The 248,570-nt window shown below is 43.3% G+C and overlaps 6 protein-coding genes and 1 pseudogene across 14 annotated transcripts; 4 read left to right on the top strand and 3 right to left on the bottom strand.

The window, feature by feature from the left end:
• Positions 1-6,683: 6,683 nt before the first annotated feature.
• On the top strand, positions 6,684-6,790 carry LOC133363491 (5S ribosomal RNA; annotated as a pseudogene).
• A 48,742-nt stretch (positions 6,791-55,532) lies between these two features.
• SLC37A3 (solute carrier family 37 member 3) lies at positions 55,533-91,915 on the bottom strand. 3 transcript variants are annotated; one of them, XM_061638803.1, is made up of 15 exons: positions 91,846-91,915; positions 86,065-86,247; positions 85,329-85,443; positions 82,392-82,484; positions 80,827-80,910; positions 77,290-77,435; positions 74,874-74,970; positions 73,378-73,462; positions 69,853-70,052; positions 69,235-69,376; positions 68,507-68,608; positions 65,648-65,695; positions 64,202-64,353; positions 61,721-61,786; positions 55,533-60,111 (listed from the first exon to the last, which is right to left on the bottom strand). In XM_061638803.1, exons 2-15 carry the CDS (start codon positions 86,157-86,159, stop codon positions 60,019-60,021), a joined length of 1,518 nt encoding a protein of 505 aa, XP_061494787.1. In that variant the 5' UTR covers positions 86,160-86,247; positions 91,846-91,915; the 3' UTR covers positions 55,533-60,018. The 3 variants fall into 3 exon arrangements, with proteins under 3 accessions (XP_061494787.1, XP_061494784.1, XP_061494785.1); XM_061638800.1 differs by lacking the exon at positions 91,846-91,915 and adding an exon at positions 91,360-91,759; XM_061638801.1 differs by lacking the exons at positions 55,533-60,111; positions 61,721-61,786; positions 91,846-91,915 and adding exons at positions 66,750-66,886; positions 91,360-91,762 and having other exon boundaries at positions 64,241-64,353.
• Positions 91,916-94,351: 2,436 nt separating this feature from the next.
• RAB19 (RAB19, member RAS oncogene family) lies at positions 94,352-104,786 on the top strand. Of its 5 annotated transcripts, none has more exons than XM_061638798.1 (4): positions 94,352-94,586; positions 99,366-99,589; positions 102,079-102,262; positions 103,399-104,786. In XM_061638798.1, the coding sequence occupies exons 2-4, from the start codon at positions 99,395-99,397 to the stop codon at positions 103,662-103,664; spliced, it is 645 nt and encodes a 214-aa protein (XP_061494782.1). In that variant the 5' UTR covers positions 94,352-94,586; positions 99,366-99,394; the 3' UTR covers positions 103,665-104,786. The 5 variants fall into 5 exon arrangements, with proteins under 5 accessions (XP_061494782.1, XP_061494780.1, XP_061494781.1 ...); XM_061638796.1 differs by having other exon boundaries at positions 94,352-94,645; XM_061638797.1 differs by lacking the exon at positions 94,352-94,586 and adding an exon at positions 94,652-94,693.
• Positions 104,787-111,298: 6,512 nt separating this feature from the next.
• Positions 111,299-137,400, bottom strand: MKRN1 (makorin ring finger protein 1). The gene is made up of 8 exons (XM_061638793.1): positions 137,013-137,400; positions 125,495-125,623; positions 122,485-122,711; positions 118,646-118,872; positions 115,532-115,746; positions 114,721-114,831; positions 114,091-114,229; positions 111,299-111,790 (listed from the first exon to the last, which is right to left on the bottom strand). The coding sequence occupies exons 1-8, from the start codon at positions 137,237-137,239 to the stop codon at positions 111,578-111,580; spliced, it is 1,488 nt and encodes a 495-aa protein (XP_061494777.1). The 5' UTR covers positions 137,240-137,400; the 3' UTR covers positions 111,299-111,577.
• LOC133390349 (uncharacterized) lies at positions 137,400-179,044 on the top strand. 3 transcript variants are annotated; one of them, XM_061638791.1, is made up of 20 exons: positions 137,400-138,091; positions 140,785-141,130; positions 143,075-143,222; positions 145,352-145,466; positions 146,847-147,021; positions 149,070-149,181; positions 149,303-149,409; positions 150,961-151,087; positions 152,205-152,325; positions 154,371-154,456; positions 155,468-155,598; positions 158,452-158,511; positions 160,620-160,686; positions 162,344-162,438; positions 166,124-166,252; positions 171,238-171,352; positions 173,688-173,825; positions 174,652-174,818; positions 175,940-176,031; positions 176,879-179,044. In XM_061638791.1, the coding sequence occupies exons 3-20, from the start codon at positions 143,138-143,140 to the stop codon at positions 177,111-177,113; spliced, it is 2,157 nt and encodes a 718-aa protein (XP_061494775.1). In that variant the 5' UTR covers positions 137,400-138,091; positions 140,785-141,130; positions 143,075-143,137; the 3' UTR covers positions 177,114-179,044. The 3 variants fall into 3 exon arrangements, with proteins under 3 accessions (XP_061494775.1, XP_061494774.1, XP_061494776.1); XM_061638790.1 differs by lacking the exons at positions 137,400-138,091; positions 140,785-141,130 and adding an exon at positions 142,601-142,745; XM_061638792.1 differs by lacking the exons at positions 137,400-138,091; positions 140,785-141,130; positions 149,303-149,409 and adding an exon at positions 142,601-142,745 and having other exon boundaries at positions 152,209-152,325.
• A 30-nt stretch (positions 179,045-179,074) lies between these two features.
• LOC133390351 (uncharacterized) lies at positions 179,075-184,893 on the top strand. Its single transcript, XM_061638794.1, has 3 exons — positions 179,075-179,697; positions 181,530-181,656; positions 184,716-184,893. Exons 1-3 carry the CDS (start codon positions 179,212-179,214, stop codon positions 184,745-184,747), a joined length of 645 nt encoding a protein of 214 aa, XP_061494778.1. The 5' UTR covers positions 179,075-179,211; the 3' UTR covers positions 184,748-184,893.
• Positions 184,894-187,337: 2,444 nt separating this feature from the next.
• DENND2A (DENN domain containing 2A) lies at positions 187,338-237,017 on the bottom strand. The gene is made up of 20 exons (XM_061638788.1): positions 236,657-237,017; positions 235,561-235,659; positions 231,833-233,038; positions 229,333-229,460; positions 227,863-227,984; positions 223,994-224,191; positions 222,164-222,257; positions 220,469-220,519; positions 219,247-219,434; positions 217,934-218,043; positions 216,861-216,930; positions 214,861-214,938; positions 213,795-213,935; positions 213,278-213,426; positions 198,219-198,396; positions 195,785-195,826; positions 192,780-192,897; positions 190,963-191,202; positions 190,684-190,770; positions 187,338-188,112 (listed from the first exon to the last, which is right to left on the bottom strand). Exons 1-20 carry the CDS (start codon positions 236,860-236,862, stop codon positions 188,081-188,083), a joined length of 3,537 nt encoding a protein of 1,178 aa, XP_061494772.1. The 5' UTR covers positions 236,863-237,017; the 3' UTR covers positions 187,338-188,080.
• Positions 237,018-248,570: the final 11,553 nt, after the last annotated feature.

Raw genomic sequence — 248,570 nt, 5'->3', positions numbered from 1 at the left:
TGTGCATACCATGGACTGCAAAAAAGACAAATAATTGGGTGTTAGAACAAATTAAACCAGAACTATCACTAGACGCTAAAATTATGAAACTGAAGTTATTGTACTTTGGACACATCATGAGAAGACATGATTCACTAGAAAAGAAAAACAAGGGAGTAGAAAAAGAGGAAGGCCAAACAAGAGATGGATTGATTCCATAAAGGAAGCCACAGACCTGAACTTACAAGATCTGAACAGGGTGGTTCACGACAGATGCCTTTGGAGGTCGTTGATTCATAGTGTTGCCGTAAGTCGTGATTGACTTGAAGGCACATAACAACAACAACGCACATAAAGTGCAGGTTAACAAAAAAGTTAGTGCAAAGGGTATTGTGAAATAATTTGTGTCTCTTAGGATTCTCTTAGTTCTGTTGCTGTTTAAAGGACATCTTGCTGCTTTAGTAACTGGACCTATACTCTGCAGAAATGTAAACCCTGGAAATCATTATGTGCTATGGGGCAATGATATTACAGTATAAAATACCAACCCTTCAGAATAAAGGACACCTAATAATCTCAGGGGCAGTGGAGCTATAGGAATAGGAGAAACTGCTAGGATTGCAGTCCTAAGTACACTTCCGGAGGGAGCATCTCGCACAGATTTTGATTTACTTTTGAGTCAATATTCTTAGGATCAAACTTCATTAACTGACTAACAAGTAGACATTGCAGGGCATGAGATTTCCATAGCCATTGAATGAATGTAATTAAACATGAGTAATACAAAATAAATAAAAGCTTATTTGCTTTGCTGAAGTTAATGCTAAGAACTTCAGGAAACTGACAGTGTGCCAAAAACGCAGTTCAGTCTGGAAGCCTGCCTGTGATGGGGTAGTATAAAATCAACTGCCATTGTTTGTGGGTCAAGAAACACTGTCAACACAGGACTTTCCTAGAGCCATCCAGAAAGCTGCAATGTAAAGGGTTAGGGTGTTAGGCTACAGAGACAGCACCCCTTAGGGAAAAGGTCATATGACACACCTAGACTACGATCTGCAGTGTCTTGAATGTGAATCTTCATCCACTAGTTCTAGTAGGTTGGATCATCTGCCCTCCATGCTACTACTATCTGCTCCAAGCAGACCTTCATACCTTTAAGAAGTACATAGCGTCTTTTCCTGGGGCCTGTAGCATTCACAAACAATGAAAGATTATCCCTGAATTTCCTAGAGACCCAGTTCATCCTTTGTTTTTAAAGGTACATATCTTTGTTTTCCCCACTCAGAATACATAAGCAGAGAAAGGAAAATTTTGAGTCCTCATGGATGTCAGCATGTTCAGTCCATGACTCTGGAGAAAAGAGCTGATGAGGCCACAGCTGTGGATGACGGGGGACCCCATTTCCTATGTTCATTTGAACCAGCTTCATATTCCGTGAAATGGTGGCTCTTGCACTCCCAGTATTGTTTGGGCTCAGAAACAAGATGGTGCCTGACAGAGTGAGTTCTGACATTTTAGATAGTGACTGACAGCATGAGACTGCCTCTGAGACCTGTCCTCTCTTTGCAGTGTGACAAGTCCCAGCTGCAAGGAGCTCTCCATCTCATAAGCCAAACCTCACTATTCAGTGAGGCCATCTGCAATCTGCTCTATTTTATGGTAATTAAAAATAGCATTGGGCACCTGGTAGGCTGCCAGTGCAGCTGCTGCAGATACGCTAAGTTTGAATGCCTTGATGCTATACGTATATCCTCACCCTTCAGTTCATCTGGAATATGTGATAGAGCAAATGTCTTTAGCTGCCATTTACCAATTGTTCCCTTGTGAGCAATCTCAAACTCTGGAATAAGGAAGCTATGGATTTGCCCTAAATAAGGGTACATCTAAAATGATTCAATGCACAGTCCTTAATGTGTTTTTTAATACCACTATACTCAAAGTTGGCTTTGTTTCTTTATGAAGATCTGTAGGTCTCCTTTCCCACTCGTATTTCAGGCACACCCCTTATTTTGAGATAACATGCTAGAATTTGTTCTCATCCAGGAGGAAGCTGCTTTGGGACTTATGTTTACAGTTTCCCACTTTTCTGCATTTTACCTTTTGTGATGCAGTTTGTGGAAAGAGCCTGATCCTCTGCACATTTACTCTGGCTTCAGTAGGACTTACTCCATGCAGTGTGTACATGAGATTGCAGCCTGCCTGTGTATGGACTTTCAGACTGCATACACACTCAGCCATTTGTATTACAAAAGTGTAGTTTTTCCTCATACTGGAATTGCTCATGCTCATCCCCAACATGCTGCTTTTAATCTAGATTGATTCTAGATCCTGTTCTCCACAAGAGTGGGTGTGGTTACTTAATAAGGATTTAAAACCCTCCCCTTGATTAGGTTATCCGCACCTTTTCCTCCCTGCACATGCCCCAGGTGAATGAAGAGGGAAGTGGCGATAATTATATTGGTATACACTCACACACGTGATTGGGCAGATATGGATACTCCCCCTATTGCTGGGATTGCCTACGTCTGTTTTCAAATGAACGCACTGTGGGGTAATGCAGTATCAATCTGCAAAGAGCTTTTATATTTAGAATGAATTCAGTTTACCAAGAAGCACTTTTCACGGGCAAATAAATGTGCAATGGATCTAAATTGCATGTGGGCTATGTAGAAAAAAAAAGTTTCCATGGATTCTGGAATACAATGTTATGTGTAGGCAACCCTAGTCCTAGATTTTAGGACAATGTGGTTTTCCTCACTCACTTGCTGTATTGTCTTCCTCAAGTTGCTTCTGACTCTTAGCAGCCCGCGCCTGATCCTTGTGTTGTCAGACAACTTGCCTCATCTCTAGGCAAACAGGTGTTTCATGTTTTGATGCAAACACAAAACAGTTGCATGTTTTGAAACAGAAACCTATTAAACTTGTGAACAATGATGTTAGCAGGATTAGCGCACACTGTGATGCCCTTCCCTGGCTCTCCCTGTCAGGTTCCTACCTGCTCGTGGTTACTGCCTGTCTCTAGGCACCACCAGGGACTCCACCAGTCCGGACTGTCCTTTCTTATGGTTTCTCTCCCCGCTCTAGCACAGATCTCAACAGATCCCCCTACTAGGCAGCACCACCAGTCACGTCCTATAATCAGTAGTCCCAGAGACTCTGCCTGAGTCTCTCTATCTGGTTACCTCTGTGACTGAGTGCTAAAGCTGTCCCAATCCCTTTGATTTACTCAGACTGCTTATAATTCTGGTTTGCTCTGAATACTTGTGGTGTTATTCTTCCCTTCCCCGCTGCCACCATTTGTCACTCTTCAGCCTTGGTATTTACCTCACCCTCCCTTCTGGTCTGTGAAACCCCAGCCAAGGATCAGGCCTTTGGTAAACCAAATAAGTATTTTATTATATAACAGAGATAACAAGATTTCTTTAAAAGGCACTTAAGCATATGGTTACATCTATTCCTGAGGTACTGGTCTTAGTATTAATCCGAACTCCACCCTCTCCTCTCAAAACCCACCAAAACAACCCTCTCAAGTCCACCAACATCCACACACGTCCACACCACATCCACCCAGATTTACCTGACATTCTTCCTTTTATACTGTCAGCCATTTTAAACATTCAGCCAATCATCCAGCATTCTACTGCCCATTCACTCCCCCTCCTCTTTCACTCCACTTACCATGTATCTTCTAAACAAACAGCACTTACCCTATTTACACTAATACAGGAACATCACACACACACCACAGGAAAATGCTGCCTATGTTATACCACCCAACTCTGAAAAAACTCTCCAATGTTAAATGTATTTTTACTTGCATGAGTCTTTGGGAAGTCAAAAACAAATAAAGAAAAACTGTTGCTAATAAAGTAGGTCCACACCTACTTACCTTCAACAATGCTGCCCCTTCAGACATAAAGTGGGACCTTTCTTTGTATTTTAGAAAGTTGTTTGTTATGCATTTGGACACCTCTTAAGAGATTTTGCATGATGGTTCCTGCGATCCAAGGAACAGGTTTTCATCTGTGTTTGGATACAGCTGAATGCCATTTTGAATCAAGATGGTGAATTTAACCTTTCAAACACTGGTTTTTAACTACTGATTTCAAAACTGCACTGATTCTTTGTTTCTCAGAATTCCTGAGCAACACCAGGTCTAAGGTTGTTATGTATCCAATATTCCAATCCTAAATGCATTGATTACTCATAAGAAAATTCCTCCTGACAGAGGACATATTTTTGGAAATTTACAGGAAAAAGTCTGTAGTGTTACAGGAAAAATTCAAAATGCTCCCCCTAATAATTAGAAGATGGCATCTGCTGTCCCAAACTTCCTCCTCCAGGACTGCTGTCAGAGACACTGTGGGACATTGGCTCCTTCTTGCACTGAAGTGTTGAAATGCAGTCTATCACATTGAATGTATTCCTGTGATCTGTTGCTGCAACCAGTCTTTCAGTATTGCCATGCTGGTTGCTTTGTACAAGACCTGTTAATATAGGTCTGTCACCTTCTCTGTACTAGGGCCTGAGAGTAGATATTATGGGAACAAGTCATGCTGCAGTACCTATCACTTTCTCAAATACAAATCCATTGTTCAGATACAATATCCTTTAAAAAAAAAAAGCCGCCTCCTTTACTTACCACTGCATAGTCCATTATTTATTTAACAATATTTGTATATTTATTTTATATTTATTTCAAAATATTTATATGTATTCATCAGAGCATATATTCATTTTTATATATTCGTCCTGAGTAATACCACATTGGTTCACAACAATCCTGATATCACTTTCCAACTGTAATGTTTCTCAAACCAGATTTACAGTCTGGTGAGGTTGCCCCCTTTTTAGTTACGATGCTGTATGCACCTAGGGTGCCATTCTTAGCTACACTGCAACCCTGGAACTCTCTTTCCATAGAGACCAAACATCTCTAGGAAGCATTGTAAGAATTTCCTGTCTTGGGTTGGCATTTGGTGTGAGGGATTCATGCTGGTGGCTTTGAGGTTTTAACACTTTATAGTTTGTCCATGTTTAATTCATGTTAACATGGCTCTTTTGCATGTCTTAAACATAGCAGTTTGCATCCAAAGATATGTACTCAGCTGGCATTTTTGGCTTTACTTCCACAAATGGCAGACACACACACACACCCCACACACACACTATATCTCAAGCTGCTTGACAGCACAGCCTGTGCATGTTTACTTGGAGGTAGGGACGGGCAAATCTGTCAATATCAGTTTCTCATTTTTCCGATCTTAAACTCAGTTCTCCTATTTCCACATCAGTTTGCAATTTAAAAAAAAGTCTTCATGAAAATTCAGTAGCATTGTAGTTTTCCTAGTATATACATCTTTGAATGCAATTTTGCCTAATATACACATTTTTGCAAAACAATGTTCCCTTATATAATGTATTTTGTATGCTATTTTCAGTCATATATGCATTTTAATCCACAAAATATGTGCATTTTTGTACACATTACTTGGCTGGAGAACTGCATTGCAAAATTTGGAGAAGTGCAATTTTTGAAGGGTGGCATCTGAATTAGGTAGGTTTGCCTATAAATGCTAATTGAATCAAATTTCTACCCCATCTCTACTCAGAAGTAAGCACTCTTGAGTTCAGTGAGGCTCACTCCCTAGTAAGTTTGTTTAGGACTGCAGCCTAAACTTGCTTAGGTCCAGACTACACCTTGAAAAGGAAACACCTCCGAACCACATGGCTCTAGTACACATGTAGTTGAAAAACATGATGTCATCACAATAGCACGTCCCACTCCCCCTGCCCTCAAGCAGAAGCCAATGAAGCAGAGCAGTTGTAGTGGGAGACATACTAATGATATAATCACATCACATATTTTCAATAGGATGTGCCCCATATTGCAAAGGAAGGGGGGGCTTGAAGTTGCCCATTAACAGTGAGCACCTGGACAACAGATTGAGCAAATACTCAAAATTCTCTTGGTTACAGCCTTGAGCTGTATTTCTATTTGAAATACAATATTTATTTTATTTATAAATTTGCATCTATACATATAAACTAGCATATGCAAATCTATGCCCCCTTTCATCCACTTTTTGTTGTTGTTGATGTACGCCCTCTTTTTGGCAGTGCAAGTGTATACCCTAATTTTCAGCTATATGATACCAAGGGGAGATATAGGTCAATTATGTCAACACATCTCCCTGTGATTGGTAATTTGGGCCACACTTGCAAAAACGAGTGCAGAGGTTTAACACACATGTCCAAAGCAACATTGGGCACATGGAATTACTTTCATTTGCATAAATGCATTGTTATCAACCTAAGGCCTCTAGGAATATATGTGTACTAGCTTTTTTATACCACCCATCAAAACCAGTCCTCTGAGCGGTTTACAAAACATTAAAAATCAGTAAAATACAGAATACAACCAAAAATAAACTCAAACTATGACATTATATCTATAACACCAGTGTGGGTTTTGACCTATAAAGTCTTATGCGACTCAGGACCCCATTACTTTAAGGACCACCTCTCCCTACATGAACCCACCTGTTCATCATCTGGGGCTCTTCTTTTTGTGCTCCCTCCGAAAGGTGCAGAGGGTAGAAACATGACAATGGGGCTTTTCAGTGGTGTCTCCCCGATTGTGGAATACTCTTTTCAGGAAGATGCACCTGGCGCCATCGTCATCAACTTTCGGGGCCAGGCAAGCCTACGGCCATACTACTCTGAACACGCCTGATCTCAGAAGCTAAGCAGGGTCAGGCCTGCTTAGTACTTGGATGGGACTGCCTGGGAATACCAAGTGCCGTAGGTTTAGAGGAAGGCAATGGTAAACCACCTCTGAATACCTCTTACCATGAAAACCCTATGAATATATCCAAAAAAGATTCATAGGGTCGCCATAAATTGTAATGGACTTGAAGGCATATAACAACAAAAACAAAGGGCCAGGCAAATAACTTCCTGTTCACCCAGGCATTTGATTCTTAATTGGCTCATATGGTATGATACCTAAACCTGTATTGGTGTCATTTTTTAGTAGGGTAGGGTAGGATTTGTCCATGTTTGGTTATTGCAGGGTGAGCACTTTTAATCAATTGATGTCCTTTTTCCTTTTCATGTATTTTAAATTTTGTATCTTGTAGGCCAGGTGTTCCCAAATGTTTTCCCCGTGGACCACTTGAAAATTGCCGAGGGTCTTGGCGGACCACTTCATTAAATACACAGTTGGGAGGGGGGCAGGGGAAGGAGATGTTGCATCTCCTCCCCCCTCCCACAAAAAGCATGGGGGGCACAATTTGTGGGGTGTTGTTTTGCAAGAGCCTTCCCCACAGGGATGCTTTTGACAAGCAGCATCCATGGGATGGAAGCCTCCCCACCCCACTCGGTTGGGGAGGAAGGAAACGAGCATCCCTGCAACCAACCTGCAGGGGCTTCCCCGCCCCCCCATCTGGTTTAAATCCCAGATTAAAGATGCAATCAGGAAGGGGATGGTAGAGAGGCTGCCATTCCTCTTTCCTCCCCTGCAATCATTTGTTTAATCAGGGTTTAATACCCTAATTAAACATGCAATCAGAGGGGGAAAGGGGAGGCTGAGCAGAAGGAGCTTTCAAAGGATCATCAACCTTCCTGCTCAAGCCCTGCCCCCTGACAGTCCTGGATCGCTCTGAGTGGAGGCTGAGCCCTTCAAAGACACACCAGCATGGTTGTCTGTGGGCCATGCTTTGGGAACCTCTGATGTACACTTTTACAACTTTAAGTTGCTTTGAGGCATTTTTCTAGTAAGCGACAACTAAACTCACTAAATAAGTGTAATACCACCACCATCACATTAGAATTCAGATTGGAACTGACTCTGAACATCTTTAGAAAGACATTTGGGAAATTATTAGTAAATATGTGGGTGTTCCATTCGCACATTTCACTTTGTTTTCATGCTAGAAGCTTCTCTCTGCTAAGAAAGCAAAGTTATGGATGAAGGGATTATCTAGACCTCAGCAAGCCAGCTTCCAGAATTGGCCATGCAGTCTTTACATCATAGAGAAAAATACTGAGTCATGCCTGTGTCCACCCACAAGGTTCTTACAAAAGTAAAAGCTGAAGTGAGTCAAGATCCACCCACACAATGTTGGAAGAAAATATGAGCCTCGCAGTCGTGTCCCCTTGCTGCACAGACTGTTAGCAAATACTAGCTGCACAAAAAGAATTTATCTCCCAAGCTGGGCCTACGCACAGACGTTCTTGAAAAAAGTAGGGTGATTTCATCTCATTCATTGCTATATTTTGATTATGCATGAGAAAAGGAGATGGGGGGGGCAGGAAAGAGAAGAACCACTTTTACTAAAAAACAAAATAAAATGCCATCTTTGTATGAGAAATGAAAGGCCCAGTTTGAAACTTTAGAGAGGAAGCTAGAGCCAAAGTTCCAAAATATCTTAATCTCTGAGAAGTAACATTGGGCCAGCACTCAACAAGAATACAGTTCTTTTGAAAGTATGTTTAAACTGTAATAGTCCCTATGTCATTGTGAATGTTGCCCAATTTTTAACCATTGTTATTGGCACTAGGGCTACAATGCTTGCTGATTAGCAGTTTATAGAGCAACTGCTGACATCCTCCTCTTTAGTTTCAGCATTGCCCCCTTTAGAACTCAGGGGGATGGGGCAAAACTACTTATTATTATTATTTATTATTTATTTAATTTGTATCCCACTCTTCCTCCCAGCAGGAGCCCAGGGCGGCAAACAAGGCACCAAAAACACTTTAAAACATCATAAAAAGAAATCTTAAAACACATTAAGACAAAAGAGCGTTAAAAACATTTTAAAAACTTTTTTAAAGGGTTAAAAACATTATTAAAAACATATTAAGCAATTTTGACACAGACCGACAGGGATAGCTCTCAACCTAAAAGGCTTGTTGAAAAAGAAAAGTCTTCAAAAGGCGCCGAAAAGATAGCAGAGATGTTGCTTGCCTAATATTCAAGGGGAGGGAATTCCGCAGGGTAGGTGCTGCCACACTAAAGGTCCGTTTCCTATGTTGTACAGAATGAACCTCCTGATAAGATGGTATCTGCAGGATGCCCTCATCTGCAGAGCGCAGTGATCGACTGGGTATGTAAGGGATAAGATGGACTTTCAGGTATACTGGTCCTGAGCTGTATAGGTCTTTGTACACCAAAACTAGAACCTTGAACTTGGCCCAGTAGCAAATGGGCAGCCAGTGCAATTGTTTCAATAGCGGGGTGACATGTTGGCGATACCCTGCCCCAGTGAGCAGTCACACTGCCACATTTTGCACCAGCTGCAGCTTCCGGACCAACCTGAAGGGCAGCCCCACATAGAGCGCATTACAGTAATCCAGCCCGGAGGTTACCAGTGTGTGGACAACAGTGGTCAGGCTATCCTGGTCCAGAAACGGCCGCAGCTCTCTCACCAGCCAAAGCTGATAAAAGGCACTCCTAGCCACTGAGGTCCCCTGGGCCTCTAATGACAAAGATGGATCCAGGAGCACCCCCAGACTACGGACCTGCTCTTTCAGAGGGAGTACGACCCCATGCAAAGCAGGCAACTGACCAATTATCCAAACTCGGGAACCACCAACCCACAGCACCTCCGTCTTGCTAGGATTCAGACTCAGTTTATTGGCCCTCATCCAGCCCACCACCGAGTCCAGGCAGTGGTCCAGGGCTTGCACGGCCTCTCCTGATTTAGATGTTACGAAGAAATAGAGCTGGGTATCATCAGCATACTGCTGACACCTCGCCCCAAAGCTCCTGATGACTGCTCCCAAGGGCTTCATCTAGATGTTAAACAGCAAGGGGGACAAGATGGTACCCTGCGGCACCTCACAGCACAGCTGCCAGGGGGCCAAAAGACAGTCACCCAATGCTATTCTCTGAGAACGACCCTGGAGATAGGATCGGAACCACTGTAAAAGAAGTGCCTCCAATACCCATCTCACCAAGTCGGCCCAGAAGGATAGCATGGTCAATGGTATCAAAAGCTGCTGAGAGATCAAGTAAGAATAACAGGGTCGCACTCCCCCTGCCCTTCTCCCAATAAAAGTCATCCATGAGGGCGACCAAGGCCGATTCAGTCCCATAACCAGGCCTAAATCCAGACTGGGATGGGTCAAGATAATCTGATTCATCCAAGAGTACTTGCAGTTGCTGCGCCACAACCCTCTCAATCACCTTCCCTAAAAAGGGAGTATTTGCAACCGGTTGGTAGTTGTCACAAACCAATGGGTCCAGGGTAGGCTTTTTCAGGAGTGGTCGAATCACCGCCTCTTTCAAGGCAGCTGGAACCACTCCCTCCCGCAATGATGCATTGACCGCACCCTGGATCCACTCAGCCAGACCCCCTCGGCAAGCTTTAATAAGCCAAGAAGGGCAAGGGACGAGAAGACACATTGCTGGCCGCATCATCGCAAGCACCTTGTCCACATCATCAGGCCGCATCAACTGAAACCGTTCTCAAGAAATTGCAGCAGATGTTGCACTGGACACCTCATTGGGAACTACAGTATATGTAGATGGGGCATCGAGACTGCTACGGAGGCGAGCAACTTTACCCTCAAAGTACCTTGCAAACAATTCACAGTGGGCCTCCGAAGGGTCTAAAACTTCATTTCCTGGAGCTGATGTCAACAGACCCCTGAAAATACGGAAAAGCTCCACTGGATGGCTACTTGAGGATGCGATGAAGGCAGAGAAGTGGGCCTTCTTCACCACCCTCACCACCACACAGTAGCCGTGGTTATGATGTTTTACTCGTGCCCGATCAGCCTCACAGTACATCTTTCGCCACTTGTGCTCTAGCAGTCGTCCAGCCTGTTTCATTGCCCTTAGCTCCCTGGTGTACCAAGGTGCAAGCCAGGCTCCACAGTGCCAGAGAGGGTGCTTGGGGGCAACCATGTCAAGAGCCCGACGTGCCTCACTGTTCCACAGCGTGACAAGGGCTTCAACAGGGTCACCTGCTCTATCTACTGGGAACTGCCCCAGGGCATTCAGAAATCCAGTGGATTCCATTAGTCTCCGGGGGTGGACCATCTTAATCTGTCCACCCCCCTGCAGGGAAGGATCGGAGCCATAAGTCTAAACTTCACCAGAAAGTGATCTGACCATGACAACTTGAGACAGCCCCATGGTCGTCATGGAAGCCATGAAGTCCCGAGCCGGAACACTAGAGGCAGCCTCTGCATGGACACTGAAATCACACAGCACTATCGTTCTGGGCTGCTCCAATGCCACAGCCGAGACGACCTCCACCAGCTCGGTTAGAGAAGCTGCCGGGCAGGGTGGACGGTACACCAGCAGCAACCCTAGTTTGCTGTCTCCTCGGCCCAACACCAGGTGCAGGCCCTCACAGCCAGATCCAAGACAGAGTGGTTTCCTGGTGACAGAGATGGAAGTTCTGTAGACCACAGCAACTCCTCCTCCTCCCCCCCGTCCCTGCAGCCTGTGCTGGCACTGCAGCGAGTATACAGGTGGGCAAAGTTGGGTTAGATCAACTCCTCCAAGCTCACCCACCCACGTCTCGGTAATACACACCAAATCGGCACCTTCATCCACAATCAAGTCATGGATAAGAGTGGTCTTATTATGTACCAATCTAGCATTAAACAACAACACACACAGGCCAGTGGGCACAGCAGATGAGCAACGAGGAACCAATCCATGAGAGGAGTGGCAACTAGAATTAGTTGGCTCTACATCTCATTGTTTTTTAGTTCTGCCTGTCATTGACTCTTGCTCCTCTTGCTATGGGTCTCCCTGCCTTCTGTACCAGCCACCACTGAGCTGCTAGTAGTAGTATTTTACCCACCCTTCACTCAAAGCTCCCAAGGCGGGTTACAACAGTTTTAAAACACATAATTATAAATATCACTGTTATCCAGCAATGCTTTTCCCCCATGACCAAGATCCTTCTATAATGTTTACTGATAAGTAAATCTCATTTGGCAAGCATCCCTTTAAATGTTATTTAAAAGCTTCCTTCTTGAGCCCCTTTTTTTGTTCATGTTCAACACAGTTGGGAGATTAGTGATGAATTGCCCCTTAATTGTCCCATATTTCTGTTCTTTGCAATAGGAGGGGGATTTAATTACTGGTTATCCTAATTTTCCTGATTTTTCTTTAGTAGCAAAATAGTCCCAGGCTATGGTCTAAAGGCACATAAGACCAGCTCCCTGCTGAAGCTAAGCAAGTTCAGGTCTGGTCAGTGCCTGGATGGGAGACGGATTGGGAATCATATGTAAGCCTCGTTGGGTTTCTATCAGAAAAAGAAAGGCGGGGTATAAATGTAATAAATAAATAAATAAATAAAATAGAACTATACAGAAAAGAGAGGGGGGAATAATACAAGGAAACCAGTAACTAATTGCACCAGGAGACCAGAAATCAACTAAGTAAAGAGGCAATTGGTAGCAGCCTGTATGGTGGGTTGGAAATAGGGAGATGTCCTCCGCACACACAAAAACCCACTGGTGTCATTGCAGCTTACCTGGATAGGGTGGGGCAGGACAGCTGCAAATCAGGGGTTCACAGGTGCACCAGTGGAGCCAATCTGGTGTTTCCACTAGTCCACCCACTGGCCTACCCCAGCCTCATGCAGATAAGTTGCAGCAATTACAGTGTCAGTGGGGTGGCTCCATGTCTCCATCCCACCCCCCAGTTGGCTGTTGGAGGCAAGGGCACTGAACAGGAAGTAATAAACAAGTAGCTTTTATTTAAAGGCACAGTAGGCCTTAAAAGTCTCAATAGCACTTTGCCCGTCCACACCAAACAAGATGGTGCCACAGTTGCATTTTATAGCAAAAAAACAAAACAAAGCAGGCCTGAAATACACAACAACTATTTGGCAACAGCACTGAATGCTCCATATAAAGCGAATCAACAAAGGATGATAGTTCTTGAAAAAGGATCTCACATGGCAGCAACCTATGAATGCTACCAGAGACATAATGTAAATACCCTTTCACTTCAAACATTGCCAGAAAAGTGGCATGAAGCTCTCATGCATGCCTCCAGTTGCTCAGTGTCATGATTCCTCATGCAGAATATGAAGCACTGAAATGAGAGGGAGAAATGAGGCAGCAAAAACCCTCCTCTATTGGCTCAGTGGAGACCAACTTCCATTCTGGAAGTACCTTTTGCAGTTCCATTAATAATTCACCATGTAATATTATGACAGAATCAGCACCTGAATTTACTTATTCTTCCCCTTTTTTCCTTTTTGTACATCATAAGAACATAAGAACATAAGAAGAGCCTGCTGGATCAGGCCAGTGGCCCATCTAGTCCAGCATCCTGTTCTCACAGTGGCCAACCAGGTGCCTGGGGGAAGCCCGCAAGCAGGACCCGAGTGCAAGAACACTCTCCCCTCCTGAGGCTTCCGGCAACTGGTTTTCAGAAGCATGTTGCCTCTGACTAGGGTGGCACAGCACAGCCATCACGGCTAGTAGCCATTGATAGCCCTGTCCTCCATGAATTTGTCTAATCTTCTTTTAAAGCCATCCAAGCTGGTGGCCATTACTGCATCTTGTGGGAGCAAATTCCATAGTTTAACTATGCACTGAGTAAAGAAGTACTTCCTTTTGTCTGTCCTGAATCTTCCAACATTCAGCTTCTTTGAATGTCCACGAGTTCTAGTATTATGAGAGAGGGAGAAGAACTTTTCTCTATCCACTTTCTCAATGCCATGCATAATTTTATACGCTTCTATCATGTCTCCTCTGACCCGCCTTTTCTCTAAACTAAAAAGCCCCAAATGCTGCAACCTTTCCACATAAGGGAGTCGCTCCATCCCCTTGATCATTCTGGTTGCCCTCTTCTGAACCTTTTCCAACTCTATAATATCCTTTTTGAGATGAGGCGACCAGAACTGTACACAGTATTCCAAATGCGGCATCATCTACATTGTAAGCCAATACTCAAATTAAGGGGGAGGGGAGAAGAGATAGGGAGGCCCTTAATGAGCCCCACCCCGACTCTCCCCAGTTCTTCCTCAATCATGTCCCCGATAGTCTTCTCTAAACAGTAGCTAACAAGGCTGCCACAAAAGATAAGGGGGCCAGGCACCCTCTGCCTAGGGTTGCCAGGTTCCTAGCCTGAGACAGATCCTGTATCTTTAGGAGAAGAGAAAGTCAGCCAAGCGCAGGTGTTCTTGCAACACTATGATGGGAAAAAGGTGGAATTCTCCCTCCCCCTTGCACTACTTTTAAAGATACAGAAGACTTCTTGGTTGCCAGGCCTGGCCTCCAAGAGGTCTTCTGTATCTTTAAAAGTTGTGCAGGAGGAAGGGAGAATTCCACCTTGTGAGTTTTCCCATTACAGGGTTGCAGGAACACCTGCACTTGGCTGACTTTCTCTTCTCCTAAAGATACAGGATCAGTCTCAGGCCATGAACTTGGCAACCCTACCTCTGCCCCATTCCTCTAACTTGAGTACTGAACATGGGTGGATCTGGATTAGAGTTGCCAAGTTCATGGCCTGAGACTGATCCTGTATCTTTAGGAGAAGAGAAAGTCAGCCAAGTGCAGGTGTTCCTGCAATCCTGTAATGGGAAAAATCACAAGGTGGAATTCTCCCTTCCTCCTGCACAACTTTTAAAGATGCAGAAGACCTCTTGGAGGCTGGGCCTGGCAACCAAGAGGTCTTCTGTATCTTTAAAAGTTGTGCAGGGGGAAGGGAGAATTCCACCTTGTGGTTTTTCCCATTACAGAGTTGCAAGAACACCTGCACTTGGCTGACTTTCTCTTCTCATAAAGATACAGGATCAGTGTCAGGCCCTGAACCTGGCAACTCTGATAGTCACCTTGAGTAAATGAAGCAATGCAGATTTGCCCCCTTCAGCCAGATGTGTAGCCACAGAGAGAAGTTGGAAACCAATCCAGGCAAGGGGATCAACAAGTGCCCTTGGACAGAGGTGGTGGTGAAGAAACATCCTGCAGAGCCTTCTAAAGCAGTCACTAATGGTATTATCGCAAAACGTAGAGGGGCTACCCCCATCCCTGTAATTCAAGCACTGGTTGTATCATGCTACTATTTTGAATGGTAAACTGCTTAAAGTGATTTGGCAGGAAAGTAGTATATAAATGCAAGACAGAGATAGGTAAGACAGAAATTGCATTAACTTAAAAAAAAAATAAAACAACTTACAGTAAGTACACCGGGCTTCCTCAACTGTTGCAGGACATATGATTACAAAGTAAATGTATGCAATGAAAATCAGACAACTAACAACCTGTACTTGGCAATGCATAATAGGGGGCAGAAAATGATCCTTACTGTGAGCATGGGAGTATACAAGAATTTCATCTATAAAATGCTAGCTGGCACGCAATGTGTAGCTGTGAAATTAAATAAATAAATAAATTGGTATCTCTTCCATTAAATCCTTTTCATTCGTAGCCCCATTAATCGGAGTGTTTGTGAACATGCCAGGATTTGACAGGTCAATCCATAAAGAACCAGGGAAATAGCTGTTCTTTCCTTGGCTGCAACATTCCATTAATTAACATTATCTTATCAAGTGCAAAGTAGGTTTCTTCTTATAGTAGCTTGGTAGCCAAAGAATAAGCCATTTTTGCCTTATAATGGCAGGTGCATACTGAAAGATTAATGAGCAAGCACTACTGTGCATAACTGACTTCTCCTTACTTCTCTTAGAGGTCCGGAAGTGATGCTTAAGTAATTGGTGCTTGCAATATGGCTATATTATGCAATTGTCAAGAGCCATCCTTGGTATAAAACTAATTTAATTCAGCTTCTTACACAAAGGTGCTTTTAGTAAGAGCTAAATGTGATTCATCTTCTGGAACATCTACATTTCTGCCCACCAAACTGCTTCTATACATAGAGGATAGGCCCCTTCTAACTCTACTATTCTATGATTGGATCCAGACTTACAGTGCTATCCTAACCATATCTGCTCAGAAGTCAGTTCTATTTAATTCAGTGGGGCTTACTCCCAGGTAAGTGGGGTTCAAACTGAAGCTTTAGTAATGCTTAGAGAAGACCCACTAAAATCTATAAGACTTAACTAACTGAAGTCCCACTGATTTCAATGGGTCTATTCTAACCCAGAGTGATTTTTATAAAAAGTTAAATGGCTCTATGTCATACATCCCAAATGGACATCTCCTTCAATCAATCAATCAATCAATGGGTGACTGTTTAATACCATTGCTATAATGATGAAGTACAAATGGGTACTGCAATAAAATGTTGCAGTATATAATGATACCTGTTCAGAATTGCAGCCATTCCATCCTATTCCACTGCCAGCAACTGTTTTCTGCTTTTGTTTTAATATTTGTTGTCAACAGCCAATCAGCATTCTGTGGCTACTGAACACACTCAATCCTCATTGAGCTGTTTTGGGGAGTATCCCCCGTCCAGGTTTTGCTTTGTTTTGTGGTTCTTCTGCAAACTATGGAGTTTCCCCCAAGTCTCTTGTGCATGATACCTCCTCTTATATATGGGTGGTGCCATTTTGGCTACCTGAGCATCAACACTCAAAGCTTGAACACTGGAAATAGAAAGAATGATCATGAAGAAGTAACTGCAACCTAATTCTCATTTTAACATTTTAGTTATTTATTGCTATTTGATCCAGCAAGTTTTTGTGGAGGGCTTTAAATCTTACTGAGAATTTCTGCCTGCTTTTTTACTAAAATATCTTTGGCCCTATCACCACCATTGGTGGTGATGAGAGTTGTAGTCCAAAGTAATTGAAGACCACCAGGCTGGTGAAGGCTGGCCTAGGTGATCCGGAACCTCTTTATGAGATATCCAGTAAATTCCAGTGTTGCTTTTCAACACTTCTTCTTAAGCTCCTTTTCCAGCAGGAGGTGCTGTTCTGGAGACCCATTTTTCTCTGCAATTCTAATTTCAAAAAGTAGCCTTAACTGTAGCTGCAAAATGACTACGGGCCTGTCTAATGTGCAAATTTGTACCAGTGTTATACCACATTAACCCTCATGACCCCTCCTCCGTTCCCCAACAGGGCTGGCCCAAGACATTTTGTTTCCTGAACCTCCTCTTCTCATCCACCCCCATCCACGCTAAATTACACAGTTCCCAAGCCTGACCACCTGATCATAATTTTGTCACCAGAGGCAGAAAATCCCATATGTATTTCTCCCTGGGAGTAAAAATACAACAATAACTTAACTAACAATTTGCTGCCCTTTCACAACACCCAAAATCAGCTGCCTGAGGTGGCTGCCTCACTCTGCCTAATAGTAGAGCCAGCCCAGCCCCCCAAGCCTGGAAATGTTAGTTCGTGAGGTATTGAGAATTCTCAGTTAGAGATTCTTAGGTCATCGATCTTTAGTTTGTAGGGTATCTTGGCAAGAGAGAATGCCTATTAGACCTGTCTGCATCTCTCATAATTTTTCTGTGGCTCTGCTGGAAAAAGGACTCTGACACAGTGGTAGCCAAGGCTGCAACCTGTGCACGCTTAGGCAATATAAATCCCATTTAATTCAATAGGATTTAAGCAGCCTATACATGTGCAAGCTGACAGGCCAACAGGTGTACTACATCATCAGCTTTTCTTTATCCTACACAATTATTTGCTTCATCAGGGGCAAAGAGCAAATTTGTTTCTAAACATCAGCAATTCTCTGTGGGCCTAAAAAAGATTTTTTGGGGGGGGGATGACAGAGGAGATAACATTGTAGCAAATAGACAACTATTCCTGTTTGTTGTGTGGATTTCCTAAGAAGAATTTTAGTCAACATTTCTAGTCATTATTTTTATTTGCCCCAAAATGTTTTTTTTTAAATGCAGCACTTTTCAATCCTAGGATTTTTATTTATTCATCATAATGGTTTAATACCACCTTTTGACCCTAACAAGCCCCCCCTCTCCAGCGGTTTACAAAAACAGAAAAGACAAAGATAAATTGTCCTGGCTCCTCCCCAAGAACGACAACAGCTACACTTTCTGGTAAGTAAAGTAGTAAATGTTTATTATTGCAGACTAATGATACAAACTCAGAGTCATGGAAAGAGCAGAATCTAGTCCAGGGGCTCTTACAGGGCAAAAAGGTAGCACCCCTGCAAAAAAAAATCAGTGTTACAACATTGTGTCAAATTAAAAACTATTAGAAACCAGGTGCAATAAAAAATATTTTGCTGCATGCCTTAACATCATCAAGAATGGGGCCAATCTAAGCTCTCTGGGGAGGGAATTCAATAATGGGGGCACTGCCACAGAAAAGGCCCCACCCTACAGTTCCACGAGCTGAGACTCTTTTGGTGATGGGACATACAACCAAGGGTGTAGTCATCCAGGGTCATGGAGGGTTGTAGGCCCCTTACTTTTTTGGCAGCAGGGTCCCAGCCAGGTCCCTATGTATGAGCCAATCAGCATGAAAAGGGAGCGTTTTAGCCCCTGAGAAGAGTCCTTGTCTTTTCATGCTGATTGAAGCCAATCAGAGCGAAAGTAGGTAAGTCAGCCACTGAGAAGAGTCTTCTCAGTAGCTAATACACAGCCTCCCCTTTCATGCTGATTGGCACCTAGGAATGGCTGTTGCAGTAGAATGTGGACTTGCAAGACAACAGGGAGAGAGCAAGGGAGACAAGGGAAAGTGGAAAGGAGGGGCATGGCTGTGATGGGGGTGTGGTGTGACTTATCATGAAGGGACCCTGCACTTCTGAATATGCCCCTACACTACTGCATATAGCAAGGCCTTGGAACATGACAGAGGTTGCCAATGGGCTGGTTGTGGGTGCAAGGGTGCACTTGAGGTTTTCCCCTGGCACCCACAAAGCCTCTGAAACTCCCCCTTTGCCCCTTGGCCATGAGGTAGGTAGGGTGGTTACCTTTTCTTCCCTTGAAAAGTACATAGAGCTGAAGGAAGAAGTTGAAAGAATGACACTCTTTCCCACTTCTACTTTCAACTCTATGTACTTTTCAAGGCACAGGCAAATTCTACTGAAGTGTCAAGACAGGGTGGTGCCCATGGCACTCACTAAAAAAAACCAAATCTGGCCCCGGGCTTAAAAAGTGGTGGTGACCCCTGGGATATGATATCAACATATTGGCAGACTCATAGGGGAAAAGACAGTGTTTCAGATACCTTGGTCCTAAGCTTTTTAGGGCTTCTTGTTCTCTTTGGTACGTCTCCAAATTTCCTCCAAAGGGTCCTAAGACGTGCGCAGTTTCAATTCACAACCTGGAATTTCAGTTCTCCTTTTAGCTTTCATAATTAGCATGGGGAAACGAAGCTGAAGCCTGAGGGCAGCAGAGAGAGCCAAAAAATTAAAAGAAAAATGAATTGCTTATCTTTAAACTATATATATATAAAGAGGAGGAATGCAAAGAGCGTGACTGGTGATTTTTGGAGCGGGGACAGCAGTTGCTTCTGCACGTGAAGCTCTCATCTTTCCTCCAAAGATCCCACCTTAGCAGCTTTCTAGAGCATTGTGAAACAGGGACTTCATTGCCCCAAATGAAAGACATGCGGCACGTGCTCTACACAGTGATTGGCAGGTCCCTTCTCTTATTGCTGTGGAAACCTGGGCACCTCTGTCAGGCAAGAAGTTCAGGCAGACACTGGGCAAAGGTGCAAATTGCTTTGATAGACGAAGAGAAGCAAGAGCATCCCAGATCTCGAAGCAGACAATAGCCATTGTCATCTGTGTTGTGTCCTCCCAACCCACCCCAAATACAAGGAGGTGGAGGATATGTATCAAGTAGATGACCGGCTGGGGCCCTTTCTAAACATACAGCTGCTGAAAATCTCACAGTATTTTTCTGGGTTTCCAGCTAATTTCTGCCTGACAAAGATCTCTATGCATAACTTGACAGCTTGTACATTCTATCACCAATGCAGGCTCGTTCAAGGGAAGTTTTCATTGTGTAGGCTTTGCATCTCTGCTTCAGTCCTGCGAAACGGCAGCGGGAACAAAGGATGGAGAGGATGGGCCCGCTGACTAGCAAACTGCCAGACGGGGGAGGAGGAGGAGGAGGGGAAGACTCAAGGAGCAGCTCATGCCTTTGCTGCCAGGGGGCTTGCAGAAGCCTCCCAGATTTCATCTTCTTACATTGCTTTAATTCTTTTTTGCTGCCATGGCAAAGCTGCTGCAAGAAAGGTTTTGGAACGAAATGGGAGATAGGGCTTATTTAAGACAAGGCCCCACCACAAGCATTGTTGAAACTGAAACACATGCGCACGATGAATGCAGCTCCATTCAAGATTTTGTTTACATGTTAGAGGATCAAGCACCCAACCAAAGGGTCAAAATGCCATTTGTTTGTTTTCACATGACAGCCAGTGTGGTGTAGTGGTTAAGGTGTTGGACTACGACCTGGGAGAATCCCTCCTCAGAGAGGGAGGCAATGGTAAACCCCCTCTAAATACCGCTTACCTTGAAAACTCTATTTTGTAGGGTCACCATAAGTCAGAATCGACTTGAAGGCAGTCCATTTCCATTGGGTTCACATCACTTTCCATTGTAGTGCTTTTAACATTAACCCTAAGGTTTATATTCATTTTATTTATTTATTTATTTATTTGAATCCCGCCCTTCCTCCCAGCAGGAGCCCAGGGCGGCAAACAAGGCATTAAAAACACTTTAAAACATCATAAAAACAAATCTTAAAATACATTAAGACAAAACAGCATTAAAAACATTTTTAAAACTTTTTAAAGGGTTAAAAACATTATTAAAAAACATATTAAGCAATTCAGACACAGACACAGACTGGGATAGCTCTCAGCTTAAAAGGCTTGTTGAAAAGGAAGTCTTCAAAAGGCGCCGAAAAGATAGCAGAGATTGCGCCTGCCTAATATTCAAAGGGAGGGAATTCACAGGGTAGGTGTCGCCACACTAAAGGTCTGTTTCCTATATTGTTCAGAACGAACGATTTATGGCATTTGTGACAGCATTTCAACTTTCCAGCCGTAAACAAAAGTATGTAAGTGAAGGAGAATAATGCTGACTCTCAAACTACAGGGATCATCTAAATTTTTTTAATGCTGTATAATAATACAATAATAAGGCTCTTGGAACACTCTAGAGCCCTATACCACTACCAGACATAATCACCAGTAGTAATAATAATGCTGTTTAGCGTCAGTAAAGGGCTCTAGAGTGTTCAAAGCACTCCTCACGCATTAATGCAGTAATCCTTACAACTGCCCTATAAGGAAGGTCTGTACTGGTGAATCTTGAGAGAAACGGAGCCAAAACAGAGCCACTGAGAAACAAGGGGTACATACCATCAAAGTCAAGGGACCCCCCAAGATTTGCAAAAGTACAAAAAACCCTTTGTTTATTTATTTTTACAAACTCAAAGGGGGAATCCCTCTCCCCACCAAACAGCCCACTGAGGACTGAGCATGATCAGTAGAGACAGAATGTTGGCTGTATGTTGGAAAAGGAAAAAAGAATGTGGATATTTATTTATTTATTTATTATTTGATTTATATCCTGCCCTTCCTCCCAGCAGGAGCCTAGGGTGGCAAACAAAAGCACTAAAAACACTTTAAAGCATCATAAAAAGAGACATTAAAATACATTAAAACAAAACAACTTCAAAAACATTTTTAAAAAGCTTTGAAGACTTTTTTTAAAAAAGGTTAAAAAACATTGTTTAAACAAAAGGTTTAAAAGCATATTAAAAAGCAATTCCGACACAGAAGCAGACTTGTAAATATCTACAAATTGCCTTGCTTGGAGGGAATGTCTTGATGAAACCTTGAACAAAAGAACTTCCATTAGGAGGGAGAATACTCTGCAACATTTTGTTGCAGATCCCACTAGTTGACCCTGTGTTGCAAACAAGGGGCTGCGGCTCAGAGATAAGAACTTATCCAAGAAGACCAGCTACTGAGTTAATGACAGTGGCAAGTTTTAAACCAGGGACTTCTTGTGGAGTATTTGCAGGTTTATAAATGATCCATAGAGACTGGATTAGAAGGAACACACTTCTCTTAGCAGTGTACTCCTGCAAACTATACACAAAACTGAGGGCTCATCCAGATGACTGCAAAATGTGTGACACGCCCGCTATGTGTGTTCATTATTTTTCGGTCCTCCAAATGACGTCTCGCGCTGTTACGCATTTTCGCGGGTTAAATCTGCTCTTTGCAATACCGGCAAAAATGCGATTTGCTGTTTAAAATCAGGAATCATCCACTGTGCCTTCAGGAGTTAGGATGCAATACTGCAGACTTTACAGCTGATGGGCAGTTTTTGGGCGTTTCCCCTGGCCCCTTCTCCTCATTCCAGCCAATCATGTATCTGCACTTTTGCGCATGTGCGAGAATAAGCCCGGGAAAATTGAACCAATCATCGCAATGGTGGGGTGTTGGGGGGGTCTGCAACTACTGCGCAGATGCATTTTATTTTTTGCCAGCCTGCAAACTGGGCGGCTGCTCTGGATGAGATCTGCAATGCACAGGAAGCGAGAAAGGGGGGATGGTCGGTTTCAGCCTGCCTCTGGAAAGCTTTGTCAATTTAATTGTACTTGCTGGGGGTTTTGCTTCAAATCAGAAAAGCATACATTCCTTTAAGTGTAATATCGCAAATGCAAACAAGAAAAGAGCTTCTGGTTGGTTTCAAGCCTGCTCTGGAAAGCTTTGTCAATTTCATTCTCAGGGAAGGAAAGGGAGAAGGAGGGGGGGTGACACATTTCTTGCTTTTTTGGAGAAATAAGTGCAATTGCCAGCAGTGTGTATCTCCTTAAATATCAATAAAGGCAGAAAAGCATACATTTGTTTAAGTGTAATATCGCAAATGCAAACAAAAAAAGGGCTTCTGGTTGGTTTCAAGCCTGCTGGGAAAGCTTTGTCAATTTCATTCTCCTGTGGGAAGGAAAGGGAGAAGGAGGGGGGGTGACATGTTTCTTGCTTTTTTGGAGAAATAAGTGCAATTGGCAGCGTGTGTATCTTCTTAAATATCAATAAAGGCAGAAAAGCATACATTCATTTAAGCATAATATCGCAAATACGAACAAGGCAGGCGTGAAACCGACCAGCAGCCTTTCCTTCCCAGGCGAGAACTCCTTTACAGCCATATTGTGCTTCGTTGCAAAGGGGGAGAGGAGCATACGTAATTTTTTTGCTGACCAATTGGTTGATAGGGGGAGGTTTTAGAGGCGGAGCTTGGAAAAAGCGAAAAGAATGTAAGCGTGTGTGGGTGCAAAAAAGCATTTTTTTTAATTGGGAAAGAGCGAACTAAAAGGCAAAGTGAGGACTATCAGATGACAAACCGAATATGGAAACCGTGGATTATCCCGCTCCGTTTGGATAAGTCCTGAAACTAGTCAGATACTCCTTTGCTACTGTTCCTTGCTGGTGTCACCCAGCCAGAACCGATCCCAACTTACTCTCAAATACAACCACTTCTAGGTCTCTTTAGTTCCTATTTGGAAGTCCCAAATCTAGCTCAGCTGAGGCCAGTGTAAGTCCCCAAAAAGAGGTGTGGTGGGGATTGGGACTTGCACTGGATCCTAACTCTGTTCGGCTCAGTCATATGACCTGGCAACCTGGCAGAACTTAGACCGGCAAAAACGGTGGGGTGAGTCAAACTCTATTTTAAAGGCTTGTTTTCTCTCTGCCGGGCTTGGGCCAGGTCAGTTGGCAGTAGCCTTATTCTTGAACAGGCTTTGGATTCTGGCGTACCTGACACTGGCTTAATTTAAAATGGTGTAAATTATGCTGGCTTCCCACAGCCCAGGGTGTAGTTGTCTAGGGTTTTGGGGGGTCTTAGACCCCTTACTTTTTTGGGAGCAGGGTCCCAGTAGGGTCCCTATGACTCCAGCATCCTGTGAGCCAATCAGCATGAAAGGGGAGTGTCTTAGCCACTGAGCAGAATATTCTAACATGCTTCCTTGACCTTTCCTGCCGGTTGGAGCCAATCAGAGTGAAAGGAGATGAGTCAGCCACTGAGAAGAGTCTTCTCAATAGTTAACACTCTCCCCTTTCATGCTTATTGGCTCTGTTAGCTCCTAGGGATGTTTATTGTGGGAGAAGGCATTAACAAGGGTCTCATTCTCAACCCCACAGCAAAAATGGGGGAGGGGTGTGGCTATGACTAACATGAAGGGACCCTGCATTTCTGAATTGGCCACTACACTACTGCCCACAGCTTTAGTGTATAAACCTGCATATGTAACCCAAAATCACGCAGCTAGTTACCTGATGAAATCATCCCCCAACCCAAGAATTCTGGGAACAGTAGTTTATCTGTCACAGATCTGCAATTCCCAGCACCCTTAACAAAATACAGTTCCTATGATTCTTTGGAGGGGAAATGTGCTTCAACAGTATGGTGTCTACGCAGATCTGGTGACTGAGTGGTGCCTGCACATTTTACCTCATATCCCGGGTCTACAAATGCTAGAAAATTTACTGTGGCTGGTTTTTGTTGTTGAAAGTTTAGAATCTGGGGGTGATAGTTCATCGGGGGTGGGGTGGGGAAGCATGGGTATGCCCATGAGGACAGGGCCCAGAGCAGGAAGGGGAGTCTGTACAAGCCAGATACAAACACACTTTATGTGGATTTCTAGGGCCACCCATGAAGCATGTCTGTCTAGTCTGAATTCCTCTTCCTTGAGACCCATGTGATTTACTCTGTTGAGTTAAAATTGGGCTTGGAAGCTGTAGGAACTTGGGCCTAAATTAATGGGGGAGAACTGATGAATAGAAGAGCTTGCCAGTGTCCAAAAGAAATGATCCTGTTCAGGAAGTGGAGTGAACATGAAGGAGTACCTGGCCTGTGTACTCCGGCACGGAGGAAGTTAGGTGTGTTTGATGGGGTGCCGGTTGTGGTCATTTGGTAACAGAGATTAATGTCCTGTATGAACTGGCTGGCTTTACTATATTACAGGTCCTCAAAGGAAGCAATAGAAAGATAGAATTACACTGTGAGGCTTAGAAGTGGAAACTGTTGGAAACTTCTCATTAACCACAGTAAAAAAGGAAAAGAAAAGGCTACCAGTATTTTTCAACAAAGCTTTTAAGTATGCATGAAACACCCATGGCTTTTTTTTAATTAGATAACATCTAGATTTGCATTTTTATGATGCAGATGTTCTTTTTTTTAAGGTACCAGAATGTTATTTTGTGAGAATTTATCTCTATTAATTATTGAAATCATGAAACAATCCAACGGTTTGTAACCTACAAATGTCTTTGTGCAGCAACCAGCTAGAACTGTAACTCTGTTTCCAGGTAAACAGGGGAGGCTAGAATGGATCCCTTCAAGGGAAACAGGCTCCACACAACTTAAATGCTTGCTTAAATATCAATATCCAACCATCCCATTGAAGCCAATAGCTACATGGCTGAATCTGGGCAGAGGGGATTATTTTACCAGTATATAGTTATATTGTACACAAAATGTGGTAAGTTCTTATTTTGTTGGTTATGCCACTTCAAGCTATACAGAACTGTTCATCAAGTGGCCATGTTCTAAATAACTCTCAGGCTTACATTCCTGGCCAGCAAACAGTTTTCATGGAGAACCATTTTGTAAAGGGAGTGAATGGCAAGTGGGCTAGCGCTCAGCTGCTACCTGCCCCCTTGAAAGATGGGATTGGGAAACTGTGATCTTTCATATGTTGTTAGACAATTACTCCAGTTCCTGCCATCCCTGACCATTGGGCATGCTGGTGAAGGCTGATGAGAATAGGAGTCCAACAACATTTGGAGGGCCACAGGTGCCCCATCCTTATCATAAACTACCTAGCAAGTTGTGTTGCCACAGATGCCATTTTCTTCAGACTTTTTTTTCACCTCTAGGATAACAACAGGAGGGCCAGGGGGCACCTTTAAATGTGCTCCCATTCCCAGCAACCCACTCCTGCCAGGAAGAACCTTTTTTTTCTGAACCAGGCACCAGGTGATGCATCTGACCCGAAGCTACCGCTGCATTTAATTTTCCTGGATCAGTTCTGGACAACTAGGGAACTCTGGGTTGGTTCCATAGACAGGCAGAGCAATCCAGACTATAGGAATTTACACCAGGGTAAATTATGCCAGTGTATTTTCCCCCATTCCAGACCCTGTTCAGGAGCAGGGCTGCCCCTGGCTGAGCCAGCCAGACCCTGGCACAGGGAAAACAAGTCTTTAAAATAAGAGTCACCCTTTTTGCCAGTGTAACCACAACTGATCTGCTAGGTCATGTGACTGAGCTGAATGGTGTTTGTAACAGGGGGAAGTTTTCTTCTGCTCTGATCCTGCCACACCCCCGGAATGCCTCTTTTTGGGGACTACCTTGGCTTTGGCTCAGCCTGCTTCTGCTGAGCTGGCTGAGTCCAGGCCCAGACGGGATAGAGGGCTTCAGCAGGCATATCTCCTGCTGAGCTGGGATGAGTGACTTCAGCCAGCATAGCCGGAGATCCGCCTGTTCCAAACTCCATTCATCCCTGCAGATCTTGGGTTTTGAATGCTCCCAAAATTTATTTATTTATTATTTGATTTATATCCCGCCCTTCCAACTAGCAGGAGCCCAGGGTGGCAAACAGAAGCGCTAAAAACACATCAAAACATCATAAAAACATTAAAAAGTTAATGGAACTCAGTTGAAATCTGTGTGAAATGTTAGTCATTAATTGAGTGCCACTGATTGGAATGGGAACTTACTTAGTCAGGAATCAACCCAACATGTTCTGCAATTACCATTGTTTCTGAGCTAAGTGGAGTGACATGAAGGGGTTGAGGATGACTTCCAGGCCCAGAGCTTAAAGGGGTTGTCATATGGTCAAAAATCCCCCAGACATCCAGAGAGGGATCAGAATACAGATAGTGTGCTGGGCCCAGGAGATCCTTTCAGCAGCTAGTGGCTTGTAAGAAAAATGCTAACACAACAGGCTTGTTCACATGAAACCTAATCACAAATGGAAGTATCCCAAGCCAGGGTTGCAAAGGCTATCAGTGTGCATCACACTGGTCAAACACTCATCAATAAAGAAGAAATATTTTCTGGGAAAAATCTGATCCCTACGGACACCTTTGATTTACCAGCTCCTCTATCTCTGCTGTAAATTGATCTCTACCGACTTCCCATCTCCTCTCAAATGGAACCAGCTTCCGCCCGGGTGCTACGAGAGTCATTTACATTGACAAGTGTATCCAGCACAGGCATCAGTGAATCTCTTTTCTCTCCTTCAACAAAACAGCTTTTGTGCCTTTAAAGTCTGGAGCAGTCTATGATTTCAACAGGAGACATTCTGTCTAAAAGTCAGCTCTGCTTGGGTTTGTGAATGAGAGGAGTGGATTTGTCAAGACAGGACACACAGCGTTTCCTTTGTGCCTAAAAGTTGCCACAGCATCAGACAGTGTGTCCGCATCCCATGCCCTATTTTCTCCCACCATGAATTACGTCACTTGAAAAATTAATGTCCTCATGCCACTCAGTGGATTCAAAGTGTCTAAGCTGGTAGCACAGATCTTTTTATACCTCTCATGGGCAAAGAAAATGCCCCAGTTTTTTGTTAATAGTTCATAGTGGATTTCATTACAAGGCTGTAGCCACAGGGAGACAGAAATATTCCAAGCTCTTTCCATCAATTTTTGGCTCTTAAAAACGTCTACAGTCCTTTTATATTTAGAGAGATAAAACAAAATGTACATGTCATAATGTCTCCTGCAGGTAATCAATGTGGTGCCCTCTGGATGTTGCTGGACTCCCATCTGCCATCAGCCCCAACTAGCATGGCCAATGGTCAGGGATGATGGGAACTGGAGTTCAGCAATTTCCAGAGGACACCACTCTGGCTACCTCAATTCTATCCAATTGCTCATTGTCAAGTCAACCGGCAGTACTACCATCTTCCCAGATTCTGGCCAATAAATGCAAAGCATTGGGATGACTGACAAGTGCAGGGCATACATTTTTAAATGTTATAAAATGATTATGATGGCTTGGTTGATTGATTATATTACATTTATACCCTGCCTTTCCTCCAAGGAGCTTAGGGTAACATGCATGGTTCTCCCACTCCCCATTTTATGCTCACAACAACCTTGTAAGGTAGGCTGATAGTGACTGGCCCAAGGGTGCACAGTGAGTTCCATGGCTCAGTGAGGTTCTGAACCCTAGTCTCCCAGATCCTAGTCCGACAATCTAACTGCCACCCCACAGTGGCATATTTATTTATTAAGAAATATATATATAATAATATCAGTGTGCATGGCATTTTTCAAATTGAAATAGGGCAGGTCTCTGTCCCAAGTGGCTTCCTTTTAACATTTGACACTGGGGAGACAACAGACAAATAGGAGGGAAATGGAGGCAGGGGTAAACATGGAGGAAGAATATTCAATTAAATTTTATTTCATTTATTTTTATTTCAATAGATTTAAACAAATGTGGCTACTAAAGGTTGTGGCTATTTAACACTGATCTTCTCGATATCCTCTCTCTTTGGTAGGGATGGGATCCATTGGTCAGTGCCAGTCTGAAAGCATTCCATTGACCTAGCAAGCCAGTATCGATTCAAGTTTGTTCTTTGTCTGCTAGCCACTGCTTTTACCGATCCGTTTTTTCCCTTGCAATAAATATTAATTTTAATATCACTATTTTGAAAGGAAATCTCAATAAAATTATTGTTCTTAATACTATTTTAGAAGCAGAGTTTTTTTAGGCAAAAAATCCATTTTCAAAATTAGCCGAACAACAGAGAATAGGTGAATTAATGGAAAATGCAGTAACAAATCTGAATTAGACAGGATTCTAGCAAATCCAAACTCTTTGGACACCCACACATACATATGTGTTCAAAAATATGTAAGAGGGTGGGGAGTGAGAATGTGTCTAGTAGCCATCCTCTCCACAACACTCACACACCTATTGGCTGTGTTCCCTAGAGGCCACAACATCACAGGCATGACTAGTGGCTGCAGTCCTACTCTCCCATCTTGTATTCACTGAATACATGGAGAGTTATCTAAAGAGGGCTACTAGTGTTGTGTAACCATAAACACACATTCCCTGCCTACATTTCCCACCCTGGGCTAGTTCATTAGTTCCTTATACACACACTAGCGTTAGGAATATCAAAGAAGACATTTTGCTTCTTTTTTTCTAGAGAGCCATCTCTCACACTTTATTTATTTCGGGGTGCCCCTGACAATTTATATACCACTTAATTACAGTTGACTATAAGTGATGTAGAGGAGGAGACCCAATACAATGAAGCTAAAAATGAGTTAAAACATCAGAATTCAATTAAAAAGCCTGCTGGAATTTTTTTAAAGTCTACAGTGGAAGTCAGAAGTTCACCGGGGGGGGGGTCTTGTCTGACCTCAACTGGAAAGGAGTTTCCTAAAATTGAGCCCAAACAATACTGAATGCACATCTCCTGGTAGACACAAGCTGTGCATCCAAGCCATGGAAGACCATTAACAGTGAGTCTCCCAAAGACCTCTGTGATTGGGCAGGGATCATTATGCAGCAATTCACCTGGGTTTCCTGCTTAGATTGTGTACACTCAATAGGACTGACCCAGCAGTGCCAGCCCTCTGACAGGCATACATGTATGATACGCTTGTTGTCAAATGCCTGTTTGTCACATCCACACTTTTAAATTTGTAGGTGGATCACAATAAATAAATAAATCCAACATCCCTAATCCAACTATGTGCATGGCATCTTCAAAAAGCTGCAACTGCTTACACTTTGCCCATAGCAAATTTCATACAATAGCATTTCTAGTAGTGGCTGCAGATAACTGCTTCAAAAATGTTTGCACAGCCATAAAGGAGAGCAAAAGAATGCTGCTTGCATTATTCCTACTTTTTCGTTATTCCCAATGCTAAGGCACTATTGCTTGATTTTTATCCATTATTTGTAGGAAACTAGAATTCAGTTCAAGCAAGACCTTGCAATATTCCCAGCTTTGCTGACTTTAAACCCACTAAGGGCTATCATTTAGTCATGTTTTAAATGATGCACCAATTATCAGGCCTGCAATTAGGCTGGTACCAACAGCTTCAAAGCCCAAAGGAAAATTAATCCATAGAGGTTTTTTCAACAGCAACAGAAAAACTCTTTAATTATTATGAACCTATGGTGAAGCTGCCTAATACCAAGTCAGACTGTTGATCCATCTAGTATTGTCCACACTGAGTGGCAGTAGCTCTCCAGGGATTTCAAAAAGGAATCTTTGCCAAGCTTACCTGGGGATGCCATAGATTGAACCATTATGGACCATCCTTATTGTGCTACCACATAAAATCATTTTGGATGGGTGATACTTCCTGTAGCTATAGTAGCATAGGGCCCATCCATACCTAACCATAATATCCACATTTTCCATATTCGGTTGGTGGCCTCAAGGTCCATACATGGCCTGTTTGTGGTTGAATTATTGTGAAAAACTGACTATCAAGCATTCATATGTGTGGGCTTTTTTTTCTAAATTGCTTTAGCATTGGCCATCCCACCCCCCAAGTCCACCCCTTTTCAGTGATTGGTCCATAACAGTTGTTTACTGCTCATGCGCTTTTTCAGAAGAGCGCAGAAGCTTATATCTTTTCTTAATTCCCACGCATGTGCAGGTTTATGGATGTGCTATTGGGTGGGAAGAAGACAGGGGGCTTAGTGTATGACAGAGGAACGCCCACGGACTACCTATTACAGGAAAGTCCGCTGCATTGCATCCGAGCCCATGGACGTTTAATGCAATTGATTATCAATACAGGAAAGCATATCGGGTTTTTGCTGGTATTTCTAATGCAGATTTGTGAATGTGAAAACTCATATTAGCTTGCAAAGTCATATGCACGGTGGTGAATTAATGAGGACACAAAGCAATAACATTGCAGATTATACAGTCGTAAGGACAGGCCCATAGTTTCTAAAAAAAAAAAAGGAAAGAAAAATAAATTGGATGCTAAATCAAAACATTTTTCTGCATCACCACCACTTAGTCAAGCTGCATAGTACACAAGGCCATATTATTGTTATGTGCAGTGCACCCCAGTTCTCCAACTGGTGAGAAGTTTCAGAGTCAACACTTGCCTGGGTTCAGTTTCCTTTCTGGGGAGGTCATATGAGCCTTGTAGCATTTTGTAATAATTATGTTTGTTTACAAATAAACAGGTTGAGCGTAGGTTTGACAGCTTTGACATTCTGACAGATGTCTCAAAATCTACATCAGAATTTTTTTTTGGGGGGGGGGGAGCCAGTAATATCCTAAGCTGTTTCCAGAGCCAACTTAGCTTTCTTTGTCTCTTCGCACCTGCCTTTCTTCAAACTGCAGTGTTTTTTTTCAAACGCTTAGCTTGATGGCATAATCTCCAGCCACAGGACGGTGGGGAAGGTGGGGGAAGAAACACATGCCTCTTCTCCAAACTGTCTCTCCCCTTCCAGAAAAGTCTCTGGCTATTTCCTTAGCCATGATGAAGACCAGTTATTGAGAGCCTTCAGCTACTCTCCCTAACAAAGGAAAGGTACTGGGAAACTTTGCCTATTAACACATCCAAGGCTCTGACCAGGTACGGTTCAGGCAACCTACATTGATAGAAAAGCCATTCACAGAAAACTTGGAGTCAAGAATTACTGAGTTGCAAGGTATGCCAACAGAACCCATAACATTATTTATGGCAGAAATCTCACAAGCACCTCTCCCCCTCCCTGGCAGTAAAAAAATACAATAATTATGAATGACATAACTAATTACATACCTAACAATTTGCTGTCTGTCTGACACCAGCAATATGCTTCTAAGAAGAAGGTTGGTCTTGTTACATTAGCATCACAAGGACTGCAAGCGAACATCACAGACAGCTATGCCAGCACAAATGTTTCTAAAGTAGGCGATGGCATCTTCTTTATATGTATTTGTATTTGTGAACATGCAACCTTAACACATTCAGATCTGACAGTGTTTCCAGGACTGGAAATTCCAGTGAGGAAGGAACTGAAGTGGGAATAAATATCTGGCCTGCAGAAGTTTTTCATCCAGCCCTTCGGGTGTGAGGAACCCCAGTTTGGGTTGATTTGTTGAAGGGTCTACAGGCACAATGCACTAATGCACTAATAGCAGGGACCATGCAACAGGCAAAGTCAGTGGGATGCAGCAGTTATAATTTAATAATGAGTTCCCAATGTGTTTCACATCTCTTTGTCAAAGGAAATTGCTCAGCAGTTAAATAGATAGTCAGCTGCATCTCCTTCTAAGCATTCCATTGATGGGGGAGCTGTGATTCCAAGCATGAAACTGTACTCATCTGTCAATGATGAAGGTATCTTGAAACCCATCGGGAACTATTTATGAAAATACAATTGTACCCCATTAGCTTTGCCTTTTCCGGCCTACAGCGGATTTAAATAGATATGGATTTGCACAACACTTAAAAGAGAGCAGAGGCTATCCACCAGGCCTGGGAGGCTGAAGGAATAACCTTTGACTCTAGCAGACCTGACTTCACAAAAGTAAAATGGCTGTACTTGTGTCATTAGGGAGAGCAAAATTAATAAACAGAATATGCTTATGCCTATGCTTGCACTGAGAGTTTGGCAATTTGCTCACTTGGGATTAGCATGCAAGTCAGCACAATGCTTTGTCCAGCACATAGCCTACACTTCTGTCCATGACCAGCACCTACTATGGGAGCAGAGCAGAGCTGGAGCAAGTGAGCTGAGCACCACCAAGATGTTTAACAGGGAAGCTGTCAACCCAGCAAAGGTGCAGAGGAGACTGAGAGACCAGGGTAGGGCCTGAAGGCACATGTGGTCACCACCTCCTGAAGCTAAGCAAGTTTGGGTGTGGTTAGTCGTTAGTGCCAGGAAGGATGACCACCTGAAACCACATGTACTGTGCCTCGGGTTCCATGATGGAAGAAAGGCAGGATAATATAATATAATATAATGTTGTTGTTGTTATATGCCTTCAAGTCGATTACGACTTATGGCGACCCTATGAATCAGCTACCTCCAGTAGCATCTGTTATAAACCACCTTGTTCAGATCTTGTAAGTTCAGGTCTGTGGCTTCCTTTATGGAATCAATCCATCTCTTGTTTGGCCTTCCTCTTTTTCTACTCCCTTCTCTTTCCCAGCATTATTGTCTTTTCTAGTGAATGGCAATTGAGGATTCTGGGAGACAAGCAGGCATTCCTATGCCAACTCCTATACCAACAATCCCCATGTACCCAGTCATTCACTAATCAGACTCTCCTTACACCCACCATGTTATTCCATGTTGCAATGTATGCTCCCTCCTAACAGGAATGCCCCTGTTTAGGGTCCAGCAAACCCTTCTTTCCAAGCAGTCTCCTGCCCCATTTCCATTTTTCTTTTCCAATGGAAAGTCAACATTCTTTCATTACTGAGCATGCTCAGTCTTCACTGGGCAGTGTTCCCCCACTCAACCCCATGTGGTTGCCCCCTTAGGTTTAATTATTTTTTGTACTTGTGCAAACCACAAGGTTCTCACAAGCATGTTGACATATACCTCTTGTTTCTCATTGACCCTCTTTTGGCTCCAATCCTGTCAGGTTCTGGAGCCTTCGTTGGTAAGGCAGAGAAAGGAGGGAGACCAGAGAAATATAAAGACCACCTACAACCTCCCCCTTCCCCACTCCAAAAACTCTATAAGGAACCCAGCAATTCTATCATCTCGGTCAGTCTTGTCAGAACATGCTTTTGATAAGGACGGATACGGACTAGGGGATTACAAGAGCAATCACTGCAACAGAGATTTGATTCAAAATACACACCATACATATAAATGATTTCCTGGATTGTAGTCCAGATGTTGCTGGACTACAACTCCCATTATCCCTGACCATTGGCCATGCTGGCTGGGGCTGATGGAGGTTGTAGTCCAAAACATCTGGAGGACTCCAGATTAGGGAAAGCTGCTCTATGCCCAGGGCAGGCCCAAGACATTTTGCTGCCAAGAGAGAATAGCAAATATTGCTCAATCCTTTCAAGTCAAGATAAATAATACCAAAAGCTGACCAAGTCATTTTGCACCCGAGGCAGACAAGCCCCATAAGCACCTCTCTCTGGGAGTAAAAAAAAGAAAGGAAAAAAGGTGTTTTAAATAAACAAACAAAATAAATAAATATTTCCCTGCCTTTTCATGACACCCCGTGTCTGGTGCCTCAAGCAGCAGCCCCACTCTGCTAAAGGAGGGTTGATGCTGTCTAGGCCCTAGTCCAGCGTTCCCCAACTAGTGGGCCACCAGATGTTGTTGGACCACAATTCCCATATTTCCTGACCATTGGCAATGCAGGCTGAGGCTGATGAGAGTTGTGGTCCAACAACACCTGGTGGCCCACTAGTTGGGAAAGGCTGCCCTAGAATCTGTGCTATCAGAATTCTCAATATTAAGTAAAGGCTCAAGACTGAAAATGCAGGATGCACAGTTGAAGTGGAGAGATTAACATCTTTTTTGGTGATGGTGGTGGTGTGTGCGTGTGTGTGCAGGGGTGGCGTTTGCTTTTGATTGTTTTTCAGCTGAAACTGCTGAGAGCTGAACCATGTCCCCTGCGGTGTTTTAGTGTACAATTAAGGTTGGGTGACAGTTCTGAATGGCAAAGCCACAGGTCATGTTACAGAGTAAACGCCTTCAAGCTACCAGCCCGGAATGTGTCAAACAAGCAAGAACGTTCATTTGATCATTAAACACTCCAAGCCTTGAAGAGAGAGTCAGCAAAAGGTTGCTGTCCCCACCCCCCACCAGTGACCTGGAAATGCAAGCACCCCAAGCCTTGCTGCTTCACTGGTTACATTTCTTCTACACACAGATAAAAATATATGAACATATGAAGTGCCTCATACTGAGTGACCATGGGTCCATCTTAGCTCAGTATTGTCTTCATTGACTGGTAGTGGCTTGCCAGGCTTCAAGACAGAACACTTTCCCAGTGGTTCACCAACAAAACTCCTGCCTGGAGATGCCAGGGATTGAACAGGCAACCTTCTGCAAGTGAAGCAGGTGCTCAGTCACTGACCCACAGCCCCTTCCTTGTTTACCGCAAAATGCCACCAGCCTGGGACAGGTGGGTGTCACTTTGCAGTGGAATATAGATATTTAATTATGGCATATTTATTCCATAAAGGAAGCCACGGACCCGAACTTACAAGATATGAACAGGGTGATTCATGACAGATGCTCTTGGAGGTCACTGATTCATAGGGTCGCCATAAGTTGTAATTGAGTTGAAGGCACATAACAATAACAATAGATCTCCTGAGGGAGGAAGTTCCAGAAAGTGGTGCCACAACTAAGAAAGCCTTCTCATAGATTCTCAGCACCCAGAAGAAGCTGTCCATCTATGTTCTTAATACTGTACTGTGACTGTCCATGACTCCAGGGTCTCAGATAGAGAAAGGTCTTCCCCATCACTTGCAATCTGATCTTTTTAACTGGGACTCCCAAAGAGTGAGCCCAGAACCTTCCATATGCAAAGCACATGTACAGCCACTGAACAATGGTCCCTCCCCTTTAGTCCAGCTCCCAACTGACCTGTCCAGAAGCCCTCAGAGATAAGTCTTCTCCATCTAGACCAGAATGTATTGCAAACAGGGAGCAGGTGCCATCCACACCCAGTTCCCAGGAGCTACAAAATATGGGCTGTTCAAGAACAGTCTAGTTAGTACAAAGGGTGAATTATCTAGATTATAATTTCTAGAACAAATACTAGTCTGTAGGTAGCATTGGCTTACTGGATGCATGCTGAAGGCTTGCAGGGTTGTGAGAGGGCTGTCCCAAATTATCTGCTCAATTCTCCACCCAACACAGGGATCCCAGATATGTTTTTAAGGTGGGTGTGGTGGGGCTCAAGGTTGTCCAGTATGAAATGACTGTGATTAAGTGACCTGTGTGCCTGCCTAGGCTGCTGCCTAGTTGTTAACTGTTAACCTTCATTTGGTTCTTTATTTTTAAACTAGCCTTGGACCAGACAGCCCTTCAAAGAGAGCAGGTATGCTTTGGCTCTCCAGTTGCTGAACTACAGCTCCCACCATCCTTGGCCATTGGCTATACTGGCTGGGGCTGATGGGAGTTGCTCTGGAAGGCCAAAGCTAATAAAGCTGTGTAGACGGTCCAATATAAACCCACCACTAATGCACCATGATTGTGTCAGTGACATATTGCAGAATGCACCTGTAACAAAACACCCATCTGGAAGGGTCTTTCACCTCTGCTGGGCCTAAAATGCTTACTCCAGCACTCCATATTAGGGTTATCTCCATCTGTTTCTGTATCTCTAGGAGCTGTTTAATGGTCCAGGCCACATGGGGTGGGTAACCTGTGTGATTTGTAACCACTATTCATTTTACTCCTTCATAGTTATACATTGGCGCTTCAGTCCTTAAGCACCATTTTTCCTCACTGACAGCAATTTTGTGTAAATAAATATTTTAAAGCATAGTTAATGGTATGGTTCTTGCTAATTCCTCTAAGAAAACTTGGCAGTTTTGGCTTTATTGGTTATTGCTAAATTTCCCAAAAGTAAACAATGTCATATTGCTGTATTCTAAGATAATGATATCCATTGCAACAACATCTGTGGCATTCAATCATCTCCAGTAAATGTCCCCAAAATTAGTAATTACTTTAAAACTTGTGTAAGATATGGGTTCACGTGTGTATAGACCGGGATGGGGAACCTTTGACCCTCACAGAAGTTGCTTAACTACAGCTCCCGTCAGCCTCAGCATGCATGGCCAATGACCAGGAATGATGGGAGCTGTAGTTCAGCAATATATGGAGGGTCAAAGGTTCCCCACCCCTGCTCTGTACACACAATTATTGACACACAATTAAGTCTCGTAAATCCATGGTTTAAGTTCTTCTGCAGAAGCTTGTCTCCAACTACCTCCTTTAACAGAGATATGTTATGTTATGTAGTCACAAAGGAGAGGCCTTTTCAGTAGTGGCATCCTGACTTTGGAGTGCCTTCCCCAAGAAGACACGCCTGATGCCAATGTTACAATCTTTTCAGCATCAGGTTTAAGACTTTCATGTTTGCCCAGGCATTTTAGATTGGAATTTTAGTCGGAACTGCTTTTTGTTCCTTAGTTTTCTGTGTGTGTTTAACAGGTGTTAAGCTTACTTTTTATTGTTGCTGTTGTTTGCGTTTCTAAAAAAAAAAGCATTTTTGTTATGTACATTGTTTTCTTACTTTTGTACATTGCCCTGGAGTCTTCTGCTGAAGGGCTGCTAAGAAACAGTTGAAATAAATAAATAATCCAGTGATGCCAGAAGATCCTAGGCCTGCAACATACTCCACCTTAGCGTATCATTGATTAGATTGGTATGATAAAACATGGGACTATGCTTTAATGGCCAAATTAACCTACTTTATTAGACCCAGATAATGAAATAAAAGACAGGACTTCAGGTAAAACGGACTAATTTTATTAAGTACAGGAGATATGAGCTGCTACCTAATGCATGTAATGGATTCCCAGTATTCAGACAGTAGGATGTCTATATTAGTCCAGGTAGTTTGCTGTAATATTACATAGAAAATGTGCACTACAAAAGTTTTTAGTGTAACTTCAGCCTGAGTAATTGTAAGACACCTTCTGTTACATCTTCTACTCTCCTGCCAAGTTTATGTATCTTGCAATATAAATAGTATATAAAAAAAGGAAATCCCCTTATTTCCAAATGTTAAGGTTCAGCATGACCCTTTTTAAAAAAAGTAGCCTCAGGGCACCCCTGTCTGATCTTCACACAGCTCAGTACCTGGTTCATTCTAGAGATCGAGATGAAGATGCAATATATACATGTACACACACACAAATCAAACTTCTTTATCATTTCAGACTAGTTGGGGGTCAGCGGCCAAGCCTCTAATCTGGCTGCAGACAAATGACCTTCCTGTCTTTGTAGCTGCCCCATAGCCAAACAAATCCAAGACCGGCAGACAACATTTATCACCCACTTTAAAACCAGCCCTGTTTGGCGTCAAAGGCTCCCCCCTCCCCAGTCCCACCCCCTTCAACAGGCAAGTTTATGGGGAAGCAACAGGAATCACACTGGAAGCTAGAAAGGTACTTTTCATAACATTAAAGGTCTTATTAAGGAGGACTGCTCCAAAGCTACTTTCACTTTAATGGGGGAGATTAGAACCCATTCCCTCTTCCTTTCAAAGTGCCTAAATAAATGTTTAATCCCCATTTATGTTCTCCCCAATAGTCTACCTAAAGCTACACAGTGGCTGTCTACAGTTGCAGACATTTGTGCTTAAATTAGATGCTTGCTGTATTTGTCCTCAAAACTGGCCATCTCCTCCCCCCTTTCCTGTACCCCCAATTACAGATTCCAAATAATACAATTTGCAAAGAGGCCAAATGCTTTAATGGTCTGAGCCCAAAGCCAGTAGCAACTGAATTTGCTCTGTAGATTGGCATTAAGCAAGTCACTTAGATTTGGGTCCACCCCCATTTCTCTGATTCTTCCCTCAGCAAACAGTCTCTCATTTAAGGCAGCCATATGCATCCTTTACCAAAGATAGTCCTCTACTTGAAGTCCAGGTTAAAAAAGGACCATAAGAAGGGAGAGCTTCAGAGGCCTTGAAGTTGCCCATCACTAACCATTAGCGCAGGCGTGGAGAAGCTTTGGCCTTCCAGATGTTGCTGAACTACAACTCCCACCATCTCTGGCCAATGGCAATGCTTGTTGGGGCTCATGGGAGTTGTAGTTCAGCAACATCTGGAAGGGCAACGCTTAGTGTTAGTGCATGCACAGCAGACTGAGCAGCACACAGTGGTCCCAGTCTTTCCCACCAATGTGAGATGTGTCGTGTCTATTTTTTTAATAAGTATTCCCAGATTTGCAGTTATACATGTAAATTAGCATATGGTAAATTATATGCAAATCTGCATCCTCTTTCATCTTCTTCTTTGCTGACACATTTCCCCTTTCCCAATACTGCATAAGTGACCACTGTTTCCATCTGCTTTGTCACAGGGGTAAGAAAAGACATTGAGTGTAAAGCAGGACAATGTGCAGTGTTACCCCTGCTTTATCCTCATAACAACCCTGCGAGGTAGTTTAGGCTGAAAGAGAGTGGCTGGTACTAAGTCATCCAAAGTGTTTTATTATCCTTCCCAAGTACACTGCAAGCAAATTGCATTATGGATTGGGTTTGCTCCCAAAAAAACTGATTTACAATCATAGTATAATATGTTGTTACTCTTTTGGAATCTGCCCTACTAAACAAAGAGTTTGTGGGATTTCCCCCCCCCAAGGTAGCATTTGCCCATTTAATGATCACACACCCAGTCATTTAAATGTGTTCCTCCACTCATTTCTGCTTATCTTGCTAACCCACACCCACATTTGCATACAGGGTTTATTTCCTGGTTTGCTCTGGCAGGAAATCAAAAGCATTGCTAAATACAATTATTTGGCTGTATGTCTTCCGTGCATAAATATATTAATCAAATGCCACTGCTTGGCTTGTTTATGTTGGCACTATACCAAGAGAAGCTTGTCAGAACAAGATTTCAGTCAGCAGAAAGCAGCAAGTCATAGAAGCGGGCAGGGCTAGCTAGGACTGCTCCCTGAATCTTTGTCTTATTTTTAGCTCAGCCTCAATTCCAGGCACTGGATTTGCAAAAATGTGCATTTTTGAAACCGGGCTGTTAGATTGCAAGTCTCTAAAGGCGCTTCTAGATTACCTGTTTATTGAGTATTCACCCTGATTTGTTTGCAGGGAGGCTATATGACATTACGTCAAGCAAGTGTCATCCCACACTTTCTAGTGCAATTTCCCCATCACTTTCCTTATCTCAAAAAGTCCGATATTAGGAAAGAAGCAAGTTTTTTGTGCAAGAGTGTCATCATTGTTAAATGCCTTCAAGTTGATTAGGAGTTATGGCGACCCTATGAATCAGCGACCTCCAAGAGCATCTGTCATGAACCACTCTGTTCAGATCTTGTAAGTTCAGGTCTGTGGCTTCCTTTATGGAATCAATCCATCTCTTGTTTGGCCTTCCTCTTTTTCTACTCCCTTCTGTTTTTACCAGCATTATTGTCTTTTCTAATGAATCATGTCTTCTCATTATGTGTCCAAAGTAGGATAACCTCAGTTTCATCATTTTAGCTTCTAGTGATAGTTCTGGCTTAATTTGTTCCAACACTCAATTATTTGTCTTTTTCACAGTCCATGGTATCCGCAAAGCTCTTCTCCAACACCACATTTCAAATGAGTGGATTTTTCTCTTGTCCGCTTTTTTCACTGTCCAACTTTCACATCCATACATCTGGACAAACTGAATTTGCCAGTATGTGATTTAATCCCACCCAGAAATGGTGACAATCTGGAAGTGCCCTTGAGGTACATTCATCATACCACCACAAGTGACAGGAAAAGGAGTACAGCCTTTTGCTTGCCTTTTGCTGTGGGCCACCATGTAGATTTGGTCTAGATAGAAAGGCAAGCAAATTAGTAGTGATGGTGAGGGGGGACACTCAGGGAGGAGGTCCCACTCCCACTGATATCATCCTGCCCCACACACACACCAGACCTGGAACCAGTAATTTCATCTCTCTCTTTCTTTTGGTATCCTGTTTGGTTTTCGGGATGCTGCTGCTGTATGTCTGGAATACCAGTTGCTGGAAATTGCAGGTGGGGAGAGTGTTGTTCCACTCAGATCCTGTTTGCAAGCTTCCTGTGGGCATCTGGTTGGCCACTGTGAGAACAGAATGATGGACTAGATGCGCCTTTGGCCTGATCCAGCAGGACTCTTCTTATGTTCTGTCCCATGCATTTGTGGTGCTTCAAAAACCTGCAAGTCCTCTTTGACCAGAAAAAGCAGTTAGTAAAAAAATAAAATGCACAACTACATTGAAGGCCGTGAAGCCTTGATAATATTTTCAGGCTTCTTAAAAACAACTATCTGCTTCTTTCTAGACTCAGAGCATCAGGAGACCAACAACTTAGCCTGTGAGTGTAGGAATGAGTTTCCATTATTATTCTTTTGCTAGGAATGGATTTTACAACTGCACAGATTCCCTATCAGATCTCACACCCACAGCCGAACAAATACAAGGTGTGCTTTACTCCTTGCTTACGCCCTGTACCAGTGGTTGTTTCTCCCTAGGAGTCAGTAGTTCTTATCTACTAAACAGTGATGTTTCATTTATGAATCTGCCTTAGTTCAGTAACTAACATGTGTAAAAACCAGGAGTGCTTTACATGTATTTGCAAGGATGTGATGAAGCATTATGTGCCTGAAGAGGATGATGAAGAGGAGGTTCTGGCCAAAAAGAAGACTGTGTTTTAATATGATTTCAGCAGTTTGTTTTAAGTATGGAAACTGGGTGCATCCTACCATTATATAATTTGTCTCTGTGCTGTCCCTGACGTTGCCTGTCATTTCAGTGCTTAATAAACACATATGCCTAATGTATCTCATTTCCCCACCATTTTTCAAAAAGCACACCGTCAGCTTTCCAATTGTACATTGTTTTCCACCTCCACATTTTGTGTCCAACTGCATATTAAAAAACACAAACCTTGATTGCTAGGGCCAGCCTCAGCACCTGTCATCCTTGGACAGCTGCCAGGGCCTCACTTACCTTGGCAGGGCCAATTGCTGAGGCCTGCTCCGGGCCCTACTTTATTGTTTTTCTTGGACCTGTTTTGCATGCTGGACAGCACCAGGTGACTGGATCTAGCCATCATTTTAATTTCCCACAATGCACCCATTACTACTCTACCGCCCCAGGGTATTGTGGGAAATTAAAATGGCAGTTCCCCAGTCACCCAGGTCTGCTACTGCTGCTGCTTCTCAGGAACCCCACCAGACAAGGGCATGTCAAACAGCACTTTGAGCAGCCCCCACACAAACCTGGAGCCTCAAAGTGCCATGTCTGAAGAATTGCCTCTTGGATTCCACACTTTATCCCACACTAAAAAAAAACCTGCTTAGTCCCAATGCAATATATTTTTGTCTTCCCCTCGCAGACTTTTCCAGTGTTTGGGCACCTGTAGCTTCACCTAAAACCCTGCAGTAGTTTGGAGCATTTTAAGGCCTTGGCACAAACCACTGGCAATGATGGTGTTTTCTCTTGGCGCCATGGCAACCTGGGTCAAGCTGACATAGCCAAACCAGCTGACTCTAGTACTTTATTCAGGAAGAAAACAGCAAGATGTGGACAGACCCTTTGGAATGGCGGTGATGAGGGGAATCAAACCCTGCCCCCGGTCAACATGGCCCTTGCAAAGTTTGCATTGACATACTGGGAACTCTAAATGATTTGTGACAAAATCACCATTAAGGCATCAGAGTGAACCATTCTTCCCTGCTGGCAACAACTGTCACTGACTGCAATGGCATTTAGAAAAAGTGCAATTAGAATAGGACTGAGAAGAAATTAGTTCTTCTAATGGGTGCATTATTTAGAAAGGCCAGCATCCAGTGAGGAAAGCAAATGAAAGTTACGTGAAGCAAGTTAAGGTAATGATATATGAGGAACCCTCAGTGCTGGGTCAGGCCAAAGGCCTATTTACTCCAGCCTCTAGTTTCCCACAGTAGCCAACCAGGTATCTCCAAGAAGACCACAAGCGGAACAGAGCTGTCTTCCACTTGGGTTACCAAGCAAATGGTATCCAGAGGCATGCTCCTTCTGATACTGAATATGGTAATACATTGTGACTAAGTAGCCACTGATAGCTTTATTTGTCTAATCGCCTTTTAAAGCTGTCTAAATCGGTGGCCATCACTATATCCTGCAGCAGCAAATTTCGTATGACAAGTATGCACTGTGCGAAGAAGCACTGCCTTTTGTGTGTCCCTGAAACAGCTTCATTGGATAACCTCAAGTTCTAGCGTCATGAGAGAGAACTTCTCTCTATCCTCTTCCACTGCCACACCATGCTTAATTTTATACACCCCTATTGTGTGTCCCCCCCTTACACACCTTGTTTCTAAAGCCCCCAATGTCATCTTTCCTCATCTTTCCTGCTCCAGTCCCTTGATCATTTTGGTTGCCTATACATTAAGACTTAGCTTTGAAGCTAGGCCTCTTTCGTTGTGTACATTTAGGAGGAGTTGCCAGTGCTGGAATGGGAACCCATGGATCTGTGTGCTCTTGACTGATGGCAACCTTCACAAAACTGGTGCCCTCCAGAAGTTTTGGACTACAACTCCCATCAGCCCCAGCCAGCACAGCCATGGATTGGGAATTGGGGGCACTGTATTGTGTCCAGGGAGGGGTGGAGAGAACCGGCGACTGGTGCAGAATGCAGCTACCAAACCTGAGTTAGAAAGAACATGCTGCAATTTGTTTGTGTGGACCTACTAGTGTTCAGTCACAACTACACTATCATCCAGAATTTCTCCATTGTTTTCTATATAGACAGACATTCCTTCTGCCATAGAAAAGTTTTGTTTTAAAAATGAGTGGCATCCAAAGCCTCCGGACCTGGAGGAAAGGCATCTTTGCAATCTTCATGCTTCAAAATGAACCAGAAAGTTTCTTCCAAAGACGGTGAGTATGTCACTCAAACCTTATTTTGCCTCTGTGGAGTTTCTTTAAGGTCAGCCATAGCTGTGATTTCCCTCATTGGCAAAGAACACTGGAAGGTAGGCTCAGGTTCATTTCTCAAATAGTAATTGGGCTGAATGCAACCTCCACATTTTGCTTCGTATCTCTCGATTTTTGGAGGGCTAGGGCAGCCTTTCCCAACTTTGGGCCCTCAGATGTTGTTGGCCTGAAACTCCCATCAGCCCTAGCCAGAATAGCTGATGGTCAGGGAGGATGAGAGTTATAGTCCAACAGCATCTGGGGACCCTAAATTGGGGAAAACTGGCCTAGGGCATAGGAAGCTGCCTTATACTGAATCAGACCACTGATCCATCTAGATCTGTATTGTCTGCACTGACTGGCAGCAGCCCTCCAGGGTTTCAGGCAGGTGATATTTCTAGCCCTATCTGGAGATACCAGGGATTGAACCAGGGATCTTCTGCATACAAGTAGATGCTCTACCATTAAGCTATGGCCGTTCCCATAAAGACCTTCCATTTTAAAAAAACGAAAACTGGGAATCCACATCAGCTAATGATCCGTAAGAGGCAGAAGAGCAAAACCCAGCAAAATCCACATCCTATGGTAACCCTACTTGGGAGGAACATCTGCCTGTCTGCGCATATTTACATGACAGACAAGTCCATTTAACAGGCATTTTCTCTCCAAGGAACTCCAAAGATACTAACCAAGGATGAATTTTAATTTTCACAGTACACCAAGCTACAATTTCCAGGATTCATTTGGGGAAAGTATAATAGTCCAACTTGGTTAAAAACAGAAAATTGATATAAGCTTGTAGTTTAATTAAATGTTTTACATAACCTCTGTGTGCCTGGGTATATTTTATATCTTTTCCCAGAGTTTTATTCCTTTCTAAAACTTTTCACATTACCTCTCAGATAACTCTTTTGCCCCTGAAGCCTACTTTCTGCTACTATGCCTTATTTTCTATTTCCAAGTCATTTTTTTATTAATAAATAAATACATTTTAAAAACCCCAGCACCAACAATGTTTTCATCTTCAGGGACTAGCAAAAGATAAATCTCACTTAGGGCTAGCTGTATCCGCAGAACCCTGCCATTTCCCAGATGCAAAGTTTCTATTTCGGATGCCTTTGACATCATATTTTGCACAGAACATTCACCTTACAGACTTAGCACCACTCCCAGAGAGTTTCTGGGATGTGACAGCGTTACCCCTGTATGAATAAGAGTGTGAGGCTGCATCACCTGCTTAAGGTTCCCTTGATTTAGATTCCTGGATTGATGAGGAAATCTTTCCTTAAAGTAGCAGACCGTGTATTTTTCAAACCAACCTTTAAGTCTCATTTTCTCAAGTACAGGCTTTACTCAGTTCCCTCAGAGTGGGGTTTCTCTCCTCGCAGGGCAGAGGGAGTTGGTGTTGTTCTGAAAAGTCCCTTCCAGGAAACATTAATTCATTAATTCATTCAATTTGTATGCCGCTTTTCAGCACAAATGTGCCCAAAGTGGCTCACAACTAGGGTTGCCAGGTTCATGGCCTGATCCTGATCCTGTATCTTCAGGAAAAGAGAAAGTCAGCCAAGTGCAGGTGTTCTTGCAACACTGTAATGAGAGGTCTTCTGTATCTTTAAAAGTTGTGCAGAGGGAAGGGAGAATTCCACCATGTGGTTCTTCTCATTATAGTGTTGCAAGAACACCTGCACTTTCTCTTCTCCTAAAGATACAGGATCACTCTCAGGCCATGAACCTGGCAACCCTGCTCACAACACAAAAGAAAAACTGCATATCAATATAACATGACAGTAACAGGCCAATGACTATTCAAACACAATATAACAATCCAAACAAAGAATTCATTTTGATAACACAAATGTTATAACATTTAAGATACACCATCAGAACTTATGAACCAGAGTTAGACATGAAAAAGATTTCAGGTACGGTGAAATATCAACAAAAATATAAGCAGTAGCCAGTTTTTCAAAAATGCCAAATGCTGGACACACCAAGCAGATTTCTTCAAGCCTAAAGTAAAATGATTACTCTCCTCCCTTGGTGTAAAGGGAGGACATTACCACAACAACTACAGCAGAGGCTGGTCCAGTAGGAAGAATGGGGCGTTGCCCTATTAATTTCAGTCTGTGAAATTAGTCAGCCCCCCCTTCCATGCCTCCTTATTTACATCTTGTCCGGGGGTTGGCCCTGGCTGCCAGCTTCCTCCTCCTTAGTATCAGTGCTGCCCTCATAGAACTCAGCAGGGAGGACCATTTGTTGTTGTTATGTGCCTTCAAGTCGATTAAGACTCATGGCGACCCTATGAATCAGCGACCTCCAATAGCATCTGCCGTGAACCACCCTGTTCAGATCTTGTAAGTTCAGGTCTGTGGCTTCTTTTATGGAATCAATCCATCTCTTGTTTGGCCTTCCTCTTTTTCTACTGTTTTTCCCAGCATTATTGTCTTTTCTAGTGAACCATGTCTTCTCATTATGTGTCCAAAGTATGATAACCTCAGTTTCATCATTTTAGCTTCTAATGATAGCTCTGGTTTAATTTGTTCTAACACTCAATTATTTGTCTTTTTCACAGTCCATGGTATGTGCAAAGCTCTCTTCCAACACCCCATTGCAAATGAGCTGATTTTTCTCGTATCCACTTTTTTCACTGACCAACTTTCACATCCATACATAGAGATCGGGAATACCATGGTCTGAATTATCCTGACTTTAGTGTTCAGTGACCATGATGGGCACAAAACTAGGAATAGTTGGCTCTGGGCCTTCACTTACTGTTTAGGTTCCCTGCTTTCCCCCCTACCAGCCTCAGTGAGCAGCAGCCTCTGCTGTGCAACACTGCCACTTTTCTACTGCCATACCTTTGTTCTCATACACGGTTCTTTGGAAAGTTAGGAAGAATCATAACACTATTTCGGGATGCTTTCAATGACCTGTTTATTGAGCATTCGTCCAGATTTGTTTGCAGGGAGATTAGACAGCATTGACAATTTAATGAGCATTCATTCTGATTTGTTTGCGGGGAGGTGATATAACGTTGCATCGATCAAAGGAAGTGCTATCTCACATTTTCCAGTGCATTTCCCCCATCACTTTCCTTTTCACAGAAAGTCTGATTGTTTGGGGAAGTGGGTTTGTTAAGCAAGGATCATTGTGGAACCTGAATTTCTGCTGTGTGCTTGAAGCCCACCCAAAAATAGTGACAGTCTGGAAGAATTCTTACTGGCCTCTCAAAAAGTGTGCAAAAACAGAAGCATGGAGAAGATTGGGGTTGGACATAACTGGCCTCACCCCCAAATTCCACATGTTCAATGCCCCATTAAATATGTGCTCCAGTGCGCATAGACTCCAAGTGTACGAGCCATACATTGGGAAACCTGAGCCTACAGACCATGCACTTAGGACCTTGGGATGCACATTAGGATATAAGCACATAGGCTGCTGTTAGTGGAGGCTGGTGACTCCAGTGTCAGTGGGGCAGTGAACCCACTCTGGGTTTTAATCTGAACTTTCAAGCAGCTGTCCAAGGTGCTGAAAGAACCTCCCTTCCCAGAATTGACTCCTATTGTAACAATCCAACCTGGTCATTAATGTAACGGGCATGAAAGAGCTGGTACCTAAATATATGTATTTTCCTCTTCTCTCTTCATTCCTTTGTCCTTTTTGATCATGCCTTTTAGTTTGTAAGCCATGAGGTCTTAGGCATATAGGTGACATACAGATGCAATTCCTTGGAGGAAAGGTGGTACTGCAACTTTCTGGAACGTATAGTTTGATGAGATGCTTAGAAACCTTTGTTAGGAATCCCTACTGGGTAACCTGAGGCCATCCAAATGTTGTTGGGCTTTAACTCCCCTCATCCCCAGCCAGCAGGGCCAGTAGTCAGGGATGATGGAAACTGGAATCCCAAAAACATCTGAAGGACCACAAGTTCTACATCCCTGACCTAGTGTCCCCAGCCAACCTCTCACAGAACTACAATTTTCAGGTTTCCCTAGGGCAGCCTTTCCCAACTAGTGGGCCACCAGATGTTGTTGGACCACAATTCCCATCTTTCCTGACCATTGGCAATGCTGGCTGAGGCTGATGGGAGATGTGGTCCAACAACATCTGGTGGCCCACTAGTTGGAAAAGGCTGCCCTAGGGTGAGGGGAAGACACTTAAACCAATCAGGTGGTAATGCTGATGGGAACACAAGACTCATTACATCTGTCAACATCTATTTGCTAAAAATCTTCCCCGAACCCGTAGCAGGAGTAAGCTGACAGTAAATAGGCCCAGGGTCTTTTATTGCTGCAGATTCAAATCTCTACTTAGCTGAGAAACTTTGGCCATTTCTCTCTATCTCTCTTGATCTCACATGGTTGTTTTTTTTATTTCATTACATTTATATCCCACCTTTCCTCCAGTATCTCAAGACCGTGTACCTTATTCCTTCCATTTTTGTCCTCACAACAACCCGGTGAGGTAGTCTGGGATGAGAGATAGTGATTAGCCCACGGTCACTTACCTGTCTCCACAGCTGCCCGTGTATACACTAAGATCTTATTTATTTATTTATTTATTTATATCCCGCCTTTCCTCCCAGTAGAAGCCCAGGGTGGCAAACAAAAACACTAAAAACACTATAAAAATCATGAAAACAGATTTTAAAATATATTAAAACAAAACATCTTTAAAAACATATTTTTTAAAAAAAGCTTTAAAAACATCTTAAAAAGCAATTCCAACACAGACATGCTATGTAAATTTGTATAGCTATTAGCAGAGATCATCAACTGTCTGAGATGCGTGTGTGCCAGTGTGTGCGTTTACCTAAGTAGCAGGCTTTTACCCTGCATTGAGATCACTGAGACTTAAGACTTAGTAAAATAAGAAAAGCTACTTTATTTATAGAAATACATAGTAGATAGGAAAGGCATACCTAGTTCTAACTAAGTTGGAGGTGCAGCGCCCAGGTGTGGGAGTTGCCCTCATGGCTCAGGAGGGAGAAAGCAGAGACAAAGGTGTCCTCTCTCTCTCTCGGACAGTTGGAGAAGAGAGGAAGGGCGGAAGGAGGAGGGGCAGATAAGCATCCCTAAGCTTATCAGTCTAACGATGGAAGGAAGTCAGTCAGAGCATCACAGGTAAAGGTTGTCAAGCCTAACCATCTGGAGGACCCTAACTCTGTCTCCCTTCTGGAACATAAACAAAAGAACAAAACAGGAGTTGCTCTTGCCCCACTTCCAACAACACAGACTGCGATAAGGTTTCTACTTAAAAGGCTTGTTGAAAGAGGAATGTTTTCAGTAGGCGCCAAAAAGATAACAGAGATGGCGCTTGCCTAATAATTAAAGGGAGGGAATTCCAAAGGGTAGGTTCCACTACACTAAAAGTCCACTTCCTATGTTGTGCAGAATGGACCTCTTGATAAGATGGTATCTGCAGGAGACCCTCACCTGCAGAGCGCAATGATTGACTGGGTTTATAAGGCGTTAAGATGAACTTTTAGGTATCCGGGCCCATGCTGTATAGAGCTTTGCACACCAAAACCAAAACCTTGAATCCTGAACAGAGGCTCTTTTCTGGGTGCTTTTGCCATCAGAGATGTGACAGGTGGTTAGTAGATAAAGGGCCTTCTTGGTGGTGGCCCCATAAGGGACATTCTCCCCATGGAGGCTTGCCTGATGTCATTTTGACACCAGGCAACCTTTTTCTTTTCCCAGTCATTTACAGTATTTAAGCAGTTTTGTTTCTGCTCACATTTTTACACTGCTATTTTAGAATTTTGCTTCTTTCAGTATGCTGATTATGTATGTTATTGTTTTTAGGAATCTGCCTCGTACCAAGTCAGACCAATGGTCCATCTAGCGCAGTATCAGCTACACTGACTGGCAGTGGCTCTCCAGGGTTTCAGGCAGGGAACCTTTCCCAGCCCTATCCAGAGATGCTGGGTTTGAACATGGGACCTGCATGCAAAGCAGATGATCTAACACTAAGCTGTTGCGCTTGTTCTCTTTTGATGGGGTGTGTGTGTAAACTGCCTTGGGAACATGCTTGAAAGAGAGTAATTCTACAGTTATTTAACTGAAATTAAGCAGGGTTGTACAAGCAAGCATTTTGTGGCTTTGTATCATCGTTATTATCAGCAATCTTGTGCTTTGGAGCCCTTTAGAAGACTATACAAATGTGACTGTTCTAGTTTTGTTCCTCACACCACAGTCCTATGCATGTATACTCAGAAAGAAGTCCCACTGAGTTCAATGGGACTTGATACGCGGATAGAGAATTGCAGCCTTACTTTTCGTTTCATGGTTGTCTCTGGTTTCTCCCCCTCCCCAACTTTTGGGTTTCAGTATGTGCAGAACAGGGATGAGGAACCTGTGGCCTTCTAGATGTTGTTGGACTACAGCTCTTAACTCCCTTAACCCTTGGCCATGCTGGCTGAGGCTGATGGAAATTGAAGTCCAACAACATCTAGGGGGCCACAAGTAGTCCATCGCTGTTATAGAACCTTCATTGTTTTTCCTTTCCTTTTTATATACTGAGTCAGCTCGATGGCAGCGACATCATCCTAGCTTGCGCCCAGAGCAGTTGTGAACACTGAGAAGTGCTGTCCGTGGGTCGTGAGTGCTGATCTGTGGAGGTGGGAGATGAACAGCAGACCAGTTTCAACATCCCTCCCAGTTTACCATCCTGTGGCTGATAGTAGATGACAGAAAGGACTAGCTCAGTGGTTCCCCCACTTTGTCCCCTTGAAAATGGACCCCTCAAAAATTGCTGAGGATCTTGGTGCACCACTTAATGACTTTTCAGTTGTAATATGCTGTGCTAGATGCTGTATGATTTTTAACTGTATTTTTATTGCTTCTTTTCTTTCTTAAATTGCATTTTGTTGTATTTCAATTTGCATTCTATAGAATTCAAACTAATACAATCAAATACAAGGAATAAAAGAAGCCATAAAATACAATTAAAAATCAATATTTAATGCAGACATGCCACGGATCATCTGAATGAAGCTTGCAGACCACTGGTGATTCACGGACCATAGTCTGGGAACCCCAGAACTAGTTACTAGACTCTGGGAAAAGGACATCTTGCCACTAAAGAGAACACGTGTCCCCTCTCCTAAGAAATTTTGCATGTACCCAGGAATCTGATCCTTTCAAGACAATGCACAAGGACATTAAAACAACCACAGGAAGCACCTAATACCACTGGCCTTTTTAACTTTCCTTGATGGTGGGTTGTATTTCCATGCCTATAGAATTGATTCTTAATAAGTCTTGGGATGCATTAGAAGCATGCTCTGGCCCACCCAGGTTGCTGCTGTGCTATTGAAGCAATCAAAGCTATCAGATACAGCCCTAGTTATTCTTTCTTCATTGCTGCTCAGCAGGGTGGGGGGGCAGTACTAACTGTTTTGCCAACAGTAAAAACTTTGTACATCCAGTGCAGCCAGCATTCTTACAACCTTTTTACCTGCCAGCTAATTCTGTTTGATTCTTTTATGTTAATGTATGCAAAAGTGGCACACAACATATACATAGACAAGCCAAGTCAAATAGGCAATGAATGGGCACCTTTATCATTTTGGATGTTACCAAATAAATAAATATTTCAAGACAAGTACTTGGCACTTGTACGCTAGTGGTCTATATGATGTCATACAACAGACATGGGCTCGGATTCTAGGGTAAGTTAACTTGAGGATGTCCCCAGAAAGGAACTTTCCCTTCTTCCCTTTCCCCCTGAATCCACCTGTGCCCCCCCCCAAAATCTGGCTGGAGGACTGCAGCAGGTATCCTTCTGAACAATCTCAAAGGGGCCATGTGGGGCTGCTGTGGGGGAGGAGGGGTTGGCAACTTTCCTTCTATGAACTTCAAGTTATCTTAGGATCTAAACCCAATTTGGGGTAATTCTCCTCCCAGCAGGCCTTTTATGTACCATCCATTCCACATGGTTCAAGTATGCTCTCCCTGCCCCAAAGCCTCCAGAGAGGCCCAATCTCTACAGTTCTCTAAAATAGGGTTTCTCATACTTTCTACCCCCAGAGCCCACTTGAGAGGGCTGAAAATTACTTCCGGATCACCAGCCACAGAATAGTGATACAGCCACAAAATGAATTCGGCAGAATACCGTGATAATTCAGTGACTGCTGTCACTCAATACAGACATAGAAATGTGATCTTATCCTACTTGATAGGCGAGTTATTATTTATGATCATCATCCCAGCTTTCCTCCAAGGATCTTAGGTGGCACACACAAATAGCTCCTCTTAATTTTATTTTCACAACAACTCTGTAGGGTAGTTTAGGCTGAGAAACAGTGCCTGGCCTTAGGGTACCCAGCAAACTCCACAACTAAGTGGAGATTCGAATGTGGGTCTCCTCATCCTTAGTCCAGCATGGTCTTGGCTACACCATACTGGCCTATAAGAAAAAGAAAGGAAACAATCTGCCCAATACTTTAGAAGGTTCACAGTGCTAAGCTATTCTAGCTTCAGTTTAAACCCCAAGAGATGTAATATATCATGGCTACTTTCTGAGAAGAGGAATTGCTGGAGGTGCAAGCTTTGTTTACTAGGTAACGGAGCGCACACGAGTATGAATTAAGCCTCTCAAAAAAACAAGAAAAACAGCATTCTCTCCAGTTCTAAACAGAGCCGTATTTTTTATTTTAAAAAAAAATTGTCCTGAGCAAGCTCTCCAGCAACACATTTCTGGGACCAAAGGAACTCTTTGGTCTGTACTTGGAAGGTACATAGAGGAACAGCTTTCACAAAGAAGCAGAAGTGGAGTGATTTGCAAGTGCCGATACACGTGGGAGCTGGGAGGAGAGTCTCAGATGTGCTTTGGCTGCCTTATCAGAAACTATTAATCACAATGGCCTCTGTTAAGCAAGTTTATGAAACAGAGCAGGAAGCCTGCCAGTTCAACAAGCCATGAGATAAGAGTCAGGGTGCAAGGCTATTGGACTCAAAGAAGGAAAAAGAAAAGTTGAGGGCTTATCGAGATGATCAGTTCAAAAAGTACTCCATGAGGAGTGTTAGCTGTTGTGGGGTAATCCTGCAAGTTCCAATTTATTATTATTATTCAAAGGCTAACAGCACAATATTTACTAGCACATGGCAATAAAAGGAGGAATTACCCTATTTGTTTTTTTAAAAGGCCAGTTCTGAAGAGCACATTGGCTAATCATTTCTAGGCTATGTGTGTCCTCCAGACATTGTTGAACTCAAACACCCATCAGTCCCTGCCAGCATGGCCAATGGTCAGGGATTATGAGTTGTAGTCGAACAGCATCAGGAGGGCACCACGTGCTACCCCTCATTTAGAATGGAGATTGGCCTTCCCAACCTGGGGACTTCCAGACATTTTCAACTGCGGTCCCCATCAGCCTCAATCAGCTGTGCTGGCCGGTGCTGATAGGAATTGTAGTCCAAAACAGCTGGAAAGCCTAGGCTGAGTAAGGCTGATGCAGATGACGTGCTCTTCAATGAGAGGGCACCAAGCCTGGAAGAGAAAGGCTGTATAGGAGCTGAAATTTGACTAGGCTATAGCAAATACTGGGATCCAACGAACTGCTCTATCTAACTCAAGCATGCCCAGTAGAATTCCATGCCTAGCAGACACACTCCATAAAGTGTTCTGCATTTCAAAAGCTCTTTCCCCTATGGCATGAAGGGCTGCTGTTCAGAAAAGCTTAAGGCCAGTCCCCTTGATTGCAATGTATTAACTCGTTGCACAGCTCTCTGGATCCTAGCCAAAATCTACAGAAATCTTGCCAGGCGGAAAGCCTCACTGAGGTAAAAAGGCCAATACAAGAACACATAGACCAGGCCTGCACACACAGTAGTGTTTTTTTAAAAAACGAGTTGCAAACATATTGATCAGCCATTTGATAGAAATGAGGTCTAAAACTTCCTCCTGTCCCAAGTGTAGCTTATTTTATAGGGGCACCACAAACAGCCCACACTTTCCCTGGGGTCTGATCAGCTTTAGCTCTTTTATAAGTCCTCCTTTACAGATCGAGCACTGGCATAAGAATGTAAGAACATAAGAAGAGCCTGCTGGATCAAGCCAACGGCCCATCTAGTCTAGCATCCTGTTCTCACAGTGGCTAACTAGTGGCATAAAAATCCCACCACAGCAAATGATTGTGTCATTTACATCTATTATTATACAGACACTCTCCAATACTAGAGTCACCAATGTGGCACTCATTGTCTTCACAATGCCTTGCCCCCTGACCTTCCCAATTTTCACCAAAATGTGTTCTGTGAAATGGGAAATGTTTGTGGCACCTATAAATGTTTCTTAGATTTCCATGTGCCTCCAGGCCCAAAAGGATTGGGGACCCCAGATCAAATCCATCTTCATTCTCTTGATAACTGCGGGCAAGAACTTCATTTCCCAAGGACCAATGTATTGAACTGCATTAATTTATTATTTATTTCTTATTTGATTTATATCCCACCCTTCCTCCAGTAGGAGCCCAGGGCGACAAACAAAAGCACTAAAAACACTTTAAAACATCATAAAAGCAGACTTTAAAATATATTTAAACAAAACTTCTTTAAAAACATTTTTTTTAAAAGCTTTAAAAAAATTTTTTTAAAAAAAGGTTTAAAAACATTTTTTTTAAAAAAGGGAGATAATTAATGAGGTAACAATTTCCCTCCCCTGCAAATGTGTCTCCTTGAGGAAATACATTTTGGACCCATGCAGCAAACAAACAAGAGGTGTGCATCTGTTGTTCTACAATAGGGGGAAGCCAATGCGGTACCCTCCAGCTGTCCCCATCATCACCAACCACTGGCCATGCTGGCTGGGACTGATGGGAACTGGAGTCCAGCCATATCTGGAGGGAATAATGTTGGCTAGCCCTGTTTTAGAAACTGGAAAGGCCACAGTCAGTTGTCTATAGATGTACACTGCACGCAACTATCATTTTCTGATTGCTGTAGGGTTGCCAACTTTTCCCCTTCCCCAGGCCTTTAAAAACTGTGTAACAGGCAGACATGCAAAGGCATACCCTTTCCCTGATGGAGATTTCAATGATGGAAGGCTGCTCCTGTTGAATTTTTACACAACACGTGGCTTTTAAAGTCTTTCTGGAAAAAGATGGTAATCCTAAGTAACTATCTTCCACCCTAAGTCCTCCAGATACAGCAAATTATACATGAAACCAAAAAAATGTTACTTGTAACTGAAATGATCATTTGCCCGATACAGAGATGTGATTTCTATGTGCAATACGGGACCAGCATAGCATCAACCCCATCAGCTGTGCATACCTTATGTCCACATATTGGATACTATGGGTTGTAATCAATTAAGTCCTACTCAGAATAAACCCACTGCAATTAATAAACCTAAGTTGGTTGTGTCCATTAGCTTCAATATCTCTACCCTGAGCAGGACCAGCATTGAATGCTACCCCATGTTTGCACACAGGCCTACGTGTGTAGATGCTGAGACACACGCAGGTCCATACGGCATGATCTGCACACCACAAGATGTCCTAATTGGTTCCATGTCTTTTAGAAAGGCCGTTGAGGTTGGCAGTGATTTCAGTTAACACTTTTGTTGATGGCTGCTGTCCTCACGCCTCTCTTGCTGGTCTGTTACTCAATTTCTTCTTTGAAGTGATGATAGTTTTAGGGTACATTTAAAAAAACTTTATACACTGTACTTCTTTTTCTTAGCTACCTTGCCCTTATTTTTTAAAGGCTGGACAAAATTGTTTTAAATACATAAATACATATGTACATGGTGGTATTTATTAATTTATTTTTACATTTATATTCCCATCTTTCCTCCAAGGAGCTCAAGGTGGCTTCCCCAATCTCCATATTATCCTCACAACAACCCTGTGAGGTAGGTTAGGCTGAGGGACTGTGACTGGCCCAAGGTTACCCAGTGAGCTTCATGGCTGAGTGGGGATTTGACCCCGGCCTCCTAGGTCCTAGTCCAACACTCTAACCACTACACCATATTGGCTCTGCAAATATTATGCCCAAACACATGACATCATGTGCAGGGGAGAGGCACCATTGTAATTCCCCATTATGAATAGAAAAAAGTCTATACAGGACAACCAATCATTTGTAGCTCTTTTATACATGCAGTGCTTTACAATCTTCATCACATAGTCACAGAACGGAACTGCATTTATGGGTGTAATCAGATTCAAGATATAATCCATTACCTGCTGTACTGTCCTTTGTATGTGGATCCCAGGAAAAAATTCCTGTCAGATATTATTCAGATGTTCTCTGATCAAACGCCACAAGAAATGGTAGTGGAACTTTTAGCTGACAAATATTTATATATCACATATTCGGTAGCCCAGTTTGCATTGGCAGCTAAGAAGTTGAGGGCTCTCCCTATTAAGAATTATGCGGTATTATAAAATTTTATCTTTAAGGCCCAAGTGTTTAGCCTTTTAACGGATGTTTCATTTCAATAAGAGCTTTGAGTAAGAAGGGTCTTTTAAGCAATACTTTGTATACATTGTTAAGGCCTTTGGCTATATACAATAAAGTTCTGATTGATTGATCTTCATCACATCTTGTCACAACAATGCCATCTGAAATGATTGCATAATGCAGTGTAAGCTAAATGGCATAAAAACAAACAGATTTTTTCAATTTGCCAAAAATAATTTATTTATGTGAAACCAATTTGGAAAGTTGACAGCATTTACCCCATCTACACAGAGTGGAGCAGAACATAATTTACAGAAATATATGAGGGTAGAGCTAAGTGTCTAACTGGTTGTCAGTTAATCAAGTGCAGAGCATGTGTTTCGAAGCACCCACCAGAACAGCTTGCAAGTGTCAGCCTTTGAAAGGACCACCTTGCAAACAGTCTAATGCAGTGTCAAGCCAAACCATTTGTGCTGAAGCTTACAGCTACATGGGCTGAATGGGACAGGTATTCTCAGCCTGGAAGAAGTGGCTTGAACACACATTGCCTTGGTATACATCCACTCTGTAGCCCTAATCAAGCACTCATACCTATCAGGCAACAAAGGGGAGAGCAGGGATGAGTGCGCTAGCTCTGCCTCTGCCCACCCCATTGTCCTCCATGCACAAGGAGGCAACATGAGTAGATCAGGCTTCCTGATACAGATGCTCAGCCTTCAACATGTGCTAAGGCTGTGGGAGTGGCAACTATGATGCACTGGTGGGGGAGCAGGGCCAAGGAGCAGATCACACCCCTATTCCTCCATCACACAATGGTGATGGTATGTAAGGGAGAGATGAAGAGGGCTTGTGTTGAAACCACTCCCGCCACAGGTTGGAAAAGCTGTCCATCCTCACCCCTAGTAAGCCAAAAACATGCCATCCCAAACTTTGATTCTGACGATGTTCTCACACAACTCAGTCACACTGATGGTGTGCAAACCAGGGAGCTGAACAAGTATTGGAATAACTTCAAAGACCCAATTCTTTGTGGAGCTCCCCAATCAAGCTACTAAATATCATTTGGGGGGGGGGTTGAATGATTATGTGCATACATCCTGCAACTTGGGAAAGGGCGCTATCTAGGCAAGGCTGAAAAAACAGGGGTTGCCAACATGATGCCCTCCAGAAGTTGTCAGACTCCAACTTCCATTAGCTGCAGCCAGCATGGCCAATGGACAGGGATAATGAGAGCTGCAGTACAGCAGATCTGGAGGACATCACATTGGCTAAAACATCAGAGCGTGTGGCTTTCATATGAGGCCATGTCAGTGTCTTCTGAAAAGTACTTCCAACGATAAAACAAAAGCAAAAAGTCTTCAGGATAAACCACAGAACACCTGATGGAACAACTGAGTTGGGAAGGGAACAAGGGAGAAAAGAGAAAAATAGCTCAACTAGTCTATGCCTTCATACCTCTGATGCAGCCTTCCCCAACCTGATGCCCTCCAGATGTTTTCAACTACAACTCCCATCAACGCCAGCCAGCACCGTGCTGGCTAGAGGGGGTGAGAGTTGTATTCCAAAACCCTCTGGAGGTATACTCTGGTTTCTCTTCAGATCATATACATTTTTCCAAAACATCCAGTGGTCAGCAAGTTGGCAAAGGTGCTTTGACGGCTAGGATGGCCAAACTAAATGCAAAGAGAAAATATTTTTTTTAAAAGGGGAGAGGGGAAAAAGTCTTTTAAAAGGAACTAAACAGCCACATACCAAAGATCAGTGGAACCAAGAAACATCGTAGGAAGAGGACACACAACATGAGAGGCCCTCAAGGTTGCCATAACATGATTCAACATTGACATTTATAAATAAAACTTTTTTTAAAAAAACCCAACAGATATCACTGTACATTAAGTATTTATAAAGGCATTATTGGAAAAGAAAAGAATCCCTTTTCCCAAAATTCACAGCTAATAAGTGTTCCTTCCCCTTTACTCTCAGCAGCAGCAACAAACTGGGCTGAAAATTCATTGAAAACGAGGCATCCAAATCAACAGGCACAGTGTCAGGGTTTTTGAAGTGGGCTGAGGATTTGACAATCAATCCCAGAGATCCAAACAAATTCATGGCGCATTTCTAGATCCACTTTAAATAAGCTTTGTTCTTTGCAATCTATGCTGCATCTGGACTGGAGAACGCACAACCCATTTCTCTGCCACCAAATTCAATAAAAGAACAGGTAAGGTAGCAAACATTAGACTGGATCAAGCCATACTAGTCCACAGATCTACCCCATATGTATGGAGGACACACTTGTGCTCCTTGTCTGTAGATGCCCCAACAGGGACATAATGTAAAACACCAATACACATGGGCACAAACAGTGCGCTGATTTCCCAAATAAAATCTGGGAACTGATTGCTTGAAACAAGTCTACACACATTGGATTTTGCATGCGGATAGCCGGTGCTGATCTGGAACAAGGCAGGCATATCACCATGCACATGAGAGCAGATTTGGAGACAGCAACTTATTAATCCCATCTCCTGAATACAGGGCAGACCTAGATCTTGGGCAAAAAACAAAAAACACCCCAAGCAGCAGCCCCATAGTTGAGTTCTTCTTTTCTCTGTTGATCTAGATCAATTTGCCTTGTGTCCCAGCAGCATTGAATTGAGCATCTCCCTACTCTGATTCCACAGCATTGGTTGCTCAGGCAGAGAGGTGCTCAGCATGACACCAGGACACAACTTAGCTGAACAAGAGGAGAAGAGAAAAGAACTCTACACATGGCGCTGCATTTTTTCTGGCAACAGGTCTGCACTCTGTAATGTCTAGCATTCTGCCCTTAGAATGTCTTTGATACAGGTCAAAAGGATCATTTGGCCATGCTCTCTTAAATGGGAAAGAAAGATGTCACTTGGATGACTCCTTAATGACCCACTCTTGGAGAATACCAAAGTTGTCACCAAAGTAAATATTAAAGTTACCCCATCTGACCAGGCATGAACAATATCAGATCATTGCTCCCTTCCCTTTTGATTTTTCTTACAAGCATTCAAAAACCTAACACCATGTCCACTTTAATTTTAAGAACTCTGGTAAAAACTCTGATTATTGTCCTCCTCCATGAAATATTTGGCTTTGTACATCTCCAGAGACTCAGCTTCATTCTCACACATCAGGCAAACTAAGAAAATAAATCAAGCATGAATGCAACTGCACTGTTGCACTGTTAAGACACAGGCAGGTTCAATTAACACAGCCAATCTAGACAGGACAAACATTAGAAATCAAATGGAAACACGACAACCATTCTTTATACATAAGCAGGCTAAGGATCTGGGCTGCTTCCAAAGTTCCCTGCTATGTATTTTGTAAATACATGACCAGGTAGAAACCAGGAGGCAAGTGGTTGGCACAACCCATTTGCAAATTAAAAAACAAAAACCCTGCACTGGACTGGGCCACGGCTGATTTTTAATTTCAAGTAATGAAAAAGCTTTTCCCCTTTGCTAAAAAGTAGCAAAAAAAACCTCTGTCAGTTGTATACATCTGGTGCTCTCAGTATCCAGATTTAATTTACAAGCAATTGATGAGAGCCCATTTATAAAGTTATCAGCATCAAGTGGTAACCCATGTCCTGGACTCTTCTACTTCAGGCTATGGGGGGGGGAGTCTGCCCATTTGAATTATCCTCACCCCCACGGATAAAATTTCCTCCATTGAGACATGTAGCACAATAGAAAGATGACAAATTTGAACTCCACTCCTGGATATGCAAGGAGATTTGTTTTGTGGGGGGATATTAAAGATAGAGATCACCCACCTGCAGCCCAAAATGTTGTAGATCAGAAAAAGAAAAGTTTTTACAACTTGATCCTGGTGACTGCAGAAACTGGCTCCAGGAATAGGAGCCAAAAGAGGAAGAAATCTCTCTGGCCAATTCCATAAGCCCTCTATAACCATACAGGAACCTCGAAGTTGCAGATGGCTGCAAGCATGTCTTCAGATGGGATTAGAGGATTCAGACACCAACTTCTCAGTAGCAAATTATTTTGTGACCATCAGTGGTGAATGTAAATAAAGTAAACGTGAACTGCTTGATGTTCCGAAAACCCCTGTTCACTTAGGGGTTTTCCTTGAAGAGTTCCATTTCATGGTGCAGAGAAGGTGGTCAGCCAGCCAATCTGCGCAAGTGCCTGTCTGCCAAGAGCATGCTTATTTCCTTCACTATTAAAGGTACGATGAAGAGCACTGTTAAACTGGTCTGTGAAAAGAAGGGAATTAAAGATTTTAGGATGGATTAAACTATGGTTCAATGCCATTATGGCATTTGCTCTAGGGAGTCATTCTACACACACTACACAGAGGCAAACCAAGGAACATAGGAAGCTTCCTCGTGCCAGGTCTGTCTACCTAGCCCAGTATGGCCTACACTGACTGGCAACAGCTCTCCTGACCTTAGGCAAAGGTCTTTTCCATCCCCTACTACCTGATCTTTTTAATTGGCAATGCCAGGGATTGAACCAGGACTTTCTGCATACAAGGCGTATACTTTGCTACTGATCTATGGCTCTTCCCCACAGAGATGTACTCAACAGGGAACTGTAGCCAGTCACGGCTCCCTGTTGAGGACACCTGGATGATGCATGCATATTTCACACCTGCGCTTCTTCGCCCTTTTTTTGGTAGAAACCCCAAGATGCTTGCACAGCACAATTCTATGTATAGTGACCCAGAAGTAAGTCCCCCTGTGTTCAATGAGGCTTGCAAGTGTATGTACGGTTTCAGTCTTCATGTGTGGCACGGCACTCAAATACAGTCTCTAGTTTATCTATTACGTTGCTTTGAGACTTTTTTTCTGTAAGAAGCATCAAACAAATGTAAATAATAACAATAACAGCAGCAACAGTAGATCTATTGCAGGCCAAGGTTTCCAGTCAAACAATTGTTTGAGGGACAATTTTTCACATTACTGCTGGACAGGATACAGTACAAATGCAAAAAAGGTGCCACCCCAATTGCACACCAGAACTGTTTAGCATGAAACAGCATGTATAGGAACATAGGAAGCTACCTTGTTCTGAGTCAGACCACTGACCATCTAGCTCAGTATTGTCTACACTGACTGGCAGTGGCTCTCCAAGATTTCAGACAGGAGTCTCTCCCAGCCCTACCACATGCTGGAGATTGAACCTAAAATCTTCTGCATGCAAAACACATGCTCTACCACTGAGCTGTGGCCCTTCCCATATAGGTGTATCATATATATGTGCACGTGTATGCGCAAAACCTGTCAAACTACCACATCTGAGAGTTGAGGGGGCCAAATTCCAGTGAGATAAGTTGTCAGTTTTTATCTCCTGACTCCTCACCTGAAAACTGAGGAGATACAATCCCTGCATGAGAGAACTGCACCACACCAAAAAGTCAATGCAAGAAGTGCCCGCTCGCCCGCAGGGTCCTGTGAATCACTTAAGGTAAAGAGACTTTGTGGTCTGGTAGAACACCTCTCTCTTTCTCCACCCCCAACTTCTTTGGATGTCTATACATCGGCATATTCCTTGCCTACATCCCCCCCCTTTTTTCAATGTATTACATCAACCTGCCTCAAGAGGAAGGTGAAATTTGCATCTCTCATGGTTTTGTGTAAAGCAATGACCTTGTGAGGTGGGCAACCCATCCTACCTGGCCCTGTTTACCACCATCCCACCCTGAAAAGCCAGCAGCAGGTTGACTGGACAACAGCCATGAGTAGGAGGATCATGGCTAAGAAACTGTGATACAAATCCTAAAAATCCAACACTCTATCCTAAGTACCTAAGTACTATTTTTTTCTTAGCTTCAAATAATTAAAACAACAACAGGGCCCTTACCATCAGAACAAAGAAATAGAAAACCCACATCCATTGCAATTTCTCCTGAATCAAAGATACCAGGTACTGAAAGGAAGAGAAAATACAAGAGTTGTTAAGGTTATTAAGGGATGGAGAACACAAAAAGGCTCTTTTCCCACCCTCCATGTCTATTATATTTATCTTGCTTTTCCTGAGTCAAACACAACCCAGCACAAATCCCACCTCCAATATGGCTACTCCTGGCTTCAAAGGCTCTCAGAGTTCATCTTATGAACTTCACTGCTATCCCCCAAAGGCTTGTCGACATTATTATTACTTTATCAAACATTTATGTAGTGCCTAAAATTTTATAGGTACCACAGAGAGATTAAAAAGCAAGGCAGTCTCCACCAGCAGGCTCACAATCAGACAGACAGGATGCAAAAAAAAAGCATCCGTGTGGAGAGGAGAACAAGCAATTCAGGTACCAATTCATAAACTTGCAAGGCACGAGCAATCATCCCGAGAGATAACCTCTCAAATTTGCTTCAACCTTTAGAGTTCCCATCTTCATCCAGGGGTTAATGAGCAGCTGTAGGAAATGGAAAGAAGATATAACTGGGGAGCTCTTTCCTTCCCTCTTCTTATAATGAAAGGCATACAACTAACAGAAGTGGGAGAAAAGTAGACACAGAGCAGTCTCCAGGTAGCAAGCACAAACACATAGAGCTGCCTGGTATTTATTCATTCCTCTCCTCCTTTTCTTTCACAAAGGGGGCTCAGAGAGGCTAAAAGCATACAGCAGAGGTGGGAACCTCAGGCTCGAGGGAGGGAAAAAGTAAATGCGGCCCTCCAGGCCTCTCTATATGGCCCTTGAGACTCTTCAGGCCACCCACTCTCTCCCCAACCATACTTCAAACCCTCCCGTGAGCGTCTTTGCCTGCCTGGAATGTGCCTTGGAGCCCTGATGATGTTTCTTGCTTGCCTGGATGGAAGACAGAAAGGGTGTGCGTATGTGTAGAAACTAGCCTACTCTACAAAAGTAAAATTTACGCCAGTTGCTTTGCCCTGGGCTGATTAAAGTTCCCCACCCCTGTTTTACGGGGATATAAACGCTTTTCCTTGGAGTCAGCGGCAGGCAGTGATTCCGTGTCAGTGGGGCAGTGGAATCCTCTCCAGGCTTCAGTCCAAACTTTCAAGGAGATGGTCCAAGATGTTGAAGCTCCTTGAAATAGCGGACTAAAACCCAGAGCAGATTCCGCTGCCCCACTGACAGGGAGCCACCAGCCACCACTGCTTGGAATGCCATTTGCAGATTACCACAGCTTTATCCTCCCTCTGTGAATCAGATCAAATGCTTACGGTGAGATTTTGCCCTGAGGTAAGCTTTTTACATCACCATCCACGGCCAACATGTTCAACAGTATGCCGTGCTGAGAGGAGGGAGTCATGCCATATACGTATCATTTAAGTCTCTCTCTTTTCCGAAATGTTTGACATTCTCCTGCAGCTTGCTTCCCACTATGAAAGACAGCCTGGTTTGTGGAATCTCAGCTGGTTGCTATGGAGATACATTGTCACACAGACAACCACAACCTCAGGTAGAGAAAGTAGCAGAGAATACAATTCATCAGACACAAAAGCCCTCGTTTCTGCGGGAATGGGTTAAAGTTCAAAAACGGGAGAACAGCAAGGTTAAAGAACTAGAAACATCGAATTCTAAAGAGGATGCTTGCCATTGTGATCATCAGACAATAGCTGGCACTGAGAATCATCACACTGCCTTGATGCGAAAGGAAAAGCATTTGCTTCTAAGGGAAAACCACTCAAGAGACAGCGGAAAGCCAAGAGGGGATTTTTTCCCCTCCTACAAATCAGTGCTACTGAGAAGTTGCTGGAATGCTCCCTGGGGCCAATTCAAAACCTACTTACAAATGAAGACGTGAACTCTGGCCTCAATGGGCTCCTTGGCACTCCATTACGGAAACCAGTTACTTGGCCAGAATGTTAGCTACAATCTCGCGCCATACTAACATTTCCCCAGAGTCAGTCCTATATTCTCTTCTGCTTGCACACAACTGCGCCTGTTGCACAGGGCTTCAAAAAACACCGGAACAGACATCTACAAGCCTCTAGTTCCTACAGAATTCTAGGAGCCTCACAGAAGGGTACACAATCGAAAACCTCTCCCTATCCACTTTCTCCACACCATCCATAATTTTATACACCTCTCTTTGTGTGTTCCTGCCTCTCTTACTCACCTTTTTTCTAATCTAAAAAGCTCCAGTCCCTTGAGCATTTTGGTTGCCTTTTTCTAGTTCTGCAATATTATTCATCAGGATCAACATGTGTCTTTAGAAAAATGTTACTGAAAGAAAGATCTTCATTGTTGTTAAATCTAAAGCTCTCTGGCAGCAAAGTTTACCTGTAGAAACTTGGAATGTTGGTTCCTTCCGATTCTTATTATCATTCCTACATAAAATTTTAACATGCTTCCAAATCCCTTTGGCTCTCTCTCACCTGACCCACAGCTGCCCCAATGCTCCCAGTGCCATCCACAATTCCTGTCACTGTCGCCAGAGCCTCACTGCTTCCTTTCACCATCTCCTGACGCCCCAGGTCTGCGGAAATGGCAGAACTGATCATATTGGAAGGGCCTCCAATGAAAAAACCTAAAGGACCACCAAAGGAGAATGCAGAAGAGAATGAGACAATGTCAAAGGATGAACACAGTTTCTGATAAGAAGCCAAAGCATTTTTCGCCTGAGCATGTTAATACTGTCACGTGCCCTACAAACAGCTGCAAAGGACCAGTTCACTCACATATGCAAATACTAAATGAACGCAGCTTGGATGGAATTGATTCAACTGAAAAGCCGTGTTTTCAAGATGACGTGAAAACTGTACGATTTTTTTATGTTTCTTTCACAAATCAAAAGAAATTGCAATTTGTGGCACCTTACAGACTAAAAAAATATTATGGTGTAAGCTTTCGTGGACTAGAGTCTACTTCACAGCATGCATAAATTCTTATCCTACATTGGCAGGTGTGTGTGTCTATACAAAAAATATTTTTCTGACAGCAGCATTCTATGGGGGCAAGAGGGAGGCACAGCAGGCGTGAAGCTAATGAGGACAGTGGCTGGGCAGGTGAGCAAGCAAGGCAGACATGAGGTGAGCAAGCGAGCAACATGGGACAATAAGGCAGCCCAAGAGAGCCACAGAAGAATAGTCAGGATAGCCCGGGGTAGCTCCTTATCAACTGTCCTGTTCTGCTGTTGCTGCCCCCCCCCCACTGACAGCTTCAGTGGTGGAAGGCAAGGAGGAGAGGCACTGCTCCAGCTACTCCCCACAATTCCTGTGTCGCTTGCCTCAGCCAGCCACCTCCCTCCTCCTCGCAGGAGAAGGTCTAAAGGAGAGGAGAATAGCAAGCTTGGCAACCTGTTTGGAGGGGAGGCCGACCTGTTTGGGAGTCCCTGCGTGTATGTGTGTGTGCTTGTGAGTATATGGGAAGCCCCAGAAATGGGGGGGGTGGCACGCAAAGTGCGCAGGGGCAAAGTGTGTACACACAGACAGACAGACACACACACACACGCATGCCAAGAAAGGCTGGCTTCTCTAGCTTACGGGTAGCCAATGCGTTGCCCTCCAGATATTGTTGGACTTCAAACTCCAATCAGCTCCAGGCAACATGGTCAATAGTTAAGGATGATGGGAGTTTTAGTCCAACATCATCTGGAGAGCACCATGTTGGCTACCCCTGCTCTAGCTGATCTGGTCTGCCTCCATGGGATGGAAAAGAGAATATACAGTAACTCCATATAGGGCCCAAAGAGCCTTTCAGTGCACTGGAAACTTAACAAATCACATGTTTGCCCCAATAATAATGAGATTCTATGCTGTTAGGGTTAGGCCTTCCTTATGTCCTGTCCAGCCACACTGAAATGGTAAGCACTTCTCCCTTACCTGTGGTTGCCATGAGAAGCGCATTGATCGGCTTGTTGTTTGGCGAACCTATAAAGATAAAAAACAAATTCATAATTCTTCTTTGGCGGAGTTTGAAAAGATCAGGAAGTAGTGAGAAGCTGATCATTAAAGCCAGCTTCACCAAGGCTATGGGTGGTATTCAATGCTAGTTCTACTCAGAGTAGACCAACTGAGGTTAAGAGACATGACAGGTTCATTAATTTCAACAGGCCTACTCTGAGGAGGACTAGCATTGAATACAACCCGCTATGCTTGCAGCAGTCCCTTCTAACCACCTGTAGATGGCTGACCATAAACTCAACTTGGCCAAAGCTGTTGGCCCACTACATTACACGCAAGGCTTCTGTGGGCCAGTGAGCTGCTGCCACTGGGATGAAAGGCTTCTGGTTTCATTTACTGGGTGTGTGTGTGACAGAATGGGGGTGGGTAGATCACAGCAGCCCTTCTGATCATTAGGAAAGGGATCGAAAATAAAACTGCCGACTTCGTAACACCATTATAAAAATCTATGGAATGGCTATACCTGGAATACTGTGTACAGTTCTGGTTGCCTCATCTCAAAAAAGAAAACTGTAGAACCAAAATGATCAAGGGGCTGGAGCAGCTCCCTTATGAGGAATGGTTGGGGCTTTTTAGTATGGAAAAAAGGAGAATAAGGAGGGACTTGACAGATGTGTATAAAATGATGCATAGGGTAGAGAAAGTGGTTAAAGAGACGTTTTTCTCCCTTTCTCATGATACCAGAACTCAGGCCCATTTAATAAAGCTGAATGTAGGAGGATTCGGGACAGAAATGAAGGGACTTTTCCACCCAGCACATAGCTGAACTACGGAATTTACTCTCGTAATAATAATAATAATAAATTTAATTTTTGTGTCGCCTATCTGGCCGAAGCCACTCTAGGCGACGTACACATTAAAATGCAATAAAATACAATACAAATACAAGGTAAAATACAATGCAATCAACAAAATAAGATGTAGCAATGGCCACCAAGTAGGATGCCTTTAAAAGAGGATTACCCAAATTCATGGAAGATGAGGCTATCAATGGCTACTAGCCACAATGGTTATGTTTTACCTCCACCAGTAGTGTAGTGGCAAATTCAGAAGTGCAGGGTCCCTTCATGATAGTTGCAGCCACGCCACGCCCTTTTTTTTTTTGCTGCTGAGTTGAGAATGAGATTCTGTTAATGCCTTCTCCCACAACAAATGTCCCTAGGAGCCAATAAGCACAAAAGAGGAGAATATTAGCTACTGAAAAGAGTCTTCTTGGTGGCCGACTCACCTCCTTTCACTCTGATTGGCTCCAATCAGCAGGAAGGGACAAGGAAGCATGTTAGAGGACTCTTCTCAATGGCTAACACTCCTCTTTCATGCTGATTGGCTAATAGGATGCTGGAGATATAGGGACCCTGCTCCCCCCAAATTAAGGGGTCTAAGATCCCCCAAGACCCTGGACAACTACACCACTGACCTCCACTGTCAGAATCACTATGCCTCTGAATACCATTTGCTAGGAATCACAAGACCTCTGTTACACTTGGGTCCTATAGCTTGCATGCTTCCCACAGGCATTTGTTTGGCCACTGTGAGAACAGATTGTTCTACGACCTGGGTCTTTGGCCAGATCCAGAAAGGTTCTTATGTTCTTAACACAACGTCAGAGGACACATTAGGACCCCTGCTGGGCCTGGTTAGGACTGCAGACTGAAGGTCATGCATGTCTTACAGTTTCTCAGAAGGAAGGATCTTCCACTATGGCCCATTGCAGCGCTGAAGTTATTATTTCCAAATAGAGGAAGCCATTCCCTAATTCCTGCCCCATCATACTGAGGGGGAGCAATACTGCAGCTGACTGCCTTCTAGCTGGCTTTAAATTTAAAATGCTTCATCTCCTACTCTTACTGGCACTTGCATGACAAATACACAAAACCCAAGAAAACTGATCTTTCTGTTGTCAGAAGTTGATGGAAGCCTGCCAGTTACACAACACTCTTTTAGGAGGCAGAATTGTGTCCATTAAAGAGCCTGGTATCACTCACAAGCGTGCACTGTGCAATCCTATGGCAGCAGACATTCATGCAACAAATGACATCTTACACAGTTTGTCTCACAATCTGTGGAGCATAACACAGGGTCAGGACTGTCACCCACAGTGGGTCCTCAACCTGAGACTTAAGTGAGCCGGATCAGGATGAAGATTCTACGTGTATGTAACATTACTCCTCTCTGGCCAAAGAATGAAATTACAGGGAGGTCAGCCAATCCAACAAGAAAACCATGATAAACCGGACTGGTGACAGTCCCTGATCCCCACAAAAGCTTCCAAGTCTGGCTTGCTCACTGATCTGAGCTGAAGAGGGAAGACTGTTCCTGATCGCTACAAAACTACCTCACTTACTCTACTTTAAAGGAGATACGTCTGACGCATGTAATGCTCAAACAGATGCAGATGTGCCTGTTGTACAAACAACACACAGTGTTTCATCTATGCAAGCCACCCTGCATGCCCCGTTTTTGCTCATTCAAAAAGAAGCAGGCAATGGAACACTCTTTGCTTGGGGGGGTCCCTCCAAAGCACCTAACTGGCCACAGTTAGAGACAGGATGCTGGATTAGATGGACCCCTGGATCCAACAGGCTCTTCTTACAGCCTTTAACTGAACTCAGGGTGACCTCAAACCCTAGCCTTATCAACGCACGATAACACCACATTTCCACTGTCTCCTTGATCACAGATAAGTGAGGCCACACCATGTCTTGAACCAGACAAGACAAGTGGATTACAGCTGACTCCACACGATTAAACCCACATGCCAAGGAGAAAAGTACTCACGGCTGTAACCCAAGAGAGACGCAATAGCCAAGATGAGGCTAACGGCTAGCACCGGAGCTCTCTTTTGCAACATGTCCGAGATGTACCCTTGGATGGTGCCACCTGCAGAAATGAAAGTAACAAAGGACCTTCTGGTCAGGAATGCAGAAGACACTCACTGTTGTGACTTAAGTATTTCCTATAACAGCAGGCCATAGTTTACTACAAGTAAATACAGCACAAACTGAGGATCAGATGTCATGGTTGAAAAGCAATGTGGCCTAGTAATTGAGTTCTGGCAGTTTTGTACAGCTTCTTGGGGCTTCGCATGGCTTCGAGTTCATGCCCCAATTCCAGAGGCAGGGGAACTTGTTGCCCTTGATATGTTGTTGGATGCGAACTCACACCGGCCCTAGCCAGCATAGCTGATGGGTCATGGAAGATGGGAGTTGTAATCCAACAACCTGCGGAAGGCCAAAGGTTCCCCATCCCCGTCAATGAAATGTCACACCTCTGCTTCCTAAGCCCACTATCACCCTAGGCCTTGAAAGATATAACCTGAATGCTGTAAAAGATTAAGAGTGAATAACAGGCAAATGCAACAGTTTGTACCACTGAACTGGTGCAAGAACTGGGGCCTGCTTAGTTTAGAATTGGAATTTCCTCCCCCCCCCAAAAAAATCCAGTTCTGATCTTACAAGGTAGAGCAAATCAAGGAAAGAAAAATGGTTGCATGCTGCTTTGCATACCGACAATCCCTCCGACATCATACCAAATCGAGAGCTTGTCGGCTTCTGCCTCCTTCCATCCAAAGTTGTTGCTGAGGTAGAAAGGCAGCCAGAAGAAGAAGGAGTAGTTCACCAGCTTCAAGCAAGCGTAGGCCAAGGAATACTGAAATACACCCAACCCGGTGGAAAGCTGTGAGAACTGGTGCAACATGAGCAGAGCAAGCACAGCTTAATGGGCAGAGCGTCATGCTTGGAGGAGGGAGGCCTGGGTTCAATTTTCTGCTCTGCCACATGGCTCACTGCGTGGCTCTGGGTCAAGTCACATCGCTCAGCTCAAGCTGCTTCATTATTGTAAGGATAAAACGGGAAGCATCAAGCAAACCACCCAACTGTGAGTCTCTTTAAGAGTCAGAGGTCCCAGAATGAGAGATGCTGGCTGCTCTCACCAGATGCGCGTTCTCCAAACTGGTGTCCTCCAGATGTTGCTGGACTTATACCTCCCATTCTCCCTGACTTGGAGCTCATGGAGGCTGGAGACCAACAACATCTGGAAGGCACCAGGCAGGGGAAAGGCTGTGTAGACACTTTACGGCATTCTCTAGTTACAACAGAACACAATGTCACATCTGGAGTCCTTACCAATATAACCCCGGGTAGACAACAAGCCTGAAAAAATCCAATGGCCCTGGGCTGGGGTGGGTTGCTACTACTACTACTCAAATCAGCAGCCTGAATAGAGTAATTCTGATCATCATCTTCATTGTCATTGCTACCAATTAACGGCTCACTGGCATCTTCTTCCGCAGCACCGCTGTCTTCTTCGCCAACTTCAGAGAGGCCTGGAAAACCAGAAAGGGCCACAAACTGAAACAACGAACAACAGCATCCCCTCTCCCATAGCAGGCTCTTTTGGGTCACTTTTTCCTCCCTTCCGATTAGCTCACTTGCTCTCCCATACCTCAAGGCCTCCTTCCTTTGGCTTAGAAACGCTTCTAGATGGTGTTTTGCAGAGTCGCCACTTTCTACCCCTGGTCTTCTAGCGCTCTCAAAAGTAGCCTGTCTGATCCTGGCGTCGGCTCTGTCTGCTTTGCGTGTCTGGCCATTAGTTGGAAGACACAACAAATTAGTGCATTCCCTATTTGGCTGTGGCTGAATGTCCCCAAAGGCAAGATCTGCATTGCTGACAGCACTAGTGGCTGGTACTCAAAACTAGGACATCCTTAAGTCCACCAGCAGCAGTTCTAGTGGAGGAACAGGAAGACTCCATACTATATGCTTGCTAAAGAATTATTTCAGCAAGAAGATCTCTGCACACCCAGTTTCAACCTTTCTGCAACGTTGCTCTTCCTCTGCAACTGTCTGGACTTCCTCTGCCTTCCACAGACGTGCACATGGGTAAGCACGCACGTGCATCTCACTCTGATCTCACCGAGTTTACCAACCTCTAACCTTGAAAAGACTTAATAGCTGCCTTTAATAAGTGCAGGGAACAAGTGGTCTTGGAGAACATAAGAATGGTCTCACTCATATTTCTCTGTCATCAGCAGTTCCATCTGGTCACATCTGTGGGTGGAGAGGCCCCCTTCATCAGCCTGACTCAAAGCAACTGCCAAGTGGCTTCTCCCCTCCCAGAACTGGCCTACTCAATGGCTGTCTCATCTGACCATTATGTCACTTCGTCGTGTATCAGCATGGCAGTGGAAACCGTTCATCTTCCTTTTCCCTCTCTATTCCTTCTTCCTTTTGGCTCATGACTTTGAAAAACGCAAGACATTTTAAACCACCTTAAGTGTACAAATAGCAAATAAATCAGTACACTGGATTAGCTTCCCAGTCCTGCACTCAGTGTCCAATAGGGACCAATCAGACATTGTAAGAAGCTCACAAGCAGATATAGCCATCCCCTGATGCCTGTGTCTCCTGCCACCAGCCAGCCACCATCCCCTCCAGCATGCATCTGGTCATCTGAGACATACTGAAGGTTGTCTCATCTTATCACAGCTTATGAAGCTGCTGCTGAACCACATGGCAACTTAGAAGTGGGTTTAAAATTGCCACATTTGGATCCCAACTGTGTCTGGAAGATTAGGTTGAGGGGCAGTGATTCACTCAAAGACAACATGTAAAGGCCAAAGTAGACACAATATCATCCACGCAATTGTGTGAATGGCCTTTTAAAAGTAAATTGAAGGCATACCGGGGGGGGGGGGCTGACACAAGGATCAGGATCCAGTGGGGGCTAGGAGAGGCTTTAATTCCCCCCTTCCCCTTACTTACAATTCTGATCCAATTTGAGCCCCCTGCACCTGTTACTTGCATGAGGGGAGAGGTTTCCACCATGGGAAGCAAAAAGCCCCCTCCCCACCCCCAGATCCTAGTCCAGATGCACACTTGCAATTTCCTCTTGAAAAGCCATTCATGTAATTGCTACTTGCTTGAATAGTGTCTTGTGTAGTTTTGCCCTAAGTTTCCTGGCTCAGCAGCAATTCGAACCTGGTTTTTCCAAAGCCACGTCCTTTGTTTTAAGTAAGATGGATGGCTAGGAAGTCAACTGGAGCGGGATATCAGGAGCATGTTACACCTTGGTGATAGAGTTGCAGTGGCTCCCAATTGGTTTCCGAGCCCATTTCAAAGTGCAGGTTATGACCCTTAAAGCCCTGTGTGGTTTAGAACCAGGATGCTTGAAGGAACACCTTCTCCAACATGAGCCTGCCAGAGCATTCAAGATCATCAACAGAGGCCGTCTGTGTTCCCAACCTACTGTGATTTTGGACCAGAGAGAGGGCCTATTCATTGGCCACACCTAGAGTTTTGCATTCCCTACCCAGAGAGATGTGTGTCACCTCTTCCCAGATGATCTTCCATCACAGTGTGAAGACATTCCTTTTTAGAAAGGCTGTCGGGTTGTTAGGGATGCTAGTGAACTTTGGGAGGCAGGATTCTATTGCTGTTTTATGGTTTTATCTTTCTGGGTTTTGCTGCTAGTGTTTCACTGCATATTGACTGTGTTTTTACCTATGTCTGTATGACATTTCTTTTGCTTTACTTGTCACCTTGACCTTGTGGGGAAAGGTGGGATGCAAATAGTTTAAACAATGCCACCATCTAACGTGCATATTACACACAGCAGACACTGGCCAAGCAGTGTGCTCAGAATTTTAGTAATTTTTTAAATGAATGTCTAAGCCCACCTTTTAGGGCACATTGCCCTCACACAATGGTTTATCAATGGCTTAACACACATAAAAACATGTGGATTCCATTGCTCGAAAGTGTCATGGAGACCTGAAGATATGAGTGTATGAAAGTATTCCGACATAATTTTTAAAACTTCTTTTATTTCTTTAATCAGTTCTATGGCAAAAAATGGTTTTTTTTATAAGTAAAGCCTTTTATTTTAAGGTCATCCACATATTTTATGTATCAATTTTAATTTGATAACTTTTGATTTGGTATGAAAGTTTTTAGTGTTTGATATTATGTTTTGTTCTGCTAAGGACTCAAGCAATAAACGTATTCTATCCATAAAAACATAAAACAAAAACTAATGTGTGTGTGTACTGCCTTCAAGTTGATTCCGACTTATGGCGACCCTATGAATAGGGTTTTCATGAGGCCGAGAGGCAGTGACTGGCCCAAGGTCACCCAGTGAGCTTCATGGCTATGTGCGGATTCGAACCCTGGTCTCCCAGGTTGTAGTCCAACACCTTAACCACTAATACATACAACAAATTACATTATCAAAACCATCACTTTTAAAAAAAGAAAAACAAGGTGGACTGTTATAAAAATATCTTACAGAGTTCTTTTAAAAACCAGCAGAGATGAGGCCATGTGCACCTCCATGGGATCAGAGTTCCAAAGGTGTGGGGATAGCACTGAAAAGGCCCCACCCATGGTACCTGTTAATCTTATAGCTCTTACTGGCAGGGCAGACAGCAGGGTCTCAGATGCTAATCTTAGCACTCTGTCCTTTACATAACCTGCCATCAAACTGTTTAGGGTTTTAAAGGCCAAAATAAGTGTCTTAAATTGGATTTGAACATATGCAATTGGTACAGAATTGGGGAGATATGATCTGAACCACTAGAACCCACAAGATATGCATTAGAGCCCTTTCAAGCAGGGAAGTCAAAAGTGGTGTGTGACATCACTTCTACTCACCTACTTCTTTGGGAGAAATCACAAGGCCAAAGAAGACAATGACTCCTCCAGCAAACTGTACCAATGCTGTCACCAAGAAGGCATACTGAAAGAGAGAAAGCAAAGATCTCTCATGTGTGGGTCTTCAGTTTCCTTATCTTAAATTAAGTGCTTTTTAAGCATTTTATGCTAGTAAAACTGACCTACAAATTCCTTAACAGCAAAACGTAAGAAACAGCATGAAAAAGGGCATAAATAAGTATAATGGGAAGATGTTGCTTCAATAACAGGACTATTTAGCATAGTTTTTCCTGCCCCCCTCCTCCCCCCAAAATTATTTTTATTTTTATGTATTTAGGCTATTTTTCAGCCTGCCTCTCAATCCTCTCATATTCCCAATTACCAGATTTTAAACAATGCAGATTATATTAGTAGTGGTGACACAAAGTTAAATGAAAAACCACCAATAAAAATAATCACGAAAAGCCTGTCTAAAAAGAAGTTCTTAACAGCCCACTTAAAATGGGTAAGCTCCACAATCTGTTGCACAGTACTAGAAACCTGATCCTGAAGATTATTCTGAAGCTTAGAGGCCACCACCAAAAAAGGCTTGTTCTGTCTGTGGGATCACTAGAAAGTTCTTTTACCCAGATTGTGGCAGATGGGAAGGTATGGAACTAACTCAAATATCCTGGACCTAGACCATGAATGGCTTTAGAAGCAAGTAGCAGCATTTAGCTCAGGAACAAATCAACAGTAATTGAAGCTAACAAAGAACAAGTGCACACTCTAGCTGCAATGTTTTGGACTAGTTGCAGTTTCCTAACAGCTTTCAAGAGCAGTCACATGTAGAGAACATTATAGTAATGCAGATTAGATGCTATCAGATGATTCACCATGGTGTTCAGGTGCTTCTTTTTCAGGAAAGTTATGTAGCTGGATAATAAGCCAAAACTGGCAGAATATCTTGGCCACAGTTCCAATTGGACCATCCAGGAGGAGACCCAAACCCAGGAATACTCCTAAGCTAAGAACACTGTCTTTGGGTTGGAGAGGATGGACCCTATCTAAAACAAGGTCTGGTGGCTCTCATCTGGAATGCCTCCCCTGCTGAGGTGTGTATCTCCCTCATTATTGACTTCCAGGAGAACTTTAAAAACATTCCTGCTTACCCAGTCATTTGATAGCTGTAAAACTATGGCAACTGTGAGATCACTGGTTGACATAACGTTTTAACCCTTTTAATAACTTTTTTTTACAATGTTTTATCACTGACGTGCCTGCCCCCCCACACACCGTGCTCCTTCCAATAAATAATAAAATAGAAGACATTCCCATCACTCCGCCAGTTAGAACTGCAAGCCATGAACAACCCAACTCAGTAATTTCATGTGGCTATTAGACAACACTAGAGACAGTATGGTGAGCTCCAAAGTAGAGGACCCACACTTCTCAATCCTGGAGAACATGACCAGCCCCAAGCCACATAGGAGGAAACAGCAGGCAGCTCCACCCACCTCGTAGCCATACTGCAGAACTGAAGAGGCAAGGAATGCTCCGAGGATGTTGCCCACTGAGGCACAGGCGCTCCAGAGACCAAAGACAAGTCCCCTCCTGAGCATTAAATAAAAATGATCAAAAGAAGAGTGAGATGATCAAGTGCTGAGAATGGAAGTCAGAGATGATTTCAATATTTGAGACACAGTGAAATTCTCCTCTCCTCACCCCCTTAACAGAAACTGTGTGCATGGTTAACCTTTACATGTCTACTTACTTCATTAGGGGTACCAACATTGATAGTACAGAGATGGGGCATGCGTGTGTATCATCCAATCATTCTTGTTTGCTATCTCAATGGGTGATATCCAACATTAGTCATCCTCAGAGTAGACTCACTGACAAGGACTTCAAGTTAGTTGCCCACTGATTTCATTGGGTCTACTCAAAGCATGACTAACGTTGGATATAATTCAATGTGCCCATAGCAGTGATTCTCAGATACTGTATCAAGGAACACTCACTGATCAGTTGAATCATTCACTCAATTTATTGTTGTTATGTGCCTTCAAGTCAATTACGACTTATGGCGACCCTATGAATCAGTGACCTCCAATAGCATCTGTTATAAACCACCCTGTTCAGATCTGAAGTTCAGGTCTGTGGCTTTCTTTATGGAATCAATCCATCTCTTGTTTGGCCTTCCTCTTTTTCTACTCCCTTCTGTTTTTCCCAGCATTATTCTCTTTTCTAGTGAATCAGGTCTTCTCATTATGTGTCCAAAGTATGATAATCTCAGTTTCATCATTTTAGCTTCTAATGATAGTTCTGGTTTAATTTGTCCTAACATCCAATTATTTGTCTTTTTCATAGTCCACGGTATCTACAAAGTTCTCCTCCAACATCACATTTCAAATGAGTTTATTTCTTTTATCCGCTTTTTTCACTGTCCAACTTTCATATCCATACATAGAGATCCGGAATACCATGGTCTGAATGATCCTGACTTTAGTGTTCAGTGATTCATCTTTGCATTTGAGGACCTTTTCTAGTTTTCTCATAGCTGCCCTCCCCAGTCCTAGCCTTCTTCTAATTTTTTGACTATTGTCTCCATTTTGGTTAATGACTGTGCCAAGGTATTGATAATCCTTGACAAGTTCAATGTCCTCATTGTCAACTTTAAAGTCACATAAATCTTCTGTTGTCATTACTTTAGTCTTCGACATTCACCTGTGTCCTGCTTTTGTGCTCTTTAACTTTCAACAACACTCATTTCAAATCATTACTGTTCTCTGCTAGTAGTATAGTATTGTCTGCATATCTTAAATTATTGATATGTCTCCCTCCAATTTTCACACCTCCTTCAAGTGGGTCCAATCCCACTTTCCGTATGATATGTTCTGCATATAGATTAAACAAATAGGGTGATAAAATACAACCCTGTCTCACACCCTTTCCGATGGGGAAACAATCGGTTTCTCCATATTCTGTCCTTACAGTAGCCTCTTGTCCAGAGTATAGGTTGCACATCAGGACAATCAGATTTATAGGCCAACTTATACCTGAAGTCCTCGCTTACAATATATATATATATCCAATATATAAATATCCACTCTATTTCAGCTGGTGGGGGCGCTCCAAGGCGGCCCTCAGCTGGTGATAGCAGGGTTCCGGTCTATTACACGGTAGTAATATACTATGAGATGGGCTGAAGTGTACCTTGAGAATGCATCCACCTTGAGGCAGACCTATGCAACACTGACCCAGCTCCTACCAAGAGATAAGCAGTGATGTCATCCCATAAGACAGAATATTAATGCCCAAGGATTCCTTGACTCTAGCTGACAGATGATGAAAGTAGATGGGAGTCCCAGAAGCATCACCCCAAGAGAATGATCTCATCCCCTGATCCCAATTGACCGGGCAACAGGGAGGGTGGGCTAGGATATTTTAAACATAGACAAATTGAAGTGTGCCTCCAATTTTAATTCACAAGTGTGCCCCAGTATCAATACAGTGGTCCAATGAATTGGAAACTGCACCCAGTGCTACACCCTGAGATCATTCTACCCGCTTACCCCATGTCTCCTCTTCACAATGAAAACAAAGGCAAAGCAAGGGCTTCTGATTAAATAGAGGATTCAGTTTATGCAGAAACTTGAGGCAAATTCAGACATTTCCTCCTGCCAGACACATCAATACATATTTTATCATCCGTGCCTTTGTGCAGTTTGAGGATCTGCTCCGGTGTATGCTGCAGGGATGGGGACTTTGTGGCCCTCCAGATTTTGCCAGGCTCAAGCTCCCATGAATCCCAGCCAGCACGGCTAACGGGCAAGGACTCTGGGAGGGCCACAGGTTCCCCATCCCAGTTATATTGCAGAGGACAGACAGGGCACAAATGAAGAAGGGGGGGATGGGGAGTAAACAGCATACCCAGCTTTGCCAAACCAATTTCCCATGACGGCGACAACACAGGGCCAGCCGGTCGATTGCAGCAAGCCATTCACAATCCACAGGCAGCAATAGAACCACTTGTTGTAGAAATGTAGCCATTCAGTGACAGTGCCAAAGACAAACACCTGGAAGGAAAGAAAGGGACATTGTTTTGAGGTGAAGGCAACCTTGCAGATAAGCGTACAAAAGTTACTCCCCCCCTCCCCCGGTAATCACTTGTGACTGATAAGAAAAGTAGTAGTAATTCTTTTGTAAAAAGAAATTCCCTGATTTAGTCACCTGGAAGTGATTCTTGCTTGCTACAGGACAGCGAGCAAAGTGGTCATTTATTTACAAACCTGTGGTTAAAGAACAAATGTTTTGGAGCTACTAATTGAAAACAGAAAGGGGGATGAGAAATTTTAAATGGACGAAGCCTAAAAGTAAGGAGGAATGTCCAAGACAAAGAGTGCCAGACAGGCGATTATATTCCTTTATCAATCTAGGCTGTGTTCAGAGGGAATTTATTTATTTATTTATTTATTTTATTTTTTAAAACTTATATACCACCCGACTAGCAATAGCTGTCTGGGCGGTGAACATAAATACAATAAAATACAATAGAATACAAAAACATCACAATCTAAAATCAAATTTCATAATCTAAAAAACTGGATAAGCTAAGATCAAATTACAAACATTACAATCATTAACAAAGAATTAAAATGCCCCAGAGAAAGGTTTTAACTTGGCGCCGAAAGGATGATAGTGTCGGCGCCAAGTGCACCTCCTTACCATTACCTAATTACTAGGGCTGGAAAAAATGCCATTACCTAATTACTAGGGCTGGAAAAAATAATTCCAGCCATTTATTTCTAGGTGCCATGGTAACTCAGTGCCTGGATTTTCCCAGTCCCCTGAATGAATTACCAACTAACTCATGAAGTATACAAAAGAGTGCAAACAGTGGAATTAAGGTCCCAATCGAACCAACTTAATTTAGAAGGGCCAAAAAATATCTCACTGCAAAAGAGCCACAGTAGGTTTGCAAAGCCTGTTTGAACAAGTGTTGAAGTCAATTTCATATTTCATCTTTACTAACTTGGTCACTTTTAACCAGCTAGTCTTACACAGTATCCAAATACATGCAGTACTGAGAATGTTTCGTGAAGCTAATTACTCCCCTTGGCTATAGGATACAAATTTGCGACTTCCGGGAAGGGTTGCTTTGCCTGTGCTGCCTCTGAGACGAGCTCTTGTCTCAGAAGAAGCTTTTTCAGCTTTAAAATCAGTCACAACGCTCTTTTTGACTGGTAAAGATTTTCTCCCGGTCAGGGAGAAATGTAGAGATTAACCATAAAGCCTGTTTTTGTGGGGAGGACTGGATTTCATTTATTTATGAGAGAAGGTTCAAACTGCAATGCCGGACGGACTTTCATCAAGCTCTTGCTGATTACAGCGACACGTTTATCTTTTCTTTAAAGAAAAACGGACTCCAACAGGCAGATAAGCATCCTTCTTTCTATTTTCTTTTTTAACTTGGTTTAAATTGGTGTAGCAAAAAAGAGATTTGTCAATGAATCAGCTGTGAAGAACTTCTAGGTGAGATTATGGCTTTTCTCTTTCACTAACGAAATTAAGGAGGAAAGAAATCGAAAAAGCTTATCTTTGTTTTTATCGCAAAAAGCTGTCCTGGAGGTGCATTCTAAAGATACCAACAGAAGAGGGATTTCTATTTCGAGGAGGGGGGAACAAAAACTTTTTTTTTGGTCTATTTCATTTTGACAAATCTGCTTGTTCACGCCACTAATTGTTTTGATGTTGGGAACTAAGTTTGTTTTTGTATTCCTGAATACATAGAGATAAGGCAGGCTGTAATGTCTACACTGATATAAGCAAGCCTGGAACATTAACCCAATTGTGGCTGAAATAATTTTTGTTTCTGTGGTTTTAAGAAAGACAACCAGGAAAGTGATTGAGACCATGGAAGAAATTATGTTTCAGAAAATAATGGCTGAGATTGAGATAACGAAACAAACCCTGAGACAGGGTAGACAGGAGATGAAAAATGAATTTAACAAAATGACGCAGGAGCTTAAAGAAACAATGGATTCTGTGAGAGAGGAGTTTGATGGGATAGGGAAGCTACAAGCCCTGGAGATTGGAACAAATGTGAAACTGGAAAAAGATTTGGAGTTTATGGATGTTAGAAATAAAGTTTACTGTTTGGAATTCAACGTTGTCTCTGAAGAAATTAATGAAGATTTTGGTGGTAAAGTTATCAATGTCTTGGATAATTTTCTGGACTGGAATGATATGATGGAGCTTGACATAGAAAAAATCTATGGAGTTGGCTACAGATGTGTGACAGTGGAGAAACTCTTAAGAAATGAGCCAGTGCATTTTGTAAAAAAGAAGAACAGAGATATGACTTTGCAGCAATATTTCAGCAACATACTCAGAATTCTTGACTGGAATGATGTGATGGGGCTTGACATAGAAAAAAGGTATGGAATTAACTACAAATATGTGACAGAGCAGAGATGCACCCAGAGCAGATATGTGACTTTACAACAATATTTCAACAACATATTCAGAATTGATGGCAAGGACATATTTGTGATGGGGGAAATTCCCATCAGACTCTTGTTATATGACTATGGCTATGACAGCAAGATCATCATGGGATACTGATAATGGATGAATGGATACTGAAACCACTGGATTTAACAGGACTATTGAAGATGGAAGATGGAATTAATATTGATAATGGAAGAATGGTTGTGGAAATTATTGGACTTGGCAGATTTGACGAGATGGATTAATTGATATGTTTGCTTGGACTATGGCTATGACAACAAGATTATTATGGGATACTGATAACGGAAGAATGGCTACTGAAATTATTGGACTTAACAGGATTATTGAAGATGGAAGATGGAATTAATATAGATAATGGAAGAATGGCTATTGAAATTATTGGGCCTAACAGATTTGAATTAGATGGATTAAGCGATATGTTTATTTGGAGAAAAATTGAAAGATATATCTCTCAAGGAAATGAAACCTCTCTTGGACTTTTTGTGGAAAGAATAAAATAATGTTTATGAGATTTGATGATTAATTAAGCTAACTACTGGAGGAAAGTGATTTTATAATATAATTTTAGAGATAGGATTGTTATATATTGTAGACCTATAACTGATCTGCGACAAATCGGAAGTCAACATTTTATTTTATTGTTTAATTGTTTTTGTTTTGTTTCTTGTCTTTGAAAATTTGAATAAAAATTAATGATAAAAAAAAAGGATACAAATTTGCAATATGCAAAACTAAAATACTCTTTGGGGTGGTCTGTACATTCTTGTTACACTGCCAAAAATCCTAGATTTTTCTTTTTAGAATATTAATTCCTAGTCATTGTCTCAGAAATAAGTCTGACTACTGTGCTAAGGAAATTCTCCAAATCAAAACCAGGTTTTGGAGGAACTATACATCTTTTCCCAGCTTGGAGAGGATTGCGATTTTCCGGCTTACCACTAGTGCAGAAGAGCACATGCCAAATGACAGGACCCAGCGCATGTTCAGGCGATCCCCAACAATACCGCTGACAAAAAGACCCTAAAATCAGAGGAGAATGTTATTCTTTGAGAATCTGATGAAGCAGCCTTTTGTCCATGAAGGCTTTCAATGCAATAATCTTTAAGGTACCTCAAGACTCTTTGCTGTTTCTATTCAAGAAGGGACATCTAGTGCCAACATGCATTTTTGTATTGCTCAGGGAGAAAAAGAGAAGTTTGATTTCAAAAGCTCCCTTTATTTATCCTGAGTAACTGTTTACTCAGCTATGAATCTCACTGGGCTAGTCCCAAATCTCTCTGCATAACCTCAGCCGTTGTGAGGCTAGAAGAGGGGAGGCGCTATGGGCATCAGACACAGGTCCTTGGAGGAATGGTGGGATAAAAATATACAAAACACAAAGTAAGATCACTTTCCTTTTAAACTTACTATTCTTGCTCTCAAATTGCTTACATTCTCTTGCTCCTCCTCATCCCTGTCACTGTAACCACTCTCTCTCTCTCCTTCCCATTCTGCTGCCCCCTTCTAATGGAGCCTAAGTTTTCTTCTCCCATCCCTGTCTTTTCCCGCTCTTTCCTGCAGAGTACCTGGCCTCCCAAGACAAGAACAGCCTTCCTGGAGCAGACCAAAGGCCTATGTAGTGCAGCATCCTGTTTCCCACAGAGGCCAATGGGAAGCCCACAGCTAGGATCCTAAGGGCAACACCTCTCTCCTGCTGGTGTTCCTTAGCAAGTGATATTCAGAAGTATGCTGTCTCTCTTCCTGGTAGCACCACACAACCAGGAAGACTGGTAGCCGTTGCTATCCCTTTCCTCCATGAATCATCATGTATAGAATAAAGACCTTTCTGTAGGACTTAGGGAAGGAACTCCAGTGCAAGAATCAGAAGTCTTATACTGAGTACTCTGTTTCAAAATGCACTAGAATGCTCAGTACCTTTATATATACACACGTTTCATCCCTGATTATCTCCTCCTCAGCTTCCCTGCCCATGCATGTCACACATACCTTCCCCAGTGTATGTCTCCTTTAAGTTGTGAGCCTTATATGGATTTTTTAAAAAAACAACAACAAAACAATCTATGCCTAGTGCTCAGCTTCCAGTTCTCAAGCACTGCATAATCTATCAGTGTTATGTGCCACTTTCCACACCTAATGATAACATGGGCCAGACCTTCAAACCATTCAGTCACCTGGATGTTGAAAAGACAGTAAACCAGCAAAGTATGTTTCTCCAGTTATTCTTCCACCATCATTGGTGCATTTTTTGGCTTGGTGAGAGAACATACGCTTTGCATGCAAGAAGTCTCAAGTTCAGTTCCTGGCATCTCCAGGGACGGCAGGGAAAGACTCCTGTCTGAAACTCTCAAGAGCTGCTGCCAGTCCATGACCGTGGCCTGACTCTGCATAAGACGGCTTCCTATGTTCCTAAGGTCCTATGAATTTACACACCAAACCAAAGGGGTGTGAACTTCTCTTTTTTTCAGGTTTCTAGAATTTTATGGGAAGAAGGTTTTACTTACCACAGCATAAGAGAACAGGAAGATAGTGTCCAATGTCCCAAGGAAAAGTATGGCATCTTCAGGTTTAGGAAATAAGTGACTACTGTTCCAGAGCTGCAGAGAGAAGCAACATCACCACAAAACTGAAGGAACTCAAATGTGTTGATGAGATAACCTAGCCTCACCAGCTTAAAAATGGACAAGGGGCAACAAACACCACTTTTGTTGTTATATGCCTTCAAGTAGATTATGACTTATGGTGACCCTATGAATCAGGGACCTCCAAGAGCATCTGTTGTAAAACACCCTGTTCAGATCTTGGAAGTTCAGGTCTGTGGCTTCCTTTATGGAATCAATCCTTTTCTGCTCCCTTCTGTTTTCCCCAACATTATTCTCTTTTCTAGTGAATCATGTCTTCGATATTCCAACATTTACCGAGAGCGTAAAGTAATGTCAGCAGTGTAATATCAATTTCTGCCACAGGAGGTCAGCCCATTTACACATCTCTTTTAAAATGTTAATATTTTCATCCCCGAAGGTTAAATTGACGAGACCCTGTTACTTTTCCAAACTACACACATATCACATCAAGAAGTGTTCAGAAAGGGCTGCTTCACAAAGATATATCCACGTAGTACTTATTCCTAAAAATGTGGAGTGGGGCAGGGGGAACCATGAATATGCTGCAGCTCTCTGCTGAGTGCTGACTCAGGTCTGTGCCATTTCATTATGTGAAGCAACCTTCACTTTGGATGCATAAAAATGTCATAATGCTACTTAGAATTCCTATGGGGCTTTAGAGTGGTCTGTGGGCTTCATATACATCCACTGAGCAATTATTATCAGCTGACCAATGTGTAATGGCGGAATACATAATTGGTTCCAAGTGACAACTTGTAAACTGCCGAACTGTTTCCAAAAGCTTGGCTTGTTAAAAATGATGGATTTGTTATCCTTCTGACGCCACCTTAAGGCACAAATTAAGACTGTTGATACGGTGTAATGGTCAGAGTGCTGGGCTATGACCTGGGAGACCAGGCTTTGAATCCCCACTCAGCCATGAAGCTCACGGTGTGATCTAAGGTCAGTCACTGTCTCTTAGCCTAACCTACTTCACAAGGTTGTTGTGAGGATAAAATGGGGAGGGGAGAAGGTGGCATATAACTCTAAGAAAGAAAGATGCAATAAATAAATTGTTCAAACACATGCATACAAGCACAGGAAGCAGCCTTTTCGAGGTAGTAAGAGGCAATGATATGAGTTAAATGTGAATCAATATGTACTTTCCCTTAATCAGACAGGCACACAACTTGAACCTTTGCATGTTTACTCAAGAACTAGTACACTGACTGAAACCGACTTACTCCAGAGTAATAATGCAAAGGATCACAGTCTTAATACAACTTGCTGACAGCCAACTTTAGTTTAATGTAGAGTCAGTATGGCTAACTGGTGGACACCATAAATCAAATCTAGGCACCCAATGCAATTTGATCTGGTCCCTGGCAGCCCAACTCACTTCTATTAAAAGCATGTTTAAAATGTCTCCCCACTATCTAACTCGCACGGATAAGACAAATGCCTCCACCTTGTAAGTAAGGGAGGGATTCTACCATTTCACGTTAATCCTTTTTATGGATTTTGCCTGAGCACATCTGCTCCGTGGTTCTGAAGCTATGATTGCTAGATGGATCCTGGCCACTTCTGAGGCAGATGTTTGTTTGGATGAAAAAATAAGCTTCTGCCACTGACTCACCTGTGGCCTGAGGAAAAGAGTGCCCCCCCCTCCAGAATACAAAAGCAGGAATCCCCTAATTTATCGTGCAATCCTAAACAGGCCTCTTTGGAGGCGAGTCCCACCAATTTCCATGGGACTTGCCTTAGAGTCTTTGCTACTGCAAAAAATCAACAGCCATTTCCCTTCCTAGTTTCTGTGAAAGGAAAACTCCAGGGCTTTCAGAGCTAGCTACAATCCTAGAAAGCACAGAGTGCTGAAAAGGAGAATGTCATGCAATTTCCTTCCCCCTGGCTTTTGGTAGCTTAGGTGTACTAAACACATTCAGCGTCAGCCCGAGTCAATATTTAACTCAGTCAAGGTTACCTCTGTACACCTGCCTATGTCAGAAATATTGTGTTTAACTTGGAGACAAGAGGCAAGACTCATGTGAGCAGGAGAGGGCAAGGTGAGGCCCCTTGAGCTATTTTTTCACATCATTGTTCCTCTACTGATGCCACACAAGCCACAATGCAATGGAATCAGCCATATGGAAGCTTCCACTAATAGATCACACTCCTGGCAAGCATACTAATATTACTTGACACCTGGACAGAGCACTGGATGGCACCCAAAGAAAGCACAGAAGATTTGTTTTGGCTCCCACACTCTTGCAGAATGTGACACACACACACACTGCCTACAGTGTAAATGTGGTACAGTCTAGAACCATGCAATTCTGCAGCATGACAGATCTCCACTGCCTCTAATGCTATGGCTTGTAATATACCATACCAGGATGCTGACTTAAGCAAATATTACATAAATCACACATACATATATTCTTAATTAATTAATAAATAAAATAGACAAAACTGAATACAAACAAACATTTATCCCTGTCCCACTGTGACAGAGGATTTTTACTTATACATTTTTTACCTGTTTGATAACTAGAAAACTGCCACAGGAAGGAATAGCTGCTATTACTGTTCCTACTAATGATAACAGTAATAAAGAAGGGTTGGGGTGGCTCAAGTGCCATTTTGCACAGAGGACTGTATCCTATTCAGTGCAGACTCATTGAAAATAATGGATAATACTAACTTGGGTCCATTAATTTCCATGGGTGTCCTCCAAGTACAATTTTGCTGGCTACAACCCATTGTCTTTGCATACAGTGCTGGCTGGCGCTTTTTGACTTGCTGGAAGAAAAAGGAGGTGTGGCCATCTAATGCCCTTACCTCATAGGGCTGAAGATTGAGGGCGGTGTCATTAGGGCAAAAGGGGGTCCACTGGCTGGAGATGCTGACCTTGACATTGCTAAACGTCTTCCGGGAGGCATGGAGCAGAGAGTAGCTGGGAATTTAAACAGGGAAAGGGGAGAGAAAGAAGGAAGATCACACACAGGTTATTTTCTCAGGTCTACAAATAAAGCCGTCTGATTTACTAAGAGGCACTGACCGTATTATTTTATTTATATTTATTCATTAAATTTGTATCCCACTCTTCCTCCCAAAGGAGGCCAGAGTGGGCAAGCACAATGCTGGTTAAAGTGGTGAAGAGGTTTTTTTTTAATGGTCTCAGGAGGGCCAATTTCTGCAGTATGTAAAAGAATATAAATTCCCAACCAGAAGATGAGTCAGGGTAGGATAGGGAAATCCATGGCCCTCCAGCAGTTGCAGGACTCCAACTCCCATCATATTAGTCACTGGTCAGGGATGATGGGAGGTGGAGTCCAACAACAACTGGAGGGCTACTGGTTTCCCCCATCCCTGGTATAGTCGCCACAGGCGACTTGTAGAGGAACTTGTAGAGGACGCCCGTTCGGGACTCCCAGATCCAACAGAACTAAATGCCAAACGAACATCGCCCTCCAGAAACAGCTTCTTACTGTCTTTCCACCTTTTGCACCCACCTTGTTCAACCACCCAAGCCCCACCAAACGGCTATTCTACACATGCAGTCACAACAACCTACCTGAAGAAAGTGAGCAGGAACACAACGGCATGATGATGAGTGCACTGTGACACAAGGCTCCTGTTTGCAGGCTGCCTCCTCAAAACTCCAGGCATAGCTCTCCTTCTGGCTTCCCCAACTCTCCTCCCTGACCCCCTTTTGCCCTTTAAGGCTGGAGCATAGATTAGGTCATTGCTCTTCTCCCTTTTTTAAAAACAAAAAAATAAAGGGAAACTAAAGTCAAGGCAAACTTGAGCAGAGACAATATCATCAAAGTATTTACGACTGCAACCCTCTGGACAATTAGCAGTGAATAAGTCTCACGGAACACAGTGGGAGTCATTTCTGGGTAAATTATCATCTTCATCATCATCAAAACAATTTGTTAGTTGCTTGCTACACAGGAGCCTCCAAGTGACTTACAAAATTTCAAGAGAATAAAGCATAATGTAAAATCGGGGGGAATGCAGTAAAAGCTATACATAAAACAGATCCAATAAAACAGCAGCAAAAACATACCATAAATAGACAGCAAAATCAACATAATGTGTTTTAGATTGTTTTAAATTGTTTTTAAAATTGTTTTTAAAATATGTGTTTTAAATTGTATATTTATTTTAATGCTTTTGGTTGCTGTAAACCGCCCAGAGAGCTTCGGGTGCAATAAATAAATAAATAATCCATCAGATGCTTGGGAGAAGAAATACACTTTTACCTAGTGCCAAAAAGATGTTAATGATGGCACTATGTGGATCTCACTGGGAAAACATTCCACAAGCGGGGAGCCACAACTGAAAAGGCCCTTTCCCTTGTTGCAACTCTCCAAACTACCCTCAGAGGGAGTAGAGGGCAGCCTCAAATGAAGAATAAAGGGTCTACTAGTTTCCTGTATATACAGAGAGGTGTCCCCCCCCCTGCAAGAATGAAGGATCACATCCCATCACTATAAGAAGTCAAATACATTTATGTAAGTTTCTGTAAGAATAGTTTAACAATCATTTCCAGGGAACTCTGGGAATTCTGGCTCTGCAAGGGGAGTAGGGACCTCCTAACAATTCTCAACATCCTTAAACAACATTTTCCAGGATTCTTGGGGCAGGGGAAGCCACGATTCTTTAAGGTGGTATGATACTGCTCTAAATGTATAGTGCAGATGGGGCCTCAGAGGAAGATTAAGCAGACATTCTCTAGGAACAATCACACGAACAAGGAATTCAGGAACAGAATTCACACCCACTTCACTCCATATTTATCAATCCTCAAACTCATCTAATTGAACCTGCATTCACATAAACAAAGGCACTCATAATTTGGCACCTTTTTAGCGATCATCAGCAGGGCATGTCTTCCTTGTGTACATAGGAAGCTGCCTTAATACCAAGGCAGACCATTGGCTCTTGTACCTAAATATTAGGTATACTGACTAGAAGTAGCTCTCCAGGTTTTCAGACAGGTGAGATTCTCAGCCGCTTATCTGGAGATGCCAGGGATTGAACTTGGGACCTTGTGCATGCAAAGTATGTGCTCTGCCACTGAGCTGCAGCCCTGCCCCAATTTATATCCCTTTTATGAATAGGAGTATGTGCGTCACATTTGTCTCACAAAGCAGAATCACATTCAGTGATGTTAGGAGAGAGCTATTTTCAAGTTCTTCTGCAGTAGGGCTTGAAATCAGCCACTCCTCTGGCGAGGAAAAATTACATGCAAGCTGCCAAATCCAGTCATGCTCCTGAAGCACAGCATGCAGATGCATCAGCCACAGTGCTCTACTGTATTTCCAAAAACCGGTGGGATCCACTAGCCCTGTTCAGGCATTCTGCTCACATGTATAACCCATACAAGGGTAAGAGCACTAAGCTCCACCCTGTTGCCATCCCCCTCACCCTCCACCTTGTAGAGTCAGAATAGCCAACATGGTGCCCTCCAGGTGTTGTTGGACTCCAGCTCCCATCAACCCCAGCCAACTTGGTCAATGGTCAGGGATGATGGGACCTGTAGTCCAACATCACCTGGGGCTACCTGTCATAGAAGGTGAAAGTTTGAAGCAGGATGCTTCCTCAACAACAGAAGCTCCCCATGTGATTTAGAACCCCAATTATGCAGGGAATCACACAGGGAACCACCATGAGCAGGAGAGGCTTCCCCAACCAGATTTTCACCCTCCACAAGTTGGAGGGCAACAGAGGAAGTATAGCTAGTGCACTCATCCCTGCTCTCCCGGTTGACATGCACATTTTACACCCAAACAGAACACCCAAACAGGGCCATGTCTGTCTCTGGCTACAGGTTACATTCACTGCTTGAGACACAGCCCATAAGCTATAACCGTGCCCCCCCCCAACTGATGGAGAACTCTGTCTCTCTAGGAGCCTTCAGAGAAAGCGGAAAATGGCTATAAAGCAAACAACCAGAGAAGCAGGGAGCCAGATGACCATTATTCGACCCATTATTTGTCTAGGTTTAACTTGGCTCTTTTAGCTTTTCCCTAGCAGCTGGGAGGGGGAGAAGCAAGGAAAATTAGAAGAAGAAAGACAAGAGGAGATAAGCCACAGACTGTGAAAGAGTTCCTCTCTCCCTGCCTGTGTCATTTCTGTCTCCTCCAGCTGGCCCTCCGTCGGTGGAAGAGCCTTCAAAATTCTCAACAGATACAGTAAGGTTGCTCACTATGTGGGAGAACATAGGGCTCATGAGACAGTTAGCAAGAACATCCCAACAGTGCCTCCATACCAGAAACAACCACTGCCTCTACACAGGGCCATAGCTAAGAGGCAGAGCATCTGCTTTGCATGCAGAAGGTCCTAGTTCCAATCTCCAGCATCTCCAGGTAGGACTTAGAGAGAACGCTGTTTGAAACCTTAAAGAGCTGCTGACAGTGCAGTCTACTGAGCTAGATGGGCCAAGGGTGCGATTCAGTATAAGGCTGCTTCCCATGTTCCTTAACTCTCTCTGTTAACAAAGCAGGTAATGCAGGGATGCGGAATCTAAGGACCTCCAGATGTTGGACTCCATCAGTCCCAGCCAGCATGGACAACGGTCAGGGATGATAGGAGGTGGGAGTCCAACAATATCCAGAACGCTGTAGTTTCCCCGTAGCTGAGGTGGAGCTTAGTGGGCAAGAGGGTGACCTGTAAGTCATGAAGAACCCAGTTCGCTTCAGCCATCAACTCATGTGATGGCCTTAGGGCAGGGGTTGCTAACCTGTGGCTCCTGAAGATATTACCACTATAACTCCCGTATGCCCCAGCCAGCATGGCCAATAGCCAAGGACAATGGCAGCTGTACTCCAGCAACATCTGGAAGGCCGTAGGCTAGCCACCTCTGCCTTGGGCAAACTACTATTCTCTTTCAACCTCAGTATGCACCCTCCAATCATTAATCAGGGGATAACACCATAATCCTATTTTACAGAGCTCTTGTTAGGGATTACTGAGATAATATATGCAATGTGATATGAGCCGTAATTCATAACTACCACAGGGGAACACAGATAGCACCCAAACAGGAAAGCTCTATCCCATCTTCACTCCCTTCCCTTCTTCTGAGTTGAAGGCCAGAAGGCAGGGAGGAAAGGCCTCAATAATAGCCAGAGACGGGGGGGGGGCAGGAGGAGGGAAGTAAAGAAGGCTAAGCAAGTGGAAGATGGGATAGATAGTCACAGCTGAAGGGCTCCTATTGGGAGAAAGGACAGGATATAAATTAAATAATTAAATATATATATAATGAGAAGGTTGCCTTCAATCAGAGATGAAGCCGTGGTAAACATCTGCCTTGCATGCAGGAGATCCCTGGTTGAATCACTGGCATCTCCAGGTTGGGCTGAGAGAGAAAGAATCTTGTCTGAAACTCTGGCGATCTACTGCCAGAGCAGGCAGTACTGAGCTAGATGGACCAATGATCTGAGCTCCTTCTCTTGATAGTCAGCACCCGGTTGGAGCACTCTCTACTCTGGTAAACACTGACAGAAAACAACAGCAGAGAACATCCAAGGCACATGAAAGGAGTTCAGTTTTGCTCCCTACTCGCTTTTGCAGCAAGGATGCTACAGGAATCAGCTGGTTTTGACACCACTACATTTGGAATCAACCAGCTTCAAGCAGTCCAGGCACAGAAGGCCTTTACATCTCTAGTCGTCATGAGGCACTTACTGGGGCAGGGTAGGAGAAGCAAGACACAGCCTGTACTTTCTCAAGCACAAAAACTTTGCTGGAGGCAAAATTCTGCCAGGAATGGACAGCTGGAGAATAAGCCCTTCCTTACTTATGCGGAAAGCTACTGTATACACTCAGAAGGTCCAACATTATCAAACACAGATCCACACGTCTTGTGCAACTCTGTCCCTGCATGTTGCTGCACAGCCCAAGGATGAAAAATGGAAAGGAGTTGTAATACTCTGAAGGGTTAATTTGTTTTCCATCCTATCATCAATTTAATGAAGACATCTAACTCTTATACATGCTCCCTTCTTCCTCCCACCAATTCATATTTCCTCCTCTTTTCCTTAGTTTGCTATAACCGTCATTCCACATTATGTCCTTATTAAGATTAACTGGACTTAAAGCTAACCAGAATTGCCTCCAAACCATTATCTGAAACCATGATTTGAAGTAGGCTTCCAAACCAAGGTTTTAGGTCACCTGGATTCATCTTAACCATGGTTAAGCCTGATGCAAGTGTTAACTTTAAAACTATGAACTTGACAGTTGGATAATATCTTTATAAGGGCCTACCAAAAAGTCACAAAAACATGGCAAGCTTTTGAATTATCCAGAACTCTTCATCAAGCGAAATGTTACACAAGTTAGGGGATGGCTAGATGCAGATAAACAACAAAAGAGTAAAACAATGGTTACAGCAAGTCATAGAAGGCAGGTAGGAAGACATACAAGAGAACAGAAACCTGTGGCACATTCCCACACTCCAGTCTATTACTGCCTGAACTGGATCTGTGTCAGCAAGAAGCTAGCATACACCAAAAATTCCTGGTCCTGACTTAAAACATGATCAAATCAATAAGACTGACTGAAGAGGTCTTTCATTTCACATGTATTAGCTGCACCGCTTTACCAGGAACGCCATATGGTGCCAAGCCTGTAAGGATGCCTTTTGTTTTCTATAGAGCGCTGGCATTCCAAAATAAAGTTACAAAATCTCTTTAAATCCATACCCACTGCTAATGCCATCTGAACATAACAAACACTTGTAAGAAACATTATTTGATTGTGGAATTACAATCTGACCAGGTTCAGCCTAAAAACCTTTTGCATGTTTATTTGGGAAGAAACACAGAGCTCCCAGATCCCCCTTCCTTTAACTCACCCTACTCGCATGTCCTTTAACATCATTCCCTTAACGCCTGTGTCGTGTAAATCGTGTCCCAGCATACAGCTAAAGCAACAGAGAAGACGCCACCTGCTAAAACTGCTACGTGGCAGAAGGCTGCTCTGGAAAAGCACACGCTGTCACTTAGAATTCTTAAGCGATTCCCACTGAAGTCAGGGGCAATCTACTTGCAAGCAAAGCACGCCCGGGAGCAGAGCAGACGTCTGAATCTAGGTTAAACCCGACAGCAAAAGTTTTTTAAAAAAAGATCTAAATTACATTCCCTTCATAAAACGAAGCACAGTGTGCTAGAGGAATCATCCAAGCCATCTCACAACCCGCAGTTAGCATGGGCTTGAATTAGCAATACATGCCCCCTAATATCACCCCTCCTTTCCCCTCCCACACCCTCTAAAAGGGAGCCATTCTGAGCTTCTCCCCCTTTAACAACCCGCGGAGAACCTCCACGTAAACACCGCTCACCTCCTACATTTCCAAGGCAACTTCCAGGAAGTCACATGACCGCCTCTTCTTCCGAGCCGGCGCCGGTCGCGCTCTGCCTCTCCCTCTCGGGTTTTTCTCGTGGTGCATTCTGGGAGTTGTAGTCCTGCGCCTTCCCTTTCGTTTTCAGGTCACAGCCCGCTCGTACGCGGTTTTAGGCAGGCGCTAAACCCATTGCTTTTGCTGGGTTTAGGGGGCCGCGGCGGCGCGTGCGTCCGACTCCGCGTAGGATCGGGCAGCACTGTACCTAGTATCTGACTCTATTCTATCCCTTTGAGGCTGCAATCCTATGCCTGTTTCCTTGGGAGTAAAAATCCCTGTTAAACTTCATGGGACTGATTTCTGAGTAAACACGTAATAGGATCGGTCCGTCAATTTGCCCTGTTCAGAAGATTAAAAATTCCCAATGGGAATAGGTCGTTGTCTTCGTCTTGGGTCGTCAACTCTCGTTCATTTCCTCGAGTCAGATCCGTTTCACTGTTTAAGAATTACACCGAAAAAGTATACATAGAATGCATAGGGCTTAATTCCCACTGATTTCAAAAGCAGGGATATTATTATTACTACCCTCCTCCCCCCTACCCCTCCCCTCCCCGACAAAAGCTGTGGTGCGTTTTGACAGCTGTCTGCCACTTAGAAATCCATGAGCTGTTTTCTTCATCACTGGATCTCCATGCTAATAAGGACTGTACCTGTTCAATGCCTGCCACCTGCTACAGACTTCAGAAAGTTGCATAATCTCTAAATAGGTGTGGGTGAGAGTGGGTGCGCTTAAAAGCATATTCTCACAAATATGTAAAATGATGTCTCTTATTGGACTATTATTACTATTACTATTACCATTATTATTAGTCGCTTTCCTTGCAAAGCAATCCAAAGTGACTTACAACTAACCTGTTACAGGAATGTGCAGTTTTGAACTGCACAGAGCTCTTCACAAATAAAAATGTAAAGGGAGCTAATGAATGTGCTGTAAAAACTCTACTGTTCTCTGCAGATAGTATGGTAGAAAGAATTTTACAGCTCATTGTAGGGAATATCACTGTCACCTTTTTGTTTCCTAGCAAAGGCATCTGTGCTTCTAATAGTGGTATGACAGGCAACTAGTTCCTAATTTTATGCTTGCCCCATTTTTAAGTTCAGTTTAACTGTGTACATTTAACAGCTACATGACAGGCAGAAGACCAACAGGTGGAATCTTTCCTGACATCAAGAAGTGAGGTTACTGGGATATCTGTTGATTTTTCACTTGCTATGTCCCTCTAAAAGAACAGACCTCTTGGCCTTTTTAGAAAGTGGCAACTTCAAGTAGGCATGGCCCATAGGTATAGATCCTGGAATGAAAAAACTGCAAAGGATATGCAAAGTAGGAAGAGAAGGTGAAGATAATAGTTTCTATTGCCAGATCTAAGCAATGGTTTTCTCCTGGGGTCTGGATCTTATTTATTATCTAATCATTATCTCCTGGAGTCTAGAGATCTGTATCAATTACTTGGCTGCTGTGTGGAAAAAAGATTCTCATTGCAGTTTGCAGGGGGGTAGTTCACCATTTTAAAACATTATTCTTAAATCTATCGCTGAAACATATATATTTAATGTTAGCAGTAAATTAGGCTTAATAATGCAAGGAGCATCCTTACCAAAGTAAGGCTCTATGTACCTGCAGGTACATCCTAAACTACAGTAGTAATTCTGAGTCAACAGTGTAGAATGGGACTGGATCATTAACAAAGAGGTTGAGATTTTTCTTTTAAGACATCAGGCCTGTGCTTTATTTCTCTGTACTTGCATTCTCTTGCAGTACTATATGCTTTCTTATAAATAAGGCTTTACTATGTACCTGTCACCTTGAGACTTTTTGGGTATAATAAGGCAATGCATAAACAAAGCCGTAACAACAACAACAAAAGACTAGAAACCGCTAGAGTTAAATTGCTGTAAACTACTCTGTGCTTCTGATTCTGATTGAGAAACTTGTGCTGGCTTAAACTCTTTGTGCAGTGCAATCCTGTGTATGCCTAAGGCTGCAGTCCTATATCGGATCCACTTACTCACTGAAATCAATAGCACTTACTTCTGAGCAGACATGCACAGGATTTCACCTTTTGCTTCTTTATGAGTACTTGATGATGATTCACTTTCTAGCATCATGTATGTCAGGGGTTCCCAAACTGTGATCCACAGGCCACCAGTGTTCTGCGATCTTCGTTCACGTGGTCTGCAGCATGTCTGCATTAAATATTCATATTGATTTTTAACTGTATTTTATTGCTTCCTTCATTTATTATATTGTATTTTCTTGTATTACAACTTGAATTCTGTGGAACGCAAATTGTAATATAATAAAATGCAATATAAGAAATAAAAGACACAATAAAATGCAATAAAAACCATACAGCAACTAACACAGTGCATTACAATTGCTGCAACCGGCAGAAATTCATTAAGTGGACAGCTAAAACCCTCAGCCATTTTCAGGTGGTGGTGGGGAGAGTTTGGGAATCACTTATGTATGTAATTCAAAGAGATGTAACACTTCCTTTGCAGAAGTGGTAAGGGCCTGGTTCACATGAATCCATACACCAGTAACTCTCTCGTGTTTGGTGCTTTAACTTTTCTTTAAATATATATATATATAAGAAGGATCGAGTTGGATTAGCGTCGCTTTACCAACGGGATAGCCTGAAGCATTGAACTTGTAGGACTACATTTCCCATCAGGCGGTAAGAAGAGCAGAAAAGGTGGGAGGGGAATATAAAGAGAGCTATACCTGTTCGTGCAGGTAAGACAAAAGGGGTGAATAACAGATGAACAAAGTTGGCCGTGGAGGGTACTGGTGGTTTAAGAGATTGTAGAGAGCGTTAATGGTTGACTGCGTGGATCAATGATTGCCTCTTCTGGGGTCTCAGAAAGAGAAGTGTTTGCTGGAGCAGAGAGTTGAAAGCGGGGATGGTGAGAAGGGGAAGTAATGATGGCTTCAGGGTTAAGCTCCCTGGGATAAGAGGGAAGCAGCTCTCTATGAGTTTACGGGTGGGGAGAGGTTGGAAAGAAAGGTTTCTCTTTCGTGGTGTAAATCCACCAAGGAAAAATGCAAGACGGTGGGGAGTGAAAAAATAAGGCTTTTTCTCTCTGCTTCTCATGTTAGTCTTAGTGGCTTGCAGTTACATTCCTTCTACCTGTTGATCTTAAATGTGAAAAGGTATCTCCTAACTCCTCTTGTATGATGATGATGGCAGCGTTGGCAAGACATTGGCTGTTTGCTCCAATTCTGCCCTTGCCCACCCCCAGCAGAAGTTGCCCTCTATCTTGGCGCAGTGGACTATATGAGTCAAGCATACGTTTCTCAAGAGTGCCCTGTTAAGGGGTTGCCTTATGCTCTCTCAGACAATATATCTAGCGCAGGCTTGGGGGATCTATGCTAGGTTTTACCCAAACCCTGAGGTCAAGCTACTGAGGGTGCAAAATAATGGCTTGGGGTAGGCTGGGATGACTGAGATATGTTTGGTTCAGGGGGCTGAGCTACCTATCTCCTGCACCCAATGCTCAAATTATGGGAGGAGTAGGAGAAGGGCCCTTTGTGAAGTCCTCAAGCCCCACCCCTGATTCCCACAACTTTAGTCAAATCTTCTTGTCCCCCATAAAAACACTAAGGGGGTGGGGGGCCCATCTGCCCCCGCCCTAATTTGAAAACGAACTACAAGATCCTTATGCTGGGATGGGCTGCATATGAAAGTACAAATCTTTATCAGAGCTAAGTATTGACCCATTTATATATTTTTATTGCTAACGTTAAATAACTGGCAGACAGAAATGCTTGCAAATCACACTGTCTTTGCCTACCCCAGATTTAATTAATTACTCGTAACTCTGACTGACAGGTTCTCCCAGATCTCGAACAAGTGTCTTTCATAGCCCTGCTACCTGTTACCTTTTGAACTGGAGGTGTTGAATGTTGGACCCTCTACGTGATTATCCTTGATTGCCGGATTATACCAACCCCTCCCTCTGTATAGCCCTATCCTGCAAGAGCTGGCCTGCGGAACACACTCTGTCTGCACAAGCTTCTGGTTCTCTGTTCCTTAAGCACTTTTCCCCTGAGGGCTTGCGATGCTCGAGTCCTGAGCCAGAGAACCTCAGACCTGAATGTGGTCCTCCTGGCCTCTTTATCTCACCCTTATGACTTTCTCCAGGCCTGCTTCACACCCTTGCCTGGCTGAAATATGTCCTTGAACTCTGGTGGTAGTGGTTGTTGTTACATTTAGATCCCACCTTTCTTCCAAGGAATTAAAGGTGGCTTACATGGTTCTCCTTCATTTTATCCTCACAACAACCCTGTGAGGTAGGTTAGGCTAAGAGGCGTGACTAGCCCAAGGTCACCCAGCAAGTTTCATGGCTGAGTGGAGATTTGAACCCTGGTCTCCCAGGTCCTAGCCCAACACTCTAACCATGACACCACACTGGCTCTCAGAATTCACTGCAACTTGGAATATAGGAAGCTGTCTTATACTGAGCCAGACATGTGGTCCATCTACCTCAAGAGCCCTGTATGGGGGGGGGGGGATGATGGCAGCGAACCTCCAGAGCTGTGCTTCTCCCACCCTGGATTATTTTGGGGAATTATGACTTGACCTACAATGACAAGCTCCATTTAAATAGTGATACCTTGTTTTAAGAACAGGAGCAATTTAAGAATAGGACCCTCTGAAAAATTCAGTGAATAAGACAGGGTGAGTGCACAACAAAAGCCTCATCTGGAAGATTCCCGAAAAGTCTGCTCACTCAAGATTTCCCCTGACTGAGGGTGGATTTTTCATGATCACAGTCACCCTATGATTACTTAAGTGATCATGAAAGAAACGGCCTGTATAGTAACATGACCCTTGAGGAGTTAAATATTAGAACATTGTATTATAGGCCATAGTTAAATTCCACCTCTTGGACTTCCTTTTGCTCTGCTTTTCTGTATTCTCTACCCAGCCAGCAGCAAAAAAGCAGGTTTGTTTGCCTGCAGTAAGAAGTAAGAGTTTGTTTATTCTACAGTTATTATAATGTGAAGAGCAGGATTGGGTGCTTATTGCTAAAGGATGAAATAACTTAAAGTGATCTGAAAAAAATGGCTACCCTAAGTTACCCTTTACTCTTTTGAAGCACTCACTATACTCACAATCACAGTGGCTATTTTCGTTTTCTTGACTACTTGATGGCAAAGGATGAAAACAACCTTAGAGGAATAGAAATGTTGCTGCATATACCACAATTAGCCAGCTGGCTGGCCACCTAGGTTGTAACTCAGGCCTATTTTCTGATTTTCCCAATATGTTTCGCTCAGCATGAGGCTTTTTCAGGGTTCCTGGACAGAAAAAAAAATCAACCTAGCAATGAGTAAAAATAAATAAATCCAAATGCTTTCCACAGTTGGTTTCCAATTGCTTAATTAGTCCTTTATATAGCAGTTAGTCCTTTATATAGATTTTCCTTCTTGTTGGACATTCTCTTGATTGTCCAACAGGAAGAAAAATCTAAAGATCAGGACTAGAAGAAGGGACTCTCGAGGAGTTAACTCTAAAGTATTTATTTTCTCTCCACCCTTCCCTAAACTTGTAGTATGGACAAGTTTGTTTTTCGAGTGGAATTTAAAATTGATATTCCTAATCGAGCATCAAAGCCAAACGCAGAAGCTCATTGTCATTACCAAAGTAGTTCAGTTTATGAAGAATCAGGTTCAGACCACAGACAAAAGAGGACTGTAGCTATAGGCAAAGTCAAGCTTTTGAGTCTGTTATTCCTGGGGATCTTGACAAAAAAAAGAGTGAGACAATTCAACAGCTCAGACTTCATTCATGTAAGTTAACACACTGTCTACTTGGAGAAAGGGTGAAGGGGGGGGTGTCACTGCCTGTCCCTTCCCCTGGCCTGGCCCTCATGTCCTCTCTGCCAATGAGGGGGATTGGCTGGCGCTATGGACCTCTCTCCCCCAATGCCCCCCTAGAAATGTTGCTGCCCCACCTAACAAGGAACGTTGGCTACAGGGCTGTAGTTCAGTATTGTCTACACTGACTGGCAGTGGCTCTCCAGGGTTTCTGGCAGGAGTCTTTCCCAGCCCTACCTGGAGATGCCAGGAATTGAACCTGGAACCTTCTGCATGCAAGGCAGATGCTCTACTGGAGGGGTGTGTGTGTGTGTGTGTAAACCTCTGATTAACAGCCTTCTGTACAAAGCTAAGAGTTGCATCCATTTCCCTGCCCACTGTTGCCTCTGTCCACTGGCATGTGGCCCCCATAAGGCTTCCCATGCAGGAATGTGGCCCTCCGGTTAAAAAAAAGTTATCAACTGATTGTAGCCCCACGTGCTTTAGTAACCTCTGGACAGGACTACTGTAATATGCTCTAAGCGAGGCTGCTCTTGAAAAGCACCTGGAAATTTCCGTTGGTCCAAAATGTTCCTGTCAGATTGTAGTCGGTGCCTGGCCAGGCAGAGCAGGTTTATTGCAGACTAAATCACTGGCTTCAGTTCTAAAACTAAAAGATTATTTTCCCCCTTCCCCCTTTAGACTGTTGTAGTGGCCTACACCAGTTTATTATTGAACAGACCTGCTGGACAACCAATGGAAGCCCTCTGGCAAACTCCACACACTGCTTTGCCACTCAGTAGCTTAGTGAAATTTTCCATTGTCTTTAACCATAACAGCTAATAGACGATAACAAGTGGTAGCTGCAATAAAATGTTGCGTTGTGGAGTGCTTCTGTTCTGGGTTTCCAGCCACTTCCATTTCTTTCTCCTCCCCTCCATTTAACATCAGCCAGCTCTGTTGTCAGTGGCCATTGGCTGTGGTGGCTCTTTTGCTTCCTTAAGTGTTCCTCCTCCTTCACCACCACCACCTAAAGATAGTTTGTAACTTCTGCAAACTTCAGGGTTCCTACAAGCATTCAGATTACTCCCATGTGCTTGTGGTGCTGTTTCAACTTGATAAGCATTGGCACATTTAGAACTGAGGTTGTTATTTACTACATATGATTTTTTTAAAAATAGCTTTTTCCTGCATTTTTCTGTAGAAAACAATGATAGTGGGTGGAATTCAGAGGGTATTGCTCTGTTGACAGAGTATATCTTTTTTTTGGGGGGGGGAACTACAGGAGGGAGGAGGAATAATCAAAAATTCCTACCTGTTCTGCTGACAGATGAGAAGGCATCCATCAGCAGAGTGGCATTCACTGGATTTGGCCCAGTCATCTCTTTTGGGTGGTTCAAAATTATCTGGAAGGACATAAGAAAGCTTTTATTTGCCACCAGGCTTCTGCAAAGCAAAAACAGTTTCTGTAATAGTCAGCTGGTGATCTATTTTAATTTTTGTGTAGTTTTTATTGTATTATAACTATTGTAAACCATTTTGATTTTTTTATGAAATTGAGGCATAGAAATATTTTTTTATAAATAAGTTCCTAATAATTAAATGCTGTGCATGTTTTAACTCTTTGAGTTCATTTTTCACTGCATTAATCCAGGGCCAGGTCATTTGGGGCTCAAGGAGATCATGGCTTTTGCCAACTCTGAGATGGATGAGGCCTTTGACTACTTGTTCAAGATCATTCTGATCGGAGACTCTAACGTGGGGAAGACGTCCGTGGTCCATCGCTTCAAGTCTGGGCAGTACCATGCAAAGCAGCAGAACACTATTGGGGTTGACTTCACGGTGCGTTCACTGGAGATTGATGGCAAGAAAGTGAAGGTGAGTGGTATAGTCTCCTACTGGAATGGTGGGCCATCGTCGTGCTTACCAACATTTCACTGGGGAAAAATAGGGACAAACGTGTAACACTCCAACACTCAAACTGTCATGAAACAGGAGAGAGCCAAGGTAATGCCCACAACACTGTACTTACGAAAACCAAGGACATAAGTCAGGAAGCTCAACAGGAACTTTATTGTCTCCAATAAGAATAGAATAGACCTGGTAAACGTCTGACTCAGGCCAGTTACAACTAGGTCCAGTACCATCTAGCAATTAAACAATATATTGACAGTAGCCACACATATCCCAAGGAACTTTGCCCATGTTCCACCCTTTATTGCTGAACCTTGTTAAAGGTTATACTCTGCTTCTGTATGCTGTTTGAATTTACTCTGCCATTGGCTTCCTTCCACCAACTGTGAAAGTTAGGAGGATGATTGTTCTTTTGACTAAAGCAGGGGTGGAGAACATGTGGCCCTCCAAATGTTGAACTCCAGCTCCCATCAGCCCTAGCTATCATGGCCAATGGACAGGGATGATGGGAGTTGTAGTCCAACAACATTTGGAGGGCCATCCCTGAGCTAAAGCTCTGCTAAATTAAACTGCCATAGGACCATTGTTTGTCAAAATATACCTCTTTGGCTGCAGTGTCGGAAATGGCAAGCTGTGAATTTCATGCACGTGCATTGTCAGAGATGATGAGATTGAGCTTCTGGAGAGCTTGAAGAATGGCGGCTCTAGAGAATTGCACTAAACTTTTAAACAAACCTTTTCAAGAGGCAAAAAACAGTGACAGACATTTGCCAGGGAACTAGACCTATGCAACAAGTAATGCCCTCGTCTGTATTAAATGATATGAACCAATTGAATGGGCCAGGGTGGGCATCATAAGGCATGTACAGATCTGCCGTTCTGTCACTGTACCCTCAGAAACTAGCTTCTGCATATGAATCTCCTGGGATTGGAACGTAGGTGCCCAGATTTTGGAAATGCAAGTATTTTAGTATTTTAGTGCACTACTATGCAGGATAACTTGGAAGTAAAATCCCCACTGTTTGCTTGTGCTTACTCCCAGGTTGGGAGGCAAGGATCTGTTAGTTTCCATTCTCTACGTTTCTCATTTTTCCATTTTAAATTCAGAGCTCCACATTTCTGCAGCAATTTGTGAATTTTGTTTTAAAAAATCCTTGTGAAAATTCTTCAGTATTGTTAGAGCAAATTTCTCCTAATAAACACATTTTGGTATGTGGTTTTGATTAATGTACACATTTTTTGCAAGCAATTTCTCCAAGTATAATGCATTTTTGTATGCTATTTCCATTTTTATGTACTGGTTTCCTCAGTGTATGCATTTTTCTAAACATTATTTGGTTGAAGAACTGCACTGCAAGATTCAGATAAGTGCGAATTTTAATGGCTGTGTTTCGGTTCTCATTATGTTTTGGAAAGTGCCAATTTGATAGATTCCACTTTCAGTGCAATCTGAATCAAAATTCTCCTCCATTCCTTCTCCCAGGGAAGCGTGCAAAGGATTGCTGCCTTGGTTGATTGGCTGGTTGGGCTGCAACCTGAGGTCCATCTGCTTCTGTTTGGGGCTCCTGTGTTTGTGGTGTTTCTCTGTAAGAGAGAATGAAAGATATGGCTAAGAGCAAATAAAGTGGCCACATGCATTGCTGTAAAAGAGGGAATGCATTACCAAAGAAGATGGCAACAAACACAGATTTGCATATTTTCTTTTTCTGTGTAGATGCAGCTTTAGAAATCATTACTATCATTTAAATACAAATACAGTAGATGTCAACGTAGTGAGGAAGACTGTGCCCAGGTGACTGTGTGCTATCCAGGTGCTGCCTGTTGCTGGGCAACTTCAAGGCCCCTGCTGCTCTCTCTTGTTAGGGATCTTTCTCTTCAAAGCAGATGTGGAGCAGACAACCCTTCAATTAGAGCAGGGATGTGGAATCTTTTCTACCCCCCATGGGCCAAGTCTGACAGGTGGGTAGGGCAAGCTACCTATCAATTACCTAATGTCAGGTGACCCACTCTTGCCTGTGCAGTTTGAAAAACAAATTCTGCGGGCAAAAGCACAGCACTCTGCAAGCCCCATACCCTCACTTCGGACTTAAGCTGGCATAAACTCCACTGGCTTCCCATAGTTAGGATTGCTCCCTTACTTGAGAGCAAGTGCTGTTGAATGAACACGAGGCTTACTTCTGAGTAGATGCATAGGACTGCACTGCATATATGTTCGACTAGGTTGATCAACTGGTCAAAAATTGTCAGGTTATGATGATAATGCCTGGAATATCTGCAAGATGAGTGTGGGTCTAAAAAGCTTGTTTGTGGATAAATATGACTGCAGTCTGGATATTATATTTCAACTCGCTGTGCTTTCTGTTTATAAAGCTTTTGTTGATTTGAAGGACTAGTCCCTGGGAGAAAGCTTCATTTCATTGTGTCCCCATCTTCCCCCTCCTTCCCACTTTCAGATACAGGTGTGGGACACAGCGGGCCAAGAACGCTTCCGGACAATAACCCAGAGTTATTATCGCAGTGCCCACGGCGCTATTCTTGCCTACGATATGACCAGGAGGTCCACTTTTGAGTCAATTCCTCATTGGATTCATGAGATTGAAAAATATGGTGCAGCTAATCTGGTCTTGATGTTGATCGGTAGGTGATGAATTCTGCCACCAGCAGCATGAGTTTTCATGTCTGCTTTGTCTTGGCCCTTCATTTTGAGACATATTTTTAAAGCTAAAGCAAGAATGTATGGCCCTTTTTTCAGAATGAGGAAAAGAGAACCAAAGGAAGTGGAAGAACTTAAAAGAACACTTAGGCTGAGTCTACTCTGACAATTTAAGTGTTCTTTTAAGTTCTTCCATTTCCTTTGGTTCTATTAATAGGCTATTACGTTAAGGATCCAATTCTAAGCATACTTTCTAGTAAGAAAATCCCATTGAACTAAATGGGAATTAATTTTAAGCAAACATGTTTAGGAATGGGCTGTTACAATGGCTTCATTTGCATGTAATTTTAAGTCAAACCGTAGCTTGGAGAGAGTGTATTAGTACTTAGCCCTGCTGCTGTTGCACTACTCAGAGCTAAGCTATAGTTTGGCTTAACATTATGTGGGATCCTGGGCTTATTCCCTCAAACCATGAGAACAAAGTTTGGTTACAGCTTGTGGTTTGTTGGGAGTGAGACAAACCAGACGCTGGGTTTGTATGCAACACTAAGCCAAACTATGGCTTAACTCCTAGTAGCACAGCAGCAGGCCACAGTAGCAAGGCCACCATGATTTTGGCTCTGGATACCTGCACTCTTGCTGGTTCTCACTAAATCATATTTTTAGGACATTAAGAATTTTAATAGCAATCCAGTTGTTGAATCTGGGAAAAACTAGTAAGAATTGCTTAGTTGAAAATGTAGAAATGCAGGCGAGGGAGTAAAGTGACAATTTGAGGGAGTATTGCCTACAACAATGCATGAACATAAGAAGATTCCTACTGGATCTGGCCAAGGGCCAGTCTAGTCCAGCAGCAGGTTCCCACAATGGCCAACCAGATTCCCACAGGAAGCTCGCCAGCAAACCTGAGCACAACTGAATGCTCTCCCCACCTGCAATTCCCAGCAACTGGTATTCAGAGGCCTCTGACAGTGCCTGCCATGTAGCTAAATAACATGAAGGAACCAGCTGTTTTGGTATGAACTGTGTGCCAATTAGATGTTTTTGGGTCGGTTCAAAATATTCTCCATGTTACTTTATAATGTATCCATCACTGAAACATTTTAAATCCAATTTAAAGGGAACAAGTCGGATGAAGCAGAGAAGCGCCAAGTCTTATTTGAAGACGCTTGCACACTAGCAGAGAAGCATGGCCTTCTGGCTGTATTGGAGACATCTGCCAAAGAGGCCCAGAATGTTGATGAGGTCTTCATATTGATGGCTAAAGAGCTGATGGCTAGGAATACCTTACAGATGCACGGGGAGAGTGGCTTTTCAGATAACATCCATCTAGACACCAGGCCAGTAGTGGCCACTCAGGCTGAGAAGTCCAGCTGCTCATGTTGATGAGATGTTTCATGTAGAAGAAGCAACTGGGGGTGATTCCTGGGACCTGTTTCATTATGAGAACCTTTCCACTAGCCTCATGTTGCCACCCTGATGTATTTCAGCCAGGCAACGTTGGCTTAATGTCATCCTTCAGGAACAAAAGCCATGCTCTGTTCCGGTGGTCAAAGCAGGTTGCAATGGCTGAGACTGGCAGTTGCCTTTGAAGAGAAGAGCAGAAAAGTCTTTTGGAAGCCACGTGTTTAAGTGGACAGTAACTACTTTTGATGGAAGCAGGTGGCCATCTTCATGCCCTATTGGGCTTCTGTTGGTTTCCATCACTGTCTGTGTAAAATAATGGTGGGTTTACTTGTTGGCTACTATAATCCTTCTTGTATATATTTAGCTCCAGATTGGTGGGGCTATTTGATGACAATGGGCTGCTAGTGTAGTGAAGTGTTAAGTGTTAGTGAAGTGTTTAGAAAGGTCCACACCATACATTTAGAGTACATCCAACAGACATTTAACGCACACAACGTCCCCCAAAGAATCCTGGGAACTGTGATTTCCCCTCACAGAGCTACTCATTCCCAGCACCCTTAAACTACAGTTCCTATGATTCTTTGGGGGAAATCATGTGCTTTAAATGTGTGTTGGATGTGCTTTAAATGTAGTTGTACCAAGCAACCTGGTGCTTTTGTAGCAATCTCAGAAACTTGATTAATCTAGGAAACTTGACTGGTTTTTGGCAATTTACTTAGGATTCTTCCTACCTCTCATTGCCATCAGTGACTAGTGTTTATAAAGATGTTTAATGAGGGATTTTTGCGTGCCTTTGTTTCCTTTACTCACTCCGACTGATTACAGACCCTGTACAACCAAGTGAGTGGTTCTCGATGGTAAAGAATTCAGAATTTTTATGAAGATGTTCATAAAATTGACTGGGGTTGTTACACCTGAATTTTCCAACGAGATGTGATTGACTGGCTTAGAGCTTGTTAACATAAAATGAACATCTCAGCAAAGTGGTTCAGGATTAATCAACATAGACTTTAAAAAAAATAAAAACAATGTTGAAACTGCAGCCACCAAGATGGTGACCCTTTTTAGAACAGGTACACAAACTGTTTTTCTTTCTTTTTATTTTGTTTTATTAAAAATTAAAATAATAAATAATATTTAAAAAGAGGGGAAGGCAGGATTATTTTCTTGGCAAAATTGTATAAACTGTTTATATTCACTAGTCAGTGGCTTTAATGTCTAAACTGGGCTAGGGAACCTATGGCCCTGAAGATATTTCTAGATTACAATTTGCACCATCCCTGACCTTTGACCACGGTGACTGTGGCTGATGGGAACTGGAGTCCAACAGCATTTGAAGGGCCGGACAGATTCCCTGATCCATACTCTGAATGTATAGTAAGTTCATTTTCAGTAAGTGTATAGATGAAAGTTTCTGCTTCCATTCCCTTTCAAAAACTACTTGAATTGGCCTGTATATGTATCAGTGCTTGGATATCCATGGTGGGCGGTAAATTATAGATCTCATCCTCTTTTGAGAACTATGTAAAAAGGTTGTTGACTAGTTTTAATAATTGGTAGGCATGGGATTGGACTAGATCAGGGTTCCTGTGTCCTGTGGACACACATGGAATTCTGAGTGTTCTGGATGCCAGTTGCAAAATGGCTACCATAGGCATGAAAAAGGCAGAACATAAAAGTCAGCTCAAAAGCAAAAAATTTGCATGATTTTTACATGGGATTTTCCCCAAGCCACCATCAGTGGGCATGGAATGACTGTTCGTGTGTGTGGGGGGGGGGGAGCAGAAAACTCTGGAGGAGGAAGAACAGAATGGATCAATCAAATTTTATTATGCGGTCATAGACCCAATATACAATTGATTTAACAGGGGGTAAAAGGATATGTTATAAAATAGAGCTAACAAAGCTCATATTAATACAGCATTAAAATAAACATTACTTCTTATGTATAATTTGGGCAGCAAAGATGAACTTAGCAGCAGATAGGGTGGTTAACTTGTCAGTGCCTGCCAGAAAATGTTTCAGTAATTGGTCAACAGGCCTGCCCGGGAAGCTTTTCATAATAGGATTTAGGTACCTAAGGTGTTCAACATTATAGTAGGGACAAAGAGAACGTGAGACAGTGATTTGACGTCTACATTCCTATAGTGGCATAGGCGGAGTTCGAGAGGTATACCCTGGAAACAGCCTTCTAAGAGTGAAGAAAAGAGACAGTTAAAATGAGCCCTGGAGAAGGCTAGACGATATTGAGGAATAGTCAGAATTTCCAGGTAGGTGGCAGGATTAGGAAATGTGGATTTAAATCGGAATGGGTAGGGGAGCAGGTTTTAGCAGCATCTGACATTGAATTTTGAAATAGATGTCCTTAATCCGGGTCTCGATGGTCCGTTGGGCTAATCCAGGCTCTAGTGAGGATAGAAAGTCCACTGAGAAGCCTAGTGTGGCCAGTTTGGCAAGTAATGTTTTTGACCATGTGCTGGAAAAGACGTCCTTTCAGAGGAGATGTAAATGTCCTGAGGCGGGGCTTGTGTAAGCTAATTTGGTCCAATATCTGAAAGCTAAGGACCAGGCAAGGGATTCAAGTGAAGGCAGTCCGGACTCTAGGCGGAGGCTGGCGGCCGGGACACATCAAGGTACACCAAAAATTGATCTTAAAAAGGTTGATAAGATTGATTCAACCTTGGGGTCAAAACTCTGGGCCCAAAGTGGAACACCATAAAGGAGTTGGGGAAAGATCTTAGATTTGAGAACCTGAATGGCAGCAGGTATATACTGCCCACCCCTAGTGTAAAAAAAACAAAGAATGGCTTTTAGTGTGTTTCGGGCAGTTTGGACAGCGGAGCATATATGAGCAGACCAAGAAAGAGAAAAGTGAAACATGACCCCGAGATATCTGTATTGCCTAACCTGGGCTATCTTCCGGCCATTAATTGTCCAATCGGGCACTGATGAGCATCGGGAGAAGACCAAGATTTTGGTCTTGTTAAAATTTATAGTTAAAAAATTTGTAGCACAATAGGACATAAAGGTGTGGAAAAGCCGTTTCAGACCAATTTTGGAGAGGGATAGGAGGGCATCATCATCTCCGTACAGCAGCAGAGGGCATTTCAGGTCAGCCACCTTGGGGGGGATGAAAGGCAGGAGAATGGCAACATGTACTCAGGTTGTTTAAGAAGAGGTTAAATAGTACTGGGGCTAGAACACAGCCCTGTCTGACCCCCTTGGTAACGGGGATGGAGTTTGTTAAGATTCCATCGGCGCTGCATCGAACTCAAAGAGAAGTGGATTGGTAGAGGTGGTAGATAAGAACAGAATGGAAAGAAGCAGCTGGACTTTTGAATAGAAAGTACTCCACTGTTTTGTCGCAGGTTCCACTTGTCCTTTTTAAATGAGTATGAAGGAATAGCACAGAAGTAGAATGCAGGCACATCCTTCAGAAGTATCTGCTACTGTTTTACCATCTACCACCAATTTACCAAAGACCAGCACTCACTGAGGGTACATCTGGTTCATAGGGTGCCAACTGGGCACATCTGGATTTTTGAATTACTGCTATGGGTGCCACTCCTTATGGGCACTTCTCTCACCCCTCTCCAGGATCATCACCACACACATAGAGAGCCAAAGAGAGGGAGCGTAAACATGTACACAGTTCACTTTTCTGTGGGATCTGGGTAAAAACTGGATCCAGTAGAATTAGTCTAAGCCTTGAAAAGCACATAGACGTGAAAGAGGACGTCAGAAACAACATCACTCTTCCAACTTCCTCCTTCAGCTCTATGTAATTGCTAAGGGAGAAAAAGGTAAACACCCTCACTACCTCATGATCAAGGGAGCAGTGAGTGATAGGGAAAGCTCAGAGGCTTTGTGGGCACTTGGGAAAGACCTCAAGGGCACTACTGCATGCATTGGTGACCTCTGATTTAGTCCAACATTCTGTCACCAGGCAGTTCAGGGCAAGAAAGACCAGCCCTCCCCTCATATGCACTCAGTATCGACTATTCATAGAAATACTACTATTGAGCTGGCATGTTAAAATTCAGTTGCATCAATCATGGGGTAAGATAAAGTCTAAGGCAGGGACTACAACCATATCCCATGGCAGTGAATGCCATAAGGTGCTGTATGAAATAGTACTTCACTTTGTCTGTTTCAAAACAACTGGTCTTCAGCTTCAGGCCATGACCCTGACCTCTCATATTATGAGGCAGGAAAATTTCTCCCCCTTCTTGGTGCTTGAAGGGAGCCTCTTTGGACAAGTGGAAAAGATCAAAGCCCTCCTATCTAAATTGGCTGACAGCGACAGTTGCTTGTTTTCCACCTACTTATTTTCCCCATTACCAAAGCTGCTTGCTGTAAGTGTAATTAATGCAGATATCAAACATGTATTTGTAAGCTATGAGTCAAATGGGTGCAGACGTGAAGTATCTGGGCTTTCTCACAGCGTGTCACTAGACTCACCACACAATATGCCCTGTTGTGAAGTAACCCCCAAATGCCTTCTAGGAACCTTCTTCTCTTGGGTCCCATCTGCACTATACATTTAAAGCACTATGATTCTGTTTTAACAGTCATGCCTTCCCCCAAAGCATCTTGGGAACTGTAGTTTGTTAAGGGTGCTGAGAGTTGACAGGAGGCCGCTAGTCCCCTCAAAGAGCTACAGCGCTCAGAGTAGTTTAACAATTGAAATCTCTTCTCAGGGAACTATGGGAATTGTAACTCTGTGAGAGGAATAGGGGTCTCCTGTCAACAAACTACAGTTCCCAAGATGCTTTGGGAGAAGTCATGACAGTTTAAAGTGGTATAATCCTGCTTTAAATATATAGTGCAGATGGGGCCTTGGTCTGTACTCCCTCCCCCCAACACACACACAACCAGAATAATCTACTCCCTTGTGTGCTCTCTTTGACTCATCCTGAAATACTCCAATAGGTTAATGGAAGCTGGGTAGGTTAAAGGTGATAACAATGACATCTTAAGAATCCTTCCTTTACATTATTTGTATTTTGTTGATGTACCTCTCAAATCCTTATCTGAATGTTAAGTTTTGCAATCACTTAAAAACCCACACCACTTTAAAACCTGTTATTTAGGACACTAGTGCTGAAAATGAGCTGCTGCCATCTTTGGCAGATCTGCATTTTGGTAGAATTCACCTAAGCTTCTTTCAGCTCCAGATTCTGCTACATTACAGAATTGCTGCTGGCTTCACCAGTAATTGCAGAAATTCCCAGCTTGGTAGAATGTAGGCTGGGATATCCTGCTAGATTGTTGGGTGATTGCAGTAGAGCAGCAAAGGTGTCTGACTCACAACTGTTTAACAATAGCCATGGCAAAATGAACTTCCTCACCTAAATTAGGCTACTGAAATGGAGAGCTAACCAGGAACGAACTTTTCTGTTACTAGGATTGTGAGCTATGTTCTGGTACTGAAAGCACATTTTGAGGCTCAGAACGTGCTTAGAGGGGCAGACTGTTCTTTAATTCTATGTCTTTTTGCAACTGACTCTAGGTGGTAGGTCTTGGGATTCTTAAAAGGCAAAGTACATCTGGCAAATGTGAAATCTCGCCACCCCTTTAGTAAGGCATGTGAACTGTCCTGGGGCTCCACTAGATGATTTTGCTGCAGATGGTGGTCTCTGGTATACCATGTGGGTTTATATAATCAATTCTAGGGTACATGGTATGTCCAGGCCTCACCTCCCATATGTAGATCTTACAGACTCAAATCAGTGAGGCTCCCATCCATGTGAACTGGTAGGGTAAGGCAGGGTACACATTTGATTAAACAAATGTGCAGCAAGGATTTCTGGAACCTGGCAACAGAAGAACATCATAAGAGGAAGCCCTGCTAGATCAGGCCAGCGGCCCATCTAGCTCAGCATCCTGTTCTCACAGCCTATGGGAAGACCACAAACATGACCTCAGCACAATAGCACTATCTTTGAGGAGGTTGATAGATCATGCCATAGTTAAAAAAAATGTATCTTATATTTAATAAAAATAGTATTCCCTATAACATTGCAATTAATTGAGACTATATCTTGATACTAAGCACGAGGGATGGAAATATCCAGGGGACTAATAGCCACTGGTGCCTAAAAATTGGAAGCAGAGACTGGCACCTGAGTTGCTGCAGAGGTCAGCCAACACATTTTTCTCCTACGTTTCACAGATTTTGTTTTGCACCCCTTATTTGAAAACACAGAAATTACAATCAAGGCACATATTTAAAATATAGAAGGTCCAAAGTTGAAAACAAATTTGCGGTTTTGCTTTTTTTATTTGGGAAAAGTGCGTCTTACAAAAGGCAGCTGCAAAGTAACACAGACTTCAGCAACAATTTCTGATTCCATTTAAAAGTGAAAGAAGATGCAATTCAAAGGACAGAAGCAGCAGAACAGTTTAAGGACAATCCAGCAGCATTAAATGTAATGGAAAGATAAAATTCCATTAAAGGGGGAGGAAGAAGTGGGGTGGGGGGGAGAGAGAAAGGAGAGTTTGGTGGCAGCTGGAGTTTTTTCTAGCAGAACTGGAGCCTGATTGTGAGGCTGTTTGTCCTACAGGTAAAGAAGTAACATACACATTATACAGCCAATAAGAGTTCACTTGCCACCGCACTCCCGTCCCCCGTAGTTGAGGTAACAAGGGCCCTTTTAAATAAAAAGGCAGAAGTGTTTTCTTGGATAAAACAGTGATTATTACTGATGATCTGAAACTTTGCAAAGATGAAGGTAGGTCAGGGATCCCAAAATATTGGTGTCCTAACTGGGTATTAGGTTGGTCAGAACCCTCTTTGGATAACCATGTCCCCATACTTGTGCTGCTCAAAAAGAGTGTAAAGGTCGCTGGGAGGATATAAGAGTGCTGGTGTCATTAAAGCAGATGCCTATTACCAAGTTAAACTAGCCAGTTGAAAGACCATTTCCAAAGAATTGGTTGAGACCACCACACTTGCTTCAAAATCCAGTTGGATGTCTGACTTCATGCACCGAAAAAAAGGGTAAGGTGAAAAGCGGGTGATGGTGAGAGAGAAGAACAAGGGAGTGAAGGGTTTAATACACACATATACCAAGTTGCCCAGCCCTTGGGATACAACTCTGCATTTTATTTGTATATACATACATAGCAAGGTCTCCTTTCACACACACACAAAACACATTTGCCTTTCATGCCAAACGGTAAAAACCCGGAACATTCGCGCCTGGTTCTGGTTACACAGTAGTAAATAGTAATGTGCAAGTAAACAAGTGACCAAAACCACAAATGAACACGTGTACATGAGGTGGGAGGGTTGGAATGGAACCGAAGCCAGCCAAGGGGAAAAAACAGACAGACTACACCACTGGCCTGAAATCTGACGTAGAAAATAACTGTTTCCAAAGTCCATAATGGAAAGAGGCCATTGGCCAACTTCTGCCCATCCCTGCCCCCTCCCCCCCGGCTGCCATTTTCATGTTTGTATCGGGGCTCTTCAAGATGCGTGTGGAAGTCCTGTAAACACTTGAACCCTGGAGCTGGGTGAATCCAGTCAGGAACACAGATATGAAGCAACAAGTCTAATCTAACTGTCTGACAGTTAAAGTCATTTTTACAAAAAAAAAAAAAAACCCTAACGTTTTAAAGGTTTATTTCATGTCATTTGTTTAACAGAGAAGAAAAAACACACTCCTGGGACTGGAGGAGTTTTGAGGCTGGGAGAAAGGATGGTAGGGTAGGGTGGGGGGTAGAGAAGGAGACAGACCCTGGGTAAAAAGTTATTACAACAGCAGCACCTGGAATGGATAGGCCTGCCTAGGAGGGGAAAAAACACCGGCACTGCCACAACACCACAGGACAAGAGCTACTGCCTGAAAACGTGAGCAGGCAGTCCAAAACTCCACAAAGAGGTGCTATAGATCCAAGTCATAATAGTCTTCCAGCTCGTCGTGAAACAAGTCCCACTCATCCTCGGAGTCTGTCAGGTCGTCGTCGCCTCCTGCCGCCAACAACATGAGAAGCATCTCGCCCAGCTCAAATGTCACCACCTCATCCTCGTCGTTCTCAAAGGGATCACTGCCCTCCCGCTCCTCGATGAACTCCCAGAACCGGTTTCTCCGCTGGGCCTACACAAGTGGAACATAAGTTATTGCTCTCAGGTGAGTAGCATTTCCCAAAAAACCCTCTCCAGTAAGCCAGCACAAAGTCTCCAGTGCCCATTTCTCTCAAGGATGTTTAGTATTCCTCTACCGAACATTTGCAGCATCTCTATGTGAAGAGGTTTTGGGTGTCAGGAATGCCGATTAAGTGCCACTGATGCCTGCAAGCCACAGAGACAGTCTGCAGTGCTGATCCCAGCCAGCACACAATGGCAGCATGAAGGACTATGGGAAGGGCCATAGCTCAGTGGTAGAGCACATGCTTTGCATGCAAAGGGTCCCAGGTTCAAACCCTGGTGTCTCCAGGCAGAGCTGGGAAAGACTCCTGCCTGAAACCTGGGACAGTTGCTGCCAGTCAGTGTCAACAAGACTGAACTAGATAGGCCACTGATCTATACAGCTTCCTATGTCCTCCAAGGGCTGTCCAGTAATTGCACAGCTTTGTACCACCTTTTCTTATTGGGTTCATTTCTTTAGCACCCATCTGCGTAACCAATGCAGGAAGCTACAGACTGAAAGCACTCACAGGTATGTCACAAGTTGCAACAGGCCTGCAAAACTTGTGACCCACCAAGCAGAAGACAACATACTAAAAATGTGGCCTGTCAGGTGCTACCATCACCTATTTTGTAGTCCAAAGGCGGCAACAAAATGGCAAATGGGGCTAATCAAGTTACTGGTGGACCATGACATATGCTGGTACGCTACAACTTGACATGATAGATCACAAACAGTTGAGGTTTGCATTATGCATTTCTGGCTGAGAAACTAACTCAACATTTCTAATTCATAAAGAGAGGGTGTGTTCTCTCCTTATACCAATGCGGTGATGTTCAAGAGAGTAGAACTACTAAGTCCTAGCTACTAAGTCCTAGTAGTGTACAAAGCTCTATACAGTTTGTGACCAGGATACCTGAAAGACCGTCTTATATACCCAGTCGATCACTGAGCTCTGAAGGTGAGAACCTTCTGCAGAAACCATCTTATCAAGAGGTCCGTTCTGCACAACATAGGAAACAGACCTTTAGTGTAGTGGCATCTACCCTTTGGAATTCCCTCCCATTAAATCTTAAACAGGTGCCATCTCTTATCTTTTCAGCCCCTACTGAAGACCTTCCTCTTTCAACAAGCCTTTTAGGTAGAGACCTTATCCCAGTCTGTGTCTGTGTTGGAACTGCTTTTTAATATGTTTTTAAACCTTTTTTTTAAAAAAAGATGTTTTTAAAGCTTTTTAAAAATGTTTTTAAAGATGTTTTGTTTTAATGTATTTTAAAGTCTGTTTTTATGAAGTGTTTTTTTAAAACTGTTTTTAGTGTTTTTGTTTGGATATAAATCTTATAAATAAATAGAGTCAATGCGCTTCTTCCTCTCAAAATCAGGTGGCTTTTCATTTTATTTTCTTTCCACCGTTTTATAACAATAATTCCATTTAAGATGCTCACTGGGCAAAGGGGATCTGAAAGACTATTTTGGTTAGGGTTTAACTGAAATTGCAGGAGAAAGAACATGTTGCACAAAAGAAGTCTCTCCCCGCAAAACACATCAACCCCCATCCCATTCTATCTCACAAGATTTTTCATGTGTACTTGGAAAATAGGACAGAAATATCTGCCCATTCACAGCAAAGGCAGGAAGCATTGGCCTTACTCCAAAATTTGACTATGGGATATCACATAGTCAAGTCTGATTGGCTATGCAACAGCATGACATCATTACAGGCATACCCCGCTTTAACATACGCAATGGGACCTGAGCGTGTATGCAAAGTGAAAATGTACTTAAAGTGAAGCAATTATCTATGCATGTACTGCACCGCAATCGCCACTAGATGGCAGCGGCGTCATGCCATTAAGTGTCTGTAATTGCGAAGCATGCGTACGTTAAGTGGGGTATGGTGGCGTATGGAGCATGTACGTTATAGCGAGGCGACGTTAAGTGAAGCGACATTAAGCGGGGTATGCCTGTATGTGGTCTACATGGTCCCTGATTGGCTGGGATCACGTCAGGAAGAAGCCCATTTTTAAAAAAATGGCACTGAAGTTGCTAATTGGGAAAAGCAGTATCCATCAGAAGAAGTAGATAGAGAGAGAGAGTGTCTGTGGTGTATATTCAATCTCTTGTCTTCCCCAAACTTTCCCTTGTGATCCTCAAATTTTGTGGGGGGAAATAAGGCCCTACCCTAATTTTACTCTACTATTGCCAAAAGGTTTAACACACATCCTACAGCTTTTTTTTTAAATGAAATCAACAAAAGCTATGGGACTTACTCTGTATCTACTTGAAGTTCCCACTTTCTGCCTCTGGGGCTCCTCTCGGCGGCCATCGGGATATGCGTGTTTGTAAAAACAGTTCCCTCCAAATGGGCAGCTCCCACGGCCTTCATCAAAATACCTGCATGGCTTGTTGCTGGAAAGGAAAATATCGCAACCCTTACTCACAGCATAGCCAATCAGAATTCAGTACTGCATTTGCTTTATAACCCTGGTGATATTTTTCTTTTCTTTTTTTTAAAAAAAAGGTGTTGCTTGTTGCCAAAGCCATTTTTAATCAATTAACACATGTACACAATGAATTACATTGATATGCATACTCAAAAGGTGTACACGTGGATAGGGGCATGCAGAGGAGAGCATCTGTATTAATTTGTACTATTGTTTAAGGCTAGGTTATGATTGGGTGGACAAGAAAATAGCATGTGAGGTTATTTGGCGCAAAGGAGTGACTAAGTAACTTGTGTGGTCTGCATGCATCTACCGATGGTTAGATAAATATGCATTTCACACATAGAAGAGGGGCAGGAAGGAGGTATGAGAGGGCTTTAGATAACACCCTGCTATTTTCCTTTTACGCCCTTAATGTCTGCAGTCAAACTTGGCCCGAGGCTACAGTGCTCATACCTCATTGCCTCCTTGTATTTCTGTATGAGTTTCTGCTTCTCTTCCTTCTCCTCCACCCAGTACTCACTTGGAATGACAAAGTTAGATGTGATCCGACATTCTGGGCAGGACCTGGGGAACGAACAGACTGCACTGCAAAATTCCACATAACAGGGGCACTATCTCCAGCTATAGACATACCATGGCATATGCCCACCTTTAAAAGCAGTCTATCGTACCTCAGATCTTTGTACCGCGCTTCTTTCACAACCTAAAGTTCTCCCCGGCCCCAATCCCCACCATTTTCTGAGGTTCTCAATTCTGAAGCTTGTCCATTTTTTTTAAGAGCATGGGGAAAAAAAACATTTCACACACAGACATATCTTTAGATATAAATAAATTTATTTTTGTAACTTTGCTTTCTTGGATGTCCATATTGGTTTGGGTTTGTTTTTCCAAGCAGACTTTAAAGAGGGATGGCTCACTGGTTCAATAATGAACTGGAAGAGTGAAGGCTTAGGTAACACACATTTGGAACTGATCTGTCTCTTTCACCATCTGAACCCAAGTGATTTTGTACGGTAACCAATAGGACGGCATATCGCTACCATTTAACAAAAAGAAGTACGACTTAACATTCAAACTAAATGGACCTTGCTGACCAGTCGTGAATATCGAGGTCAGAAGAACATCCAATAAAACCCTCAATTCTGAATGATAACATGTATTAAATGCAGTCTTGGGATGAAAGAGGGGTGATGTTGCAAGTTCACGCAACATACTAATTCCTCCCCAAGAAACAAAGCACAACGGACATGGGGAAGTGCCTCACTTTATGATCTTGCTCTCAAATTGTTTAGCGCTCCTCCACTTGCGGATGCACTTGAGACAGTAAGTGTGATTGCAGTTGGAAAGGATCCCAAAGCGACGCTCGCTGGGGTTGGCTTTTTCATACACCACCTCCATGCAGATCCCACACACCATGTCTTTGCTACGCTGGACGGCAAAGGAGAGCTCCATGTCCTTCTCGTGAGCCTCAATGCAAGACTGCAAAGGAAAGAGGAAGAAAATGACAGACAACCTCTCCGAAACACAAGGCTAAATTTAGAGAAGCACTCTTACATCCTGCAAAAAGCTCCCTGCTTGGAGAGGTACACAACACTTCCTAAACTTTTTCTGTGTTCAGGCTGCTTCAGAAGACATTTTCCCTTGGGTAAACTGCATTTACGGCTGCTGTTTTGCATGTCTTCATAATGTTCTGGAGGTGTTTAGAACAGTAATAAGCAGTTCCGTATTTTATTGTTTTGTATTATTTTCTTCTGTTTTAAAAGTTGGCTTTAACTGTTTTTATAGTCCTGTTCCATTAAGTTGCTGTAAACATCTCAATAGAAAGACTAGCATATTTCTTTATAAAGTACAACTAAGCTAGACATTTCCTCAGTACAAACATATGCATGTCTACTCCATACAATTAACTGAGTTCTACTAAGAATTAGTCTCAGATACGTGTGTACCTCAAAACAACAGGTGGCCAAACTGTGTCAGGTTGATGTATTCTAACATTTTCCTTCCATTAATGGCAAGTAATCAAGTGACAAGCTCCTATACCGGGAAAACATCTAAATTAAGATATTGTATACACAAACAGATTTCATCCCTCAGGGTTTTTAGGTATAAAAAGGTTCTCTTTAGAAAGAATCTAAAGCATAGTGTGGAGACAGTGGATAGAGGGACCCCTTTCTTCCTCTCTTATAATACTAGAAACCAGGACTATTCAATGGAGTTCGATGTGGGAAGATTCAGGAAGACAAAAATACTTCTTCACATAATGCATCGTTCATCTCTCAAATATGGCACTGCAAGATGTTGTAAATGCCATCTACTTTGGTAGCTTTGAAAAAGATCCAGACAAACTCATGGAGGGTAAGGCTATCAATGGCTACTTGCCATGATGGTTGTGAACTACCTCCAGTATCAGAGGTGGCATGCCTTTGCATGCCAGTTGCTGGAGAGCACAAATGGGGAGAGTGCTGTTGCACTCAAATTCTACTTGCAGGTTCCCCATGGGCATCAGGTTAGCCACTATGAGAACAGGTGCTGGACTAGATGGGCCTTTGGTCTGATCCAGCAGGGCTCTTCTTATGTTCCTAGCTGAAGACATCTTTGACAGAACAGTTGAGTTGTGGAGGAGTATAACATACTTGTCATCCATTGATTTCAGTGATGTGATGGTGCAAGGCTGAGGCTATCTTGATTAAAGCTAATTACTACCAGCTTTCCCCCCCATAATTTACTCATGCAGGAATTCCAGCAGGATCTGCACAGAATTCTAGCATTCTTGACACATTTCAATCGGTCCCTAGAGCTGTTTTATCCTGAGGACTTCTATGTTTTGTTTTAAATCTTCCTTGCTTTCAACTGAGTGTTCTATGGAAGCTTCTCACTTGATAAACGAACGAACGAACGCACGCACACGGGAGAAGTTGTTCTTATTGAAGAAGTATTTCAGCTACTTCTCCCACTTTCATTGCTCCCTCCAACCCCAGCAACCACCACAGTCTTCTCTGGTGTTTCTTCAACATGTATTGCTATGTACTATTTTACCAAATAGCCCCAACAAGCCTCTGTAACAACTCTCTCAAACCCTCTTACTCTGAGGAGTTTAATGCTCAATATATGATAGAAAGACATCACTTCTCTCGCACTTTCCACCCTATTTCCACCCTATTTTACCAAATAGCCCCAACAAGCCTCTGTAACAACTCTCTCAAACCCTCTTACTCTGAGGAGTTTAATGCTCAATATATGATAGAAAGACATCACTTCTCTCGCACTTTCCACCCTATTTCTCCCCATACCAACATCCAATTTCACAGCCAGCATTCTACCGACCCATCAAATTCACATCACATAACTGCTACCTTGCTGTTGAATTTGTATTTTCCTGCTACATGAGAGCTGTGCTTTTGCTATAGTTATATTAACCACATCCTTGCTATCAGAATACACATTAGCTAATAGCTACTCTTATTTCTCTTGCTCTATTCTTTATCTTGCAAAGATGCTATGCAATCTGACTGAACTACATTTCCAACCATGGTTCTCAGAACATACTGTTATTAATTCCTTCCACACATATCTCAAGGTGATGTACAAAATATAACAAAACATGAGGTCGGCTTCCCTAGAAATCCATGGACATTTTTTAGGAAAACCTCAACACTCAGCAAGTGGCTTGGTAGAACCAGGATGACCATTACACTAGTGTGCTGGCACGCTGCATCCACACAAGCTCATGTTGATTACCAGTGCTGCAATAGCCTACTTTTCTATCCCTTACAGCCCTTGTATAGGAACTTTAAACCTGGTGCCCTCTAGATGTTGTTGGACCCCCAACTCCCGTGAGTACCAGCCAACAAGGGAAAGAGTCAAGGACAACAGGAGTTGCAGTTCAACATCTGGGGGACCACAAGTTTCCCATCTCTGCTTTAAAGCATGCCATGGTGTCACGCAGCTCCCCAACTCACACTGTGTTTCTTTGGCCTGTTTTTCATCTTGGATGGAAGATGAGAACTGCCAAGGAAACTCGACAGGAGGGGTGAATGGCTGTCTTACCTTGGAGAGGCTCAGAAATAGTTTGAGAACCACAAATTTGAGAAAAGCCTAATCTAACAAAATAGCACACTGCGTTTTTAAGATTTGTTTGTACAATGTTTCTGAAAGGTCACGGAAGACTTCTTAGCTGCTTTCTTGGGCTAAATCAATTACCACTTGACTACTCTGAAGAAGGCCTGTAGAGCAGCACACGCAGGCAATCACACAACTGCCTGGACTTCTAACAAAAACTGTTTAAAAGACTCGTGAGGTCTACTAGCTTGCAAAGGCTCAGAAGTTTCAGGTCTTTTGTTGGGGCACCTAGTTATCCCACCTGTGCTTCCTGCCTTACCTTTATGTGCAAAGATCGCTGTGCAGCATCAGAGGGATGGAGGACTTGCAAGCCACACATATCACATACATCTCCATGGATATATACGCAGTTTTCTCCGTAACGGCATTCTCCTACTGCGGCATAGGGACATAGTTGTTTCTTCATCTCCAAGTTGGTTTGCTGTTTTTCATATTCCTCTTCAATTACCGCTCCTTGTATGGGTGCTTCAGTGCAGGATGGAGCAGCTGGGGGAAAAGTTAGAATGAAGATACAGTATAGAGCACATTACTAGTGAAGTTTGAATGGCATCTTTCAAAAATGTAATAATCTGTGTAAGTAATGAATCTGAGAAAAATAGTTGCAGATGGTTAAGGCTCCTGTCATGACGCCTCTTGTCTCCAACACAGGAAGAAGCCTTCTATTTATTTATTAAATTTCTATACCGCCCCGTAGCCGAAGCTCTCTGGGCGGTTTACAACATCTACTGAGTCAGACCACTGGTCCATCCAGCTCAGTATTGTCGTCACTGACTGAAGTGGCTCTCCAGGGTTTCAGACAGGAGCCCTACCTGGAGATGCTGAGAACTGAACCTGGGACCTTCTGCATGCATGGCAGATACTATACCACTCAGCTACAATCCCTTCCCAAACATAAAGCTACTACCATCTTGTAATTATTTACCTCAAATCTGTTCAAATGCTGTGGAGGCCACCAAAAAGCAATTACTTATTCTGGTGCTCTGTATAGTAGGGGAACCCTTTCAAATGTGCCAGCTTACTGTGTGCGATAAGCCAGCATGTAGCCACACTAATGTGCAGATGTTGCGTGCATATAAGCTGGCACACCAAGTTACACATGGCACACTGCCATGGGTAGTTTTGACAATTTTTGCATAAATATAAAAATTGTTACTGCCAGACCACTTTCAGAACTCAGAGTTTCAATCATCGCTTTCCAATCTATGATACATCGAATGGTGACATCCTTCCCTTGACCATGGTGACACAAATGAGATCTGCAGAAGATTAAGAGCTGTTTCACTCTGCCAATTCCTCCACATAATCATATCTGTGGATCCACGGTTGTCTGCAGACCCATGGTCACGGGGGGGAAAAGGCTACCATGAACCGGCCTGCACAATTGCACTTTCACCATAGAATAGAATCATAGAATAGTAGAGTGGGAAGGCCATTGCGTCCAACCTCCTGCTCAATGCAAGAATCCATCTTAAAGCATACCTAACAGGTGGCTGTCCAGTTGCCTCTTGAACGCCTCCAGTGTTGGAGAGCCCACCACCTCCCTAGGGAATTGGTTCCATTGTCGTACTGCTGTAACACTTAGGAAGTTTTTCCTGATGTTCAGTCGAAATCTGGCTTCCTGTAACTGGAGCCCATTATGATCCCAGCTACATTACATTTTTGAATTTCTCCACCTCATGGGCAACTCCCATTTTCATCTCCAAGGACATTTAAAAATAACTTCTCAGTATGAACCAGCAGATTACTTATCCTGACAACTAGATGGCTTAGTGTCTTTTTAAAATCTGTTTGTCTCTTATCCTCTCCTCCTTTTGCTACGCTTCTGTTAAAAGGAGAAAAGAAAAATGAAGAGAAACAGAGCAATGGACAAATGACAGAATGTAAAGCCCTAATTAAAGACTTGACTGTTGCCACAAAAATTATAGAAGCGCACAGGAAATCAAGCTCTGTGTTATTTACAGAATGGTTAAGAAAAAAATGACAGCACAGATCAATACATTAACTGGGTTCAAACATCTTCTGGATGGAAGTGGAAGTTGTGATGATCTGTTGCAAAGATGGATCCCATTTGATAGACTGCAATAGCTACCAGAGGCTTGCAGCCAATGTTTTCCCTGGTGAATTCCCCACAGAGTGCGCACACACTTTTTTTAGTTTCATTGTATGCTTGTTTACTTGGAAGAAAGTCTCAATGACTTCAGTGGACCTTGCTCCCAGGTACTTGTGCATAGGATCACAGCTTGAGCTGTTTTCCTTTCTATTGCCTTGTACTCTTTCCAGAGAGAAAAAGAGCGAGCCATCGCTGTGCTCTGCCTTCCCCTTTCCCAGTGCACTTTCTGGAAGGGAACAGAAGCTACTGGTTCAGTTTCCCTCCACGTGCTCAGACCTTGCTGCCCTCTTTTCAAAGAAGCAGTTTGCTCAGACAACACCTTCTCTCAACGAGACTTCTGCAAAAGAATGAATTTTTTTTCTTTGTGACGATACCACTGTGAACCAGAGCCACTAAGTGTGTGCAGGGTGGAAGGCAGGAGGATGTGTGCACAAGAGAGCCTTCTGCTCCCTTTCCCTCCCAGGAAGCACAAGGTACGTGAATATCATGAGCCTACGTAGCTATAGGAAAACAAGCCCCACTGAACTCAACAGGACTCCTAAGTAAACATGCACAGTATTAGGCTGCCACTATATCCCACTCCTCACAGAGCTATAATTTCCAGAGTGCCTTCAGAAGAGAGATTGATTGTTCAACCACTCTGAGAGTTGTAGCTCTCTGGCGGGAACATGGGTCTCTTAACAACTCTCAGCACCCTAAACAAACTACAGGTGCTACAATTGTTTGGGGGAAGCCATGAATGTTTAAAATGGTATAATCCTGCTTTAAATATACAGTGCAAATGGGCCTTTGCTTCTCGTGCCATCAATGTATGGCTCTCTTCTTCCTTGCATGTTGATGGGTGGATGTGGAGGAAGGCTTCATCACCACAAGCACAATACAGTATAGGACGGTAACAACTTTGAATCAGATGAGTGTATGGTTTGTATATGTAACTTATATAATCACTTTAACATACCATTACAATAATCCTGATTTTTCTTCCTGCCAAAGCAGGGGTGATTGTTAGGCATCTGGCAGGCCAAAACACATGGTTGGTGAACTGCATTCAAGGGATATGGCTCAGTGGCAGAGCACCCGCTTTGTGTACCAACTGTCTGAGGTTCAATCTTCATCCTCTAGGTAGGGCCGGAAAACACTCCTGTCTGAAACCCTGCTAGTCAATACTCAACCAGATTGACCAATGGTCTCTTAAGACCATAGGAAGGTGCCTTATACACACAGGTCCACCTAGCTCAATGCCGGGTTGTATCCAAAGTAGCATTAAGTCAGGGTCCTGCCAGCGCCGTGGGATTTCCCCTCTCTTCTCCTTGTGTACCCCCTAAATCTGTTCTCAGGGTTCCCCCAATGCTCCGGAGCAAGTCTGAAGGCACAGGGGAATCTCACTGAACAAGTGGAAATCCTTGCACTGATGGGATACATGCCTTGCATAATGCCCCCCCCCCAACAAACTGTCTACAGTTATTGGCAGTGGCTCTCCAGGATTGCAGGCAGGGGACATTCCCAGCCCAGGCTTCTTCTGGGAGGAAGGGTGGGATATAAATTTAATAAATAATCTAATATTATTTATTTAGTATTTATTAATTAAATTTATATCCTGCCTTCCTCCTGGAAGGGGCCCATGGCGGCAAACAAAAATACCCTAAAACATCTTAAAAACAGAAGACTTTAAAACATATTAAAACATCTTTTTTTAAAAAAAACTTTAAAACCATCTAAAAAAGTAATTCCAATACAGATACAGCCTGGGATAAGGTTTAGAGATGCTGGGGTTTCAACCTGAGATCTTCTGCATGCAAAGAAGATGCCTTACTATTAAACTATGGCCCTTCCCATTCAGTATAAGGCAGCTTCCTATGTTCCTAACACAACAATGTTCAAATCAATATAGTTCCTCACTGATAATACTATCCTTATGAGACAATAAAACCATGAAGTGCCAGTGTTGGCAACTGAAGTTTATCACTACTGGAGTGAGTCAAACATACCACGGCCACAGTATGGCTGCCCAGGAACAAACTCCACTGCATTCACCCAATCTTCAGCCCCGGCTCCTGCAGCTGCCAAGTCTTTGTCTTCAACTTCAGTCTCACCAGTGCTCACTTCAAGTGTTCCAGGGGACGGGCTCACATCTGTGGAAGCTGAAGGATAGGTTTTTGCAGCTGAACTTACAGTAGTCACTTCCTCCCTTTTCAATGGCTTAGTATGTTCATATCTGATAAGGAACAAAAATCAGAATTTTACTTTTTTCTCCTCAGGAAAAATAATGGCATACATAGACACTGTGCAAAGAGTGGAAGCTCATTTATAAGAAACTGCTGGCATTAGATGCACTATATGGAATAGAACAGGGGGAAAAGAAATTCTACTAACACACATAAAAAATACTAGAATAATCTCTAACTAAGAAATGTTGGAGAGGATGTGAAACACTTGGAACTTTTCTACATCTTTGGCGGGACTGTCCCAAAATCCAGTTTTGGGCAGGAAATATTTTTGGAAAGTTCAAGAATTATGTGTAAACATATTGCATCTATTCCCCAATCAGTCCTATTGGCTATAATTGATGGCAACAATGTGGATTTACTTTATAAAGACTTAATAACATACTTTATGGTAGCAGCAGGGCAAATGACAAGTAGGCACTAGAAAACTGGAACTGGACTATTAACGGGTAGTATCACAATGTCTGGCAAATAGCACTGGCAGAAAAACTCACTGATAGACTAAAAACTGCCAGAGAACAAAAAAGTGACTTTGAATTTACTTTCATTTCATTCGTAAACACCTTGCATTCACCTCCAAAACCACCAACTATCCATGGATCCTTGTGGAAGGAATCAACTAACAAAAATGAATCAACCAAAGGCAAGACTATTTCGGGGTTTTGTACACCTCTGTTTGTGTTCGCTATACTGGTCATTGTTTATTTATTATGCTTTAAGGTGGATTGCTGCATTGAGCAGGGGGTTGGACTTGATGGCCTTATAGGCCCCTTCCAACTCTACTATTCTATGATTTGTTTGTATTATAAAATATTAATAAAAAAAATTAAGAATGAATACTGGAATATTTAAACTTGAGATTGACATATTTTGCCCTGCAGATCCACAACATCTGTATGTCAAGTACATGGCTACCTGTCAAGCTTGACAAGAAATCTGCTTCCTCCCTTGCTCCCAATAACTTCATTGTAAGCACACTAACAAATGTAATTCGTTACCAAATGGCTGTCAATCAACTCACCTTTCATGCATGTATTCCATCATTCATCTAAAGAACACAGGGTGGCAAGTATGGGATTATCATATTTTATTCTCATTACCCCTCTGTGAAGTAGGTTAGATTGAGATAACAATTGGCCCACAGCCAGCCTGTCAGCTTCATAGCTGACCCCGGGGGGGAGGCAGCATTTGAACCAATTTCTCCCTGATCTAAGACCAACATTCTACCTGCTACCCCTACTGGCACTCAGTTATCTCATCAAAATTATATTCATTCCATCTGAGCAATTCAAATCTTCAAGTTCTCAGTCTTTTTAGTTCACGCTCTTTAGTGTAGGAGTATGCGCTACAAAGTAACATCCAGCATCAGGCAGAACAAGAAGGTGGCTAGTTCACAGACAATAAAGTGGTTGTTTCCCCCAGAAGCTTTTGAGAATTGAAAGAATTAACCATGTGATAAAACTTTAACTTGTATATATTGATTACATTAATATCGTGGCTTTCTTCTAAGGTTTTCAAGGCGATGAACATGGTTCCCTGCCCATTTTATCCTCATCACAACCCTGTGAGTTAAATTAGGCTGAGAGATAATGAGTGGCCCAAGGTCACACAGAGAGCTTCATGGCCTCCCCGGCCCTAGTTTGGCCTTCCAACCACTATAGCACACTGACCTGGCACCTGAGCAACAGCATACAGGCTGCTGTGCTTTAGTATAATGTCAGGACTTCTATTCAATCCCATATCCTTTGTATTCAGATATTTAATTTCTTACATGGCAGGTTTGTTTTTAGGACAAAAAAATCACAGAGGTAGTAACTATGTTGGCAAAATAAGTTTATCTACAAGATTGGGGTGGAGGGGTTTAGTTGTCAATCATGCTCCATATACATTCTTACATGAGCTTAAATAATTGTCTCATCCACATTTCCCTTCACCACCCTTCCCTATAAAATGCCTTCGAAGTTGGCTTTTCATATTACCCATTTTTATTTCTTATTCAGAGATTTTAAAAATGGCTTTATCTTGATAATTCAAGCCAATTCATGTTCATAGACCATACAGCTTAGAACCATGTAAGAATAAGAAAGGTTTTCAGTCCTGTCTACCTCTTTAGGCAGTCTGTGGTATTGTTACAACTTTGTTAACACCTCAAGGGATAAAGATCACCAAGAAAAAACTACATGTCAGAGCACTACTTTTGAACCTATTGCCTGAACCCTATTTGTAGTGATTTCATTCACTGTATATAACATAATACTTTGTATGATTTTTTCCTTTCACGTACACAGATCAGCTCATACAGACGGATAACTCATGGTTTACTGTAAACAAGCATATCACCCCCACTTCACCCTTCCTGTAGCGTGAGCAACAAACCACGATCCTTGGCTTAGTGTTATGTCTGAACAGAGGATTATGGTTTGTTTTGTTCCAAACCACAAACTGAAGCTACACCACAATTCCCAGTTCAGATGTAATGCTAAGCCAATTATTGTGGCTTGCGCTCCTGCTCATGGAGGAGCAGAGTGGGAGTGATACACTCATTCGCATTAAGCTAGGAGCACAGTAGTCATTATTATATCAGCACTGATGTTTAACTCCTATAAAAAGGAAAGTTTCCAAGACCAGAGTGCCCCATGGATGATCACATCCATTGAATTTAGAGCTCCCCAGTTAAATAAAGGGCAGGGAGGGCAGCCACTGGGGATAGTGGCCTTGGATAAGGGGAATTCATCCCTTGTTTGAAACTAAATTTTCAGCAGTGTTTCTGTACCTGCAACGATCTCCGTAAGCACAGCATCCTCGCTGAAAATACCTGCACACCATGGCAGACTGACTAGTGTAGAGATCATGGGAGTAACGGCAGTTGTCCCCCTCCTTGCAAACGCCATGCATGAAATACCTGAAAGATAGAGCATTGCAAAGATGGCTCAAGCAGGAACATGAACGAAAGTTTTAAAAATTCAGTTGTGCTTGATGCAAATAAATGATAAGCAATGAATCACCCAAACTCAATCATCATATTAATGCTAGTACTGATAGCCATTGATAAGACTCATCCTTTTCTTCCATTCATTTATGTAATCCTCTTTTAAAGCCATCTAAACCAGTGGCTATCGCTATATCTTCTGGCTTAATGCAAACAAGACAGAGGTGCTATTAGTCAGGAGGAGGGCTGAACCAGGAGTGCAGACATGTCCTGTTCTTGGCAGGGTTGCACTGCCTTTGAAAGATAAGGTTCCTGGATTCAGATTTCCTTGTGGATGCTCTGGAAATGCAGTCATGTTCACAGACGTTCTGGTCACATCCAGACAGGATTACTGTAACATGCTGCACATGAGACTGCCTCTGAAAAGTGTTTGGGAACTTTAACTGGTGCCAAATGTGGCAACCAGACTAATTTCTCATCATATTCCTATATTGTTTCATCAACACAGGCTTCCAGTCCATTTCTGGGTGGAATGTGAAGTGCTGGTTCTTACTTCCAAAGCCCAAAATGGTTTAGGACCAGGGTATCATAAAGACTGCCCATCATTCAACACTGGTATCCTTGCTATGCAGCCCAACACTTTCATAAGCATGATTAGCTGGGATGCGAGACAAAGCCTTTTCTTTTGCATCACCCAGGCTAGGGATCTCCCTCCCTAGAGGTTTAGTTGGCTTGCTCTCTTAAGTTTTAGATTAGCTGCTAAGACCTTTCAATGTTGCCAAGATTTTGTGTGGGTTAAAGTTACATCTCCCTGCTTTTATGCTGGTTTATTTTATCATGTTCTTGATTTTACTGCATGAAACTGATTTTAGTGATTTGGACTTTTTTTTTTTTTACTATGTGTTATTTTTTATGAACTTTTTATAAGCTGCTTTGAGCTTATTTTATAAAGAAAATTTAACTTGAAAAATAGCAAAAAGCATTTAACATGGAGTGGAATTCTAAGCACGCTGACTTAAAGGAAAGTTCTGCTGAAAGGAAACAGGACTTTTTTTTTTAAAAAAAGGGCTGCAAGCTTTGATGGGCTTACTAAATGATTAATCAAGCTAAAGCTTTAGTTCACCCTTCCCCAATCTGGTGCCCTCCAGATGCTATTGGAATCCAATTCCCATCAGCCCCTGCTAGCATGGCCAATGTTCAGGGATGACAGGAATTATAGTCCAAAATATTTGCACAGCACTAGGTTGATGAAGGCTGCTTTAGTTTATTAATGGTGGTGCCACATTTTAATGTGGGGCTACAAATTAAGAGCACATCTGCTTACTTTTGGAGCCATTTTGGTTCTGGTGTATTATTGCAATAGGAATTGAAAAAAAGATATTAAAGTTGATATTTTCTCCTAATGATAAATTAATAGTTTTTGTTTATTAAATCCTAAGTTTATTTTTATGTAATGCAATTTATCTAACTTGAATCCATCACCAAAGAAATAATAATAGTTTCACTAAGGTGAAATCTCCTACAAGAGTGAATTCCTTTGTGGAAAAAAAGCCTAGCATGAAGTAAAAAAAGATGGATATCAATCTTTAAAGCAGAGAAAAATAATGTTCCCTTAGTGAAAATCATACTTTAGTTACCCTATTACCTTCTGAAAGCTTTATCCATCTAAAAACAGAAGAACAATGGAAGACTTGCTCATTTCAAGTCAATAAGAGTTTCATGAAATAAAGCCTTCCAGTCATCACACTACATTGAGAAGAAGCCAACAGGTTTGCTGAAATTCTACAGACATCTACTAGTAATTTTAGAATTAAGGTACTTTATTCTAAAATATAAATATAAACATTTAATCAAATAGACACAGTGCCATAATGTTAACATTCCTAGACTTTTTCCCAGTTGTGCCATCTGGTTTTATTTTACGCTATTAATCCACCTCTCTAATACAGCATGGGAAAGGTGTGTATGTGATAAACTTGAAATATGGACTTGACGGCTCCTATGTGCATTAGACTGGGTTTAGATGTCTGTTTGGCTGAAATGGAAGTATTAGGCAGCTTGGCTGGCATTACCTGCTTAGACTATAAGGGGTTGTATCAAGCTATTTATTTTATTTCTTATATTTATATCCCACCTTTCCTCTAAGAAGCTCAAGATGGTTTAAGTTCTACTCAGGATAGACCTATTGAAATTAATGGACGCCATTTGCTTCAGAGGGTCTGATCAGAGTATGACTAACATGGGCTATAACCCTAAGCTTTCTAGTATGGACTACATCATTGCTAACAATGCCAAAAAACAGAAGTGCTGCCTCGTAAATGCTTATGGTGACAGTGGAAAAATCAATAGATCCATCTGGATTAGCCTTTGCCAACCTGGATCCCTCCAGATGTTTTGGATAACTCCCATCAGCACAGCTGTGATGGCTGGGACTTCTTGTCCAAAACATCTGGAGGGCACCAGGTTGGTGAAGGCTGATTTAGCAGCATATGACCTGCATATGTCATACAGAAAGAAAGCTTTTATACAGAGAAATAAAATTCAGACAGTTCAAGTCCAGAGATGATTGAATCTCATAAGCACTCTAGAGTCCAAGTTTTTCTGCAAGATACTCTTTCAGGAGCTCCCCCTAACACATATCAAAACTGCTATTTTAAAACTTACAATGTAGTTTTAAGTTTAGTGAATAAGCTCCTGACTAGAATGCTCGTGTGCGTGTGCATGTGCACACAATAGTCACCACCACTTCTCTCAGAAGGAAAATCAAAACCCTAAACAATCCACTGAACAGGAGATGGGATATATATCATAGTATAAAACTAATATGAACTGTCCAATGCCTTACTTTCAGGAGCACATTTTGCATCAACGAAGAACACATCTGCACTTCAAGCAGCAAGTGAGAAAAACAGATGCAGTGTGCAACTCAATATTAAAATTCCCTTACACTTCTTCCTAAAATTAGGTACTCTAATACCACCTCCACCTATCCTGGAATAAACTGGTATCCTATTAAGCACAGTACTGAATTTGACACAAATTTATACAGTAGGGCCCCACTCATACAGCGGGTTACGTTCTGGACCCCTGCTGTAAAGCGGAACTCATTGACTAGAATGGTGCATGATGCCCAAAACTGCCGTAAAAGCGGAACAAGCGCCGCGTGAGTGGGGCTTTAGTCTAATTGCATCTAATTGAGACCGCTGTATTAGTTAATCACTGTAAAGCGGGGCCCTACTGTATTAAGAGCTATATTTGAGGAGCTGCTCTGAAGAGCTCCACATTTCAATTTTCTAATCTAGGGATGGAGAATCTTTTAGAGCCTGAAGGTCACATTCCCTTGTGGGCAACCATTCTGGGGACTAACAACAAGTGGTGGATATGGCCAGAAGCAACAAGGAGCAAAGCAATAGGTGCTACTCTTATCTTTGTACAGTAGGCTACATTCCAACCATGTAAAAGCTAGCAGTGTGTACACAAACACACGTCTCAATCCAAGCAAGAAGGGGCATTATCACAGTTCATGGACACATTCAGCCATCCACAAGCACAGGAGCAGACTGTGAAACGGCAGCGTGTGGAGAGTAGCAAGGGTTGGACAGAGAAGCACAGAGGACCTCATTTGGCCCCCAAGCCTGAGGTTCCTCATCTCTGTTCCAGTCCATTGGTCATCAACTAGCAGATCACCCCATATCACTGGGTTGTATCCTAACCTAAAGTTGACTAGTCATACCCACCATCATTTAAAGAAAGTATCTTTCTTAAAATGAAAACATAAAGTGGACCCTATGCTTCAGGTTGGAATTATAGTGAAACCTGGATCTGACAAAACTGCAGCGACCTAACCGGGTTTGGATAAAACTTATATATATCAGCTTCATGAAAATTCTTCTTCGTAATTTCAAAATGTGATATTATCACTTAAGCATTTTACAGCAGTGACTTCAAACTGTTCTTTGAGAAGCTCTGGGGTTACTTAGAAGGTCACCAAGGGTTAAGTGAAAAGATCAGTAACAGCAGACAAGTTTCCCTAAAACATAGCTTGCTTGCCCACTACCAATCTTCCTCTGCAACCTGCAGCTAGAAGGGATGCTGGGTGTTGGGAAAGTGGTGCCTGTGTGAACTGAGTTGTGTGTCCTAATGACTATGTCCCAGAATCTTCTAATACACAGGAGTTCTATAGCAAAATGCTCGAGTAACTTTGGTTATTTGGCAGACAACTTGATATGAAAAGGGTTCTCTGAAGTTAGAATGTTTGAAAGCCACTGTGGTGACATTTGCAATGACAACTAATAGGGCCTTTTCACACATACACACCCAATTTTAAGGCATGCTGAGATCTGATGAGCCCCAATGCTATATATCTTGAAGTGTCTTCTTACAGCCTGGACATTTAAGAAGACCGTCAGTTGAGAAAATGTCTCTTTTGTGGGTATGTCAATGGTGCTCATTTTGCTTTTGGTTTTATGGATGGCTGCTTTTGCCTCTTGCTGGATTTTTTAGCTCCTTATGCTAGTTGTTTTATGATGGTGCTGATTGTTTAATGAATTTTGCGTGTTATATTTTATTGCTGCAAGCCACCATTAGCTCTTCTTTGAAACAAGGCAGGGTGTAATTTTAAAAATAAATAAATAATGAAAAAGCACAGCATTGGTCCTCTACAAATGGGGGAGGATTGGTCTCTCCTCATCCGAATGAACCAGTTGACCATCACTGGAAGTTTACCTGAAACAGTACCATATCTGTGGGCCACTTTACACATCACGGTAACCTCTGTGGAGCAAACTGCAACATTCACCATAATGTGAAGTGCAAACCAGGTATTTTGTGCACTACAACTACACAGACCAGACCAACATGGAATTAGGCAGCTGCTATTCAGAAGCATGCCGTGCAAAATCCCAATAAACCCCACTCACTGTACTTAACACATTATGGCAACCTTGCAGTTCTGTATACTTGTAAGTTCAAGGTGCTGGTTTGGGTATATATAGCTTGGGACCAGGATTCCTGAAAGATTGCCTTATCCCTTAAATACCCAGTTGATCACTGCACACTGCACTCTGCAGGTGAGGGCCTCTTGCAGATACTACCTTATCAGGAAGTCTGTTCTGCACAACACAGGAAGTGGACCTTTAGTGTTGTGGCACCTAACTGTTGGAATTCACTCCCCTTAATATTATATAACTGCCATCTCTGTTGTCTTTTTGGTGCCTACTGAAGACATTCCTCTTTCAACAAGCCTTTTAAGTAAAAACCTTATCCCAGTCTGCATCTGTGTTGGAATTGTTTTTAAGATGTTTTTAGCATTTTGTTGCTTGTTTGCTGCCTTGGGCTCCTTTCGGGAGGAAGGGCAGGATATAAATATAATAAATAAATAAATAATACATAGAAGTACGTGAAGCAATTCTTACAAGAACTGGCAAGGGATGCTGAGGATACAAAAGCCATGCACAAGAGCAGAGGACAGTCAACAGTTGTCCACAGAGAGCTTCTTTGCTTTGCATTCAATTCAAATGTGTGGTCTACTTGCAGAGATTTCACTGCCTTTGTATTGGACCTTCTATATGCGGCTGGATTTTAAATGGAGCTCACTTTTGCATGGCCTAGATCAAGGCCAGCATTTCTCAAACAGTGGGCCTTGGGCCACTTTCAGGTGGGCCTCAGTGCCACAGCCTGCCCAGTACCTCCTCACTTGTCTGCCATTTATCCATGCTATAGCCTTTTGGTTGGACTGATGCCTGCACCAGCAACTTCCTGCATGCTAAGGAAAGGTGGCTGGGAGACACAGAAGAAGGGCTTCTCTCATTTGAGGGGAAAGGGCCTGAAGAGATGTTAAAGGAAATTAGGAAGTGAAACAAAAGATCGATATTTATTTTAAAAAATATGGAAATAAAATGGAAGGGAATAAGAGACAAAAGATGTTATAGGAGGAAGAAGTGAAAGGAAAAGGAACAGGGAAGAGGAATGAAAGAAACTGACAGTTTGTTTGGGAAGAAAATAAAAGTTGAGTGTGAAAGGAGAATGGGAGAAGAAATTGCAGGAGATAGATAAAATACACTGAGAGACATGAAGGAACGGGACAGAAAAATATTAAAAGAATTTGCTGATCCAGAAGGTCTAAAGTGGGGAAGCAATTTTAATAGCTCCAGAGCAAATGCTTGTACTTAATTTGAGGAAAGCAGAGCTATGGAAATCCTTGCCACAAGGGAAAAAAACACTGTGGCAAAGAATAATTTCCAAAGCTGGACTAGGTAGTGGTAGAAAACGCCAGTTATTGCCATCTGACTATACCAAACTCCATCTGCCACAATTTTCTGACTGGCTCTAACCTTGCACCACTATTGGTGACTGGTGGGCCACAATACATTTCAGCCTTCTCAAGTGCACCCTGGGAGTAAAAAAGTTTGAGACCCTCTGATGTAGATTATCCAGTTAATTGGAGCGCGATGAAGAAAAGGAAGGCAAAGCTGGAGGTAACATTGGTAGGCTAGCAATAAAAAAGAAATGGGATAGATATATGATGGGAAGTGGACAAAGTGATTTATTAGGTTTATACTGTTAAAAAAAAACCTTTAAAAATGCTGTCCTGCTTGCTCTGCCCTCTTGGAAAATGGGCTTGTTCAGTACCTTACATCTGTGAGGTGGAATGGACAATACAAGCATGAACGGACAGCTTCACCAACAATAGCAGTGTGAAATATGGCATCTGAATATTGAATCTTTTTATCTGTGACTTCTATGCAATACAATTTGCCCTGTATTATTTTAATTCCAAGAGTGCACACACCAAACGTGATCATGTATTCAGTACAGATGCTTTAGTCCAGCTGGTTAAATCCACTTCAATTTTACAATAACCTGGAGTGAACCCATAATATAGCCAAGCCTGAAGTGTTTAGCAATTTTATAGTTTGGAACATAGCCTCAGGCTGCATACCCTAATTAACCTGTCTCTCATTCTCTGGAAATGTGCTTAACTTGTTCTGTTCATAGCATCCAGCCACTTTAAAAAATAAATCAATAGCACACATTCTGCCTAAAATTATGTTTCTAAAATCAGCAGGTTTGAAGAGTTTACAAGTGGTATCAAGTGGATTTGACAGTACCCACACCCCTTAATTAGCTGTTACTATTTTAGACAGTTAACTCTTAAAAAGAAACACAGATGACTGGAAACATCCTTGCTCTGCAACAGAAAGGAAAGACTGCATTGTTATCTATTTTAGGTTGTTTTTAATGTCATATTTTAAAATTGTAACCCACCTGGGACCTTTGGATGAAGGGCGGGTAATAAACAACGACGATGATAAATAATCTACTCTAGAGAATGGCGTCTTTGCTCTGCAACAAACATCATTAAGGGCTTTTGCTTAAGATTCTTATGTGAAACCATATAGTACTTCATGACTTATTCTTTATGCAGATCCATACTTGGTAACTACTCCAAATCCGAAGGTATCATTCATGTTTTACAAACCGCTAACAACCACTGGAGGACCATTTGTGAGGACTCAATAGGGAGAAGACACTTCAGGAGGTGGAAGGAGACAGTTGCTACCAGGTGGACACTTCATGACTTAGCTCTTGTGTGACCCACAAGATAGGGGGGTGGGGGAGAAATCCATCATGCCCATAGTTTTAACAGTCCTGATCTGGAGCCAGTCAAGGCTAATCCATAAGGGGGGAATTAAAACATTCCTTAACAATGAAGTGGGGAGGCATAAACCTGGTGTAGATTCTATGAATTGGAAATGGCTTTCAAGTTGGGCACAACACTGGAAACACCAGATACTACTCTTCTGTGCATATCCCGTATCTCAGATTAAGAGGGATACATTTGCAGCATCCATTATCTCTTAAATTACAATGGACAAGGTGAAACATAGATAAATATTGATGTCTTTGTTCTGTGATACAGTACTGTGCAAATTATCACTGACTGATACATTCAGACTTTTTGCTTGGCTTACCATCACTATGGTAGGCACAGCAACAATATTTCACACATTTTACATTTGCATGCACATACATAAATAGAAGAGACAGCTCTAAAGCAGACTTTGCACTATGAAGCTTTTCAAAGTATTTCAGCAGCAAAACCATCTTTTTTTTGTATTAATGGTGAAACGTTTGGAGCAGGTGCAAGTTCAATGAAAGCATTACATGTGTGCATACAATCACAACAATACAGTTTATTATTTTTCAGATATGGAACCAGAAAATTAAGAGGGTTTTGTTGTGTCCCATATCATTGTCTTCCATGGATACCAATTTCTAGATGGGCTTCATATCCTATTTTATTTTTGATATTTATATATCACCCATTAAGCAAAGTCCTCTTGGATGGACAAAGGCACTTGGATAGGAGTTATGCACCAGTTGGACATAATCCACAAGAAAAGCAATTAAAAAACAATTATAGTAACTTCTGGACTGACAAATTCTAATATCCACAAATATGTGACAGGAGCCTAAACAAATTAACCTGGAAGTGTTTCCCATCCAATCTTTTACTTCACTCTCCAAAGTTCAACACTTCTCAGGCAATCTCTCATCTCTGCTCCCTTCTGTTGTCAGAAGCTACAGATTACATCTCTCAAACTTCCCTAGATTTCCTGCTTCAAGAAAATAAATGTAAAAACCTCCAACATTCCCAAATACAGTGAGGACAGCAGATAACTTGGTAATTCTCAGGTCTGACAGGGAAAAACCTGAGCAGGTTACATAGCTCCAAGAATGATCTAGAAGACCGCAAGTGAAAGGACCCAGGGAAATCAAAAGGCTTTCAAATAATAGAAAGACTTTCCTTGAACAGGGAAGAGATGGGATCTCACATTGCACTGACTAGAAGATGGTGCAATGGGTGATAAATGCACCCACTATGGGAAACAGCAATCAAATTCATGCCTCCAGTGCAATTCTTGATCCTTTCTTAGACAGCTCGAGAACAATGGTGAGCCTGAGGAACTCACAAGGCATGAATGAATTTAAGATATACATCATATACCTTCAACCACCAAAGGTTATGATTCACAAAACCTAAAATCCTCAACCCCCCCTCCCAGTACATATCTACTGAAAATATTTAAGGGAAACACTATAGGCTCAGAATAGGTTGTTTTTCTCTATAACTCTAGTCAAGGCTATGGATTTTTTTTATGCTGCCTAGCATTAATGAACCTAGAAGCCATCAGCGTTGTACTGTCTCCCATTTCAGCGATACCAACATCATATGCAATGCTCATTACCAGCAGTTGTTAATGTGTTTTACAAAGGTGTCTGTACAGTAAAGAGGATTTTTCTTTTCTGATGGGTTTGTGGACAAATGCCATTTTCTTCCCTCCCTACCATGCTTTCTCCCTCTGTTTTAGATGGTATGATCCTTGGAAATAGAGACCTGTTTATGTTGCCTATGCAACTCCATAAAGGTGCCAGGCCCAGTGATATAAACAAAAATGAGAAATGCCCAAGGTTGCACAATCTCTCTGGATAACCAAAGCTTAAATAATCTAAGGATTCAAAGCATTGAAACTATCCCCCCCCACATACTTATTTCTAAAAATGCCTCTGATATGAAATAAGCTTAAATAATTATAGCAGCAGCTGTAGTCCATTTACAGAAGAGGACAGATCAGGATTGAGTAGTTCCAAGATAAAGGAAAAGCTGGAATCCAGAAACCACTCAACCATTAACTAGCAACAGAACCAAGAAGAACGCTACAATTCAAATTCTACACATTATTATGGATTACAGAAGCCTCTCAAATTCAAAACTCACAAAAATATTGCTTGCTTTGAGAATTATTTGTATTGGTATCAACAAAGTTATCAGAAACAAGATTAAGACCTCTGAACAAGAACTATGCCACTTCTATGTAATCGTTGGAGCATCTAGCACACAACACAATATTAAGAATTAAAACTGATCAGATCTCACTTATTTAATCTAATCAGAATTGGACAATTCGAGTCCTTCCCAAATGACAGACATGGGATAGTAAAGTTTTGTCCAATTTCACTCATAAGGAAACTGGGTCCAAAACCCATGAACAACAGAAATAGTCCAGACTGATAACACATTTGAGTTTTGCATGCAACACCCTGTGTTTGCCTGATGTGCTCCCTATTTACTTACAAAGCCTTAACTTTATGTTACAACAGGCTCTCCTAACCTGGTCCCTTACATATATTTTGAACTACAACTATTATCCCTGATTATTAGCTACGCTGGTTGGTGCTGATAGGAGTTGGGAGTTCAACAACCTCCGAACAGCACTAGGTTGGGAAAGGCTTTTTTAGTGCCTTGGCACCGGTGAAGGGGACCAGGGCTGTGCAACAAAATTCACTTCCAACCCAGAACACTGATGAGGAATAAAATAAACTAACCCTTACTCAACAATGAAGCACTTGATCAAACCATAAAGACCCTAGTGTGGCCCTCGTTATGATTACTTAGAAGCAACTCCTCAGCAGAGGACTGCAATCTGTTTCAGCCTAGGACTTGATAACCATCCCTGCCAAAGAATGACAATTCCTTTAATTTTGCTGTCACATGCACATCTAGTGTTATCAGTTCACAGTTAAGCTACATTAGAAAGGCTTATGTATACATACAGATCGGTGCCACTGTTTGTCACAGGGGAACATCACCAAGGGGAACAACCAAGTTAAGTGAACAGTGAACAGAAAGGGCTGTGCTGGATATCAGTTGGGAGGCACACAGGGAAACACATGCTGTGATCATACCGTAAGGAGAGTTCTAACTAGGAAAATTAAAATTAATAGACCTTAGGATGGATGATGAGAAAAAGAAAGCAGTAGCCACACAAAGGCTCCCAAGCAGGATGTATCCAACCGGACTACAAAAACTGGATTTCCGGCAGTGCAGCTAAAAATCAAAACATCTCGGAAGGCACGTGATAAGAAGAAAATCCCTCTGACTCCTCAAGAGACGTGAGCAGCGGGCAACAATGGAGCCATACCCACTCACTCTAATACCCGCCGCAACCACGACCACCGTTTCTGTCAGGTCTTGAGGAGATAATGGGTTCAACCAGGCTTGAAACCTTAGCCTAAAATTAAAATTACCACCATAACCCGAACAGCATGAATTCGGCGTGAAGATTTATCGATAAGAAGAACCACTTATAGATCGGAAGGAGAAGGCAGAACCCCAGAGAACCAAGAAATGTCGGGGAGGTTGCCGGGAGGGGGGGTTGCGGTTGAGGATAAGGGATAAGACACACACTAAGGGAGAAAGAGTTTGAGGGGGGTTCCAAGGAACATGAACCGGAATAGGTGTGGTTGGGGATGCGGGAAGTCACGGACGCCATCACTCGCCGTCGCCTCAGCACGTTACCTGCAGGCGACTTGCTTAGTCCAACAGCCGCTGCTTCCCCCTCCGGCTCCGGCCGGCGGTGGCTGAGGTTCAGCGGTGGAGAGGCTGGAGGCCGTGGTGGCGGTGATGGCGGAGGCCCCAGCGGTGGAGGTGCTGGAAGCCGTGACAGCCGCTGCTCCAGCTGCCGTGGCTGTTGCTCCCCCTGTGCCGCCACCGCCGCCACCGGGAGCCACCGCAGCCTCCGCCATTACTGTTTACCCCACACAGCGATGGCCCCGCCGGAACTTCCGGGAGCTCATCCTTCCGGCCCGCTGGACAGAGGGGCGGGGCAAAAGCCGAAGGGACTGGGAAAGGGGAAAAGGAAGCTGAGTGGGCGTGGCTTACTTTCCCCCTTCGCCTTGGGAGAGGAGGACAAGCGGACCAAGAGAGAAAGGGAGAGCATGGGAAGGGCTCGAGTCTGGGGCTCGTGTTCTGATTGGTACAGCGCTTCGATAAGCCACGCCCGCTGGGCTTAGAAAGACGTGGGGAGTTGTGACATCAGAGGAGGAGGCGGGGATTGACAGGAGGGCGGATCCGCCTGGAAACGGTCGTTGTGCTTGAGGGGGAGGGACAGCCGGTGGAGACGAAAGGGTTCGGCAATCTTCGGATTCTGTTTCCCGTCGCGGTCCTAGGGACGGCTCGCTTCGTTCCAGTGGTTAAACTTTGGCTCTCAATCGAAGCTGATATACACACGAAAAACACAGACGAGTTTTGGGGCGTCGTAAAGACAGATTTATTGCGGCGTAAGCTTTGTGAACTAGAACAATCCATTTCATTAGAGGCAGAAAGTGTTATCTTCAGTTTACAGATACTATATACATGACCACCATGTATTAAATCTGCAAGAATATATTGCTGGGTGGGGCCAAACGGCCATGCAATACAAGAGACGAAGTCTTTTTGTGTAAAGTTTTGATAAACTAAATAAAGCACAATGGCGACTCACGTGGACAGTAATACGTGATTAAACAATCAAGGTTTGCTATACTAGTGAACGCCTATAATGGAAGAGGAACCCATTGTCACCATTAATGCCCAGACGGATGGAATCAAATGTCTTGGTAAAAATTATGATTTAATTAATTTTATGCATTCTCTCTATATATCTATATCCATGTATCTATCTGTCTAAGCTGTCTCATATAATAAGCCTCTCTAGGCAATGCATAACACTAATCATTTTTAAAACAACAACCCATAAATGATAATTCATTCTAACATTGAAGCCTAATCATAAAATAAACAAATAAAAAGATAGCAGCAGCAGCACAAATAATTTGATCATAATTCAACAATTTCACTCCCTTTGAAGTTCCTTTGCTGAAAAATGTCAATTTGTAGTTCAGCAACAGAATGTCCTAGGACTTTGCAATGTTCTCTCACTGGCTTCTGGATGTTGCCATTTTTAATGTCAGATTTGTGGCCATTCTTTCACATAGAGGCTTCCACTGTACGTCTTTGCAAGAGACAATAACGAAGAACTGTATATCAACAAGCACGGGAGCAAGCCTTACATATGTTTTCAAACACCTGTTATGAAAGACCAAAAAAATGTGTAAGGAGACTCATTAGAGACACCTCCGTCACTCCTCTATGTACAGTCTTCACTTACTGGTGTTTCTTTATCAGGAATCTAACATAATCAGAATTTGGATCAATCTGGGGCATTGTTCAAGCCAAAGAGGGAAATACTAATGGGAGTCTGCATTTTATCTTGCAACACAGAATGTGTCAAAATTGGAGGGCAACAGTCCAGCATGGCTTTTGTTGTGTTATGTGCCTTCAAGTTGATTACGACTTATGACAACCCGATGAATCAGTGACCTCCAATAGCATCTGTTGTGAACCACCCTGTTCAGATCTTGTAAGTCCAGGTCTGTGGCTTCCTTTATGGAATCAATCCATCTCTTGTTTGGCCTTCCTCTTTTTCTGCTCCCTTCTGTTTTCCCCAGCGTTACTGTCTTTTCTAGTGAACATGTCTTCTCATGATGTGTCCAAAGTATGATAACCTCAGTTACATCATTTTTGCTTCTAGTGATCGTTCTTGTTTAATTTGTTCTAACACCCAATCATCTATCTTTTTTGCAGTCAATGGTATGTTCAAAGCTCTCCTCCAACACCCCATTTCAAATGAGTTCATTTTTCTCTTATCTGCTTTTTTCACTGTCCAACTTTCACATCCATACATAGAGATTGGGAATACCATGGTCTGAATGATCCTGACTTTAGTGTTCAGTGATACATCTTTGCATTTGAGGATCTTTTCTACATCTCTCATAGCTGCCCTCCCCAGTCCTAGCCTTCTCCTAATTTCTTGACAATTGTCTCCATTTTGGTTAATGACTGTGCCAAGGTATTGATAATCCTTGACAAGTTCAATATTCTCGTTGTTACCTTTAAAGTTACATAAATCTTCTGTAGTGATTACTTTAGTCTTCTTGACGTTCAGCTGTAGTCCTGCCATCGTGGCTAATTAATGTTAAACACATATACACACACACACTTTTAAAGTTGTACAACTAGGCAGAGAAGTGTAACTGGAGAGTATGGGTGGTATTCAACTAAGTCCTACTTAGAGATGACTCACTTAAATGAATTAAATTAGGGCACAATCCAACTCACTCTTCCTCCAGGTGGGGTAAGCTGGATGCCATGGATCCCTGGTGATTCTGCCATCACCAGCCCTCCGTCATGGTGGCGATGTTGCTCTGCCAGGATCCTCCTGGCGTTGCCGGAGGTCTGCCAAGGACAGTCAGCCCGGCGGACAGAGGCCCAGCAGAAGCTGGCGGAAGGCCCAAAAATGCATTGCGGAGGCACGGCGGAGAGGAGCCACGGGGCGGGGGGACTTATGCAAAATCCTTCTCACATTCGTACCCCCTCTCCCAGGTCCAGCTCCCCTTCAAACTCTGCTGGACAAAAGGCCGGCGGAGTAAAACAATTAATTTTATTTCCTATTTGGGCCAACAGAGAGTGCTTACTCCCTGGGAGGCCTGTTCACTACAGCTGGTGTTTTCTGGCTGGTTCTTGTGTGCAGCTTCTGAATGCAAGTAGGGTCCTGCTGAGCTTTCCACTGGGTCATCCTCCGCCAGCTGCCCGGCAGTTGGATTGCTCCCTTAGTCATGTCCATTAACTTTAATGGGTCTACTGTAAATAGCACTAGTGTTGTATACCACCCAATAAATGGAGACCTGCAAACTTTTGCAGATGTGAGTTGGGTGCAGAATAGCTTCTCTCTATTCATCCCCCCCCTTTCACTCTCGCATTCATTCACATGCACACACACCTACGCTACCCACATACAAACATTCATTCACTTCACTCTCACTATTTAGCAAACATGCACATACACAGTCAGTTTATCAACTCTTTGATGACACTGCCTACTCCCTTTTCTTCTGAATCCCACCCTTGAGCAGCACACAGGCCCATCTGTCCCTGAGCCTGGTGCATGGACAGTTTTGTTTTTTAAGACAAACAGCAGCCCAAGGAGTTGGAGTGTTCATAAACATTGCATAATAGCGCGGCAGATGAGCTGATGTCTAAAAGGTTGGGACTCATTTCAGTCAACTGAAACCAGAGTTATCGCAGCTAATAACAATGGCAGTTTCAAAGAGTGCAGTCTTTGTTAACCTCAGCACCCCCCTTTTGCCAAATTTATCTGATTTTTGATGGTAAACTGACAAGCCACTATTTTTCTGCAATATTGCATATTGTGTGCTTTCACTTACAATGTCTATAATCTCTCTCATCTCAGGTTCCCTCAAATGTTATGCAAAACTGGCTTTGGCTTCTCCTAAGATATACATGAAATAGATCATGCCGAATATGGAAAGTCACCAAAAGTCAGAAGAAATCACAGATGTTTTCTTAAATTTGACAACAACCTTCCCTTTCCCCAAGGCAGAGAGTGGTTCCAGAATGCCATCTGCTTTATTCTGTTAATGATAAATGGACTTGCTCAGCATGGACTGTGGCTGGAATGCAGGACAGCTGGAGCCAAGATCAGTCCATTGCAATTCCCTACAGGCTTGCCTTCCTACAGTGCTGCTCATATGAAAAGTTCAGCCAGCATATGGTCAAAACTGGAAACACATACAGAGGTAAGGGAGTGGCCATATCACCACCTTCTCCTACTATCAAAGGCTAATGCTGGTTAAATACAAGATTGCTAAGTGGGTGGGAAGAATCAAAGTTGCAGCTGGGTGAAACTTGACATGAAAAGGAGGGATTTCTGATTAAGAACACAGTGTTTACTGAGGAGGGTGGCACAAGATTTTTTTATTATTATTTAATGTATAGACACAGTTTTAAAAATGACCCAAGGCAAAACCAAACTGCATTGGACAGAAAGGTATAATGTGTTGATTTTTAGTATTTCACATCAGGGTGGCTTGTCATCTGTTTTTTTCCTGTGTGCAATTCTAGTGACAATCTGTATGCCTTTAAAATAAAGTAATATATCACTGAGCTAACTCAGCCAAGAGGTATAAGCCTCTCCACTTAGCTCAGTATTGTGATGGAGAAATTGCTCTGACTTTGGAGAAATCACTCTAGAAACTGTATGTTTATTTTATTTTTTTACTGATGATACTTTGATTTTTCACTGATGCTCTGAATTCCTGGGAACACTAAATTACGTGGTTGGTACTGGACCAGATAACTGAACATTTAGCTGGTGCCTTTTCTAATTCTATTATTGTTAGGAACATGGGAAGTTGCCTTGTAGTGAATCAGACCATTCGTTCAGCTAGCTCAGTATACGTCGACTGGTGGCAGCTCTCAAGAATTTCACGCAGCAATCTCTTCCATTAGCACTTTGAGATGCTGAGGATTGAACCCAGGACCTTCTGCATGTAAAGCTGATGCTCCTCCACTGAGCTTCTATTTTGACTGAAAAACTATGTGAAGGAAAAAAAATCTAATGCAAGAGTACCTTTTTGGCTCCGTCCGCCAGATCCTTATCTGGATCGGCCTTGCAAGCCAAATTTGACAGGTGGGCAGGGGCATCCACCTGCCAATCACATGATGATTTATTATGATGTCACATGATAGGCAGCTGGGTTGTCCTGTCCACCTGTCAAAATCCCTTGTGTAAGGGGTTCCCAAGTACCTGACGGCTAGCTGGCTGGCACTTGGGAACTGCAGCAGTGGTGATGGGAAAAATAAAGGAGAGACACATTTTGCCACATTTTGAAATGCAGCAGTGGTGGTGGGAGCAGAAGTGTTGAATGAGCAGAATTTAACCCCACACCCATCAGCTGATTTAACAGGGGTTAAATCCTGCTGAATTGGCTGTAGGCACCTGTTTCCTCCTGGGAACAAGGATCCATAGCCAATGTAGAATCCAACTCCACCCACCTACTCCACTGATCAGCAGCCATCTGTGGAATTTAAATAAATGGACTGTGTATGTGATGCAAGAGTCTGAGTCATGGTGACCAATGTATGTTTAGGACTTACTGATAAATTGTGTTGCCTTGTATGCGTGGCAGAAACATTGCGCATGCTCTGGAATGTATTCGTTTCATTTCCTTAAGTTTTGTTTTCCTGACTATAAAAGTGAAAGCCATATTGGGCAGAGTCAGAGTCAGTGGCAGTTTTCTGCTTGGCTCTCTAGCGCTGCAAGCTTTGGAATAAAAGTGAAATCTGCTTTAGCTATAAGAGCCTCCGAGTAAATTCCTCAACACATCACAGGAGATACCAGCTGATTAACAGGTGGGTGGGGTTTGGGGGAATTGCCCTTGCAGGCCAAATTGGAACCCCTGGCAGGATAAGAGTTGCCTGTAGGCCAGAGGTTCCCCACCCTAAGGTTCCCCATCCCTGGTTTAATGATTTCCTGTTTTATTTTCCTACTACGCTTTTATTATGGCTGTTATAAATTGATTTGATCTGTGTTGTCTGTATTTTATTGACTATGGATGGGAAGCTACCTTGAGGGGCCCTCAGTGATGGAAAAGTAGCATAATTGGCTATATAAATAAGTAAGGGATTAGCATGCATTCCAATGAAAGTTTGGAAACTGATCAAACCTTTGCTCCTTCCAGACTTAGTTCTTCCATTTTTGTCACCCTTGCTCTTCGTGAATTGGCCTGCTCTTCAGTCAAAGAATGATTGGGAAACCTGCCTTTACCTTGGGAGGCTTCACTACTGCTGTGGCATGTTATGCTGTCCGAATAAGAAGATATTTGCACAGTGAGTGTTTCCTGGAGAGATTGCACTCTCTTGTTGACGGCGACGCTAACGTTGCATTCAGTACTACAGCTGGCTCACATGTACATGTACATCACCTGATATCTCAACACTCACGAGTGCCTCCAGACTGTCAATATTTTGTGAGAAGGATTCAAGCACATGCTAGAACTTTCAGTCTGTGCATTTCAAGTGGAATAATGTGCTCTGGCTGCATACACACTGTACGTTTAAAGCACATGAATTCCATCAAAGAATCCTGGTAACTGTAGTTTACCCTTCACAGAGCTACAGTTCCCAATTAGATATAAGCTACAGCTCCCAGGAGTCTTTGGGGGAAGTCATATGCTTTTAAATGTGCTTTAAATGTATGGTGTGTAAGCAGCCTCTGATGCCCTAGTACAGCCTTTCCCAACTAGTGGGCCACCAGATGTTGTTGGACCACAATTCCCATCTTTCCTGACCATTGGCAATGCTGTCTGAGGCTGATGGGAGTTGTGGTCCAACAACATCTGGTGGCCCACTAGTTGGGAAAGGCTGCCCTAGCACAACAAATCCATGCTGAGGGGGAAAAAACCCCAGAACGCACATCATGAGCAGTGATGCAGTTAGGTAATTTTAGAATCTGGATGGACAGAGCCAGCAGTGTCCCTTCTTCCAGTTCTGACTGACTGCGCTGGGCTCTGCCAGCAGGATGGCTCTGCTACCTTGGAGCGCCCAGCTGCACTTAAACCGTGGGTGGGCATAAGCTACCGATTACAGTATCCACAGGTGGTTGCTGGTGCATACTTCCAAAACGGGGCATTTCAGGGGCACGAGGAGGGCAGGGAAAGACAGATCTGGACCAGCCAAAGATCTACCAGATCCTAAGCTAGTCTAGCTGCTCGCAAGTTGCAACAAGGAGCCCAGTCTGGAGTCCTCTGCTGCAGCAGCCCAGAGCTCATGCAGCAAAATTGATTTTTTCCTCCCTCCATCTTACCCTCTTGCTTTCTATTCTGGCTGGTTCAAGCAGTGGAGCTTAAGATGTGGCTGTGGCTCCACTGTTTTATTAAGTCCCTCTGCTGTTCAGCAGAGGTTTGGATTGCGACCTTAATGGTCTTACTCCTTTTGAGGAGATAATGCGTATTATTTCACTTATCATTCAAAATGTAAGTAAAGCCCTGCTGAGTTTAGGGACTGTATAGGCCGGTGGGCAAATATAAAGTTATTATGAGGGCAAATATAAAGCTGCTTTAGGCATGGAAGCTGGTGTATGATTTTATCTTTCCTTTGAGCCTTGGTATCTGTCAGCACTTGCAGAGTTTTAGCATCTTCTTGGCAGCTTGGTAGATGGTCAAAGTACGGTCAATGTGTACAGTCAGCTGAGCTCACAGCCCTTAGCTGAGGGGCTAACGAGCTTACCTTGCCAGGGAGTGGTCTGACTGTCTGATGTGCTGCCAAGAAGAGCAGCTCCAAGCCTTATCCAAGAGGGCTAATAAGCTAATGCTGCCAAGAGAGTCGTTTTAAGAGGTCAAGATGATCTGCTTGTTAGTAGTCCTAATTAGTGCAATGTCTTCTCATTTTGAATGTACAAAAATAAGATAATCAGTCAAGTGCTATGATACTTTAAGATCAAATGCTGTGATGCTTCAAATATAGTAGCCATGAGTTGTTATCTTTGCAGGTGTTTGCAAATTGGTGTATCCATAGAATTGCTTTTGATGCTTAGCTTGATATAGGACAATTAATCATGTATTATGCTGAGAAGCAATGATTTGATGTAAGATAGCAACTAATCATTTATCTATCACCATTGTGCCTTGCCAAAGATTTTGCTATACAAGTCACTCTTGATGCCCAGTGAAGTGTTCAAACTGGTCAACGTTTTGTGCAAAGACCTTGCAGTCTGATCCATTGGGTACATGTACCGTAAGTTACTCAATAAATCTCCTTGTAAGAAAACCTAAAATCTGACTTATTGATTCCTTGGTATCTCTCAAACCTGAACGCCCACTTCCCGGGCAGTACAGGAACCCTTCTGCTGTTTCTGCTGAGTGGGACCCTGGACATCAGCCCCAAAGTCCTGCATTAACAGCACCACTGACTATCACAATTTCCCTTTAGATATCAATAATGTTTGTGGTTTTTTGCAGGCAGTGACTTCCATGTTCATCCTTATGTGAAGGAGGCCCTGGACAGTGGGAAGCCTGTCGTTGCATTGGAGAGCACCATCATTACACATGGCATGCCATATCCACAGAATCTGAGGTTGGCAGAGACTGCAGTTTTCTGGCACAGCAAAAGCTGCAAGTTGGGCTAGTCCAGAGACTAATTCACACATGCACGTGCCTCTCTTGTCATCTTGGTGCATGGTGATTTGCAGCTATACTGAACTTGTGAACTGCCTCCACTGAAATGGGTATTACGGAGATCACCAGGCAAGGGCTTTGCTGGGCTCCTGACACAAATTGGCATTATATTTACATATGCTATTTGCATATATTATGCTATTTGCGTAATATTTGCATATATGTATAGATGTGTCTGGGAAATTAAGATGGTGGCTGGCTGGCTGGGATCTCACCAGCACTGCACTTTGCAATGTGCCCAGCCACCATAAAAGCAAAGAATTATTGTTTCAAAGTTTAATAAAAGGGAAAGTGGCAGATGTTTGGGGCCCACCACAAAAGACCTCTGGGCCACCCCCTAATAATACCTCTGTCATCAGGTGAAATGACAACTCTGTCAATGGCATTCAGTCTGCGATGGCTACTTCAAGAGTTCAAACAGTGGCCTGATGCTGCAGCCACCAACTGATAAACATACATACTGGAAAGCCTTGGAATGGGAAGCACCTTGTAGGAACGATTTAAGCCTCCTCCTCCTCCTCTAATCATACATTTTGCAATGGCAGTAAAGCTTGAGGAGCCTGTCCATTTGGGTCAATCAACACATGGCAAGCAAACAGATGGTGCGGCCTCTCTAGGGTTATAATATCACCTCAGACTGCAAGTGGGGGAACTGTGTGTTTGAACGCTCCTCTGGGTGGACACAGCTGCTTGCAAGTAGAAAAGCAGCACATCGGGGAATGAAGTTCACATGTGTGGTTCCCTGACCTGCAATCTGTAGAGGCACAGTCTCAGGAACACTACACCAAAGGATTCCTCCGCCTGTCCAGCTTGGCACTCAGAAGAACTAAAAGTATGCTGTGCTAGAGAAGACATTTGAGCTTGTCTAAAGGCATTGATTGAAAGCTAACCAGTTGCTCCCTACATTTTGTAGCAGGGATGGGGAGCCTGTGGCCCTTCAGGTGTTGTTAGACTCTCATCAGCCTCAGCCAGCATGGCAGAACGGGCAAGGATGATGGAAGTTATACCCGCACAACATCTGGAGGGCCACAGGTTCCCCATCTCTGTTGTATATAGCATTTCTGTGCTGACAATCTGGCCATAAGATGATATGCAAGGACTTTAATGCCATGATAACTGACCCAAGGTTTGTTAGATATAAGGTTTTGCAGAGAAAAGAAAATGAAATGTAGATGAAGGTGTGGTATGGGGTTGGGCAATGGAATCCAGTTTTCAATACTTGGCAACTTTTTCTTTCATTTGTTTCCCTTCTCCTTTTGTACTGCCTGCATTGCGACAGCGTGGCCAGAGAGGTGGAAGAAATAATAAGAGCCAATGGGTCTGTGCCAGCAACAATCGGCATTTTAAGTGGCCGCATCCACGTGGGCCTCCAGAATGAACAACTTGAGATTTTGGCAAAGAGCAAAATTGTAATGAAGGTGTCTCGAAGAGATTTCCCCTACATTCTCAGCCAGGTATTGGACAGAATTCTTTGTGTGTGTTTATGTGTGTGTTTTGCCTTGTTTTCTTGGGCCCAATTTGTATAGGATGCACATCAGGAGACCTGAACCTCTTTACATCTGTAAGAGCACAATCCTATGCCTATCTACTCAGAAGTAGGGATGGGAAGGCAATTCGATTTAGTTCACATTTAAACCCAAGTCTATCAAGTTTGCATTATTAAACGCAGACATCCTTCAAAATTCACACTTATCCAAATTTTGCAACCAATTCTGCAACCAATGTATATATTAGGGGCAAATGTGTATAAAAATGACTATATTAGTGAAAAAGGTACAGAAATGCATCCTATTAGAAGCAATTGCTTGCACAAATGTGTATATTAGTCAAAAACTCATATAAAAATGTATTTATTAGAAGAAATTCACGTTAAAATGCTGAAGAATTTTCATGAGGATTTTTTTAATTGCACCTTATATCCAGATACCATGACAACTGTTAGCAACAAAGACCTGATAGTGTTTAAGTTGGCTGCAGTGCGTCTTGAGATTGCGCAGCATTGGCGTTATGCTTCTCCCTTCACAGTACAGGGCTGGTGGCCTAAGATATGGGAATTAAGACTAGCTGAGAAACTTACTGAAACAAATAAAATCAACAGAGGAGCACAAACCAAATATACTTTTATTGGTACATGGCACCCACTCATAAATTGTGTAGGTGATCAGCATGGAGTGAAATCAGCGGAAATTCACAAATCCTTTTGCTATGATCTCCTCCCAAAAAAGGTATGGTTATAATTGCCCAGAGCTGTTCTTGCTAGTTTTTGGAATACCTGTAATGTCATTTTCTTGTTACATGCTTCAAAATGTGCAAACTATATAGTACATAGCAGCTTGTTGTTGTCACCTATGTTGTTTGTTTGTTTAAAAAAGAAAACAGTAGAAACATAATGATTAAAAATTGCAAATGTTTGAGGAATGTAGTGAGTTACATTTAAGATTCAAAAAGTGAGAAACTAAGAGAATTGAAGTTGGCAGATCCTCCCATCCCTATTGAGAAGTCCCAATGAGTTCAGTGAGACTTACTCCCAGGTAAATGTGTACAGGATTGCAGGCTACATGGCGAAGGAAGTTCCTATAAGACTTAATTTCCTTTGAAGGGGGGAACACTGCAGTTATGGGGCATATTTTGTAAAAAAATTACAGGTCATTTGCAAATTGGCATATTGAGGATGAATGGTGGTGATATAGTAACAAACACAAGCAATACTACTTCCAGTAGAGTATCATTACAGGGCCCAGTAAGAATCCAAGGTGGCTTGATACTTGAGTAGTCCAGGCTGCATCCAGAAAAGCCCTGCTTCCTCCATCTAGCACAGCCTGTCCTCATTTTCTAACGAAACCCAATGGATTGTATCCAACGAAGACACTGCGCAAACAGAACAACTTCTGCTCATGCGACAACTTCAACTAGCACGGAATTTCCCCTTCCTATCGTCCCCAGTCCCCATCCGATTTGGAGCAGATCTCGGGGGAGTGTGGGGTGTCCACTGTAGGGGAGAAGGAGGGGAAGTTTCATTGTGCAATGGTTGGCCATTGTGCAAAACAACTGGTTGCCAGGTCTTCCTAAGCCTCTTGCAAAGCACTCCACAAGACCCAATCACCGGATTGTTTGCTCTTATGCCAGGGCTTTGCATAGGGCTGTGGAGGTACCGCCGATCAGCTGATTGGCAGTGCCTGCAAACCCCCTTTCAGCTGAGTCAGGTAGAGTAGATGGGTGTGGCTTGGCTGAAATGGCCTTACAGGCCAAATGGGGAGACCTGGCAAGCTTAATTAGGCCGGAAGTTCCCAACTCTTATAGTATACAGTCATCATAACGTGTAGGCAGTGATAGCCTTTTCTCCATTAATTTGCCTAATTCCCTTATAAAGCCTTCAAAGTCCACAGCCATTACCACATCTTGTGGTAGTTTCAATGGTGGAAAGATCAGAGAGGGTTGGGATCTAAGCTCTCCTTGCTGATGATACTATGCAATCTGGATTATGACTGGCTGTTACATACAGGGCTTGTCTGGTGGCACAACTGTGGCAGGAACCATGACTGTGGCACACAAAGCAAGGATCCCGGTGTTTGTGACAGGAGGAATTGGAGGTGTTCATCGTGGAGGAGAAAAGAGTAAGAGTCATAGAGAATTGTGGTGACTTTTTATCTTGGTTGCTTATTTCGGAGGCTATGAAATTCAGCAAGGCAGCTGTCTTCCAAAATCACATTGACATTTTATCCCTATCCCTTTCAGCTTTGGATGTGAGTGCAGACCTGACGGAATTAGGTCGTACTCCAGTTGCTGTGATTTCTGCAGGTGTGAAATCTATACTGGATATTGGCAGGACACTGGAATATCTGGTGAGAAATCACAAACGCAAAGTGAAGGGAAGGAGCCAAAAATGGAGGCTAGCAAATGCTGCTTTTTTCAGTTCTGTCGTTTCAGCTTCACCTGGAATTAGTTCCCATAATGCTAGGAACTTAAGCCAGTTGAACTGTCAGGACTATCCTGCTAAGAACTATGAGAGCTGTCATCCTGAGGCAGTGATAGGGGCGACATTCAGTTCAGTTAGCCTTTAAAGGCAAACCTACCAAATCCACACTTTTCAAAACAATATGCAAACCAAAACATAGCTTTCCTCCAAAATCTGCACTTCTCTGAATTTTGCAGTGCAGTTCTCGAGTCAAGTATTGTGTACAAACATGCATATATCAGGGTGAATTGTGCATAAAAATGCATATATTAGTGATAATAACATACTGAAATGCATTGGGGAAAATAGCTTTGGAAAAATTTGAAAATTGCTTTGGAAGTGTTTTTAGGGAAATCATGTACAAACATTTGCATATAAGGAGAAATTCACACTAAAATGCTGATTAATTTTCATGAGGAATTTTTTAAAATTACAAAGTGATGTGGGAATGTGAAAAGCAGAATTTAAGAGCGGAAAAACTAGAAACTGAAATTGACAGATTTGCTCATCCTTATTCTGAGGGTGGAAGGGACAGGGAGGGGTGTGTGTGAGAGAGGGAAAATAAATTATCTGTGTTTATGCATGTTTCTATGTAACCATAGTTATAATTAAATTGATCTGAAACTGGTTTAAGTTTCTAACATAGATAGGATCATAGCTTTACCTGACTTATTTTTTTAAGGAATTGGAGAGCCAAATCTGTGATTCCTTTTGAGATTCCCTAAACTGGGGATGGTCAGAGCTTGCAGGATCTACTTAGATCTCCTTTTTTATATATATACTAGAACCCAAACTGAAATCATGTTGAAAATAATGGCTCAGGGATGGAGAGCCTCCTGAAGTGCAGGGTACATCTGAGCACATACCCAGCCTAGGACAAAAATCCACCCCTGGTTTTCTCCCAAGTATTCTTTGTTTCAGCAACCTAATTTAGAGTACAGATGAAGCCTTTAAGATATTGTCTAGTCAGTTGGGAGTCAGAAATCCTTGACAATCTACCACAGTCTGCAAATCACACAAAGATCTGCCAGTAGAACCTGATCTACTTGGAGGGGGAAATTGATCTATTTCTGCTATTTCAATTGATCTGCTAAAGCTGGTCAAGTGCTAACTCAACAGTGCAATCAGATTCCACAGTGCTTCTGGCAGGGGGGTGCAGGAGCTGGCAATCATTTTGTCCCTGAGGGCTACATGTAGCAAAGAACGGATGATTGGGGGCCACATGCCAGTGGGTGTGGCCAAAGACACACGTTCACTCACTTATACTCATTGCACACAAACATGTGCAACAGATTTACATAGAGAAGGTGACACACAAGGATATCCTTTCCCATGCGCCTTCTTCCCCATCCTAGTTTAGGGATAATGGGCCAGGCAAAGATTGCTCTCACTTTCATCTGGGGTGTTACATCTTTTCATTTCATCTCTGCCTCTGCAGGAGACTCAAGGTGTCTGTGTAGCCACCTTTGGAGAATCGAGAGAGTTCCCAGCATTCTTCTCATCTCAGAGTGGTTTCCAGGCACCGTATCATGTGCGGGACGAGGAGGACGCTGCTCAGCTGATTGGTGAGTTGTCAATGGAATAAGGTGCTTGTTGCATGACTGGCGTTTCAACCAATGAGCGTCTCAATTTCCCTGGCTGCAGTCTTTTGCACACATAGTAGGGAGTAAAGCCCATCAGAGTCAGTTGGAATTACATCTGAGGGAACGCACATGGAATCAGGATGAATCTGTCCTAAATTCTCTTCTCCATCCTTGGCTATCTTTTCTTCTTTGCAGTACCGCCTTCTTAATAGCAGAGCCAGCATCAAGGGTCAGAATGGTCAGGCATCTGCCAAAGGCCCACACCCCAAGAGGGGGCCCATTCACAATTGCCCCTAGGACCTACTACAGCTAGGGATAGAAGGCAATCTTGCATCACTCTGCTTTTTAGGAGCGAAGATGCCCATTTCCCCCCGCCCCCAGACCTGTGTGTGGATCAGAACATATATATGAGAAATAGTGCACATCTCTGTGAACCAATCCGTGCACAGTTTGACAACAAAAATACATTACTTACTTACAAGGTGATCTGAAGGGCTGTCTTTTTATTTCTTTCATAAACATTCTATTCATGGGCTGCTTTAAATAGCTAAGTAGCATGGTGCCACGCAGGTAAGATTTCTTTTAAAATGCTACAGGATTCTTAGAGAATTGTACGGGGGGGGGGAAAGATGGCTGCCCTCATGCATCTATGTGCTTACTGGGGCTGATGGGAATTGTAGTCCAAAACATCTGGAAGGAACCAAGTGGGCAAAGGCTGTGTTTTGCTGGTTGCAAATCAGGTAGCACCAGAGATTACTGGGATAAAGAAACACAATGGTTGTTCCCCACCTTGTGTGTGTGTATTATTTACACACACACGAAGTAGCAGATAAAGTGATGTCAAACTTGTCACCTTATCTGTTGACTGAATTATTCAGCAATGCACCACAGGCTGCACCCACACTTTACATTTAAAGCACGTGACTCCCCCCCCCCACAGAATCCTGGAAGATGTAGTTTGTTAAGGGTGCTGGGAATTGCAGCTCTGCGAGGGGTAAACTACAGTTCCCAGGATTCTTTGGGGGAAGTCACGTGCTTTGAACGTGCTTTAAATATATGGTGTGTGCATGCAGCCACAGTAATGATCTTTCTTTCTCAGCTAGGTCCCTGACCTTGCAGCTGGGCAGCGGAGTGCTGATTGCAGTGCCCTGCCCTGAGGATCAAGCTGCTTCAGGACACCTTATTGAAGAAGCAATCCAGCAGGCTTTGAGTGAGGCTCGGTAAGAATCAGCATTCCTTGTTGAGATTGTACAAGGAGACTTAGACGGGTAGCACAACAGCACGAGCAATGAGTGTGAAAAGCCCACAACTCAAATTTCTGCTTAGGACTGAACCCACTGGATAACCATAGGTGTCACTATATCTCAGTCCCTATAGCTTTAATTCTCGTGGTGTAAAGTGGGAAGCCCTTTGTACGTTTAGGAAAAGTACGATATGAGGATATTATGACTACGGCTCACCTGTAGAGTGGTAGCGCATATGCTTTGCCTGCAGAAGCTCCCTGGTTTATTCCCCAGCATCTCTGGGTAGGGTTGGGAATGTTTCCTGTCTGAAATCCTGGAGAGCTTCTGCCAGTCAGTGTCGACAGCACTAAGCTAGGTGGACCAATGGTCTGACTCAGCTGAAGGCAGCTTTCTGTGCTCTTGGTTCCCTTCAGGATTGCTGTGGAGCCTGGTGTTTTTGTTGCCCCCATGTAGACATTCCCAGCTTGTCTAGTGAACTGGGAACATTTTCTGATTTTTTTGCAGCGATAGATGAGATTAGATCTGGTGGGAGGCCTGTGACTGGATCTCCTGCTGTTTTTTTAAAAGGGAAAATGCAGCCACTAGGGGTCCCAGTTTGGGTTGTAACTGTGTTCCTAGGGAAGGGGTGACAGCACTCATGTTGGCTGGGGCTGATGGGATTTGGAGTCCAACAACATCTGGAAAATTCCAGGGTTGTATCCAGTGCTGCACATGTGGAGTTCTGCTCATGCAACAGGACTTCCCCTTCCTCTCTTCTCCCCATACGACCTTAAAACCTGCTCCTGTGGGTCTTCCAATGCTCTGAGACAGATGTGGATGGTGCATGGGAGGCTGCAGGGGAGAGGAGAGGAAGGAAAGTTCTGTTGTGCAAGTGGAAATCAATTGCGCTAGCAAAACAACAGCGTTGGATACACTTCAGTTTCGCCATTCCTGCTTTATATAGTCATCCTTTTTTGCAAATGTCCTTTGCAGTTGCAAAACATATCTTGGAATTTGGGGGAGGATGGTCAGAATGGGCTCATATACCATCCCAGTGTCAAGTGTTGGACTGCAGGCAGCAGTCTGAGACGAGCTGGTAGACAGAACTGGAGAGACACATCAAAGATTGCCAGAGATTAGAAAGACCTTGTTGCTGAAGCAAAGGTCAACTGGAACAGGAAGCCCTCTCATATGTCTTCCTGTCCAGGAGGATCCAATGACCAGCCTGGTGAGCAGAGTCAGTTGGGGGCCTGGGAGCACTTTATTGAGAAGGTGCTGCCTGCATTTCAGTGGCACACAACATGGGGCAGCTGTCCATAGATCTTAGCAGCCCCTGACACCCAGCCATGGGCTGCCCTCTATAGGCAGGTCTTCTCCATTCAAGTTCTTCCACTTTGGAAACCTGAGCTCAACTCACTTTGGAAAAGAAATATACAGTATCTGTTTAGAAAGGAGGATATATAAAAAAGTGGTGGTGTTTGTTTTCCCTGCAGCTTGACCCAGCTTCCTTTCCCTTCCCTTTTCCCTTTCACAGACATACTGGCAAATGAATTGAACACTGATTCAACAGTCTATTTTGCCCTCCCTGCATTTGTTTAGAGGGCCTGTCTACCGTTTACTAAAATGTAATGGCATTACATATATACATTCTATTTCCCCTCCCTCCGCCATTGTAAAGCAGTATAATAAATTTTAAAACTCTGAAAAACTGCTTTGGAGAGGAGGATTGGTGACATCATCTTTTTTCTGCCAATCAGTGCTGTGCACAGCCAGCTGTAGCCCCTGTACGTGTGCACTTCCACTGTAGGCTCATGGTTCACATGCTGAGCCTTCAGTCACCCCTTTACAGTACCATGTCTATGCACACCCTTGAGGTTTTATTAAGTTTGAGGCATAGATATACCCATTGCCACAAGGTGGAACCTGATGTGATTCTCCCCCCCCCGCATGGATAGCAAAGAAGATTGGTTTGTGCTCTTCAGATATATATTTTTATAATTACGTGTTCTCATCCAGGATTACGGTTGTTGTTACATTTGCAGGGAACAAGGAATTACAGGAAAGGAGCTTACCCCCTTCTTGCTGCAGAGGCTGAATGAATTAACTAGTGGGGAGTCACTGAAATCCAGTATCCTTGCCTAGAAATGCTCCCCTTTTACTCTCCCTCCCCCAAATCCAATGGATACATTTCCCCCCGTGTCCTCCACGCTGTCTGGAAATCTTAAAAGTGCAGAATAATAGCCAAGCCACAAGCCAATAAATGACTAGAATGATAATAATGAAGTGTGTATACAATTAAAGAAGACTCAAACCACAACCATAATATAATGTAATGCAAATGCACGTAGCAAACAGTAAACAATAATCAATAAGGATAAATGAACGCAAAACAATCCCAAACTATATCTCAATATAGCTGAACAACCAAAATGAAACTAGTATTTAAATAGTCCAAATAATAATCCAAATTCTGTTTATCAGTTTGTGAACTGAAATAATAAACAGCCCAAATTTTTTAATTCAGTTGACAAAAACTCTGGAATGTATTTTCATTTCAGTACTTCTTCAGAAACTAGGATGGTGGCCAAGCTTGACTCTCCCAAGGTTTCACTAGATTTGCAGCAATACAAAAAAACCAAATAAATAACAAGAACAGAAAGCTGCAGCCCATAAGTAGCCAATGTTTCTAACTTTACCTCTAGCCTTCCAAAAAATCTAAAGCAGAATTAAACTCTTCAAAAACATAGATATTTGAATAAGCCTGCCTCCTTAATGAAGTATAGTGTGAACCAATGGCAAAAAAGCCCCATCTCTGATGTAAGTGGTCTAAGTAGCCAATCAGAAATTTACTGGCTGGTTCCACTCTCTTAATGGTTCTGAACGTTCATTACAAAAGAAGTGTTTAGTTCAGAACATTTGGCCTGTTAAAAAATGACTTATCCCGATGCTAGCCAATGAGCTCTGGATGGTTGGTTGGATGAAATCATTCCCCACTGGATAGGAGTGGTGGCAGCAGCAGTGGGTAGATGCAGTCTTCAAGAAAAAGATGGCTTGGCACCAATTTATTTACCTGCACTTTTCTTTTGGTTCTTGGGGTTGTCCTGTTATTCTTTTTCCTTTCACCAATTCTCCTCATCAGACATTGCCTTGATGAAGAACAACGCCAGGGTGGGCAGCCGCATAGCTGTGGCCCTGAACAAGATCCAGAGAGCCCAGGGTTGGAGAAACGACTCGCCTCAAAATGAGAATGTATCTGCTGTGCCGAGACCAGTGAGTGTTCGGCTCAGTTAGGGCTGCCACCTTTCCCAGAGAGAGAGCTTGACTGCTGCTCATCTGCACGTTGCCCTAACCTTATAGCATGTGGCGTTGCTCTCTTTACTTTGGGCTCCTCCAGACAATGTGGTTACTCTATTGAGCATTCAGCCAAATTTACTTCCACAAAGCTTATAAAGTTGTTAGACTATGGCTGGGTACACAGCACACCATACATTTAAAGCACTTTTAAAGGACATGGCTTCCTCCAAAGAATCTTGGGAACTGTAGTTTTATTCAGGATGTTGGGTAAACTACAGTTCCCAAGATTCTTTGGAGGAAGCCCTGTGCTCTAAATGTGTGGTGTGAATTCTGCCTTTGCCCAATATTTAATGAGCATTTGTTCTAATTTGTTTGCGGGATGGTTATAATGAGTATTCATCTTGATTTGCTTGCTGGGTGTTTACACGCCTTCCCATTCATCATTCGCTCATCCTACACTTTTTGGTACATTTCCCTGTCATTTTTCTAACTGCAAAAAGTCTGTGAGGTTTTTTAACTGGATTTTTAGTGCTAGGGAGACAGAACACTTTAATTCACATTCATTGTGCCAACCTAAATTTCCAGTATGTGTTTGAAATCCCTCCCACAAAATACTGACAGTCTGGACTCTCCCTGGTTTGCTGGGCAGGCACCGTCTTGAGATGCATTTTTTCTCAAATGGTGGCATACTCTGGATCAGGTCGGCTGATCAAGTGGGGGAGGTTTCTGCATCCACATGGCCCCACCATTCAGGAAGGGACTCGACTGGAGCTGTTCTAGCTGCATGACTTCATTCTGCTTTGTTTAAAGATATGCCTGCTTACTATATCTGGCACTGAGGTTGAGCAACAGATGAGGCTGCTAGGAGACAAAAGTATCCAATGATTCTATAGAAAATTAGCCAGATAGCAACACAACTCCTTTAGTTCAGATGTACAGATTCCACTGTTAGAGGCAGTATGCTTCTGAATACCAGTTGCTAGAAACCACAGGAGAGGAGAGTGCTGTTGCACTCAGGTCCTGCTTGTGGGGTCCCCGTAGACATCTTGTTGGTCTTCGTGAGGACAGGATGATAGACTGGATGGGCCATAGGCCTGATCCAGGAGAGCTCTTCTTAAGTTCTCTGCACTCCGTGTGCATGAATGAAAATACAAGAGGGTGCTTGCGTCAGACATAACTTGGTTTTTCTAAGGGCTGCTTCCCTGCAAAACATTTTTCTCAAATGGAGATAATCTCGACATGGAAAGAACAACAGAAAGCCACAAACCTAGAATCATGGAGTTGGAATGAAGGGATCTCAAAGGTCATCTAGTTGAATCCCCAGCTGATGGCCATTTGTGACATAGACCAATCGTGTAAAAACTGAGTGCCTGTTTTGTCAAAATTATGATTGCTTGTTGGCTACTGTAAATTTTGCAGTCATCAGACAAGAAGCCTCAAGCTGGAATGCCCAATGCATTTTCAATCACAGGCCACCCACAGGTGCACTAACACAAATGACATGGATATTAAAACATAACCTCCAGTAAATGTTTTGAGTTTTGTATCAGCTGTATGATGTTTCATGAATGTTGATCAGTAAATATCTTGAGAGTTTTTAAAAATGCATTTTGACAATCATGTTTACTTTCTCTCTGAAGGTCAGATATTTACAGTCTGCTTTAGCGCTTTGCATTTAATTTTAAGAGCATTTCTCCCCCAATATGCAATTTGTTTTAGTGCCCCTGAGGTATACCTTTGATTGAAATGCACCAGCCATTCTTTCACAGAAGAAGTTGATTTATTTACTTATTGAAAGATTTATTTTCTTATTGAAAGATTTATGTCTTTCAGGGAGCCCTCTTGGCAGCCTACAAAAGATTTTAAAAACACAACGTCATACAAGGCAAGGATAGCCAATGTGGTGTCATTTCCTCGCTCTCCGCCCTGGATGTTGCGGACTGCAACTCTCATAATTCCTTACCATTGGCAATGCTGGCTGGGACTGATGGGAGTTGTAGGTCCAAAAACATCTAGAGGATATCACATTGGCTATCCTTGATGTAAAATTACTGTTTTCAAGCATCTGCTTGAGGCCTGCCTCTTCCTTCACTTTCCTCATCTGATAACTGCATACTAAGATTTTGTTAATATATAGAGGGTATCCTGAGCAGGCTGGCACAACTTCTGATCCACCAAACCAAATGCAGATCGCTGGCCCTGCAAAACATGGTGGCTGTTTTCAGGTATGGACAGGGCTGGGGAAGCTGTGGCCCTCCTGATGTTGTTGGACTCCAACTCCTATCACCTCCAAACAGTATGCCGAAAGATCAGGGAAGATGAGAGTTGGAATCCAGCAATATCTGGAGGGCTGCAGGTTCCTTAGCTTTGAGGATCACACCTTGTGTGGACATGCCCTAGAAGGACAGTTCTGGATAGAGGTCCATCTGTTGGGCTTTCCCCGCATTCCACTGAAAGATGCTTGCTTGCCTGTGCAATGCTCCAGTGGACCCTCTTCCACTAACTCTTCTTCCCCTTCTGTTCACTCTCCGCACTTTCAGATGCTTTAGCTCAGCTATACCAGAGGACCACATATAAGGACTACAAGCAACTATGAAGCATGAACTCTCTGCTTAGGGCTTTTGGCAATAGCTGTAGGTGGTGGAAGATAGTGGGCAGCTGTAGCTGTTGTGTTCCCTGGAAGGTTTAGAACCTGGAACAAATGCTCTCATTTACTCAGTGTTCAGATCATACTTGAAGAATGGAATTGCTCTGGAAATCAAAAAGAGCTCTTTGCATGATGGTTTTGTCATTTTCCCCCTTCTACCTCTGTTCTCCTTCCACTTTCAGGTGGTCATTGGAGGCATCAATGTTGATTTCATAGCCAAGGCAAGAGAAGCAACGATAGTGGTAATTGCATTTAGCAATACTTAACCTGCATTGTCCTTACCCTACTCAGTATGTTACAACAAATCTCGTTGGATGCAGGCACTTCACCTGTCACCTTTCAGACTCTTATTTTATTTATTTTATTTTATTTATTTAATTTAATTTATATACCGCCCTAAGCCCGAAGGCTCTCTGGGCGGTGTACATACTCTTAGGAAGTATAAGGGCTGTCTGTCTGCAGGCAAGCAGGTACTGACTAAGCAGGTAATCAAGCAGGTATGTAGGTAGGTAGCCTGAAAGTTCAGAATAAAACCCAGAGTGAATTCCCACTGCCCCTCTGACATGAAGCCACTAGCTACCAATGACTTGTGCCATTAGTGCAGCCGAAAAGCTCATACCCACTCCTTTTTCCAGGTATGTCTGTACTCCCCCCGAGAGCAGTTCAATCCTTTGTTTATCAGGATTTATAGACCTCTTGATCAACAAAAACCGCCATGTGTTTAACATGAAACTATAAAATATTCATAAGAAAAATACAGATAAGATCCAACTTTAAAAACTGAATAGACCTGAAACAAATATACACAATAAAATTAGATTTGTGAATATGCACTTCAACACATTGCTTAGACCAGCCTTCGCCAACCTGGTGCCCTCCATAAGTTTTGGACTACAACTCCCATCAGCCCCAGCCACCATGGCTGTGTTGGTGGAGACTGATGGGAACTGTAGTTCAAGACATTTGGAAGGTATCAGGTTTGCAAAGGCTGGCTAGAGTGAGGAGCTAGGCCAGAGCCAGAAGGTTAGACAAGATAGAAGTCTATTGGTCCTTTTTGTCACTTGATCCCCACAGAGCTGGTTGCTCCAATACCATCCTTGTCCATGAGCAGTGGTGGTGCTACAATGCAGCAGAGAGCAGGCCAGAAGTTTTCTTCTGGCAATTTGCCACAGTGGTGCAGAGAGTAAGCTGCTTGCACCAGAAGCGCCAGCACCCTATAGGAAGAAAGAAGTGTGCATTGTTCCATGCACAGACATCAGCACAGGAAGCTCCTGTGTCCACTCCTGACCAGACCACTGGTCCCTTGAGCTCAGTGTTGCCTACACTGACTGGTGGTGGCTCTCCAGGATTTCAGACAGGAAGTCTCTTCCAGCCTTACCTGGAGATGCTGGGGATTGAACCTGGGACCTTCTGCAAGCAAAGCACATGCTCTCGCATTGAGCTATGGCCCTTCCTCTGGTGTTGAACACTGCCTGGAGGTGCACAGGTGTGGGACAGCTTGCCTCCCAGCCACCACCTGTTAATGGGTCACAGTTGTTGCTATGATAAAAAATGATGTTTGTCATGAATCACCATCCAAAGGAAAACATACATGTGCACCCAGGAGCGGAGAGAAATAAAAACTTTTCATAAACGATGAAATGGAGTGGAGTGTGGAAAAAAGAAGCTTTGCCCCACATCTAATGGAACATTTGGTGCCAGGTGATGTAACACGCTTCTTTGGGGAAAAGCAGGCTTTGTTCTATAGCCAAACGTCTGGCCACATTTGTGATTAGCTGACAAGTGGCTGAAGAAAGAAATATAAAGGTGCAATGGTTGTTTAATTAAAAATTAGGTAAGAAGACACTTTTTAATCCTTGGAGACAGAGAAAGAAAGTACAAACCATAATAAACATTGGCCCAGATGATCAGATTGTATAGCTTCCCCCCCCCCGAAGAAATATGGGGACCCCGACAGATGACAGGAATCAGTGGCTGTTGCTCTGTTCATTTTGGATGGGGAAGGAACATAGCTCAGTGGTAGAGCACCTGCCCTGCATGCAGAGGGTCCAAGGCACAATCCCTGGTGTCACAGGGCTGGGAAAAGCTCCTGCCTGAAACTCTGGAGAACTGCTGCCAGTCAGAGAAGACAATATTAGCTGGATGGAGCAATGGTCTAACTCACTATAAGGCAGCTTCCTGTGCCAGAGGACAGCATAAGTGAAGCAACCGTGAGAATTTGGGTGGTTTAGCCAGTCATGACAGCAGTAACATTATTGTACAATCTGAGAATATGAAATGAGATTAAACCAGTCAAGATCACGGTGCACCTCATGTTTGCCTTGTTCTTTTGACTTTGCTGCACTTGCAGGGTGGAGGACAGACAAATCCGTCAACAGTGAGACAATCATTTGGCGGTGTGGGGAGAAACCTAGCAGGTAATTCATTCTATTTTTGCTCTCTATAGGTAGACGTAGATTCCAACATATTGCTATTCCCACCCCCCACTTCACTGAGCTGTGGGAAGTTCCAAGGGCTCAGCACTCACCCAGGTTTGCTTCCCTTTGGAATTTGGTCACTGGAGGCTTATTTTGTGTTTTATAACGTTTGCATTTTATTTACAAATATACAAGCTGAGCATAGGTGGAGACACAGCTTAAACACTCCCAACAGGCAGTCAAAGTCCATTGCTCCCACATTTGCTCTCTAGGGGGACAGCCAACCCCCCCCCCCCAAATGCTGTTAGCTTACAGTGTCAAACACTCGGCTCTCCATGTCTTTCTTCGGGTGCTCTTAGACTGTTGCTATTTTCAGGTGGGATTCAATCACATACCAGCAAATTCAGGTAGCAAATTTATAGATGATTGGGAGACCAACAATCTCACTTCCCCCAAACATTGGACTTTTTGTGATAAGGAAAGTGACAGGAAAATGCACCGGGAAGTGCGGAATACTTGCTTTATTTATTTTTATTTTATTAAATTTATATCCCACTTTCCTCCCAGTAGGAGCCCAGAGCTTTGACACAATGCCATATAATCCCCCCACAAACAAATCAGAAGAAATAGTAATTAAATAGTGTTGTCTAACCTCCCAGGAAACAAATCAGGAGGAATGCTTAATAAACAGGTCATCTGGAAGCACCCTTCGTACCTGTCTTGAATGGCAGTCTCTCTTTCACCCACAGAGACCTTGATTACATCATCCTCTGCAAGGAGTGGGGGAAAGGTCTCTCCCTTTCAGCATTTCCTAGCTGTTCAAAAAGTGAGAGCTATCAGCCTAAGGGGATACTTGGAAACTTTGTCAGGACTATTAAGGCATTCTCCACCAGGACGTCTGGATCCATTACCTTTTCTGTCCACCTCCTAATCTCACAACAATATCATTAATTTAAAGGTTCATAAGCTGATGTGTTGGAGTGCAGTGGAAGGGACTGTAACTCGGTGGAGACGGGACATAGCTCAGTGACAGAGCATCTGCCTTGCATGCAGAAGGTCCCAGGTTCAATCCTCATCACCTCCAGATAGGGCAGGGAGAGACTCCTGTCTGAAACCCTGGAGAGCTGCTGCCAGTCAGGGTAGACAACACTGAGCCTGATGGACCAATGGTTTGACTCAGTACAAGGCAGCCTCTTCAGTTTGTATCTCAGCTCATTGGCGGAGCACATGCATTGCATGTGGGGGGCGGGGTGTGTCACAGGATCAGTCCACGACATCTCCACTTAAAAGGCTCATGTAGCAGATGATGGGAAAGACCCTTCTCAGCCAGAGACATTTTCAGAGTCAGTATAGATCAGGGATAGCCAAAATGTTGTTGGACTCCAGCTCCCATCAGCCCCAGCTAGTATGACCCTGTTATGAACTGTAGGCCAACAACATCTGGAAGGCACTAACATTGGCTGTTGCAGGAGTAAATGATCCTGAGCTAGATGGATAAAAAGTCTGGCCTGCTGTACGGCACCTTCCTATAAAGAGAAGAGAGAGGGCAGCAGATATTTAACTGACCAATGTCCCTTAAAGGTTTCTACCTCGACTTTCAGGTTCTACGGTTGTCTGCATAGAATCCAGGTTTGTTCTATTTTTCTTCTGCTTTCAGATTGTTTAAGTCGTCTTGGGAAGACCCCGTTCTTTATCTCCATCATGGGGAAGGATGAGCATTCGGAGTCTGTTCTACGCTACTGCAAGCATATGGTAGCTCACAGCATATGGTTGTTCTAAACTAATCTGCAGCATGGTAGTTGTTTTTTATAGTGAGAATCACTTGGGGCTCATCCACGGTGGCTTAGTGTGTGTTTAGTGCTACTCACATCCTCTTTTAATTCGTATGGCTCACATGATATTACTGGCAAACAGAAGCTATCATGCAGTTTCCTCCTAATAAATCCGTACTAACGCAATCTTCTGACAGTATGAAAAGGGGAGGAAAAAAGTCTTCACTCCATATCTCTGGCGCTTGCAGGCACTGTGCTCCAATACTTTTATGTGGGTGTGTCGATCATCCCCCTCTCCACGCCCACTCTTTCTTCCTCCCTTCATTCATTTCGTTTCCTGAGTGCTGAAAAACAACTTCCGGCTGCTCTCCCACATTCTGCTAGCATTGTTATATTGCTGCAAATGGTGCCTTTATTTTCTTTTTCCCTCTAACTTGTGTGCAAAAGCATAACACTGCTCAGACAAAGATTTGTATTTCAGCTGTATCCTGCCAGGGAAAACACAGATATTTGCACTTCTGGGTTTTTTTAAGGAACCCACTGCAGCATGCTTGGTTGCCAAACAACCAGAGGGAGTGGAAATGTTAAATTAGAGGGTGTGGTCATTAGGAAACTGCATGATTGATCATTCCCTTCAGTGTGAATAGAAAACACCGTGTTTGCAGCTGGCATTGAGACCTTACTGTGAACAGTGCAAATAGAAAACGGAGATAAGAACAGAGTCTTTAGTAATGCTCTCATGTGGATAAGCCCTTGCTCTTGGTCCTGGGCTTGCACTTGCAAAGGTGTTCTTTTTGCTACAACAGACAAACACAACTACCCTTCTGGAAGTTGTTACATTCTGCCATAAGATGGATACCAAAGTTTGCAGTGTGATTACAGCTCCTCTGTGTTACAATGAGGCTTGCACAGACAAAATAGCCTTGTGGATATTGTGTGCCCAGAAGATGTAAACATTTGCATGCATCCCCCCTTGGGCTAGAGCCCTATCTCTTGTCTGGGACTGCAGGGACCAAACAGGACCATGTACATACTGTGTTGAGCTCTTTGAAGGAAAGGTAGAATATAAATGCAAACAAACAAATGAAATAGTCCATAATCAAATATATGTGGGTTCTTATGAAATATTCACATGTGCCCTAAAACACAGGTGGGTAAGGCCCTCCCTAAATGCTGCCCCTGTTACCCACTCCAAAATCGTAGAACGGAACAGGATAATTAAAAAGCGGTTTGTAAGCTGCCTTGAGGGCCTTTGGCCAAAAGTCAGGATAGAAATAAACAACAAAAACAAGCTAAAAGAAGAGATCTGGGCATGCTTTTATTATTTATTTATTAAATTTATATCCCACCCTTCCTCCTAAAAGGAGTCCAGAGCAGCAAACAGGTGATAAAACACTAAAAAATATTTAAAACATCTTAAAAACAAAACATCTTTTGTGGCAGGGAACTGCTGCTGTTCTTTAGACAAATTCTTCTCCTTCTTTGTCCTGGTTATTGCACGAGGAATACTAGTCTTCAGGCAGAAGTTCCAAACTCCACAAAGCTGACATTCTGTGTGGGCAGATGTACATGCACGTATTTCCAATCCCACCCACTACGAACCCTTTGTTAAATATGACAGGTTCAGAGGAGGGCAACAAGGATGATCAGGGGACTGGAAGCAAAGCCCTGTGAGGGACAGAATGAAAGAACTGGGCATGTGTAGCTTTGAGAAGAGAAGGCTGAGGGGAGATATGATAGCACTGTTCAAGTATTTGAAAGGTTGCCTCACAGAGGAGGGCCAGGATCTCTTCTCAATCATCCCAGAGTGCAGGACACAGAATAATGGGCTCAAGTTACAGGAAGCCAGATTTCAGCTGAACATCAGGGAAAACGCCCTAACTGTTAGAGCAGTACAACAATGAAACCAATTCCCTAGGGAGGTGGTGGGAGGACTGTGTGCAAATGTGTGTAGAAACTATCCTACTGTACAACAATAAAATTTGCATTTGTTGCTCTGCCAACTTGCATCTCTGGCTCTGCCCAACGCTGGCATGTGATCCTCAGAAGGTTGTCCAGAAGGTAGTGTGGCCTTTGGTCTACAAATGGTTCTCCATCCTGGTTTTAAGCCAAGGAGGATGTGGAATTGAGACAGCAATTTGTCAAGTCAGCAGAAACAGGCCAGGAAAGGTTAGGCCTGCATATGCCCTCCAGAGTTTAGTGACATGTTAGTGCATCCTTAAGGACCATTGATAGCAGTGGTACATCCAGTCTATGTCCAAGAGTCCCAGTTCAACTCCTCTGCAAAGCTTTCCCTGTGGATGTTGCATATTTTGCATCATGATGTTAATCTAGGCCTCAAATGAACTGGAGGCCAGATTTGTTATTGCTATTGATTATTATTGCCTGATTTATATTTTATTTATTTATTTTTATTTATTTATTGGATTTCTTAGTCGCCCATGTGGCTGGCTAACCAGTCACTCTGGGCGACGTACAAAATTTGAATGGTGTATGCCTGCAGTGCAGACATATCCTAAGTCTTCAGCAATACGAACACTAGCATTAAACATTTCAATTGACAGATAGTATGAAGGGCTGGATTAATATATTATTCACCGTGTTTTACTAACATCATCATTCACATACCATTCACATGCCATAATGGCTTCTAAGCCATTTACAAGCATAAAATCAATTATGAAATCCATACTTAATTAAAATTCACAATAAAACAATTCAATCAAAACAGTAAAAATAGCCATATTTAAAATATACAGTAAAGCAAGCCTATTAAAAAGCATAATAATCAATCAGTTAAAAAAGCAGTTATAGAAGTTGGAGATGTAAAAACATAAATGTAGACATGACACATAGTTTTTTGGACTTGCAGTAAAATAAAAGAATACTGGATGGAGATAACTGCTGAAATAGAAACTCCTTGGCTATAGACTAGCCCTAGATCCCTTGATCTGATTATTTTGTTATATTAAAGATCTCATACTTCCTGATGATAAAGAAATGGTTATTCACCACTTAACAGCATCTAGGATGGTTATATCACTGAACTGGGAAAAAAAACACTGAAAACTGATGAGTGGGTAATAAAACTTTGGAATGTTATCTATACGGTAAAGCTTACAAATTTGATAACAGAAGGCAGGCAACAAGATAATTGGTTTAAAGATGGAGTTCCTTTGTCGTGTATTGGTGTAACAAAGTTCAAGATAACATACAACCACATACCATATATTATGAGCCGTTTGTGTGTGTGTAGAGGAATATAGAAGAAGTTTAATTTATCTGATTGTTAAGCATAAGTACAAACTCCTGTATATTATAATTCATAGTTTATTTTTGGTATGCCTTTTTTCTTTTATAGTTTTGTAAAAGTTCATATTTTAATATATTTAGTGTTGTATACACTTCATATAATTTACTGTCTTGATATTTTTAGATCTTATTTTCATCCAAAATTTGTACATGTGTTGGTATTAATACAAAAATAAGTGGGATCATGAAGTTCAAGTTCAGGGAATGCTTGCCTAGGCAGATGAGAATGAATGCCCACCGATTGTGTGGAGGCCACTGTCCTGTTTGCTCTGAGTGAGCTGCCTGCAGAGAGCAGCAGAGAAGAGAATACCAATTACTAAATTTCTCTCTCCCCCTCCCCATTTTGCTTTGAGGATATGAGTGGTGTCTTGAGACTGGAAGGACACAACACAGCCACTTACTGCGTAGTAATCACAGGCAGCGGAGAGTTCACCCTTGGCTTGGGAGACATGGACATCCATGAGCAGATCACTGAGCAATACGTAAGGCCCTTCCATATCTCTCTGTGTACATCATGAAATCTCAATATCTCTTTTTGCTTATGTTGTCCTCTGCTTCCCTAAGGGGCAGAAAGTAGTTTCCTAATACTCAGGATGCTTAGGAGGGAAGCAAAGTGGAAATCAAGGATTGGGTAGTTCTGGAAGCCAGAGATGTGAGAACATCTGAAGCCTCAATTAGGGCTTCTTCAGACAACCTATTGATTGAACATTTGTCCTGATGGACTTGAACAGAGCTTATGCAGAGGTTAGATTGTGTCCAGTCTTTATTGAGCATGAAGCCACCAGCTGCCACTGTACTGCAAAAACACTGGTGATCCACCATCTGCAGTCATTATCTCCATAACTAAGCCCAGATCACCTGTATTTCTCAGCACCTTTTTCCGCCATGCCTGACTTTGTGGCCACCTACGTTGAACTTCAGAAACCATCAAGAGTTGTGATGGAGTGCTGAAAGTCACTTTCTACCATCGCTGTCTCCACCCACAACTTCTTCCAGACGCTCTGTGTTTCTAGGACATGCCAAGCTGTAGAAACGCAGATAAACACAGCCTGCTTGGTAGCTGAGATGTATATTTTGAGACACTAATGGAAGGGGTGATTAGGAGTGATTCAGGTGCAACCCCGCCCTTTCCTCCATTAATAAAAAAAACTGTTGGGGAGAGTAAAATCAAGTCTGTACTTAACAGCTGATACTGTTTTGCTAAGAAGGCATGTATGCTTGTCAGTAATCCACTTATCACCAAGACTCTTGAAAGTGCTGAGGGTTCACTCCTGGAAAGAAAAAAGTGGTCATCATTCCCACCCTCTCTTCACCCTTTTCCGATCCCCAGGGAGGAAAAAAGTAGACACAACAATTAAATGATATATTCTTCCATTGGATCCCTGCAGAATAACACGGCAACAAAAATGCCTCTGAATTTGTCGGCTTCTACCTGTTGATGGATGATGTTTCCTTCGATTATGTTTCCATTGATGAATGCAAGATACAAAGAGGCTGCTGGCTCAGAGAGGAAAACCTAAGGCAGGGGTGGGGATATCTGTGGCCCTCCAGATGTTATTGGACTACAGCTTCCACAGCCCCAGCCAGCACGGCCAATGGTCATGAATGGAGTTGTAGTCCATCAACCCCTGAAGGCTCAGCACAGGTTCCCCATCCCTGAGTCAGGAGGACACAGACCAGTACCCTGTGCAAAATGTTAGGCAAGGTCTATACTAGCTAGCTCATTCAGCATGATTTGGATAGCAGTTCTATGCATTCTGTGCTAGCTCAGTGGTAGAGCATCTGCTTTGCGTGCAGAAGGTCCTGGGTTCAATCCCTAGCATCTCCAGGTAGGGTTGGAAGAGAACCCTGCCTGAAATCCTGGAGAGTTGCTGCCAGTCAGTGTAGACAATACTGAACTAGATGGACCAGTGTTTTGACGCAGTATAAAGCAGCTTTCTGTGTTTCTTCAAGGACTGTATCCCATTAAAATCAGTGGGCCTTACGTCTGTAGCCATAGGAGTCCACTATGTGTTCTAAAATATAATGGATTCTATGCAGGCTTCTTCAGAACAAAGCCTCGCTTATTCCAATGGGATATATATCTGCCCAAGACCTTGGAGAGCTGCTCCTCGGGCTCCTCGGGATGTCCTGTTTATTGAGCACTGATCCCGATTTACTTGTGCAGAAGGTATTCGATGCCTGCTCTTGACTGAACCACCCTGCTTTGTTGGCCGGGGGGTTGTACATCTTCCCATCAATCGTCCTCCCACAATTTTTTGTGCCACTTTTCTAACTGCAGAAAGTCCATTAAAAAAAAGTATGTTTGCTGTGCAAGCACACCAGAGCACTTTAATTATGCAAACAGAAGTTTCCAATATGTGATCGAATCCTTCACACAAAATAGTGACAGTCTGGAGGTATGGATGGAAAGGTCTGTCCGCTTTGGTTCTCTCCGTTTCTCAGTTTTCCAATCTAAAATTCAGTTCTCCACATTTCAGCAGCAATTTGCAATTTTTAAAAAATCGTTATGAAAATTCCCCAGCATTTTAATGTCGATTTCCCCTAATAAACACATTTTTGTAGACAGTTTGACTAATGTACACGTTTTTTCAAGCCATTTCTCATCATATAATGCTTTTTTGCAAGTTTTTTCACTCATGCATTCATTTTTATACACACTTTCCCCCAATACATGCATTTTTGTAAACATTGGTTTGCAAATGGCATTGCAAAATTCAAATAAGTGCAAATTTATTTATTTATTACTTATATCCTGCCCTTCTTCCCTACAGGAGCCCAGGGCAGGATATAAATCAAATGTCAAAGGATGGCTGTGTTTTGGTTCTCATACTGTTTTGGAAATTGCAAATTTGGTAGATTTGGTTTGAAATGTGAACTGAATTGAAATTCTTGCCCATTCCTATCTGGAGGTGACCTTAGTCTGAGCACACAACATGAGGCTAGTGGGACCAATAGACAAGTTTGAATGCTCATATGAAACTTGATTGTGTACATAGCCTTCTGTTTCACCATTCACGTATGCACCTCTGTTTTTGCCTTATTGTGGAAGGAGGGTTCTTACATAACAGAGGTAAAGAGGGTGCCGAAAGTTTGCCAGAAGCAATTGTGAAGTTATTAAGGTGATGTTTTTTTCAATGCAAAATGTACATCTTCCATGGACCAATGGGGAGAGTTCCACTCTCCTCACTACTTAGAAAAAGAGCCCTGTTTGAGACCACCTTACAAATGAACTGTTCAGGGCTTTGGAGCTGAGTTTGTCAGTCTCCTTCCTAGATCATCCTGTTTGAAATGGGGGAAATGCACATTCCTACCCCGTTGAAACAGCATGAAGGTACTGTTTTTGTAAATTAAATCAGAAGACCAGCCAAGAAGTAAGCCGCCAACAAAGCAGGATATCTGTTCACACAAAGTCTGGTATCTGCTGTGTTACAGAGGTGAATTTTGGCTTGATGACATAATTTGTGAGGCAGCCGGGGATGGCTGAATCTCTCAGTTTTGGTTTTTCTCAGTTTTTCATTTTTCTAACGTTTTCCACATTTCCACACCAGTTTTGTTTTTTTTAAAAAAAAATGCACGTGAAAATTCATTACCATATTAATGCAAACTTCTTTGAATATTTTTGAATGCGATTTTGCCTAAGGTATACATTTTTGCAAAGCACCTCCCACTAATATAGTGCATTTTTGTATGTTATTTTCACTAATATATGTATTTTCATGAACACTTCACCCAAGTATATGCATTTTTGTACATGTTGCTTGGCTGGAGAGCTGCACTGTAAAATTTGGAGAAGTGCAAATTTTGAAGGATGGCTGTGTTTTGGTTCTCAAATGGTTTTGGAGAGTATGAATTTACCCCCTATCCTTAGTAACAGTACCCTAGTCCTGAAGGAACTGGATGAGAATTACATGGCAAGAAAACATCTTACTCCCGAGTAAGGCCCAACCTACACTATATATCTAAAGCAGTATCGTATCACTTTAAGCAGTCATGGCTTTCCCAAAGAATCCTGGGAACTGTAGTTTGTGAAGGGTGCTAAGTGTTGTTAGGAGACCCTTATTCTCATCACCGAGCTACAATTTTGAGAGAGGTTTAACAGTCAAAACCTCTTCCAGGGAACTCTGGAAACTGTAGTTCTGTGTGGGGAATACCCTCAGCACCCTTAAAAAACCACTGTTCCCAGGATTCTTTGGGGGAAGCCATAATTGTTTCATGTGGTGTACTACTGCTTTAAATATATAGCATCGGTGGGGCCTAAATGTGGCCTAAGTGTGGCATAGCAGATAGAGCAGGGATGGGGAAGGTTTTTAGCCCAAGTGTCTCATTCCCTCTTGGCCAACCTCCCGAGGGCCGCATGCCAGTGGTGGGAGCAGCCAGAAGCAAAGAGTGGGGGAGAAACAGAAGTGACAGAGGAATCAGCCATGAAAGCGTCCAAGGTTTCTATGCAAATAGGAGATGTTGCCACTGTTCAAGAGTGCATTTCAGTCAAGCAAAAGCCCTCAAGGAGGGCATGGAGCAGGGTTAGTGAGAGCTGTGACCTGTGCAGGGAGCATAGCCTGTGGAGAATCTCAAGGGCTGTATAGAGAGGCCTGGAGCTTCGGGCCTGAGGTCCCCCGTGCCTGAGTTAGAATGTCAGGGTAGGACCTGGAAGACTAAGGTTCAAATCCTTACTCAGCCATATCACTCACTGGATGAGCTCAGTCCAGTCATTTACTTTCAGCCTAACCAACCTCACAGGGTTGTTGAGAGGCTAAAAGCATCTTTGTGTATGTGTGATGTGCACTTCCTTGATCTTGTTAAAGAAAAGGTGGAATATAAATGTAATAACAAAGATAAATAAATAACTGTACTCCAAGCTAGGGATGGGATCTGTTGACCGGTGCCGGTTTGAAAGCATTCCATTGATCTAACAAGCCAGTATCGATTTGAGTTTGTTCTTTGTCAGCTGATGCTTTTACTGATCCATTTTTCCCCTCACAAAAGGTACTGATATGGATATTTTGAAATATCAGTAAATGGAAGGAAACGTTGATAAAGTTATCATTCTTAACATCAATATTTTAGAAACTGATTTTTTGAAATCCATTTTTTAAAATAGCCATGGAAAATAGTTACATAAACATCCAATCTGTAACAATAGAGAATAAGTGAATGAATGGAAAATTTGGTTCCAAATCCCAATTGGGCAGAATTCTGGCACATCCCTACTCCAAGCACAGCAGTAGAACATTTGAATGGACTGACCTGATTCCATATTTAAGGTAGGAAGGAGGAAATTTTTTAAAAAATGGGAAACTGATGTAAACAGGAGCAACCAGAACACATAGCCAAATGGAACATGCCCAACCACAGATTCCCCTCTTTTACTTTAGGAAAAGAGGGATGCCTCATTCGTGGAATCAGCATGGCTTTCCCATTGCCAATGTGCATTCTCTTTCTTTTTCTCTCATACAATTTCCTCCAGGTGTCCAAGTTCAAGGAGAATCTGTGCAAGGCCCCACTAATATGCATTGATGGGAATGTGCCAGTGTCCACCATTCAATACATCTGTCAGATTGCCAGAGAACATCGCTTAGCAGGTAAGAAGAGACACAGCTTAGAATTCCTTCAGGGAAGTGCTTTCGACATTCCCTCAGTGCATGAATATTCCCAGCATCATCTCAGATCTGGTTTATTTTGCTGTTCATTTCCAAAGAGCAGAGAATATGCTCCCTGCTACCCTCACCACTCTGTGAGAGGAAAGGCAGTATATAAATAAAATAATTATGATTATTTATATGTATTTTCTCTGCATTTAGCAGAAATCATAGAATTGTAGAAAACTGAGTTGGAAGGGGCTTATAAGGCCATTGAGTGCAACCCCCTGTTCAATGCAGGAATCCAAATTAAAGCATACACGACAGGTGGCTGTCTAGCTGCCTCTTGAATGCCTCCAGTGTTGGAGAGCCGATCATCTCCCTAGGCAATTGGTTCCATTGTCGCACTGCTCTAACAGCTAGGAAGTTTTTCCTGATTTCAGCCAAAATCTGGTTTCCTATAACTTGAGCCAATTATTCCGTGTCCTGCACTCTGGGATGATCAAGAAGAGATCCTGGCCCTACTCTGTGTGACAACCTTTCACGTACTTGAAGAGTGCTATCATATCCCCACTCAGTCTTCTCTTCTGAAGGCTAAACATGCCTAGTTTTTTCAGTCTCTTCTCATAGGGCATTGTTTCCAGCCTCCTGATCATCCTTGTGATCTTTCTCTGAACCTGTTCCAGTTTGTCTGCATCTTTCTTAAAATGCGGTGTCCAGAACTGTACGCAGCACTCAAGATGAGGCCTAACCAGTGCCGAATAGAGGGGAACTAGTACTTCATGCAATTTAGAAGCTATACTTTCATTAATGCAGCCTAAAATAGCATTTGCCTTTTTTTGCAGCCATATTACACTGTTGGCTCATATTCAGTTTGTGATCAACAACAATTCCAAGATCCTTCTTGCATGTAGTATTGTTGAGCCAAGTATCCCCCATCTTATAACTGTGCATTTGGTTTCTTTTTCCTAGGTGTAAAACTTTGCACTTATCCCTGTTAAATTTCATTGTTGTTTTCAGTCCAATGCTGCAACCTATCAAGATTACTTTGAATTTTGTTTGTGTCCTCCAAGGTATTAGCTATCCCTCCTAATTTTGTATCATCTACAAATTTGATAAGTATTCCCTGTGCCTCCTCATCCAAGTAATTAATACAAATGTTGAAGAGCACTGGGCCTAGGACTGAGCCCTGTGGTACCCTGCTCGTTACCTCCCCTCAGTTGGAGAAGCAGCCATTGATAAGCACTCTTTGAGTATGATTCTGTAGCCAACTGTGGATCCTCCTGAGAGTTGCTCCATCCAGCCCACATTTAGCTTGCTTGAAAATCAGAATATCATGAGGCACTTTGTCAAACGCTTTGCTGAAGTTGAGATATGTTATGTCCACAGCATTCCTACTATCTACCAGGGAGGTTACCCAATCAAAAAATGAGATAAGCTGTATTAAATCAACAGTTTAAGAATGTAAGATGTGATGAAATCTCAAATGATTACAAACAGGGAATTAATTTAATGGTGGTATTTTAATAAAGGCCAATGTCAATGGCATCGGCATTTTTGGTCAATTAACTATTTCATTTTGGCAATAATGATTGTTTGTATAAATGACCGTGTTGCTAATAATATAAAATGAAAAATCAAACTTGTGAGTTCAATGTAATCTGCCCATTTTTTTCCATTGTGTCATTCAGCCAGCATTCTGCAACCAAAATCTCAAACACATTGGTTTGTTCACAGATTTGGGGATGATGGAAGTGGTGCATCTGTATATTTTCCATGTAGCAGGTGCATTGAGAAGCCCCAGATTTGGGGATGATGGAAGTGGTGCGTCTGTGTATTTTCCATGTAGCAGGTGCATTGAGAAGCCCTAAAACCTAGGGCCCAACCCAGAAGATGCTAGTTTTGCTAAAGTTCCATTGGAATCAATCAATAGGACAAATAATTGCAGCTAACTCAAGTCAAATTAATATCAGTGTCAACGAAGTTCAATTGGTTTTCTTTTGATTGAGTCCCTGATTTTGTAACTTGTCAATGCTATTGGTTGATCCATAATGATGGTGGCCTTTAATGTGTGATGACAGCTTCAGTTGATCAGTCCTGTTGATGAATAAACGTTTGCCACTTTCACCATTTTTATTGATTTTATCATAAGAGAAATCCTGCTGTATCAGACCAAATCCCTCTCTAGTCTTGTTTTCCACAGTGGCCAAGCAGATGAACAGCTTTGTTACTGCCTTGGTCATTTTAGTAGATAGGCAGCAAGTGCAAATATGAATAATTAAATAAATACAATTCAAGTTTGTCAGGTCGGCTAACATCATTCAATGCTCTTCTGAAGTGTGTTATGAGCCTACAGATGTGGACAAGGCTTCTAAGCCATTCCTTTCAGACAGCTGGAGAGCCCTGGCCTGCATATCTCCCAATCTACAAGAACTGAGAGCAATCAACCAGGCCCTGGGACATCCTGTGCCAGCAGGTGAAACACTTTTGAGAGTGGGGGTGAGGAAGGAAGAACTATTTTTTAAGCTAGAAATATTTTGAATCTGTCTTATACTGAGTAAGACCTTGGCTGAACTTAGCATTGTCTGTCCCAGGATGGTGAACCTGTGGCCCTCTAGATCATGTTGGACTGCATCTCCCATCAACCCTGATCATTGCCCATGCTGGCTAGGGCTGATGGGAGTCAGATATTAAGCATCTGGACCAAGTATAATAGGTTTCCCATCCCTAGTCTATCCTGATTGGGAGAAGCTCATCAAGTTTTTCTCCAGCTCTGCCACATGATGCCTCTTTAATGGAGATTGAGGGAGAGGCTGCAAAGCAGGTTGCTTTGCTACTGAGCTGTGCCCCTATGGGGTGGGGAGACACAAGTACCATTTCCTGAGGTCATGTGTCATTGGACCCTCACTGTAGAGCAGCAGTCTGGAACCTGTGTCCCTCCAGACGTTGCTGGATTACAATTACCATCATCCTCAACCATTGGTCATGTTGGCTGGAGATGATGGGGGTCGTAGTCCAATAACATCTGGAGGGCCACAGGTTCCCCACTATGAATGTAGTGCCCTGCAGTCCTACAAGCCCCAGCCACCATTGGATTTGCCTCTGTCCACAAGCAGCTGCAGCCCCTGATTAACTTTTCCTGTGGGTCAGTGGCCCTTCATAGAAAAAAGGTTCTCCACTTCTGGACTAGAATAATGAGTTGTTTTATGTCCCAATCACCTCCCTGGGGTGTGGAAATTGTACAGTCTTTTTATTGTGGCTTCGATGCTATGTGACTAGTTTTCATCCATGCAATTCTAAAGATATGCCATCTACGCTGGAAGATGTTGTCAAGACTGCTGCAACCCTGGCCTACCCCTTGCTGAGAGAGTTGCACTGGGTGGTGGTGACACTTGGCCAACATGGAGTCCTGGTGTGCGGCCGGAATGTGGATGGGAGGCTCTCTCTTCACCCTGGAACTTTCAACAAGGTGGCAAATGGGAAGGGATAGAGACAGTGGAAGTGGGAGGCATGAGCCACAGCTAAGGGGTGAGCAGAAGGCAGGAAGGTAGAGGAATAAGGGACAGAGAATTCTATATCATAATATTACTATTTCCAGAGTTCCTTGAGGGGAAGCCATGACAGTTAAACCAGTTAAAAATCCATTGATAATATAGGTGTAGACAGAAATTCAGCCCTGGGTGAGGGTAATGAAACAGTGCAGGGACATGAAAACTATTAGAAATGGTTCCCATGCTCTTTTGGTTCTTGAGGCTTCAGTAGATCATGTAGGAATTTTTGAACATTCTCTGTAACCATGAGGACCAGTAACATGTCTTTTTTTAAAAAATGGATAACCTGAGATTTTTCAGAGCAGTTAATATCTCTGCTATGGACCACAGTTCCAATCCAATAAAGCACCCATGGAATGGCAAGGAGTACATGCATATCCCTTTAAAAGAAAGGTAGAAAGGCCAGGAATCAGCTATTTGATGAAGGAAACTTTTTAATCTTAGATATTTTTAAATACTTTTTAGATCTGTTGTACTGATGCTATTCTCAGCTGCTAGTTTTGTTCTGGATTAGATTTTATTTTTTATGTTATGGATTTTGTGGTTTTAACTGTTTACTTGTGAACCACCCGGAGAACTTTTGTTATAGGGTGGTACCTATATACATATTGAATAATAAATAAAAAGGAGCATGCTTGCAAAATAAGTGTCTGGACATCCATTAGAAAGTATGAAATTTGAGAATCTAATTTTGGGTGATATTGTCCCCAAAAGATAAATTAGCTTTTCTGTTTCACCTGTGGAGGTCCTGACCTGATCTCTCTCTGAGATAATAAGAGCTTTCTAACATGTGACAGCTGAGCAGAACTTATTACCACTACTATTATTATTACATTTATATCCCACCTTTTCTCCAAGGAGCGTAAGGGGGTGTACATAGTTCTCCTCATCTCCATTTTATCCTCCCAACAGCCCCTCAGTGCCCATCATTAGGGACTGTCACATTTATCTGGAAGTGTATAAAAGGACCAGGAAATCAGCTTACAGTTCTCCAGGTTCACATGATATTTGCATTGTCTCCTCCTATCACCCTTTACAGGCCAGTGCTGCAGGTGAGCTGTGCGCCATTCACTATCCAGCGATCTCTGTCCCTGTGGAGGAGATAGTGAGTGTCTCTGGAGCAGGCGACAGGTATACTACACATTGCCCGGTGAGATTGCTGCCATATCTCTGGGATCCTCCACCTGCCTCTGTTTGGCCTCTGCCACTCTGGTTGCTGTGACAACATAACAGTGCATGCATGTACGCGGCATTGCTAAGGAATCGTTAGTCCAAATATTTATCTGGAGGTGGTGAGAGATGGGATGATTTATTGTAAGCTGTCATTTTTCTGAGCCTTTGTGAAAGAGTGAAATTAAGGTTCAGCAAGACGTTGACATCTTTGCTCCACGTGGCTTGAGATGCAGCAATTGTAAGAAGCACCTGGAGCCTCTTAGGAGCGCAGCGGGGCTTCAGCAAGGAGAGTGCTGAAATGGGAGTCTTCAACACCTTTGCATTTCAAAAGAGTCTCCATCAACTAGCTGCCCAATCCTGTGGATCGCTTTAAGTTTCAAAAGGTGCAAGCAATGACTTGAGGCACTCCAGCCAGTTCTCAAAGTACATCTACAGTGTACATTTCAGCCAGCTTCTCTAAAGACCCCTGGGAATTGCAGTTTTCTGAACGTTCTGTGTTAGGGATGCCTTGCCCCTTCATTGCATGATAGTTCCCGGGGTTATTTTCTGGCAGCCGTGAGAGTGAAAATAACTTTTGAGACTGATTTATGTAGATAGTATTGTCATCATGACCATTACTTACTAGGCTTATCAGTTGCTTGTTACCTGAAAGGTCTCCAAGCAACTTTCATTTAAAAACATCAGCATAAACTCATTGAGTACGATTCAGTGCTAGTCCTACTCAGGATAGACATCAGTTGCTGAAGAGCTTAGAACTTTGTGTGTGTGTGTGTGGTAAGCTGAATTTGGTCTCTTCTGTCTTCAGCTTAATAGCTGGCATCATCGCTGGGCTGCTTGCTGGAGAGGACACGGATAACTGCATCCGGCTGGGGCTCTTATCTGCCAGCCTCTCCCTCCGTTCATATGAGCCGGTTTCGCCAGAGATCAACAGTACCAGCATGAGCATGGCAAGGCTAAAGGCTCAGAGGTGGCCTGTAGCAAAGATCTGGAAATTGCCTTTGGCTCAAGGGTTTGCACCTGGAACCTGCACCCTGGAATAGGCAGCTCCCCCCCTTCTCTCTCTCCAACATGGGCCTGCCTTTGAACAGAATCAGGTGGGCTCAGTGATGGTAGCAGGAGAGGAGGATCTCTCTGTATTTCCCCCAGTCCCATCCTCTGTTGCGATGACTATGCCTACTCTGTGCTACAAATAAATAAAAATGGAAATCTTACACCAAGAAAAAGATGAATTCTACGACCTGCATATATTATACAAATGAAACATATTCGCATATATTCTGGTTCCCTGGAATGAGGTAGGGACAATGAGTTAGGCAGGCCAGTGAAGACCCACCCACCTTTACTACCAGATTCTTCCAATTTGGGACATTTTGTCAAGCATTGCTCATGTGCTTGAAAAACAGCTTTTGCTACCTAGGGGTGCTCATCTGTTAGCTTTCACTATCCCTGATCATTGACCATGAATGATGGTCAAGGCTGATGGAAATGGTAATTGAACCACATCTGGAGGGCACCAAGTCAGGGAAGGCTGCTTTAAGATCTGTCCCTGCAGTGTCAATGCAAACGCAGCCAGTACTTCACACTTGGAGGTGCCACATGCAGAAATTAAAACAAGCTTAGTAGCATCCAGGGGATACAAGACAACAGCAGCAAGAACACAGTCTACAGGTGAGTCTGGAACGAGCTCATCTCACGAATGAATGGCTAAACATTTTCAGAAGTGATTTGTGAAAAATCTATATTGGACTAAATAAACACTTGGATGGACTGACTCCTACCTGCCCAAATGAACATCTTGTATTTTCTGTTCTCCATGAAGAACAATTAGAAATAACAAAGAGTTCTTTTAACAGATTGTGCAGTGTTGGCAGCTGAGGAAAGACAATGCAAAAAAGTCATTTCAAAATTGAATGTACAAATTTAATGTTACATTCAAGCCAAAAGGCTTCATTTAGTGAGTTTACAGCAGAGGCAAGGTTCGGACTGGACTGTTCATCTCACAACATAGGACACTGCTAACTCCTGAGCTACGTGGCTCTGATTTATGTGTGTGTGTGGGGGAATCGGATGGGTAGTTTTAGCACATCTGAGCTTGGTGGCAAGAAGTATTTCAGCCCCTGCAGATAAAGATCAGTCTGGAGTTTTAGCCTTTCACTAGGCCTGGGAGAGCATCTTGGAGAGGAAAAAAACACCTGCCCTTCTGTGGGATGCTGCGTTAGATCCTGCTGGTGTGCTGCTGATTGAATTCTCCCATCTGAGAGCACTGGAACAGAGCTGCTTCATGACTGTTTCGCTATCCGAAGCCCCCATCCCATGTGATGTGGGACAATGCCCACACCAGGACAGTTTGCAGTGGTTGCTGGAGCCCAGTTTTTTGCTACACCATTGCCCCAGGCTCAGCAGCCTTTGCGGTGCTACAAGAGCGCCTTGTCCATGAATGAAATTTGAAAATTCCGTTGTGAAAAACAGTCATGACAGGATAGCCAGCTGTAGTCCAGATGTTGTGGACTACAATTCCCATCATCCCATGATGGCTCAGGCTGATGGGAGTAGTAGTCTGAAACATCTAAAGGGCACCATGTTGGCAACCCCTGTCCTGAGGTGTTGCATCTCTGTAATAAAAGTATCATGTTGGAGAGCTGATGATCTGAAGGTGATGCAGTCTGAGTATTCCTTTCCAGCAGAAAAAAAATCAAGTAGCAACCACTGAGGAGTGAATGATCAATACATCTAAAAAAAGGCATTGAGATCATAAAAGTATTTTTATTCAGCAAACACAGACAACACACTTTTGCCCAGCCCAGGCAAGCATTTTTTTTTTTACCAGCAAAGTTCACTCAGTGCCTTGAAGCACCTGCTTAGCTAAAATAATAAAAAATAAAATTGTTCCATGATCATAATGATGGGGAAAGATGGCATTATATGGGAAGCACATGCTTGCTTTTTACAAAGAAGTTGGGTGTTGCTGGGGCGGGGGAAAAGGAAAGAGGGGGAGAATTTTCCAAGCAGGAGGTGGCAAGCTAGAATTTCAGTATCACAAAAAGGAAAAAAAAAAGGTGGGGTGGGGGGTAAGCTTGGGAATTCAGAGTCATAAAAGGGCTTCCACCATTCAAGCAGAGAGAGAGATCACACACATGCATGTGTGGCGGCGGCTCTTCATCTCTCCAGCAAGCTCCAAGGCAACAGCAGCCCTTCACCCAGATAACTGGGATAGAAAACCCAAGACCAAAAAGGATGAGGATTGCCACCATGGCCACCTTCGCTGTGCTTTCAATACAGTTTTGTATGCTGGCTCAAGCCAGTGGAAAGTTAGCTGGGAAAGGGCAGGTTGCTGAAAAGGACCCAGCTGGGGCTGTAGGAACCAGGAAGTCCCTCCATCCATCCCAGGAAGGAGACAGAGAGCCCGAAGTGAGAAGAGAGCCTTCCCCCTGGTTGCAGAAGGCAGCAGAAGAAGCTGGAGCAGGCGGCAGAGCCCACAGCAAAGCGGCAAGCAAACCCCGACTGGGCAACATTCAGCAGAAGGCCAGTGGCAAGAAAAAGATTCCTCAGCGGCCCCCTCCAAAAAGCAAGAGCCAAGGGCTTCAGAGCCACCTGAAAGGCTATGGGAAGTTTAATACAGATACGGTGAGTAAGATCTCTCCACCAGTCCCTTAAAACCTGTGGTTCTCCAGATTTTGCCGAACTACAGCTCCCATCAGCCATTCGGGGATGATGGGACAACATCTGGAGGTCTACAGGTTCGCTACCCCCCGCATCTTGTGTAGGTACTGAGGAAGTGGCCTTATACCAATCAGACCATTGATCCATCTAGTTCAGTATTGCCTAGACCAGGGGGAACAAACATGGCGGTTTCCAGCTGTTTTGGGGACTCTTACTTTGGCCATGGGAACCAGGTTGGCTACCCTTGATCTGACTAGCAGTGGTCCTCCAAGCAGAGGTCTTTCCCAGTTCTATCTGGAGATGCCAAGGATTGAACCTGGGGCCTTCTGTATGGAAATCATGCACTCTGGCACAGAGCTACGGCTCTTTTGGTCCAGTCCATTTGCCTTAGCGCACCAAGCCCCGGGGAGTAACCGATATTACAGTCCTGGTGGGGGAGAGAGGCATAAAGGCCAATGCCATAGCCAGCTCCTTCTGCAGTGGGTGAGCAAAACCACAAACTCCACTTGTCTGTCATTTGTTACAGATTCATGGCAGACACAGCAAAGGGAGGGAACTGGTATCTGGGCCAGATTTTGGGGGGGGGGAAGAAAGGGAGAAGGTAATACTGATGAGCACCTCCTGGAAATAGTTTGCTATATGCCCCCCTGAAGCAAAGGCATAGGGGGCTGAACAAGAACTGGCAAGTGGAATCTCTCCAGCCCAGAAATTACTAGTTATAGTTACTATAGGATATCTCCAGGATCAGAGGCAGTATGCCAATAAACGTCAGTTGCTATGGAACAACAGCAGGAGAGGGCTATCACACTCATGTCCTGCTTGTGGACTTCCTATAGTTTGTCACTGTGGGAAACAAGATGCTAAGCTAAATGGGCCAGGGATGGGAAACCTGTGCTCCTCCACAGACTACAACTCCCATCATCCCTGACCATCCGCCACATTGGCTGGGCCTGATGGAAGTTAGAGTTCAACACCAGCTGGGGGGGCCACAGGTTCCTCATTTCTGCTATAGGCCTTTGCTCACTTTCTTCTGGCAGATGAATTGCCTGCAGCAGGCCTCATTTTACAGCTCCAGAAGAAAAAGAGTAATTCAATTAGCAGGGAGGGGGAATCCATGGTGGCTTGGAAAGCTGCACATGCTCTTTTGCCCCGACCAAACTCAAACAATAAGGAATTGCCAGTGAATGAGCCATCAGCAAATTCATTTGCTTTTCCATGCCTTTAAGCAGCTGGACAACAGCCAGAAATTCAACTGGTATACCATTACTGGAACTCGAAGCTGAGGAGGAAACTGCACATGTGGGACTTCTGCTTGTTAAAGAGCATAGTGGCCCTTTTTGATGGAGGGAAAATAAGCATTTATTTTGAAAGCAGCAACTGTTGTGCTGGCCCTTGGTAACTGTAAAAGCTGAGGCCTGGCATGATGACTTGGTGCATACCTGGGCCATCAGAATGATTGTTATGTGGTATCTCCACCATCGGAGGCAGTATGCGTCTGAATGCCAGCTACTGTGCTCAGGTCTTGCTTGCGGCCAACAGGTAAAATCTCTTTAGCCCAGACAAAGTCATAGAGGATGAGGCCTAGTAGTTACAGTAACTAGGTAATATCTCCATGTTCAGAAGCAGTCGCTGAGGAACAATAGCAAGAGAGTGCCATCGCAGTCAGGTCAAGCTTGTGGGCTTACCATGGGCATCTGGTTGTCCACTGTGACAACAGGATGGTAAAGATTCAGCAGGTCTCTTCTTAGGTTCTTATGATTGAGGCTACAAGGGATTCTCCTTCCTTTCCTCCTCAGTATTCCTGTCCTGGGATTCAGTTCAAAGCCTGCAAAAAACCCTCAGATTGTGACGGCTGCTTGGGCCTCTACACCTGCAAACTGCCAAGAGGAAAGTGTGACCTAAAAGCAGTTTCTCACGAAACAGGTACCGCATAAAGTCAGCAGTACACGTAATATACAGGTGAATGTGGGATGTTTCTGCAGGGCATGCTGAAATAAATATTGTGTGTGTGGAAGTTCCTGCTATAAAGGTCAAGCTCTCACTGAAGGGCTAAATCTGTGTCTCGGGGTGTACCCCTTTAAGGTGGTGGATGGGGTGTCATATAGTCCTTCATGCAAAACTAAAATAATCATCTGTGTAGAAAACTAAAGAGCAGGGGGAAAGAGTTCTAGCCAACCTTCTCCTCCATATGCTCGTTTTCTAAACATGGAGGATATTTTTTAATTACATGGAGGAGTATTTCATCCTCTGAGCCCATCTGGGGTGGTACAGTATAGAGAAAGGTTTACAGTAGGGCCCCGCTTACCGGTGCTTCGCATTCCGGCGTTCCGCTAATGCGGCGGCGGGAAATTCCCCTTTTTAAAGGTGATTTTGTGACATTGTCGTGTCATTTTTGCGCGACGGCCCCATTATAGTCTATGGGTTCCACTTTCCGGCTATTTCTGCTTTACGGCAGGGGCCTTGTCCCTAACCCTCCATATAAGCAGGGCCCTACTGTACACGTTCACAGGGAGAAGTACTGTCCTCAACAATGGTTTCAATTGCTGTTCATTTCAGCCAGCAGGGGGCAGTGCAGCCACAGTAAGAAGTGAGGAAACCCACAGATTGAGGGTGTTCCCACAATCTTCACATTCCCTTTATACTACCCTGACCTTTTAAAACGCACATTGAAGCTCACAATATTAGATCTGACATCAGCCCGTTATACTAGGAAGAATGAAATGGGGAAACAATTAGATCCTGAAAGGGAGTTTAGAGGTGGAGGGTCAGGAACATGGAAAAGCAGCAGCAGCCTCAGGAAATCACTGTCGCAGTTAAATCCCCGCTCGTGTATCCTGGGTGTAAAGGGCCAGCTAAAGATCACCCCCACAGTGAGTGGCTCAGGGGCAGAGCTTGGAAGTAACTAGTTACAAGTAACAAATTACTTGTAATTCATTACTTTTTTGAGTGAGTGGGTAATTCCTTTACATTTTGATTGTAATAGAACTAGGAGTAATTTTATTACTTTTGTGGAGTAACTGTAACGTTTCCAGAATTACTTTTGGTCATTACTTGTGGGGGGGGGAGCAGGGGAAGTCTTCTGCTCCTCTGATTTGTGGATGAAAATCATGTGCCTCAAACTGGACTTCTACGCAGTGTTGCTCTTTCTTCATGCTCTGTGGATGGGTAGGAGGTGACGAGGGAGGAGGCAGAGAGTGAGACAGGGTGGAGTGGAGAAAACAATTATTTTAAAAAACGGATAGTGGTGGTGAAGAATGGAGTGGAGGGGGAAAGGATCCGGAGGTCAAGAACATGGAAAAAGGAGGAGGAGGCAGCAGCAGAATGGAGATAAAGAACTATGGAGGTGAAAGATGACTGTGTGTATGTGTGAGTGAGAGAATACTGTGTTTGCACTTGGCACACAAAGTGGCCTCCACCACCCTCTGGCTACAGTGCTGCATTTGCAGTATTTTAACGTTTTTGCATCTCAGGGGAAAATGTGTGCTTGGGTGAGTGTTCCTTAGTTGGTGGAAGGGCAGGGTCTGGGAGGTGGTTAAGTGAGAGAGATTATGCTGGCTGGCTGAGTGGGGGGGCTGCACTTGGTTTGACGTGCAAAGATCTGAGTAGTGGCCTCAGCCTCCCTCCCCACCACCCTTACCAGCGGAGAGACCACCATTGCTATCTTATAAATAAAAATAATTATTCTACTACCTCTGTATGTGTATGTTTATTTTAATGTTGTTTTAGGCTACTTAGATGTGCAGCAGCCAAGGCCAGCACCTTGTAAGTGTTTTTTTAAGTAACTGAAATGTAATTGTAGTGATTACTTTGGAGGAAAAATAATCAGTTACTTTCAGAGCAATTGTAATTGTAGCGGTAATTACTACTTTTTGGGGGCCATGTAACTGTAACTAATTTATTACTTTTTAAAAGTAATCTTCCAAGCTCTGCTCAGGGGTTACGAGCCCTGCCACCTCTGCAGCCGTGGGCAAGCTGCACAGTCCCAAGGAGCCCAGCTGCCCCCCAGCTGGCAGTTGTGGACAAGGAAGGGGCTGGCTTGTGCAGCTGTGGCAAGCTGAGCAGGCCCTAGCCAGCTGGGGAGGACTAGCCTCAGAGGGAGGCAATGTTAAACCCCCTCTGAATACTGCTTACCGTGAAAACCCTTTTCATAGGGTCGCCATAAGTCAGGGTCAACTTGAAGGCAGTCCATTTTTTTCTAGTACTTTTAATGGCTTCCACAGTGTAACATGGAGAGCCAAACCAAGATTAGTATCTCCACTCAGCCATGAAGCGCACAGGGTGGCCTTGTGATTGTGTCTGCAATGTGCAGCCAGCACTCCTGTGAAGCTGCAGCTCCATTCAGGTGGTGTAGATGAAGCCACCCATTTCTTGAAAAGTGCCATATATGTAGCATAAAAGTGCTACAGAAAATGGGGTTCACACCCATCCTTAGATATGGCAGTGTACAGGTAGCGCCATCACAAGAGCCCCAGGTGCTTACTGTCCCCTTTGATCATGTGAGAAAATATTTGAAGTAACTAGCAGGGATAAGCCATATTGAAGGAGTATCGAGGACAGGTCTTAGGATGGAGGGCAAGATGTCCCGGCAGGTTCAGGAAGACACACTCAACTATACAACTTGGATCATGCTAGCTACCTACTATAGATGCAACCTGAGAGTTAAGGAAGGAAACTCCATCTAGCATGGTACTTACATATCTCTTCTCTTCCCCGCCCCCGTTCCAAATATATTGGCATTTGGGATCTCCTACTGAAAGCACTTTGATAGCCACTCTCTGAACTTCTTCTGTGTTCTTTGTTAACACAGGCCTACTGTTTGGGCTCATCTCTGTTAAAAAAAAGTAGCTCAGCTATAAACGGATGTTTTAAGTGATAAGTTAGAAAATCCATGTCTGCTTGTAGGTGGATGCTGAGATTGGTGTCTCATCAAGAAACGCTCCCCTCATGACTTGTCTGTTTGCTTTCTCCCCCCCTTACAACAGGTGGTTTCTTCCAGAGTATCCAGAACAGATAAATGACATTTGATTCCTGACATAAGAAAATGAAAGAAGAGTGCTACTTGACAAAAACCAAACTTTCCTGACATATGAAAATGAAAGAAGAGTGCTACTTGACAAAAATCAAACTTTGCATGTTAGTTTCTCATGTTACAATTTCTAAATAAAGGACTATCAATTTATCTTGACTGCTTGATTTAGGATGCCTCCACAGCATCTCTCATGATGGAGCATCATATGTTTAGGCTACAACACACAAGGGCAATTCTTTGCCCGATAGTATCAACTTCTGCTCCCAGAGTCCAGGTGTAAGCAGGTCAAGGGAAAGGAAAAAAGCCCCAAGGTCTGCACGGCCTTAGGCAGGGGGATGGACACTCAGACAAACAGCAAGCCTGCAAAGCATACAGGAGTTCCCTATCGATACCACCTGCACCTGGGGAGGGACTGTTGTTCAATAATAAGAGCGCTCTGCATTATTTAGAGTTAGGGTTGCCAGGCTCAGGGCATGAGACTGATCCTGTATCTTTAGGAGAAGAGAAAGTCAGCCAAGTGCAGGTGTTCTTGCAACACTGTAATGGGAAAAACCACAAGGTGGAATTCTCCCTTTCCCTTGAACAACTTTTAAAGATACAGAAGACCTCTTGGTTGCCAGGCCCGGCCTCCAAGAGGTCTTCTATATCTTTAAAAGTTGTGCAGGGGGAAGGGAGAATTCCACCTTGTGGTTTTTCCCATTACAGTGTTGCAAGAACACCTGCACTTGGCTGACTTTCTCTTCTCCTAAAGATACAGGATCAGTCTCAGGCCAGGAACCTGGCAACCCTATTCAGAGTACATTTTTGGAACTCTTCACTGAGCAATACCCATAACTAGAAGTAGTGGGAGACACTATTCTGGGGTGGAAACTTACCCAATTTAACAGTTGTTAATCTGGGACCCCAGCAGAGCACTGATACTCACTTTATCCTAACCCTCATCTGCGCATGTGAGCCTGAACATGCCAAACAACATCAGAAATAAAAATGCTATAACTAAAAGGGAGGGGGCATGAGGGCAGAGCGAGGGAGGGGAGTGTGTGTGCGTTAAAATAAAGGGTGTTCCTGTTTTATTGTATTAATAATCTATTAGATTATTAATCTAATTAACTAGATTTTTAAAAAGCACTTTGCATGCAGTAGGTTCCAGGTTCAATCCCAGGTGCAGGCAGTTAAAAGGATTAGGTAGCAGGTAACAGGAAGGACCTTTTGTTGCCTGAGGTGGTGGAGGGCCACTGGTAGTCAGAGTACAGTACCAGGCTAGATGAAGAGTGTGACATGGTATAAGGCAGCTTCTGATGTTCCTATGCCCTGCTTTCTCTCTCAGCACTGACAAGAACCAGAAAGGATAGGGAAGCTCAAACTTCCGTTTTGAATCTGGGGGGGGGTAAAGGAGGAGGTTCCTTTTGATACTCTACTTCCTGATTCAAGTCCAGTCATACTCTAGGGGAGAGGGTCAGAAAACAAACCTCTGCCACATCTTATTTGGAGGATGTGTGAGAAACACAAAAACAGAGAGGAGCCTTAAGCAAAAAGTGAGGCAGACCAATATGGAACCTTTCAGCTAATTTTTAACAAGAAAACCTGTTAACGTGTGAGAGGGTGTGCATGTGAGTGAAAGAGTATTGTCTCCCTCCACATAGGAAGCTGCCTCAATATGGAGTCAGATCTTTGGCCCATCTAGCTCAGTATTGTCTACACTGACTGACAGCATTTCTCTGTGATTTCAGCAAGGGGACATTCCCAGTCCTACCTGGAGATGCCAGAGATTGAACTTGGGACCTTCTGTGTGCAGAACAGATGCTCAACCGTCAAGCTACAGCCTCCCCCAACAAGTGTTTTATATTTTCCCATGGCTACTTTTACTAGAAGTGCAGGGTGGGTGTATGTGAGTATGTCTGCACATACACATATTCAGAAGAGCACTGGCTGGGTAGGGTAAGAAGGTCCACCTCTTTTCCACTGCCAGTGCTCCCCCATTCACATTATGGGGTGTGAGATACAGTTCTAGCCTGCTGCTGAGTTGCCCAGCAGGGTGAGTGGAGGGACCTCTTTGTTGGGGCTGTACATAAAAAGAAAGGACATAATGGAAGAATTTCATCCCGTGATTATTTGCATGTGTGAATGAGTCATCACAGTTCACATCACAGATACTTTTTGTGTCCCCTCAAATGTAATAGTATTTTCAGTGGAGTTACTTCACACATTCAGTAGTCAACTAAGCATAAGCAAGCTTAGAGAAACCCTGTGAGGTACAAGCATGTGTGAACTAGCTTAGGATCAAAATAGGCTGGAAGGTGAGTGCTTTACACATTTCTCTCTCTCTCTCTCTCTCCACCCCCCCCACACACACCACACGCACACACACACACAAAACAACATCAAATAAATCTGATAACCAGTCCCCAGCACAGCTTCTTTTTCATGCAAAATAAATAAAAAATTTGTGGGGTGCAAGGATCTTCCGTGCATCAACTTTGCCTTTCACTCCAGAACTTTACAGGTCTTTAGCCACTAAGTACAAAGTCAGCTTAAACACACTAACCACTTACGTATAAGAAGAAGACAGAACACATTTTCTTTCATTTCACTCACTTTTAATTACATCACATCAGTCTCTGAGCTTACTCCAAGAAAGGGTGCACATGTGTTCCCCAAAGACTCGGAGGGGCATAAAATCTTCCATCACATAGTGGTTGCTTGAGTGGGTAGCAATTTCTCAGCAGCTTCAATGGTCTACCCCTGCCCCACCTTCCCTCATTTAGAAGCTCTTCCTCTTCCTGCCCACAAGTGTCCTTCTAGTATCTGACCACAGTGCCCCCCACTTCTCCCCTTTCTTCATCATATTGTCCCTGGCAGTATCTTACAATCCAGCTTAATACAGCCTCTTTTCAGCAACGCCCTTGGCTACCACTTGAGAGAGGAGCCGGGGCAAGTGTCATTCGCTAATAGTCTTCTTAACCTCAATATAAATAAGAAACAACATTTCAAAATGTTTAATAGCTAAGAAATAATAATAATAATTAAAAAAAACCACCGTGAAATATGCAAAGCGCCAATGGAGAGTTCCGAGAGTGCTTTGTCCAGTGCATGTTCTTTGTAGAAGCCCAGAGACCTCTCCCAGCAGCCTCTTCTTTGTCCCCTTAGTGCCACAGGCTATGCCTGGACACCCTGCCTCCTGGGGTTGGGCTTTCCCTTCCTTTGGAGAAGGCTAAATGGGAATTGGTTTTAAATGGGGGAGGGGGCAATCAGTCCATTTTGTGTCTGCTGAACTGTAAAAAAAATCCTTCTCCCTGCAATAGTGGCACTCTTAAGATCTTACTTCTTGTGGAGAAATTTCATTCTGCTACCTGGAGACGGGGGAGATGAGGAAGAGAAAGAAAAACCATGCATTTACTAAGCAGCAAAAGGAGGATGGTCTTAGCTAGGATCCTTAGATCCTAGATCCTTAGAAACAGATAAAACTAGCCAGTGCACACCTTAACTACATTTTTCCACCCCATTGTCCACTCCCCGGTACTTACACAAGCAACCATTCATTTTCATCTTTCATTGGTGATCACTCATGGCCGAGTAAGATTGTCTTCCAAGATAAGGTCTTTAACAGTGGGTCCGTAAGTGACTGTGGAGGCCAAATCTGGATCCACACAGCCTCCCACAGTGAGGACATAGGTTTCCAGATGGAAGATGATCGCAATGAGGATTTGTTTGACGTGCCTTCAGCTTAGCTCATTTGTTCCGTTCACCCTGCATCCGTGCTTCTTCTAAGTCCATAGCACCTTTGATAATAGCTGACCTCCATTTGCGACGTTCATGGGCCAAGACTTCCCAGTTCTCAATGCTCATGTTACATTTTTTTTAGATTCGCTTTAAGAACTTCTTTAAACCTCTTTTGCTGTCCACTGATATTCTGTTTTCCATCTTTAAGTTGGGAGTAAAGTAGCTGCTTTGGAAGACGGTGATCAGGCATTCAAACAACATGGCCAGTCCAGCGAAGTTGATGTTGAAGGATCATTGTTTCAACACTGGTAGTCTTTCCTTCTTCCAAAACGCTAACATTAGTCCGTCTGTCTTCCCAAGTAATTTGCAGAATTTTCCGGAGGCAGCGTTGGTGGAATCTTTCAAGATAGGGGAAGTGATCAACATTCTCCAGCATCACACCATTAAGCTGGATTGATGGTGCTACAGAGGGACTAGTTTGCACCTGTTGATGAAGTACGTTGGCTTTTTTAATATTAACTGAGAGCCCAAGCTTTCCATATGCTTCTGCAAAGACATTTAGGATAGTTTGAAGATCTTTCTCTGAATGTGCGGAGACTACACTATTTACAGCATATTGAAGTTCTACGACAGAGGGTGACATTACCTTACCCTTTTGCTTTCAGCCTCCTGAGATTAAAAAGCTTTCCATCTGTTCGATATATGATTTCCACACCAGTAGGAAGTTTCCCCTCAATAAGGTGTAGAATCATAGCAATAAAGATAGCAAATAAGGTAGGAGAAATGACACATCCCTGTTTTATGCCTGATCCGACTCTGAATGGATCACTCTGAAAGGCATTGTTATCCAAGACTGTTGCTTTCATGTTATCATGAAGGAGTCGCAAAATATTCACAAATTTATCAGGGCATCCAGTTTTCAGAAGGATGGTCCAGAGAGCGGTTCGATTCACAGTATCAAAGGCTTTAGTCAGATCATGTCCACTGTCCCTCTGGAAGGGTGGAAACCATTTTGAGATTCGGGGAGGACATCCTCTGAGAGGATGGAGGCGATTTGCGAGGATCCTTGCAAGGATTTTACCTGCGGTAGCAACAAGGAAGATACCTCGATAGTTCCCACAACCTGTTCTATCACCCTTCTTAAAAAGGGTGATAATTATGGTGTCCCTAGTCTTCTGGATCTCCTCCCTCATCCAGATTTTTTCGATGAGCTTATGAAGTTGTTGTGTAAGTTCAGGCCCACCTTCTTTAAAGACTTCAGCAGGAATCCCATCAGGTCCACTAGCATTGTTGTTCTTCATTTCATTGATGGCTTTACTGACTTCATCCAAATTAGGGGATACTGCAAGCTCGTCTCTAGTTTGTTGTTGTGGAATTTGTGAGAAGACCTCACCAGCCACAATAGAGTTACGATTAAGGAGGTCATGGTAATGCTCTTTCCAGCGCAGTGCAATAGACTCTTTATCCTTAAGAGGTTTGGTACCATCCATTGAACCTAAGAGATTTGTACCGTGATTTGTCAGTCCATAGATGGCCTTTGTGGCATTAAAAAAGCCCCTTGCGTCGTGAGCATCTGCAACGAGCTGGATTTCTTGAGCTTTCTTTATCCACCAGGCATTCTCAAGTTCTCTAGTTCCATATGGATTGTGGCTCCATGAATGTCACTGAGGGTCTTTGGACAGCGCTCATGTCATTGCCATGGTGTGTGATGCACTTTCAAACAAGTCATTTTGCAAACTTGACAGTGTGTGTCATGAGGGGTCGGGATGTTATACAAGTGGTTGTTTGTGTAAGTAATGGGGGTCCACTCCCCAGCTTCAGCCACCATCTTGGTTGATGGCAAGCATGCGCCCACAGCGCAGCCAGCATTTACTTCAAGGAACAGGTAGGTGGGGTGTGTGGGCCAGGCCTGTGCAGTAGTAAGGGGGGTGCCTGGGAGCTCCCTCTCTGCAATTCGTGGCAGGATCAGGAGCCGATGCTGCTGCAGATCGCAGAAGGGAATGCTACCCACCCACCCTAAGGAGAGGCTCTTCATGGGCCCCAGGGGCCCTTGGCCAGGGTCCAACCTGGCCACCCTCTGGTGCTGGCCCTGATTCCAAACAAACACACACCCATTGCTCTTTGTGATTGGACTTCAGACCACTTGATGGAATTTAAAAGCACAGTTACTGCAGTGAATAGCAGCTATGGGGATCTCTTACCTAACCCTTTCAGGAATTTATTGACTCCACTCTGCTCTCCGCTAGGAAGGGTTTCTAGGTACTCCTGGGCACGTACCTCAAATAAACCTATAGAGAAGGGTAAAAATAGAACACAAAAACAAAAAAGATTGGCCACCAGTTGTGAGCTCTAGTTGCAGATGCCACTTGAGCAGTGCTTATATGTTTAAAGGAGCAAAGGAGAAAGCCCAAAACTAAAATCAGGTTTAATTCATCAAATAGCTCTTGGTCTACTGTGTATCGCTCTCCTCCTCCTCTCACCTTTGGCTCCCTGTTTTCGCAACTCTCGTTCCTGAATGAAGCCCCCGAACATCTGGGTCTCCATAAAGACCTCCAAGAACCGCCGAAGGCTCTTGGAAGAGACGGACTTCCGGAAGGCTTCCCGCTGCAGGGTTCTTTCTTCCCTCTCGCTGGGAGTCATGAAAAGGGAATAGTGCCCCACAATTTCCACAAAGAAGCGGACAAAAGCTTCCGACACCACTTCATTCAAGGGGCTGGACTCTGGGGAGGCATCGGGGCAAGTTGGAGAGGGAGGAAAAAGCAGCAGAGAAACAAACAGTTAACAGACTTGGCCTCACCTGCTCTTTTCCAGTCCCATAACTTTTATCCTGCTGGTGTCTCGATTTGGACCACCAGATCTAAAGGGACCACAGCTCAGTAGGAGAGCATATGCTTTATACATAGAAAGTCCCAGGTTCAATCACTGGCATCTCCAAGAAGGGCTGGGAAAGACACCTGCCTGAAACCCTGGAGAGCCGTTGCCAGTCAAGTGTTGTAGACACAGGAACATAGAAAGCCGCCTTATACTGAGATAGACCATTGGCCCATCTGGCTCACTATTGTTCACACTGACTGGCAGCAGCTCTCTAGGATTCCCACCCTACTTGGAAGAGACACCAGGGACTGAGCCTGGAATGTTCTCTATGCTCTACCACTGAGCTACGGCCCTTCCCAAATTCTGAGCTAGATGAACAAATGGCCTCACTTGACAGAAGGACACTTCATATGCAAGTCCAACCATATGATTAAGCCCAACCTTGCCACATTTTCACACCCTCTCAGAGTGGCTATACAATGGTTACCGTGCAATATTTGGAATACTGTAGAGCTGGGAAAGGACAACTCACATGATCAAAATGTTGGAAGTCCCTTCGCTATGAAGAAAGTCTGGATGTGTTTTTTCTCATTTAGAAAAAAAACGTGGCTAAGGGAGAACGTGGTAGAAGTTTATAAAAGTCATGCCTGATGCAGAGAAAGTGGAGAAAGAGATCCCACTCACCACATAATAATGACTGGCAGCAGAGTCAGGACAAACAAAAGGAAACACGTCTTCACACAATATTATTTATTATAAACAGTTGTCGCAACAATCTAGGGCAGGTTACAGCAATACTTAGTTAACTTATGGAATTTGCCGATATGATTGGATCAGTCACTCAATGGCACAGCAGTAAGAGTCTGCCTGTTGCTTTCTACATGAGTCACTGCTCTGGCCCTGCTTCCTTCCAGTCAGCAAGTAGAAACTAGAATTAACAGCAGGGCTATGGAGTCGGAGTTGGAGTCGTAGAGTTGGACTCGGAGTCAGGGGCAATTTTGGGAGGAGTCGGAGTCGGTAGAAATGTACAGACTCCGACTTCCAAATAAATTTTGATTGACAAGAAGCAATTTTGGGCGGAGTCCGAGTTGGACAGTAGAAAAATAGAGAGTTGGAGTTGAAGGTTTGGTGTACCGACTGCACAGCCCTGATTAACAGCCACAAGATGAGGCTGATTAGGAAATCCAACCAGAACAATGACTCATGTAGAGATGCAGTGGTCAGTCCCTTCTGTGGGTGGGAATTTTGGGATTTTATTTGTCTAGGATACTAGCAGTTCTTTGGGAATTAATTGGTTTATAAGGACAGGTAGCTACAGAGGCATTACAAGAATTTTTCACCATGAACACCCACAAAACACACAGCATCGAGTAAACTTACTCACCAAGACTTTCAGTCAGTGTTTCCCACTAGAAACTAGAGTTTGGAGCTGGTAGACACTGGGGTCTGGTGAGAAAAAAAGATGAGAAGTTTTAAATCTTACCCTGCTTGCCATTGGGAATGCCCTCTTCCTTGTCATTTGCCAGCTCATTTCTTTGCTCCAGGATGTGTTCCAGCGCTCCTTGCAACTTCCGAGGTAAAATAGAGTCTTCATCTTCCATCTTAAAAAAAAAGAGAAAGGATATATTCTATAAGTCTCACACTCTGTGAGAAACGCCTGGGCTTGCTCTAAAGATGCAGACGTTTGGCCTTCAAGAGTGCTCTTGCACTCTTTCATAACTATACCTTATGACCTGCATTGCTGAGCATATCTTGCCTGTTTTTTCACCCAACCTAGGTTCTCATGCGTACGAAGCATGTACTTTACCTCTGAGCGACATACAATGAACGATGTAGGCAAGGATGTCCTTAAAGCATTGCTCTTAGGACCCACAAGTGCATTGTGCTTTCATCCAGAGTGGGCTGCACCATGGGGGCACCACCCCCATCTTCTCTGGTTTGTTTGGGTTTCTTTTTAAAGAGAAGGAGGGATGCAGAGAAACAATGACCACAGGTAGCTGAGCACAGATTTTCTTTATCTAACAGGTTGCACAGAAGTAGAGGTTTTGGGAGGTTTGGCTTTGTCACCCCTGTGTGGCAAGGTACACCTACAAAATTTCCCTCCTCTTGTATAGATATATCAAACATACAGGAGACCTGCCCTCCTTTGGACAGGATCACCCAAAGACATAGTTAACATGGGCAGATAAGTTTTTTAAACATTAGAAATAAGTCCCATTTGCAGTTTGGGATTAAATGTGGCTGCTGGATATGCCATGACTGAAGTCTAATGTCCTAAAGGATCTCATTTTGGGAAAGGGCATTGAATTTCATCAGATCAAGCCCTGTGGACACCAACTCTGTCATTGCTCTGTGATGGAATACATTTTTTCTGTTTGACGTACTGAAAAGCCTGAAGGGCTTCCACCTCCTAACCTGAAGGACCACCAGTGCATTTATCAGCTACGTGATCCACATGACAGATTATGATGGGCTGTATCCAATTGTTCTCTGTCTGCTGGCGCAAGGGCTTTAGAGCCAGCAGATGGACACAGCAGAGGATTCCAATGCAACAGTGGCACTAGCAGAAATTCATTGCACAACAGATTGCGTAATCTATTGCTGAGGGGGTCCTCCTTGGAAGGCTTTAACAGAGTAATAGACAAACTCATGGAGAATAAGACTATCAGTGGCTACTAGACATGATGGCTCTGCTCTGCTTCCATAGTTGGAGGCAGTATGCTTCTGAATACCAGTTGCTGGAAACCGTAGGAGTGCTCTTGTGCTCAGGTCCTGCTTGCAATGGGCATCTGGTTGGCCACTGTGAGAACAGGATGCTGGACTAGATGGGCCACTGGCCTGATCCAGCAGGGCTCTTATTAAGTTTTGAATGTGCAACAAAGTTACCCAGCAACCTGCTTATGCATTCTCTTGCACAACAATATTCTGCTGGTGGAAAACATTTTGCTAACAGAACAAGTATGCTACTAAATGACTTTAACTTAGCACTATATTGGACACAACCCAATGTACCAAAACCTAGGTTTAAAATGGACACACACTAGGTGCCGTGCATGAGAGGAGCCTGAGACACAGATTAATGAGCTAATCAAGAAAGCTCACAAGAATGAGCCAAGTTATATAATCCTCAAACATCAATTTTAAAAAATAACATAACAAATAAAAGTCTATATGAACCCTAGCCAAGGTAGCCTGGAGGATAAAATGCATCTAGGGAGTGAAAGAGAAACTCACACCTTTAGGTCCCTTTGATAACTTAGGAAGTGTGAGAACCATCAATCAGTGCAGGGCATGTGCCCAAAATGAGCCCATGTCAGTTCAGAGTCACCTGGCAAGACAGACAACAACAACGGCTCCTGAGCTGATTAACATTTACACTGGATTGTGCAAAGGACAGGGCAGGCTCCAGAGTTGAGGGGTCTTTCAAAAAGCATCATCTGGGTGGGCTTAGTGGCAGATGACTGGAAGACACAATTTTAAATTAAGAGCATAAGAAGAGCTATGTTGGATCATGCCAGTGGCCCATCTAGTCCAACATCCTGTTCTCACAGTGGCTAACCAGATGCCTGTAGGAAGCCCACAAGCAGGACCTGAACGCAACAGCGCTCTCTCTCCTGCGGTTTCCAGCACCTAGTATTCAGAAGCATACTGCCTCTGACCGTGGCCTACAATGTTCCAGAGTGATGCAATGTTAAGACTGTGGGAAGTTTAAAACAGTGATCCTGACCCAAACACTGGACACAGAGGACTCAGGGAAAGTATGTCCTGACAGGGAGTTAGGGCCTTGGCTGACTAAGTATACTGATGCTGGGCTTGGAGTTCTCCTCATCCACATCATACCTTCATTTCAGAGTCACATTCCCTACATTTCCCGTTTTGCACTAATACAGAACCAGATCTGAGAGAATAGGATCCTTACAGATGTACTCTATGGGCAAAACCTCTGGGAGGAAGAGGGTCAGTCGTGCATTTTTGTTTTGTTTTTCATAGCTGAAGGAAGGTTGGGGTGAGGAAGGGACTACTGCTTAGGACATGTCCACTACTTACACACTTTGACTTCTGGTCAATAGCTTTGGCACATTTTAGAAGTTTTGAAAACATGCAGAACCTTTGACCAGAGGTGGCAGAAGGATTATGAAGAAATGCATGAACACACACCATGGAAAGCAAAGCCACTTTCAAATGATGTTCAACTCTTTCAGCAGTCTGTGTGTCTCCAGCCTCCATTTACCATCACCCTCCCTGAGCTTCCAGCAACAAAGCAGAACAGAGTTCTTCATCCCCATTTGCCCCTCTCATTTTGTTCACATAGAACTGGTGTGGGGAACCTTTGGCCCTCCAGGTGTTACTGAACTACAGCTCCCTCATCCCTTGCCATTGGCCATGCTTGCTAGGGCTGGCAAGAGTTGTAGTTCAGCAACATCTGGAGGGCCAAAGATCCCTACACCAGAGATAGAACTAATATGATTGAAAGCAAGTTGTTCTTACCTGTCTGAGAAATCGGTTATTGACAAGGTCGACCACAAGGACCTGTCTCGGACAAACACACACACAAAGGGAAAAGGGAAAAGGAAAGTCAGTGCGAACAGGTCACTGGCCTCCTTGGAAAAATGACTGCACTCTATACAGCTTTCAGGGGGAAAGACTCTGCCTCATTTATTTATCTGAAGCACCTGCTCTTCAGCCCCCCAAAAGAGAAAAAAATGCTCCCAAAGGCCTTTCCCCACTGAGCCTCAGAAAGATATGAAACCTGCCCCAATCCTAGGGTGATTTTATGACTTTCACCACAAACCACAGAATGACAACTTAAAAGATAAGGAAGCTGTTCCTCTTCAGCCTCTTAATCATGTGAACACTTTCCCTTCCTTCAAGGATGTTTTTCTGTATGAGAAACCACAAGAGTTCTTCCACACAATAGGGAAGAAGCAAGCAAATGAATAAAATGGGAGATAGCTGCATTCTCTTATCTAGCACTTTAAAAAAGTATTAAATTGGACTTTATGCAAACTATGATGCAAGCATGGGACAGGCAACGCGCAGCCTGGAAGAGCACTCCTGAGACTAAAGCAGCACTACCAAACAGCTTCTAATATACACAAAGGCACACATGCAAGCCGCACATTCAGTTGCTGCTCATCACGTGAACAGTGGGTGATGTACCTGCATGCATGAACCATCCCAAAATTCCACCTGTGTAATATAGCAGCCAAGAGTGGAAGCTGCCAGCTGGGCTGTCCAGTTAAAATCACACACATCAGCCATGCACTCACTAGGAAGCAAGCAACCCTCTTTCAGTGTCAGCCTGCCAAAAAATGATAGTGACATTGACCTGCCTTGCAGTTCTATTGTAAGGATGACAAAGCTATTGTCTGAAGTGCTTTGAGCATTTTTAAGGTACTATAACTTTTGGTATAAAAGTTAACCCTTGACATGGGATAGGAAGGGAACAACAAACACTGAAAGGGTTCCCCATCCATGCTTTAAAGGGGAATGGAAGCTGCTTGGCTCCCCAAGGGAATGTGAGGGGAGGGAGGTTATGACACAATAGCAGCTGGGCCATGTTGTGCCACGTTGCCTTTTGGGGGAGAACAGAAAGGAATCCTTGCAATATACACTATGAACTTTCCAGAAGAACTTAAAAACATTCCTGTTTTACCCAGGCATTTGACATGCTGTTCCTGGCAACGCTGAAATTATTCGCTGTGAGAGAATGAGCCTGTTTTACACATTTTAAAGACTTTTAAAATATGTTTTTATTTTATCTGTAATTGTATTGGTTTTACCACTTCGGTGTTTGCCACACTGGGCCACTTTGTGAGAAAGGGTGGGATAGAAAACTAATAAGCACATGCACACAACGTATTGTCCTTATCAGGCAGGTCAGATTCAACCCAAAGATGTATTTCATCATCTTGAATGTTGTGTATTTTGGACAAAAAGGGCTTCAAGTGGAATTAAAACCTGTCACAGTACGTGCCCCTCAGGCATGCATGAAGAGAACCCATTGGGCCTGCTTAGTTGTAATTAGCAGAAACCTCTCATGCAGACTGTTAAACTCAGTCCCATTTTGGACTAGGTGTGCCTTCAGCCACAAGCCAAAATGAAATCCATACTTGGAGATAAAGTAACAGAAAACAGTAGTGCTTAAAAAAAACCCAAGATCTCCAAGGGAGGGGAGGAACAGGACAAGGACAAGAGTTATTTCAGTCAAACCTAGAATATCAACCTCCTCTTCTGTCTCCTCCTCCTCCTCTTTCATTTCATTTCTCTCTGACCTCATCCATTTTATCCCCTCTCCTCAACTATAAACCTGTAACTTAAGACAGCACTTCATGCACCTCACAAAGTAGACTCTAAGTCCACAATACATTTGTTAGTCCTTTGAGGTGCCACAAGACCCCTTAGCTCTTTTTGTCACAACAACCAGACTAACCCTTCTGGAAAGCATACAGACATTCAGAGAGTTAAAAACAACCACCACAGCTTAATACTAAAACAGATTAGAAGGCCTGGGGGAAAAAGGGGGCTTTGCCTGGTCCAGAAATGACAACGAGGAAGGTGCCAAGCAAGACTCTCTGGGGAGGGCATTCCACAGCTAAGATGCCACCACTGAAAATGCCCTTTCACTCACAGCCATCCACTGCACCTCCCTCAGCAGGGCACATGGGGAACAAAGGCAATCAATATTTGGGCTACTTTAACAAGGATATCTTTTAAGAGGTAACTTCCCTCACAGCCTGCTTCCAGCCTGGTGCTTCAGTGGCTGCTCTAGTCGTGGGGAAAGAACATGAGCTCCCTAATGCTATTATATTAGAAAGATATTATTGTGCTCAGTATCACCCTGCCCATGTGGTCCTTGAAGCCAGATCATCCAACCCAAAATCCATTCAGCCACCCTGCCCTTCCCATACCCTGCTCTCACCTCTTCTACTGGAAGTTCCTTGAGGCGGGGTAGCGAACTGGAGAGCAGACCGATGAGAAAGGGAGTTGGTGAGCATGCAATGTCAATCATCGAAGGGGGGAGTACAGGGATGTAGGTGTGCTGCCATGTGAAGGGGTAAAGGAGTGCCACCATGGCGTGGCAGCATTTCGACAAGGTGCTAGAAGGAGGAAACACACACAAGTGTCAGTCTGAAACTTTCAGGGCCCCTTTGAGACAGCTAAGATAATGGCTTGGGGGGGAGAGAGAGTTGGCTCCACACAATGACACCTGACCAGGGTTTGACCTGAAACAGTGCCGGGCTTCCTAAGAATCGAGTTTAAGAAAGAGAAATTAAATCAATAGTCTTCACCAGTGTGAAGAGAAGAACTGGAAAATTGTAAGCATCCAAAGTGGGATGTGGGCAGGGCTTTTCACTAGTACCAAGCCAGGCAGGTTTCTGAGCTTTACAGAGGTCATTCTGCTCCCCCCCCCCAAGCTTTCAGATCTGGTCCTTCCTCCACCACTGTTATCCTCACCCTTACTTCAGGAGGCCTGAGAATTTGCAAAAATATTTTTGAAAAGTTTTTTTTCAAATTTACTTTGTATAGTTTCTTTTGAGTTCAGAGACTGAATTTCCCTTTAGCATGTACATATTGTATCTTATGCACAGTTTTAAACAGAACTTCCTCACCCTCTCAGACAAAATAATACTAGCACCTATCTGTTCCAGTGGCTACAGTGCAGACCAGAGATCTCTCTCAAAATTGTATCATGGGGCTCACATTATTTTTGCACAGATATCCCTCCACACACACACACACACCCAGTGCACGGACTCCTGGAGTCATGGGATGAATAGAGATTCCCAGTTTTCACATTGATGCCTCTTAAATATGGCAAGGCATGGAACAGCCCCAACATTCCTTTTCCCTTTTTCTTGCTAGCTAAGCAATTTGCTAGAAAACCAGAGCATATACCTCTGCTGAGGTCATCCACACGTGGGAAGACAGCACCAACAAAAATAAAAAGATACAGGAAACTAAGCAACAGACATAAAGCTGAGGACACAGCCAAACAGCAGACTCTTCAGAGTTACCCTGCTGCTGTCTTGAGTGACAGGTTGGATGATTCAGCCTACCAGCTGAAACCTGCCATCCACATGAAGATTGTGCCATTCCTGACACTAATCACTGCTAGTACAAATGGAAAAGTAGGATCAGCACACAATACAGCAATCGTGGCATAAGACAGAGTTAGTCCCCCAGATATGATTGGACTGTAGCTCCCACCATCCCTGTCCATTGTCCATGCTGGTTGTGGCCAATGAAGATTTGAGTCCAACATTTGGAGGATCACAGGTTCCCCACCCCTGTTGCAAAAAAAAAAAGTAATCCCTGCTCAACCCCCCCCCCAGCTTATTATAATAGATAGTAACAAACATCAAAGGGCTTGCCATTTCATTCCTTGACTTGGAACAATCCTGATCATTTGGGAAGCTCAGATCCGCAAGCAGGGCTGCCTTTGTCTTTTGTAGCCCCATGAAGTAGAACAAGGGTGGTAAACCTGAGACCCTGGGGGCCAAATGTGGCCCTTTAAAGCCTTCCTATATTGCCCTTGGGACTCTCTCCAGGCCACACTCCCTCCCCAGCCATGCCACCTACTGGCGCTACTTCACACCTTCCTTGAGGATTTTTGCCCGGCTGGAATTCACCCTTGAACTGTAATAATGTCTCTTGCTTGCCTGGATGGAGGTCTGAGAGGGACGAGTGTAGAAACTAGCGTACTGCAGAAAGGTACATTTTAAATTCATTGCTCTGTGCAGTTCTCCCTCTGGTCCTTTACAGGACTGGCATGTCCCACCGTACCCCAAAAACTTGCCTGGAAGGGAATGCAGCCCTTGGGGTGAAAGAGGTTCCCCATGCCTGAGTTAGAAGCTTTTGCTTATTTATTATAGCTTTTATGCTCCAACCTTCAAAGAGATTATCCTTATAAGGATCAAATAAAATTCAAAATATTAAAATGAAGTAATATTAATTAACAATAGTAATATTATGTTAGCATACTTAGTTGGCTCATCCCCAACCCTACTCCTTCCAAACACCTCCAGCTTGCCCCACAACCTTGGATCGGTCACAGTCTCTCAGTCTAACCTACCTCACAGGCTTGTTGTGAGGATAAAATGGAGAGGGCAGAGAACTATGTATACTGTCTTGAGCTCCTTGGAGGAAAGCTAGGATACAAATGTAATAAATAAGTAAATAAATATGAGCCTGTGCATAAATAAGAGCGACCTCTTTAACTAGCCCGCAAAAGGCCCTTGATACAGCTTGGAAGAAAGAAGGCTGGGGAACGACAAGGCAGGGGAGCGGGAAATCCTCCTTCCCCACCTTCCCTGGCAGCGGGGAGGGTAATGGCAGAGTTAACTCACGAGGCAGTCATGAGAGAAATGCTTGCTGTTTCTCCTCTCTCTGAGACTCAATGGGGTTCCCTTTCTTCACTGGAAACCCAAGTTCTGTGTGGAACAGTTGAAAGAGCCGAGCATGTTTAGCCTGGAGAAGATTGAAGGGAGGCACGATAGTGGGCTTCAAATATCTGCAGGGCTGTCATGCAGAAGATGTTCTCTGCTGCTCCAGAGAGCAGGACTAGAACCAACAGGTGGAAATGGCAGGGAAGCAGATTTCAGCTACACATCAGGAGAAGCTTCTCAACACTAAGAGCTGTTTAACAGTGGAGCAGACCGCTTTGGGAATGGCAAGATCTCCTTCCCTGGTGATGCTTTAAGCAGAGCCTAGATAGCCACCTGTCAGGGATGCTATAGTTGCAGATTCCTGCACTGAGCAGGGGTTGGGTTGGGTTACATGAACGCCAAGGTCCCTTCCAACTCTAAAACTCTTGTTATCCTGTGATTCCTCGAGCCTAAAACAAGGTTCACATGGGGCACCCTTAGTAACCCATAACCTTACTGTAGCCTTCCCTTGATGATTCTATCACTAACAACCTTAAACAAAAAATAGCATTCCAAAGTTGAAAAAGGAACTTCTGGGAGGGATATGAGAGACACAAAATAAATGAGGACAGCGCAAAGCAGACTGTTTGGAGTGTGTGTGTATATACACAGAGAGGGAGAGAAAACCAAGCACCAGACTAGACAAGACTGCAGGAGTTCCATGATCAGTCTCCCCATAAGCCACGTGGGACTGATGCCATTTGGGAAGCAATGCTGTGTGTGTGCTTTCTCTTTGAACTGCACACCCTAATCAGGATTTCCCCCCCCTCTCCTTCTGCTTTCCTACCAAGAGGGAAAAGATACAGGGTCCTCATATCTGATCTCCCTGCATCTCCCCTACTTTGACTCCCAACGGTTAAAAAATGGAGGGGGAAATAAAATAAGTGTTCTCCATGCTTCATACGTGTGTGTGCATCTGATGCATGCATGCACAGTGTTGTGTGGAAGTTCAGTTTTCTAAGAATGATAGCATTTTTGAGTAACAATGAGTGGATATGACTACAAATGTCTTCCTAGCAGGTTATCTACTGTAGATGTGGAAAGACGAAATGTGCCTCCCCATTCAAACATAGCCCATAGATTGGAGGAGATATTTTTCTCTTCTATGATTTTAAAGAAAGATCCTGCCAGGCAGCCTTCAATTTAGCAATAATAGTAGAATTAAGCAACATTATTTCCATACAAAAAAACCCCCTAACCACCACACACCACCCTCTGAGACAGATAAGAGAGCTAGTAACTCAGCAGCTGTGAGACTGCAAACTTCTCTGAGTATCTGGGGAAGGTTCATGTGTTACTAAGTCATACACATCACGTCATTTGGCTTTATGAGCCAGGCCTTGAACGGAAGGAGGAGGGGAGAAAGAGAGAAAGAGACAGTGCGGCCTGAAGGAATCATATGGCCAGGAAACCATTCACAGCTGGCTTGAGTTAAACACCATGAGGGAATTTACATAGAGAGGGAGGAAGAAGGGGAAGGCTGGGGGGCGATATCCCCAGCCTGATAACAACATCTGCAGTTATGCAAGGGAAAAGGAAAGGATGCTTGCTAATGATGGACTTATTAAAAACAAAACAGGACTGTTTATATTTAGTACATGTGCTGAGCTGCAAGAAATTCTGGCTTCCTAAGAATCTTCAAGTTCTCATGCTTCATTAAAAAAAGTTCCTAGTCCTCATGATTGAAAATGCAAGTTTTGAAGCCAAATACAGGCACTAAATTTGAGGGGCACAATGTATGTATCCAGCGTATAGAAGTACACAGACTGCCAAGAACCTCAGCAATTTTCAAGTGGTTTGTGGAGAAAAAAAATTGGGAACTGCTGCCCCTTGGGCATTGGTTTTCAACACTTTTTAAAAACAAGGACACCCCCCCACAACATGCTGTGATATTCTGTGGAACCTGAAAACGTATAACCCCTCCACACACACACACATTTACCCTGCCTGTTTTGTCACACTGCTCAGAAATAAAGACTAATTTGAACATTCAGGATTTAAGTTTGCAAGTTGTGTTATGGGATGGGCTACTTGTTACTCATGGACATTCCCACCCTTGGAGGGAAAAGGGAGCTCCTCGAGGTGGCAGGCTGTAATATTTCACAGAACCCCTAAGGGTTGCTCATGGAACCCTTTTAAAAACACTGATTGAGGGCCTCCTTGGTGGTGGTGCCCAACAGTAGTACACCCTGCCAAAGAGTCAGAGCCACCCCTGCATCTCCCACAAAACACAGTGACATCATACTTACTTTCCTCATACTGCCAGGCAACATCCCTGGCAACAGAAAGCCACACAGCTGCCAGCCCTATGTTCTTGGAGCAGGGAGTCTGGCATCCACATAATGCATCCTTTGGCACCCCTATGTCCTAGCATTAGGGTCGCCAACATGGTTCCCCTGAGTGCAATGGTGCCCTTGAGGATTTCTCCTGGCCATGCAAAATTTCTGGACTCCCCCTCTCACTACCCCTTTAATCAGGTGCTGAGAGTGGTAACCTTTGTTCCTCCCTCCGCCCTACCAAAAGTACACACTTGGAGGAGGAAGGTAGCAGAGTGATGCTGTTACAAATGGACCCTGAACTTCCTCATAGCTCACTAGAAATGCAAGTTCCTCTATTGTGAGTGCAGCAGGATCTTTTGCTGGAGTTACCCACACGTCACTCCTAAAGTGTGTATAAATCTACCTTCAGCTTAATAACACATACACAGAAAATAAAATAAAGAGTGGTTTTATAATTTATATTGTTATATTGTATTTTATTGTATTGTATTTTGCTGTATTTTACTATATGTACGTTGCCTAGAGTGGCCATCGGCCAGATAGGCGACACAAATTAAATTTTATTATTATTATTTTATTTTATTATTATTATTTATTAAGAGAAGAAACAAGGAAAAATATTGCAGTTTACAATTACAGGTAACAATGAGCAGCTTTCTAACTATTATTCATTCATCCAGCAACACTAGATAGACTAAAGCAAAGAGATTAACCCTATGAACTTTCACCCACCCAGAAAGAAAAAGGAAAGAAAGAGGCCCAGAAGTTGCATATACCTTTCCTGGAGAGTTGCTGCAAGACTAAGACTGAGAGAGACTTTTGTATCTAGCCAAATGAGTCAAAAGGTCTGCCCTCATGTAACCAGCGCTAGATTTGAAAGATCTCACTCAAATTCTTAGCTCTGAAGCTCTGTGATTGTCCCAAAGATGCTAGGGTGCATTGGTAAGAAAAGCAGCTGTTGAGCCCTCCAGAAGGAACTGCTGACCCCTTCCAACCCCTCATGTTTTATGTTGTTGTTGTTATGTGCCTTCAAGTCAATTACGACTTATGGTGACCCTATGAGTAAGTGACCTCCAAGAGCATCTGTCATGAACCACCCTGTTCAGATCTTGTAAGTTCAGGTCTGTGACTTCCTTTATGGAATCAATCCATCCCTTGTTTCGCCTTCCTCTTTTTCTACTCCCTGCTGTTTTCCCCAGCATTATTGTCTTTTCTAGTGAATCAGGTCTTCTCATTATGTGTCCAAAGTATGATAACCTCAGTTTCATGTTTTATACCTTTTTCTAACTAAACTGACCCCAATGTAAATGTGACCAGGAAGATGTGGACCAACCCATTTCCTGATAAGTTCCCACATAATATGTGTGATCTCCCTGCTGTAAATTCCTGATGATTCCTAAAGGTTAAGATTATAATAATCTTTATGTAAACTGTTTCTTTGTTTGAAAGGAGCACCTGATTTTTACTGGGCAACATTCCCCAAATTTCCATAGGAGTCAAGAACCCTCAGGCTTTCAAGATATGTTCTCAGGGGTCAAAGAGAGGCCGTTTCCCAGGAATCTTTGCTGTTGCAGGTTTTCCAAACTCTGGTTCACTGAGGTGAATCAAAGATGAAAAATTCCCAATATTTGATTCCTTACAATGCTCTTTCCCACTTCCTCTTTCAGCTCTATGTGCTTTTAAAGACTCAGACTGGCACCAGAGGAGCTGAACAGAAAACTGAGCAACATAGATGGTAAGAGAGAAAGCAAGGAGGACAGGAGTGAAAGGGGAGCTATCTGAAAGCCTAGAGAGATGGGGAGGAGAACAGGGGAATTTTCTGAGGGAAGAGGGGAAAGTGAGGTGCTGCAGGAGACAAGAGAAAGACAGAATAGAGTGCCAGAGAGAGAGAGAGAAACACATGCACACACACAATCTGGTCCAGGAAAATGAATCCTCTTGAAATTGCATATTTTCATGGGTTTCTCCCCCAAACTACCATCAAATTACAGGTCACACCTGTCTCCATTGACTAAGCCATAAAAATAATGGATACAGTACTCCCGTGGCACAAAATCATGGATCTGAAGAATGGATCCTTATCAATGCTTTTAAATTTTACAAGAAATCCATTCCCTCAAAATGAAATCATAGGTCACTTCTGGATCCTTCACCACTTCTGTTCTTACTGAAACTTTTGTTGTCATCCTATGTAAAAATCATGGGGTTCCTTGAGGATCCATCCCTTAGATCAATGTTTCTGCAGTGCCAGCAAGCACTGGATCTGGGATTTTTACTGTGCAATTTACCAATGAAAGCTTTAATTGTATAGTGGTTTTCTGAGGATGCCATGCAACAACAAGCAGATTCAAGAGGATCCGTTGTAATTCTATTGAATCCAACTTTTTTACCTAGACTAAATGGAAAAGCAAACGATCTCAGGCAGTGCTCATGGCATTCTCTCCAGATTTCAAATGTGCCTACAGATTCAAAAAGGACCTGGCGATATTCCTTCAACCCACCCCATCCCTTCGAAGGAGCGCTGAGTGGCTGCAGCCTCTATGCATCCCTAAACCATTAACAGAGAAATAAACAGAGCCAGCCTTAGACCAAACAGTGCCCTATGCAAGCAGCATCTTTGGCACACTCCTTTCTATTCAGCTTTTGAATACCTTATTTTCATTGCATTTGTAGCTCATTGTGCGACTCTGATGCACAGCTGTATGCAAGGTTTACTGCTGTCATCTGCATGCTGATATCTGTAAATCTATATCTATTCATGGCACATGAACTGTTTGTACTTCTTGTCTGCTGTTGAGCAGATAGCCCATGGCAATCTCCTCTGTCACCCTTGAGCCTGGTACCCTAAATCAGTTCAAGGGCTGCATTCCCTTCTAGGCCATCTTCCAGGGATGGATGGAATAATGGATGTAAATTTCATCTTACTGCAGTAAGCTACTTTCTATTCTCTCTCTCTCATCCAGGCAAGCAAGAAATGTTATCAGAGTTCAAGAACACATTCCAGCCAGGCAAAAATACTCATGGTGGTTGTGAAGGAGAGCCAGTGAAGGGTGTGATCTGGGGAGAGTTCAATGGGCCGCATTTGGCCCTGGGGATGAGGAGAAAGAGGGTTAGGCCACTTTGAGCATAATTCCATGCCACTGAATGCTTCCGAGATGGTGAGAGGTCAAGCAGGGTCCGCTTCCCTTGAACGCCAAGGCAATCAGGGAGTCAAAGTGGGGGTGGGGATAAGGAAAAGGCTTACTCCCTCCTATCTACTTGCATTTATGTTTTGCAGGTGCCCACTTATTTACTAAGGAATCTTTCTTGACAGCCTGGCAGCACAGGCCTTCAGAAGTGATTGGGTTGTATCCAACGCTACACAGGCAGCGTTCCACTCACACAGTGGAACTTCCCCTTCCTCTCCTCACCAATCTGCCCCTCCAACCCTCGGGAGCAGGTTTGGAGGGTGCATGTGGGCTGCAAGGGGGGGGGGAAGTTCCACTGTGTGAGTGGAAGTCTGTTGCACAAGTGGAACAAACAATGTTTTAAGTTCTTTAAATGGTTCATGGCATCTTTGGAGAGTTCCAAAGTAAGGCATACTGAAGACTAGTACTTTTCCTATTTGTCAATGACACTTTTACCTAGAAACAAATAATTTACAGCCCAATTCTATACATGTCCAATAAGAAGGAAATCCCACTGAATTCAATAGAGCTTACATCCAGGTGATATAGGATAGCAGCCTTAAAAAAAAAGGGATAAACTTGGCCTCCACAATCTATTTCAGTCACAAATTATTGGAATCTTTCCCTGCAAATGCAGCACATGGTCTGAGTAAAGCTAACAAAAAATTAATTTAATAGATTGGACTGCCTTTTTTAAAAATTAAGTCATTTTCCTGAGTTGAAACGGGATGTTTGCTACAGTTGCTATGGTAAGGAGGAGGGAAGGGTGAAATAGAGTAAGACTTCTTTCCTTCCCCTTTGGCAAGGTTTGGAGCAACAGATCTTTACAGGAAATGATTTTTTAAAAAAGGGAAAGAACAACAAAAAACCTTCATTTGCAGTACATTTATTAAACCTGGCTTTAGTTTGGCTCAGAAAAAAATTCTTCACAGTTCACACAGCATTTGGCAAAAGGCCCATGGACTGCAGATTGTTGCAGCAATGAGAGCTGTAACAAATCACACAGGCACACAGCTTTGCATTGTTCACACACAAGATGTGCACTCAAATACCCAGGCAATTTGCACACTGAGAAAAGGGGAGCATCTGAATGATAAACTGCAAAACAACATGATAAATATGATCTATCATATGCCTTTCTTCACCTGCATGTGCTCACTAAATACCCTCTGCTGAATTACATCTAGCATTCCAAACTGCTGAGCCACTTCAAACAGCTGCCTTAGTTTGAGAGAGAGAGAGAGAGAGAGAGAGAAGAATGACAGATAGGAAATGTGCCACATAGAGGACTTTAATTTCTTTCTTCAAAAATAAAAAACTCCCTCTTATCCAAACAGATGTAATTTGTGAGCTTGTTACATATGTGTTAAGACTGATGTGCCACCATTCAATCAAATTATGAGGGTTTCCAATAAAAATATACATTTTTAAACACAATAAAACAAAAACATAAAAGAAGCTAAAAATCTATAAAAACAATCAAATTAACATGCAGCACAGAATAAAATAGGTCATTTTAAAAAAGAAATCTGGGAAGATTTGCCTGATGCCAGAGTCGGCTCCAGGTGCCCTCTCTTGGGACTGAGATTAAGTGGATGGTAGGCCATGTATGTGGTGTAGTGGTTAAGGTGTTGGACTACGACCTGAGAGACCGGGATTCGAATCCCCACACAGCCATGAAGCTCACTGGGTGACCTTGGGCCAGTCACTGCCTCTCAGCCTTACAGAAAGGCTATGGTAAACCCCCTCTGAACACCATTTACCATGAAAACCCTATTCATAGGATTGCCATGAGTAGAGATCAACTTGAAGGCAGTCCATTTCCATTTTCAGGTCATGAAAGTTTATGCCATAATACATTTGTCAGTCTTTAAGGTGCCACACGACTGTTGTTGTTTTTTTCTCTAGGGACAGCACTCCAAAGCTGGAGCCCCACCACTGAGAAGGTCATTCCTCAGTAAACACCACCATACTTGAGATGGCATTTCAGATGAAGAAGGGCCTTGGATGATGATAAGCACCATTTCACACCTTATAAGACTGTTCTGAGAACAAACATACATGACATTGGAGGGGGGGAGGAACAGGGCTGAAAAAGGTGTACTATTCTCCCCTGATATGAGAGGAAATGTTTTTCCCATTAGATAAAATTAAAATTCGGATATAGAAAGCAGTGAATTCTGATGCCACTTTCCCAGACAATACCCACTCTGATGCCTTCCCAGTTTCAACCCGCTTAAATGATCTGCATAGTGGCATGATGTGGTTCATGCAGTTCCTCAAGCATATTGCTCCTTGAAATCCTAAAGGAATTGCACCAATCTGCATGGCCTAAAATGAGAACTAGTCCCCCCCCCCGCCTTAGGGATGTTGCTAGATGCTGCCAACACAGACAACTTTGGAAGTTTTTTCTCTGTCAAGTCTAGACATTTGTTAAGGAAAGCTTAGATTGCAATATGTGAACTATTTTCCATTTTATGTCTTTAACTCTAAAAAACAACCACCACCACATTTATTATTTGATACCTTTATTTTGTATGAGAATTTCTATCCTGCCCTAACTAATACATACATATCATTCAGGACAGCTTACAATAATTAAAACGGCATCATCATCATCATCAAGCAAAATACAATGGAGGCAAGCCAGATAAAAACAAAGCTCAGGTTAAAAAAAACCCTGTATGCTTGCCAGGGATAAAACTCCTGGAATAATAATAATAACGTCTTTAGCAGCTGGCAGAAGATGGTTGAGGGGGGGGGATCAAAACTGTATGGAGCAAAGTATTCCACAGTTTGGGAGTGACCACTGACAAAGCCGTAAGTCTCATCACAGCCAACTCCGTTTCCATCATAGCCAGGAAGAGGCCTTTCCACTAGATCTTAAGGCAGTGAGGCAGGGGGGTATGGGAGAACACAGTCACCTCGATATCCGGGGCCCAAGCTATTGAGGACTTTTAAAAGGTCATTACTATCACTTTGAATCATGGCTGGAAGCAAGATAAAAGATAAGTAACAGAGGCTTGGAAACACTTCAGAAAGCCACTGCCAGTCAGAGTCAACAACTCTGGGCTGGATAGATCAAGGTGCCAGCTTTATAGGACTAGTTGATCTGGTAACATCTCATCTAGAGCTTTTCTCTCTGGCCACAACTGCACCATACTATGGTACCACTTTAAGCAGTCAAGGCTTCCCCCAAAGAATCCTGAGAGCTGCAGTCTGCTACGGGTGCTGAGCATTTTTAGGAGACTCCTTTTCTCCTCACAGAGCTATAATTCCCAGAGTGGTTTAACAAGGATACCCTTTTCCCAGAGAACTCTGGGAATTGTAGCTGTGTGAGGAGGAAAGAGGTCTCCTAGCAATGCTCAGCACCAGTAACAAGCTACAGTTCTCAGGATTCTTTGGGGAAATCCATGACTGCTTAAAGCAGTATGATACTGCTTCAAATGTATACTGCAGATGGGGCCTCTCTCTTTTCTCCTTGTCCAATGGGCTGCTCAGGAAGGGACAGTTCACTCTTGCCTGAGACCTGAACCAATCACTTGCAGGGGCTTCTTTCCTCCACATCTTTGTTATTTTCAGCTTTTTTTCCCTGTCTCCCCTCACACACACACCTTTGCTCCCTCCAAGCTTTTCCCACCTGCATGAAATGAGGTCGAGGGCTAGAGGATCTCACCCTTGATCTAGACCAGCTCTTCCCAACCAGTGTGCCTCCAGATGTTGTTGGACCACAACTCCCATCTTTCCTGACCATTGGCAATGCTGGCTGAAGCTGATGGAAGCTGTGGTCCAACAACATCTGGAGGTACACTGGTTGAAAAAGGCTGATCTAGACTATTAGAAGACCATTCAGAAACTACAGGTAGTGCAAAAATACAGCAGCAAAACTAGGTGTGTGGATAATCTCACAACAGTTTTGGAACAGGTACACTGGCTCCTGGTCAGTTTCTGAACATAATTGAAGGTTCTACAAGTCTTCTTGCCATCAGAAGACAGGTGATGACCGGAGCAAGGCCTTCTCATAGTTGTGGTAGCCTGCCTTTGGAGTTCACTCCCCAAGCTGTTTCAGCTGGTAGCATCCTGGTTTTCTTCTTGGCTCTAGCCAGGTAGCATACCTGTATATATATATATTGGCCATGGCCTTTTAGATCCGTTAGTTTTTTTGTGTTTTTTATGCTAGAATTTTACTGCTGCTCTAGTCTTGTGTTCATGTATTTTAACTCTATTTTATGCATTTTAAATATTTTATTTTGTTCTTTAAAAAATATTTAAAATACATAAACTTTCTGAAAGCTGCTGTATCAGCCCTGGCTGAAGGATAGCTAATACATTCCTTAAATAAAGTCAAATTCATGTCCCCAGATGGTGAAGTTTAGTTTATATAGGGAGGAGGTGGGAGTTTTTCTTGGATGCAAAAACAAGCATCACATTTTGAACAGATATAAGGCACAATCCTGTCTATAGTTAAAAATGTCCCCTATCCCTCCAACTTCATAATCTCATTGTTTTGGGATGGCTTATATCCAAATTTTACAAGATTAAGGAAATCTGTACAAAATTCTAAGTCCAACATTTTTACAGACATTTGATGGAGGGAGGTAAATAGCAGATAGGAAAGAGCCAATAAGAAGGAGAAGGGGAAAGGAACACAGGAAGGACACAGAAATAAACCCACATTCAGTACATCTGAACTTTATTCTTCTGGACGAATGTAATGCACTGCACAGTATGCGGTGCTGCCCTTGAAGATGGTCTGGAGACTGCAGCCAGTGCAGGACAAGGCTGCTAAGCTGGGGCAGCCTGACAGGACCATATGTCACCGGTCCTGAAAGTGTTGCACTGTCTGCCAGTGAGCTACCTGGCCAAATTCAAGGTGTCAGTACTAGCATATAAAGCTCTAAATAGCTTGGGACCCAAGTACCTAAAATAATTCTTTCCTCAGTATCTACCATCTCTGACCCTATGATCATATCAGGGGAGGCCATGCTGGTGGTGCCACCACTGGGGGCTACCCAGTTGGTGTTGACCAATCATAGGGCCTTTATAATGGTCGTACCCCATTTGTGGAATGCCCTCCCTGGTGAGGTGCATCTGTTTTCCCTCATTATGGACTTACAGGAGGAAGTTTAAAACATTTTTGTTTACCCAGGCGTTTGACGGCTGAAAGATACTGCTCCTGACAACCATGAAATCACCGATTGAGAGAATACTTTTTAACTGTTTTTAGAATACTTAAAAAATGTCTTTATTACTAATATGTGTTCCATCCTGGGCTCCTTCAGGAGGAAGGACAGGATATAAATAAATACATACATACATACATACATACATCTTTCCCCTGCATCCATGAGAGCTAGAAACTTCAGGATTCCAGGTCACACTGTATGCAGATGTACTCTGTCAGTCTCTGCTCTCTTTTCCCAAAGCTTGCCTGAATGTTATTCTTGTCCACCTTAAAAACAAAAACCTTGGTGGAAGAATGAATTTTTGGCTCATCTTATGGCAGAGACCTTTACAGCGTTTCCCTTCCTTCTCTCAGCCCCATGGATGCAGCAGCACTTACTGGGAATTGTGAAAACAGGCAGGCTGTTGAAACTTGATCTCGGGCTTATAAGCATCATTACTCATCTGTTAAGTTTTGTCTTTGCTGGCTTGGGGAGAGAACTCCACTCGCCCCATCCTCAAGTGTTTAAGAAATGGCTGGGTGCCAAGCACCAGCTGCAGAAAATCTTAGAAAGAGATCTGCCCCCTCCCTTTTTTGTAAGGTGTAGAAGGAAATAGTTTTGTTTGGATCGCTCATGGACAATTAACTATGAGCCATCCAAGCTAGCAGTAAGGATGCTAAAAATTGCACGACTATGTTAGTCTGAGGTCCACCAAGTTCAGCAATTTGTCTCAAACAGCAGCTAGTCAGATGCTCTGGAAAAAGCTCACAAGCAAGGCATGAAAGGGTGACCATCTCATGCTGCTTATCCCCCAGATTCTGGTACTTACAGGTATTATGTCAGAGACTTCCAAAACATAAAAGGTTCCATTAGTCCATTAGCACTTACGATGAATAACTGCTGATATCCCTATCCCCCTCAAATCTGTCTAATCCTTTTTTTTAAGTTTGAACAAAAATGGAAATGGACTGCCTTCAAGTCGATCCCAACATATGGTGACCCTATGAATAGGGTTTTCATGGTAAGCGGTATTCAGAGGTGGTTCACCACTGCCTTCCTCTGAGGCTAAGAAGCAGTGACTTGCCCAAGGTCACCCAGTGAGCTTCATGGCTGTGTGGGGATTCGAACCCTGGTCTCTCAGGTCGTAGTCCAACACTTTAACCACTACACCACACTGGCTCTCTTATTAAGTTTAGTTAAAGCCATATAAGCCAAGGTCTTTCCACATAATCACCGACAGTATAATTACAAGCATGTTCCAACCAATATGCAGTACAGGTACCATCAGGGTGACATTTCAGTGATAAATGGGTGGTGGGGGAATATGTCTGCATGAGACTCCACCCCCCAAAAAAAGATCTGTCTAGATCAGATGTGGGGAACCTTTGGCCCTCCAGATACTGCTGAACTACAGCTCCCGTCATCTCTGGCCATTGGCCACGCTTGCCCAATACTCTCAGGCACGATATGTACAGCTTCCCAACATTTGTATTGTAGTTTCAACAACTGGAAAAAATGTGATATCCCTGAAACAAAACGGAAACTCATACATTCGGAGTGGGGAACTTTTTTTAGCCTTTGGTGGTGGTGAGGGGGAGAGTGCCAATGGTGGGCAGGGCCAGAGGAAAAAGTGGGTGGAGCAACACATGTAGCTCTTACTTTTGTACAACAGGCTACACTCCAACCATGCAAAAGTCAGAGGCTCCTATACTCACATCTCCCCATCATTATCAAAATTCAAGCATGCATTCCAGCCAGGCAAGAGCACTGAAGGAGGACGCAGAGCCAAGCCTGTAAGGGGGGGGGCGGGGGAGGGGACTTGAAGTCCAGATAAAAAGGTCTGGAAGGCCACATTTGGCCCCTGGGTCTGCGGTACCCCACCCATGGAATAAGCAAACTTAACAGGAACAAGCAGCAAAAACAACAACAAAACCCCCAGTACCTGAGTTTGTCTGCTATAAATATCACCCTCCTCTCCAGCAGTAGGGAAGCAAAGACTCGGCTTAAGTGCCGTATGCTCAGTGAGGAAAACAGGGACTCAAAGTCAACATGCTCGAGCCTTGAGTCAAGTGGTCGACGCAACTCTATTACCTGAAAAGGATAAAGAATTATTGCTCCAGTGAAGAAGAATCAATAGGCAAGGGTCATCGCTGAATGTTAGAGCTTTTCTTTGCAAGCAGAGGGTCCCAGGTTCAATTCCCAGCATCTCCATGGAAGGCTAGGCGGGTCACCTGCCTGACACCCTGGAAGACCACTGCCAGTCAGTGTAGACAGTACTGAGCTAGATGGACCAATGGTCTGACTCCATATAGCATGGATTCCTGTGTTCATATGATGGTGAAATCTGGGACCTAAAATCTCCCTCAAGGTACTTAAGGAACCAGATCAGCCATTTGTGTTACATTTACTTCACTTTTGTCCACCACTCTACTGCTGTCTCACTCTTGTTTTGATCTTACTTCTGTCCCAGAGCCAGGAAGGAAGTTCTTGATGCTGATGGTTCGACCCAACGCAGGAAAAGGAGCCTCCATGACGCTCCTCATAAGGGGCTGCACCAAAGCAGGGGAAATCCCACGCCTTTTCTCAACCTCATCCAAGATCTGAAAAGCAGAGAAACAAAAAAGTAGAGGAAAGAAAATCTTCTACAGAACATGTGTTCATTTCATATGTCTCTCCCTCCTCCTTTGTCCAAGGACATCAAGTTTTCTTTTCTTTTCAGGATGCAACGAGACACAACACAGGTGACATGCAATAGGGATGTCCCATTTGAAATAATTAGTTAATAGCCACAGGAGACTAGTAGTTTGCACTGGGACCATAATGCTGTATTGTGAGAGAGTGAGTTTGTAAAACTCTTTCTGACTACACCATTTTGACCAATTTAAATGCCCCCTTACAAACTGCTATTTGCCCCATGGCAGAAAAAGTAACTGATATCATGTGGGTGCCTATTAAGTATCTCTCCTCTGCAGAGTAAACAGGGAGCTATTTTAAAATCAAGAAAATGATTCAAAGGGAGGGCTACACTTCCTGGCACTATGGCAAACTGCATCCTCCCTCTCCATGGCCGCTATTATTTTTAAAAAAGCCACTTCAGAAGATTCTAATCACAGAATGTTTAGCATGGCCCTTAAAAATGGGAGATAGGGAAGAAAGGATTCACAACACATTTCAAGAGCTCTCTCATAGCTATACAAGATTAAACTGCAAAAAAAGGTAATGCATTTTAAGAACTTTGGATAAGATTATTTCATACCTGCTAATAACTAAAGCAAGGTTATCAGCCTAGGACTAACTGTCATCCTTGTTTTGTTTCTGAAGCAAAGTCCATGTATTAGCCACCAAGTGGGGAAGACCAGTGAGTGAAGAAGGGAGATATTCCGGATGAAATTTCTCAAGGGTTCAGAGCACAGGAGATGGCAAATCTCTCCTCTCCACTCTAAGTGGTGCCCCAGCACAAATCCTCTTCTTCATCCAGCGTCCCCCATTTCTATAACCTGTATTGTCCATCTTCTTCTCCCTTACCTTAGAAAAGAGGTTGAAACATCCAAGGCGGCTCACAATGCAGTAAACCTCAGGAAGACACTTCCCTTTCCCACTAGGCTTTCAAGAGAGACAGACAAAAGACATACCACCACAAATACATAGTAGTTAACAAAGAGAAACAAGATGTTTGGCGAGTCCGTATATAGCACAAAAGACAGGTTTCTCCAACCTAGTTCTCCTTACAAAAACGTGAAATGATTAATATTAGTATATACCCCTAAATGCCTAGGGAATAGAATTATTATTCAGACTTTCTAAAAAAAAAATCTCATTACTTCTCCAACTAAGTGATTTCAAATATTGAGTGTTTGTAACATCTGAGAGAAGTGGATACTTGGATCTGCTTGCACAATGGGAATTGTGGTGCTGCAATGAAACCCAAAAAGCTGTAATGAAAAAAGTGTGAGATAAATATAGGAACAATTTGTTCTGGAAATTGCCTTATCGTCATCACTATATTTTATAGCAAAGTATCAAGCAGCAAGAACAATTGGTAACTTTGACACTTGGCTGGAACACCATGTGTCTAATTTAACCAAGGAAGGGACAATTCCTATATTTGATGAAATGGTTTCAGAAATCTGCTAGTTCTGCTAATCTCTTTCCCCAATAAACCCAAATTAGGGTGCAATCCATCCATCAACCCCATTTGTGCCAGGCTTGGAGGCAGTTTCAGGGGTGGGGGAGAAGCTGGATCTGGCACCACTGTCATTATGTGACGGCATTGGGCCAACTGCTGCACTAGCTCTAGGCTGCTGCAGCAATTTGCCTGCCCCGCATCTTCTGCCCCAGCCAGTGTGCACTGCAGGGCTGTGGATGGAGTAGTTAACCCATTGCTCCATTCAGGATTGTGCCCTTAGATGTTGATTACGGGAAATAATAATAAAAAAGTGTATCTTCCATTCATTGACAAATCTTGAAAATTGGTTTCTGGTTTCTCAAAAAGGATTATAGTCTAAAATATGTAATCAAACTCCCATTTTAGATGAAAAAGGAGGCAAGTTTCAGATATACTTGGTGGCCGAGTAAAAATGTAGAATTTTTTTTTAAAGCTATGGTAATTCTCATAGAAGATATTATTGGGTGTGAACTTCTATATGATCCAGTAGTACTTCTCTTAGGATTAAGAATTTCATTAACTGCAATTTGAAGGGGACTTCAAACTAACCACTTCAAATTTGCCTAGAGTTAGATGCCATGACAAGCTGTAGTTAATGAAAAATGGAAGCAAGAGTTTTTTAATTCCTCCTTGCCGCACCAGAGAAGGAGAGGGCAGGGGGAATGCATTAGCCTGGGGGAAGGCTAGGGTTGTTCCCATCATGATAAACTTGGGACTATTTTGACATTCAAACACAGCCGTCCTTTGGGAAGATTTGTTCATTAATTTTTTTTCATTTTGGAGAAAATGTGATGAGTGCTGACAGCATAGAAGAATCTTCACCTTTTTGATGGAAATGGACTGCCTTCAAGTTGATCCTGACTTATGGCGACCCTATGAATAGGGTGTTCATGGTAAGCGGTATTCAGAGGGGGTTTACCATTGCCTCCCTCTGAGGCTAGTACTCCCCAGCTGGCTAGGGCCTGCTCAGCTTGCCACAGCTGCACAAGCCAGCCCCTTCCTTGTCCGCAACTGCCAGCTGGGGGCAACTGGGAGCTTTTTGATACCATACTCTTTTTAGAAGGATTTTATCAGTGATAGCTGGTGCCCTTCGGGACTGGTGGGGCATAACTCAGGAAGTCAGAGCTAATGACAGGCAGAGCCAAGTAACTCTGGTTTTGTCCCCATCCTCCTCCCTGCTGAGTTCTACAAGGGCAACCCTGAAACAAAGGAAGAGGTAGAAGCTGACAGCTAGTGCCACCCCCGAGGTTGGTTGTAAGTAAGGAGGTAGGCAGCTGGGGGCTGGCTGAGCTTGCTGGGGCAGTGCCCCACTTGCCCTAATGGACCAATCACCACAGGCTTTTATTTTATAGATAGCTACCAGTAACCTTCTGCAGTATCCGAACCGTCGGCTCCCATCTTCACTAGTCAAGACAAATGAGAAAGTCTCACTGAAAGGAGGGAGAGAGAAATACGAGTTAAGAATGAACTCTGCCTTGATAAGGATTTCTTTTACACATACTATAGCAGGTGTAGGGAATCTCTGTCCCACCAGATGTTGCTGAACTACAACTCCCATCATGTGTGGCCATTGGCTATGCTTACTGGGGTTGATGGGAATTATAGTTCAGCAATAGCTGGAGGCCCAAAGGTTCCCCAGCCCTGCACTACAAGGAGCGCACTGGGGTGGGGAATTTCTAAGAATGCACTACTTCAGACTGCAGGGAGGGAACTATGTTTGAATACTAAGTGGGCAGAGAGAGTGTCCTGCAGAGTTTTTATTTAGTGCATGTATATCCTGACCTTCTTACACAGAGGTCAGAGCAGCATAAACACACACACACCCAATTCAGGGGGCTGTTGTGAGGATGAAGTAGGTTACGCTGAGAGAATGTGAGTGGCTCAGAGACACCCAGCAATCATCATGGCTGTGGGGGATTTTAGCCTGGAATCCCCCGATCTTTGCCTTGAAACTGTAACCTACAGATAGGGAACCTGTGGCCCTCCCAGACATTATTGGTCTCCAACTCCTATCAATGCCAGCCAACACTGCCAATAGAAAGGGATGATGGGAGTTGTAGTCAAGCAACATCTGGAAGGCCAGATGTTCCCCATGCCTGCTCTAACCACTTAGCACCACAGGCTCTAGAAAGAAAAGTAGAGTGGTGGGTGGGAAAGGTTCCAGTCTTGCCATGTCTACTATGCACCTGCAAGCTTCCTGAAGGCTGGCCAGTTGATAGTGCTAGATTAGATAAGTCTCTAACCTGAATCCGGGACAAGACAATTCCTTGTTCTTACATGAAGCTAACCCAATTTGACAACTAGTTATTCTAAGAGATGAGCCTTACTATTCCACTGTGCAGCACTATTTTGGATAGGGGTGGTGTGCTATCATGGGGGGTGGAGCGAGAGAAAGAGTGTCAGAAAGAAAGAAAAATCTATGACTTAACTTGCCTGTTAAATTGGCAGACGGGTGTCCAGTCTTTAGCATCAGGGAAGCAAAACTGAGGAATGGCTTTCAGTTGGTCCTCTGCTTCCCTCATGAATTTGAAGGAACGTTCAAGCTAGCAGACAAAGGGAAAGGGGTATGTTTCTGATTAGATGGGAGTGAAATAGCTTGAAGGATTTGCGCCCCCCTCCCCGATGCAAGAAAGAGGCGATGACAGAGACTGAACTTCTGCCAGGAAGATATTAACACAGCTATTTGTCTCACTCACCCGACTTTCACATGTTTTTCCTTCTAGCTGCCACCACATCTTATGGATTCCTCTCTGTAGCCAGCTTCAGCATGCATCAGGGTCTTTGGAAGTGAACCTGATGTCACCTACCACACCATCAGAGATAACTCTAGCATTTTGCAGAGATATCTGCAGTCAGGCTGCTTGGTTATCCAAGAACATAGAAACCTGCCTTATTCCAGGTCAGACTGTTTGACCATCGTACCCAGTGCAGTCTGCTTTAACTGGCACCAGCTCTCTAAGTTCAACCAGAGGCTTTTCCGTTCACCTGCTACCCAATACTCTTTAACTGGAGACACAGGATGGAATCAAGTATCATCTCTGCATGCAAAGCATGTGTGGCTCTACCACTGAGCTACAATCTCTCCTCAAATAAGAACGTAAGACAAGCCTGCGTGATCAGGGCAATGGCCCATCTAGTTCAGCATCCTGTTCCTGCATTGGCCAAACAGATTATTTATTTATTTATTAAATTTTTATCATGCCTTTCCTCCTAAAAGGAGCCCAGGGCAGCAAATAAAAACACTAAAAGCACTTTAAAACATGTTAAAAACAAAATATTTAAAACATATTAAAACAGAACATCTCTAAAAGCATATTAAAACAAGAGATCTTAAGAACATCTTTAAAAAACAACTTCAAAAAGATCTTGAAAAGCAATTCCAGTGAATACATAGACTGGGATAAGGTCTCTACTTAAAAGGCTATGCTTATGGGATATCCACAAGCAGGACATGAGCAAAAGAGCACGCTGCCCTCCTGCAGTTTCCAGCAACTGGTATGGAGAAGTATACTGCCTCTGACAGTGGAGGCAGAACATAGCCATCAGGGTTAGTAGCCAATGGTAGACAAATTGATGGAGCATAAGGCTAAGCCCATTCAAGTTGGCCAGTTTGAAATATTTCTCCACATGTCTGAAGCAAGCCCATCTCACCCCCTTCCCCCTGAAAAATACTTGTAGTTTCTCTGTTCAACAACCAACTTTAGATGATGAAAGTTTGCAAAGACACCCTCCATCACATGACCCACCTTTAATGGAAACTGCTGGGTGACTTCAGGGACATATGGGGCACAAGCCTGCTTCTTGTGCAATGACACCACTACGAAGTACTCAAAGAGCTGCCTTTCTTGGTACTCGATGAGATCCCGCTCCAAGGTTTGGTATCTGGGGGCTTGCTTCAGGCGAGACTTCACATGAACCAGGCGCTGGCTGTGAGCTACACAAAGGCAGGCAAAGGAAATCAGGTTTATAGCAGTGTTTTGCATGATGTTCTCACAATGCTTTGCAGCCCTTCTTTTTCAAACAATGTATTCACCGTTATCTAAATGGGTTGGTATTACTTCATGCCAAGATCAGAACAGAAAAGTTTCCAAAGTACCTCACAGAACTGTAAAGCAACATTATACAGACGGCAAAGATAAAATGTATTGTTACAAGTCATGATACCATGAACTTTATAGTACAATGGGAGGAAGGAGAGCAGCATAACACACAGTGGAGGAGTCAAAGCATTTCAGAAGGTTACATACATATACATGCACACACAGACAAACATATAGATACATGTGCGCGCGCATTTAATTGTACAATTCAAAACTCTGTTTATGAAAATAAAAATATAAACAGCTAGAAAGATTTCCCTGTATTGATAATTGTACAATAGTATCTTACCTACCACTGCAAATCAACTTAATCACAACTAACTTTTCACATTGATTTCAGTGGGACCTGAGTCTGGATCCAACCCATTAAGTCTACAAATTGTTAAGCGCAATAGACATATTAAACACCACCCGAATGTGGCTTCTCCAGACCCTGACCCATTGGTGGTAGCTCACCCACGCACTTCATTTTTAGGAAGAAAAAATCAAATCCAAACCCAACATATTAAAAGTGGAATCTTATTTCTGTTGATCAAGGCTGCAGTTCTAAACACAGATACTAGGGAGGGAGTAAGCTCCACTCAACAATGTAGGACTTATTTCTGAGTAAATGTGCATAGGATTGCACTACACACTGATTCCAAAGATAATAAACTTTTCCTCTGCGAACTGGAATACCAGAGAGCATCAGTTACGTAGCTGTCAGAAAGCCAGACAAACAAATTATTCATTTTTACAGTATCTGAACGTCTGTGCAGGCACAAAAGGAAATCCTGGCAGCGTCTTTAGCAGGTCCTCAAATCCACAACATTTATGTCAAGAATCAATCACTTTCTCCTTTGCTTTCCTTACATCCCTGTTTTCTTACCTTTCAGCTTCTCTTCAGTGTCGCTGTCCGATTCACTATTCTCATCTGTAACTAGTAGGAAACAAAAAAGAAAGACTTTCTGAATTTTCTTTAAAAACAATTGCCTCCTGGACAGCAGGAAAAGCCCAGGCTTTGGAACCTGGTTTCTCAAAAAGTGGGCTTGCAGGTCGAGGTCTGACCAGTAGTGGTTGGTGTGGTGGGACAGAGCCACAGAGCTGCCCTCCTAACACTGGTGTTGCTGCACTTACCTGGACGGAACTGGGGCAGAGCAGGGCGGTGGGAAGGTCGGGGCTGCGAGAACATATTGGTGGAGCCAATCCAGCACTCCCACCAGTGTGTTACACAGCCTTGATGACACCAGCACACAGTCCCGTCCCACCTCCATCCAGATAAGCTGCAACGACCCTGGTGTTGGGAGGGCAGCTCCGTCCCACTACATCACCTGCTGTCTGATCTGACAATTTACCTTGTGTCCCAATGGCATTATGAAGTGTGTTTCCCCTGTTCTCTTCCATACCAGATGTGGGGAAGCTTTAGCCCTCCAGATGTTGCTGAACTACCAATCCCATCATCCCTGGCCATTCGCCATGCTTGCTGGAGCTGATGGGAGTGGTAGTTCAGCAGCATTTGGAGGGCCAATGTTTCCCCACACCTGCTCTAAGCCATGACAGTTGCTGGTTGGAATGGAGTAATATGCACAGTGCAATGGCATTAGGACACAGTGTTAAGTTGTACCAAACATAGTAAGTGGGAGTGAAGAACTGTCTGCAGCCCAATGTCCTTTAGAATGGGTAGTTATAGGTAGGGATGGGGGAGAAATTTGGTTTGGTTCATATTTTAATGTCAAGGCACCTAATTTGCACTTCCTGCAACGATGTCCATAGCTATCCCTTCAAAACTCTCACTTTTCTGAATTTTGTGATGCAGTTGTCCAGCTAAATAACATGTATAAAAATGTGTATGATTAGGTAAAAATGTGAATAAAGATGCATATAACCATGGGAAAAAATGCAAAAATGTGTATTGGGGAAATTGCAAAAATGTGTTAGGCAAAATTGCACACTAAAAAGTGTATATTTAGAAGATACACATGCTAACATCCTGATGAATTTTCATTAGGACTTTTAAAAAAAATTCACAAACTGATGCAAAAATATGGAGAACTTAATACTGGAAAAATGAGCAATGGAAGGTATGTGCGAGCATTTGCTAGGATACGTGGATGTTCAAAGTGTGGACAAAGGGAAGGATGTGCACACAAGCCCTGATCCCAACATCCTCACGTGCATCATATCCCTTCTTAGTCCCCAACCATCCCAGTGTTTAGCTGGGAAGATCTACAAGGGACTTCTACTTGCATTCACACGGCTATAAGTTGAATACCTTGCATGATTGGGGGACCCTGTTTTATCCCCAATATGCACGTTGGGGGGCAGGACTGGTGTGCACACCCCTGCCCCATCCATAGTAACAGAGTTAGAACGTTTAAGCAAACAGATTAATACTCTTTGAGAGAAACCAAAATAGACAGATGTATTCATCCCTACTTATAGGTGCCTTTCAGCTATTTAATATTGGAAAGCAAATAAAAAAACAAAAACAAAAGCACACTGAAAACCCAAACACAGTTCAAACGAACATCCCAAAAGTCACTCTATACTCTAGCATTAACTTCCTGCAGCAACGCTCCTTTACCTCTTCCAGAGCTGCTCTCTGTGGATTGCGACAACCTCTTGACTCGCTTCTTTCCTCTTCGTGCCTCGTAGATGGCGTTGATTTTTAACACCAGCTGATCAACAGAGAGAGGGGAAGTCAGTACCTTCTTCCACACATCAAATAAACTAAAAATCCTTCTCCCCTCCCCAATAAATTTTGTCCTCCATTTCCTTTCAGTTTCTTTCCTCACTCTGTTTTTTCCATTTAACACTTATTTCCCTCTGGTCTTTCATATCTTTCTGACCAAGTATCCTTTTGTCTTGGCAAGATTATTTTGTATTCATTTTTTTTTAAAGTAGTGGGCAAGCAGTGGAGACTGGTGGCTCCAATGTCAGTGGAGTAGTGAATCCACACCTGGTTTCAATCCGCACTTTCAAGGAGCTGTCCAAGATGCAAACAAAGCTTGCACACTACTTTAAAAAATAAATACAAAATTGTGGAAGAATCATGTCAAGGCAAAGGATACTTGGTCAGAAAACAAAGCACCTTGGACAGCTCCTTGAAAGCTTAGACTACAGCCCAGAGCGGATTCACTGTCCCACTGGATCGGAGTCTTCAGCAAAGCTTACAAAACAGTTAACCTGCATAGCTGATTTGGAATGTGTATTTAACCTGAATATTTGGGATCTGAACATGACTCCCTCAGGTTCAGTGAAGGTAAGCTTAACAGATATACTTAACCTTCACGTGCACCCTATTTAACATTCATGTAACTTGCATAGCTAATTTGGAATGTGCTGTTAGCTTGGGGGTGTCTTCCAATTTACATTTAAAGTTACGGACCAAGGATCTACTTTACACATTACAGGGTGTCAAACACATATATGCCAACAAACATCTTAATTCCTTGGCAAACCTACTTGTATCATATGTGATACCTTAAATATATCATTCATGAGGTAGCCCTGATGAACTAAAGTTGGGACATATAGGAATCTGTATATGTATAGGAATCTGTCCTATAGCAGGTCAACCCAATTATCCATTCAGCCTAGTACTGTCCACTCTGATAGGCAGTGGTTATCCAGGGTCTTAGGAAGAGATCATTCCTGTTAACCTGCTACCTGATCCTTTCTTAACTGGATATGCTATGTACTGAACCAGGGACCTCAATGCAAAGCATATGCTCTACCACTGAACAGTCTCACTCTTTAAGTCTGAAGGATTAGGAAACAATAAAATGTTTTAAAGGGAACAGAAACAAGAAGCCACTGAGACCAACTGATTAAAACCATTAGTTTTATATAATTATGGCTGCAGTTCCTCCAGCTGCTGTGTTCACAGGAGAAATGTGGGTGCATCCACATACAGTCTGGTTTACACTAGACTGATGCCCACTGCAATTGCAGACATGTAGATAGTCATTTTATTTATTCATTTTCTGCCCTTCCTCCCAAAGGAGGCCAGGAACACAAGCAAGCAATAAAAACAAACTTAATAACAAATATCTTAAAAAGCAATTCCAATACACATGCAGACTGACACAAAGGCCTCTGCTTAAAAGGCTTGTTGAAAGAGAAAGGTCTTCTGTAGGCACCAAAAGACAATGGAGACGGCCCTGTCTAATATTTAAGGGCAGGAAATACCAAAGGGTAGGTGCCACAGCACTAAAGGCCTCATACCTATATTGTGCAGAATAAACCTCCTGAAGGAGGCTCTCAACTTTAGAGCACAGTGACTGACTGGACATATAAGGGGTGAGACAATCTTGCAGGTATCTGTCTTTTCCATATGCTTATTCTTCACCAATCACCCTCCTCTATAAATAAATAAAACCAGGCGCTGGGGGTGAGGGAGAGAGAGAAATACCTTAGGAATTCTTCTCCTCCTCTTTCCATTTTGAGTATCACCCAAGGAGAAGAAAGTATCATCAGGGCTGCTGGGAGTGGAAGGGGGACTGATTTTGGAAGGAGAACACGTCCCGTCTCGATTTGATTTCCGTATGTCTAATAACTTGAAACTCCGCCGTTCCGAGTTTTGCCGGAAGAAGATGGGCTTGGAGAGCAGCTGCAGAGGCAGACCAGAACAGAAAGATTGGAGGGGAGTTCAATCAGCAATGCTGTCAAAACTGCATTTCTCCATGGTAAAATAACCCCAAGCAGGCGAAGCAAGAGCATGAAAACATTAGTTACAAGAATTTTTGGCAGAATACCTCTGGCCTAATAAATTTCAGCAGTTGCTTTGATTTTCACAGGATGGCCTAGCAAGACAATAGGAGAGATCCTGATTTATTTTCCACATCATGACAGAACTCACAGCACGGTCTCATTCTCATGATGGAAAGAACTCTTGTTGCTTGTACAACCCAGATTTGGGAGCTTTATAGCAACAAACAAAAGCCAGCAAAACTAACCAACCAAACAACCAGACATTTGTACTGGAGAATGAAGGAATTATTGTACCAATCAGGCCCAAAGTTATACGGTCCTGTAGTCTGTCAGCCACTGGTCATTTAACAGCTGCTCCAGACAAAAATGTAAGCAACCCTGAAGTTGCATATTTATGGATTTCCACATTCCCTAACCCTGTCATTTAGCATTTGGTTCTACCCAGTAGCAGCAGAGTGGTCTGGCACTTGTTCATGGGTCTTTTGCAGTGTAGTGGTTCAAGTCCTGGGTTTGGACATGGAAAACCTATGTTCAAATCTTGGCAGCCAGAAAGCTTGCTCAGTGTCCTTAGGAATGATTGAAAGAGGCTTGGTGTGAACATAAACTAGAGTTTCGGAGCTCTCTGTGTAGTGGTAACTGCTACAGAAGATATTCCTTTTCATTCAAACTCCAAACTCTGAGAAAAAAGCCAGCCTCATCTCACTCTGGGGAAGAGCAGTGGAAGAAAATTATGAGCCAAACTGGAAAAGCATAATGGCTACATAGCTCATTTTTTAAAATGCAAATTCAACACCTTTTCAGTATTCATGAGATAACAAGACCTTTTTGCAATGTTTTTCAATGCATCTGGTGACATTTTTAACACAAAAAGGGAGGTCTAAGACTGAATGGAGGTAACAACACAACTAAATTGTTCAATTTGATGTGGAATTAGCTCTTTTGAGCCCAATATACATAAATGCAAGAATTGGGGATGGAAGTATCTGTTAATTTTGGTTCTTTCAGTTTCCCATTTTATCAATCTTATACTCAGTTCTCCACATTTCTGCAGCAATCTGTGAATTTTTTTAAAAAAGAACCCTCGTGACAGTTCTTCAGCATTCTAGTGCGAGTATCTCCTAACACATTTTTGTATGCAGTTTTAACTAATGCACACATTTTGAAAGCAATTTCTTCTAAGATAATGCATTTTTGTACAGAATCTTTACTAATATATTCACTATTATGCACATTTTCCCCTAACATGTGCATTTTTGTAAACATTGGTTAGTTGGAGAACTGCATCACAAAATTCTGATAAATGGAAATTTTGAAGGAAGCTTGTGTTTCAGTTCTCTTATTTATTTATTATTTGATTTATATCCCACCCTTCCTCCCAGCAGGAGCCCAGTGCGGCATATGATTTCAGAAAGTGTGAATTTGACAGATTCAGCTTTGAATGTGGACTGAATTGAATTTCTCCCCCATCCCTAGCAAGAATTAACAGTGCCAGTACTGCACTGCCTCTTTCTACTAAGCTTACAAGAGAGATGGTCTCCCAACTTCTTCATACTGGTTGCACCCTCACCCTCATCTCCAATACCTGAAGATTCCCACCTTACAAAACAAGCCCTTTGGAAAAGGGTATGTGTCACTGCTGCACCCTATACAGCACCTAGCACAATTTAGGGCCTAATAAAGATTAAATAATGTTGCAGGGCAATGTTCCCATCTGGCAACCTACACCTCTTTGACTTTTCCCGTAGCCGAGGCCCAGACCTTGCTCTGATCCATGTACCTAGGATTTGGAGTTCTTGTGAGTTATGGTGCTCAGCCAATTCTCAGGGCCTATTTCCTTAGCAAGCCACACCCTGCAATTGTAAACTGCCCAGAGAGCTTCGGCTATGGGGTGGTATACAAATGTAATAATAATAATAATAATAATAATAATAATAATAATAATAATAATAATAATAATAATAATAATAATAATAATAATTAAAGGAATGGCACTTGCCAAGGGAGGAAACATAAAGCAGGATTTGTCATAATTTGGGGGAAGAGTATAAGCAGCCTGCAATTGGTGGTGAGCCGAACAGAGTCTCCTCTCTAGTCTTCATAAAATGAAAGATGCAATTGCCAGCTCACACCCCACCACAAACAGATGGACTTTCCTCATGCCACTAGGAAGGCAAACATTCTTCCTTCTTAGCTCTTATATGTAATCTGGTGAACAGGTAGGAATTAGTACATGCCCCGCAAAAACACCTGCTCCCTAGAAGATAGCAACTTAATGCTGTGTGTTCCAAAACACTTGACCCAGGTACTTCCAGCGTGCACACACTTGCCTCCTGCCCCCCAGATAAGCATGTATAGGACACAGCTCACTTATTAACTGAACATTTCAAGGGAAGCCCGCAAGTGCTCTTCTACCTTCTGTGCCAATGGAAGGTTTCTCAAGTTTTTGTTTTGCTTTTGGTCATTCATGTTATTGCTTTATGGCAAAGGTGGGCAGACTTCAGGTTTGTGGAATTTACTTTGTGTGCGTTTTATAAGGACCCTGAGATTCACCAACCAGAGCCAGTTGCCAAAGACATGCATGTAAGATTAAAGAATTCTGAGCAGAATTAAAGAATTCTGAGCCCCGGAGTTTGTTTTGAATCCCAGAACTATACTGTCCTCACAGTCCTTGCACACAAAAATTCACACTGGGTTACCCTCCCTGCTAGTGTTTGGTATTTTAGCAATATAAAGTGGAGGGAGGTGAAGAGTACTTTTGTCATTGCTATTGCTAAACAATTTGGATTCAGAAACACTTGCTGCTTTACTTCAAAATCATCCAGAGATGCCACCCTATCTTCTGCCTACCCCTGCTTTATGGCCACTATTTTGCCAAAGTATGTGTGTGTGTGTGCTTTTTTTTAAATGAAACAACCCCAAGCTGTTGGCAAGGCAGGGTAAAAAAACTTGCTAAGTAAGTAAAAAATTACAGATGGCAGGTGTCACAGGAGTAAGAAGAGAGGCAGGAGTGGAATTAGAACACAAACTCAGGCTGCAACCAAACAAAATGAGCAAAAAAAGGGAGCAAACACAGTACACATTCTTGTAATGAAGCTGACAAGCCAAGAGATCCCAGCTCAAAACTAGGCAGTTTGTAGCTAAAGAGAATTACCGACCGGTTAAAAAAAAAAAGGAGCCTCACCTTCCTAGCACTATTCCTTTCCAACTATATAAAAAGCAGTCTGTTATATGCTCTTGTAATGTTCCCATATAATTTTGGCCATGGGTTGCTAAGTGCTGCCAGCAAAAATGTACAGTGAGAAGGAATCCAGAATCCATCATCCTAGAACTCATCAGGATTCAACAGACATAAGTGTTTTATCTGTTAAAATCACCAAAATTCTGTGAGCGGGAAGTTAACTGCATCAGGGAATTAATCCAAGACATGAAACCACATCAGAGAGTGAATTAGTAATTTTGTTCCCTGCAGGGCATCAACTTTCCCACCACTCTACCTCCACAATGCCAGCAGCCAAAACATATGACTTTGAGGCACTGGATGCTCAAGTCACACTGGTTAGACCAGGATACCTTTGTGGGTGTGCCAGGAACTGAAGATGAAGGAGACGCTTGGAAGTTCAGAACACATTTCTTCCCCAGGCAACGGCTATTTGTCTCAATATCTTCATAGGGGTTCTCTTTTGCTGGTGGATCTGGAATAGGAAGCCAAAGGCAGTAGACAATCAACACACAAAATTGGGAGACTTTCAATATTTAAATAGCTTAGGCATTGCCTTTTCCAGATCAGATCAAGGTCCATCTAGTTCAGGAGTGGGAAACCTTTTCTGACTGGTGGGCCAGGTCCTTATCTCAACACCTCCTGCTGGGAGGAAGGGCAGGATATAAATCAAATAATAAATAAAATAAACACCACCGCCAGGCCAAATTTGACAGGTGAGCAGGGCAAGATGCTTGCCCAAAATGGATAGGCCTTGCAGGCCAAGTTTGGTCTGAGGGCTGGAGGTTCCCCACCCCTGATCTGGTCTTTCCCCATTCACTTTTAGCAACTGGAAGATTTGTAGTTGGACAGTTTAGCGTGCTGCAGTTTTGCACATTTCAAAGCACATGAAGTCCCCCCCCCATTGCTTAAATTCTGCAAGGAAAAACGTCGCCTGCTTAATTTGTGTGTGTCAAGCAGCTATTTAACTGCACAGTAGTAAAGCAAAAAGCAAAGAAAACAGGAACAACTCTACCTGAGCATCAGCAGCCAGTGCAAATGTCCTGGCTGGGTTGCATGAAGAAAAAAGCAGAAGAAAATTGAACAGAAAGAAAAGCAAAACATGCAAAAGAAAGTGGGGTGCATGCTGAGATGTGGGGAGGGTGAAGAGGACTGAAAGTATGCCCCAAGCATGAAAGTGTTGAAGACCAATGCTACTGATGCCTACACCTCTGTATTGGGTTTGTGGCCTTTACTTGGAATAAAAGGCAACCATTACCAATTCTCTCAAGCCCCATTAACTATTCCCCAACAGCCTCAAATCTAGTGAATCTTCTTGATTCAGCTTTTAGTTAGTGAGTAGCATAAACATCCAAGTACGTGCAATGTTATAATTGTTGGTGTATATTATTTTGTTCTTCCTATTGTTTGCTGGATTCACCTGCCTTTCCTATTATTGGTTGAAAGATAGTGTCAGCTGTATTCACACCAACAAGTTCTCAGGATCAATAGGAAACTCACTCCCCCCCTCCAAAAAAACCCTCAATAAACATAACCCAGTAGCTACTTCTAACAGAACATTGCCCTACTTCCTGGCTGCTCCAAAAACGGTATAAATCCAGATCAGAGCTTGGAAAAGTTACTTTTTTAAACTACAACTCCCATGCACCCCAGCCAGCATGGCCACTGGATTGGGCTGATGGGAGTTGTAGTTCAAAAAAAGTAACTTTTCCAAGCTCTGATCCAGATCACATTAACTGAGATGTAACTACTCAGATCTTAAAGACCAGGCTGCCCATTACTCATAAGTGGCCATCATCCACCCCTGCCACCCAAATGCCTACCTAAAATATCTTCATAGACATTTTCCTCTGATAAAGTGCGTGTTAGGGCCAGCTTGGTCTGAGCATACCAATCCACCCGGCCATTCTCGGAAGAGGACTGCAACAAATCTTCAAACTCATAAGACTTCCTGTAGCATTTGCGGAGCAGCAAGAAAAGCACCGGTTTTAAGAAGTTGACATAAAAACAAAATTACTTACAAGTTTAATAATTAGGATGGAAAGGACAACTTCACACATTCATCTCATGTTAAACCACCATCACAAAGGTATTTCTCAGACAAGCTTCCCATGAACCCCAAATCTCTCAGTTCTTAGATCATGACACATCGCTACCCATGATCTTTCCCCCTTGAGGTCCACCATCCAAAGATCTCTTGTTCCCTGAAAAGATGCTGCCCTTTCTCCCATTCTACCCTGTATGCTTAGAAGTGCCTCCAAGAATACCTGTTTTATTCATCCTCTTTCTGTTCCTTCAGTTCACTCCTCAAAATCTACATATCCCACGAAGCCTTTACCACATTAAGTTTGCATACTCACTGAAATAAATCCACATGGAGGCAGAGTAAACAGACACACTATGCCCCTCCTCTTTATTATCTCCCTGGTGTCAGTATTTAGACTGCAAACTCCTCAGGGCACAGACTGGTGCTGTTTGTACTTTTGTTGATGGACAAGCAAACATAAAATGAACATAGGTCAGTTTGATGCACTTGGTGTATTCATGATTCTGCTTCATGCCCTAGATAGGATGCATGCCAACATTAGGTCAGGAAACCTCAGTGAGGAGCTTGCACCTCTCTGCATGGAGGGCCATGGAGGTAAATGGTTCCTTACTCCAAACAGTAACTTGGTTCAGATGCCTTCAACCCTTCCAGGCTGAAGGCAAAATGACACATTATTCTACAGGCCTTGTGTTAACTATAGTCCTGTAATTGCAAGTATGGAGGAAGAAATAACCTTTCCTCCTCCCCTCTCCCAAAGATCACTCTCTCCCCCATTGGCCAGGTTCAGGATCAATGGAGGCTGGTCCATTAGGGGCACTGCCCCACTAAACTCCATCAGTCCTCCACCAGCTGCCTTCTTACTTAGAACCATTCCAGCCGTTGGGCCTGCTTGTCAACTTCCTCAGTCTCCGTGTTGCCTTTGTAGAACTCAGCAGGGGGAAGGATGGGACAAAACTAGAATTACTTGGCTCCACCTGCCATTGGCTCTGGCTCCACCTACTGATGCACCTCCCCCCACCTTAGCAGTCCCAATGGGCACCAACCACCAGGATCTGTGTCTGCAATTTACACAGGAGTCTGGAATCAGGAGGGGGAAGGAGAAGGAGGGAGCAACCCCTTCTCACATTGACCCTTCTTCATTGCAAAAGTATCCTGTGCCAAAGATATTTTGCAATAGAGAAGGGAATAATCAGAAGGCAATCACTGCATGAGGCTGCAGCACAACATGCAGTTTTGCACTAAGGATGGACCTTTTAATCCCAACATTCACATACCAAGTTATAAACAAACACTGTATGATCAAAAATGCCATTGTATGATCAGAAATGCCAGAAATGCATTGTAAGTACACTGCAATGTTTAAATACCTTCCTGGCCTAAATAAAATCAGGATTTTTTTACTTTAGGAGTAACACAGGTGTGGTGAATCTTCAGCCCTCCTGATGTTGCTTTGGCCCTCCAGATGCTGCTGAACTACAACTCCCATCAACCCTGACCACTGGCAATACTTGCTGGGGCTGATGGGAGTTAAAGACCTCTCTCTGCCTAAGACCCTAGGCAGCCTCTGCCAGTCAGGGTATACAACACCAGGCCAGATAACCACTTTGGCTTTGAGAGCACTGGTCTCTCCAGATCTTGTTTTTGTGCTACAGCTCCCATCATTGTTGACCATGCTGACTGGGGCTAATGGAAGCTGGAAGTCCAACAACATCTGGAGGGTCACAGGTTAGCCACCCCTTTGCATGAGACTTCAAAAAGAGAAGAGGGCTTTGGCCGCTCTCTTTTCATCAGATGACAAACAAAACATAGCCTGTGCCACTCAGTCCCCTGACAAACTGTCCCTCAAAGCAAACTAGCAATTCATACAAATTGGTTCTTCCTCATCAACTATCTCAGTGGGCAAAGCCAATTCAAGGTTTCAAAAACCCCACTGTACTTGTGTAAAAGTCCAATTAATACAACATTTCAAATTTTCTGCACTATTCCCCCCACCCGATTTTTTTTCACTGACTGTGAGTTTTAGCAGATAGCAGTTTTGGTACATACCAAGCCATTTTGAGCATTCTTTGATCCCAAACTGAACCCCAAATTCTCTGGCTATACAAAGCCATGCCAAAATGCTGATTTGGTATCTGTGTTATCAAATGAGGAAAAGATGGCAAGGGACCTACCTGCCAACAGACCATAAAGACTTTTAAAGGAATCAACACACATCCAGTGTAGGAAGTAATGGAGAGTTCCACATTCAGCAGTCGCAAAGCAAAAAGTAACAATACCTGTGACTGGTGTTTGTCTTATGTTTCCCATTCCTCAGTCTTCTGCTGACAGCTGAAGGGGGAGGTGAAGAAGGGAGAGGAGGTGGTGGGACAGAGGGCAGAGGGGGCAAATTTCGCTTATTCCTAACTGGTGGAACCCATCCTTCTTCGCCCTCATGTTTAAAAGTCCGCCGAGGCTTGGGGAGTGGATTGATAAAAGGTTTCTTATCTGGCAATCCTGGCTCTGTGTACACATTTTCCTCATTGCCAGGCTTACATTTTGCATGGGATGTTTTCACCTCTTCCAGAGTCCCAAAGATTGGCTCACCGGCTTCCGAGTCCAAGCTGAGGAGCCGTTTATCGAGCTCTGGCCGGCTGCCGCTTTCCTGACTTTCAGAAGGACTCTGCCTCTCATCTGTTTTCTCTTGCAGACAGTGTGGGGAATAATAAGTACCTGGCAATTGTGGCAGCAGCTCAGCTGACCCTCCCTTCAAGGCCTGCTCCAGCTTTTTGACCTGACGCAGGACAGACAGGTTCTCCTTCTGGACATCTTTCTTGCCTTCCTTCAGCTCGGTGCTTTTGCCAGTGCTGGAATTAGGCTCTTCTTCCCTTAACTTTAGGTCTGCTTTTCTCTCCATATGCAGCCCGGAACTTTTTAGCCCCCCTATTCTTCTCTCATTCTCTATGGTTGTACCTTTGCATTCCAGCTGCCAGTTTATAAGCCTCTTGGTATCCACATCCCTCACAACTGCACTTTCCCTGGTCATCTTCTCTACTACACCCAAAAATGAACTGAACTCCTCTTTAACGCCTTGCTCCTCCTCCTTCCAGGCTGATACATGACTTTCCTTTTTTCCTTCCCATTCTGAAATTTTGTCCTTGATGCTCAGAGGCTTGTTTTTCAAGCTGACTTTCCCAACAGCCCGCAGGTTCTGAGCACCTCCTATCTGCTTCCTTATAATCCTGCCGCTGTCCCGGATATTTAGTTCTATAGATGGGTCCCCAATGATCATCTTGGGACTAAGCATGTTCTGCTGAAAACAGTCCAGCCTTGGATCCAACATCAAGTTTTCCAGTGCTTTGAGTGTGCTCTTTACCACAGATGATGACTCTGCCTGATGTACCAGCTTGGGGGTGATGGTAACAGTCTCAGAGCACTTCCTCTTTGAAGGCCCACTCCAAAATCCTTTCTTAGCGGCTGTGTTATTTAGACATGCAAACCTGATCCTATGAAATGAGGGCAGATAAATTGGCAGAAGAATTTTACAGTTGCATTCCTCATTCTATGTTTGGTCATGGGCTTATAGTGTAACCCTCAAGCTTCCTGTGATCTCTACAGATTCACTATCTTCCTTCTATCCTTATTTTTCTCTGGAAAGAAAGAGGACTACTTGCTTACCTCCTTAGTAAAACAGTCTTCACCAACCTGGCATCCTTCAGACATTTTGGACTACAACGCCCTTCAGCCCCAGCCACTAGAGTCTGGCAAAGACTGCAGTAAAGTTAGCTGTATCTGTACCTTACCTAACTAAAAATCTTAAATCATCCAATTTCATTTTGCATCTGCCTCTCCTTAATTCATACTAATGTGAGCCTATGTTTTGAGATGCTAAGTGAGCTATTCAGACTAACAACAGAGTCCATTTCATGTGGCTGTGGAGACCAGGGGTGGGATGGGGGCAGGGTGCACATTCAAAACCTTTCCATAATCTTATCAGGCTATATACACATTATGAACCAATTGCCTCCCTCCCCACTTCCTACTATGTGTTTCATTTTTTAAACATTTCTATATCACCTTTCACCTCCCTAGTGGAGCCTCCAGGGCAGCTGACGTGCCAATAAAACATAAAAATAAATTTGTGGCACAGCAACCACCACTCACAAATACTAAAATTAACCACCAACCACCCTCTAAACAGACGTCAACAGAACACATCATTGAAAAGTGCATGTAAAATTTTTAAAAAATATTTAGCAGCTAGCACACACACAAAGGAAGGATGCAGCAAGACAGAAGGGTCATAAGTCAGTGGCAGAGCATCTGCTTTGCACTCAGAAAGTCCCTGATCGATCCCTGGCATCTTCTGGTACTGCTGGGAGAGAATCCTGTCTGAAGTCCTGGAGAGCCACTGCCAGTCAAGGCAAATAATACTGAGCTAGACAGACCAATGATCTGACTCAGTAAAAGGCACCTTCATACTTTTCCTATGGGGTTCCAAAGTCTTCATGCTGCCATCAAGATGGCCCTGCCACTCATGCCTGCAGTCATATGTCGGAAAGCAGTGGGAGAAGCAACAGGATCACTTCTTAAGATCAAGGTCAATAAGGTGAGGGTAGGTCCATAAGAATGGAGGTATCCTGCAGGTATCCTGGTCCCAAACAGTTTAGGATTTTAAAAGGGCCAAAACCACCACTCTGAACTGTGGCCAGAAGTGAACCAAGAAACAAAACAGGCTACAGTCAGCAGCCTAGCTGCTGCATTCTGCCACACAAAGTTTCTGGATACTCATGGAGCACATCACACTACAGTAGGGCCCGGCTTTACGGTGCTTCGCTTTACGGCACTTCGCTAATGCAGCGGTCTCAATTAGACGCAATTAGACTAAAGCCCCACTCATACGGAGCTTGTTCCGCTTTTACGGTGGTTTTCAGGCATCGCGCACCATTCTATTCAATGAGTTCCGCTTTTTGGCGGGGGTCCAGAACGTAACCCACAGTATGAGTGGGGCCCTACTGTAGTTCAAATTGAGAGAGTCTGCAGAGAAAGCGCAGCCTGAATGGTACATAGTCTGCAGCCATTTCTGCAATTGTGAGATCTCCAAAAAACATCTAGTTGATATGCAGATGGGTGGTGATGACTGTGGTGGTAGAGACAGATCATGTACATCCCACTTCTTTACTTCAATGCAGTTCCTTGGAGGAAGGTATTATATAAATGTATCAAAACAAGAAAAGAGATATATGCCCAAAAAAATCTACAGCATGCCTAAGAGTTGGCTCTAAGAGTTGAAAGTGATGCAATGAGGAGGGAATACGGTAGGCAGTTCTGGCCTAGATAGACCAATGGCCTGATTATAAAGCAGCTTTATAAGCTCATGAGCAGAGGCATCCCTTTCAGTGGGGTACACATTCATTTCTTTCTGCTCAAGACAGACTTTGCAGGGTTCTGAACCCTTCCAAAAACCTGTGAACAGTGTGATGGTGTTACACATACACACACACACACACACTCTGCAGGCACATAATGCCCCTACCATATACCTGTGACTCTGCAAAACAAAGCTCTCTCTAGCTTTCTTTCAAGCAAACATTTAGTACTGCAGCTTACAGGGCATTCCTATACATGTTTGAAGCGAGCCTGAGTTCACAGGAACACAGGAAGCTGCCTTATAGCCAGACCACTTGCCCATCTAACTTGCTATGGTCAATATTTACCGGCAGTGGCTCTCCAGGGCTTCAAATAGGAGCCTTTCCCAGCCCTACCAAGAGATGCCAGAGTTTGAACCTGGGATCTTCTGTGTGTGAAGTAGATGCTCTACTGCTGACCTAAGTCAATAAGACTTACTCCCAGGTAAGTGTGTATAGGCTTGCACTACTTGCCTCCTGTTCAGAAAAGCTATGAAGGGAGTGGAAACTACCAAAACTGATCACATTTTAGAAGCGCAATTCAAAACCAATGAGACATTTTCATTTCTTCTCCCAGCCTGCTTAGAAATCACTTTAAAAGATGCATTGAAAATACTCACCTCTCAATAGTTTTGCAAACACTGGTCTTAGGTTTGACGCTCACATTGGTGACTGTGGTAGCTGTCATTGTGTCAGCAACTGGCATGGTCGCAGTCTGTCTAGGAGGAAAAATCAGCATAACACATAAAGTACAGTTAAAAGCCCACAGCTGATGACCCTAACAAGCAACAAAAACCCCTCTCCTCTCCTAGACTACAAACAGAAAGACAGCTTTTAACTGTTATGGCTTTCTACATATATTCCCCCTCCACAATGGGAATTATGATTCAATGAGGGGGCAAGTTACATTCTGGATGAATTTGGATCTCTGTATTTGATTCTATGAGCTGCTGCCAGTGCAAAGTCTCACCAAAAGGGCTAAGAGCATTCTGCAATCACAGCATACAAGTGTAGGGATTAGTATGTAATGCAGAATTTGGTGTCCTGAGAATATCACGCTTCATTTATGACAGTGTTTCTCAACTGGTGGGGTGTGACCCCCCCAGGGGCTATATGAAGATCTCAGGAGGGGCACGAGTGTTTCCAAAAAATATGTACCCTATCCCCGTATGCACCCCCTAAATCTGTCCTGGGTTTCCCCCCAACCTTCCCAGGCAGATTGGGGACACTGTATGGTGCATGTGGGGGGAGGAGGAGGGAAATCCCATTGTGCTGGTATAACTTTTAAAGTTAAATACCACCCAATATTTTTTAAAAGATATATCAATACTTTCATTTGTTTTTATGATTAAGCCCAAACTTTTATTTACAATTGAAAATCACAATATTTCAATCCTTTTGAAAAGTAAAGTAAAATAATTAAAAGAGCTAAGTTTGAGAGGCACGTGGGGGATTTTTTTTAGCTAAAAGGGGGCATGGGTTTAAAAGGTTGAGAAACACCGATTTAGAACAAATAAAAGAGGAAAAACAAAGAAGCAAGTTTTACCAAGTTCAGTCTCACTGCCATTTTAAGTCTGCCCCAGAACCTTGAGTCTAGGAAACCTCATTCTGACTAGGAAGGTGAACCAAGCTGTTGCTTAGGAACCAGAACAAGACCATCATTTGGCACATACAACAGGAGCTAGTCTCACTCATTATGCAAAGAGGCATAAGTACTTGGGAATATGCAGATACCGTCCTCCTCGTGTGGTCCCTAACGCACTGAAGCCATCCAAGGCATACCCACTAATAGACCTTCCTAGAGCCCTGGCGAAGGAATCCTCCATGTCTGAGGCACAGCAACCAGCAGTAAGCACATTAGCACATATCAAGTTTAGGAACTTCCACTCAAAATGTGAACATGAAACCTCATTTGCACTCATCACTAATGGTGGGAAAACTTGGACTCTACTAATAATCTACACACTCTTCTTCCCCTTTGATCAAGAAAAAGCAACTGTCCTGTTCTCACTGGCCTCCTTAAGGATGTGAGAAACTCCCCAGCAGAAACACAAGTGATGGCAGCACAAGGACACTATCCAGGGTCAGCCTGAAGTCAGAGTCCCGAGTCTACCTCAAAACTAAGAGGGTTAGACAGGAATTAGGGTCAGAGCAGTCCAGGGCCAGAAGACAAGCAGTCTGTAAGCAACACAGGTAAGGGGCAAGGCAAGAGACAGGTTCTAAGGCAATCTTTAGACAGGTCAGATACAGAGCTGAAATACAGACATTGTGCCAGCAGCCCTTCCAGCCTAGCATTAGGGTTTTTATGCTGGAGCTGCTCATCCACACCCCAAACCTCAGCTGACTCCCACTGATCACCTGCAGCCAGACCTTTACTTCCAAGGAGTCCTTTACTCCAGAGAAGTCCAGTCCTGTAGTCAGGCACTCCTCCAGATGGGTTGGGTCTCCATCTGTCATTGGAGGTGATGCCTCTCCCTTGGGCTTGGGGGCTGTTCAGCTTCAATGTCAGAGGCCGAACTTGCCCTGGGTGCAGACAGACTGTTCTGGACTTCATCATAGGACCTTGGCCCCTCACTCTCAGATGGAGCCTGAGCCAGGGCTGGGTCCAAGACTGGAGCCTCCAGGTTTTCCTCTGATGAGGACTCACCTGGCTGGGACCTAATAGCCTCCCTTAGATCTATAAGAGAAGTAAACAACTACGATTAACTGATCAGTTCAATTGGTCATTCCAGCTTAGTTAACTTTGCTGAGCCTCCTACCTTTCCCCCCTCCCTACAGTTCTTTACTATACAGTTAGGGTTCTAAAAGAACGTACAGCCTCATGTTTCTCCTCTAACCTTCATCCAAAAAGCTTTGCAGTGCTCTCAAGGGTACTGGGAACTGCAAAGGGCTTTGATTGCCAAGGTTCCCCTACTGGAGATTTGCAAAACCTGGTGGCCTGGCACTCTTGGAGAAGAAGCCCTTTCTTCCTTTCACTCTGCAACAGGTAATATCTGCATTCTGACAGTGGTTAGAGTGTCGGACAAGGACCTGGGACAGCACTCACTCAGCCATAAAGCTCACCAAGTGACCTTGCGCCGGTAACCATCTCTCAACCTAATCTACATTACAGAGCTGTTGTGAGAATACAACGGAGAAGGGGCAAACTATGTATGCCACCATGAACAAATGGGAGGAAAGGTGGAATATAAATGTAATAAATAAATAAATTCTGCTCCCTATCCTCCTTTTCAAACTCTTAAGCAAGTTGCTTGCACTGTCTCTGGGCAAAGTGTTATTTACCTCCTAAACCCTCCTTCTACCCCAACTGGGCTTCTCTGCATGCTCTAGTGGTTATCACCATCCTTATTTGGTAGCAGTCTTTTCCCGCCCTCTCTTCAGCCTTCTCATAGCACCAGTATGTGCCCTATTTTCATTCTCTGTCTCCCAGTCTCCTCTATCCTTTACAGCAGCAGTAGCTAATCAGTGGCCTTTCATATGTTACTGGACTACAACTCCCATCAGCCCCAACAGACGTTGTTGTTGTTATGTGCCTTCAAACTGATTTGGACTTATGGCGACTCTATGAATCAGCGACCCCAATTATTTGTCTTTTTTGCAGTCCATGGTATCTGCAAAGCTTTCCTGCAACACCACACTTCAATTGAGTTGATTTTTCTCTTATCCGCTTTTTTCACTGTCCAACTTTCATATCCATACATAGAGAATGGGAATACCATGGTCTGAATGATCCTGACTTTAATGTTCAGTGATACATCTTTGCATTTGAGGACCTTTTCTAGTTCTCTCATAGCTGCCCTCCCCAGTCCTAGCCTTCTTCTGATTTCTCGACTATTGTCTCCATTTTGGTTGATGACTGTGCCAAGGTATTGATTATCCTTGACAAGTTCAATGTCCTTGTTGTCAGCTTTAAAGTTACATAAATCTTCTGTTGTTATTACTTTAGTCTTGATGTTCAGCTGTAGACCTGCGTTTGTGCTTTCCTCTTTAACTTTCATCAGCATTTGTTTCAAATCATTACTAGTTTCTGCTAATAGTATGGTATCGTCTGCATAAATTATTGATATTTCTCCCTCAAATTTTCAAACTTCCTTCATCTTGGTCCAATCCTGCTGATCCAATTCCGTATGATATGTTCTGTATACAGATTAAACAAAAAGGGTGATAAAATACAACCGTCTCACACCCTTTCTGATTGGGAACCAATCTGTTTCTCCATACACTGTCTTTACAGTAGCCTCTTCTCCAGAGTATAGGTTGTACATCAGGACAATTAGATGCTGTGGCACCCCCTTTTTTTAAAAAAGCATTCCATAGTTTTTCGTGATCTACACAATCAAAGGTTTTGCCGTAACCTATAAAGCACAGGGTGATTTTTTCCCTGAAATTCCTTGGTCTGTTCCATTATCCGTCTAATTCCTGTGACATTCCACTCTGATTTGATGTGTGTTTAGGTTGTGTTTGTTCTTATAATGGGTTTGTTCGTTATAATTGCTTTTAATTTTATTGTTATAAGTCACTTTGGATTGCTTTGCAAGGAAAGCAACTAATAAAATATTATTGATGATAATATTATGAATATGATCAAATTTATACATATGCATATCTCAATTAATAGTTCATGAACTGATGTCCTTTATGCCATTGTTCCCTGTGGAAATATGAAAGTTTTGCTTCCCTTGTATGAATGGATTATTTTGTTATAGGTTCTATAAACATGTTCTTAATTTTTGTAAACCGCCCAGGGAGCTTCGGCTATGGGGCAGTATATAAATGCAATCAATCAATCAATCAACGTTTGTTTGCGATATGATCTCTGGTACCTCTTCCCTTTCTAAATCCAGCTTGGACGTCTGGCATTTCTTGCTCCATATATGGTAAGAGCCTTCGTTGTACAATCTTGAGGATTACTTTACTTTCATGGGATATTAAGGCAATAGTTCGATAATTACTGCATTCCCTGGGATCCCCTTTCTTTGGAATTGGAATGTATATTGAACGCTTCCAGTCTGTGGGCCGTTGTTTTATTTTCCATATTTGTTGACAAATTTTTGTCAAAATTTGGACAGATTCAATCTCAGTAACTTGTAGCAACTCTATTGGTATGCCATCTGTTCTCTGTTCATAGGGTGCATAGCAGGCATAGCCAGTGGAAACGGATGGGATGTGTGGATCGGCCACATCTGGAGAGCAGCAGGTTTGCCATCCTTGCTTTACAGATTTAACCAAATAGCTGCTGGTCCAGTCTAAATACTGTCTGTGTAATTAAACTGAGCTTTCATATTCTGTAATAAACCATGTATTCAATTAGTCAAACACTGGCTCCTAACCTCATAGCTAATTCCCCATACTACAAAGGTCCAGTTGTCCACATGGTGCACCATGGGTTGTATCTAGTGCTACTTTATGTTCATGCAACAGACTTCTGCTTGTACAACAGAACTCCCCACTCTTTCCCTCTACCCTGCAGGCCCACGCACACCCTCAAAGTCTGTTCCAGAGGGCTGGGGAACTCTCTGGAGCATATTTTGGGAACCCTCAGGAACAGGAGAGGAAGGGAAGTCCCATTCCACAAGCAGAATGCTGTTCATACAGCAATGAATATAAACCTGTGATTCTCGGCTCAAGAACGAAATGTCTGTTCCTCTTTGTACATGTGGAGTCATCGATATGTGTACACAACTATACAAGCTCCTAGCTCTCATGACTGCAAAGATTTGCTTGATAATTCTCACATGGAGAGGGAATGGATTGCACCCACTGGCCCCTCCCATCACATGTATAGTAGAAAATGAGACCAGGCTATGCTTGCATAGGCTTGGTTTGCATGATCAGGGATCTCAATCATGAGCACAGACCATACACATATAAAGATATATGAATAAAAACCCTGTCTCACATGCTGCCAAATGTGCAAAGACAGGGTGAATGGGACTCTCTCTGTCTCTCCAAGAGGAGAACAGCAACAGGAAACTCCTTCCACCCAGATACAACTAAGTCCAGTGCACCTAGTGACAGAACTGTATAATGACACTATCCACGTAATAGTATTCTGAAGTTGTCTCACAGATCTGCTGCTTGCAGATTTAAAACCTATGTCTTTAGAAAGTAAGCCTGCTTGCCATACATTCCAACGCTGACAGGTAAAAATAGTGACATGCTTATAATGTTTCTATGCTCCTGCCCAAAATTATTTCCCTTCTCTCTTTACATACTGCTGAAGGATGTTCTTTGACTGCTGTGTGCTCTGCTCATTTTACTCAGCAATAATAAATAAATAAATATATTATCCATTCTTCAACAGAAGGTCCCAGGGCAGGTCACAACAATATAAAATACAATAATAAAAACAGGGTTTTAAAAAAAACCTTATCCTGCTGTCCTTTGAAAACTAAGGAGACACTTGTTCTTTAGGTTTAAGATACGCTAGGGCAGTGTTTCTCAACCTTTTAAAACCCTTTTAGTAACATAAAAATCCCATGCCCCCCATCAAACCTGGCTCACCTAATTATTTTAATTTTCAAAAGGACTGAAATATTGTGCCTTAATTGTAAATAAAATGTTGGGCTTAATAATAAAAACGTATCAAAGTACTTATAATTTTAGAGCATCAAATTTTACTTATATTGTGCATAATGTTTTTGGAAACACTCACGCGCCACCTGAAATCTTCATAAGCCCCTCTAGGGGAGCACACCCCACCAGTTGAGAAACTCTGTGCTGGAGGAAAGCACATTTTTTTATTTATTGAATTTATTAGTCGCCCATCTGGCTGGCTGTCCAGCCACTCTGGGCGACGTACAAAAATGGCATACAATACCTAGACATTAAAAATCTAAAAACAATGAAGATAAAATCTAGCCCACCCCAAAAGCCTGCCTGAAGAGCCAGGTCTTCAAGGCCCAGCGGAAACTCATCATGGAAGGGGCATGGCGGAGATCATTTGGGAGGGAGTTCCACAGGGTGGGGGCCACAACTGAAAAAGCCCTCTCTCTAGTCCTCACCAGTTTGGCTGTTTTGACTGATGGGATGGAGAGAAGGTCTTTCGAGGCTGATCTTGTTGGGCGGCATAGCTGATGATGCTGGAGGCACTCCTTTAGATAGACTGGGCCGAAACCGTATAGGGATTTAAAGGTCAAAACCAACACCTTGAATTGGGCCCAGTAAGCAACTGGTAACCAGTGCAACTCTTTTAGCACTGGAGTGATATGATCTCGCCAGCGGCTGCCTTTAATGAGGCGCGCCGCCGCGTTCTGTACCAGTTGCAGCTTTGGCCTTGTTCACATGTAACATCAAACCACAGTGAATTTGTATATATCGTTTAAGATGAATGAGCAGCATGCTGGTACACGCTGCTCAAAAGTTTCCAATTCAGTCCCTCCTTGCTCTTGCTACTGCCATGTGCCAAAGGAAACAAACAAGAAGCTGCTGACTTTGTGTTACATGCAAACCAGCACTCAAGGTTTCTTTCTTTCCAAAACAAACCATGAGTGGTAGAGGTAGACAAGGTTTGTTCCTGGCAAACCATGAGCAATAACCCAAGAACAAACCTCCAACTCCCACCAGCCTCAGCTAGCATGACCATTTGTCAGAGATGATGGGAGCTGTAGTCCAAAAACATCTCAGGGGTCATACCTGGAGTAGTCAAAATCTCAGTTTCCCCATAAATGGAATAGACAAAAACTGAGCCAGATGGACCAATGATCTGATTTAGTATAAGGCAGGTTTCCTATGTTCCTGGGGTGGGTGGGGGGAAGAGTTAAACCCAGGAAAGGGCCTTTGCTCAGAGCATCTGCTTTGCATGCAGAAGATCCCACGTTCAACCACCGGCATCTCCAGGAAGGGCTGACAAAGACTCCTGCCCAAAAGCCTGGCGAGCCACTGCCAGATAGTAGACAATACTGAGCTAGATGGACTGACGGTCTGACTAGAATAAGCCAGCTTCTTATGTTTGAAGATGACTCCAGCAATTCATGCTCATGACATTTTTTCATAAAGTCACCTACAAGACTTAGCTTCCTAAGGCCACCTAGGAGGACTTGGGAGTGAGCACCACAATTTAAGTAGCAACCCTAAAACAATATTATTCTCCTAGGGATATGAATCCATGACTCGTTACCCTAGGAGTCTATATATTCTTCAATATCCTGCCAACACTTGCATAACGTGCCTTGCCAAATGAACCCATTAAAATATCATAGCCCCAAGGAATGCTCCAAGCAGTAATATGTATTTGCACCACAGCAATGCTTTGGCATCTTTTAGAGAGCCACTGCAAGAGTAAATATTACTCCAGGGGCCTTTCTGCCTTTATGACTGACTGTGTGCCACAAGTGCATTTTAGCTGTTAGGTCTGGTGAGTACTGAAGGGGAAAAGGGGGGGGGCGAAATGCTAGGCCTGCATCTTAATTGAATTGGCTGCCCCACTTTTTTCTTTAATTTGGAGTAGCATGGAGAGGGAGCACACAGATTTAAAAATCCAAAGATTTTTCTAAATGCCTTTTTTTAAAAAGTGTTCATACAAAATGTCACAAGCACGAGGAAGGAATATAAAACTCAAGACATTTACTTCAGTGCAGGACTTACATAGCAGGAGAGCACAAAGCAAGCTAAACTCAACTATGACATTTCTATTCACCTTTCCTCCAAGGAACTCAAGGTGGAATACCTGGTTCTATCCCACTCCCCACTTTACTGTCACAACATCCCTGTGAGGGAAGTTAGGCTAAGACAGAATGACTGGCCCAATAGTGACCCAGTGAGCTTAACGGCAGAGCAAAGTTTTGAACCCAGGTCTCCCCCATACAAGGCTGAACACACACCATACATTTAAAGCACATGACTCCCCCAAAGACTCCTAGGAACTGTAGTTTACCCCTCACAGAGCAACAATTCCCAACACCCATAACAAACTAGAATTCCCAGGATTCTTTGCGGGAAGTCATGTGCTTTAAAGGTATTGTGTGTACACAGCCCTAGTCCAACCATCTAACCTCTATGTCACATTGGCTCACATGAGCTCTGTAGCAGAATACCAGCCTCAAAACCATTAAAAGTAACTTTTGAATACTTTGTAGAGGTTCAGAAAAATAGCAAGAGTGAATGTCGCCCTGCTTGCCTCTAGTTGCAGCACAAACTGCAACCATTTGGTGCTCAAGGCTTTGGTGCGAATAGGCAGTCCACAAACAAATTATCTAAGCCAGACGGAAATATTGCAGTTCCCCTCCAGGGCTGCGTACACACCATACATTTCATACATCAGTTGGGTTTCAGGCCTGGTTTTGGCACAGAAACAGCCTTGGTCGCCCTGTATGATGACCTCTGTCAGGAGAGAGACAAGGGGAGTGTGACTGTGTTGATTCAACTTGATCTCTCAGCGGCTTTCAATACCATCGACCATGGTATCCTTCTGGGAAGACTGGCTGATTTGGGAGTGGGAGGGACTGCATGGTGGTGGTTCCGCTCCTACTTGGCGGGTCGGCTTCAGAAGGTGATGCTTGGGGAACATTGCTCGGCACCCTGGATTCTCCAGTATGGGGTTCTGCAGGGGTCAGTTCTGTCCCCCATGCTGTTCAACATCTACATGAAACAGTTGGGTGCGGTCATCCGGAGCTTTGGAGTGCGTTGCCATCATACACGCCGCTCTATTTCTCCTTTTCATCTTCTTCAGGTGAGGCTGTCAATGTGCTGAACCGGTGCCTGGCTGCGACAATGGACTGGTTCTAGGAGAACCCCCAAGCTACGAGCCTGCTCCTTCAGAGGGAGTACAACCCTACCCAGGACAGGCTCAATCCAGACAAGACTCAGATGCTGCTAGTGGGGTGTTCTTCTGACCGGATGGTGGATGTCCAACCTGTCCTGGATGGGGTTGCACTCCCCCTGAAGGAGCAGGTTCATAGCTTGGGGGTTCTCCTAGAACCATCTCTGTCATTTGAGGCTCAGGTAGCCTCAGTGGCACAGAGTGCCTTCTACCAACTTCAGTTGGTGGCCCAGCTACGCCCCTATCTGGACAGGGATAACCTGGCTTCAGTTGTCCATGCTCTGGTAACCTCCAAGATTACTGCAATGCGCTCTAATTGGGGCTGCCTTTGAAGAGGGTTCGGAAGCTGCAGCTTGTGCAAAATGCAGCAGCCAGATTGGTAACAGGGACCAGACGGTTCAAATATATAAAACCGATTCTGGCCCGCTTGCATTGGCTGCCTGTATGGTTCCGAGCTCGATTCAAGGTGCTGGTTTTAACCTATAAAGCCTTACATGGCTTAGGACCACAATACCTGATGAAACGCCTCTCCCAACATGAACCCACCTGTACACTCCGCTCAACAGCAAAGGCCCTCCTCCGGGTGCCTACTCTGAGGGAAGCTAGGAGGCTGGCAACAAGGGAGAGGGCCTTCTCAGTGGTGGCCACCAAATTATGGAATGATCTTTCTCACGAGGTGTGCCTGGTGCCAACACTGTTATCTTTTCGGCGCCAGGTCAAGACTTTTCTCTTCTCCCAGGCATTTTAGCATGTGTTTTAAACTGCTTTTTAAAAATGTGTTTTTAAATTTGTATATTTGTTTTTAATGTTTTCAATTGTTGTAAACCGCCCAGAGAGCTTCGGCTATGGGGAGGTATACAAATGCAATAAATAAATAAATAAATAAAAATTTAAAGCACATCCTTGGAATTTCCAAGAATCCTGGAAAATGTAGTTTGTAAAGGGTGTTGAGAATTGCAGCTATGTGAGGAGCAAACTACAGTTCCCAGGCTTTTTGTGGAGAAGCCACGTGCTTTAAATGTATGGTGTGCATGCAGCCCATGTATATAAAGACCTTGCAGTTTGAAAGTGCAACACTAATGGTACATGGAGGAAAGACATCCCTCCTGTGATCACACACCAACTAGTAGGAATTTGCATCCATTTAATCCCACAGCAGACTGATCAGGCAGAAAGACTCCTAAGGAGACATATGCATTCCGAGGACAACAGAACATCACCCACAGGGCTGTTCAGGGCAAGCATAAATATTGCCTCCAAAAAGGGCCTTCTAAGGAAGGGCCATTTAGGTCATTGTTCATTCGTCTTTCCAGAGAGATTTCTGGGGCTTTTGCTTTTTTCTTTGCTTGCAGTGGAGAGCACTTCTGTTCCACATTCAATGCAAAGAAAAGAAAAGAGAATTTACCTTGGTTTGAAAAGCAGCTCTGGGCCTCTGGGACTTTCCTCTTCTCCCAGGCATTTTAGCATGTGTTTTATACTGTTTAAATTTTTAAACTGTGTTATAAATTGTTTTTATAAGATCTGTTTTAAATTGTATTTGTTTAAATGTTTTTAGTTACTGTAAACAGCCCAGAGAGCTTCGGCTACGGGGCGGTATACAAGTATAATAAAATAAATAAATAAATAAATAAATTTAAGAAGCCCCCTCCTCTCCCATCCCCTGCTTTTTCATTACTTCTCAAGAGGGCATTATACAAAGCCAGTGGGCAAAAAAAAAAAGTTTTCTACGGCAGGAAAAAAGTGCATTGTCTCTTGCACAATACTTTGTGAAGGTGAGGGAGGGGGAAACAACTCAAAGCCTCTGGAGTCTGTCCATTTAGCAAATTTGTTAGAGGCAACCCTGCCATGGTGAGAGCCTGGCAGAAAAATCAGTACAGATAGCAGTCCCTCCAACTTTTGTGTACACAATAGGAATAGCAATCTCGTTTTTAAGATGGGGGAGGAGGAAGAAAAGAAGAGGAGAAGGAAATGAAGTTTGGGGGATGTACAAATGTGTTTCTTTTTGGACTTCTATCTACATACGTTAGTAATAGTTTTTAAAAAAGAGACTAGGAACATAGGAAGCTGCCTTACACAGAGTCAGATCAATGGTCCATATAGCTTAACACTGTCTACACAGATTGGCAGCAGTTCTACAGGGTTTCAGTCTTTCCCAGCCCTACCTGGAGCTGTCAGGGTTTGAACCTGGGAGTTTGTGCATAGAAAATAGATGCTCTACCACCGAGTTACCTGAATGTTGGGTCAATGTAACAACAAAAGCAAAAACTTAGCAGTTGTGTAGCACATTTGCAAGTATTCAAAGTGCTTCACGTGCATTATCTACTTCTAATCTTTATAATGGGCCCTAATTTAAATTGGTATTATTACAGATTGGGGGGCAGGGACTGAGGCTCAAAAACACTGGCTTGCCTAAGTTCACCTTGTGATTACATGCTAGTGTCGAGATTTGAAGCAGGGACTTCCTGATTCACAGCTCCGTCTTTTTAGCCAGTACACTACACGGCACCAACTCTGTCAAGCAGAAGAAGATCAGTGCAGATTATTCTCACAAATTTAAAGGCCCAATCTGTCAGGAATTTTTTCCTTGTAAACTGCACTGAAAGAAATGGAAACTGCAAAAAGATACAACAAACACCTTGAACACAACAAAACCCATGGAGCCGTTTGCAAACAATGAATGACCAACTCAAGGACACAAGCTATCCAAGCTGAGAGAACAGACTTGAGCTTTTTCACTTTTGTTCAACCTCTATCACAATGTCTGACAAACCCCTCTATGGACATAGGTGGTGCTTGAGCCACTTCCTCATGTAGTGACCTTAGTTGGGGAGGGTATAAGATTCTCTCTTATATCCTCTTATAATAGTCATTTTTCTAATAAGAATGGTCCTTCGCAAGGAGTAGCTTCAATCATATGATTTGTTTCCATCTAATTGATCTTCATCCAACAGACACTCTGCTGAGAGAAAGACAAGACCTACAAGGGTGCTTCATTCATGTGTACACTTTCTCCAGCAGTACAGGATCTCACAACAGGGAAGCAGTTCCCAAACTGCCTGGCATTCATGTGTGAGAAAGTATCATCAGTGGTAGTGGTGGGTTACAACATTTTTGGAAATATTAAGAAAATGACAGGAAGATGTTTCTTAGCGTGACAGGATTTCATGCCACTTTTTTCATCATTGTAATGGGGAAGGGGGGTCACTGCTCATTTCTCCACTGGATATTGTCAGTTAAACTTATCGATCTCTGCAGTCTCTAAAATGGCCTTTCCCAACCTGATGCCCTCCAGATGTTTTGGACTCTCATCAGCCTTGACCATGTGCCATGCTGGGAGCTTTAGCCCAAAATATCTGGAGGGCATCAGGCTGGGGAAGGCTGCTCTAAATCCTTAATCAATATGACAAGAGGGTTGCTATGTACAAGGCAGCATTTCCAGCAGCTCTTAGCACTGGACCTCCTAGTGACATTTTGAGAGAACATGTGTTTCTTTATGGCTACTTCTGGTATTCTGGGCATGAGCTCAGCACTGAAACAAGACTTAGGCCCAAGTAACAAATCTTCTGAAGACGCCCGGGGGTGGGGGAATGAGATCTCTGCAAGGGCAGAAGGAATGACATACATCACCATGGAGAGCTCTGAGAAACAGCAGGATAGGGGTCTGGCCTCTTTTGATGGCCTTGTGGTTAACTTTCATGGGACATAAATTGGCACAGATTAGGATGTCAAGTCCCAGCTGGAGGCCCCTCACCAATACAATGACCTTAGGAAAGCCAAACCATTCTTGGGAGGGACATGGAAGGGGACAAAGCAAGCCAACTGATACTGTCACCCAACAACCCAGGAGGAGATGGAGGGAGAAGGGCAGAA

Source organism: Rhineura floridana, chromosome 8 (assembly GCF_030035675.1).
Source record: "Rhineura floridana isolate rRhiFlo1 chromosome 8, rRhiFlo1.hap2, whole genome shotgun sequence".
NCBI classification, from domain to species: domain Eukaryota; kingdom Metazoa; phylum Chordata; class Lepidosauria; order Squamata; family Rhineuridae; genus Rhineura; species Rhineura floridana.
The sequence above is the reverse complement of the archived record's forward strand: the minus strand, read 5'-3'. Positions and strand labels throughout refer to the sequence as shown.

Excerpts from the sequence above, each read along its gene's own strand:
- LOC133390349 (XM_061638791.1), top strand. The coding sequence starts at position 143,138 with ATGATTGGGAAACCTGCCTTTACCTTGGGAGGCTTCACTACTGCTGTG. Across the intron at positions 152,326-154,370 it reads CAGGCTTTGAGTGAGGCTCG|GGAACAAGGAATTACAGGAA; the intron begins GTAAGAATCAGC and ends TTACATTTGCAG. Across the intron at positions 158,512-160,619 it reads CAAGAGAAGCAACGATAGTG|GGTGGAGGACAGACAAATCC; the intron begins GTAATTGCATTT and ends CTGCACTTGCAG.
- LOC133390351 (XM_061638794.1), top strand. The coding sequence starts at position 179,212 with ATGTGTGGCGGCGGCTCTTCATCTCTCCAGCAAGCTCCAAGGCAACAG. Across the intron at positions 179,698-181,529 it reads GGAAGTTTAATACAGATACG|TATTCCTGTCCTGGGATTCA; the intron begins GTGAGTAAGATC and ends TTTCCTCCTCAG. Across the intron at positions 181,657-184,715 it reads AGCAGTTTCTCACGAAACAG|GTGGTTTCTTCCAGAGTATC; the intron begins GTACCGCATAAA and ends CCCTTACAACAG.
- DENND2A (XM_061638788.1), bottom strand. The coding sequence starts at position 236,862 with ATGAGTGCAAATGAGGTTTCATGTTCACATTTTGAGTGGAAGTTCCTA. Across the intron at positions 235,660-236,656 it reads CGGTATCTGCATATTCCCAA|ACAGACTGCGACCATGCCAG; the intron begins GTACTTATGCCT and ends TTTTCCTCCTAG. Across the intron at positions 213,936-214,860 it reads GTTTCAACCTCTTTTCTAAG|ATCTTGGATGAGGTTGAGAA; the intron begins GTAAGGGAGAAG and ends TCTGCTTTTCAG.
- MKRN1 (XM_061638793.1), bottom strand. The coding sequence starts at position 137,239 with ATGGCGGAGGCTGCGGTGGCTCCCGGTGGCGGCGGTGGCGGCACAGGG. Across the intron at positions 114,230-114,720 it reads AAATACAAGGAGGCAATGAG|CAACAAGCCATGCAGGTATT; the intron begins GTATGAGCACTG and ends TTTCCTTTCCAG. Across the intron at positions 111,791-114,090 it reads GAACTTCAAGTAGATACAGA|GCCCAGCGGAGAAACCGGTT; the intron begins GTAAGTCCCATA and ends CCACTTGTGTAG.
- SLC37A3 (XM_061638800.1), bottom strand. The coding sequence starts at position 91,424 with ATGCTGGGACACGATTTACACGACACAGGCGTTAAGGGAATGATGTTA. Across the intron at positions 70,053-73,377 it reads GATTTCTCCCAAAGAAGTAG|GCCTCTCTGAAGTTGGCGAA; the intron begins GTGAGTAGAAGT and ends CTGGTTTTCCAG. Across the intron at positions 69,377-69,852 it reads GTCTACCCGGGGTTATATTG|TATTCCTTGGCCTACGCTTG; the intron begins GTAAGGACTCCA and ends GGTGTATTTCAG.
- RAB19 (XM_061638798.1), top strand. The coding sequence starts at position 99,395 with ATGGCTTTTGCCAACTCTGAGATGGATGAGGCCTTTGACTACTTGTTC. Across the intron at positions 99,590-102,078 it reads TTGATGGCAAGAAAGTGAAG|ATACAGGTGTGGGACACAGC; the intron begins GTGAGTGGTATA and ends TCCCACTTTCAG. Across the intron at positions 102,263-103,398 it reads TCTGGTCTTGATGTTGATCG|GGAACAAGTCGGATGAAGCA; the intron begins GTAGGTGATGAA and ends TCCAATTTAAAG.